This window comes from Cydia pomonella, chromosome 19, assembly GCF_033807575.1.
Source record: "Cydia pomonella isolate Wapato2018A chromosome 19, ilCydPomo1, whole genome shotgun sequence".
Classification (NCBI taxonomy): Eukaryota; Metazoa; Arthropoda; class Insecta; order Lepidoptera; family Tortricidae; genus Cydia; species Cydia pomonella.
This window is the reverse complement of record NC_084721.1, coordinates 11,625,689-11,914,046: the sequence shown is the minus strand read 5'-3', so window position 1 is coordinate 11,914,046 and position 288,358 is coordinate 11,625,689. Positions and strand designations below refer to the sequence as shown.

Below are 288,358 nucleotides of genomic sequence, written 5' to 3'. Positions count from 1 at the left end.
CTCTCCAATTATTTTTATACACTCAACTACTCAAACAGCCAAAAAAAACGATCATTCAGCCAACATTGTGGAAGGTTTGTGGGATTTCGGACTTTCTTACATACAAATGGTATGTTATTGGAGTCCAAGAATTGTAATGTATGTCTGCTCAAACTTGTCCATAATACTTGTGTTTGATATTGCCTGGTATTGTACAATTATTGCTAGTATAGTATCAACCATTTCCAGGTATCAGTTTTGCTAAAAGGAAAATAACTTTCATCATCCAAACTGAATGATTTCCCTTTGTAAATTCGAGTCATCTAGCAACACTGAGACATAATGGTCGGTTTTTACTGATACTTAAGTGTATTCTGGGGCTCTTACCTTCTAGCAGCATTCCAGACCTATCTTTTCTAATGATCAACAAATGTACGGTTGGTATCCCTTCAGAATTTTGGCGGCATATTGTTGGCTCATGGAATTAAAAGTGCTTTGGAATCAATTCAGGCTTGCCTTGGTTATTATCTTCCCTGGCCAGCCACTACCACTTTTGCGATGTATATTCAAGGATACAAGAATTCTATATACATATAGTAGAAACTGGTACATTTTCTGTCCTACTCCATTCTAACAAAAACAAATGTTTGATAAAATAAAACATTTAACATTCAAGAATCTCAAAACACCTAGCAAGAACTTTATGAACAGCATTTTTTGTTTCTGTAGATAGTTTTGTTTATAAATCTACAGAATATCCTTTTCATATTTTTTTACAATATTTAGTCTACTTTGAAGGAGTATATACGAGTACCTCATCGATCCATACACGGCTTTGTCCATTTTAAAAACGATTAGCAGATAGCAACTTAATTATGTAAATTAATTTCTCTTTGTTTTGAATTTCAATCAATACGTCGTATTCAATTGACAATGTCAAATCCAATATTATGACAGCTATTTTTTTCTTGTGGGGAAAGGCGATGGCATTTCACCTATTGTGTCGTAGAATGTAGAATTGCTAAAATTACAACATTTTTTTATTCATTTGTATTCTTTGTAATAATCAATATTAAATTCATATTAATATATTGCAAGGTTCAGGAAGCAAAATTCTTCTAAATCATATGTAATAAATCCGGTGTTATAAAAATGAAATGTTGTCAATCGGGCTAACGAAACTGCCTCGTTGCACCATGCCGTGGGGCGTAAGTATTCAAATACCTATAAGGTTGTGATGAGGATACAATAATAGTTTACATGATATAAAGCGTAATATTAATAGTTTTTCAATGAATGCCTGCAATAAATAGAAATATGATAGATTTTTTGCCACTCCTGTATATTCGCCCGATTTGATTTACCATAACAAATATAAATAATTCATGAATTAATGCGACTCACCGGCGTTATTGTGAACAATAGTATGAACACACTTAATCTTGTCTATTGTTTTCAGCTCGTTAGGAAATTTGTTTATTTCATTAGGAATAATGTTGTTGACTCGCTGCCAGTAAAGCCACAAAAATTGGTACAAAATACGCCGAAGAAAAGAATTAACCGAACTCATTGAGGAAGTAATTCAAAAAATAACTGAACCCAAGGCCCAGTAGGTTCATGTCCTTCTTTCACTCTCACTGAACGTAAGCATGAGCGAGACGGATGTACGTGCTTGGTACCACGGATATAATGTTTTTGAATTTCATTCTTTTGTGTATTTATTCAATTCAATTCAATTCAAATATACTTTATTCATGTAGGCCTAGCAACAAGCACTTATGAATAGTAAGACAGTATTACATATAATTATCTTAATCTAATTATCAGAGCAATTTATTGATGTTGTAAATATTATTCCATATGTAATACTAATGAATATAATTCATAGATCAAATTTAATACTAAAACTTTCACAAAATACAGTCATACAAAAAAAAAATGTATAAAAAATACTAGTCTAGATTGTTTCTAGAATAAATTCTAAATGTCAAACAAATATAATAAAAACAACAAAGGAAATACATGCATTGGAATATCCATTTCATCATCATTATTCAAATATAATAAATAATTAATCATTTCGAATCACAATTAATCCCACGTTGTTTTATCATTCATGTAGTCTTGTGTGGTATAATAAGCTTTAGAAATAAGTTTACGCTTTACATGATTCTTAAATTTATTAATTGGTAACTCAGTAATACGGTTTGGAAGTTTATTATAAAATCTCACACAATTACCCATGAATGATTTTTTAATTTTATGGAGCCGAGTGAAGGGCACGGCGAGCTTATGTTTATTTCTAGTATTAATATTATGAATGTCACAATTTTTCTTAAAATCGGCAATATTTTTATGCACATACAGAATATTCTCATAAATGTATTGACAGTGCACTGTCATGATGTCAATTTCCTTAAATTTACCTCTCAGTGAGTCTCTATGGTTCATTTTATATATTGCTCGAATAGCCCTCTTCTGCAGAACAAAAATGGTATTTATCTCTGAAGCACCACCCCACAGTAAAATACCATATGACATAATGCTATGGAAGTAACTAAAATATACTAATCGAGCTGTTTTGACATCAGTTAACTGACGGATTTTGCTTACTGCAAAAGCTGCAGAACTCAGTCTATTCGAAAGAGTAGCAATATGGGGACCCCACTGGAGTTTAGAATCTAAAGTTATACCAAGAAAAACTGTACTATCAACTAATTCCAATTCCTCATCCTTCACAATGACACTTGTTTGTACATGCCTTACATTACTAGTGACAAACTTAATACATTTAGTCTTATTCTCATTTAACAATAAATTATTAACATTGAACCAATTTACTACTTTTGAAATAGCATCGTTTACATCATTGTAAGCTTGTTGCTGTCGTTTGACTTTGAAAATAAGTGAAGTGTCGTCTGCAAACAATACTATATCATGGTGGGTCTTTACAAGGAATGGCAAGTCATTTATGTAGATAAGGAACAGGAAAGGTCCCAATATTGACCCCTGTGGTACACCCATAGAGACCAATGACCCCGGTGATCGCTGTCCATTCACATCGACCCTTTGTATTCTACCATTTAAGTAGGACTTGAGTAAATCCAGTGCCGCTCCTCTAACTCCATAATAGTGTAGTTTCCTGATTAATGTTTCATGACAAACGCAGTCGAAGGCCTTAGACAAATCACAGAAGATACCTATAGCATCTCGTGACTCCTCCCAGGCATCGAAGATATGCTTAATTAGCTCAACACCAGCATCGGTTGTCGAGCGACCCCGTGTAAAACCAAACTGCTTATTATGCATTAAATTATTGACGTTAAAATGTCGTACTAATTGAGAAAGAATTAATTTTTCAAAAATCTTACTGAACGTTGGTAGCACAGATATCGGTCTAAAGTTAGTGGGGTCAGAGTTGCTACCCGATTTAAATAAAGGAGTTATTTTACTATGTTTCATTAAATCAGGAAACTCGCCGCAATCAACACTGTTGTTAAATATAATTACTAAGTCAGGCGCTATAATTTCTACTAAGGATTTGACAGCATGGACAGAGACTCCCCAGAGGTCATTCGTTTTTTTGACATTAACCGAATTAAACGCCTTTACTACATCGGAGGTACAAACACGTTCAAAATGAAAATCTCCACAACACTCTGGAGCGTTATTTTTTAATAGAGTAACAGCAGATGAGGGTGATGAATTTAAATCCTTAGTTGTGAAAACTGGTACGTCAGTGAAAAAATTTTCAAATTCTGTAGCTACTTCTAAATTGGAATCTATAATTTTGTTATCAAAATTTAGTTTAAAATCATTCACTCTGTGTTTCGAGCGACCAGTCTCCACATTAATTACTTTCCAGGTTGCTTTAATAATGTTGGGACTATTTTTTATTCTTTGACTTAGATAATTTCGCTTAGCTATATGACAATCTATTTTAAACTTTTTCGAATATTGCTTGACATGTTCTTTAAATTCATCACTCGTGTTAAACCGCCGTTCCTCATACAAGGCATACAGTGCACGTCTTCGTTGATGTAAGTCCGCAGTATAGTACGGTCGCCAAATCTCAAAAGCCCTCTAGAAACACGATTTAATTGACTCGGCTCGGCCTTACCCACAACCGGTATCAATGTGTTCGGACAGTTCTCCTGATCACCGTACATGCGGTAGTAAAGCGGAAAAATGGTGGAGGGGATAGTAATGACGTCACAAAGATGGCGGCCGGACCTATTCTTTTTGGCGGTGTATCTCGAAAACCACTTAACCGATTTTAATCATCGAGGTGTCAAATAATAGCTTATATTATGGAGATTATTTCCTTTTCTACAAACATTTACGTGAAACCTATAGGAAAAAAATAATCACAAAAAACAGTTTTTTTATAAAATAATTTTTTTTTATTTTGTAAAAATCTCCGTAAATATTAGCATTTCGCAAATTTTGTTTAATATAAAACATATTGCTTCATTATCAAGGAATATAATGAGCCTTAAAACATACAGATCGAGTAATAAACAATGAAGCTACACTCATTTATTTGCGCATGGGTAACGATAACTGGCTTTTACCGGTCGAAACTGTGGTGACTGTTACGATACGTATTGAATGGAATTTATAGAGTATCGGTTTTAATTACTGAAATTATAATGACAATTATAAAAACCAGACACAATAATGTTACCTTACTTCGACGTTTAGTCTCTTTTTTCGTCTTAATCATAGGTAGGTACATATTTCTTTTTACTTAAAAATTTTATACAGGGTGAACTTTTAACCACCAGTCATACTCTGCGCAGCGACTTTATAGGTCAGACTGAACAACTTTTACTATTAGTAGTCCCCAAGCCGCTCCGAGGCCAGATTTAATTGACTCAGCTCGGCCTTACCCACAACCGGTATCAATGTGTTCGGGCGTTTCTCCTGATCACCGTACATGCGGTAGTAAAGCGGAAAAATGGTGGGAGGGGATAGTAATGACGTCACAAAGATGGCGTCCGGACCTATTCTTTTTGGCGGTGTATCTCGAAAACCACTTAACCGATTGTATTCATCGAGGTGTCAACTAATAGCTTATATTATGGAGATTATTTCCTTTTTACAAACATTTACGTGAGACCTATAGGAAAATAATAATCACAAAAAACATTTTTTTTTATACATTTGGTTGGTAGGTTTGTCTTATGTTTTAAAGCAGTAAAATCTTTCAAGTCGAAACACAGTATAAATATACATTTTGTTGTCTAATCTAAAAGTATGATGTTCATTGTTTAAGACTGATTAGTGATTACTGAATTAAATAACATGCTATTTGTTATTTTTGTTTTATTTTTTAAATCAGGTATTAATTTATTCACTATGTATCACTATACAGGCAAAATGTGTATCATAGTTGGTCTGTAAGTACTTACTACTTGTGTCGAATATAGGTATAAGATGAAATTTTAACCACCAGCCATACTCTGCGCAGTGACTTTACAGGTCATACTGAACAACTTTTATTATGGGACCAATGCCGAATCACGCAAGAAAATTTGGATCTGGAATGACACCCACTGTTTGTGCCCTACCACACAAAGCGAGATGACATTCACAATGCCCATACCTCTCTTTTGGACGTAGTTTAAGGACGTACCCGGGTCCATGACGCATGCTCGCCACACCGCTGCTTAAAATAAGCTGACGCACCGTAAATTGAACTGCGTAAAAATCGCAAAAAATATTACACGGAGATCTTATGGCAGACACCGTACCGGTGACGTAAAAGACGCAACTGTTTTGCGAACAAAAAAGATTCGCGTGAAGCACGTCACTGCGATTCCGTACCGTCACCGTTTTTTAAACAGCGGTGTGGGGAGCATGCGTCAAAAACGGTACGCATACGACGCGTCACTGCGATTCCGTATCGTGACCGTTTTTTAAGCTGCGGTCTGGTCGCACCTTGTATTGTATTGTATTGTATTCGGGCGATTTTTCCGCAACTCGACGACTTGCGCCTATTTTGCGTGATATATTGGGGGTGAGCTAGTCCTGCCAGCCCAGCTCCTCGAGGAATCCTATCAAACCTTTGATGTTGAGTAGGACCTCGGGGAGGTCTCTCGGAGATCCGAGATGTTTAGCCCTGTATGGAGTCACTCCACTGCATTCCAGCACCACGTGAGAGGCTGTTTCTTCTGTCTCCATGCAACCTCGGCACAGGGGACTGTCTGTGACACCTGTTGTGAAAAGATGTTTGTTAAATAGTCCATGACCTGTTATGACACTGGTTACCATACTCAGTCGGACCTTCCCTAGTTGCAGGAGCGCCCTTGTGAGTTTTCCGTTGATGCCAGGCATGGCTTCTTTTGCCTGTCTGCATCCAGTCTGGTTCAGCCAGTGTTCTGTGTGTAGTTTCCCTGTACGTGCCAGCAGCATTGAGCGTACCTTGCTAAATGGTATCGGAAGAATCGGTTCCGGACCAATCGCCCCCGCATTCGATCCTTGCCTGGCAAGCTCGTCCGCAGCATCGTTACCTCGGGGTCCACTGTGTCCCTTGATCCACTGTAGGGTGATCTTGTTATTATGACATACCTCCATTAGTCGTTCGTGGCATTCGTGTATAAGTTTGGATGTAACTATATGGCTATTTAGAGCCATTAAGACTGCTCTACTGTCGGAGAGTATGCGAATGGAGGATCCTACTACCTTCCTTGCAGTGATGGCAGCCGCCGCGTTTATGATGCCCATGCACTCAGCTTGGAATACCGAGTTATGGGCTCCTAGCGGAGTGGTGATCGACATGTTCAGGTCTTCTGAGAAGGTTCCAGAGCCCGATCCGCTGTCTGTTTTGGACCCATCAGTGAAGATTCTCAGCTCCCGGGGATTGAGTCCATCATGATTGTCGTCCTCATATAACTGTATTTTGTACCTTTTATCGAAGATAGCTTGTTTGTGAATCCGGTCCATGCCTGACCTAAGCACTGGAAATTCGTCATACACCTTTTCCAGGCATTTTGTGTGAAGAGCTCCTGTGATGTTAGACCATATCTTGAGGGTTCGCAACCTTACCGCTGAGAGACTGGCCTCTTGCTGTGTGCAGCGGTGGAAGGTTTAGCATGACCTCCATGGCTGCAGTCGGGGTAGACCTCGTGCAGCCAGTGGTGGCCGCGCATGCGAGCCTTTGAAGTCTTTGTAGTTTGTCTCGTACGTTGCCTAGGTTTGTTCTTGGCCACCAAACCAGAGCACCGTAACAGAATAAGGGGCGGATTATCGTCTTATAGAGCCAGAGGGTAATTTTCGGGTTGAGTCCCCACCTCTTACCAATCATCCTTCTGCACTGCCAGAAGACAACTCCCGCCTTGTCTATCCGTTTGTTGATGTGGTTGTTCCAATTGAGTTTATTGTCGAGAGTTAGTCCTAAGTACTTAACTTCATCGGACAGCTGTAGCTCAGTTTGGAAAAGTGTTGGTCTGGTAAAGTTGGTCGCACCTTTATATGGGACAGTCAAATTTTTTTTCGCGATTTCGGAATTGGTCGAATAGTAAAAGTTGTTAAGTATGACCTATAAAGTCGCTGCGCAGAGTATGACTGGTGGTTAAAAGTTCACCCTGTATAAAAATTTTAAGTAAAAAGAAATATGTACCTACCTATGATTAAGACGAAAAAAGAGACTAAACGTCGAAGTAAGGTAACATTATTGTGTCTGGTTTTTATAATTTTAATTATAATTTCAGTAATTAAAACCGATACTCTATAAATTCCATTCAATACGTATCGTAACAGTCACCACAGTTTCGACCGGTAAAAGCCAGTTATCGTTACCCATGCGCAAATAAATGAGTGTAGCTTCATTGTTTATTACTCGATCTGTATGTTTTAAGGCTCATTATATTCCTTGATAATGAAGCAATATGTTTTATATTAAACAAAATTTGCGAAATGCTAATATTTACGGAGATTTTTACAAAATAAAAAATAATAATTTTATAAAAAAACTGTTTTTTGTGATTTTTTTTTTCCTATAGGTTTCACGTAAATGTTTGTAGAAAAGGAAATAATCTCCATAATATAAGCTATTATTTGACACCTCGATGATTAAAATCGGTTAAGTGGTTTTCGAGATACACCGCCAAAAAGAATAGGTCCGGCCGCCATCTTTGTGACGTCATTACTATCCCCTCCACCATTTTTCCGCTTTACTACCGCATGTACGGTGATCAGGAGAACTGTCCGAACACATTGATACCGGTTGTGGGTAAGGCCGAGCTGAGTCAATTAAATCTGGCCTCGGAGCGGCTTGGCGACCGTACTAGTAGCCCACTCACTAAAAACTGATGCACCACTAACTATGACCGATTTTGAAGTAAATATCGCATTATAATGATCCATAAAAGTGTGAAAGAATGAATTATACATACTATTTGGACCCATATCGGAAGACAAAAAGGGTAGCAAATAGGGTAGGGTAGCAAAGGGTAGTAAAATTTAAATAATAAAATAAGCAATCGCTAGGTTACCTTATATTATTATTTAGAAATAATTCTCGTATTTTTATTTTTTGTGCAAAAACTATATATCATCATCATTTCAGCCTCGGACTATAATATTGGCATTCTGACTGCGTTCGAGAGCGCCTAGCTACCTTGGCAGAAATGAGTGCCTTTCATCCCTTGGTTAACAATCTACTATTGTTACTAGGTATTATCCATAAATTTCTTTCAGTGTATATTATATGCAACCCTAAATAATGCAACCTATGTTGCCATTTTTTTGTCTGTTGATTTACCATAACAAATATCTATTTGTTATTTTCGCGGTGTTTGTGAGTGAATTCATTAATTAGTCCGGCAGTTATCGTAAACAATAGTACAGACACGCCTAATGGCTCTACATAACTCTATTGTTTTCAGCTCGTTAGGGCATTTGTTTATTTCATTTGTAATTTTGTTGTTGACAATGTTTTTGGCATTTAGTTTTTATGTTTACATTTTAACAGTCCAGGTATTTAGAATAAAGCTTATATCGCTTGTTGATGTGTAACTTACCAATAACTTATAATTACCACAGAATAAATAATAGTACTATCGTACAGAAAGGAAACTTCCTACAAAGCCGAAGTTCGACAGCTATTCAGGGCCGAATCATGTTGTCCCTTTCTAATGTATGGAACTATCCCCTTCGGGTATTTAGGGTTGTCAAAATTCATGTAATTATCTTATCTGTGGTTGTGCACGCAAAGGGACGTTAAGTTGTGCCAACCCTAATAATTGCTCAGTGTAATGCCGAGCCGAACGGAACGGAACGAACGGAACCGAGAAAGCTCGAACGCTTTAGTTTCTTCCCCCTGTAGTTACAGTAGGTAGGTACTACACTGTACAATCAACCATGGTCACATGAGTGACACGTTTTTTTTTATATACTACGTCGGTGTCAAACAAGCATACGGCCCGCCTGACGGTAGGCAGTCTCCGTAGCCTATGGACGCCTGCAACTCCAGATGAGTCACATGCGCGTTGCGGACCCTAACACTCCGCACCCTCGTTGAACTCTGGTAACCTTACTCACCGATAGGAACACACCACTATGAGTAGGGTCTAGTGTTATTTGTCTGCAGTTTTCTGTAAGGTACTCTGGGAGGTACTTCCCTAGTAGTGCTCTGCTCTAAATCTGGATTGGCTGTGCTGTGCCCTACGACACAAAGCGATATGACATTTACAATGCCCATACCTCTCATTTGGACGTAGCTTAAGGTCATACCCGGATCCAAAGACGTTTGTGAAGGATTTAATGTGATAGGTATTTTGGAAGACAATTTGATTTATTTTATTTTACGCAGCAGGTAAAGTAGAAACTTATATAGTGGTAAACAATGTGATTTATTTACCAGAATTCAATGGGTATGTATATGTAGCTGGTGACATAAAATGGTGACACGTTCCTATAAACTTGTGAGTTTACTTTTATTTTCGTGGTATCTTGCTTTTTATACACACTAACATATAGAAGAATAATACCTATATAATTAGAAGAATTAATTAAGTATACTTATCAATAAAAGTGTTGTTATAAACGATACTTAAGAGTTTTTAATGGGGTAAAATAATCGATGAATGTCAGGCACAAAATAAAATAAAAGTGTATTAAAGTAGGTACGGTCACGTCTGAAAATATCGATACGGAGCAAGTGCCAAAAAATATGTATTTATGACCCTAATAAATGCGCCATAAAGTCGTGTTTACATATTATTGGCACTTCGATCGTGTCGTTGTTTTCAGACGTGACTGTTATTCGATTCAGAATAGGTTCACGCTTATTCAAAATAAAAAAGTAAATTTTTTTTAAATATTGGGTGTACTTTGTTATGGAGAAGCGATCGTCCATTTTCCTTTTAATACAGGTTGGCCTAAAAATACGTTAATATTTTTTTATGCGTAAAAAAGTTGTGTATCAATGTCAAAGAAGAATATTTTGATGATAATATTAGGTATTATCTTTCTCGTTTTTTAATAACATTTTGTAAAAGTCGTGTAAAAAGATAAATATTCTTAAAAATGTATGTATATTTTGCTATCCTGTAAGTGCTTCGAAAGCTACCGTCGGAACTACTATTGTCGGAACTCGGAAGTAACCAATATCCATACAATGTAACGCCAATGCACTGACCATGATTCCCAAGAATGGTCAAGGATAATGAGCCAGTTGTTGTCCTATCCGTTTTATAGCGTGATAATTGTGTACACGCCATAAACTCGGAAAAGGCCGCATTGTGGAAACACCTTAATGTCCCGGAAAACATACTTGTGACTTAAGTAATGGCACACAAATAGATGGCTGTGCTAATGATATGAATAAACTACTATTAAAATTTAAAATTATGTTGGAAACTTAAGAGGAAAGAATAGCATTTCAACTAAATCTTAACAATCACTTTGATTTTCATGTCAATCGCTTTGTCAGCATAATATATCCTAGGTTTACAGGTTTCTCTTAAAAACTTTTTATTTGTTTTGCAAATTTTGAAAAAAAAGGAAATCTATAAAGTTTTCATTGTAACACACAACATACAAAAAAATCATGGATAATGGAAAATATTTACTTAAATGGATTTTTTTTTCTCTTTTTGTATAGACCACATGGTATACTTTCCTCTTAAAGGATGAACTTACCTGTAGCCCGATTCAGAGGTTATGGTTTTAGAGCTGGTTTTGATACGAATATTGAAGTATTACAAAATCCTAAAAATATCTACAGAATACAGAACAAAAGGTTAGACATACAATTAGGTACTTCTTCTTACATCAGCTATCCATTTTATTCTTTGGTCTGATTTCCAAATCCGTGATGGAAATCTATAAAAGTTTAGAATTACTTTTTCGTCCAGTATTATTGCAGTTGCACAACAGCTTTGGTGACCCAATTATATCGTAAATAAGCACAAAACATGAACAAAATAACTTATGATATTTGACAGAAAAACCGCAGGAAACTTCACCACTTTTGGCCACATCAAGCGCTGCGATTTTTTCGTTTTTCTTACAAGAAATCTGCACCCCGCCGATAAATGTTTAATATGGGATATGGGGGAATCAACTTTTTCTTGTCACTCGTGGCTATGGTTACGTTATGATCACATGGATCATTCTTAAAACCCTGATTTATGAATATTTTAAATAACCACACATTCATTTTTATAGTAGTTAACAGACGTTTCCAAATGAGTATTTTACTTAGCATATTAGTAGAAGGTAGTATAACATTTCTTCCAAAATTATGCTACTATTGTCGCTTGGTTGACGGGACAGAATAAATAAAAAAGTTGATCCACCTAAATAAGTATTTTTGAATATTTCTAAAACCTCACTGAACACTATCGTTATTTTGTAACATCATTACTAAATTTTTCCTAACTTTAGCACATCGTATCTAACACACACCCGCACCTACCCTACACCACGCACCGCACACTCGATCTTAAATTCTCCTAATTTATATATCTTCTCCCTCATCCACTGCCACATGACGTACGCAATATAAATATAATATAAAGCCAGTTACAGGCCCCCGAAACAAGACACCAGGAGAAAGCTGCATGCTCCGCTGCGCGCCGGCGCTTACACCCTCCGACATTTGATCGTTTCATATCGTTTAGATACTTATTGAAGGAATAATGTTGTGGGGTCATAATTAACGTGCTGGTTGAGTAATAGTAAGTGGTATGACGGAGGTTTGATACCTAGTCGGGTTAATATGGTAACAGTACCTATGTAGGTACTTACTACACCTTTCTCCGAAAGCGACAGTACTCCAGCATATCATTAACTTTTCCTGACATACATGTATTGTATCTACTCGTATATAATGTACCTAATTAGCCAGTTGGCGGCTTATTCAGGTTTTAATATATACTCTACCGATACCTATTGATTTCATATAAATCAATATTCATCAACAATCTACAAGTAACAGCGAGATACACTGAGATTAATATCAAAACCATGTCATATCATATTTTTAAATCACAATGCACTAAGAGGTTTTGTTTCCAAGCGAGTATTGAGTATCTGAATATTTAAATACAATGCGACCCTTGCTGTGTGATATTGATCTGAATGTCATTAAAATAAGCAATCATATTTTTTAACGAGCATTTTTTGGGATCAATACAAATAAGTTATTTTTGGAACATGTGAAGTAACCCACAACGATGAGAAACACAAGCGTCAGAAAAATACTTCCTTGTACCATGTACAGTCAGCGTCAAATAGTTTGTAGCAGTCAAAGTGGCCAAATAGTTCGGTACACCATATTAAATATATGGTGTACCGAACTATTTGGCTAGTTTGGTTGCTACAAAGTATTTGACGTTGACTGTACAGTAGGATCACTAACATAAGTATCTACTTTTCTATACAACCAATATGACTACTTGGTTACTTAAGTTGGAGATCGACCGCACCATTAGATAAGTGCACTTTGTTTTATAGTACATTTCAGTACATGATGGATGATAATAAAGTACAGAACGCACTTATGACACAAGTTACCCGTGCCACATTTAAATAAGTATGCCTTTTTGGTAGCAAGTGGAGCCCTCCAAAAAGCTGCAATCCGACACCAGCGCGGTAATGGTGGATGCTTGTTGTAACGCGAGCCGAGCCGCGCGGCGTAACTGCATGTGTCTTACTATTGGGTAGTCGCAATTGGTGACAGAAAGGTCGTATGAGTCATTATATTTTGGTTGAGTTAGGCTGTTTTATCTTAGCGCTGGAGAAAAGCCGTTATTGTATGCTACGATACGAGTAGAACCACTATGGCGGCAATATTAAGAGTCACAATAATCAGCCGCCAAAAAGCCGCCCTCATACTTACCTCAATCGAAGTTACGCTCTCATTAACATGAAATTTGGTTTGGCATGAGCATATAACTAACATAATATATGTATCATGCTTTAAGATGATATCATTTCAACAAACAAATTCATAATCCAAGAACTGGTTTCCATGAATGTTTGAGATTTTATCTTAAGGATTAATAAAGATACCTATTCCATTTGATCTTTATACCTACTAACCAAATAAATTACGAGTAAGAAAATAAAAACTTTAAAGACACTTAAAGATTAAATGACAATAGTAAGAATAAAACTAATGCATATACATAAAATAAACATACAAATACTTACGTAAAAGGATAACACCTGTAATGGTTTTGTTTTTTCATGCATTTTCTTATTGAAAACAACATTTGGTGGACTGGAACTGAAGGTCAAGACTAGATGCCTAATAATGCAAGTTAAAGATCGTGTCATTCACGAAGTCGCGTGCCTTCACTTATATTGTAATGTTATTAAAGGTTAGATCTGACAAATCTGTGCGTCATCTTGGATGCCACGAACTATATACGTTTAGACTATTTTGAGACGACAGTTCTTTTTTTGTAAGTTAAAGTTATTAAAATGAACATTTGATATTGTGACAAACGATGCTTGCACAAGAACAATGTAAATAAATAATAATTGGGGACTATTTTACACAGATCAACCTAGGCCCAAACTAAGCAAAGCTTATACAATACACATTTATTCAGCAAATACAATACAGATTATAACAGTAGAAATTAAAAAAATAAATAAATAAGTAAATATCTGGCAAAACGTCTGTCAGTCGGAGTATGGAAGGGCGGCACCATCATCGAAACCAAATAATTTCGCTGCTGGCTTCCATTTGTGGCGGGTGCCTCGAATGCACATGCTGGTCGCTCTAATTATTGAAGTTATTATACAAGCTCTTAGCCAGCCCAAAACGCGAGACAAGGATCTGTCCCAGCGAGATGCAAGTGCTTCCCCGAGGTGATTAACAAAGGTAGCTATTGTGGTGCAAAAACTCCATCCAAGCTTATACAATGGGTACTTAGGGACGATATACATAGATACTTAATAGATAAATACATACTTAGGGCCATCAAAACATCCATAATTCAGGAACAAAAATTTTAGTATTTGTGATATAAGCACACACCGGATTACCGGAATTCGAACCCCGGACATATAAAATGTTAATGCAAATCATGGTGATCTGGGTGACTGATGGGCACTGCATTTGTTCATACCCGACGATCATGCACAAAGGGCTGGTGGTAGCGTGATAGCCGATAAAAGTTATCCTCTGATACGTCTCGTCGTCGTTTGTCTCTACAAACAGCAGCTATTTGGGCTATTTGTAGTTTCTAGTGACTGCCTGGGAAGCTAAACGTCCAGAGTTTGAATCCCGGCAAGGAAATTTATTCGTGTTTATCATGAATATTTTGTCGGAGCCAAGAGATAGTAGTCCGTTTAATCTAACTTTTCACCAATTAGAGTGAAAAGAAGTGAGCAAGTGTCATTATAAACGTGATATTTTTATAATAAATTCACATTAATGATGAAATTGCTACATTTTGTCATTGCAAATCCCATGCGAGGTAACATAGTACAGTCAGCATCAAAAGTAGCGGATCAAACAAGGTGTCAAAAGTATAGTTAAAGTATACATACCATATAATACCTATAAAATTGGGACTATACAATTGTAATGTCATGGTGATCTGATCTGAGTAACCTCAACTCTCAAATACTCTCTGTACTCAACGAGGGGGGTGGGGGTTTATGGTCGGCAACGCGCATGTAACTCCTCTGGAGTTGCAGGCGTACATAGGCTACGGAGACTGCTTAGCATCAGGCGGGCCGTATGCTTGTTTGCCACCGACGTAGTATTAAAAAAAAAGTAACCGACCACTGCATTTCTTCTTATCAATCATGCACAAAGGGTAGGTGGTAGCGTGATAGCCGATTAAAGTTATCAGAGACAAACAGGAACTTATTGGGCAAACAAACTGTAGTCTATAGTATAGACCCTGATTGCGAAGCTCTAGGTCCAGGGTTCTAATCCCGGTAAGGGCATTTATTTGTGTGTTTATCATAAATATATCTTCCAGACTTACGGATATGTTCCTCATATATGTATGTGTAAGGTATATATCTATTTAATTACGTACATCGTCCCTTAGTACTTTGCTTAGGTTGTTAGGTTTTGTGTAAGATTGTCCCCATATAAGCCTATAAAATTAGAACTATTTTTTTTTATGAAAATCGTGGTGATCTGAGTGACTGACCACTGCATTTCTTCTCGTCGATCATGCATAAAGGGCGGGTGGTAGCGTGATAGCCGATTAAAGTTATCAAAGACAAACAACAGATAATTGGGCAAACAAACGTCAGCCGTCTTCAATACTCCTGCCAACAACGCTAATTACTTGAGTTCTATAATCGTAAACAAATAATAAAGACACAAGCGGAAGGCGGGAAGCGATAGCGTTTTGGGTTTCGTTGAAATCTTCGCATAACAAAAGATTGATGACCAAATATGCCTCTGATACACCTAAGTATCATTGTAACTTAAACTGTCGATAATTAGTTATATTAAACCATCGTTTCTGTTGTGTTTATTTCCCCTTGGAATTTGAGATGTTCAGTTCAGTTCAAATCAAATATACTTTATTCATGTAGGCCTAGCAACAAGCACTTATGAATTCATAATAAGCGGCTCAATATTGCGGCTTATAAATACAGATGTCCGTCCGTCACATTTGTGACGCAAATTTTTCTGGCGTTCATATCTGTCAAAGTATGGCGGGAATCGGGCACAGACTTGTCTGCGGACAGATCTCCAAATTCCAAATTCCTGCGGAGAGATCTGTATATATATGCCTAACTAAATAGAATATTAATCCGCTAGTGTCTTTTGACTTACACCATCCTGTAGCCCGGGAACAAAGTACGCGCACTCTTTAATGATGTGCCTAATTGCCTCGGATCTGCATGCCAGTCTAGCTGCTTAGCAAATATACTGGCGTGTTATGTTTCTATTATACTGTGTATACTACAGTAACCTCTGTTTAGGAGTGATAAGATAAAAAAATACCGAGTTTCTTGCCGGTCCCATATTGGGACCCTCCTACAATTTAGGAGGGATTTAAATGTCGGATCAGAGGTATAGGGTTGGAGCCGGCGTAGCTTTATTTGACGTTCATAAGCGCATTGTAATATGCCTATTACAATATTTAGATTTTTTTACAGAAATGGGTCATAACTTGGACAATCATAGGTAGATTAAGACTACAATAGAGCAAAAGTTAATCCTACGCACATTTAAAACCGTTTCTTCCGTTACTTCATTCTTATCGAACTCATTCATGATGACTGTGTCAAAAAAATTGCAATTTTAACTTTAGTTCCGGCAACAAATCACAAATTAGCGTCCATGGGAACACGCATCACACCCAGCGAAAGATGACTTTAAAATTCTACTTTTGAAAAGTCTACTCAAAGCGTCCTGCAATAAGACTGAAAGTGGATTAAAGTGCTTTGGCAACTTAAGACCTTTCAAGTTTGTTTTGTATGGCGTTAACACCAAAAAACATGACAAAAGGATGTCCGAGAGTACAAAGAGTTTAAAGGATTGCATTAGCACGTGGAAAGATAACGCAGGTAGGTAACATCACAAACTTCCATAAACAACTCACTGCGGCGCCACGGTCTACGAAAATTTGAGAATTTAGTATGTAAATACGTTAGTACCTGATTCATCCGCTGTGTCCAAGAAAGTTGGTGATGTGGTAAGTCGACAGCACAGGATAAGGTCACGTAAGTGCATTTCAATTCGTGCCAGCGAACGTCTTTGTGGATAAGATGGAGCTGAAAGTGACGTGAGAATTTGCGAGATTTTTTTATATTTGGAATTAGGTGTGGTAGGAAACACGTGGAAGTGGGTAATTGAAGAGGTAAAGCATGTTTACGTCGCTGTAGGTACTGATATTGATGTATTTGTCGTCACGGATCGGGTAAAGCCTCGACATTTTGTAATGGCCAATGGCCATATAAATATTACGACAGCACAAAAGTTTAGGTGTATGCAAGTTCATGACACGTATATGTACCTTCAATAAGTAAATGTGTTATTAGTAGATACATACGTTATTATTTTTAAACAATATCTTTCAGTGGATATTAAGAAGAAAGAAGCAGAGTAGTAGCACTAAATAGAGGCAGTGAATTGATGTGAAAATAATAGATAACTGTATAATCCATGGTCTATACTATAATATACCACGGTTTGCTGAGTTTACTGGATGAGATGGTAAATAACATGGCAGTACTACTAAAAAAATAAGAAGAAGATAAATGAGAACTAAAATGGAATTTTGTTAGTCAATCTATTAAATCGTGATATTGAAAAATACTGCATAATTTATCACCATGGCAAAACAAACACTTGTATGGAATCCTCATATTATTTGTCTTGCTCCGAGCAAAATAAACTATGTTCGTTGAGACGAATGGTAAAGTGGGGTAAGCCCCACGAAGCCTCTACATAGTACAATCTAGGATCAAACAATAATAAACAATATTGATACATTTGTCATATAGGAAATATAAGAAAAAAACAGCATCTAAATAATCGTACCAACACAAGTAACCTTACCACGAGCTTGACAACTGACACTGACATATTCGCTAGCGTGTGCGTAACTTACTTTATCTCGCTCGTACTGGTATATTTATGCGAGCGAGATGTACAGAAAGAAGTTACGCAGATGTTAGCGAATTATGTCCGTGTCAAAGTCGTGGTAGCAAAACGCTCTGCCCGCGTAGCCAACGTGCCAATCGTTAACGCTCCGTATCGAAACGCAACTGTCACTGTCACACTAATATGGAAGAGTGGATAAGATACGCTATGGAGAGTTAACAATTGTCATGTTGGCTACGCGGCCTGAAAATAAAATGGTCATTCCTGTACTAACTCAGTTCCGTAACTGTCACCCGAGGCTTTGATGCAATTTTCCCATTCAATGTATGAAATAACAAATATGTAGTCTAATAAAACTATTCATTAAAGAGTAGAGCAATAGTAACAGCGGAGCCGGGAAAACCTGGATGCTAAGCGCCAGCTCCGTAAGACGTAGGGAGTGCTCGCGGTACTGGTTTCCTATACAAATACAGTAACCAGAACCGGGAATTCCCGGTTCCCGCCACACAAACTCAGTACCGGGAAATTTCCCTAGTAAGACGCGACCGAAGCCCTCGTATACCTATACCTACAACCCAGCTGGCCAGCTTCATTGCGCACCTTATAATCGCATTTTCAAAACCAAGTTTGGCTTCGCAAGTAATACTTATTAGAGCATTTCATGTTTCCGATTAGAAACAGTTAGAGGAGTCGTCGTCGTCGGACGCGGCGAGGAGGACTATATATATAAACTGCTGTATAAACATTATTTTACAAAAAAATACGATCTGAACAGAGCACCAATAAACATTTAAAAAATACCAACTAATTGTCTGAAATGATGTATGGGAATTTCAGTAATTTGTAAGGGAATTTCAGATGCAAGTCGGCATGGGTTACAGTTAAAGGAATGACGTGAATTTTTTTCAGGGTATTTTGGAGTACCTAGTATCTATTGATTTAGAGGGTATCCGTACTAAATAAGGAACATCCTTAAGGTAAATAGCCTCATTTCTTTAGTCTGTTTTATTTCAGATTAGGAAATGTATAACCTCAAAGTAGTGGTAAAAAAGTCCTCCAAAATCAAATCTGATTACCTATTATGCACTGAATAATAGTATCGTTTACATATTATTAAACCGTAATATTAGATATAGGTATCATAGGCATTTCGGAAGAAAAAGTTAATTACCACTTTTAGTTAATTACACTAAAAGGTAATTACAAAATTTTAATCTTAAAAAAGACAGGGTATAGTCTAGAGATGCCACGAATATTTGGCAACTATTCGGTATTCGGCCTATTCGGTCACTTTGCCGAATATTCAAGCATACAGCCGAAAACTATAAATATCTGTTGAAACTACCTAAAAAGAAAAATTACACAATAAAAATGGGTAAGTAATAGAACGTATACAAACCTATACTATATCACTCTGAATGTATAAATTCAATTTGTATAATTTTGATCGGAATAACATTCAATTGCAATAACATGCAATATGTATAACAACGAATTCTATAATTGTAAATTGTATAATAAACACTACATATATCATTGTTTACGATAACATTAGAAAGGTATAACGTTGAAATAATATAACATACAAAACAAATATCATACATTAAAAATAAGCGCCTACTATTTGTTAGGTGCAATAACTGCATGTATTTTTGCAAAATATAATGTACTTTTCACGTCAGCAGCTCGAACAAGGGTAATTTGCTGCTTAAAAAGAGTGAGCAAAATCGCATTTTGCTCACCGAGTGAGACAAAATAACATTCAAGTGACCTTTAGATTCGAATGTCATTTCAACGTGCGGGGCCTAATACAAGTTCGAAATATTTGGATTCTATTTTCTTTATCCCTTTCACGTCATTAGCAAAAAGAAAGAGACAAAAAAGTGCATACGTAATTCAACGGTATATTGACGATTTATAATAGACCCCCGAAATAAGTCAGACCGCATCGTTCCAAAACACCCTACGAGTCTTCATTCGTAATAATTAATTAATGAAATAAAAGTTTAAAATTTCATTAAAACACCATATTTTACGTATTTTATTATAAAATCAAAACAATGAACTTATACAAATTTACGCAATTGTTACGCAGTAAATAATTCTATTTAACTACTTTTAACGATCTCTACTATAATTGACAAATAGTAGTATCCGCAATTCGGACCGGATCTTACAAAGTTTTTTTTTTACAAAAAAAAAAGTTGTCGATTGAACTGTCAATTGATGTTCGTTAATTTATTATTTTCGTATTATTTTATTGAAATTTCTTTCGTTTTGTTTTATTGCGGTAATTATAGTTAATTGTTAGAATACCTTCAGAAAACGTGAGTGAAATAGTGATCCGTCCGTCTGGATTACATTTTTTCAGGTTGTATTTTTTGATGGCTGACTGACGTGAAAAATTTTGTGTACTACACGAGATCAAAGTTATTTACATCTCGTGCGCTTTTGAGTCCCTTACTTCGCTCAAGATTCTATAATAGATTCACTCGCTACGCTCGTGAATCTATTATAGAATCTTTCGCTTACACGGGACTCAAAACAAGCACTCAAAGAAATATCAAACTTTGCTCTCTTGTTGTACAAATAACTATTTCATTGCATAATCGATTGTTTTTTTTTTCCTCACTACCGAAATTACATTATTTAAATATATTTTTGTGTGTTAGTTAATGAACAGATACAGTTTTTAAATTATTATGAAATGAGCAATGTATTTGAAACATCTATACTATGTGAATTTATATTTCAACGTAGTTTGCTCCGTATTTATCTATTACAGATTGCAGCTTTTTTCTGTGGTAATTCTGGTGCTAATTTCTTTATCTAGAGGGTCACAGTTCTAACCTAACCTAACCCACTTTTCTGTTAACAGTTTCTTTTTCCGAAGCCTCAGAGTTCTAACCTAACCTGCTACCTATTCTGGAAACAATTTATTTATCTAGGGGGTCACAATTCTAACCTAACCTAACCCACTTTTAGCAGTTTTTTTTCTAGTAGTGTGTTCTATGAGGTTTGAAATTCTAGGTCATCCTACTAATTTTACTACTTAATTATATAAGATGATATTTATATTTTAATATGTATATATTATGACAGTTATATGAAATGAGCTTAACTTATATGTATATTATACCAAACAGCCATATGTATGTCGTATGTTATATTATTTTTATGTTATACTAATTGAAAGTATACGTTTACTTTATTATACATAAGATTAGTATACATTTTTAACGTTTGTAAACTGAAATTATTCCAAAAGTGCGTATATATTATAGGACGCACCCAATAAAAATACCTACCCAAAAACTAGGCTGACTGTCAAGCCATTTCCGTCAGTAGAAAAAGCGTCAAATTTAAAAAATGGAGACGCGAAGCGTATCATCGCATAGAAAATTTCATATTCGCGCTTTTTTTCTACTGACAAACTTGTTTTTACATATATAGTCGGTGTATTATGTATTTAGTAATAGAGAAAAACCACTTGATTTAAATATAAGTGTGTTTAATTTTTCGTGGATGACAAACAGGCAAATTATAAAAGCGTTGCTATAGTAAACAACCAGTAAAACGTATAAGTCTATGACGCATGTAGTTTACATATGTTCTAACAGCACCCCTTAAACTATATGTTCATAGTACACATCAAATACAAATTACTATTATCTACTAAGCACTAAGCATATAAAAATCTCTAACGAAACGCTGGAACCTTTCAATACATAAAGGCTTTGTTAAAGCATCGGCCAGCATGTCGCCAGTACACATATACTTTATTACCAGCACACCATTTTCAACTATCTCGCGAATAAAATGATGTCTAACATCAATATGCTTAGTCCTTGCATGAAACATGTGGTTCTCAGACAATTTAATTGCAGATTGATTGTCATTGTAAACCACCACTTTGACATCTAACTTCAAACATTCCGACATGAATGCCCTAATAAACAATGCCTCTTTGCACGCATCAGATAATGCCATATATTCACTTTCCGTACTGCTAAGGGCAATTGTACGTTGTTTACGACTCTCCCAAGAAACTAAAGAATTGCCTAACTTAAATACATAACCAGTGTAAGATCGACGATCGACTACACAAGCCGCCCAGTCTGCGTCCGCTGACCCTGTCACATTCAACCCACTCTTCTCATACTTGATGCTGTAGTTCATCGTACCCTTCAAGTACCGAAGCACGCGCTTCGCGGCTTTCCAATGAGCTTCCGAGTAGCAATCGTTAAACTGACTTAACATACTTACAGCATGCGCGATGTCAGGACGCGTACAGACCGCGATATACATAAGGCAACCGATCAAGTTTCTGTACTCGTAGTCTCCAGTCTTCTCAGCTTTCTCAAGTTTCAAACCAACTTCCATCGGTGTTTTGGCAGGTTTACAGTCAGTCATCTTAAACCTTTCCAATACTTTGCTCATATAACCAGACTGATCCAGAATGATTTTTCCATCTTTCCGGCTGACGTGTATTCCCAATACACATTTCGCAGGCCCAAGATCCTTCATAACAAACTGTTTCATCATCTCCTCTTTTACCGCCTTTTTCTCAGTTTGATTATTGCTGAATATCAAAATGTCATCAACATAAAGGCCGAGAATGACAATTCTATTGTTATTCGATCTAACATAGACACACGGCTCGGACGCCAGTCTCTTGAACTTCAACTTTTTCACAAGAACGTCGTTTATCTTCTCATTCCATGATCTACTAGCCTGTTTTAACCCATAGACAGCTTTCAGCAAGCGAAATACTTTCCCTTTGCCGCTCTCTACTCCAAAGCCTTCAGGAATTTCCATATAAACCTCTTCTTTCAAGTCACCGTTTAGAAAAGCTGTCTTGACGTCCATATGATCAACTTCCATATCATATTCCGCCGCCAGTGCCAAGAGTAGTCTTATTGTGGAGTATCTCACGACGGGTGAGAAAGTTTCGAAGTAATCTACTCCATACTTTTGTGTGAATCCCTTCGCAACCAACCGAGCCTTGTATTGCAGGAGCTCTCCATTCATGCCTCTCTTTTTCTTAAATATCCACTTGCACTTGACAGGTTTCTTCCCCTTCGGCAAGTCCACAAGTTCCAGACATTTGTTATCTAAGAAAGACTGATACTCATCTTGCATCGCTCCCTTCCACTGCACAGACTCAGGACCGTCGAGTGCCTCGCGCACGGTAGTGGGGGTTTCCGCGCCACAACTCGAGCTGGTGGTGAATACCGAACAAAATGCCTCCTCGAAATCGCTCCGTCCTCTCGATTCCTCCGAATCCCAAGAAGACAACCCAGGAGCGTACTCTTCATCTGAAGTACTGGTTTCATCGTTTTCGGTATCATCAGCGTCCTGGTTCTCACTCGCAGGCTCCGACTCTTCCGCGACGTCAACGCATTCCGCCGTCTGCACTCCTACATTTTCAGATTCATTAGTAATGACCATGTACGGAGTCGGCTCGTTGACCACAGGTTGCTCAACCGGGTCCTTGTAGAATTTGTCCTCTACAAACACAACGTTACGCGAGAATATACATTTCGTAGGATGAGTGGGATCTACGAGCCGATATCCTTTCGTATTCTCGCAGTAACCAACAAAAATGTACGATCTACATTTCGGATCCAGTTTCTTACGATCCTCTACGACAGAGTAAGCAACACAACCAAAAATTCGTAAATGGTTCAGATTTACCTTAGATCCCGACCACTTCTCCTCTGGAGTTGCGCCCAACACGGCCTTGGTTGGCGATCTGTTCTTCACATAAATCGCGGTATTCATTGCTTCTGCCCAGTATTTCTGATTCAAGCCAGCTCCCTGCAACATACACCTCGCAGCCTCAACAATCGTGCGATTCGCCCTTTCGACGACCGAGTTTTGTTCTGGGCAATGAGGAACTGTCAGCTGGTGTCTGATGCCATGCTGCTTCAGAAATTCATCAAACTTTTTATTTACGAACTCGCCTCCCCGGTCACTACGCAGAATCTTTATAGTTTTGTTTGTTTGATTCTCGACTAGGGTTTTGAATTCTTTAAACTTACCAAAAACTTCGTCTTTCGTTTTAATAAAATAACTAAACGTTTTACGCGAAAAATCATCTATAAAAAGTAGCATATATCTCGAACCACCGTACGATGTTTGCGGCATAGGCCCGCAAACGTCAGTATGTATGAGCCCTAAGACTTCAGTCGCTCTCGTAAACGATTTCTTTGGAAACGGTAACTTAGGCGTTTTCCCTTCTATGCAAGAAATACATTGTTTAAACTCGGAGTTATTAAAGTCAATGCCGTTGGCCATACCTGATTTCAGTAGGTTCATGCTTCTTGAATTCAGATGACATAGACGACGATGCCACACATCTTGAGAGATAACACTACGTCCAGTCCCCACGTTCGCCGCGACATGTTCAGCGGACACAGACTCAGACGATCTCGGTTTACTATTACGCGTGTTCGAGACGGTTTGTAATTTGTAAAGACCCTTCTCACATTTTGCAATAGCATATAAAACATTTCCAAAATAAATATTACAAACATCAGAAACAAATACGATTTTAAAACCTTTTGACGTCAAAGCGCTGACAGATAGCAAATTACATGACAAGTTCGGAATATTAACTACGTTACAAAGAGTTTTTATACCGTCTTTAACATGCAGTTCGGTACTGCCACGACCCGCACTACAAAGCCTTTCGCCGTTCGCCACGGTGACTTCCAAGCTCGTGTCTGGAACGAAGTCGTCAAGGATGTCCCTCCGGTTGCAGAAATGGCTCGATGCACCCGAATCGACGTACCAGAAATCCTTCTGCACATCTACCGACAGTGCGCTCAGCATTTGTGCCATTTCTTTGGCAACGGGTCCCTTCACCTTCCTGTTCTCTGGACAATTCTTGGAAATGTGGCCCAGCCTTTTGCAGCAGAAACATTTGACCGGCTTTTCGTCACGTCGCTTCGCCACCATCACGGAACCACTACTCGTGTCCGTTCCGTTAGCCCGGCGCTGATGTTCCTGTAATAACTTTTGCTTTACCAGCTCGCTCGACACTTTGACACTGCAGTTTTCTAGCGCCATTATCAGTGGGTCATAGTCAGATGTGAGTCCACTTAACATTATCACAGCTAGAAACTCGTCGTTCAGCGGAGCTTCGATGTCGGTTAATTGTTGTGCGACATCACATATCTTCGTAAGATACGATTCCATATCGGGATACTCCTGGAGCTTCATCCCAAACAACTGCCGCATTAAGCCCAGTCTTCGGCAAAGACCCCTGTCTTCATATGCAGTCTGAAGACTTACCCACGCCTCCCGTGCGGTAGTTGCGTTACGCACGTGCGTGATGGCCACAGGGTTTATGCTCAGACAAATGCGAGCCAGTGCTTTCTGTTGCTTCTTTTTATCGTCGCAAATAGGTTTCACACCATCATTGCTCTCGACGCACTCCCACAAATCTTCATGGATCAGGATCATCTTTACCATGAATTTCCATGATCCGTAGTTCCCCATGCCATTTAATTTTTCAATAGCTGGAACAATAGCCGCCCCCGAACTGGACGTCGCCATTTCGATTTTGGAATTTCGTGCGCAGAATTTTCACGACATAAAGAATAACGCACACAGCACTCCGCAGACGCTCACTTCACATTAAGCGACTGTTACCATAAGCTCTGCTACCATAATAGAGAAAAACCACTTGATTTAAATATAAGTGTGTTTAATTTTTCGTGGATGACAAACAGGCAAATTATAAAAGCGTTGCTATAGTAAACAACCAGTAAAACGTATAAGTCTATGACGCATGTAGTTTACATATGTTCTAACATTTAGAACCTATTCTTGGAAAGTTATTAAATACGAAGATCCTTTTTGAGCATTTGTTGATAACAAAATATTTTATTTTTATCATGGGTCTTATTAGATTGACTCTAACTACATTAATTAATACTGTTCAACAAAATATATATATCTTATCAAACGTTGTGCTTAGTTGGCGAACGGGTTTCATAAGCATTGTGACTCAAAATGTTCGCATGTCATGCTGAATACTCGGTCGCCGAATATTCAGCGCTTCGGCCGAGAGAGGGACCGAATATTCAGTATTCGGCCAAAAGCGCTATTCGGGGCATACTCTTTCTATATCTGCTATAGTCTCGCCATTATAATCGATGTATTTTCGATCACGCGCGCACGAGTTAGAATTTTATTAGGTACTTATTACCACGAGTGCGGTCGAGTCGAGAGAGTCGCTGCCCCACTGGCTTTATTTGCCGTCTGTGTAAACAGCTGCTGGCGTCTCGTACCTTTGATATCACTTCGGAATAATAAAATACAGTTTTATCAAATATTTTAAATGGCTTCCAAGAGTCTGATGGAGAACGAATGTATTTGATACAGCCAATAACAAGTTTAACATATTTAAAACGACAATAAATTGTTTTAACCCTTAACCTATTATAAGCCAGAAGATCATCTAGGTATTATTACTCTAAACTTTCAATATTTAGTAATTTTATTTCTGTTAACCCAGGATTAAATTGTACGGGTAACTCCGGACTTAACCGGTTTACCCCGGGCCCTAAGTAGTACCAATATCAATGTAACTTTTTTTATTGTCTTAGTTTTGCTTTCAGTTATAAAAATAAAAATCTTAGAACAGCGCTACATATAACACCTAGAACAAAGTCATTCGAATTACGGACCAGAGTTTGGAACTTTGGACTATACATTTGTCGTCAACTACCGTATTGAGCACAAAAACAGACAAGCAGCTAAGGGTTAACAATTCAAACTAATATACATAAACCCAAATTCTAACTTCGATTCGTATTTACTTAAGCGACAAGTTGCGTCAAAACTGTGGCATAGGATTGGTCAACAGTATAGTACTTTAGCCACAAGAAAGCACGCTGAATAGAAAATTCAAGATTGTCTAAAGCTTATACTCGTATTCTGCGATAGTGGTCAACAGAGCTCACATAACTGCCCGCATAAGCTCGCATATTTTTTCCTCGTAAGGCTCACCCACCACCAGCATCCTTGGTTGGTACAATTAAAAAAATGTATTAAATTAAAATTAATATTAAAATTTCTTTATTAAAGACAACATATGGTCCATAAATGTGTTAGTTATGGCTTATCAGTTATGTTAGTAGCAACCGTAACCTAATAAAAAAATAAATAATTTATTAACAATAACGACTTTGTCCGCTGACCCATTGCCCACAACAGAGGACAATCTAGCTTATTAGCTATCATGTTTAGAATGCTGTTGCTACTCCCGCGAACTCTGTCAAGCAGTGAGGCCGTTTTCTTGCGCCACACGGCATCAAAACCGTCTGTGCGCGCCTCGGCGAACATGGACGATGCGCTGCAGAAACGCGGAAGTCTCAACAGCATCCTAAAAGCATTATTGTATTGAATGCGTAAGTCATTTTAGGCATTGTAAGCTCGCTGAGTATATCTAACCCTCAGACTGGACGTGTACAATGATGTACAGTAAGCCTTAAAGAGAGTGATTTTGACTTCATCTGTACACCGAGCAAATCTGCGGGATAGCATGTTCGCTCTAACTGACAATGCCCTGCGCTCCCTCTCCATATCTAAATCGTCATTTTTACAATGCCTCATGTATGTATCTATCTAAATCTAAATTTGGATGAATTTCGTTTGTTTGAGAAAGCACTGAAAGAAAAGAAATGCAACTTTATTTGGTTTATGATAGGTTCTAATTAGGACAACCACCTAACACACACCTACCTGCCTAACTTTTTAATAACTACGAAACGCATTGTACAGAACCTTCAAAAAACTAATTTAACTTTAGTTTATTTATTTTATTTTTATTGCACATAAGAAAACACAATGTACAAAAGGCGGACTTAATGCCATAAGGCATTCTCTACCAGTCAGCCTTCAGGCAAAGCATATAAGTTGTACTCGTAGGCGGTGCAAAAACATGTGGTATAGATGATACATTTAGGTACCTGTACGAACACAATACAATCATAAGAAATACACAGACATAAACATAAATAATAATATATTTATATACATAGCATTGATACAAATACATATACTTACATATACATACACACATTTCGACGACCGGTCTGGCCTAGTGGGTAGTGACCCTGCCTACGAAGCTGATGGTCCCGGGTTCAAATCCTGGTAAGGGCATATATTCGTGTTATGAGCATGGATATTTGTTCCTGAGTCATGGGTGTTTTCTATGTATTTAAGTATTTATAAATATTTATATATTATATATATCGTTGTCTAAGTACCCTCAACACAAGCCTTATTGAGCTTACTGTGGGACTTAGTCAATTTGTGTAATAATGTCCTATAACATTAAAAAAAAAAAAAAAAAAAAACAGTTTAAATTAAAGGAATAAAAATACTTTTCAACCGGTCCAACGTACGAAAGTTGCTCAACTTTTCAGTCGGTATAGTTAAGTCATGGTTAAGTCAACAGCACTAATGGCCGACTCGTTTGTCGGGCGTTTTCGGGTACCAACGGCTTTCGTACGCCGCATGTGCGCGCCTCGCACGGCAATCATGCGGGTCTTAAAGGTTCATTTCTAACATACACCGGCCGCGTAGCCAACGTTACAATCGTTCACGCTCCGTAGCGTATCGTAGCTATCTCTCTCTATCACTCTTCCATATTAGTGCGACTGTGATAATGTATGGAAAGGATTATGTGGAAAGATTACCCGGGTATGTCCTTAAACTACGTTCAAAAGACAGCTATTGGGCATTGTGGAATGTCATCTCGCTTTGTGTGGTAGAGCACAGCACAGCGGATATCATTCCAGATCTAGAGAACAGCCTGGAGAAGTACCTTGGAGGATATTTGCTGAGTTTCTTGGCTCCCCCCCCTCCCTCCCCCCCCATATAACCTAAGGTGTCATATGCATATGTCACGTGCATATAATCAGTCTATGTAGTTCACCTCTCTCTGCATCTGACTGTACATACATTTACTTTCAAACTCCCAAACGAAGAAGTTTAGTTGCATGTGTATTCAGAGTAGGTAGTTACTTGATGAACCGTCATAACATGAAGTATGTGCTGGCTAATGTGATGAACCTTCGGTCTGGCACGGCACCTTATTTGGAAGTGCTATATGTTATACACGCTTAATTTACCTTTACAATTAACGCCACAGACAAATACTACCATAATAATTTCGAAACAGTCATGCTTATCACGATCCTTTGGATTTTTGCGACGTTACTCACTTAGCAAGACAATTAACCCTTCAAACTGATAACTGGCGCTGTTACTACTCGTGTCGTCAAAATCCCGTTGAATTTAATTTTACTTTAGGAAGTCAATTTAAATTAGGATTTAACATCCATCTCAAGCATTTTTTTATTGGCAAGCACTTATGGCGACTAAAATAGCAAAATATCGGAATCCTCCAAGTCCGGTTATAAAAATAAACGTTACTACTTAATATCATAATACGGCAGGTATTCCCGTATTTGTCGTAAAAGCCGTTTTCCAACGCGGGTGGTCTCTATCACACCACTTAGCGCATCACACAAAAAATCACCACCAAAAATATGAAAATATCACACTCATGCACAGGTAGGTTAGTATGGACATGATTTGCTCAGTAAGTAGTTAGGTACTAGTTACAGATCGTGTCATTCACGAAGACGCGAGCGTGCGTGACTCGTAATGTCATGTTATTAGCACGAAAGTGGAGGACCCGCGTGAAATCACCTTTCCATACAAACGTAGTCCTCATTTTCCTCTCTGGATTAACATTATTGAAAATATTTTGACAAAATTTGTTGTATTTCAACCACAGCTTTGATTTTTTCGAATTTTGGATTATTATAGGAGTTAGAAGCATTTAAAATTTTGTATGAAATCTGTTTGTCGCGCCTATTTCTATAATAATACTGGCAAAAAATCAAACGTTGGGGCATAGCTAACAAATTATGTAAAAATATTTTCTATATTGTTAATATCCAGAGAGGAAAATGGGGACCACGTTTGTATGGAGAATCAGCCGTCCTCTTAAAGGTTAGATTTGACAAATCTGCGCGTCATCGTGGATGACACGAACTACCTCTAGTACAACTTTTATTGAAGGATACTCTTTTGGATGCCTTTCTCCAGGAAGAAGAGATGATCCCGATGACTATCATTTTTACCGTTGTACAGTCCCACTCCTGGGGGCCTAGCCAACTTCCCTTCATAATAGTGCGGGTTACGGACTTGGTTTAAGTAGGTAAGTTACGTAATAGTTATTTTTGAGTATTTCATTTAGTACATAATTATCTCTGGAAGGGTGAGAACATTAATTGTAAAAGTATGTGTTACGAGACGAATAAGTATGTAAGTCGCGTAGTCGAAATATCGACACAATGCGAATTATAAAGAAATTATTTTGTAGGTAACGTTCCGAGGTTTCGACTAAACTAGACGATCTTCAGCACCGAGGAGTTTTGGCCGAAGGGTTCCAGCGGTTCCGCGGCCAGCTCACTGACACTGCGTCATTACATCCATAATGTATTTCTTTTTATAATAAGGTATTTTTTATGGCTTGCCTGATACCTATAAACATTTTTCATTTCAATTCAATAAGGTATACATTCAGAACATATGTGAAATGAAGTAACTAACTTAATACCTATTATCTCCCATGCAAAACTGTTCTGCGAATTTCTATTAGGTAGATATTTAACCATTGACATGCGTAAACAAATCCAATTTTGTGGTACCTATTTACATTCCATTTAACATGCAAAAACTAGATTCAAAAGTAAAGGAACTAATATATTTCAAAAATTAAATAAGTTAAATTTTACAACGAAATGCTTGTTTTCAAAGATCCTCGTTCTTATTAGGATAATCCGTACAAGGAATATCCTCGCTAATGTCATCGCGCCGCCATGTTTGTTTTCCTAGGTCAGGTACGACGCGCGCGCACAGGTACATTCCCCTCTCCCCTACCCCTCGGTCTCCTCCCAAGATCTTGTTTCCTTTGCTTTTTCAGATAATGAAAATACAACTCTACGAGAACGAGTTACGTGTCCTCGAGAATGTACTATAAAGCAAGTCAAAGTGATTTTTCTGTGATTCAGTCCAGAATCGAATTAATTAAGACAATAGTCTATCTCTATTTAGATTTGAAGGATAGAATAGGATGTTTCCATTAAATCAGTAAATTAAATTCATATTCAAGCTATACATTTGAACAAATCTGTTTGTTTTGATCCTCCGTCAAAATAGCAGCTAGCAATAGAGGATCAAAACAAACAGGTCTTATAGTGTGTTAAGCAGCTTATGTTTATATTATTAATTATTTATGCAGTAGTTATTTTTCTCGAACTGACTTTTTTGCAATAAGTATACGTCGTCATATTCTGTGCGAATCATTCTTACACAAACTAAAAGTTAATAACTGTCTCAACATTTCCAAAAATTAAAATCAATTAGTTTCATCTGTTATTGTGTAAAATTAATGTAGCATACAATTTTTTTTCACAAATGGCTTTTACTCCTCGCTAGTTTTAGCAAGGTGAATTCTGCCAATGTCGAGGTGTAGACTTTTGACTTGTCAGAAGAGAATGTTCGGTTAAATTTTGATTTTCGTGGAGGCATGGGCTGGGAGCCTAAAACAAACGAATTCATGTTTATTTTTTTCTTGTTGAAAACTTTTCACCTCAAAAAAAAGACTAACTAGAATAAAAATGTATGAATTCTATTCTCTAAGTACCTACCTATCATCTTGCGTCTCGCTCCAATAAGACTGCGGGAGTAATCCCGCTAAACCCCCCAAATGCCCGAGGGACCTTAATGCCCGTGTATTGCGATTGTGGGAACGCTTAACAGGCGTAATACGAAATTAATTTGCGGCCGCGGGCAGCGGCGGGTTAAGTCTTGTTTTTAATTAATATGAGGCTTTGAATGTAATTTGTGGATTGTAAGTAGTTTTAAATAGACATTAAAACTTGTTATATAGTTGTATTGCAGAAAACCTAACTGTGAGTTAGTTTTAATAAATGAAGACAATAATTTACTGAAACTGTAAGAACGTAAAAAATGGACTTGCAAAAAGTATTTTTTCTTGTAAGAATGTTAATTTTGTAGGTATATCTTCAAAGCGCTGGTAATTAATTGCAATATTCCTCAACACAAGCCTTATTGAGCTTACTGTGGGACTTACTCAATTTGTGTAATAATGTCCTATAATATTTATTTTTTATTTAAGTATATCTTTTCACAAGAAAATCGAATTCAAGTAAGCCTTAACCATAATACATTTCAAAGAAAAAATACTACCCTATAACGTTTTTTTTTGTATTTTTTCTTGAAGCACAATTTTTAGGACATCTTTAAGATGGTAATGAGGCTTAAATTGAAGATTTTTAATAGTCTGGTCCATTAAAGACGTATCTCGTACTCGTACGTATTTAGCACTCTAGAAATACCTACAGGGTGACAATACTGACAATGGGAATCTCAGCCATTTTTTATCTATTCCCTATTAGAATATTCCAATCTGCTCCCGCGCTGATTGTTTTTCAAGTGCGCACGCGGCGCGGACAATGGGAGCGTGGGAGCCGGGAACCGTGAGCTGAGCACCCTTGGCTTGTATTCTGTAACCTACTTGTATGTATCGGGCGAACCAGAACAGTGTGATCTTTGTACTATATTCTTATGAAAGACTTTCGATAATATAGGCAGGTACCCGTAGGTACAGGCTGTTATTATTTTCATGATATTGCCAAATAATTGGTAGTAAAGGTGCGTCATAAATAAATGAAGGGAAACATGAAATCCGGGAATAATACGGTTTTCCTTTTCTTCCATCCAAGTGCTCAACCGACTGAAAGTTAGGCAAGACGGTAAAAATCGAGGTCTACGGACGCCCAACCACTGACTTGGAGACTTCTTTTTAATTGGTTGTTCCCAACCGAAATAGTGAAATCGATGTTTCTTACTTATTCGTTAATACGAGTATCTAAGATTTCAATGAAATATTTTTTCATGATTTCGGTGATTTTTCTAGACCGTAGGGCTAATATCTCGAAAGTTATTAGTAATAATATTGGGTTCCATGATAACACTAATACACAGTAGTTTGAGAAATAAGTCCCAGAACTTAAAAAAATATGGTGTAGTCCTTAGGTACGGATCTTAGGTCAATTTTACACTGGTTAGCTAGCAATGAACAATGGCGCGCCCGGTAGGGGGAACAACGGCCCTTAACGCTAAACCTTGAGTGGGAACCTTTAAATAGCGATACTGGACGGAGCTGTTGAGATCTATTGTTGTAGTTTATAGTGTCGTTGTTTTGGAGGACGCTTTTGGACAAGCATGTGCAATTGTGCATAGTCTAGATTATGTAATTTCTAGATTGTTATCAATCTTTATTCAGGGGCCGATTTTTTAGTTTCGAGCGCTCGTGGCTCCCTCCATGTATGTGACCGCGGCCGGCAAATGTCCTATTTTGTCGCTTTCCATAAATTTGCCGTTCTCCACACATTTATGAGTGACGAAATTGAGTGCTCGTAATTCAAAAATCGGTCCCCTGGGGACGGGTCACGGCTGTCAGAGATGTATGTAAGTATAACGTGAGCTTTATTTTGCTGGTCAATCATCAAAAGCATAACTACATACTCGTAATATGTGATGGACGAATCGACGCCCATCTAAGTGCTTTTGTTTAAATGCGATATAGGTAACATTTAAGGTGCCTTAGTTCAGAGAGCGAAGTTTTTGAAAGTCGGCTTTTAGGGCACACTTTAATTAGCCATCTTGAGGATTTTTTCTAGTGACGTCATCGATACGAGTCCTGTTTTTTTGACTTTCGTTCGATAGAATAAAAAACGCACATTCAAAATTTGTAACAATTTATGCACAAAAACCAAAAATTGCTTCTAAAAATGCAAAGTTTTATTTTTCATGGAACTCATCGAATGTTTTTTAAACTTACAACAAATTAAAATTCAAAAACATGATAGCCGTTGTCCCGAGCACGCACATTCATCTCGCTCACACGTATGCTCAGTGAGAGTGACAGAACACGAGCCTACGGGGCCGTAAGTAAGTACACCTTTTCTCTAGCTTGATTAATAAATGCCACAGAATAACTAATAGTACTTAAATGCATCTTCCTTCTTTTCTGGTTATAATGTGAAGACTACTTATGTATGACACAGTTATAAACATTGCTCGTATAGTTATTTTAGGCGTTTGCATGATACTATCATTATGAAAACATGGGAAAAAGCTTTCTTATTCTCTCACGAGTTATAATTAAAATTAAATTAAATTTTCTTTATTTCGGACAAACAATGTATCCATAGAGTGTTAGTACAACAAGAAAATATCTTAACCTAGTATTCGTATTTATAAATATAATTTAAATAAGATGAGCCAATTTACAATATATATATATATATATACCTACATAATATATCTATATAATATAAATAACGAAATTTCTCTACTATTATAACTTCATCACAATTTAGTAGGTAAGAAAGTAAATAACAAAATCGGCTTGTAATATTTTAAAATACAGTGATGTTTTTGTTTTGTACAGGTGGCCCAATACGTTGACAAATAATTTTTAGGAATATTTTTAACAAAATGTCATTAATTAGTCAAAAAATACAACCATTTAACTGTAACTAAACGTATTATACGTGTACGTGTTTTAAAATAAAGTATGTATATGTCATGTTTTACATTCGCTGACGTGCCGTATTAAATATGTCAGTGTCAAACTGGTGGTAGCCGTTCTGTAGGGCTATGATGGTCGGCTCTTTATCATTTGTCACCATGCCTGTCACGTTCTAACAAGTATGTAAGCGCGAAAGTGACGGGCATAGTGACAAGTGATATAAATGGAACCATGATGCCACCGCTGGAATCAAGCGTGAGTGGCTGACGAATTGAATTGTCAATAAATTGACATGTTTCGTAGTAGCAAATAAATTCGTACACCATCGATAATGCCCTGTGTAAATCGATGAGCAAACTGAAATCGATTGCCGATATCGATTATGTTCTCAAACAAATTGTGTGTACCTAATTAGACACTCGCTAGCTTCGCCAAAAGTTACGTAATTGTTTACTTACATTGATTTGTTTGATTGACTGCTTAGATACTCGTATCATAAACAACTAGTCGCTATACTTCGTTTATTTTAGCATTAGAGATAACTTCGCAGAAGTAAGCTTGTTCTAAGACTTGGTTCCAACTGTTCCAAGTCGAGCACTTTTCGCGGTAAAAATTTGAAGTAAATTACGTATATAAGTATTGACCATGCTACATTAGATAATTCCATAATTATTAACAATTAAAGAGCCTGATAAAAACTGCCCGCTTACTTCTGTGGAGTTCTTTCTAATGCAAAAAAATCGATGTGCCTATAGACAATTGGTGCTTTTATATTGGATGGATATAAAAGGGGAGCAAAACTTGAAAAAGTGACTACTCTTGCTCTGGTCCCAATATTTTAACCTCCGGCGTCCTAATACTTACTAGTACAAATGATATCCATTCCATTTTAAATCATTATAAAATGGAACAGAGTTGCTTTTGCTTTGTTTCAATCGATATAAAATACTATCGATATAAAAACGATACAAACTCAATTTTATATTCAGACTGCCAATTTTTTAACCGACTTCAAAATTTCAAAAGAGGAGGTTATCAATTCGGTTGTACGTTTTTTTTTGCTTTTTTTTTAAATGTTTGTTACTCCATAACTCCGTCATTTCTGAACCGATTTAGAAAATTATTTTTTTGTTTGAATTTATATATATACAGATTGGTCCCGTTTTTGTCAAAACTCAGTTCAGATAATGGGATCCATAAGGAATCGAGGGAACGCTTCAAATGTGAAAAGCGTACATATAGTGATTTTTATATTTTCTTTAACAAATCAAGCATTTACATTATAAAAAGTGACATTTGTTGAAATGGAACTGCTGATGATGATCAGAATGGAACTCTTCAACGACGCATAGTACACGTTTGGCGATTTCTCCTCTTCGCTGTGCTGTGCTTAAGTAAATTAAATTCTCAAGACAAATGTAAGTTCGAGTTCTGACGATGGGATCCATGAGGAATCGAGCGAACTCCTCAAATTTTAAAGGCATATATATAGTGATCTTAGTATTTTCATTAACAAATCAAGTATTTACATTTGTAGAAGTGACATTTGATGAAGTGGAACTGCTGATGATGAACAGAACGGAACTCTTCAATGATGCATAGTTCACTTTTGGCAATTTGTTCTCTTTACCAAGCAGTTAGGTTTTCGAGGCACATTTTTATATTTCTATCCTATTTCGTTTTTTTTAATAATTATCTGGTGCTTTATTTCATGCATGGTGTGAAATAATTTATCTTAAATACAGTCGAATACCCTATTGCGGATATCTTACCAGTCAACCATCATAGGGCAAATCTGAAATGTGTCAAGGTGGGTGCAGTGACAAAAAAAAACATGTTACCTCCTTTTATACATAATTAGGCGTAGGACGCTGTCTTTAAATTGTATGAAATCTAAAATCAACAATAGGTTTTTTTTTCTTAAAAATTATGCAATGCAATATACATAACCGGAGACACTAAATAAGATAACAGCACGCTTATTCACGTTTCTTTTTAGATTGTAAGTTGTCGCGTAATTGCTATAGCCGGTGTTTGGTGTTGTACCCATATATTACTTCGTCGGGCCTTACGGACTAAACTAAGTGGGCCAGTACAAGAACATTGGTGTGAAATTGTGTTGTACCCACGCCAGTCGTGCAGTCTATCGCAACTAGGAACAAAAAAACTGTTACATGAATGTATACTCTATGTAAAATCCCTATCCCTATATAAGGTGCTAACTGCTAATGATGACACCCATGATTCAGGAACAAATATCTGTGTTCATCACACAAATAAATGCCCATACCGGGATTCGAACCTGGGACCATCGGCTTCATAGTCAGGGACCTACCTATATATACTAGGCCAGACCGTCGTCATGTGCACAAGATGTTTAACACTTCATGTCATGATAACAATTAACTGTTTTTCTTAAATGTCATAATCAACGGCGTGTCATTTGATTTATCCACGTGAAGTGGCCAGTTAAGAGTTAGGTAAAAAATGTTCTAGAATCTGTTCAATGCGGTCTCATTTAATTACCTATCTCATTAACAGTTTGTTATTACGTAGCTTGTTTTACAATTTTCTTCAAAAAAACATCATAAAACCTATAATGTTTCATACTTAAACATACTCCAGGAGCCGAGTATTGGCTGTAAAAGGATCGGAAACTAATTTGTTAGCACCTTATATACTCGTACGAGTAGGTACCTACATCTGCGATTAAATTCCAAGGTGCGTGTGAGAACACCCCAATACTTGTATGGTTTTCAATATTTTATAGAAAACATAAATCAATTATTCCTACTAGTCAATAAACCAAACAACAACACCTGCTACTGTAAAAAAATATATAAATAGGCATACATACTTGCTGCAATGAGTCAACGACACTTATCACGTAGACATTAAAGTCTATATTCGCCGATGGCTCTCAAAGACAAGATTATAAAAGCAAACTTAGCCAGAACAGTTAATAATCAGCCGTTATTAGCTACAGCAGTAGGATGTGAGCTCTCGTAGCCCTTAGACTCCTGAGACGCTTCTGGAGGACGTCCGACGCAAGCACGGGTGGTCTAGGCGCGGTACAGAGGCTGACGAAAGTGGGTTTCCATTCGTCGTTCGTTTTTTTCCTCGATTTGATTTAATTTTGTTCTTCTCATTCTCGGCGGAACAAATAGGAAATTGGGACAAAATCATGTATATACCTAATTTTCCGTCAAGATACGAAAATACCATATGTTTTCGTAGCTCAGAGGAAGATTTTGTAGGACAATCAGTAAAATTGCGCTTATATAGTACAGAATAGGGAGCTCCACTAAATTGTATCGAATTCTGAGGAAAAAATAGCTACAACAAAATAAAAATCAGCACAGTTCTACTTATATAAGTGGATTATCTTATTAATTTAACTTTTTTTCCGTAATCCAGTATAACTCCAGAGAACTTTAACTTCCCTTCTATCCAATTGACTTAATTTTGACATTCTATTATATTAGAATCAGACCAAGCTCTACAAGCATCGTCGTAGAGTACGATTTGGGAAAGACTTTTTTTGTACAGGCACTTTATAGTTGTTCCCATTGTCATAATGTCATCAGGATCTGATAGTAGATTCCTGAAGTAAAGAAAAAAAAGAGAAACCCCTTATTCATACAATAATTTACGTTGTGTTTAATGTTTCATTCCTTTCTTACAAATATATTAGTCAAAATGACAAATCAAGACGATTAATAACTAATTGAGGCCTACAAGCTTATATTATTTATGAAAAACGCCAGAAGAATATTATGATGTTAACAGATTTTTTAATTCAGTGATTTAATTAATTTTAATTTATTTATTGAGAAGTTCTACAGCGTTTACAATGAATAATGTACATAAAACATGAGTACCTACTTATAAGCATATCCAATAACAGAAATCCCTGGAATTTACACAAAATAAAATATCATCTGTGGGTGGGTAGACTTTGTGACTTGTGCTGTACAAGAATTGTAAATATAAATTAAATTGTAGATCTTTAAGATACAAAGAAAAAGAGAATAAGAAAAGAAAAATAGTAACTGAAACCTGGGAAATTTCATAAAATGTGTAGATAAAGTTATAATTGAGCGATTATTTAGTTAAATACTCATTATTTATAATACGTATGAGTGGGTTCACGTCGCGACTGTACCTCGCAGGGCGAGCTTCAAGTTTATGATGGTTTTACCGCGAGAGGCACTTAACGCCCGCTACCGGGTACCACTCCCCCTCCCCCCACATCTTACATTAATTAGATGCACCACCCCCGCAGCTCACGTGTTATTGTACGTAACAAGGAAACAGTTGTACACGGCTAGGGATTTTTGTTGTAAGGTGTGTAGGGTTTTATTATGTTGGGTACCTTTAAAGTGGATATAATAGTTGTGAGATAGACTTGCAACGGTTTATTATGATTTAAGCGTGACTTGCTTTCACTTACGTCAGCTTATATCTACTTCTAGCCGTCATTGTGAGGCGAATGGTTTTGGTTAGCTTAGGCGGTAGGCCTGCGAACGCTTATTTATTTATTTGTATTTTATTTATATGGTTCACGTTGTTTTGCAACAATTAATTATTTGTATTGCGATAGAAGTTCCACATTTGTAATATTTTGAATGCAAAACGTTGGTGATTTTTATTTTTTTACAATAAGGGAATTTCAAAACAAAAGGCAAAATAATCACATAAATAATTATGTAAGTAACTACTTTGAGAAGGTACAAGTACAGGGTCGTATTAGGGTCTTATTTATTTTATTTTATTTTTATATATCGTTGTCTGAGTACCCACAATACAAGCCTTCTTGGCTTACCGTGGGACTTAGTCAATTTGTGTAAGCTTGTCCCAATATATTTATTTATTTATACTTCACTAGGTTTCGTCTGCTGACGTTATTAACTTATAATACAGTTACTTTATCTCAATGTTACACAATATGAGAGTCATATTTAACTCTTATATTGTGGAAAATTGAGATAAAGTTTAGAGAGGGTTAAAACTAACAATTATAAAATAAAAAGAATCTATCTTTTCCTTTCCGATTCGACTCTTCTTTTAGTGCTAATACTGACAAGGATAGCAATAGGTTTAAAATTGTTACAAAAACTCGTAGAACAAATGGGAGGTACCCTTCTAGTTTGCTCCATTAGCGTTTCAGCTAGTTTTTATGCCAGGCTCAGGTGCTAACGACCTGCCCCAACAGGACTCGGCTCCTAATAAATGTTTGTCTAGGCAATTAAAGGCACCATGGGTGGTCCTGGCCGCAAACCGACCGTCCGATTTCACGTGACCACGCGTTTTTTGAATGGAGATGTGATGTTGTGATGACAGTTTTATTTTATTTGGGTTCGGGGTTAGAAATGCTGAAAAGAGGTGTGACTTTTATGTTGGGATCACGTTTGTTTTAGTAGTGCTACCAGAATATTAGTAATTTTGTAGTATACCTACTATTTATCTTGAGAAATTCCTGTCTACAGTAGGTACAAGATTTCAAAAGTAATGATAGGCCTGTTCATATAATTCCAATCCAATACAATAATAGTCACAACACAATAATAGTCAGGTTTTTACCAGCACAAAATTACAATTAGATTCGCCCATCACATTAGAAAGTGATTCATCACTAAAGCAATTAATTAAATTAAAAATAAATATTAATAAAAAGAGCGCGTGCCGCACCGTGCGCCCACTCCATGGTCACGGCCGACCGACTCCTGAACGAAACGAAACGCTAGCCCGTTTTCCCGCGTAAAAAAATAACCTACAAATTATAGCGCACTACACCCCTTGAAATTAAATCAACATCGTATTTTTCATGACATAAGGGTCATTCTTAATAACTTTTTGTTGTAATTAGACGCAAATATAATGTGGTACTCGAGTAACAATTATCCGATGCGTTTAAAAAATAACCTCAAAAGGGTCACACAGTGCAATTGAATCGCGATTTGTTTATACTAGAAGATAATGATCAATGCGTCGTTGTTGAGTGAAGTGGGATTAAGTCGTATTGTAATTATGTAGTCGTGGGAAAACCGTCTCAAGTGTTTGCGGACAAGTGCTTGTCTAGTAACATGAAAATAGACATCTTTGGAAATGGATGAATCATTGCTTCGACATGCAGTAGGTACCTGTTCCGTACCCGGTACTGTCTTAATAAAAATAGAACGAAAATAGAACATTAAAATTGTTAAAATTAAATGATAAGTAAGAAAGAAAGTGAATAATAAATTATCTCCAAAAATATTGCTACAAGCAGTTCGTAATGATCGCGATCAACGTACGCTTCTTACTATAGGTAGAATATATGGCGTCATACCAAACAAATACCCATGCAATAGAAATTAAACAGCGAAAATGATCTCCCACCTCGATTCAACCCTCTTCCAACCCCGACTCTAATATTTAAGCATTTAATTTTATCTTAACCCTATTCGGTTGCGAATCTGCCAAAGTCACCGCACACCTGGTGACGCAACCCCAACGCCTCTAGTACCAGTCATTGTGGTAACGCATGAAAAGGTTACGTTTTAGTGAGGAACTCAGGGTGGTTACATCTATCTGCCACTGGATCCTAAAATCGATTTTACTGACATTTTGACCAGCGGTTGATGACATTGTCATATTTGTGATTTTCCAAGTGAACATGCGGCGTATTTGTAATTGTTCTGTAAATAGCTACCTGATGTAGCACGTGGTATAACCTGCGTAGGTATAAATTGTGGTCGTAGTATCCATAGATGGTGACGAGGCTAAAAGTCGTACTAAGTATACATAAGGTCGGGGCCGTCGGAGGCGCAGATCGTCCGTTCATTAGGCGCTTCCGTGCCGAAGGTCAAGCTGCAGGAAAGTATACCTTGAAAGAAAAATCACCTTCTTCTAGTTCCTACCGCCGCCGCCGCCGTCAAATCTCTTATCTCTTTTATAGTAGGTTAACGACTTTAGCCGAGGAGATGCAAATTTTATCAGGGAGTTTGAAATCGCTGACCCAACAGTTAAACTTCTCACCTATGTCGCATCATGGAACGCTCATTACACCCCATTGCAAGCTCATCCCTACCTGGCCCCCGCTCCCACGCTGTAAAAACATCGTTATAATCATATGCACGCGTATGACTTCCGTTGGCTAGCGCTAATTTTAGGGTTCCGTTAAAATTAATAGGGTATTATTAATACGAAGTGTATTTGCTCGGAATATTCTGATACTAACGACTAAGTAGTTGTTCTTCAGACGTGCTCCCATAGTATAAAGTATCCCGTATTGGCAATTGTACGACGCGCTATCAAAATGAAAAAAAAAACACAAAAAAATCGTATTCTCACTAACGGCCCGATTCAGTGTCAAAAGTGGCGTTTTGGTTGAAGAAATATTACTTTTGACACTGACAGATCAGTAGGTATCGTATCGGTGTGACATCTTATAAGCATTGTTCGATGCCGTAAGACAGTAAACGCAATGCGGTAAATTAATGCTAAGATCTACCTGGAAATATACGTGGCTATGGCCATTAGAAAAGGTTTTCACCACAACACGGAGATTTGCCACAATGTCATTTTATTTTGGCTTCATAATAGGGGCCTACATTATTACGGGATTCTAGTTTTAACGAATGGAACCCTCAACCAACATAAGTTACCCTTATATTTTATTGCTAGGGCGGGGCGGGGTAACCTCGTATGCAATAAGCCCAGAACCAAAATAACTTATCTGCATCTGAACTCTTTCTATGTTCCGCTTTTTTTAATATTAATGATATTAGTATTGTTTAAATTCCAAAAAGACTTATGTCTCACCAAATTGTACAACGTTTCATGCTCTTTCGTATATAAAGGCAATATAAAAGTGTAATTTGTCCGATAGTGATTGATTTGGGAAGCGTGCGATGCAGATAAGTGCATGGTGTGGGTGCATCGGAGCGATAAGGCTGAGTGAGATAAGTAGGTGTTGCCAGAACAGGACACGTTTATGATTATATTTTTATTTTAAGGGTTATGTTATTTATTAATGTCTGATTCCTTAAAAATATCTGGTTTTTATTCTTTGTAAGTATTTCCTCATTAGTTTATGCAAGACAATTAATACCTATGTAGAGAGTATAAATGTATGCAGTAAATAAATAATAATATATAAATAATAAATATTATAGGACATTATCACACAAATCGACTAAGCCCCACAGTAAGCTCAATACTCGCGTGGCTTGTGTTGTGGGTACTTATATATAAATAAATTAAATAAATAAATATTCTTTATTGTACACTACATATTGAAAATGACAATACAAAGATAACACAAATTACAATTAGGTAACAACAGGCGGTCTTATTGCTAAAAAGCGATCTCTTCCAAACTGACAAAAAAAATTACTCTGACTTAAAAAAAAAACAATAAGCTAAGATTCATATGGATAAGCATGGAGAAGTAGTATCATAGAGTCTATTCAAAAGCTGTACCTAATATTTGACGTGTCTAAAAACCGTTGACTTCTACTATAATTTCTAAAATCCACCCGTCAATCGCAAATTACATTAACACATCCATCCCAATACGTATATTATTACAAAACTATAATAGCTATTATTGCACCCGACGTGACTGCACCCCTACGCACCCCGTGACGTCACTAGCGGGTTTTATAGTGTTGTTAATACGTGATAGCCCTCATTAATAGTAGAGCGATGCGTTAATTGGGGTTAATATTGATGACTTTGATAATGAGGAAATATCAGCCAACCATGTTGTTTGCTGTATTTTACTATTTTATTGTTTGTACACATGTAGGTACTGTTTAGGGTCCACGACTTATGTATGCGAACACTACCATAACACCCAACTACCTATAGTCCAAAAGTACAACTATGCAAAGAGAATTTTAAATACACATGATTGAAACTCTAAGAACGCCATTTGATTTTGATCCTTATTATTTGACTGATATGTGTTAAATTTGTTAAATATCTAAAAGTGGCGCCATCTAATAGATCAAAGGCCAAAGGTATGGCGGCATCGTTTCGAGCAATGGCGCCACAACCTTTAGCCTATACCCGGTAAGATGGCGCCACTTTTAGATATTTAACAATTTTAACAAATATCAGTGAAAGAATAAGGAACAAAGTCAAATGGCGTTCTAAAAGTTTTTTCCTACTCCTCTACTGTTATCTGTCATTTATGCATTCATTAACACGAATATAAGAACATACATAAAAGATTTCAAGAAAAGTCTATATTGTCTATTCCTCATAAAAGCTCTTGTGCTTTTATAAGCTATAATGTTACTGCGATTAATGGCTACCAACCTAACAAAACCAAAACGAATACAGTTTTAAACTAAGTGCATTAATGCCAACTTACAAAATATTCATTTGGTTGCATAGTAAAAATAATTACTTCATAAGTCAGAAACACGCATGTGACACCCGTAATATAGCAACACCCATAGACTACGAAGACCGCTTAGCGTTGCTTGTTAGTCTCCGTAGGCTACGGTGGCCAAAATTGAGAAAAAACTGTCCAAAAAATTAATTTAGCAAGTAGCATGTACCAGGGCCTCATGAGTTACGAGGAGGTGTCGCCGACCGGCCGGCCGCGGCCCGGGGCGGGCCGGGCGCGTAACAAGGTATGCTCGCGCGTCTTGGCTAAATACTTTTGCTGTAATTTGTTTACCTAAATTAAGATTTATTTTTGTTGACTCGTAGGAAAAATATTGTATGCAACGTTGTATAAGTAGGTCAAAAAATTCTCGTGGCGTATTCCTTTACAATGTTCGCCTACGCCTTCGGCTCCGGCTCACATTGTAACTCACGCCACTCGCCTTTTTTGACCCTTCTTATACAACTGTTGCATAATAGTATTTTATGCAACAGTTGTATAAGAAGGGTCAAAAAAGGCGAGTGGCGTGAGTTACAATGTGAGCCGGAGCCGAAGGCGTAGGCGAACATTGTAAAGGAATACGCCACGAGAATTTTTTGACCTACTTATACAACGTTGCATACAATATTTTTCCTACGAGTCAACAAAAATAAATCTTAATTTAGGTAAACAAATTACAGCAAAAGTATATAGCCAAGACGCGCGAGCATACCTTGTTACGCGCCCGGCCCGCCCCGGGCCGCGGCCGGCCGGTCGGCGACACCTCCTCGTAACTCATGAGGCCCTTGGTACTTGCTACTTGCTAAATTAATTTTTTGGACAGTTTTTTCTCAATTTTGGCCACCGTAGCCTACGGAGACTAACAAGCAACGCTAAGCGGTCTTCGTAGTCTATGGGTGTTGCTATATTACGGGTGTCACATGCGTGTTTCTGACTTATGAAGTAATTTTTTTTACTATGCAACCAAATGAATATTTTGTAAGTTGGTATCAATGCACTTAGTTTAAAACTGTATTCGTTTTGGTTTTGTTAGGTTGGTAGCCATTAATCGCAGTAACATTATAGCTTATAAAAGCACAAGAGCTTTTATGAGGAATAGACAATATAGACTTTTCTTGAAACCTTTTATGTATGTTCTTATATTCGTGTTAATGAATGCATAAATGACAGATAACAGTAGAGGAGTAGGAAAAATACTATAATCATGTGTCGAAAATTGCTAGTAAATTTACTGTAGCTACAAAATTTTCTTTTACAATCCACCTCTTTGGTACAACTACGTTACAAAAATTCAATACGTGGATAGGAAATTAAGTATTTTAGCTTTTACCTGAGTTTTCTCTTCTGTTTATGACAAGAACTGCGTCATTCAAATAATAATTCGATTTGACCTCTATTCTAATATCACTCGGGATGCCTTTTTGTTCGAAATGAAATGTCAATTGCATATAATTTTGATATACTTATCTGGCATGTTAGTTTGTATCGAATGATACGGAAATAGGCCTCCGACTTTAAATTGTCTCTAAATTAAAAAAAAAACTACTTGCGTGAAAAAAGTTTTCATTTGCCGCCATTTGACATACAGTTTATCTTTTAATTAGTTTTAAATATAAAATGAAAATGTTTTGTTGTTTTAAGGCAACTATAACAAAAATTTCGGTTAAAATAAGCGATAAAAATATTTCGGTGACGCCACCACATATCCGCGAGTTCCGCCAAGAGAGCAACGATTTGGCAACGAGTAGGCTGTAAATTGGGTTAGTGAATATATTACATAGAAAGTTTATAATACGTGTGTAGATAAAATAGTGTATGTAACTGTACATAATTAGGCATTAAAACACTCGTGTGATCTTTTTAAGAAACTCACTTCGTTCGTAAACCCACACTCGTGTATTTTAATGCCTTTTATTGTGTAGCAGTCACATAAACTACTATAAATAATATAGATATTACATAACGTAATCAATCTTAAAACGATGGAAATTAATTTAAATTTTTAGATAACAAATTTTCAACCCTTCTCCAGGAAAACTTCCTCACCGGGAATGTCTGTTGGAAATTTAACCAACTGACAAGGAAAGGTACCCAACTGTCCGGTTCCGATTTGATTTATATTTATATATGTTATAGAGTAGTCTAAAATAACGGACACGTATTTTTTTTAGCTGCCTTAACTCAACCTATTGGGAGAAATAAATTGTCCTCCAAACTACTAAAAAGTTACTAAATCTTAAAACTCCTATAGAAAGTGATGCTCAAGCAACTTGCTAGTTAATGGCTTGTTTGAGTATATGTTTGAGAACAGGAAAAAATAATGTACACTTGTTTTGTTATATCTGCTTAAACTCAAGTTTTCCTAAATACATAAATATAAATCAAATCGGAACCGGTCAGTTGGGTACCTTTCCTTGTGAGACAAAGTTAATGTTCCGAATGTATTTATAGTACATTAGGATACAAGTGCGAAACATAAGCAATTCGAAACGAGTGGTTATAAATTAAAACACGACTGTGGGTGTTTTAAATCGAGACGAGTTGCGAATTACCTATTCGCACATGTATCGTACAACGTTTTACAGTACATATGGCCCTTAAAATTTTCGACATAGTTACGTAATGTGCTAACTATCGCACTAGTGCGGTAAATTAGCACCATATGTACTGTAAATAATATTATAAACTCTATCACAGGTTCATTCGTCCAAAGGCCTCACATCAAAAAATCATAGAAACAATCAACTATTGGTTATTTATTAAAACATCAAAAATCAAAGTGAACATGCGGAAGTGAATCAATCACTTATCGCTACAGTTTCGTCCGTCATGACGAGCATGCTACCCCGCACAGGTGGTCTGATCAAATTATACAAATTGCAACATACAATATTCATAGAGATAGGGCGGTGCGTTGAGGTTAAAATGTATTTAAATTACTATAGTTTTCTTTTGAACGCTTATGTTATTTCCGTTATTTATGAATAACAGGCGTATTCTAATTCTAGTTATAGGATATTAAATCGATATGGATTAGATGTGGATCGGATCTGTTAGTGTTTTTGGTCACTTTTGAGACTGACAGATCTGGCCGTGTAGCCAACATGCAAGTCGCGTAAGCTCCGCCGATCGAAACGCAACTGTCACTGTCGCACGGATATGGAAGAGTGATAGAGAGACACAAAGCGTATCGTTGTTGAAGCGATAGCAATTGTCACCTTGGATAGGCCAGATTGAATTCATATCCTATGATTAAAATTAGAATACGCCCTGTTAACAACAATATAGGTAGACCTCGGGGCTACTACGCAAAAATGGTCTTCCCTAACTTTTTTTATGACGATTGGCAATATTGGTATTCTCATTAAAAAATACAGAAAAAGAGCTTTATTAATTGTCAATCGATTCTATTTTTATCCGGACAACTATAGCTCGTTTTTTACGCATTAGAAAGAAGATAAGCAATTTTGACGTGTCTATTTATTGAAAACATTTTCGAAAAATAATTCACGGCAAATATGTAACAATCATAAATCATATACGATCATTTACATTATTTTGCCTTTATAATTATTTGCTACTGATTTTTAAAAAGCGTTTCGCATATAAAGACATGTTAATATTGTTTTCCTCTTTTTTCTTTGGTTTTGTTTTGTTTTGTCTATTTTATGTTAACCTGTTTATGTGCAATAAAGTGACAAACATACATACATACCTATACCTAATCTTTAACGATTACGTTAACCTCTAATGCGAAAAAAAACGAAGATATTTTAATGCGGCTTGCGTGATATCGACATATTGGCGCGACTTGATATAGGAACATGCGCACCTGATGGGAAGCGGTCATCGTCGCCCATGGACATAAGCAATATCGAAGTACTCACATTTGCGTTGCCAATCCATGAGAAACCTGAATACCCGCTTCTTGCAGAACCCCATGTCGTAGTGACTCACTAGTACTTAGGAAAATAATGAAACAATAAACTGAGCCTAAATTGAAAAATCAATTCAATTTAGGCTTCAATTGAATTGAGGCTTTTGTGTCAATTTGTTTATTACCTACAGCGATTAATAGTTTATTACGGCAATGTGATAAAGTTCTGTCCACTAAAATACATAATGTACCCTATCTAAATTACATAAGGTATTTCCCATGATTGCGTTTTATAAAACGGTCCTATAACAGTTGTAATCTGCGCACCGCAAAAATCGAAGTTCGTCAATTGCGGGCATTTTTCTCTGTTCCTCTAATTACGTCTTAGTGAGAGTAAAAAAGAAAGATCCCCGCAATTTGCGAATTTCGGTTTTCGCGGTAGGCCCGCAGATAAGTTTAGTCAACTTATCCCCTGGTTAGGTCGGTAGGTACCTACACTCTTGTCGAAGGAGTAGGTATGTTACTTACGGTTTCCCTAACTTGGGCCAGTTCAGATAAAAAAAACCATTGCCGACAATTATTTTGCCGAACTCTTTTCGCAACCAACAATTCGCTAAATTTCATTTTTCCGAATGTTCAAGTGGCATTGGCATTTCAACACAATAGGTAATTCGTATGATTTCTCAACCTAACGGTTAGCAACTGTATCTTGAATATGTTTGGACAACAAATTAAAAAGACACCTTACGGGAAACGGGACATAGGTAAGGTATATAGTTTCGAAACATTCCCAGCACTACGGAACCGAGCCGACAGCTCTGATTAATTCATATCGCGTAATGAGGTAGGTTTTTAGCCCGCGATTGATTTGCGCCCAATTTGTCGCGCTGCGGTCGTGCATATTTGATCGCCGCTGTTATTAAATGTAGTCGTTGAAATATCACTACTCCAATCAACAAATTCAGATGGAAACTTTTCTGTTTTGTTATTGATACGTTCGTTTATTGCGATGGAATAGATTCTAGGTATGTTGGTTAGCTTAAATGACTTCTGTCTTACACGTACCATGATGTCCATGGGGGGTGGATCTGTCTCTCTCGCCTTAACGAGTTTGCAAAGGTAATCTTGTTCCTAGCTACCTTGGTAGGTAATTGTGCAACTGTAATTATGTGACTGTCAGTTTATGGTTAGCTATACCTAGTGGAAGTAACATTAGAACTGATTTTTGATACATGAAGTAAAGACCACCTATAGGTACAGTACAGTCAGCAATACTATTCAACTTCTATGCAGGAGGGGTCACTTTCTTCTGCAGGGACTGTATATCTACCGTTTAACTGATATCAGTGATAGCCTTAGTTTAACTGTCAAAGTAAGTAAGTGTTTTATTTGTAAATATAGGTAGAATTTCATTGGTAGTCAGTTTATATATGTACAGTTTCACTATATTTTGCCAAACGGCGTACAAAAACATTGAACTTAATACTAGAAACTAAACTATCATGCTCACCGAGTACGAGTAATTATGTAATCCTACTTAAAATTCTATTCTTACGTAACTCCGACTACAGCTAACCAAATACAAGAACGCCTATAAATGCAGTTGAATTGTGGTAGCTTAGTTTATATTTTACCTCCAATTTAGCTCTGCTCTGACCCACAACACAACGCGAAAAAGCAGTCACGGAAAATAAAATAAATAAATATTATAGGCCATTATTACACAAATTGACTCAAGTCTCACAGTAAGCTCAATAAGGCTTTACTTGTGGGTAGGTACTTAGACAACGATATATTATAACATATAAATATTTATAAATACTTAAATACATAGAAAACACCCATGACTTAGGAACAAATATTCGTATGCAAAACCCATTCAATTGTTTATATCACAATATTATTTCGGAGAACGCATTCAATTGTTTAGATCTCATCTCAGTAGGTATTATTGCATATAAGTAAATAGTAAATATTAGTACTTTCCCTAATTCTGATTTTCCAAAAGTTGCTACAGATATTATGATGTTATAAAGGCACTACTTACGGCTAAAAAAATATGTTACTATTCGAACAAGGAAATGATTTCGAGTTTACAGCTGAGTGTATTGTATTTCATTTAGTAAATAAAATCTAAGGTAAGTAACAATCAACAAGAAAACCAACTCCCCTGATAACGCACTAATTACCCAACACACATCACACCGATAAGTTTTCCCACAAACAAAAGCGGTCGGTGACGCGTTTTCCGCCGGAAGTTCCCACCCGTAGATTAAAACAAGATGGCCGCCAAAAGATGGCGCAGGCATGCGCCAGCCACGTGCGTACGCGCACCCTATGCTATTTTACGTGTTTTCATTGAAAATATTAAAGAATAATAGAGAGAATAGCGTGTTGTTTCACTCTCAAATTGGTTCCGGAAGGTTGGGGTTAAAATGCAATTGAACTGATCATTATTCTCACATAAAGAATTCAACGGTGTCCGGGTCGAATCAAGAATCGTGACAAGGGGAAAGGTTTTTCCTAATGGGTCAAGTGGTTGGATTATTTCGTACTATAGGTACTACCTTTACCTCTAGTAGGTACCTTTTAAACGCTATATAGACAAAATACTTATCTTTTTAGTAAAAGGGAAAGCGGTCTGTGTCTAAGCGCCCAGTGCGCCTAGCTACCTAGTTCCTGACGGCATGGATACCTACTCAACTATAAACTGTTTAAGATACAGTCTGCCTCTCATTATTACAGACCTGCTAACACATGAGTTGCGTTCTCGCACGCGACTTCATATATGGACTCGCGCGCGAGAACGGAACTTATGCTAGCTGGTCTGCCGGCCTAGCCAAAGTGACAATCGCTATCACTTCGACAACGAAACGCTTTGTGCCTCTCTATCACTCTTCCATATTAGTGCGACAGTGACAGTTGCGTTTCGATCGCTAAGAAGCGTAAGCGATTTGCTCGTTGGCTACACGGCCTGGTTAGTTACGATGTGTCCATATCGTCCACACAAGAGAAAACTTTTTCTGCTTGTAAATATTGTGCATTGCGCATGATAATTTAGTACATATGTTATTGACAATTAAAAACTAGGTTTATTGGTTTTCCTTATTTTTCAAAATTTGCAATACATTTTTTTTAAGCGGAACCCGGAATATACGAGTACCTATTATACTGAAGCGATTGACATCAAGATTTAGTTGGTGGGTAACGTTTTCTCCCGAAATGGAATTTCATAGAAAAAGTACCGCGTAATCGCTCGCATCGCAAAGCTTATTCTTCCCTCTTAAAGAAAAAACAAACTTAATTAGCTAGTTTAGCTAGATTTTTGTTCGACGTCCTAGTACCACTTTTTGCTTTATTGCCAACATGTTTCAAACATTACTTAAATCAGTTAAGGGCAGGATTAGAGCCTAACCGCTCATGAAATAAAATTTAAAACTAAACTACAAAAAATAGTCAAAATAAAGATTCGTAAAGCAATTGAATAGAAGTCCTTTTTATAGGCCATTCATTGGGCGGCTACAGGTGAGATTGTGAATAGTGGCTGGTGTTCACACGTGCCCTCAATGTGCGCGGGGGTTCACCTCGAAGATCGGCTACGTCAGCCATCTCCGGGCGCACGAGCGCCGAGCTAACTAGGAGTCGACGTAGTCGCCATGGTCGATATCGGCCGGAAGAAACATCATCATCAGAGGTTAGATTAAAACCGTGAATAAAACATGCTGCAGTAAAGGAAATAATTTATTTAAACCCTTTCCGTCCACCATTCCCGGTCGTATCTAACAAAGGTTCGTATACAAATAAAGTAAATAGGAGTATTACACAATTAATGTTAACATCACAAAATTGGCAGTCTAATTTACAAACAGCTTTATTACTCATTTCGATCGCCTACCGTACAACTTAGTTACGAAAGCAATAATTTTATCGTACGTATGAACGTTTTCTTCGAATTGCGTCGCGTCAAGTAGATAGTCGAAAAGGAGTTTTTTATATGTGCAATGACAAAGGAAATATTGGTCAAATAGTTTATCTATAACAGAACATTTCAAATCGTTTTACCAAAACAAAAATGTGTTTGTAGTTTAATTATAAATTAATGAAAAAAAAAACTATTTATGCAAAAATCTAAAACCCGAATATTTTTTACGTTTAGGGCTGTTATGTTTATAAAACATTGAGCGAAAATGTAACCCTTTAAACCCAACAATGTTAAGGGCGTAGTCAAATTATCGCACGATAATTATAGTGTCACGCACACGCCAACATCATTGACACAATACGAGCTAACAAACATAAGACTGTTTAAAACATGATGGCTAATTTCACAACGAAGCAATTTAAGATAGTTCGATTTCCATACAAAAAAGAATTGCATTTTATTAAGTCATAACACACTATTACTACATAAATATGTGCGCATCTATCGTTATTTTTCTATCAATGTAACACCAAAATAACGTTTTATGCGTGATTTCTGTATAAAACAAAGCTTTTCTGTCAATTTACGAAAGTAGATAGATGCGCACATATTTATGTAGTAATAGTGTGTAATAATACGCAATTCTTTTTTGTAGGAAAATCGAACCACCTTAAAGCGGTCTTGGCGCTATGGGCATCACAAATCACGACGCCGAGGTTCTTGGCATTTAAAGGGTTAACTTGTTGCAAGATAGACCTCCGGACTGTTGGTTGTCCGGACGCGAAAATCGAAAAATATAAATTTCGTGATGTATCTCTCTATCACTCTTATGTATTGGAGTGAGAGAGGCAGATATTAAAATTTTCTATTTCAGATTGTTGCGGTAGGCCCTCTGGACATAATAATGGGCGGACAGATTACGTATAAGGCACCAGCTTTCTATTCTAAAACTTTCAACGGTTATTCACATTATTTATTTTGTTAACATAATTTTTATAAAGTATATTCGCATCGATTAGCTGCAAAAAATTGAGGATTAGTTACTTGAAAAGTGACGAAGATTTTAAATTTATTTTGAATAAATTACCTAATGTTTTTAACGTGCAACTAACACGTTAAAATAGTACATTACGATACAAGTGCAGAAAGTAAAAACTCGTGTTGAGTTAAAACGGTTGTGTTTTAATTTATCGCCACTCTTTGTGAATTATCTTTTCGCACTAGTATTGTACAACGTTTTACAGTACATATGGCCCTTTAAATTTTCCACATACACACGTATAGTACTATTTATCGCACTAGGGTGGTAAATTAGCGCTATATATACTGTAAATTCATTTACACTATAGTTATGGTTAATCGTCTTAGGAATATCTGTTTCTGAATAAGGTTCAATCATCTGTTACTGACCTTAATCTGTTTTGGATGTCAAACTAAGGGGCACGTTTTTGTCTTAGATTTTACATCTCTATTACAATTAATTCTCTTTGCTCGGAGTTAACCGTTAACATAGGGTTTATTGTACCGAGTTTAACCAGTTAACCCCGAGTTAGTGGCTAACCTTGAATGACGTAAAGGTTAAAGGCGCAAGGTTAAATCGTCAAATATTGGCTAAATGACATAAAACATACAATAACCTACGTCATTTACATTCATTTCTACATAATATCGTCCTTTTAAACCTAAGGCAGCGTTCCTTTACATGAAGCGTTAATAAATTATGACGATCATATTAAAATCTAATCTCCAATTTGGTATGTTACTTATTTGTAAAAATAAATTAATATATCAGTCTATACTACGTGTGATGTCGGTGGTTAGTCGAGGATTTATTTAAAATCAAAGTGTTAAGGTGCGTTGGGGTAATTCTGAATGAAGCATAATACCGAAAGTGACCATTCAAATAAAATTATACTTATAAGAGACTACTTGTCATAGGGACCGTGCGCGTTGGGGGTCTGCCATCTTGTGGCCTAAGTCGGAAACATAAACTGTACATTGACACTTCACGCCAAAGCAAGTGCTGGCCTCTACAATTCACGTAAGATTTCTTATGCATTGTAGGTTCTGCCATCTTGTGGGCCAAAATGGAAGCTTAAGCTTGACATTTACACTTCGCTTCAGGGGCTCCTGTTTATACCCCTGTTCACGCACGTTCCCTATAGTTAAGGTTGCCATACGTCCCGTATGTACGGGACTAGGAACCGTGTTTAAGTGTTGCATCCCGTATTTTTACCCGTCCAGTATTTGTCACATGGTCACAATCATCTCTGTTTAACCACATTGTTTCTATGCCTATACGAGTTGCCACCCTACCTATAGTGGTATGTTGGCCGCAAGCATTTGCGCAAATTTGGAACTAAGTATATCTCTTATTTTCAAACTGATTTGCCAATATCACGGTTTTATAGGAATCATCCCAATGCACCTTCACTACACTAAAACAATGTGTAAATTAAGTACGGGGATTTAAAAAGTGCATCTGTTGCTTTACATGTACTATTCTATGTAAGTGGTAATTGAGTATATAAAATTAATGTGTAATAATTATTGCAAATAGGCGTCGCCAAATCTAAGCTACTCATAAACATCTGACCGTGAATCAGTGTACATGCTAACTTTTTCAGATATTTTCGAAAATACAAACAGAATGACTGAAAAATAAGGTCTCGTGTTCCTTTTTTTCTATAAGTATGTAAGTGATTTACGTATGTATCTATATTTTTCTATTTTAATTTAAGAGTCTACATTTTGCTACTTCTACGAGTTATTTCAGAGTATTCTATGGCAAATTAAAAAGTAATTCCATTATCATATAAAAATAGAATAGACCTTGCAGTTGCTATAATACACTATGGCATTTTAGTTGGTTTATATTTTTGATTGAATTAGTTTTAACCCACACACATTACTAATATTCAATTTAAGATTATAGAGAGCACGCCTTATATTAAAATAATTAGGTAAATGTTATTACAAACGAACAACCATCACAAACATGAGCTAGATTATTACAAATTAGACATTATTTTAAAATACACCCATGCATAAAAAGTAAGTACTAAAACATAATTAATAAAATCGTATAATTTGTTCAAGACGTTTTGAGACCACAGAATTAAAACTAAACATTAAATAAAATTCGTTTATGATGATAATTTTTCGACAACACATTCAATTATAGCTTAATTATTACACAAAATAGTTGAGCACAACTGACATTGCAATTCACTCCGTATGGTTTAAACCTTGAAGGATTTAACAACTGGAGACGCGTCGTCTGTAATTTTTGCGAAGAAGGTACGTCAAATGTATATGTACAAATAGCCATGTCAGATAAACGTCAGTCCATACGATACATATGACCATTGGTTGTGGTTTTCGACAGAGGGGTAAGCTCTTAAAAGCGACTGCGGTTGTTAAATCCTTCGAGGTTTTAACTTAACAAACAATTCTATCGAGCAAGACAAACGTAGTCGTATAGGGTTCTATGTTGTTTAGTATCTGCATGTATTTAGAATTTTGTAAAAGTGAACCAGCATTTTTTGGTTTTCAATCAATTGGCAGTTCGTAGATATAATACGATTAAAACATAAACAGGCAAATAAAACAAGTAACCTTTAAAAGTCTCTAAAAATTTGTGACAAAGCAAAGTATCAAAATAACGTTCGACCACTTCGACCTATCTACATTAGCTGTTTATCATTTTCCGAAGTTTTAGGTTAGGTCAAGTAGGTTTGATGTATGACAAGCATAAAAGTACAACACTTTTGTTTAAATAAAAGACAACATTAATTGAATACATATTAGGCCGATAAATCAATAAATAATTTCCCACTGTCACATAATTATAAGTCCTTATCTAAATTAAACTGTCTATGTAGGTATTCAGTAACTTCGATTATTTAAAGCACCAATAAAGAGGATCCTGTTGACTGAATAAATATAATAAAAAGCTTATAATAAAGTGTAGGTGAAAATTGTAAAAGTCAATAAGGAATTGCACACCAAGTGTCAGTAAATAATATTCTATACACACATCAAATAATGTTATTATTTAACAAACAAATTTACGAACACAACAGTTCAAAATGTTGCAAACAAGCACCACACTCAATTTATTATGAATTAGATTATTGTCCATTACAAATATGGATATGCAAGCAATGATTTTAACTTTAAATTCGATTATTGATTATTTATTAATATCAATTTTACAATGATTACTAATAGATATTATTTTTGAAAGTTACGTAATGTCCAAGTGATTATATTTTCTTGTGATTTGTCATAATTTGGGAAATTTTACATTATTACATACTTAATCGAAACATTTCGTGTCGCTATTTTATTGAACTCGAAGCATCAAACTCGGTTCAGATTTTTTTATAAGCGCGCGCTTTTCATATCCTGTGCGGTTTCGCTCGGGACGGATTCGGGCGACTTTGCAGACCGCTGATTGTAGTATAGTAGCAGACCACGTCCGTGGCCAGAGCACAGACGTCGCTAGCAAGTGTTCGGTACAAGTTGGAGACCGACCCGAACACGACGGTAGCATTGGAGTTGACGCTGGTGCTCGGGTCCTGTTCGGTTGAATTGGTTGCATATAAACAGTACAGGTTAGTATATTTTATACAATACAGAACAGACCACGTCCGTGGCCAGAACACAGACGTCGGTAGCGAGTGTTCGCTACAAATCGGTCACGGGCCCAAATACGACTGTAGTGTTCGAATTGATGCTGTTACGGCGCGCGCGGCTCTGGTCCTGTTTGGTTTAACTCGTTAAAGTACAGTTTAGTATATTTTATCTAATACGGAGCAGAGCACGTCCGTGGCCAAAACACAGACGTCGCTAGCGAGTGTTCGCTACAAATCGGTCACGGGCCCGAACACGACTGTAGTATTCGAGTTGACGCTGGTTCGGCGCGCGCGGCTCGAGTCCTGTTCGGTCTCGCTCGGGAGGGACTCGGGACCGTTTGGCGACGTTTGGAGACCGTTGAATTTGGAACGCAGCTGGGTCACTAGCCGCTCCAGTCTGCAAGGTAAAAATTTGTGTTACATATATTTTTATATACAAAAAAATACAATAGAACAAACTTATATAAATCGAACCTGTTCTACCTCTACTCTTTATTTTGGCAACGCAACACATGGATTTATAATGTGATTATATTTTTTATATGATTGAAGATGGACTATGAAAAATGACAGTCGTTAGATTTGATTGATGCAATTATCACGGAGGAGGTTTGTTCTGATGTTCTCCGATAATCTTATGCTATTAGTGGCATAAAAGCCGCCAAGCCAACAAACTACTTACCAACACTTTCCAGACTTATTGATTACCGCTTTTGTTTTCTCTAAGGAATAGAAAAAAGATATATTTTTTATTGATAAGAATTAACAAGCGATGCGTGTATATATTTTTGGTGTTTCTGCCCATAGTTACCCTGTGCCCATCAATTATAATAGAGACTAACAAACAGCGTATCAACGTTGTAAAATCCTGACACCTGGTTCTGGGCTCAAGAAATACCATTAAGGGCTAAAGTTAGAGATTGTCATGTAACATTTCGGCGTAGGAACAGCCAGTGCGAGCGCCGCTAGCTGCACTCAGCTGATCTTTACACGAACTACATTGAAGTCACATTACAAGTCAGTATAAGCGACCGCTTTACTTGGGAAATGGACCATATGTGAGCACGGCGATAATTAAAAGCGTTCGAGGCGTAGCTTTAATATATTTAGACAGAATACCACAATAGTAACATTTCAGTCTAATGTGTCATTTAGAATAATGCATTAGATTAGGCTGAAATGATACTCTTGTGGGGTCAAAATTACCGCGCTTGCAGAGTTTAAAATCATAAAACAGGCCGTCAAACTCGCATTTGCCATCTCTACCAGTCTGTTGGTGTCGGCCTGACAATAGTCTTCCATTTGAGTGTGTGGACTCACTTGAAAGCGTGTTACTCCGCGTTTTCTTGGCTTTCTTCATGCTGGCGAGCTCCTTCCGCAGCCGGAGTCGCTGCGTCTCCGAACCCTCGGTGCCAATCGTGATGGTCTCGTTCGAGTCGAGACTGAACACCGGAATGTTACCAGTCTATTAATGGACTCACTTGAAAGCGTGTTCCTCCGCGTTCTGCTTGGCCTTCTTCATGCTGGCGAGCTCCTTCCGCAGCCGGAGTCGCTCCGTCTCCGAGTCCTCGGTGCCGTTCGTGATGCCGTTCTCGCTCGAGTCGAGACTGCGTCAACAGATTCGAGTTAATGAACAACATAAAGTCAATGAATCCTGCCACGCATATGAACAAGCAAACTACTTTGTCAATTGTATCAAGGAGCCACATCAATTTAAACCTGACGGGGTAAATCCAGTAACTTTTTTGATAATATCTAACAAAAACTAAGTACTGTTAATAAATCTCCACTTTAATAAACATATTGCATTGATAAGATTCGCTGTTAATGACGAACGTGTTGTAACACGTTGGACCGGCAATCCAAAGGCGTGGCTTCGAATCCTACGCCATCCAAAGTTGATCACAATTTATTTTTTAATTATGATAGAAAGATTACCTATATATACAATTTATAAAAACTACCTCGTGGAGACTCGGAGCAGTCGCAGCTCGTCCTCTAGTTTCGCAACACGGTCCATCATGCGCCTCTTGTCCGCCTCCGAAGCGCGAAGTGAACTCTGCAATAACCGTTTTAACATTAATTTTGTACTGAGTACAGCCGTCTGCAATCGAAATAACCCGTCGTCGTGTTCTATCCATTACATACATTAGGGACGCGCATGCTTCAGTAGCTTATCTGATCCCATCGACCGGTTGAGCTTTCTTTCGAATTTTGGCGAGTTGGAATTTATCTCTAGGCGGGGATTTTTTTTCCATTTGTCCTTTTATTAAACTTTACTTACTTGAGTATTCAGTCATCATATAACTACCGTGCCCCCGCCAAGACGAGCCAAGTGAAGCGCAGGAGCACAGGAGCGCTTCGTCGTTTTATTTTAATCGATGCGAATGCGAGTGAGTCTGTGACGAAATCGGGTTTTTAGATGTCAATAAAATCTAAAGTATGAGAGCTATGGAATCGGCACTTTTTTATGTTTGATTGGTCCACATTGACATTATATCCAGATAATTTTGTTTATCTTTGATAATCCAAACCCAAATTAAATGAAATTTGGGTTTGGATTATCTAAAAAACCCGATTTCGTCACTGACTCACTCGCATTCACTGATAATCATCAAAACTCATAGGGTTGTTCCAGAAAAGCTGAAATTTGGTATGTAAGCTAGTATTAGTACGGTCACGTCTGAAAATATCGGTACGAAAAAAGTGCCAAAAATATATAAATACGACTTAATTGCCCATACATTAAGCACTACCTTAATGTATGGGCAATTAAGTCGTATTTACATATTTTTGGCACTTTTTTCGTACCGATATTTTCAGACGTGACTGTACACAAATAACAATTATGCTCTAAAACTTAGAACTTTACCCCCCACCCCATCAACTAGAGATGAAAATTTGTATAAGGGTTCCGCAAATTTTGATGCTAGAGATCTGAAAATTGATATACTCGTATATCCTTGTTATAAATAATAAGGTACATCAATCAGGATTTTGAGCGAATCACCCCTACCAGTGTTGGCCGAAATGCAATTAAAAATTATTGGCCATTATTAACCCTTATAAATTGAACCATAAACTGTAACCGTTTGTTACGGTTACGGTTCAAATTATAGTGGTTAATGGTTAATTGCAATTAATGTTTGGCCAACACTGCCCCCTACCCTTTAAAATTTGAGATAAGAAACTTACAAAAATAAGTAAAATCCCACCATAAACATATATTTTCCTGTACAATTTTGCCAAGACAAAACCATAAGGATAGCACTGTCAAAAAATTAACATCTCTCATGTAGAGCTAAGCTTCTAACTCTACAAGCCCTAACTTCACAAACTCTGCACCTTAGTTAAAATACCTATGCGGCTTGACCGTTTTCCTCTAACCCTCCGAACGCTGACGCGAATAGTTCCGTCGTAACACGGGTAAGCCAGTGTTACCCGCAAATGGGCGCGTTATGTATTCGTGGACACGGGGTGCTGACCGCGCCGCGTGCAGGAGCTCTAAGATGTCACACGATCTTTTAACGTTTCATTTTGGTTGCCACATTGATAGTAACACATGAATGGATTATTTAAATATTGTTGTTTTATTTGTCGTTCTAAGACTCTTTCTTCATAAGCTCGGGTTACGTCTACCTATCTTCAGCAATACATTTAGTCTTGCTCCAGCTGAATCCAACATGTAGCTCGCCTTTGATAGATATCAGTCGGCGGACTATAGAAAACTATTTGCTGGCATAGCAGTCTTTACTGCCATATAAATACATGCTTTGCTTATTATTTACTGAATCTTCATCTACTGTTTTTGCGACGAAATAGTCGATCGCTACTTGCTTTATCAGCGCTGGTACCCCGAACATTTTAGCGACCCAAGCCACAACACCGTTAGTAAAAGGTGAGCACGCGTACAGCTACAGCTTACATCTAAACTACCTCTAAATCGGACATTAGCCGGCTGTCAATCACGATTCTGTACGCTGCCTACGAAATATTCGTTCTTTTTATATGTTTTTTTTTGCAAATTTGTGTAAATTGGCGTCACACTATAAAAGTACCAATATCCTGAACATTTTAGCGCCCCATGCCACCGCTCGTAAAGGTGAGCGCGCTATCGGCAACTCCCACTCGCTGTAAACTGCCACTATCGGACACTAGTCGGCTTTCGATCATCCTGTACGCTGACTACGAAAAATTTGCTCATTTCGTATGCAGGTGACGTGATTAAACGTCCGAGCTTACAATGTATATCTTTAAGTTAGGTAGGTAGATAAATCGAGTTAACTTTAGTGAGTATGGTTAATACGTAAGTGGCTCATGGTAAAATTAAAAAAAAAATGTTCTTTGGGGGACCTTTAGAGGCACTGTATAATATATCGTCGCCGCTTATGCTTATTCCCATAATTTTCACGGCACGCGTTGAGTAAGATTACATGCGCATAGACAAACATACCGACAGCCAGGACCGACTAATTTTGTTTGTTCAGTTTGTTATAGTGTTTCTGCGTATCAGCTGATCGTTTGAGGTCATTTAAATCATAAGTGATGTGTGTGAGTTGCGTAACAATAGGTTTATTTTAAGAACCGTAGCCACTCGACTAAAAGTAGAATTTTCAGCGATATCTTGCGTTGCCCTCATCGCAATTCAGTAAGATCTTGATCAGATAGTCAGCCCCTCTTTTTGTCCACCACATTGCATTACCTATATTGACTGTTTCGGTCGTCTGGATTGGAGATGGTCTGAATGAGACAAGCTCAGGACCAGGGGGACTACCGCGAAAACAGAAAATCGTAAATTGCGGGGATCTTTCTCTTTTACTCTCACTAAGACATAATTTGAGTGACAGAGAAAAATGCCCGCAATTGACGAACTTCGACATTCGCGGTTATAGACCAGGCGTAAACGAAGAGGCGAATGCTCAGCAGTGCGCAATAAGCGGTTGAAATGATAAGGAATCGGTACTAAAACTACCCTAGTAATGTAGTTTTTAGTATTAAAGGGCACCATTTCGTGGGACATAAGGAAAACTACTCGAAGCTACGAAATAGACATATCCCGAAGTTTATGCCGCTTTAAAACATTCTGTAGTCAAACTCTTCTACTAGCAGAAAAAATCTAACCAACTTAGAAAATAGTAAAAAATACCGTCAGAGTTTCGTGAGAAGTCAGGCACTTACTACTCACATACCATTTACTGGAAGCCAGCGCGTGGGCGAGTCCGCTTGTACAAGTCATTAGCGGGCCTGCGCGCCGAACGATAGTAATGAGTTAATTGAAGTGCAAAAATACCCGGTCTTGGTCTTAAAAGGGTTTAAACCTTAAGAAGGCAGAGTGTGTTAAGCCTTTTCGGTTGGAAGTAGAGTGAGATAGGGCCAGTAACTCGCTTAGCGTGTGCCGTGCTAAATGGGTTAACGGTGGGAACGTGCATTGATCAGAGGGATTTGGCTTCTAGGTATCGTTTGCGTCCAAAATAGTCAGTCATGGTATCGTTAGATGACATCTATAATCTCTGGCACTTGATCACACAACTCGGGTCGAGGCGCGTTTTTAATGGAATTTGGATAGTTTAATACAAATTTCGCGCCAGCATTTATGAACTTTAACTAATAGACAAAAAACCTATGGCTGACTGGTAGAGCATGCCTTTAGGCATCCTTATCGGACGGTTGGCGGATGAGGGCTTAGGCGATTAAGAGTAAGATTTTTCCGCCACGGCCCGCTTTTGTTTAAATTCTTTCTCGAGAATAAGTAGCCTAATTTCACAGACTTATATATATAGTGGGACAGTTGGTAAACAGCCACTTAGAAACGGGTGGTAAAAGCGACGTTCCTGGTCTAATTTTTCGTCCTGCATGTAAGTCGCTTTTCTAAATTTTTGTGAAATTTTGTGAGCACGTTCGATATATATATATTTGTTTTTCTTATTCAATTATATACTACGTTACTTCGTTCCAACCGAGTGTTCCGCAACACTCACTCATTTTTGTATTGTACTGTTACTGCCAAAACCTGTTTACCCAGAATATGTGTGTATTTAGTGGTGAGGGAAATACAATCGACGCCAACGCACGTGGTGAAAATATGAACTTTCATGTGACGAAATCTTCATAAGCCATCATATCAATAGTTCCACACCCACTAGGGCGGCATCAGCACCACAATTATGCATGAAACGAATTATGGCGCACCCGGCCCGGCCATGGGCCAGCGCGGGCTCTGAGCGTCAATAAAAAACCCTAAAAATGTAAGGTCTGTACTTAACGGCGTTTTAGTAAACGCCGAACGAGTCAGGCATGCACCGAGAGTTTAAGACCACTAAAGCATTCAAATGACACAAAGATTCCAGACTAACAGTAAAATAAAACAGCGTGTTGTCACCAGGTACGGTGGCGCCCGCGCCGCGGCGGGGGCAGCCATCCACTTACATCTGCCAATATTTGCTCAGCGCCCCCTCGCGTTCATATTTCAAATGTGGGGAGACTAAAGACTACAAAATACAAAGTTACGTGCGAGCGGCCGCTTTTACACAGGCACGTATCTCGTATTATTTAAAGAAATTCATGCTTTAAGTTACAATTTTAGAAGTTACATTCGGTAATATCGGTTTAAAGATAACTCGAGTAAATTTCCTAACTGATGCTGCAATAGCCATAGTTAAGAATGTTGTATTGTTCTATTTTGGAAGCTGACTTGTGTTAACTATTAATAAAATGAATTAGCAAAACATCATGACATTCAGTCGGTTTTGTATGTATGTATGTATGCGATTCATTCTGATGTAACACTAGCTTTCAAACATAATATTACGCATCATCATTCGCTTGCCCTTATCCCATTCATTTGGGGTCGGCGCAGCATGTCTTTTTCTTCCATATCTTTCTGTCACCCGTCATCTCATCATTCACTCGCGTTCGTTTCATGTCATCTCTCACACAATCCATCCACCTTTTTCTAGGTTTTCCTCTCCCGTTCCATCCCTCCACATTCATTCGTAATACCTTTCTCGTCACATGACTTTCATCCCTCCGCATCACATGCCCATACCACGCTAGGCGATTCGCTCTTACTTTATCTATTATGGGTGCAACTTTCAGGCTTCCTCTTATATACTCATTCCTTATCCTATCCATTCTTGTCACACCACACATCCATCTTAACATTCTCATTTCCGCTACGTGCAATCTCTTTTCATCCGTCACTTTTAGGGCCCAACACTCTGATCCATACATGACGACAGGTCTTATGATGGCTTTATAAATTTTACCCTTCAGTCGGAGGGGCATCCGGGCGTCACAAATTGTTCCCGTGACCTGTCGCCATTTCATCCAACCTGTGCTAATCCGGTTTTTCACGTCACGGTCAATATCGCCATCGCACTAATAACAACGCCTAATATTGCACCATTGCGTAACATAATATTACGCAATGGTGCAATATTAGGCAAATAGGCCCAGAAATGCGAATGGCAATGCTTATCTATGTAGGTCGCTGCATTCGGGACCCATTGATTGACTTTACACTAGCTTACAAAACCAGGTCATAGCCAAGATTACAATCGTTTTCAACAAACTTCAATCGAAAAGTAGAAATATATCGGGATGTTGCATCTGTGCAACGAAATGTCACGTGATAATTTCCATACATTATTTACTACTGAGGTTATTAATTAAGACAAAAGTGGAAGACCCGCACATAATCGTCTTTCCATACAAACGTAGTCCTCATTTTCCTCTCTGGATGTTAACATGAAAATATTTTGACACAATTTGTTGTATATCATTAAATCAACCACAGCTATGTGTAGGGGACTTTTGATTTTTTTCGTATTTTAAATTATTATACAAGTTAGGAGTCTACCTATGATATATACACCAAATTATGTAAAAATATCTTCCATAATGTCAATATCCAGAGAAAAATAGAGACTACATTTGTACGGAGAAGAGGCCGTCCCCTTTCTTCTTAATTGTGACTTAGCTAGTTCCCTAATGCTACGCGACGGTGTGATAGTAGGCCTCATAGGCCCGGTGAGTGCGAATGCCCCCGCTTAGTTAAATCGATGCGTTCTGGGCCCGCTGATTTTATAATCGCGTGCAAGCGTGCAGAAGGAATACCTACGCACAAGTACAAACATTTGGTATTCTCGACTGGTACCAATATTATGCGTGGTGCGAATTTTCAGTAATTTTTTTTGTAATGTAAATCAAATTAAACTTCAACAAGAAACTCTTCGGTTGATCAAAGTTTAAATATTAAATGGTCCTAATATCTTAAATATTAGCGCGCCTATGATGGTAGAATTGATCGATTGGTGAAAACACAAACTCTTTTGTTTTACCTATAAGTAGTTTTCTGACATCATAGGGGCCTACACAGCAACGAAGTTCTAGTAAACCCTAATTCTCAGATTAAACCCTCATCGGCATAAAAAAGTATTCCTTTTCCATTAACCTATGTATTATGTGATAAATTAGTTATATGCACAAATATGTAATTGTCCTCTCCACTGGAGTAAAAACTTTTGTCATAAAATCCGTTTTATCTCATGATGATAGACATTTTACATAACTAACCATGATATAAGTAAGAACAAATGTAAAAATAACAATAATTGAAATGGCAAAACTAATTTCCCAAACTGATTTTGTATACCTACATTAGGATTTAAAAAAAAACTTGATTGGGGTTATAATAATACTAGCATGAAAAACACAGTTTTATTTTCTTTGTCTATCGTCCACTGACAAGCGACTCTTGCCAAAATATACTTTTCCACCTTTACGAAACCACCGCATCTTCCATAGAATTCAAATTGCGAACGCTATATTTTTAAACCCCACTCGACGAAGGCCTACGCTAAACAGCCAGTGCATAAACACTTTTTTCATCGTTTATTTTTACCTCAATCGGGCACTATTAAGGTCTATTTGTCGACTTGGGTGGTCGAGGGCCCTTCACACTTCGGAACGTCACTTTCATGGTGAATATGGTTTTTGTGGCGCGAAACGCCTACGGGTGATAAACCTGAGGTATTTGTGTTTCACTTGTCACGCCATTTTTTAAACGCAGTTTGATTTGAGGTTTAATATTAAGATTGGGCACGTTTAGTCTTAACCTGGATAAAGTAAAATGTTGCAACTCATTCTTCCTAATATATTTTGTTTTTAGAATATTAATAAAATATAACGTACATTAGAACATCAAAAGTTTGATAGAATACTATTCATTAAAATTGCCAATCAGATGTTTTGCCGATTAGAAAAATATTAATTAAATTATTCTTTTTTTTTATTTTTGTGATACTAATCAACTGACTTCGCCCAAATCTTCGTAGTCAAATGGATGTAATTTATCATAGCAAGCATTATATTATATTATAAATATGTACATAAACAATACAAAATGTACATAAACGCCATCTATCGGATTGTCAGTGAACTTGAATGACACTTGAGGTGACGACCAAAGCTACAACGGGGACAACCGCACGAGCGCGCCGTACTTTCGTAGCGTACATATCGTCTTGATCGTATATAAGAATGCCACGAGATGGCGCTATAGTCAAGAAATAAAACGGGACATACTAACCTTGATTTCTTCAAGAGTTTTCTCACTTAACTTCGTTTCCGGTGACGCCAATCCGTTCTGAAACAAATATGGATATAAAAAACTTCAATTAAATCAAATAACAATTCCGCTTATTAATATGATTAACTTAATACATCATTTTACACAAGCAGTCAGTTTCTCGTATAAGTCTGAAATAAGATTCAACACTTACCTATAAACTGCCGAAAAATATGGGCGTCAATTTGTTAATAGCAAAAACTACATACGTGCGTGAATATGTCTTTTATTGCTATTAACAAATATATCAATTCCTTTGCCAAATTTTTAGGGGTTGCAACAGATTGAGGGGTTTTAACGCAACGGTGACTAAGGTTGCCAAAGCTCAACCGGGGGGTGGGGTGTCAAGGTCTGCAACGCGCATGTAACTCCTCTAGAGTTGCATAGGCTACGGAGACTGCTTACCATCAGGCGGGCCGTATGCTTGTTTGCCACCGACGTAGTATTAAAAAAAACTATATTTTTTTTTTTTATTACATTAATACTGAAGAATGCAGTCTTCGGGAGCTCCTCGTTCATTGCCGGGAAGTGTAAATATAAGGGCCTGCCAAGGCTGTGGATGCCTATTACGTAAACCACGGCTGCCAGTTCCAGTTGCCAAAGTTTGTGACTCCCTCTCCCCTTGACACTACATGTCACATTTTTCGATGTAAGTTTTCAATTTAGACCAGTAGCAGACCCTACGTGTAAGGGAGCGTGCGTGAGCTATAGCGGGCAGCGCCACTGGCGTGAAGCGTCAATGTCAACTTGTCAAGTTTAAGTTTACAATTTAGGTCACAAGATGGTAGGCCCTAGACACGTAAATTCCCTTAGAGTAATTTTCATCTTACTTCAGTATGAGATTCTTCAAAAAAGGAGTGTACAGATTTTTAAAGGGTCGGCAACGAGCATGTAAGATCTCTGGAGTTGCAGGCCTCCATAGGCTACGGTGACTGCTTACCATCAGGCGGGCCGTGTGCTTGTTTGCCACCGTCGTTGTATAAACAAAAACTTATCATTAAGTTTTTTAACGAGTTACTGTTGTCATAGTTAATAGCGTCAGTCAGTAATGTGTATTATAGCTTTATTCTCTGACTGTACCCAATACACCAAACCAATTGATTATTACAGATCGCATGCTGGCCGTTCAGGCTCGGCTGCGCGTGCGATGCGATAAGTGCGTATTTACATACTCGGCCGTGCACTCTATCCACAGACTACCGCCAACAGACTCCCCCAAGGCCCTCCGTCTTGTACAACTCAATGGAAATCCCTATCTTTAGTATATAGCGAAAGCTTGTCATTGGTCCAAAATGAGTCGGTCTGTCAACACGTTAACAGATATGCTCCTTTTGGACCAATCGAATCGCACTTATATAAAATCACTGACTGCGATTAGCTGGTTGCCTGCGATGCTTCATGAGCACTCAAGGGCGTAGGCAGGTATAGGCAGGGGGGGGCAAAATTTTACATACAATGTATCCCCCTCTGCGGCGTCTGCGTGCCCCCCCCCCCCTAGGCCTCCGTCGATATCAATATAATCCCCTCCCCCCTAGTTCACTGGCTGGCTACGCTCTTGTGAGCGCTTCTGCTTCAAAACTCAAATGACTAATTTATGACATTCCATCGAACCCTGCATTCCATCTTCTAAACCAAATCATAGAGAAATAAGAAGTAATAGAGTGCTCACTGATGTATGGACATCAGTTTTGGTACCAAAATGATTATTATATTCGCAGTCGACATCTAGCATCAAGTAGCGGAACTCTCAGTACTGCTACTCGACAATAGATATCACGGCAAACAAAAAGTCTAATGCTCAACGAACTCTATGCTGATGTCGACTGCGTATATAATAAGCATTTTGGTACCAAAACTGATGTATAGAGTGGGCGCTCTATTACTTCTTATTTATCTATGTCCAAATATATAGTTCATAGCCGTGGCGGCGCCCTGGCGGGCACGGGACATATAAGTTATCTGACAGTTGTCAGCGGCCGAATAGTATGAAGATGTCAGCCCATAAAGGTTTCTTATTTTTTCACAACTTGCTTTGTGGTCGCGTGCATTTCCCCCACAATGCACTTTTCACATAGCCAAAACTGTATTTTGTGTATTCCATTTTGCGAATAGATCGAGGAGCAGATGGTTAGTGGGTTGGAGCAATTATGTATCGTATTTGAGAATTCTTTTCCTGGTTACAGTTGGAGAAGCAAATAAAGTTGGTTTAGATGGTGTTAAGAGTGAACAAGTGTGTCTGCAGCCAGTTAGCGATTTTTATGCGCTAGTCTTTACATCCCGTACTGCCACTGCATCTACCCAGGCTTGGTAACACTCTTGCTTTCGGCGAGAGGCCTTTTTGCAGGAATGACCAAACCAGGGTTGGGATTTGCCACCGACAGGAACCACAGAGGACGGAATGAAAAGCTCCATTCCCTGCAGCACCACGTCAGCAACAGAATCAGCAACGACGTTGGGATCATCCGGCGTGAAGCAAACCTGCCTCCAAGGGTAGGTCCAATCTGCTGACCTATAGTGCCACACACGGCGGCTACAAGCAACTCGCCGACGCGGCGGGCACGCGAGTGGCACCGTACTCCGGATCAGGCAGTGATCCGAAGAACCGAGTGGGGCTTCAACGGATACACGATAGTCAGCTGGATGAGAGGTCAGCAGAAGGTCCAACAGGGAAGGTTCGTGGCTTTCCACATCTGGGATTCGCGTAGGCGCACTAACCAATTGTGTCAGGCCATATGCCAGAGCAAAGTTATATACAGATCTACCCGCATGATAAGTCTTGCTTGAACCAAGCCATTCAGCGTTGTGGGCGTTAAAATCGCCAAGTATAAGGAAACACAGATCCATTCACAGCCGCCACAGCCGAAAGGCGAAAACGGCCACTCATAACCCCCCTTCCAGGGAGGTATCGAATGAATGATGCATCGTTTCAGTCCCTCACGGTTCACGTTTAATTAATACATATTTGTAATCTGCACTATTAAGTATAACAGAGTATCAGAATACATCTACTTACCAAGTTTCAACAGTATAGTTCTTATAGTTACGGATTAAAGTAGCTGTGACATACGGACGGACGGACAGACAGACAGACAGACAGACATGACGAATTCATAAGGGTTCCGTTTTTTGCCATTCGGCTACGGAACCCTAAAAATAGAAGAGCCGTTGCGGGGTGATCACAAGTCTATACCTATGCTTCGTCTAAGTAATAGTTAAGTAAGTGGTCTGTGACTATTCCTTACCGATGTATGTAATGGACTACTTAGTTAGTGGTTTTACCGTACGAGGAATCTTGTTACTGACAGATAGTTTATGTGCGTTTGTTTTTTCTATAATTAAGATGTCATTAAAAAGTAAGATTGACAGGAGGTAAGTTCAAACTAGTTTTAAAACACTTAAAGTGAGCGGTAGGAGTCTCTGATTGGCTAAGGTATATGAACTTAAAAAGATGTCATATATGTACTAAAGAAAAAGTAACCAAACCCTCCAGTGGTGGAGAGCGGATTCGAACATCTTAAGCTTATGGGGCTGACGCCCTGGACCTCTGGGCTACCCCGTCACGGCGGTACCCGTCCCAATTCACAAAAGTTGTATTTCACAAAAGCTGGCTTAGACGTTCAAAATTACCTCCACGCGCTCTTTTTCTCTTAACAATAGTATTCAGTTCACTTTGAACAGCTCGCCCGTTTAGCAATTTCTTCTGCTGACTGTGCATACAGCTGTTCAGTATACATATAGCGAAGTGTCGAATTTTCAAGTCAAGAGACAGTGGCCGTGGATACTTATTGAATTTCTTTTTCATGTTCTTAGAAAAACCAGTCTGCAGTATCATGGTCGCATTTTTATCACCTGTCACTATGCCCGTCACTTTCGCAGTTACATACTTGTTAAATCGTGACAGGCATGGTGACAAATGGTAAAGAGCCGACCATACTAGCAATACTGGCCCTGTTCTCTGTTTAAAGAAAACAAAGAAAGTCCATCATATACGAGTATATACTATAAAATAATCACCTTGTTCGTCAACGGTATAAAAGATATACAAAATATTCCCTAATTTAAATAAGTCAATTGCCTATAAATATATCATAGATTAGCTAATATACTTAGTTAGGTCATAAATTCTGTCACAAAGGATTTGAATGATAAAATATAGCCATTTCAAAGCTTGTTTTGTACATATCAAAATGTAATATAATTTGGTTTTAAATTTAGGTCGCGATTTCATTTACCATTTATTTACTTTAGGATTGTCGTTAGACGCGAATACGCGGCTGGATTGTGAAAAATTATACTTCAGAAACGGGACTAAAAATCAGTGTCACATTAATAAATAGTTACAATTGTTTATTTGTATGAAACTAATTTATTTGTCCGACAAGTCTGTAGCAGCATTTAGTTCTCGGACAAGTCTTTACTTTAGATAATACACTTCAAACTGGGGGTACTTTTAGTAGCACGCTTAGATTTTAATCCTATACAAGTTTTTGTACAACATGTGCAGTAGCAATAATGTCAGGCCAATTCACATGAAATATAATATGTACATCAAAATAAAGATAAAATTCTGCGCTTTTGCGTTATGCAAGATTCAAGCACATTAAACAGAAAAATAAACATAGATTTTTGACGTATGTTTTAATTACTTTTTCCGAATATTACCTAGAATTATGCAAATATGCGGCAGCAAATTACGTAAAATTATTTTGTAAATTATTCACCATTAAATAAGTTATTTAACGATATGCATAAATACTAAGGTACCCGTTACTTCTATCAATAAAAACCTTTGTGACAGAACTTATGGCCTGACTACGTAGATTAAGTTATCACGGTGTATTACGGAAGGCCAGGTCTGTTATCAGGCAAACATAATACTTATCAGCATTACTGATAACTGATAGATGACAAGATATAGAGCCTAAAGTTATCTTGGTGCAACCGCCAAAGATATTGAAATACTTACTTAAGTATGTGAAAAAGTTATCATTTATGGGACAGGATATGATTATGGTTGACCGTAACAGCAGAAGAAATTCATCCATGGTACGAGGGGCTCTAGCTCTAGACTTACAACTTGTTGTGCCCGCTCGGTCTTTAAAAAGAGCGCGCCGATCTCGGTCAATCGGTCAAAGGAACTAGTTGGCTCTTTTAGTTCCTTTAGTTACTTTAGTTCAGGAGCAAATCTCAATCAAATAATGCATTTATAGTTCGTTTTTTTTGGAATTAGAATAAAGGTAAACAATCTTGACTGTCTTTTTAATGAAAATGATTGAAAACCGCTTCAAACAATAGTAGTTTATATGACTGCTACATAATAAAAGGCATTAAAATACACGAGTGTTTTAATGCCTAATTATGTACAGTTACATACACTATTTTATCTACACACATATTATAAACTTTCTATGATATATTCACTAACCCAAATTACAGCCAACGTTGGGGCATCGTTGCTCTCTTGGCGGAGCTCGCGGATATGTGGTGGCATCACCGGAATATTTTTATCGCTCATTTTACACGAAACTTTTCCTATAGTTACTTTAAAAACAACAACATATATTAATTTTATACTTAAAAGATAAACTGTACGTCAAATGGCGGTAAATGAAAACTTTTTCACGCATGTCACACATTCGTAGTTTTTTTTTCAATTCAGAGACAAACATAGTCCGACAGACCATGTCCGGGGCCTATATCCGTATCATTCGAACAAACTAACAGGCGAGATATGTATGTCAAAATTGTATGAAATTGACATTTCATTTCGAACAAAATGGCATCTCGACTGATATTACATACTGATATTATTCTCGAGGGTATACAGTATGGGGTTCTTCAAAAAAGGAGTGTACAGGTTTTTAAAGGGTCGGCATCGCGCATGTAACACCTCTGGAGTTGCAGGCCTCCATAGGCTACGGTGACTGCTTACCATCAGGCAGGCCGTATGCTTGTTTGCCACCGACGTGGTATTATAAAAAATATTAGAATAGAGGTCAAATCGAATTGCTTTTTTTTCAGAGATGTTCCAAATTTGAAGTCATAAACAAATCGATTTTGATGTAGTTATGAAGCAAATACATCATCACAGATAAGAAATTTGTTGTAACAAAACAGTTTATCGTAATGTTGGCCATTATTTAAGGCATCATAGAGGGCTTATGATATGTGTGTAGATAAATTAGTTTATGTTACAATTGAAGGCAAAATAATGTAAATAATTGTATATATGTAATTTATAATTGATACATATTTGCTGTAACTTATTTTTCAAAAGTGATTTTTAATATAAAAGACAGGTCAAAATCGGTTACCTTCTTCCTAATGCTATGAAAACTATAGGGCGAGAGGCTGTTTGCGTGATTGTACACACTTTGAATTTGTTTGTTTGTTTGAATACTTCCATAATATTGAGTATCCGTGATTAACCAGCAAATCCAGCAAATGTTGTTATAATGTTTTAATTCACTTGACGATGATACTGTTGTAATTTTTCCGGGATTATTTAGTTTAATATCTCAAGCAATAACAATATAATTTCTTTTCCTTGCAATAGTCTTAGTAAAAACAAACTCTCTAAACAAAAAGTGGCGATTAGTCTAGAAATACCACATAACCCGCTTTCCCCATAGAGACTGGGCAAGTGCTACCTGGTTTGCCGGTTTTCTCTGCGAAATGTATGAGAGCATTACAATGTTTTTTTTATTACAGCATTTCCTGATTCATATATTTTGTAGACTTTAGCTGCTCTATATATTGGTAATAGCAGTTAATCTTGGTATTATTTAGTAACCTATACTGGTTCCCAAACTTTTTTGTGAGGGACCCCTGTAGGCATTAATTTTTCTTTTACGAAACTCCTGGAACACTTGGACGTAATTTAGGGAAAAGCATCAAACCCACAAAGTTCTGTCAATAAAATTTTAACTTCATGTCAAACGAAAAAGGCATTAATTTCAACGACAAGTTTTTGAAGGTGGGTCCTTTTCATTTAACTACGTCCACTTATTGAAGTGTTTGTAGTCTCTTATTTTTGATACTAAATGTTCGTTTACCTTTGATATTAATTTGATCAAAGTAAATGATGACATGACGGGTGACAAATAGAAAAACATACTTATAGGTACACTCGTAAGAACAATTAATTTCCGTTATTTACTTGGTTAGTTTTCTGGCATACATTTGTGGTTTAAAAATAACCCTAATATTTGTGCATATCTGTCTGTGTATTATCCAGACGTCTCTTAAGGTCAAGAGCAGACGATTCAACGGATGTCGTCCTGTCGTTTAAATAATGTTTACTTTTAAGTTTATGAAATGTAGACCTATGTATGTCTATAAGGTATTTGTAATATGAACCGATTTAAAAAAAAAGTAAATATAAAGAAATAAATTTCTTACAATATTTTTTACCTTAACAAATCAAACCTGGCTGCGAAAGTAAACAAATGATATCTGAGTTGTCTGAGGCTAAGTCCCGTTTACAAATAATTGGATCGGTTCACCTTCACTGGACAGGTCGTCGACCGTTACATGATACGACCGTTTTGGCCTGGCGCCAGAATTCGCCAGATTATCCAGACGGTCGACCACCGGACAATTCGGGAAGCTGTGCTAATTAAAAGGTAATGGACATTGCCGCAATGTAAAATGCAAAGCAATAGTATAGGAATTGTGTATACTAAGGAATACATTAAACAAAATTCCCTCTGGCTTGCTTATTTTAGAAAATATCTAGAGTTGTTTTACGTTTTCATTTGGAATTGGAATTCCAAACGAAATACATAATAAATGATCTACTAGTTGTATAATGATACTATTGATATTAGTAAACTCTTATAATCTTAATAGGTCTTTATAGACTTTATATTTGGAGGTGAACTTACCAAAATAAACTCGCAAAACAATAACAATACTTCGTTACCTTAACGTCGGCGAAATTTAATAGATACCTATGTATGGAAGTATGCAAGCCAGCAGGTAACTGAAAGCACTGACGATCGAACAGCGAGACTTGGCATGGAAGGAGTCTATCTCTAGCGTAGACTGTCATGACCTAATGATGATGCTCTACGTGTTAATTCTTACTTAGTCCCGAGGAGTCTTGGCTCAGCTGGTCACGTGAACGTCTACTAAACTTTACATTCATTACCATTATAGACTTCTGTTCATACCCGTACATATATCCCTCTACATAATCGTGGCACGCACTAGCACGTATAGTGCTTCCTTTTGTTAAGTTATATATCCAATGGTGAATTTCAGATCAGCAGCTCATATGACCGGGATGAGCGCCTAATATAGCTTTTACAAAGTTCATACATACATCTCTCTCCAGCAACATGGCACGGACTCGCGCATATAGGGCCTCTTCCCGTATCCGCGCGGAGTCGCGGATCTCGCGGACTAGGTCGGTCACGAAGCCAGGCGAGTATTGACCGCCTACTAGACCTGGAAAAGAATGAATGAATTCATGTTACAATGTTTTGAAGTTGAACAGACAAACATGTTTTTCAAGTCTCAACAATAATGCTATAGACAGCATATGTAGGTAATTCTTGAAAATTTACAGAAGTGTTAATACAACATCGTTTATTTTGTAGCAGTATCAGTATACCCAGGTACTGATTAATTAAATAGTAATATGAACCTTAATGATCATCCCTCTAAAATGTGTCTTTAATTATGTATTACCAATTCCTTTAATTCAAGTACGGTGCACAGAAGCTGCTCCAATATTTTCGACGTCTGTATATTTTGTTAGCAAAATGATCATATTTTTTGCATTCACTCTTATTAATAGATTCTAGTCGAATCCCAGCCAACTATCTTTACATTTTTACTTTTCTTACGCAATTGCAGTTTAAAACAGAAGCTATCAGCCTAGGTCACGAACGAAGCGCACGCGATACGAAGCTGATGGATAAGTAATTTAGAAGAAGACAAGCCCATGTTTAGTGTTTATCTGCCAGTGTTAACCAAAACGTTAATGCAATTTACCATTAACCATTACAAATTGAACCGTAAACTCTAACCGTCCGTTACGGTTTACGATTCGATTTGTAATGTGTAATGGTCAATTTCAATTAACGTTTGGCCAACTCTGTCATCTGCAACTGCAGAAACAGCAGCCATCTGCCTAGGCAAGGAGATTACTGGTGCGCGTGAGATTCCTAATGATACGACTCAAGGTCGTATCAAAAAAGATCAAAACTTCGTAAGCTATTTTGTTATTAAAAAAAACCTTTTCATTTTATTATAAATTAATATACTTGGCTATTCAGCGTGGCAATGCAGCTAGCATTTATGGGCCAGGCAGGGAGCAGAAAAAAAAAAAAAAAAAAAAAAAAAAAAAAAAAAAAAAAAAAAAAAAAAAAAAAAAAAAAAAAAAAAAAAGGGAGCAGTTCCGGGCTTAATTGTTAGATTTGCATTTTTTTGACAAAGCATGTTGTAGATACTATTTTTGCGTGTAGCAACAATGACGAAGCCTGCGCTGTGGATTGATGTTGTGATTTAAATTATAAATTATGGAGATGCCATGGCAGGTACATTAAAAAAACACTCGGTGATTTCCTTGGTTTGAAATTCAGAAAACTAATGCACGAGCCAATGCAAAAATAATCTTGACTTCCTAATTGGAAAAAATTGCGGTAGAAACAGCATGTCAGACAGTAACTTTCTCACGGATGTATGATCAACAGGAGATATAATTTTCACATAATAGAGAAAGATAAAAGATCATGCATTACCCCAGATAAACATAATTTAAGTTGCGAGAATGGAATAAATATAATTGAATAGTAATTTTTAAAGTGTTTCTTACTTTCATTACAGAAAGGTAATAAACATTAATTAAATTTCAACTACTTACCACTTACTAACTGTTTTTGATATGGTTATGTAAGCTGAAGCCATAAGAATGGACATAGTCGACTTTATTCCGGAAATAAACCTCCAAGGAAATGATACTCGTACATAAATGAAAAATCCGAAAAATTTACAGTTCCTATTTTTGAGGATCTATGATCTAACCGTCAGCTCTGCTGTGCCAGTTTTAACCAAAACGGTAATTAAGGGAGATCAATTTTCTTTTAAAACGAAACAGTGAATATAAGACTCGGCTAGAACATTTATGTTTTTAATCACACCAACTAAAAACGCTCCTTTTTTTCAAAGTCGATTTAAAATAACAGCTAAGTAGATGCGTAATCCTTTAACATTCTACGTTCATCAATTGGATAATTTAAACACCAACACGCCATTATATGCGTGACATGCATCTTAATTTTTTTGTAAATACCAGTTTCTTTGATTGAATACTCTTTTGCAATATAAATTGTTATTTTATTACCTATGTTTTCTTCATAGTAGCATATAGATTTATTACAAATGGCGCCCAATGTCTATAAAAATATTGAAAATAGAGATAGATTGTTAGTCGTTCAATCTTACTAATAAAAAAAGTAATCCAATTATCCCCAGTTACTGTAATAAAATCTACACCGAGAAATAAAACGAATTGTCTGCCAGTGAAACGAAAACCCATCAAATATATTCTACGTCAAGCAATGCGTAGAAAATTGTTCGGTTTTTATGACGTCTACAAATTTGCTTGCTCAGATAACAATTTTAAGCTTTAAAAATGTAGATTGCCAAAATGGCTCTTTAGAGATCGCTCTAGAGATTAAAGGCCATCTTTTGTTTACCTCTGTCTTTTTTTAACGACCGAGTTTTCGTAAGTATTAAGCCATTTATCACAATTAAAATATTCACATGTCTGTGGAAGCCACGCAACTAAGCCAAATTCATTGAGCATGAACGAACATACAAATACAAACATAGAAATTTAAGTTAAACACGCATACGAACCATATCGCGTGCCATCGATTATGCTATGCAAAATATATCCGAATTTGTGGTAAAATCCAATTTTAGTTTTTTCCGCATGCGACGTCTATTATACACATATTTATATAGGTATGTCGAAGACCCGTTATTCACTAATCCTCACGAACCTTTTACGGACAAGCACGACAATGTTAACGGTTAGACAAAAACGGGGTTATAAATATAAAAAAGGGTTTGAGAACCACTGGTGCTGGTCTAATTGTATGGATGCGATGGTCGGGTTTAGGTCCAATATGGCAAAAGTCGTTAGAATGCGAAATTTTCATATTATTTAACAACTGTTAACTGTCAAATGTTACACAATACATAATTTGCTATTGGGGTAACCATCTGATATGATTCTTAGTTTCTATATAAATGCGTATTGAATTGAATACCTAATGATCGTTGAACAAAGCTCTGCGTAGACGAAAGGACGTAGCATTAGATAAAATGCCTAATCCAAGTGGTTTATGGCTATGATTTATGAGCCCTAAGGGAAATTCAGTCCTAAGAAGGAAATTAATGGGCAACGACGTACCTAATAAAAGCTTTATTATTTTTAATTCGCATCTATGGAACTTATATTTTATTTTTATTAAAATTATATCAACAATAAGAATGTATCTTGTAAAATCAACTGAACCACAAAATAAGTTTTTAACAAAACTTTCATTTTTGGTACAAACTTTTATCACCGACTGTACTATTCTTTCCACAGGCAACTAATACTCATCATGGCAATTCTAAAAACCAAAACTCAATTAGGTTGCGTTGTTTTATCACAGAGTTCCTATGGCCACTTTCTGTCTCATCCGATCAGCTCGATGGTACCATAATATTGCATTGTCACCAGACTTACATATGTATGCATCAGCTTCATTGAAAGTCGGGAAGTGGGTCATGTTTAACTTGCAAGATTGAAAAAAAGTTAGTTACATTACAAAGGAGCATGTCAAGTTAAATAAAAAAATGAAAAAAAAAAGCTAAATAAAAAGCTTATATAAAAGCTTGTAAAAAAAAGAGAAGCAAACAAGTGTAAAATTTATGTTGTTTATTTGAGACCGTGATAGATAGTCACAACAATTTTCTGATTATTTACAAATATTTAAATTTATCTTGTTGCCTAGAACTGGTCTGGTCTAGAATTTAGCTCGTTATCAAACCTGAGACGTTTTTGTACCGCCCACATGCAAAGTAGATATTAAATTAATAATTAATTTAGCATCAGCTTTCTACTTTAATATACCAAGAATAAACTGTGTGTACCTAGTCGAAATGTTATAAATTGTCTGGCAACTTATGATGATAGAGGATGATTATTGATTACCTATATATGTGTGAATGTGAATAATAAATAGTGAGACTAGTGAGAGGTAAATTTATAGGTAATTTAAAGGATTAAGTTGTTGAATTGAATTTTATATTTAAAAAAATCTTCATACAAAAACACAGCCTTTGGTGTACGTTATTGCACCACAAAAGATTTGATCCCCCATTATTAAATTATAATTACAAATGTATATAAATGTTGATTCCCTTGAGTGTCGAAATATACGTTTTACAGTACATATGGTGCTACTTTACCGCACTAGTGCGAAAATTAGCATATTACGTTACTGTGTCGAACATTTAAAGGGCCATATGTACTGTAAAACGTTGTACGATACATGTGCGAATAGGTAATTCGCAACTCGTGTCGATTTAAAACACTCCCTTCGGTCGTGTTTTAATTTATCGCCACTCGTTTCGAATTTCCTATTTTTCGCACTTGTATCGTAATGTACTATTTTTTGGTATTTTTTTTTTTTACAGTTTCAAGGGACTGTACTGTAAACCCGAGATAAAGCCCCCTTATCTGGGGCCCATTTCTCGAACGGTATTAGTCTAATATTATTAGTGTGTTGCCGTGGTAACCCATACGATTTGACAGGGGCCCATTTCTCGAACGGTATTAGATTAATAATATTAGTCCACGAACTGTCAAGTCGTATGGGTTACCATGGCAACACACTAATAATATTAGGCTAATACCGTTCGAGAAATGGGCCCCTGGGGAATGCGTGGAGGTATCGAGTTGAAATTTATTAAAGGGGCTTCACAGACAGATGGACAACAAAGTGATCCTATAAGGATTCCGTTTTTCCTTAAATCTTAGCAATAAGGTTTACGAATTTTCAGTTAACAGTGTGGAAAATAGGTATAGGTAGTTAAAGTTATTTGAGATGAGTATTTGTAACCATATCTGTTCAAATACCGACTTTATTGACTGAAAAAGAAGATTCAAATTGTGATTGGTAACCATACATAACCGATTAGCAACGCTTATTTTGTTTGGTTTCATTGAAATTGCTACGATTTTACTTGCTTTCAATTTCATAAGTTCACGCGTTCTCAAACTTTGTTTAATCGTAAAGCTTTGGAAAGTTCGAACAATAGGTAAATCTAAATAGCAGTGCTTTCTATTCAAAAGAGCTAAGCTAGGTCGGGTCGGCCATAGATTGCTTTTAGTAATTCTGATCACGCTTCGAGATTAGTGCTGTTAATTGCTTTAACAAAAAGAGTATCATAATGTTCATTTGTCTTTTTGTTGCGAGTATCGAGTTTCTATCAATCGATTACTTAGAAATGATTGGGTGTGGATTTTACTGCTTGAGAGATAGCAACGCGGATATTTGACTGAAATATTAAGCTTGCTTTTACTTTAAGGTGATATATGAGTGTCTGTGGTCAGCGGATTTCAAATGAGTCATCTAATATTTGAGAGAGAATTAGATATCTTTAAATATAACTTAAATGGAGCTATTTAATAAAAAATATATTAAACTCTTAAAAATATTTATAGTCAAACGTGTCACATATTGTTTTAAAACCGTATAAGTAAGAAGCCGAGTAAAACCCAAACAAACGTTAATGAATAAAGCTGCGTACGATAATGAAACTTTAGCATGAGAAAATCGCCGTTAATCACCATGAGATTTTTAAAACCACAAACAGTATACATCCATCCACGAACCACTTCGTTGAAAACAAAATATTTGTCGCCGCGTTCAACGATTTAACAGTTGTGCCAAGGTGTGCCAGCCAGACTAGTTGTAAGTGTTGTAACTCAAAAGTGGTTCTACAAATATTTAAACCCAATCTTTGGGATTCAATCCTCCGTAACTAACCCTGAGTAATAAAAGTTCAGTAAGTTGGGACAACGTGTATCAATATTAAAATCACATATTATTCCTGATAAAAGTAAATATATTCGTACTGAACTTAAATAAGAAGTTATAAAGAATTAATAATATAATATTAAACTATTAAGAAACTAATGCGAATCGTAACAAATTTCTGAGATAAAAAATACTCTCGAAATTGGGACATGATCATTAATATATAAAGTTACACATGCATGCATTACAGAAAAAAAATGGAATTGTTATAAGAATAATTCGTTTAATCAAATTAACATAACTTTGCACTCTGTTGAGTTTTATTCCCAAAATAAATTTTTGAAACATCCGTGTTTTCACGTACACTAAATACACTGAATGGTACATATTTTTTGCAATTCATTAAAAGTTTGGATGCAAAGATGCCCCTCTGACCTAGCTATAGCGGTCAAACATGAATCTTGTCAGGCTGTGATTTCTGTACATACGTCGTATTATCCATCCGTCTATATAAATCGATTCTCACCGGCTTGCCTTTTACTACGCTTCAGAAAAAAGGGAAGCCATATTAGCTTCAATTTCCCTGAGAATTTTTGACGCGCCGCCACTGGCATGGCATGCAATGAAGTTATGAACCGACTAATGAAAAGGCTAGGCACAGTAACCTCTTCTTCGATTAATGCCTCTGTTTTTGTGCTAAGATTTATTCACAGTTCACAGCTACCGTCAGTCGTTATGAGCACGCAACGCACACTTTCCATTCATTTTTAGGGTTCCGTAGCCAAATGGCAAAAAACGGAACCCTTATAGATTCGTCATGTCCGTCTGTCTGTCCGATTCTGTCACAGCCACTTTTTTCCGAAACTATAAGAGCTGTACTGTTCAAACTTATTAAGTGGATGTATTCTATGAACCGCATTAAGATTTTCACACAAAAATTGAGAAAAAAAACAATAAATTTTGGGGGTTCCCCATACTTAGAACTGAAACTCAAAAAATCTTTTTTCATCAAACCCATACGTGTGGGGTATCTATGGATAGGTCTTCAAAAATGATATTGAGGTTTCTAATATCATTTTTTTCTAAAATGAATAGTTTGCGCGAGAGACACTTCCAAAGTGGTAAAATGCGTGTCCCCCCCCCCCCGTAACTTCTAAAATAACAGAATGAAAAATCTAAAAAAAATATATGATATACATTGCCATGTAAACTTCCACCGAAAATTGGTTTGAACTAGATCTAGTAAGTAGTTTTTTTTTAATACGTCATAAAATTAAAAAAAAAAATTTTTTTTTCATCATTGTTTGCTTCTCTTCTTTTGCAAGCTTTTATTTAACTTGACATGTTTCTTTGTAATGTAACTAACTTTTTTTTAATCTTGCAAGTTAAACATGACCCCGACTTGTGGAAGTCTGGTGACAATGTAATATTATGGTACCATCGGGCTGATCGGATGAGACAGGAGGTGGCCATAGGAACTCTGTGATAAAACAATGCAGCCTAATTGTGTTTTAGGGCTTCGTAGCCAAATGGCAAATAACTGAACCCTTATGGATCCATCATGTCCGTCTGTCCGTTTATGTCACAGCCACTTTTTTCCGAAACTATACTATTCAAACTTGGTAAGTAGATGTATTCTATGAACCACATTAAGATTTTCACACAAAAAAAGAAAAAAAAAACAATAAATTTTGGGGGTTCCCCATACTTAGAACTGAAACTGAATTTTTTTGTCATCAAACCCATACATGTGGGGTCTTCAAAAATGATATTAAGGTTTCTAATATCATTTTTTTCTAAACTGAATAGTTTGCGCGAGAGAACCTTCCAAAGTGAAAAAAAGTGTGTCCCCCCCCCCCCCCCCTGTAACTTCTAAAATAACAGAATGAAAAATCTTAAAAAAATAAATGATATACATTACGATGCAAACTTCCACCGAAAATTGGTTTGAACGAGATCTAGTGAGTAGTTTTTTTAATACGTCATAAAATTTAAAAAAACAATTTTTTCGTCAAACCCATACGTGTGGGGTATCTATGGATAGGTCTTTAAAATAGTACATTACGATACAAGTGCGAAAAATAGGAAATTCGAAACGAGTGGCGATAAATTAAAACACGACCGAAGGGAGTGTTTTAAATCGACACGAGTTGCGAATTACCTATTCGCACATGTATCGTACAACGTTTTACAGTACATATGGCCCTTTAAATGTTCGACACAGTAACGTAATATGCTACTTCTCGCACTAGTGCTATAAAGTAGCCCCATATGTACTGTAAATGATATTTAGGTTTCTAATATCATTTTTTTCTAAACTGAATAGTTTGCGCGAGAGACACTACCAAAGTGGTAAAATGTGTGTCCAAAGTGGTAAAATGTTGAACGAGATCTAGTAAGTAGTTTTTTGTAATACGTCATAAAGGAACCCTTCATGGGCGAGTCCGACTCGCACTTGGCCGCTTTTTTATCTTTATGTTAAGTCTACATACACACATGTATATTGATAGATAAATTAGTGCATGCAAATAAAGTAGAAATAATATAGAGTTAGTAAAGGGTGGCAAGATAGCTCTTGTTTTATTTTAAATTGATGTCATTAAAATTACACCACCATTACAAATTACACAGAATGAAATTTGACGTTACGAGCCCGTTATACAAGGTGGTACCCCTAGGTAGCATTTGCACACTAGGTTTCATTTGCACCTATGCAAATCTTTGACATTTCGGCATGTCTTAATTTTTCTTTACATTTTTTCATAGCCAGAATTTGACAGCTTCCAAAATCCTGTATTTTTTTCTTTGGCTGTACATATTTAAAACCTTTTGTCCTGTTTGTCAAAATAGCCACTATTTTAGACTTTATACATTAACATCAAGGTCACTTAACATTAGACAATGGCGGTTAAAAAGTTAACGGTATGTTCATACGCGCTTCCTGCCGTAATGTAGGAACTTAATGACACCCTTTTTTGTAGAAGTCAGTTCAAGCGTTACACGCACACTTTATCCACACTTAGCTAAAAATCGTAGTACATTTCGATGCTAGTGCGGAAAGTATGTCATTACTTGACATTTTCGCATGTGTATCGAACGACGTTTTTTAATACAATTGCGAAAAAATAAAAACAACAAATATTTTTTAAGCATGTTCTATCAGACAGAAACAATGGTAAATATAAAACATTGTGCTATTATTACCTAAATATCGTTATTTACGATTATTTGTGTATCGTATATTTAAATTGTATAAAAACAATATCGAATGTTGCCTTTGGAAACTTAAAACATACTTGCAGTAAGAAAAAACGCCTCTTCTTTGGCAGGGGCGTTTCGGCAGCTATGCCGTTCCATTCAGACAATAATAATAATCGGTTTTTCACTATTCAATATTAAAAAATAAACGTGTTATAATGATGAAGGATTTTTATTAGTCTTACATTGACAGTAGGTTTTTATGTTCATTACGACTTTTAAAGGAAACTAACATTCACTCATCAATAAGTAGTCATGAATTGGAAAAGTGAAAAACACTAGTTCGCGAAAACCAACTTTCCGCACGCTAAACAGCTACGTAAAGTAGCACTTTTTGAGCAACTGTATTAAAAACTTTATTGCAATGACATAAACTATGGAGTTAAAAATGTTCATGTTTAGGCCTTCGTGAGTACAGTAGAACCTCGATTATCCTAACTACTTGGGACCGAAACTAGTTTGTATAATACTTTGCCCCACATGTGGATAAAATGCACCTTTGTCATTCGTTTTTGAACAATCTCGCTGGCCTTTACCAGTTGGTGTGGTGAAAAATATGTCGTCATGTCATGCGCGTTTACATTCTACGGGCGTTGTCATGTGTCAAATGTGTAAACTTAGATATCACCAACTATAGCTACACATCTTGTACGATCATAATCAAAAAATAATTAGGTAAAGAAACCGGCTACACAGGATACTTAGGTACTTCAACATCTACCGACCAATTGTGCGTGCATGTTTCGTTTAACGTACCAACTTAAAATAGCAGTTACATCAAGCATTCTAACAGTTACAAAATTCAGTTGGATCAAGTTTATACGTTACGCAAAATGTTAAAATGCGGTAAAAGTTTAATAAGACATACATTCTCTACAGATCTTGCAATAAATCTCATGTTATTTTAGATAATTGCCGATGCCCGCTAGGTAGGTGCGTTGAGTTCAGTCGATCAATCAAATGCCGCAATGTAACGCAAATCGCAAGCAATTATCGGTTAGGTAAGAAGAGGCAGTAGAGGCCTAAAAGGTTATATCCGATGTAGTAATTGTTCTTCTATAAGTATACAAATTTAAATTTCAGGACGATGTTACAAGAGTATTTAAACCAATCTGCTATCTATGATTGATTAGTGACAAACAAAGGTGTAATTTAGTTTGGTGACGCCAATTGGCATTGAACGAAAATACGGGCTCGTCACCGTGTCATTGGCGGTACTTTGGTAGTTGGATGATTGACAACTATTATGGAGGCGGTTTCGTATTTTGGTACCTTTGTGGTAAATAAGTAATCAAAATAATAAATCACCCGTTAGGGCCCTTGCACACCGCGACTTTTTAACGCGCCGTCGTCGACGCGAGTTTGTATTGATACACACGCGATTCGCACGCAAGTCAAACGCACCTTGTAGATCTTTGCACACCCAGAGCGATGCAAACGCGCCGTCGACGACTGTACTGAGATTAAATTAAAATAAAATCAATGTCATTTTTTATTATCGGAATGACCCTCGAGGGTGTGGCAATCTGGCCCGATGAGGCGGTTCTAGTTAGTAGTAAACAGACATACAAATAAAGATCGCAAACAGTCGAAATAAACTGACGGATTAGAACGGCTAGCATGAGTTGCGTTCTCGCGCGCGAATCCATACTTAAAAGTCGTGCTAGATGTATGGAGTTGCGCGCGAGAACGCGACTCATGCTAGCAGGTCAGATTAGAAACCTAGCCAAATCATATGATTATAGCCAAGACGAATTTTAACCTAGGCAAACTGTTGAACTAGCAAAAGTAGCAATTCAGGACCGCGAACGAAAAAGGAAAAGGACCAATAGTAAGCTGTTCAGTCCAGTCTGTTCTTCTTGTGACAAATCTTCACCATTTTAACAATTAAACTAAAACTATGCAACAATGACGACATCAGAAATTGTATGTTTGTCAAGCGCCTCTTGTATTTATGTATGGAATTGAAATAGTTAACGCGCCTACGGTTATAGATACTTAACGGCGATTTCACTGACAGATGACATCAGCTTTGACTTAGGTTTGTCCCATTTGCGATGTTAAATCTTAATAATGTAAAGTTTATTACTCTGTTATAGTGTGATATTTAGATAGTTATTTGTTGATATGGTGTTAAATTAATTTGTAACATTTGCGCTTACTTGTAAAGCATGCTGTGTACACTTGTTTTGGATCTCATGCTAGTTTCTAAGCCATGATATGCAATTGTATGTTTCAGGATATTGGACCATTTCTTTTAAGTGTACCCAATAAGGGTTGAGCTGGAGCGAGGCCAGAAGACGAGCTGAAGATAGGAAGGCGTGGCGCGAGCTTGTGAAGGCCCTTTAGACCTCTGGGGTGCTTTAGGACAACAACAACAACAAGATGTACCCAATAAAGTAAAATAAAAATAAAATAAGATTTAAGCACTGCAACACAACCCTTCGCAATTTCTAACTAAAAAATCAATTTCATCGGATTACTGTTACTCATAATTCGGCACACACGAACATGACATTTAGCGAGTGTAATCTCCAATTCCCCATAACAAGTTGACAACTTGACAGCACGTAGCTAGAACATACACCTACCTATTATAAGTACTGATGTAGTTAATCCATGAAAATTATTGACTTTTGACACAAAACAATAGACAGGCATGGCTGTTGTGTAACTTAAGGCAGATGTCTGACTGGTGGTGATCAAGGACATACGAGTTCTTTCTTCGCAGGCAAGTGGTTTCTCATCGGAAAGTTACTCGCCGGCAGAGAGAGATGAACCGCTAAAGATCAAAAATAGCATTGACTGAGGAATATCAAGTCAAAACTTATCAAGAATCGATGATTTTCGTATGGATTGCTTTAATATAAGCATAATCAGACGAGTAAATAGTAAATTGCTACTCGCTTTTTCACCGTTGGTGAGACAGCTGCTTAACTGCAATAGCAAGACTAGTATGATACAAATCTGACCCCAACGTACGGAGTAGGAGCAATAAAGGTCCCCTGGGTTATCGTATCACTGACATTTGAATAGGTACTTACTTTGAATGTGTGACAAGTTTCAGTTCATAATACGACTATATATACTCTTATTGAGTTCCTATGGTAAATGTAAATAAATAATATCAATGTAACTATTACTCAAAAATAAATATTGAGCTCAGCGTTATCTCAGTCTTATCTATTATTAGTGTTTTGCCCAAATAAAGTTAGGTATAAGACTATAACTTATCTTAAGGCAGTTAGGAAAAAGTTATGCAATTACTGTATATACATCGTAATACAAATTATCTTAGAGCCTCTACTCACCTCACTCTCCAAGTCCTCACCTCACTCCGTGCTCGGCTAAGGGTGCTATATGTGGAATGAATTCAATCGATCGATGAAATGCCACAATGTAACGCAACGCAACGCACGCAACGCAGGTTGACTGGTAGAGAATGCCTCATGGCATTAAGTCCACCTTTTGTACTATAAGGTTTTCTTTTGTGCAATAAAGATTAAATAAATAAATAAATCGCATGCAATTATCGGTAAGGTGAGTACAGGCCCTAATAGCAACCTATTCAGATTCTTACCATTATTGCCACCAATACTGGAACTCGATCCTTTCTGCCAGATACTGTGTTGTGTTCGTAGGCTATTTAGTTCCGCTGAAACAATCAGAATCAGTTATAATAAATTCTAATAGCGTTTTCCCGTTGTGTCAAACTAGCCAAGATCTCGTATTTTAGTCACTCGCGCGACATGTTTCGGAGCGCATAGATCTTTATTTTCAAGCACTAACAGTGCATCACTGTGCATCAGTAGTGGTTATGACAGCTTAAAGTTACTATGACTCACGACAGTTTAAATTCGATTAGCCAGAGGGTCTATTCGAACATTACTAATTGGTCTTCTTATCTCATTTCAATAATACTCGCAAATATTTCGAATAGGTAGTGGTTGCCGCATAAGCGATTTTATCTTGCCTTGTTGAAATTAGTTCGGTTTTGATACAATGTTTTCCTTCACATAAAGTTCACATGACATTTTCTACATAAAGCTCCGGCTCATTGGTAACATTAGGGATTCAAACCACGATCTCAAGAATGAAAATGGTAAGGTGAGACTGATCCACATGGCTACCGCTGCTTCTGCAACTATAACTTGTGGCAGTAGTGGCTCTGTGAGCTGTAGAGGTCGCGAGCATAACAAAAAAAAAAATATCGAAACTCCTCCAAATATTTCACGAGTATCGGCTGAGAATTGCGATCTGTATCTGTATAGACGAATATCCGGACAAATGCAGAAAATAGGAAATTCGCAATAAGTGGTGATAAATTAAACACGAACGAAGGGAGTGTTTTAAATCGACACGAGTTGCGAATTACCTATTCGACGTGTATCGTACAACGTTTTACAGTACATAATGGCTCTTTAAAGTTTCAACATAAGCATGGAAAGTACTCATTCCCGCACGCGTGCGGGAAAGTAGCACCATATGTACTGTAAAAGCATTTTTATAACTCGGTCAACAAATATGGCAGTTTAATTTTATATAATATAAACTGTAAAATTTACTCAATTATGCTTGTTGTTTAGTCGTCTTATCTTTACAATTAAATATGTTGTTGTATAATTTTATGGTGGGTTTGTTTATTGTAAGTAGGTAGGTATTCAAAGATTTTTAGTATACGAGTATTCAGATAATTCTGCAAAGTAATTTAACATACTATTGCTTCATCATAATTAGTTTTTGTTTTTATTTTTTCAAGCACATACGTCTGCAAGCGATACTCCAGATTTTTCATATAAAAGGAAAAATAATTGTAGTATTGCTTGCAGATGTAGCAGATGGAGCAAAGAAATTTTGTATTAGCTATAAGTGGAAACTGTTTTGGCTTATGTTCTAACTTTATCTTGTACCTTATTGTATTATTATGTGCAGTATGTTTCCCAAATAAATAAATAAAATTAAAAAATTTGATGTATTGGCATGATAAAAAAAACGAATTGAATAATGCTATATGAAATTTCAAGTTTAGAAAATTACCATTGATAAATAAAAAAACCTAGAGGCAAGAGGATACCAGAGCTCAGACAGATCATCGCAAAACCAACACAAAACAGTTGTAACTCGATAATAGGTACGAGATGTTTTAAAGTTGTGTTATTTAAAGATATTTTTAATTAATTTCAAAATTAAGTATATTCACTATCACAAGTCGCAACCCACGAGTGTCCAAAAGTTTAGGCCTTTTCCTGTAACCGTATTTGTTTTTGCGAAATGAGGATAAGCTTAAATTTATGCGAAGTGGTTTTATGTTAGTACACAAATTTGCAACAAGCTCTAGAGCAAATTTGTGTACTAGTTAAATACCTCATTGTCAAAATAATGAAAAGTATGTCAAAATTTAACATAGGTAACAACAATCAGTGCTATTAAGTTAACAATATGCTGTCCAGTTTAACCCAAGGTTCTACTTAACTGCCTTTTAAGGAGGTTCCAGTTAAGTAGATTATTGTCCTTGCTTGTGGCAGAGACAGATAATTATAGACTGCCAATCTTAGTAGTATAGTGTCACTTCACTTGCGGCATCTCATAACTGTTGACAATAACAGGTGCCGGTGATAGAATGGACAACTTGGCAAAATCTCTGACACATATTTTGAATAATTTAAATAGCATTTTGACTTGAACTGGACACTTAGCTTGGTGGAAAAACAGACTGACATTAATAAATATCTATCAAATCTAACAAACCATTGATAATCGCTTGTCCCTATCCATTATATTGTCAGTTCTGTTTATTATAAAAGGGCAAAAGTTAATAAAGGTTTGAGATGTTGCTAAATTGTATAATTAAGGGATAGCCATTATGGTGTTAAGCAGAGGTCCAAGCGGCATACAAAACATATTTAACACAGACCTCACTTATAAAACTTAAAATGTAAATGTTAAGAATTTGCTAAAAACATTATCTTATGTGTGCAGCTTGCTCATATATTACTTTATTGACTCAAAACTAATCTGACATGTGCACAAAAAGTGATTTTTTGTTTAAATTTACAAATTTTTGACATATTTTTAGGCTTTCAGCTTATTTTTTTGGATAAAAACAGTTTAGTTTCATCTACTGAAAAGTCATGAGAAAGCACATACATGTTTTGGAAAGTGCAACGACGATATCTACATGTTCTACAACAATAATGAGGAAGATATTGTATGGAGACTAACAGTTCTTATTAACACCTTGTCTCTATATGTGGGTGTACAAAACATTTGACCATTCTCCTTGACTTGCTTACTATGGTGTGGGATGTATGCATTTGAAAGTGTTTTGTGTAGGTGGCTACTGTGTTGTCTAATTGAAGACAAATGTTCAAAGCCATTTTCAATTGGGACTTTACTTTTTCATGTTGTTCTTATTCAGCTTACTTAACCCCTCAGGTAGTGAGTTGGAATGATAACTTTTTTTTTAATTCATTAAATTTCAAATAATGGAATTTATCAACAGTTTCCTGGTATCTTGCCACACTAAAACTCTGGTTTCCTAGGATAGTGGTGCCGTCATATAGCAACCGTCTCCTTACAAAATACTACTCCATCCATATTTAGCCATATTATTTTGTATGGATATGGCTGCTGCTATTCTAGTTCTAGGAATAACACTGCCCAAATTATTACACTGTCTAGAACCAAAATGAAAAGAAAATATCTAGTAAGGGTATACCATATAGCATGGTGTAAAGCAAACACACAAGCAAAATACTAAATTTAAATAATATCTGCTCTAACTATCAAATAGTTTTGTCACATATGTAATTTCATCCAACAATGTAAAGCAATAGAATGGTCAATGGAATGGAACAATGAATGAGGTTGCCAAAGCTCAACTAGGCTGCATAGTGTTAGGGTTGGCACCATGCATGTAATTCCTCTGGACTTGCAGGCGTACATAGGCTACGGAGACTGCTTACCGTCAAGTAAAAAAAGCAATGGAAACTCACGGACCACTTCATTATGAGTATTTTATAGCAGCTGACCAACTGTATTCACTCATGCTCTAATTGCAGAAACAATGGAACATTTATTGTTACAGTTACTACAATGCAGTTAATATTGTCAGTGAATTGTGCTGATTTCCATAGTCCATGTTACATCCTGGTTTGTTATTCGATATTTATAATTATTGATATTTTGAAGATATTTTTAATAGTTATGGAATTGGTATTCCACCCATAAGTCACCATAGAATTTGTTGAAGGTTGGAGTTTTCAAAAAAATCAATATATGTTTTAGATAGGTGTTTGGGTCCTTAAAACTAAATGACATTTAGCACTCAAGTTTTCCATAAAACAAAAATAATATAGTTACCTCTAGTATCTTGTAAGTCTTTATTCAGTCTTTCATTGGTCATCTTCAAACTCGTTATCTGGTCCAAGAGGTATGTCAGCAGTCTACTGCCAACCTGACTCCCAGACAACCCTGAGCTGTCTTCCGAAACAGAGTCCACCTCTCCATTAGCCGGCCGGGCTATATCAGGCAGTCCTTGCACGCAAGGATCGCTGTATCTCCGCGCACACTCGTCTTTCTCATTGGTATTCATATCACTATTGGAATTTGTGTCGCCAACTGATGTAACTATAGGCGGTAAGCTCGCAAAGTCTTGGCTGTCTGAGCAATTCTTTGGTTGAAAGTAATTAGTGTTTAAAGGGGTGCTGTTCGGCGTGCTGCAGTCCTCGGGCTTCTCGCTTCGACGGCGCGGCCGCGGCCGCTGCACCTGCACACTTTTGTTCACACTCTGCACGTAACGGTACTCGGGAGGATACAGCGGCATCGCAGGACTGCAGTAGGTAGGCGGCGTAGGCAGCGACATTGGCTCCGCGTAACCGAACATGTTAAACCTGCACGGGTCGTAACCCGGCGCGAACTGCGAACCCCAATTCATATTCGGTGTCATAAAAGAATCATACGTATCCATACTGGGAGTAGACTCCTGTATATGGCACATAGTTTTGTCCAACCACTTGGATAAATATGAGCCTTTGCTTCCTCGAGATTTTTTCCGCTTTCCCAGGGGACTGTTTTTATTCGCATTACCGTTCACTTGCACTGGCGTTGAAGCCATTTGATCGTACACAAATAAGCACAAAAAGTTTCTAAACAAAGAAGCACTTGTAACTGTATAATTATTATCTCATCGTTGCCCACACATCGAACCTTGTTTAGTATTCACGACCGAGAAAAAACAAATAATAAATATTCATCGACCAAGCGGACGAACGACTATTCCTCGATTCAATTTCGATATTTTCGATTGACCAATGACATGACGTTATCGGCCTGCTGTCACATTCTGTCATTTTTGCCTCAAAGACGTACTTCAATGAGCACTAAACTCAAAGCGTGTTCGCAAAAATTTAGTACGTTTTACTAAATTCTTGACAACTTATATGTCATTAAAACTCTGAATTTAGAATAGTTATCTTGCTTACTCTGATACGTTCATTTTTAATCAATTAAATTTTAAAGCCAAACTAACACGGGTCCAAAATAATAAACAGTTAATCACAAACACGCTAAGAGTAATCGGTTTTGAAAGAACACCACAAGGAATGTTGCCTGAACAAAAAATATTTTAGTATAAAATTATTTGCTTACAGTTCAAATCCTATTATTTTAATGAAACGTAGGAACGGCATGTGAAATGTAACAACGGAAGTTAAAACTTGCAATAACTACTTAATTTTTTTGTTATTCGGTGATAACACTGCCATCTACTATCTATTTTTACACTACGCATCTAAGGTTTTGAACACTTTCGTTAGATGGCGCTATTGGTTCTTATAAATATACTCTGCCAAACAGCTTTGTCTGCAAAGGCGGCAAGTTTTAAAAGAATGTAGGAGCGAAGGATCGATCCCCCATCACACAATTTTGATTTCGCGCTTTCTTCTACTGACAAGGTGACTTGCTAGAATATAGGTCCGTCTAAACCTAAACTGCACAGATTTGAATAGAACAAAGTCTCAAGTCAAAGGAGCTGTCTTTGTTTTTTGCTATTCCCCCTTCTAGCCACATTTTGGACCCCTTTGACTTATATTCCCATAGTAGGTAGATACCTACCTATTCACCTTGTTTTATTATGATAATAATCTACAATTAATAATAATAATAAAAATACTTTATTGTGCACTACAAAGAAACATACATGTTACAAACAAAAAAAAAGGACATAAGTAAGTAGGTAACAACAGGCGGACTTATCGCTAAAAAGCGATCTCTTCCAGACAACCTTCAGATAGCGATTCAGTGGCTAGAAATAAAGTTATTGGGCAGTGCAAAACCACATAAGTGTAAAGTTTATAAAATAAGTAAATAGAAACTGCAAACAATGAGAAATAAACTACATATATTATATAGGCAACAATAATACACTACATACATAAATACATAATGAGTAATCAAGCAAGAGAAAAATAACGACCAGCAGCGGTATCGTGGTTTCATTTTTATCACTTGTCACTATGCCCGTCACTTTCGCGCTTACATACTTGTTAGAACGTGACAGGTATGGTGGCAAATGATAAAGAGCCGACCATCTTAGCCCTACAGGTAAGAAAAAGATATGAGTGTAAGGAGCATGACTAAGAGAGAGATAAATAGTGTTCTTTTAAACGTGTTTTAAAAATGGGTAGGGATTGAGCACGTCTTATGTCAATGGGCAAAGCATTCCACATCCTTACAGACTGGAAAGTGAAGGATTTGAGGTAGAATTTAGTACCTAGACGAACGAGGAGGAGCAAGAAGGAGATTCTGAGAACACCTGACAGACGTAAGAAAACTAAACCGCTTTTTAAGGTATTCAGGAGTATTGGGAATAAATAGAGTGCTATAGAGTAGAGACAGAATATGAGTATTACGTCGGAAACGGATCGGTAACCACCTGAGCTGTGACCGGAATCTGGAGACATGATCAAATTTCCGTAGCCCAAAAATGAAGCGAATGCACACATTTTGAAGCCGTTCAACCTTATTCAATTGCTCTTCGGACAGATCGAGATAAGAGATGTCGGCATAGTCTAAAATAGGAAGATGAAGCGATTGAGCCAACGCAGTTTTAGTTGAAAGTGGTAGAAAGTTGCGGAGACGCCTAAGAGATCCCACAGCGGCAAATTTTTTTTTATTTAATTAGTGAAATTGCTGACTTTTACTTCCTAACATCTGCTCAGTTTTTCAGTTTATCGCGAACATACAGACGCGGTGGGGGGGATTTCGGTTTTGATATGTAGTGCTCTCACTAAACTGGTACGAAACAGTTGCTTATAATTTTCTGAATGCGCGATCTGCCTGATCCTTCGATCGGCCGTCGACATATTAACTAATTTACAAGATCTGGCCCATTTTGTTTACTATTCTCAAAATATTTTAGCATAATTTTTTTGCCTTCTATTGCAAATTAACCTGTAAAATTATAATTAAAACAACAATTAAAGACAATAAATTTAATATCTAAATACTCGTGTATTTTATAAAACAATATTTATTTTATTTACAATTTCGTTCAATATAATTCCAAAGTTTGTAATATATAATTCGCCATTTCATCACAAGTCAGGATAAGAAGGTAACAAAATGCTTTATGGCACAAGGCTGACGTAAATTGAAATACTTCGCAAAGAATTAGCTTTATAATGTGCAATATATAATTCTTAACGTAAACCGTATACTAAAAACTTATTTTAATTATTTGTTTAACATGAAAATTGGCAGTATGTTTTATTTTTCAATGGAGATTGCAAAACCGGTAGAAGTAAAAAAAAAAACACGTTTAAACTTACTTGAATCGATTTTGCTTTCTCTATCACTTACTCATAATATACCTATTGTGGGTTAATTTCGTACACGGCGGGAAGTTGATAACTCGAGATATAAAATTGAAGAAATTGGAACCTTATGCAACACTATTTTAAGTTCAAATTTCTTCCCGCCGTGTACCGAATTTTAATTATGAAAACTGTATTCATATAAAAATATAAATAAACTATTTCCATAGTCCAAAATCGATTTCTATGACAATCAGGCGGGCATTCATAACACCAACGACAGAAAATGCTTAGCTATGTCCACTTATAAAACATTATAAACAATCCAATCTTAAAACTACCTTAAATTATAACTTAATTAATATAACCAACGAGATTAGATGTAAATGAAAACTAATTGCATTTATTTGCGATAAATATTTCTCTGTAGGTTCATACATTGTACTTGTATTGAAGTGTACGTTCTGTGGACAGGTATATACTTACATTATGTAATTCTACATAAGTAAAAGAAGATAAATAACCACACTTGTTATTCGAGCCTAGACAGAAGTATCGATACAAAATTGTATAGAAAATAATTAGTTTTAGATATTTTTAGAATATGAAGAAACAAGTACAATTTCACATCGATATACTTCTTTTTAAGACTACACATAATTGGTAATTATAGTTGGGACTACTTGGGACATCCAATAATGTCACAATAACTTAGTTTAAAGATTCCAGTGAATTCTTACTATTATCATAGAGAAATAAGGAAGCATAGAGTGCTCACTCCATACATCAGTTTTGCTACAAAAAAACGCTTATTATCTTCGTAGTCTACATCTAGCGTCAAGTAGCGGACTTATCAGTACTACTATTTGACAAGTCAAGATATATATGACGCGACGAACGAAAAGTCTAATGCTCAGCAATTTTCAGCTAATTCTTTCTGTTTGTAATATTAGTTGCAAATTGAGCAATACACTTTTCGTCAGTCACGAAACTTGTGACATCTATTGTCAAGTAGCGGTACTGACAAGTTCGCTACTTGACGCTAGATGTCGACTACGAAAATAAGCGTTTTGGTACCAAAACTGATGATGTATGGAGTGAGTACTCTATGCTTACTTATTTCTATATTATTATCGCTCTAAGGAAAGGATTGAATAAATATTTCACATGTTTTATTGACACGCATGTTTGGCCAGACTATAGATGTTTACATGTTACTTTTAATTTTTGTAACATTTTTGTTATAAATATAATATCGCATAAAATACCCTAGACATCAAACTATCATGCCGCATTAATTATTGTTGCTTATTTAACAAATATTACAGGTAGACTCGGTACGACACCGTAACAAAATATGTAATCCTTAAATCCTAAGTGAGTAAGCTTTTTGATCAAACAAATTATTTTATGTGCATTTAACAGATGTTTTCATATGTATCACTTATAATTTTTAACAACTTAATGGCTATACATTTGGAAATAATACATTTTCCAGTACATTAAAACGATGGTCACGTCATTTATAACCGTGTATTCTCTTAAATTACGAATGTATCTATTTACTTCGATACGATATAAAAATATGAAAATATTATACCTCGCCACTAAATGAGAATTTATGACACTAAGTTTAAGTAAAATCATACGCCAATTTTCTTCCAATTTAATCATATTATTGGAGGATAAAAGCGATATTTCGATGGGAGAACTAGTTTCAATTGATTAACTGCTGCAGATTCTTTTGATTGCTTTTCAAGGTGTCAATGGCTAGGCAGCCGTTAGATGCACCATATGGCCGTTACTTGCACTATAAAGGATATAAAGATCTTCTCTTAACACATTCACCGCTGAGCTACGGTCGTAGCGCTACGTCGTAGCCGATAACATAGGTTTCTCATTATGTAGAGGATGTGCTTCGTAGAGGCAAAACGACAACGTGTCTTGATTAGCGCTGAATGGGTAGAGGGGGCGTAAAGCCAGGAGAAAGGAATATTAGCTATTTTATACTAAAATTATACTGCTATAAGTGCTATGGTATACTTATACAGGGTAAGAACTGAAAACAAATGAAAATACATGTTTTCGTTTTTTTGTATCGATCCAAGATTAACCTTTTAAGGTTTATCTTAGAGTTAGCCCTCGCAAATAGTCTCGTTCCCGAGTGTTTTTTATTTTACATGGCATTTGCCCTTGATTGAAACGTGTAAAAATCCAATATAAAAACTTAAATTTTGCGTTAGCCCCATAGAGAAAAAAGTAAACATAAAATGAGCACACTCCATACATTAGTTTTCTAACTATAACGCTTATTATTTTCTTAGTCGAAATCTAGCGTCAAGTAGCGGATTTATCAGTAGTGCTACTTGACAATAGTTTACTTTTGGCCAGTCGCGACACTCGTGACATCTATTGTCCGGTAGCGGTACTGATAAATTTGCTACTTGACTCTAGATGTCGACTACGAAAATAATAAGCTTTTGGTAAGACAACTGATGTATGGAGTGAGCACTACCTATGCTTACTTATTTCTCTATGGTGAGGGGGCGCTTTAAAATATAAAATAACGATAATTTTTCATGATTATGCTAACATTAAAACTACTATTTGACAACGGTATTACATGTATACTTTTTTTATAATAATGTCCTTAAGAGTACGAAATTTTCCTGCCAAGTCACATGTATATTATTGTTACATCATTTTGGATTCCAGTATACAATGCTTTTCCGCAAAATATACAATATGCATTTTTAAAACTTTCAATAACCAACTTAAATTGGTGTCATTATTTCATCAGCTTTTCATTTCAAATATGTATATATGTAAAAAAATATGTAATGGGTTAATAAATTACGGGGTTTTCAGTAACAAAAAAATATTCAATTGAAAACCTTTGTCCAATTGTCGGTTGGAACAGCTTGCGCTCAGTGAAAATATAATGTTGCCGGTTGGTTTGCAATTACTCGGAATCCGTTTGGTATTTTATTGTTTCTACCCTTTCAGACCCTGCATCAGCCAGAGTGATTTCTACAAAAATGAGTCCTCAAATAAAATGTCAAACATTTCGCGCACGGAACGTGGATCTGGGTTGGAGGTATTTTCGTGATTTGATAGCACCATATTTTAGGTGTTAGGGATGACAATAAATTATGCTATTGATTGAGAAATCACTCTAAAGTGCCAAGTTCTAGACGAGTTTAACGTCGTCTAAAGCTTCAAGAAGATTGGTCTCAGTCAGCATTTCTGTATCGGTCCAGAAGTCTGTCGAAGCAAGACTTACATTGTTGTCTATGAGCATGTCGACTTGTTGCGGGTAGTTAGGGCTCGGTGTCATTTTATTGGTCAGATACGGGTCGCTGCCGTGTATGACGCCTATGGGTGACAGAAGTCTACCGGGGCTGTACATCTGCTTGAATTTGCCAACAGGCGATACAGATTGAGGACGATACGGGCTGAGTACGCGCTCCCTTTGGGCGGGACTCATGGCTGGACTATAATTGGGAGTATTAGGGCTCGACGGAAGCGAATACATGGGGCTCCCTATATTAAGTGTAAGTGGAGACATAGGATTAGTGACGTTACGTATCAGATTTGGGGTCGGTATCATGTTTGACTTCGGTATCAAGTTTGATGTTGGTATCAGGTTTGATTGTATCATGTTAGATTTGGGTATAAGATTAGAACTCGGTATGAGGTTTGAGTTGTGTATGGGTTTCGGGGGATGTTTCTGCATGAGGTTCATGACCGGCACGGGGACGATGTTGTTGATCGGCATCTCTTGGTTGACCACCAACCTGTACTGTCCCGGCTTCACCTGCATTGGCTGCGATACATCCTGGAATACACACAATAACATACATTAGTATTGGATAATTGAGTGAGACATGAGTTAGAGTCTGTGCCCGCGAGATGCTAAAACGTTATTTAAAGTTGGGTGAGATGGTACCGTCGTCTTTCTAACATGGAGAAAGCCGGTAATCGAAATACATATTTCGAAGACCCTAATCATTTTTGACAGCTCTTGGACGACTCAGACAGACGTAAATATTTGGGATGGAGTAGCTTTTTACAATGATACCATTTATCGACGTAAAACATTCATCGCATTCATGTTATTGCAGCAATAATTGTTTTTTTTAATTACCAAGGTGCTCATATGTTAAATTGGGACGATTCTAACGTATCTTTGACCCTGCCATCATCTCATTAAGAAAGGGTCAATAAATGGATATTTTTCAAAAAACAAGTGACAAATGCTTTACATTGACAAAAAATATAATATGCAATTGAATTAGTATTAGTATTATAGTGGTAATGGTATTGTAACAGCAAGCGCAGTAGCAGTACTACTGAACAAATACACAGTGCGTAGATCATTTGGATCATTTCCTACGTGTAGCTGCTTCTGCTGCTAACTTTAGCAGGCATTTAAATGCAAACCATACCTAATGTACTCGTATGACTAATCTTGCGTACTGTAAATATGTGCATGTTGCTAGGTAACATATAGGTATCGGGTATTGAGGCGTATCAGCTTAACCTTGGCATTGAAAATATTCACTGTTCTACTCGTATTTACATATTGTGAAAAGTACGTACCGCGATATACATGAAAATATATGTGCTTACAGTTAATACCGGGTGCGAATGATTATGCGATTAGCACTATCTTTGATCCTGAATTTGTTTTTTATAATAATACAAGAAAACATTCGTAGCGTAGTTTCGACGCTGTATCCTGAATATACACACTAATTGATATGTATTAGAAAAAAACATATCTTTTTTTCATATTAAAGAATATAACAGATCCTTGCATTAAAAGTAGTATGGTCAGAACACTATATAAGTATAACATAGGAGGTATGTGCTGGTATTTGTCCAGTGACACAGATTCCATTGGTTACATATGTGTTTGTTTCTATTAAACTGACGCGGTCTAATAGAGTGTACTTAGAGAATATTGGCGCGACTGCTTACTGATTGTTCAATAATAGAATGTGATGAGCCGTATGCTTCCTTGCTTGAATGTTCGATGTAGTTTATGGATTTTCGCTGTTATTTTATTTCTTAAAAACAGAAGCCAAAAATATCCTCTATAAAGCTTTATTTACATAGGTATAAAACTAACTTTATAACGAGAATCTTTCCAATCATGTATGTCCATTTTTTTTTTTCAAAACATTACATGTTTAACCTTGAAATAGTTAAAAATACTTGAACTAAGTAATCTAATTCATAAAAGTAAGGGAACTATAAAAACTGTTAGTGCCTATAATTACCGAACAACTTCGTGTTTAAGCCAGTATTTTGTAACTAATACAAAATAGTGTAGCTTCTCGTCGACGTAATAAAGTTACGTCTAGGCCGGTAGGTAGGCCATCACGATTCTGGACTGGTATTTGCTGGACAGGTGTTAGCGCCAGTAAAACCCGGAATTTACGACACTTGAAATGGAATTATTAATGACAGGCATGAGCCAGAAAAGAAAAACGTAGTGGCACCAGTGACCAACAGGGAACCAGTAACCCGACACTTTAATTTTATTCAAGAAAATAAGGGTACGGAACCGATGTCCTAATACGGCAACACTGCAGCTACTGGACAATTGAAGTGTCGAATTACTGGTTCCTGTCGGACACTGGTGCCAATACGATACGTGCTTTACGATATAAGCACGGTTTAAAAATACTATGTATAATTAGCCTGATTTTCATAAAGCTCCATATCTGTATCCCAGTTTATATTACTCCTAATCGATCACTAAATATATACATAAAATTATATAGCATACTACTGCCCTGAATGCAGGAAAACGGAAGTTTTTAATTGTTTGTCGTGAAAACCTCCGTTTAACTACTTTTTTATTGAGAAGTGTCGGATTAAGGAAGTCATTTCGAATTCCCGTTTTTTACATCCGATTCGAGGCAATTTGTTTAAAAATAGTTCTTATTAAAATCTAACCTAACTCTATGATTAGTTTAGGTTAGATTTTCATTAGAACTATTTACAAGTCTATCATTTTAACAACCAATGACGTAAAAACACTCGAATTAAATATATGATGGGTTAGGTACTAAGGCTTAGTACCTAAGCGAACAAGCCTCGTAAAACCTATAAGTCTTTAATTAATCAGATCTACCAAATACCCACACGCAGTGTCGTGCCAACGTAATGAACCGAATCAGCACATATTTAAGGCTCCATTTTGGTAGCTCGCCTTACTGCGATCGATGTTTTTGTTTGTAGGTATAACATTAAACTAGTGCGTATTGTTGTGCGGTATTTGGAATAATTACGGGTGAGTATCTGAATAGTATACGGAATGTTTTTCAACGCTCAGCCCGCTAACTCCGCTGCTCCGCGTGTCTTAAAGAGTTTTGCCTCATGAAGTAACCAACCCCCAAATCAAGAAAAAAAGAATTCTTAAAACCTAATAGGGACCGTGCGCGTTGGAGGGTCTGCCATCTTGTGGTCTGAATCGGAACCATAAACAGGCACATTTACACGTCAAGTGTTTTCTTGTGCATAGTAGGTTCTGCCATCTTGTGGGCTACATCGGAACAAAAAACATCACATTTACGCCTCGCGCCAAAAATCTGACGGCTCCTGTGCTGCCTCCTATAGTTCATGCACGCTCCCTATACTGTAAACTGTAGTAAAAGCCACATAAGTCGTTTACTGCTACTATGACTAAAGTCCGAATAGTAACGAGTAGGTACTTATAAAATCCTTCAAACAAAAGAATACCCTCCTGTTGACGCCATTAACGAAAAAAACATGTTTTTCAAATGCTATCAAGTATCAAAGGAACACAGAGCCTTAAGGCTTATATATACCTAAAGCAGTAATAGATTTAAGTACGCCGGCGTAGTTAAGAGGGCTTTTGTTGCTGTAGGCTTTGCGATCACTCCCCAGGGATCTTACTTAGATTGCGGTCCTTATCGGGGAATACTTTTTCCTAATTTAAAAGATTCCGATGAAAGATAATATTAACCGCAGGATTTAAGTTTTCGCTAGAAAAATATTTCAGAAAAAATCGGGCCAAAAAATTTGGGTAGCCTTACATTGACAGCGGTCAGTTTTCTTTCGGATACACATTTCTTTTTTATTTATTTTGGGGATTTAGATGTCAGTTGCGAAGTCGGCTTAACTTTGACAGTGGTATTAGCCTGTCACTATATACATACTAATCTATAAAAAAGAACAGTAATACTACCAATATATCAGTAACTTGTGAGATAAGTTTTATGTTAGCGCTGCTATCTCCACAAAACATACTCAATGGTAACATTTCGTCGTATATAAAGGGCCGTTATGAGAAGGACAGAAGGGCAGCCAGAATTTCAAGCGTCAATGCCCTTTTTACTACAATTGCTATCTACCAAGCCCATAACGCTCCGAGGGTCGGATGAAAGGATTGTTTCTTTTAAGAGTTTCCCACAAATTACAAACCAACAAATCAAAAAGTTTATTACACAATAAACCTTCGCAGATTTTCGGGGTTAATTTATTTCAGTCTAGAATTATGTAACACTTATTATGTGCAAAAGATGAGAAAATAAACTTATTAGCTGCGGATTTTAGTATACTTGGTCTAACAGCTGGTGTTCTAGTGATGAAAAAACTTTTCGTACAGATTACCCTGGAGAGAATGGACGTGCCAGCGTTGACTGGGTAAAAACAACTTGTGTTATTTTACTGTAACTTCTCGTAACTTGATATGAAAACTATTCTGGTTTCTGGTATACAACGCAATAGCTATATCACATTTGCCTAAGACTATTAATGTAGAATAATTTACTTTTTGTTGTCGAGCAGGGATGACTAGCGATTTACCTACTCGGTTTTTTATTTTTTATTTAAATTGGAGGTATCCTCACATTTAATTCTCTAAGTATGTAATGCAATGCAAGTCAGCCAAATAAGTTTATAGTTTCAGACCAAGATAAGTTGGCAGCGATTTTGATAACCCAGACGGTGCAAGTGTTATTTTAAACGTCAAATTCTATGAAATTATGCTTGTTACGAAACACTTTCACCGTCTGGGCTATCAAAACCGCTGCCAACTTTGCTTGGTCTGACTCTAGTTTTATAGATATTTCACCCAAAAACAAATATACTGGAATTTCATACGAAAAATAGGTTCACGCGTGGGTTGTTAAATTTCTCCGATGACACTGTTTTGCAACTAAAACATGGCTATATTTCCATAATTGCTATAAATAGAATTGTGTACCCATCACGAAAACAGATCCTTTGAAAGCCTACGCTCGTTGTTGGTGATTTCCTGATTCATAATTTAACAGTTCTGTGAAAACGTCTATTGTGCAATGTTAAGAAAATTTACCTTCATGAATTCGTTATATCTGGGCTAGAAGAATATAGCGTGAGAATCTACAGGATGAAACCTTCTTAGAATTCTTAGTAATGTTCACATAATTACTGATACGCTATAATAATGAGCAATTACCTATTGCATTTCTTTATACTAACGTACTACGTAAAACATGCACAGATACCTAAAATTGACTGAGATAAAATTGATTTAGTTAATAGCACGGAATTCAAGCCACAGCCATAGTTGGTGAAAAAACTTTTTTATTTTATATAAATAAATGCACCAATTAAAGATATTCCTGGATTTGTTCTAAAATGTAAATATTGTCATAGACATTTGCAGCTTGCGCGTGAACTGACGTATAATTGTGTACATACCCGTAATTTTGTAACGTGTGTAAAGCGAGGCCTAGACTAGCAAGAACTTGCATGCAATTCACATTACATTGCCGACTACTACTAAGGTAAACTGCATTCAAAAGTTTGATCAGATACCGCAATGTAATGAGAACTGCATGCAAGTTCTTGCTAGTCTAATGGCTCCTTAACACATTTACGGCATGGTTGTATTTTCCATCAAATATTAACCAGTAATATTAGAAACATTGTATTGACTAGTTAATATGTTATAATTTTTATTATGGATTCTATATAAGTTTTCTATATTCATATTATATTAAGCTACTTTTCGGTGAATATTCTCAATACCTTGGCATAAAATAACAGCCAATACTCAGGGAAGTCAGGACAGGATAGTGGAGGTAATAAAAATCGACATGCACCTTTTACAAGTATTTCTCTTGATTTATTTTTAATATATATATGGCAATTCTTTTAGTTGCTCTGGCCAAATATTTTATTAATCGAGAAAAATATATTATTCTTCTAAAACATCGTCCAGTTAGACCATACAGTTATTTTATAACAACGATGATTTGTTCTATGTCTACACAAATACGTCTTTTAAAAATTTGATAAGTTAATGACAATGCGAAGCGCTACATTTCGAGTATTTGCTATCCTCTAGCTATGTGCTAGTCTCATACAAATCGCCCCATATAAAATACCAATGTATGACCCCATATATTCTAGTAGTGAACAAAAAAGAACTAACAGCGCTTTAAATAGATCCATACAAACTAAAATACATATTCTGGACAATACTATATGTCCAAAATCTATACTACTTCTGTAACCTTTGTATATATAACCAAAACTCCATACTAATATTGAAAATTATACTGTGTTCTAAATTGTACTTTGTATCATTTGGCAGTGGAAATAGTCTTCATACAACCAACTAGTGTTCTAAACTGCCTAAAACTACTCAATCTAACGACTATAAATATAAAAACGCGAAAGGAAATAATCGAAAAAAGTCTGCGATTCGACTCGGTCGAAATACCTCGATGTAAAAAAATATCTACAATAACGTAACGATAACCTAGTTTTAACTTACAATAAAAAATAAATAGCGTTACTTCTGATAGTAAATCTAGAATTAGTATTGACTCGGTCCGTACTAAAAACATAAGACTGAGTGCGCGGCAGATAGCCGGGTGGCGCGCGCGCCACCCCGGTAACTACTCTAGGAACCAACCAATTAATCACATAACCACCAAGATATGCGCACGTTAACTTAAGCACTAAACGACTAAAACGAAATTGCTTTCAAACTTACACCATTATATACATATCATCTAAAACTGAGTCTGTTTAACGCCCGCGGGCGAAAGCACATTATTGCAAGTCTGTGGAAGATTACTACACTACCCAGCCGTACACTAAATACACCGCCGTTTGCTCGGTGCTTAAAACATCTCAATTCCCACCAGACTTTAATCTGGTCGAGGGCGCTCATTTTATATGTAGCATCATACGGATAATTAGATATGGAAAATTTACGTGACCTTCAATTAATCGGGTGCAGGGTTATCAAATTATACTACGTCTACGAAATTCGTTTAAAATTCGGCCAGACAAGTCTCATGGCAATAAACCAGGGTAAACGTTTGGAGGCAACTATCGAGTGAACACTGGACGCGCATTATCACAGTTTATAGTTTATTGGGAACGGGGCCTCAGGCCTTAAGTTTTTGGCGGGGCCGGCACTGCACCATGCAGATGTAACCGGCATCCACATCGCAGCCGCTCACCAGAAGGTTCATGAGGACGCTCGAGGACGGCGGGCTTCGTACTTCTAAAGCCGGGGACGGGCTGCGCTTGGCACGTTTCGCCCGGGGCTCCTCTTCCTGGTTCAACACGCGTTTGACGCCTGTCTCCCAAGACGATATGCTTCCGCTTGGTATTAAACCTTTGAAAATAAAAATTGCATTCAAAAGATGTTCTTTCAATTATTGTAATCCACATATATTTAACTGCAAAATAAAGTACCTTGATCTGAGTATATGCTTGTAATGAGATCTTGTGGCGGAGGGCCTGTGGGCGGCGCTGCTAATAGGCGCTGTAGCGCCGGGGCCGGCGAATCGCTCTGTTGCGTCTGTGTGGTTGTTGGCTGTGGTCTAGCCATGCTGACGTTATCTGGAAACGCCGCCCACATGACCGCCGGCTCCAGTACTGGCAGCTCATCGGTAAGAGGGATGAACGGTGAGTGTCCATCATCGATGTCGTTGTCTGACCTTACGCTATCTAACGCATCCAGGGAAAGTTCTGTCAGTATTGACGACTGCTCACATGATGAGTCACTCTCCTGAAACAAGTAGCACATTAGAAACAATTCCATAGAAATTTCCACTATCTTTCTGAGAAAACACTATTGATATATTACCTGAGGTTCAGGTGAGGATAGTAATAAAGAATCGGCAGTTAAGGAGTCCACAGGTGAACCATTAGCAAGGTCGTCGCCTAAGAGGCTGCAGTAATTGTCGCCAAGAATGAAGTCATCGAACATGTCAAACGGACTGTTCTCAAGTGGGATGCAAGTGTCACCGGCCGTGGGCGCCAGATAAGTAAGATCTTCTTCATCAGGCTCGTCTTTAAGCACTGAAAACAAAATAAATGGTCAAAAATCACCAACCAGCCACTTGAAAAACAAGTACTTATAAATAATGAATATAGAGCAAAACTTTTAAGCTTTACGAACAGCAACTCACTTGTATGTCCCTTGGATTGTGCTAGCGAGAGATAACCCTTGTTCATGTCTTTCTCTCTAGGTGCAAAGATTTCTCCTGTAGCAGGCACCACAGCTACTATAGCTCCGTTCGCTGGAGGCTCAAATGCGGCAGGCGGTACGGGCAGAGGCTTCAAGTCCGCATGTTGGAGTTGGTGTGCGGAGAACACCTCATCTTTGCACTCGATAGCGCTGTGGACAATACAAAATGCTAATTACCGCCCTAGAGGCAGATCCTACCTAAAACATACGTGGCTTCGTGTTCAAGTGCAGCACTGACGATAATTTAAAATGCGCGGCCTTTAGACAAACCCAATAATTTTCTGTGATGATTGGTTTTCTATACACACGGTGCAGTGGCTTGGAGGTGTGAAGACAATATATTTATGAATAGGAACTAAGTCCACACACACACTAATGATAACGCGTTATATAGCATGGAAATATTAACAATAGTCAAGGGCATGAGTGAGATGAGCTAACTTCAACAAAATTTCCCAGTCCAAAGTTAGATGAGTCTAGCAATAGATATAATATCAATTAAATTAGCTATCACTTGGCTTTAATGAATGCAATAAATATGTGCTGCGGCGCATTTTTACTGAATAATAAGTGCACTAAGTGATAATCAAGGAAGGTGTAGTAAAAATATATTAATAGTATTACAGGCAACACTGTTATCTTCATCACGAGTGGAGACAGGTGATAATGAAGCTAATAAGAGTATAATAAACAGCTTGCTCTATATACAGGACGATACATATGAATTATATCTTTAGTATTTTAGAAACGTATTTAGGTGTTTGTAAAGTATATCAAATTCAAGTTATACTTACAACATACAAAATTTTGGTTTTCGATAAATGAATTTAGTTTACAGAATTTAGAATTTATAAACTTAAAAAGAATTCCGAGAGAGTCGCGGGGATTAAATTTATTAAGACGTGAATTTACTCAAGTATTCAAAACAATTTAACTTTATGAATTGTTTGAACGCGTGCGCTCTGTGCGAGAGCTGGCGCTAATTTGAACTGAAACCAACCAGCCCGATAATGTGATAACAGATAATACTGCAGTCAGGATTAATTAATTACTTTTCGACCAGTAACACTGATGACCCGCGAATGGCCTTTTGATATTTGCGTCAATAGATACTCGACTAGCACTGTAATCTATAATACGCAAAGCGTTAATAATCGGGACCATTAATATGATAACTTGTATGTTGTTGACGAGAATCTGCTGTTTTCATTGACCTTAGATACAGTGTGATCTTCCGTGGAAAGCTACTAAAATACCTAATAATTTTTTGTATTTATTTTTAACTGAAAACAAGAGAGCTTCATTTAAAACTACAATAGAATAACAATATGAATTATCTGGTTACACTGATATGATCCGTTTCTAGCTACAACAAAAACATCTCATCATTACGAATGTTTACATCGGCTGAATCGCAAACTCAACCAAATTAATTTGTAATAGCATAATACCGTTCCAAACCGTCGACTCATCGTAGGCTAGACGTAAAGCCATTCGGGGGAGTGTTTTATTTATTTTGGTTAGTGCATTTACGCGCTACTTTTGGCGAGATTTGAGAAGGATAACAGTATGGGTGTGAATCAGGGCGGAGAGAGACGAGGGTATGGTTGTAAGTTCGGCCTTGGTAGCGACCTTGCAGCAGCCACCCTCGGGCAGGCTCTCTCCTCCACTCAGGCCATTCACCAAGAGTGTAGTGAAAGTGTATGCGCGCGCAACGCTACGCGTGTAGGCCCGTATCGATTGCCAGTTTAAGAAATTCCAATCCAACCATCTCGACAGGCCTACCCGAAATTCATAGTAAAAATAGAACGCAGAATGTAAGTTGGCAGATGCGGAGTTAAACAAAAGTAGAGAAGAACGTAAGAATAATATTATCTGGGGACAAATATAATAGTTGTAAAGCGTTAGCGCAAAACAACTGGTGTGTAAGCACTAGGGTTGCCGTTCGGCTGACCTTGGCCGTGATCCGTTGCGTTCAATTCGGGGGGCAACGCAATTCAACAATTACATCTGCCAAAACTAGGACATGACATCAGACGATTTAAACTAACTAAGTCTGGCGAGATTCGTAGACAGTTTATTAAGTAGATTAAGATTACATGCATTTTTTAAATTGTCGTAGATATATACCGAAACCACTTGTAGCTCCTTTATTCGTGTACTGTCAAAATATCGCTAGATTACAATTAAAACTTATACATATATTTGATAACATAAACTTAGGTATATTGAGCTAAAGAAATAAATTAATCTTTTCAGTTTATTTAGGAACATTATTAAGAGATAGTGAACAAAAAATAGGTCGAAGCGGAAAATTATTGAATTGACCCAAGTTGGGTTGCGATTAAGTTAGGACCTTTTATAGCGGCACTGGTATTCGTCATACTAAGCCGGCCTAGACATATTGTTGTCTAATATGATAAAACGATTTTGGAAAGTATTTGAAGGTCGATGCAGATTAGATAATGTAGAGATAAAAAAAACGTGATAAAAATAACGCAATCTGCAAGGTGTATTCCCATCTGTCCCCGCCGGGGATAGCCGGCCAGAGGGGAATCTATGTGGCCGGCGGGGACACATAGGACTGGATTGCATCCTTCCCATTTGTGCCCGATGGGGACAGATAGGAATATACCGTCAGGTGACAAGCAAAACTCACTAATTACCACCTTAAGTTCAAAGCCATAATTAACCATATTACTACCGGCATAAGGTTGATTTTTGTTTAATTATTTTTCAGTAATTAGTTACTTTTGCTTGTCAACTGACGATACCATCTGCAACAATGAAAATAGAATGATATATGTAACGGATAGAGGGATGAATTTCATTGAAGATTGAAATGATACCGGAGGCGGATAAATATTTGAGCTAAACTGAAAACGCACGTCACCGGTTGTGGTATTAGCATTATGCACATTCGTTATGAGAACGAATAACAAACAGCTCATTGTATAAACAACAAACCTATCGATAATAGATTGATACCTGATAAGGTTTCTGAAAAAGTTTCCAGCGGAACGAATTGAAAGTGGTTCTGTGGTGTGCTGATAAAAAGATCAATGGGAGGATTTATTGATGAGTTTGATCACGATTTATAGAACGAAGCGCATCAGTCTGCCAATAGCGAGCTGGTTGCGCGGGAGTCAAGGCCGCGATGCGGTTATGTAACCGGCGGGCTGGGGGGCGAGGGGCGCTAATTTTAGCGGCTTCTTGCAAACAACACGCGTCAGCGGCGCATACGCTAATGTTCTTAAATGCATCGAAGACGCACTGACCGTCCCAAAGGACTCCCCAATATATTGTTAAATTGAATTAAAATTTAGTCTTAACACTGACTCGGATGCACGCGGAGCAATGTAATGTCGAAGAATTTTTGCGACGAGATATTTATGTCGCATAAAATTGTTTAGCATGATTTTAGTTTAAACATTGGCAACAACACACTAAAAAGTTACATAATCCGTGTTTTCAACGATCTATTAACTCCGGTGTTTAATAAGTTAACAAAGTAACAACTTCTAACTTTTATCACGTTTTCGTATGGGTTGGTATTGCAATTATTCTGCACTTGAAACGAAACACTCACTGTATCCACTTCACTGTCACTGCTTACCATGTTGGTTAGATGCTGAACGTGTTGTTAAACAATATTATCAATAGCGATTTTCACGTGTTAAGTATCGGAACAGCTGATCGCGAGAGTTTGATCGGCAGTAAACTAACGTGTACGGTTCAGGCGAGGTCTGTGGCGCGAATGGGCCGGCGACGGCGCACTGCCGCTCTTGTTTGCCGTGTTCGTTATCCATTGAAACCGTACGCGTACCTATTGCGATGATATAAGGCTGATAATTAACTGTTTGGAGTGCTGTATTGTGGTGGCCGCTCGTGTGATCCTACTATCATTACGTCGCGATTACTAACTGACGATAAATTTTGAAGACTGCCGTTCATTCGACGGCCACGCAAAGAGATAACCGGTCCGCGCACTGGTGGTGTGATCGTGGTCGGGACGAAGCGGCATCATTTGCTATCGAGTGATACTCGCATCAGGGGTTTACTGCTATCTCTTTACTACGATCTGTCAATTGCTAATTGACTCATATTAAATTGTCGCTAACAGATTGAAACTTTTGAAACGCCGCCACATACCTAGCTCACACACAAACCCGTCTAATCTGCTCTAATAAACATAATAGGTACAAGTGGCGCTTAGTTCTAATAACTGTTAATATTCCGTAATATAAAAGACAGATAAACCTATGTATACCTATATATCAATTGTTACAAGGAAATGCCCCGGTGTTATTCTTAGAGCGGTCTGTGCACCAGCAAAATCAGAATTGTTTCAACTGTCATATAGGATATGGATACCTAAATTTAAATAAGGATCGCGACGAAAGGAGTTATTTTAGTGACAGCATCTCCTCGAGGAGTCGTTGAACTGAGCTCAGAAATGGAACAAATATGCAGCTAAGTTTAGTCGAAATGGTATCGCGGATCTGTAATCTAACTCTCATATCTATCATTCGCGGAGTAAACAGCTGAAGTAAACAAACACATATTGTCATAATTACGACGCGTATTTACGTATAATTACGGTCTTAAGGCCGTAGGACTGAATGTTGATAATGCATAGTATAACCATGCCTTAATTAATTGATTAAATAGAAATATTTCACAAAGACAAAATGACCGCCCATTTGACAAGGGCCAACGATTTCCGACAAGTCACTGCCTGCTAAAATTAGGGATTTTAGATAAAAATAATTCTAGCCGACTTAAAAAATAACACAATACCACTAAATTATTTTGATTCAGCAGCATCTGCGCAGTAGAACTTTTCTAGCTAGGAATCATGAACCGTGGGAATTATTAACAGGTCGACCATAACATAAAGATCAATGTCGTTCGTAAAATATAGAATCAATATCCTTTAATAGTTCCACTGTAAGGTTTTGTTTACCTTCGTTTATTAGAGCATTTATGGATAACATTAAAAGCTGGACTCATATTAATGACGCTGCCAACCTGAGCAGAATGGCAAAGGATAGAAATAAGTTCCGAGAGATGGCCGCCGACGTCAGATGATGACATGGCACAACAAGAAGAAGAATCGGTAAATGGTAGCTACCGCAGACGAGGTCGCGGGTTCAAACCCCGGCTCGTACCAATGAGTTTTTCGGAAGTTACGTACGAAATACAATTTGATATTTAGGTACCAGTCGTTTTTCGGTAAAGGAAAACATCCTGAGCAAAGCGGACTAATCCCAATAAGGCCTAGTTTACCCTCTGGGTTGGAAGGTCAGATGGCAGTCGCTTTCGTAAGAACTAGTGCCTACGCCAATTCTAGGGATTAGTTGCCAAGCGGACCCCAGGCTCCTATGAGCCGTGGTAAAATGCCGGGAAAACGCGAGGAAGATGATGGTAGCTACCGCAGATATCGAATTCTAAACTAGATTTTCGTGAAATACAATACTCATTAGTATTGCTTTATTTGCTAACAAGATTGTTTATGCCTTCTGCTATACTATAATACATAAGTACGATACCCAAATAATCCTTCTAAATGGAATTACACAGAGTTTAACCAATTATTGCTAAGATTACGTCCTTTGGGATTACTTAAACGCTAATGACGAACGAAATACGCAGAACTGGTATCTGGTGTAATGAATTTATTTTAGTAAAAAAAGATTAAAGATTGAATCCATTAGTCAACTCCGCAATAAGACGTATCTAAATTCAAATTCAATTTAATATTGTCCTGCCATTTTTTGTCCTTTTCTGTTGGCGTAACTGAGGTGCTCAAAGTATTAGGTACTGCAGCTAGACCATTAATATGAATATAGAAATTCATATAATTTATGAAATTTAGCACCCTGATCTAAAACTTTTCTACAATTCCTTACATCAACAAGAGCTTCTGCGATACGATCTAACTTCTTCAACGTTATTAGCGCTAGGTAAGTATGCCCGTGCGAGCAGGACCAGTTAATAATAATATGTATTTTACTTTCGTAATTGCCGTTACAGAACTTTTCGTTATAAATATTATTTCTATCAGGTGTCGAAGTCGACACCTTTGTAGACCCATTAACGAGCAAAATATGGCCGTACCTATGTATATTCAAAATTATTCTGTATATTTGACCTAACTTTCAGAGACGACATAGATATTATAATATTTGCTGTTCTTATATGAATGTTAGCGGTTCAGTTTAGCAATCCATCGCCAACGGTAGCCGGTGGTGACACTCGATACGCGTGATGGAGCCGCGTTGTTCCACAATTTAGCCGCGTAACTAAAACCCCGCTCTAATGGATCGCTAGACAATCCACAGCTAACGTGACTTGGTTTTATAATGAACTCGATAAAAGTGTATCAGGAAATGTTGGGATCTTTATTTGAAATTGAAACCCACTTAAAAATCAATTGACCAACTTTTAAATGTGGTGAAATGTGTAATTGGCCACTTCAAGATTAGCGATAGGTATATGGAATTATCACTGCTGAATCATGTTACGAACGTAATAGATAAAACAGAAAAGAGTAATTACAGCATAATCGCACTAGATAATGGAACAGAGTACCTTGAATGGATAATCTTTGTGTTTGTTGAAAAAACCCCGAAAGGTGTGAGCTATCCTCCCGATGAGAAGGAAGGTAAGTAACTGAGGAAAAGCATTGGGACCACACAGGGTCTGTCGGACCCGGTCAGAGCATGCGCGAGTTATTGCACAACTTTGCAATGATTCCGGACATACCACAATGATGAAATCGTAGATTTAAAATAAAATTATTACACGATGTCAAAACAAAAAGTAAACAGGTAAATTGAAGTCCATATGAGAAACTCAACTAAGTAAGATCAAACACAATGTGCTAATCAAAGTATCAAGTTACCAGTTTATACGGGTATTGTATAATTATAAAGACAACAGGATACTGCTTGAGTGTGGAGTTATCCTCGCGCTACATATTGACAGAGTATGTTACAAATCGAATCATACCCGTTTCTATTAGCATAATTGGGTACTTGACACATGTAGAATATTATAACAAAATTTAGCTAAATCGATAGCAAATGAGCCATCCATTATAAAAAAAAGTGAAAGAATTTAGACAGACATATTGAGATTATAAAAAAATACAAGGTTCTAACGTCTTAAAAAGAGAAATATCAACTTTCAAAAAGAAAAAAGAAAATGGTACGGTAATGGTAATGGAAGGAATCGAATGCAATTTTCGTGATCTTCCATATATTTAGGAATGACTAATGTAATGTGACGTTACCATACAATATCATTTGTTAGAGGCGTTTCAATCGTCGAGTGCGCGCATCAGACTTTACTCTCATTTCTGACCTTTGTGTTGCTTAAATGCCACGAGTCCTATATAGACATTAGATCCTCAGGAACATTAAGATCGATTGACATTATTTACAAAAATCTGTCAAGTAGCCGATTTTCGGTCCCAATGCAATGATTGATATACATCAGTGCGTCGGTTGGGTTTAACTGGGGAACATATGGCTGGTCTGGCAAATGGAAGGATAAACAAACTGAACCAGAATTTTAGATGTACTGTAAAAAACTACTTCCATGATTTAAAAACGTGCCCATTTAAAATTTGACTTTTCAAGTTTTCAATAATGTTTCAAAGATTATATTGGACTGTAAATCCAGCAAATTTAACATAGAACTCAAATCAAAAGGCAGTTTCACGAGATGACAGAATTGATTTATCACTTTTTCAAAATAATTTGCACACCATATTCACGTGAAACGTATCATACCCAAATCATAAACGAAAGAATTTCAAAAGTATTGCCTAACACTACTAAGCTTTTGGTCAGACACGTAGCTAGTATACGTGAGTGCATGATTGTTGGTGGGGCTGCCCGCTTGTAAGTAGTGTTGGTAGCAACTCGAGTCTTTCGAGTCTAAATTGAAGAACTCGACTTGTTTTTCCGAGACTCAGAGCTTAAAAAACATCTGAGTCTTCCTGTCGAGTCCTTTATTGTAAAAGTCCCGAGTCGAGTCCTTTATTGAGTCTTTTTTGAGCGCTGCTCAAAAGGATGCGGGTCTCCGGATAAAGACTCAGTCAACAATTTTATAGGTTTTACCTAAACAACAGTAAAGCAAATAGGCGTTATTGTATGATTTATGTTATGTACATCCATGAATTTCACATAAAGACAACGCATTTCGAAGTTATCTGTAAAAAAAATACAAGTTCTCCGAAAAGGACTCAAGTCTCTACAAAAGCTGCGAGTCTCTAATAAGTTGAAAAGAACTAGAGTTCCATCTTAATTATGAGAGTCTGAAAAACTGAGTCGAGTCTTAAAGCAGAGGATTCAAAGGACTTGAGTCTTAACCAACACTACTTGTAAGTTTCGGGCATACGTGACATGTGAAACGTCTTGCCCGATATTGAATTAGTAAGCCTTGCCAATAGTGTTACTATTTTGGATGTAATATATTCGAAGATGTGATATTGCGTTTGGTCACAAGCAATGCCACTAGGGAATGGAATCGGGTGAAGTAGGGTAAAAGTCTCATTTCGATACAATGGCGGAAGTCCTTTGACATGATATTATATAGTATAGTGTCACAGATTGGAATCCTAAGTAAACCTTTCAACTGGTATTTATCCTTGCTTTGGCTTCGTTTAATGTGTCTAATAATAAATAACTAATAACACTGAGATATATAGATAGCACGATGTAAATCTTGAATTTAAATATATAAGTTTGTGAATTAATACATATACATATTGAGTGAGCAGAACTTGATCGAAAATGGCACAATATTGCATCTAAAATATATCTAAGTTAACTTCGACTACTATTATAGGTACTTACCTACCGTATCGTATTGAATTAAATAATACAATATGATTATTCAAGAGGAAGACAATAAAACGAATCATGCACTATGCACGTATATTTTTTTTGCAGAATAAAAACCGCTGCTAAATTTATAAAACCAAATAAAAATGCTAAGACTTACAAGAAATGAGGTTGTTTACCGAACTAATTATACCTACAAATTGAATATATGCCAATCTTCCTATTGTAGTATTCAGTCACGAGTTGTAATTGGCGGGCTCGCGGTGCCGGTGCAAGATGCAGTTCTCGCTGCAAATGGTTATGCCATTATGGCCGGATGCAGACGGTTCGCGGTCGTTGAACTGGTAGCCCCACCCCCAATTTCAACGTTTGTGGCTACGTGACTCCACGGGCGTTTTACAACAGGTATTCTTTCTGCGTCATGCTTACAGGGGCTTACTTTACGTCGAAGATATATTGTATAGAGAATGATGTCAGAGTGACACAATATTTACAAGTCATCTCCATGAGGAAGTGTGTAAAAAACTCAAGTGCCTAAGTGCAGCATAAATTCAATAGACGTTTAGGTAGACGTATTTTTGTTTTATCGCTTCAAGGAAAAAACAAACTACAATATTGCATGAGGAAATAAGGTAACAGAGACTATGCCAACAGAGTTTATAATTTATATTTTAATAATTTGTCGGTATACTTGTTTTTTTAATGCTCCCGGGTTTCTGGAAGACAATTATACAGATTTTTTTGCCAGAAAGAGTACCCACGCTATTCATAATGTTGTCAGGATTTTTTGATGAGATACTGGAGAAAGCACGGAAATCCTTCAAATATTATAAACACACTAGCTACAATTTGGGATATTTATTATAGTATTAGTAACACATGCTACTTTTGCTCTTCGAAAGCAAAATTTTGCGAAGTGAACCTGATGATGGAAACCATAAAATAATGGCTGTTTTGTGAAGACGGTTACTTGATAAAGCGCATTATCTTTTCGAAATTTATTTTTAGATGACCTCACAACCTGTGATTGGGAGATTTTGAGGTTGTGAGACGAACCACGAAATTGAGAAAAAAAGATCTAATGGACACCTTGAGAGCCCGAGCCCGAAGTAGACGAAACGTATGGGATACCGGGTGATTTTGAGGTTGTGAGGTGATATTAAACCAATTCCCCATAAGACGGACCACGAAATTGAAAAAAAAAAACATCTAATGGACACCTTGAGGGCCCGAAGTAGACTAAACGTATGGGATACCGGGTGATTTTGAGGTTGTGAGGTGATATTAAACAAATTTCCCCATGAGACGAACCACGAAATTGAGAAAAAACATCTAACGGACACCTTGAGGGCCCGAAGTAGACTAAACATATGGGATACCGGGTGATTTTGAGGTTGTGAGGTGATATTAAACAAATTTCCCCATGAGACGAACTACGAAATTGAAAAAAAAAAATCTAATGGACACCTTGAAGGGCCAAAGTACACTAAACGTATGGGATACCGGGTGATTTTGAGGTTGTGAGGTGATATTAAACAAATTTCCCCATGAGATGAACCACGAAATTGAGAAAAAAACATCTAATGGACACCTTGAGGGCCCGAAGTAGACTAAACGTATGGGCACATTGGTTACTTTCCATATTGGTCCCATGGCAAATCATGTTCAGTACGACTATGATAATACATTTTTGACGTTGGAATCACGACCCCAAAATCACCCAGTATATTAAATTCAATGTAAAATCGAACCTGACATTGTCGTCAAACCAGTTGTAAGACAAGAACAAGAAACAGGTACAGGCTGGACAATGAAAGCACTTTCCAAACATATTTTAGAGATATGCGTTGAATTCAGTAGTTCAAGAAAAGAAAAAATCTTATCCATGCGTTATTTATTGTTCAAAAGAAAATGAACATAAATAAGTTAGCTTTTTCTTAAAGATGGCTAACAAAGACTCCTGGGTCAGTCTATATTTGTAAAATATGGGTATTTTTATATTTGTAAAATATGTTTTTATTAGGGTTCCGTACTTCCGTAGCCAAATGGCAAAAAACGGAACCCTTATAGATTCGTCATGTCCGTCTGTCTGTCCGATTATGTCACCGCCACTTTTTTCCGAAACTATAAGAGCTATACTGTTCAAACTTGGTAAGTAGATGTATTCTATGAACCGCATTAGGATGTTTACACAAAAATAGAAAAAAAACAATAAATTTTGGGATTCCCCATACTTAGAACTGAAACTCAAAAAATCTTTTTTCATCAAACCCATACGTGTGGGGTATCTATGGATAGGTCCTCAAAAATGATATTTAGGTTTCTAATATAATTTTTTTCTAAACTGAATAGTTTGCGCGAGAGACACTTCCAAAGTGAAAAAATGTGTCCCCCCCACCCCCCTGTAACTTCTAAAATAACAGAATGAAAAATCTAAAAAAAATATATGATATACATTACTATGCAACCTTCCACCCAAAATTGGTTTGAACGAGATCTAGTAAGTAGTTTTTTTAATAAGTCATAAAATATAAATATTTTTTTTTTCATCAAACCTATACGTGTGGGGTATCTACGGATAGGTCTTCAAAAATGATATTGAGGTTTCTAATATCATTTTTTTCTAAACTGAATAGTTTGCGCGAGAGACACTTCCAAAGTGGTAAAATGTGTGTCCAAAGTGTGTGTGTGGAATGTTGAACAAGATCTAGTAAGTAGATTTTTTTTTAATACGTCATAAATGGTACTGAACCCTTCATGCGCGAGTCCGACTCGCACTTGGCCGCTTTTTTAACTGTATATAAATATAAATTACATTTGAATGCCGCACTAACAATACCTTGTAAGCAAGGTAAAAGAATAGGTATTTTATCTATATATATATATATTTTATAAGTAACAAAGTTGTCACTATAAGTAAAAGGACAGGGACGGTAACATTGTTGTATGTTTGTGTACTCCAGGCTATACTCGGAAATTAAAAATAAAGTCAAGGGTCAAATATTGAGGCCTATTCTTTGCTTATCATGTTTTAGTACCTGGTGTAAGTTAAAACGCATTACGAATATTAAAATTTTAAGGTTCTTTGAAATCGCAAAAACCTGCAGTAAAAAGTAAAATGACCCACTATAAGTATGCTTTTGCATCAGGATACTGAATTTTCAAGTTTAACATTGTGTGTAACAACGTGTACAGAAGTTGGTTAATCAATAAAATGCAAATGCAAATGGTAAAGATCTCATTGACAAAAGAATTGCCGACGACAACTAACGTGCCGACCGAACGTAAAATAATGTGATAGAGTCAAAGTGAGACTATAAGAGGCTCTACTGAATTTTAAATTATTCGAAAAAAACAAAAAAACATGTTACAAAACGCTGTCACGAAAAGAGTATCAATTAAACTTGCCCTGAAATGTATTTTGGCAGTTTAAAACGTGGCTTGAATTGTTGATCTAGGATGCCTACTTAAAGGTGTCGTACAATCGATAGGATAGACGTCGACGACCCCATATTGTACTGTAGTGTTAGCAGATATTAATGAGGTGATCGGAAATCGACACGAAATCAAGTGGAAATACTAGTCGTACCAGGAATTTAATAACGGCTTTTTCTTATCTTCACTCGAGTCGGCCCTGTCTTTAAAAGACGGTAAAAAACTACTTAAAACTGAAACTGCGAAACGAAGGAGAAGGTCACAAAGTAAATAGAGATTCTTCACGGTGTTAATTTAAATTCATCTTGTAGTTATTACTTGTGCGCTTTGTCATGTGATATTAACTTTTTTTATTAATTATCCTAAATCATATTGGCAGTCTTTCATCGAATTTCCTAATTTTAGAATAATTTAAGTACCTTGTTTAACTAACTACTTTTACACGAACTGTAACAGTACAGTTCAAAAGTGGGATAGCCCAATATCTACTTCTTGAGAAACTAATATCTTAAATCTGACGGCGATATCGCAAGCTTTTTTACGCTAAGGCTCGTCTAGAAAGGGTACAAGTATTGTGCAAGTTGATAGTTTAACAACAGGCAATCTACCGATAACGGCAGTCGTCTGACGGAAATCGGCGCCGTCTTGCCGAATACACAGACTGAAAAACATTTATATGAAAATGAAGGCATACTGTGTTGTATGTAGATCATTCTTGACTTAAGTATATTCGCCCACATATATGTTTCACATTACTTTTACCTGTTTTAGAATCAAAATCAGTTTAAAATTTTGATTTTCCCGTAGGGGAATTCCCCAACGGTGATTTTTATTATATGAGCAACTGGATGATTTGCTAATTCGATGTTGTAATATTTGTGTCCGCAAAATTACCTAATCCACACCAAATGCTAACTGAACTCGAATTATGTCAAAATGAAACAAACTACAAATGAGAGTATTAAATTGTAAGGACGATTGCGTTGGCGCCGCATCATACCACTCACTCCAACCGGCTACTAGATGAAAAAGAATAAGCACCTGAGTCGTATGGACTCAAATAAAAAGTAGGATAAATAAATTCCGACTAACCCAACAGATATTTTAGACTTTCCACCACTAGGACAATTTTGATACGTTTGGAACTATTAATTTGCAAATCATAGTTGCTAAAGACACATGACGTTGTTTGTCAATCTAGGTATCAAATATAAAATTACTAACAACCGTCGTAGTTTCATGCGTGTACGAACACATACACACTTCTTAATAAACAACAAGCCGAAATATCCTTAATAAGCCACCAAGGTCTCTGGCGACGAGCACATCTACAATGGCCACAATTGAGAGGTCCCCAACAGTATTGACGTCACAGCCATTGACCCTCTTCCCGGTCCATTTGTGTGCCAATCACCGCGTCTCCTAATACAAGATATGAACAAACAGACAGCGCGTTTAGTGTTTTATACGAGTAAGTTAGATGAACTATTTCAATGATTTTGATTTAAACGTCCTAATTAAATGTTTGTTTTTCGTAATATTTCCAAAATAAAGTTGAGTAGCTGGTTTTTTATTCGGAAATAGACGAGGAATTTTTCGCTATTAATCAAGAGGGCGCCCAGCTTATATTATTACCTATGTGGACTCTCCAAGAACACTCAGAAAAGTTTCAACAGTGAGGGTGATAACTGTTACCCATACTACGCTATTGTTAACAAATAGTTTTACTACCTCGTGAGACTCATAACGCTATCTACAGTCTGCTTATTACGTGGTTTTAAGCTACAAGCTCATGTAACGTGATTAAAAAGCAGTTTTGTAAAGACTTTTAAATACAAATACGTGCCCTGTGGCGGAACGAGCTTGGAGAATATGCAAAACAAACAACAGAAGCGCTGAAGCTTCACAAAAGATAATGTTACGTAAAATTGTAAAACAAAGGAATGAAGTACACGTCAGTTACCTGCCTGCATAGTTTTCAGTGAACATTATCTAGAGAGCGGGGACCTACGAAGCAGGGCTTGTAGGTATTCCTACTGCCTCATGTCACTCAAAAAAATGGATTCGAAACAACGTATTTTTTTGTATTCTTATGTGCCCCTCTTTTAACTATTTTGGTACAGGACTACGAAAGACAAGCAAGGAGTTTTCCTTCTACCGCTTCTTTTCTCGACTGTCAATAGATTATGAAAGAGAAAAATGAATTCCTGAATAATAGAGAGCACCACTGGTCAACTTGCAGTCGTAAAGCAATGAGAATTACAACCCAGCGTGGGTGTTGCTCCCATTCATGCTGAAACGAAACTGCATCCTGGTACCGCTAGGGGAGGGGGTCGTCGACCGAGGGGGAGGTTAAGGTGCATTCGCCTGCACTTGCATAACCCGACCGACGACCGAGCTCTATTTTATTCAGGTGCACGTGCTTTTAAAAAGGTTGCATGAGACAAGTAATAAAGAGATATAAAATTTACTTTCTGCAATTCAATTTGAGTGGCGATAAAAGATGTGCCACTGAAGGATCGTTGACATGCGGTTTAGATGAATTGCAGATTGATTGGATTGCCGATATGGTTCACCGAGCAATGCAATATTCAAAGCTTCCATTCAATAACAAATTTAAATTAAACTTTGTTAACAGCCCGTCAAAGTGGGTGGAGCATATTGCTCGTAGAACCGATGGCTGTAGGAACTATTAAGTTTACATTCTCAAACCATCATGCGGAAAACTTGGCGTGGGAAAGCTCGCAATAAGATAGATCTGCCCAAGATCAAAATCCGTTAGAGGAGAACAAAATACGATTGGTCGTAATAGAAATCCATAAGGGGATATATTATTTTCAGCAGTAGATGTATTTCGGATGATCACGTACGTCGACAATGTGCTACAGCTAGTGATGTTCTACCTTATATAAACACGTCGAAAACACATCCGAGAATAAACCCGCTGAATCAATTATGAAACGGATTTGAATAGATAGCCCAGACGAATGACGACTGTATTACCCTAACCGACGGAGGTTATTATTCTAGACATTGTAATATACTGAAAGGAATATTCCATTATCTCAATTTATTTATACAAATGAAAATTATTTTGAGAGCAACACTTTTTATCCGTAGTAATTTGTCTATAGCTTAAATATTTAGTTTAAAAAGCTTGCGTGAAAGGAAACTAAAAAATCAACTGTAATTAATAATTAAGAAACATCTAGACATAATAAAGGTGTTTTACTTAGGTCTATGATTATAGATCTAGTATGATTAGAAAGTCAATGAAAATAATTATACAAATTATTTATGAACAGTACCTCGTGAAATATCAATTGGAAGAATTTTGACTAAAGGTCTCTCTCGCATAGGGCTAGCACATAGGGCTTAAAATCGATCCAGCTTTAGCATCTCGGTCTAATATTAGACCGCGCAGAAGGTGTGGCCCCAACATAACGTTAATTACGTGTTGTCGTTACATTGACCCAGATGGTAATGTGTGAAAATAAACGGCAGTGCACGTGAGACGTCGCCAGGTGTTGGTCCTGATCTCATGCATTGTATGAGGTCAGGTTTTACTAGACAGGGGTGTCGTTGGTTTGTTGATAAGAATGCTTCAAAATATGTACAAATTTTAATGAAAGAATTAAATGAATAACTAGAATTACTTTTCTTTGACTACAAACTAGAACTAAACGGTTTTTTATCGCGTTCCCAAATATAAAAAGAAATACTATAAGAAGAAAGATATTTACGTAATTCACTTTTACGTCTTAGGCCACGTTCACACGGCGACTATTCGATTCGATATTTTCTCGCATACGGTTTCATCGTATACGGGACGGCCATTCACACGGTGCGAGGTCCACTCGGTTTTTTCACGTATGCGGTCTCCCCGTATACGTGACAGCCGTTCACACGGCGTCTATTATCTGCCACCACATCATCAGTCGTTGAGTGCACGCCGACATGGATCCCCGTATTCCTCCATTATGACCTTAGCAAACGACGTTCCAAACACAACTGCCGGCTGCCTACCCCGCGCGCGTCTCGTATACGAGAAATCAGTTTGTCCGTGTGAACGAACTAACGTAAACACAAGCGCCACTGAGCATCGCGTTCGATAAAATCGTTCCGACAATCTCGCGTTCCCGGTGCCAAGACCCTACGGTATACGGTAAAAAAAATTACTCGAATACGAGATTTTCTCGTATAGACGCCATGTGATCGATTTTCAGAGTTGCCATACAAATTTTGCTGCCACTACGATATTCGATAAAATCTCGTAGACGATAAACGGGAAAAATGACGCCGTGTGAACGTAGCCTTAGAGATTATTTTGCTCGCATACACAGTTACAACTTCGGGACCCAGGGTCGGAGAAAAACACAAACAAATAGTGTGGAATTACACCTCGAAATCCTATTGGATCAATATACTAAAAACGATATTATTTTTATTGTAGATTTTACATTAAGGCAGTTTATAGCTAATGATTATGTTTATCAAGAAGTTAATAAGCTTCACGCTTATCAAAATGTGAGGCGGTGCAAGGCAAAGGGAACCTTATCAAGTTGACGCTTATAGCTGGTTAGTTAAGAAATTGATAAGCTATTGTCAAAGAAAGAATCGAATCAGGAAAATAACTCATTATTGCCGAGAACTAAAACTTTGTAGTTATGTCTTGTAAGATACAAAATATTTAATTGAACTTCTACAGAAAATGAGTTTACAAGAACGTTTTCACACTTTCATGACTTCTGTAAATTTAATTAGTAGATGTCATAAAGGCAAAATAGGCGGTAAAATCATTGACGTGTGAAGATTTTTTCATGACAAATATTTTGATCAGTTTAAATTACTTAAGAGTCCTTATTCCTACAGACGAGCGTATTTTGTAAAATGCTTCCTTTTTCATTCAAGATTACGACGTAACTATTAGTATTTATTCAAAAACTGGTAACGTACTTAAATAATCGTTTCCTAAACTAGCGGCTCCAACAGTTCAAATTTTCATTTTCTCTTTTAAACCTCTTTTTTAATGAGTTTTTTTGGAAGTCTTTTCCAAATTTTGCAGTGAGATGTGGCGTTTCGGTTCTCAATTTTGCTGTAAACAAGAATCATTTGGTACATGAATGACTACAATTTGATTCAACATATCTCGTACGAGGGGCTGGAATGATTAACAATCGAAGATTCATTTGAAAAAACTGATAAAATACCTTCCGAGTTTTCTTCATTTTTTTGGCGAAAACAGGGTTTTATTATATTTTTTTTCCGCAATATGTACGCATATTTTGCTTTAAAAATAATATTATAGCAAACTGTAACTTTATGTTAACCTATAAAAAAAAAATCATAACTATGGGACCTACATTGCCGTAAATTTATATTTTTTTTAAACACGTATAAATCACGCAGCAGCGACGCCCCGCTCTCAGTCCGCGCGGAGCGCGCTTAGAGGACGGACCTGTGCTCGATTGTCAGGCATTCGTTGCGATCGTAATCAGCTACGGAGTTCCGAGAAGTGCTATATACTGCGATTAGAAAATCTTAATAAAAGTTCATTTTTTACACTATGCTTAACAGACTCTCGCTTATTGATGGATTTTCAGTGGTCCTTTTTTTTATACTACGTCGGTGGCAAACAAGCTTACGGCCCGCCTGATGGTAAGCAGTATCCGTAGCCTATGTACGCCTGCAACTCCAGATGAGTTACATGCGCGTTGCCGACTCTAACCCCCTCCCGCCCCTCGTTGAGCTCTGGCAACCTTACTCACCGGCAGGAACACAACACTATGAGTAGGGTCTAGTGTTATTTGGCTGCGATTTTCTGAAAAACGCATTTTTACTTGAAATTACGTTAGGGTTTGCATTTGCATTATTATTTTTGACCCGGATGAAGTCCAAGTTCTCATGATGGAGTCAGGAGTTGGTCACCAGAACTCCTAATCTACTCATTATAATCCCATCGTGTTTGGGCTCAAAAGATTTGCCCTGACGAACACCATCGATCTAGATGAGGTCCAGGGTCTCATGATGGAGTCAGGAGTTGGTCACCAGGACTCTTAATCTACTTATCATAACGCCATCGTGTTTGGGCTCAATAGATTTGCCCTGACGAGCACCATCAATCTAGATGAGGTCCAGGGTCTCATGATGGAGTCAGGAGTTGGTCACCAGAACTCCTAAACTACTCATCATAACCTCATCGTGTTTGGGCTCAATAGATTTGCCCTGACGAGCATCATCAATCTAGATAAAGTCCAGGGTCTCATGATGGAGTCAGGAGTTGGTCACTAGAACTCCTAATCTACTCATTATAATTCCAACGTGTTTGGGCTCATGAGATTTGCCCTGACGAGCACCATAGATCTAGATGAGGCCCAGGGCCTCATGATGGAGTCAGGAGTAGGTCACTAGAACTCCTAATCTACTCATTATAATTCCATCGTGTTTGGGCTCAAAAGATTTGCCCTGACGAGTACCATCGATCTAGATGAAGTCCAGGGTCTCATGATGGAGTCAGGAGTTGGTCACTAGAACTCCTAATCTACTCATTATAATTCCATCGTGTTTTGGCTCAAAAGATTTGCCCTGACGAGCCCTATAGATCTAGATGAGGCCCAGGGTCTCATGATGGAGTCAGGAGTTGGTCACCAGAACTCCTAATCTACTCATCATAACTCCATCGTGTTTGGGCTCAATAGATTTGCCCTGACGAACACCATCGACCTAGATGAGGTCCAGGGTCTCATGATGGAGTCAGGAGTTGGTCACCAGAACTCCTAATCTACTGATCATAACTCCATCGTGTTTGGGCTCAATAGATTTGCCCTGATGAACACCATCGATCTAGATGAGGTCCAGGGTCTCATGATGGAGTCAGGAGTTGGTCACCAGAACTCCTAAACTACTCATCATAACCTCATCGTGTTTGGGCTCAATAGATTTGCCCTGACGAGCATCATCAATCTAGATAAAGTCCAGGGTCTCATGATGGAGTCAGGAGTTGGTCACTAGAACTCCTAATCTACTCATTATAATTCCAACGTGTTTGGGCTCATGAGATTTGCCATGACGAGCACCATCGACCTAGATGAGGTCCAGGGTCTCATGATGGAGTCAGGAGTTGGTCACCAGAACTCCTAATCTACTCATCATAACTCCATCGTGTTTGGGCTCAATAGAGTTGCCCTGACGAGCACCATCAATCTAGATCAGGTCCAGGGTCTCATGATGGACTCAGGAGTTGGTCACCAGAACTCCTAGTCTATTCATCATAACTCCATCGTGTTTGGGCTCAAAAGATTTGCCCTGACGAGTACCATCGATCTAGATTAAGTCGAGGGTCTCATGATGGACTCAGGAGTTGGTCACCAGAACTCCTAATCTATTCATCATAATGGTAATTTGATGGTGCTTGTCGGGGTAAATCTATTGAGCCCAAACACGATGGAGTTATGATAAATAGATTACGAGTTCTGGTGACCAACTCCTGACTCCATCATGAGACCCTGGACTTCATCTAGATCGATGGTACTCGTCAGGGCAAATCTTTTGAGCCCAAACACGATGGAATTATAATGAGTAGATTAGGAGTTCTAGTGACCAACTCCTGACTCCATCATGAGACCCTGAACATCATCTAGATTGATGGTGCTCGTGAGGGCAAATCTATTGAGCCCAAACACGATGGAGTTATGATGAGTAGATTAGGAATTATGGTGACCAACTCCTGACTCCATCATGAGACCCTGGACTTCATCTAGATCGATGGTACTCGTCAGGGCAAATCTTTTGAGCCCAAACACGATGGAATTATAATCAGTAGATTAGGAGTTCTAGTGACCTACTCCTGACTCCATCATGAGACCCTGGACTTCATCTAGATTGATGGTGCTCATCAGGGTAAATCTATTGAGCCCAAACTCGATGGAGTTATGATGAGTAGATTAGGAGTTCTGGGGAGTTCTGGTGACCAACTCCTGACTCCATCATGAGACCCTGGACCTCATCTAGATCGATGGTGTTCGTCAGGGCAAATCTTTTGAGCCCAAGCACGATGGAATTATAATGAGTAGATTAGGAGTTCTGGTGACCAACTCCTGACTCCATCATAAGAACCTGGATGGACTTCATTCGGGTCATAAATAATAATACAAACCCTAACGTGATTTCAAATAACACTGAAACTCTATAGCACTAATGTGCGCAAACGATTGGCATCTTGACTAGGCAGCATGGGTGCGTAGCCACCATGCCAATCGATACGACAACGAAACACTATCTGTCTCTCTCTCGTACTAATATGCACAAACGATTGGCATCTTGGCTGGGCAGCATGGGTGCGTAGCCAACATGCCAAACGTTTACGATACGACAAGGAAACACTATCTGTCTCTCTATCGCACTAATATGCGCAATCGATTGGCTTCTTGGCTAGGTATCATGGGTGCGTAGCCAACATGCCAATCGTTTACGATACGACAACGAAACACTACTGTCTCTCTATCGCACTAATATACGCAAACGATTGGTATTTTGGCTAGGCACCAAGCAAGTGTGTGGCCAACATGCCAATCGTTTACGATACGACAACGAAACACTATCTGTCTCTCTATCGCACTAATATACTTTATTTATACCTGCAGTCATTTACTAACTTCTTCATTTTCCATTGGTGTGAAAGAGACAGAATAAAGAGCAAGGGTTATAATACACTCTGTAGTCTGTACACTTAGTAGTAGTGTACATAAAAAAAACTACTGTGCATATAAAATAAAATAAAGAGTGCCCATATGATATCATATAACACTAAAATTAATGTTGCTTGAAATTATATTGAAAACTATCAAGATTATTCTAGTCTGCATTGAAACGCGCGTCGCGTTGCCGGCGCTCGCGTACCGAGCGCCAACGCCATCTATCGAGCGTTATTTCGTGAAATCGGAGAACGCTCCAAGGATTAAGGACTCTTAAGTAGTTGACTATGCTGCAGATGTAAAACGAACGTAAATGGAATGTGTGTTAAGACAATAGGGAAAGGAGGGAGTGACGCCAGGGGGAGGAAACTAGAGCGTTCGGGCGTTGTCGGCTCCGGTCGGCTCAGCATTTCTCCGAGCAATTATTAAGGTTGGCAAAACTTGACGTTCTTTTGCGTGCACAACCACGGATAAGACAATTACATGAATTTGGACAACCCTAAATAGCAAAAAGTGATAGTTCTATTTATTAGAGAGGAACAACATTATTCGGCCATGAATCGCTGTCAAACTTCGGTTTTGTAGGAAGTTTCCTTTCTGTACGGTAGTAAGTACTATTATTTATTCTGTGGTGACGCTAAGCAATGCTAATTGTGGTTGCATCACCCGTGGACACCTGCAACACCAGAGGCGTTGCCGGCCTTGAAGATGGGAATACGCTCTTTATCTCGTGTCGGTCCGGAAATAGTTCATTTCACCGTTCTCTTATTAGCCTTTCTGTTGCCTTTATTAGTGCCAATACTAGATGCTGATATGAGTGAATTGACAGCCCTAATGAATACAATCAGGCGTTACTTTGCGGTAATCCATACTAATTAACATTAATTGCATGTAAAAATACGCAAGTGTATAACGGGTTAGCACTGATTGACTAGCACGTTATTTTTTCACGGATGAGCAAAGTAATGTTTTTTGTTTTAATTGACAGCCCTGTTATAAAATTGAGAAACACACTTATGTTTATCTATGTATGACCTCAGTCTACTATTGCACATGCATGGAAATGTCACACTAACATATTAGTTCATGACTTGATCAAGTAGAACCCTTCACTAGGTACGTTCAATATTATATGTACGTTATAAAACTTGAGTCAGAGGGTTAAGATTCAAAATTGTGTAGATATTGAATTCGCCCTTAGGTGCGTGTGTTACAACGCAAGGGCTCGGCGTCGTGATATAATCTGAATACTGATAACAGAATTTATACGAGTAACGTGCGTTGTAAGTCATTTACATATGGGGTAATATTAATCCAAGTGAACGCATAGATAATTGAAATCCTTTATAGGTAGGTAAATATGAAATGAGGTCTAGGGTTTTTTCATTATAGTAAGAGTCCAACGTTCTCCAACGTTTAAACGAATTATAAAAGGAAGAAATATCTAAGTAAAAAAAAAAGTATTTACTAGTACATTAAATGCAAAGCCTTGAATACACCGAAATTAGTGTCCAATCGAAACATGTTATTTGCCGAAACCGAAGGTTCTGCTTTTGCTCTAGTTTCTGCCGAAACCGAAACTTTTGTAAACTTGTTAAAATCTTTGAAAAAATTACATAAAACCACTTTCATACACCTATTAAGACTGCGTCGACCGTCCAGTGGCGCCCTCTTCAGAAGAATTGTGTTTTCTAATAAACCAATCAATTTCAGTAACACATAAATCAGTAAATTAATATCTACTACTTACCCTACACTCCTACCCCACTACTTATCCCACTTGTTCCCCAACTTTTGGTCTTTGACACATAGTCTAGTTTCATAGTACAAAGTACCATTTCGTAATTTTCGGTCCAGTCGAAAGGTTCGGCCGTTTTTGGCCGAAACCGAACCGAAACTACGGCCAATACATGATTTTTTGGCAACTGGCCGAAACCGAAACCGAGTCTTCCGTCAGACACAAACCTAAATTAAAGGAAGCTATTGAGACATTTTTTTAATTTTTACATTTCAGTCGCTGGTTATATATACTGAACAATGCGATACAAAGCAGTTTTGTTCATTTAGTTAGGAACAACCCAACAATCCTCGTAATTGCGCGACCTCATTTAAATGCCGATGGAAAGTTACATAAATTACATTTAAAAACTTTTTTAGCATTCAACCAAAACAAAAGCTCCTAAGGTCCATAAGTCAGTTAATGTTGTTACTGGCAAAGGGCTATAAATTATTTTAATACAGTTTACGAACTCAGCTAACTTACATTAATCTTTCGGAAATAACGTAGTATCCACGAAAGACATTAAGAGTTGCAATAGTGTTAATCAAGTGAATTGTTTGAAGAGGACAATTCTTTTAGTTAGTTAATAAAAGATATGGGTAATAAAAACTAAAAATATTGATATGCTCTAAGAAAGAAGCATTACATAGCAACCATTTCCTTCTGATAACCTATGCCTCTGTTGGTGACATTCTCGTTCAGACTGCGCTTGGTCTCATTATCTGTACACATTGATAAGATAAACTTTGCGATGAACCGTACACACTCATCGTTTACAGCTGATATTAAGTTAGGTCTAACTACTTGCTTTACGCCATTAAAGACTTTATGATTAGTTTTACAATTATATATACTTGAAGATAATGTTGACCAAGATAAACAAACTAATGGCGAAGGCAAGATAAACATGAAAACGTGATTGAGAGAATCGTTCGATGTTTGTCGGGACCCGTGTGAAGCAGGAATTACGAGTGGAGTGAACACAGAAAAAGTCAACAAGCTTATTACGCATGTGCCAAACTTTGACAATACGGATACGCAAGGAGATAAAGTACGGGATTAATCAATCTGACTCCACGATATATTGCCAGAATACAAAAAAAGTATGTAAAGACAATAAAATTGGATAATGTATGTAAATTCAAAGGAGGTAAAAAAACTATGAATAATTTGACAACAAAGAAAGCGATAAAAAAGAACATTCATTTAGATTATTCTTGCAAAACTATGATTAGAAAATTTATGTATAAATTTACGTGTAAATATTTCACATAAAAGAGAAAGACAACAAACATATTTCACTACCTAGTACCTAATAGGTCCTTTTTCATTTCAATCTAAATACCTAACTAAGGTGATAATACTGTTCTCTAGATAACGTAGGATCCAGATCTGAGATTCAATCGTGAATATATGATTATTTCATAAATATGAAATGCAGGCAGTCCAGCCGTTGAGGCGAGGCGGCTAGGTACTTGAAATTAATATATACACTGAAAATACCGACCAATGTAGAGGCGCAGACGTTGTGTTGAAGATATAACAAAACACGCCAGAACGAGCAAACATACAAAGCTGGGCAAAGTTATATATTATTTTAGGCAAAATAACCTGTTACATTTGAATTGTATAACAACAAAAAAACTTTACAACAACTAGCACACGAAATATGCTAAACACGGAACAATGTGAAAACTTTATGATTCATACATAGCTGATTAAAGTTTAAACATATGCTACATTTACGACTAACGAGCGAAACGCGATTTAAAAATGCTATTGTGTTGCTATGTATAAAAACCTGTCTATAACACTTTACCTTGCTACCAGTATACGCATTTATTACGGTGTGTATCGTAATTTTACGCGATAGACGTCGATGGGTATAGGTAACTTTTATAGGACGGAGCCGACATAACAGATATTTGACGTCACGGCAAAAACACCTCTTCGCCACACACTTATCACGCGACTCGTTCGTGAACATGAAATAGTTTTAGATGTCTAAAACTACAATTCCAAAGCTTGGGAAACACGCCAAAAAGAAAGAATTCTGTGAGTTTATAAACCTGTAGTTATTAAGGATTCGTGATGCGAAGTAAGCGTTACCTACGCGCGCTAAGAGCAGTAACAATAGGTTAGAATAAAGATATAATAATAATAGGTAGTTCATACCAGCTCTTAAATGGGATTCTTGACCTTGAAGTGCGGGCCATAAACGCGACAGAATTTACGAGGGGAAACGGCGGCTCGGATAAGAAAATTCGTGACTACACCTTAACTTGGGGAAAACTCTCCGACTTAAGCCGGAAGGCCCGGAAGCCAAAATCATTCACTGCCTAATTCTCGACGTGAAATATTAAGGATGTTTAAATTTAAGAATTACTCATGTTTTATAGAATAACGGTGATGAAAGAAGGAAAACAGCCATAAAAATAAACAATACATACATGGACATTGAAACAAAGAAAACCCATTAAAAGCGGCAACAACCACTCCGCGACAATATTTCTTGTTAGCGATGAGAGCGGATCGGGAGAGAAAGTTATAGCCCAGTGAAATAGGATCGTAAAAATCTAATGAAATGCCGACGTTTCGTCGACACTGTTCCAAAATATACACGCATAAAAAAATAATAGAATTTTAAAATAATAATAGAATGTTTTCTAGAAAAAAACATGGGAGGGGATTAAAGTATAAATTTAAGAAGTCAATGATCTCATTTTAGATTGCAAAAATGCCCAGAGATCAATCTCGGCAGAAAATTAATCCTGCAACCCAAATAGTCATCAAAAGCAAGAGTGGGGTATTGGAAAATTCTTAATCACGGATGATCGAATTTCAATACTTCAGTTCACAAGCCGACTTGTACAAACGAAGTATTAAAGGCAGAAACAATGACGAAAGTTAAAATTGAATCGAGGGTTTTGTGCAAATACACATGCCAAAAATATGAGTTCGTTAGAATTAATGTTATTTTGCCTTTCGCGTACATGTTTGTTTTTCATTGGAATACACATACGGTCTCTGTTGTTGTTTGGAAAACGTTCATAAGTCCGATATTCACTTTCAACATAGCCATTTGAGTGTTAGTGACCTTTGACATTTTAACCACCTAAAATATTTGCGATTCGCCTTATAACTATAAACATTAATGTTAATAAAAATATTACAATTTCTATACTACCTAAAGGTTGTTATAAAGAGATCACTCTTTAACAATATACCTCTACTTTTTAGGCCCATTTAAGTTTTAGTTATTCGATCTGTCATATTGTCAGTGACATTTCTTCAACCAAAAACGTTACTTTTGACACAGACAGATCGAATATCTAAAGCTTCAGACAGATCAGTATCATATAGGGAACAGATCGAATAACTAACACTCGAATTGGCCTGTTTGTGTATTATATGTATGTTTCCTTGTAAATTTATCTTGAGGTTAGGCAAAAATTAAAGAAATTTGTATTGTATTGTAACGGTAAAAAGACACAAGCAAAACACACACAACAAACAAAAGTTGTAAGAAAAGGTTTGACTTATGACGAAGAGAAGAAGTTATCGTTCTACGCGTTCGGCATAATTTCAAATTCAATCCTACTTTGTAAATTTCCAGCGGGTCAGTTCTGGAGCCCACAAATAGGAAGTTGTAATTTAATTTGTAAACTCATTACGATATTCATGTAACTAGAGTAAGGTTAGGTTGGGCGTATATAAATTATAAACTTTAAGAGCTCGTGTTGTTTTACCGGAGCATAGTTTTATCTTATAGATAAGGAGGGCGAGTAACCCAGTCAATTTTATTTTTAATTAGGTACTACATAATATGTTTTGGCGATTTTGTAACGACAACAATATTGTATGTACAATCTTGAATGTCGATAACGATTTAAGAGGGACTTCGGGTAGCAGAACATACAATGTCTGGTTCATAAGTGTTGTTACTAGTGCCAAGCATTTATGTAGTTGGATACGCCAAAGTGGCGCCCCTGACATACAGTCCAAATCAGTCAATGCTCAGCTGTAGGCAGATCAAAACAACCTCGGCCTTGCCTACCATTCCTACCGTCATAATAAATAGACTGGGTTTATGACGCAAAGTACTCCTTGTAACTGAGCGGATACATCAGAATATATAAATAAATATCTTCCCAGCAAGATATAAATAAAATCAGTTATAAATGTGAATGAACTTGCAGCGAATTGAGAAGGCCTTGCGAGCAATGTTGAATTAAATGGTCTCGAATGAGTAATTTACGGCTTATTATAATTGCAGAATAAACCATATCAATTGTAGTAGCTCGGCAGAGTCCGACTCTCATTCGTTGGCATAGTAAGCTACCGACCTATGTGACAGTCAAGAAAATTGGTTACACAAGATGCTTGTACCCGATCAAAGGACTTCCTATCTGTTCGTTATCGGAGCTCTTCCCTTTATCGCCTTCGACTTTGCATTCTCGGAAATCGAGGAACGGCTGACAAGGATAATAATTTTCTCAAAAAATTGTGCTACAGAACATGAAGGGATTTTAGATTTTCCTTTATAGCAGAGAAATAATTGAATTTGAGTAAGCGCGGACAGGTCGTCAAATGTAATCGGACCCATACCTTACTACCTCTTTGAAGCTGTAACAATTTTTGCAGTAATTGAACTTTTTTGACTTCGATAGCGCCTCTGTTATTGAAGGCTTGGTTATATTCTAAATCAGGAAATACCTAGTTAAAATGATAAAAAAGTTAATGCTCTAAAGTAATATCATAAAAAAGCGAGGCGCTTGATAGCCGTAGGATTAATGTACATATTAACAGATTCAAAGATTCAAAGAATTTATTTGCGCAGAATACACGTATATACATGCAGATCATATTGGTACAAAAAAAAAACAAAGTTCCAGTGTATTCAGTCTGCGTGCAGACATGCAAAGATTATAGATTATAGAGGAGCACATTCTAACATCAAATCATAAATCAATACAAACATGAATAAAGAATAATATAATAATTAGTAAAAAATATGAAAATGTCAATGAAAAATAATTGCAAAGTCAGTTATTCAAATAATCCTTAATACTATAAAAGCATCTGTCCAAAAGCCAGCTAGTCAACTTACGCTTGAATATGTTGCCTCTGAGTATCTTTAAGTCATCAGGTAGTCTATTATAAATTAATATACACATGTTATATACATTTTTTTCATAAATCATTTTACGTCCACGTGGTTTAAAAAGTAGATTTACAAATTTCTGCCTTTTCTGCCTATGCATAACATCACTACGTTTAGAAAAAAGTGCACGGTGGTTATTAACAAATAAAGATATTTCTCTTATGTATAAGCAGGGTAAGGGAAGAATATGCAGCTTTTCAAATAAGGGAACACAAGGATCATCAGGACTAGCATGACAAATAGCCCTTACACATTTTTTCTGTATTTTAAAAACTCTCTCTACATTGACAGACCTACCCCACAGAATTAGCCCGTAGTGAAGAACAGAGGACACGTATCCATGATAAGCCGTCAGAGCAGCCCCTAATGAGACCGTGTCCCTGAGTCTTCGGAGAGCAAACACAAATCTGTTTAGCCGGTTGCAAATTTGTTCGACATGATCTTTCCAGTGCAGATGCTTATCTATGGTAAATCCTAGAAACTTGACAGTGGATACTTCATCTACTTTATCATTGTTGTACTGAGCTGTAACAGGTAAACTATTTGAATTATAAGAAGTAATTTGCATAAATTTAGTTTTGCTTATATTAATTTTTAAATCGTTCATATCCATCCAATTTATAATGTCAGTTAAAGAATTATTTACATCTTGATTAAATGTCGACCTATTATCACATTTCACCAATATTGTCGTATCATCTGCAAACATTATTACCTTGTTAGGAGTTGCATTTGGTAAGTCATTAATATAGACAATAAAGAGAAGTGGGCCCAAAATGCTTCCCTGAGGGACACCGCGGAGGTTGAGTTTGTACTGAGATTTAAATACTTTCCTGATCATTACATTATTTGATTCAGTAAATCTACTGATCTCTGTACATTGAATCCTATCTGTCAAATAACTCTTGATCCAGTCGAGCGCTCTGCCTCTGATACCGTAATGTTCAAGCTTATTGAGAAGTGTCGAATGATTAACAAAATCGAATGCTTTTGTCATATCTAGGAAAAGCGACGCTACTGGAACATCATTATTTAAGTTTTCTGTGATGTATCTTACTAATTCGAAACAAGCATCTGTTGTAGACTTGTTTTCCCGAAAGCCAAACTGTTCCGGGCAGAGTATGTCAAACGTTGCTAAAAAATTTTTTAATCGAATGTAGAAAGCCTTTTCAAATATTTTTGATAGAATCGGGATTAATGCTATTGGTCTATAATTGCCTGGATCAAGCCTGTCACCTTTTTTAAATAAAGGCTTAACTATAGAGACTTTCAGTTGTTTTGGAAAAACACCCTCAACAAATGACAGGTTTATTACATGAGCAAGGGGAATACAGATGTCAAAAGCACATAGTTTCAATAGTTTTGTAGTAATGCCATCGTAACCGCTTGCGTTGCTATTTTTCAAGGACATTATTATATTAAACAGTTCCTGCTCATTGACGGGGCTTAAAAATATTGTGGCATGGTTTAAAGATGACTTCTCACTGGGTAGTACAGACTTAATTCTATGAGGTAAGTTTTGTGACAACTTGTCAGACTTTGTAGACTCTATAAAGTGAGTATTAAAAATATCACAGATATCACAGGGATTATAAAATATATTTTTATTCGATTCTAAAGCTTGTATATCTTTTTCATGCGATATATCCGACAAAGATGTTGATATTACTTTCCAAGTGGCAAGACATTTATTTTTGCTGTTTTGAATGTAATTAGTATTTACAATTTTCCTAGCTTTTAACATACATTTTTTTAATATTGCGTTGTATTTGTTATATTGATTTTTCATGGCTTGCCTATTAACTTTTAATTTTTTAAGATTGAAATAAAGGTTTCTTTTTGTTCTACAAGATTTTTTTAAGCCTTTAGTGAGCCAATTTGTTGTGAGCGGTCTATTTTTAACTTTTACTTTTATAGTGGGAAAACACAGATCATAAAATAAACATAGTAAATCATAAAATAAATTGAAAGCATCTGTCGCATTCTTGCAGTCAGTAACGTCTGAAAATGAAAGCGAAGACAAGCAATTACAAAACTTACGGATGTTGTCATTGCTGTAGTCTCGTCTATACTCGAACCAAGTAGAAAAGCCTGCTTTTTGTTTCGTAGATGAATAGGTATAAGTTATAGATTGTGCTGTTTCATGGTCAGATAAACCCAGATGATGTATATTTACAGTTACATTCTTCATTATATTGCTTGCAATTTGATCTATGCAAGACCCTTGCCTTGTTGATTGTAAGATATGCGGATTCAAGTTGTAATTATGTAAAACATTTGTTAGGTCTCTTGAGGCTACACTTTGCTTTAACAAGTCAATATTCCAGTCACCACATAAAACAATTTTTTTCCTTTTAAAATGAGAAGTTAAATAATTTAATAAAATGTCTAGTTTGTGAAAAAATAATTCAAGGTAACATTTTTTATGATCTGGAATTCTGTATATGTTAACAACTATAAGCCCCAAACCTACTACCTCAATACCACAGCACTCAAAGTAAAATTTATTAGCTAATTTTGAGAGATATGGCAATATTTTGAAGTCTAGATGTTTTTGTATTAATATGCAAGTACCACCCCTATTCTTATCACGGCAGTAAGAGGTTGCGAGTTTCAAATTGTCAATCCTTATATTTCCCTGAGATCCTTCACTGATAAAAGTTTCGCATAGGCAGACTATATCGAACTCGCTCCCTTCATCACGTAGCTGCTTTAGAGTACTATCCAGTAAATCGAGCTTCGAGTACAGTCCCCCTATGTTTTGATGGAATATTGATATTGTGTTAGTGTTCAATGTATGTGTTACTAAAGGATCAGGTGATCCAATTGGCTGGGAACCTGCAGAATGGGTAGGTTTAGGGTCGAAAAAAAGATTTAGACCCAAACAACTGATTAGTTTTACTCACATTACATTTACCCGTAACATTTAAGGGGCTGCACTTTAAGAAAATCGCGTCAAGGGCCTCATTTAATTTAAAATGAATCCAATTTACAAATGCAGTCTTACTTTGATTATAAATAAAGTTATTTTTAAAAATGTCAATAATCTGACAATTTTCATATATGTTTGTAAATAATTTCAATTCATAATACAATACATTACATTTAAAATTTAAAGTGTTACATACATTTAATATTATAATTCGGTTTTCCTTATATTTGGCGATTGTGCTATTTAATCTTGTTAATAGCTTATACGGGTCCGTTTCATTGTGTTGGATCGAAAATATGATGATGTCATCTTTTGTAATGCTGGACGTGGCGTGGAGGTATTTCAGTATCCTAGAAGTCGGGGCATATGATTCAATCATTGCAGTTACCCTGCAGTCATTACCTCTTGAATGGTTAAGTCGTGCTGATAACCCTCGCAAGTTTTCATCTCCACATATATAAATACTACGCTTCTTTTGTTTCCGGTTACAGAGTGTAGGTGTACTCGAGTGGGTCGGTTTATTTGCCGGCGAGATAGCGGGACTAGGCTGGTCGTTATGTATTGAAATATTCTGTAAGTTATGGTGACTATTTTGCTGTTGAATATTTAAGTCTATATAGCTTTGATCATGACTCTGTCGACAATTATTTTTCCTTCTTGACTCAGATTTTTTGCCTGTTGATTTATTGGTGACAGTTTTACTTATTGTCTTTAAGTGGTTTACTTTACTCTCATATGATTTTATTTTATTTTTTAAGGAGCAGTTTTCAGCTAGCAAGTTCTCAATTTCATTTTCGGCAATTGCGAGCTTCTCCGTAAGTTCTATTGAACGTTTTTCTAACTCCTCTAATCTAGTATAAACACATGATTTTTCTGGGCAGCTTCTATTTAAAGCTGAGCCAGATGCAGGTGGTTCATACTCAGATTCTTCCTCTGATTCAGAGTAACTAGATAGCGATTGAAAAGAGTTTCTGGTTGGTATATTCGCGCGATATTTACCACGTATAGTAACATTGTCACTAGTGTAGTTTGGTTTTGTCAAGCACGATTTGCACTTCCAAAGTATTTTACGTTCTGGTTCCATAAGATTAAACCTTTTTTCAGAAACATTGCAACAATCAAGGTGATACTTGCGTTGACATGTGTGGCATACTAGGAACAAACTCTTCTTAATAGGTACATCACATTTGTCACATTCTCCCTCCATATTAATTTAAAGAGCGGCCGTTAAATTGTTATTTACAAACGATGACAGCCGTGAGCTGTGCCGACGACGTATAGGCAGGCATTTGAGTCTCCCGACAGCTCCCGAAGCGGCACTCTTCTTTAAATTCAATAAATTCTCATCAAAACGGATTAAAAAAGTAATTCACAAAGCGGAGTATAAACGACAAAACTCGTAAAACGATGTGTATAAAACGAAATAAAACTGGAATTCCAATAGTAAACTACGGTGCTACTACTTTAATTATAACCACGTATGTCGTAAAAATAAAATGACATAAAAGTAATAAAGATCACTAATGTAATAATGAATAATATATAAAATAAAACTAATCGGTAACTTACCTCAAAAATTTATATAACATGTTTACTGATTCATATATCAAAACATTTAAACCTGAAATTAATGCTGAATACAAAGATGTACAAGAAATTAGTCATCTGTAAGGGTTACTATTCTAGACTTACCTTATGATGTAATTGACGCAGACGACGCTGACAGGTTTCTGCTGCTTGTCTGTGATGACGGTGGCCTGGGTTTGTACCCAGGCGTATCCACCAGTCTTGGCGAGGAAGCGGTACTGGCCGGTCTCGCATTGTCCTTTGGAGAACACTGCAAAGAAAGTGAACATCAAAATTGTGGCAATGATTTTACGGCATCGGTACAATGTGTCCAAAAGGGATAGCAGTAAATTTAGAAACATAGTAGGTTAGTAAGACAAATCGACAGTTTTCGTTCGCACACCTGTCTCTTATATCACCGACCCATTCTTTTAGAGTTTATGGATGACATAAAAGTGGACGATATTGCAGGTGCCTTCGTAAATTATTAGTTTTTTAATCGTTTGATTGAATTTTTCCCCCTTTTAAGACAGCCTGCCATAAAGCGAGCAAGATGTTATGTAAACTTGTTTAATTTATAAATACAGAAAAGTAGATGAAACTACACAGCAAAAGTTATACATCAAATATAGCATCGTAATTTCGGAGTTAATAAGTTACGAGCAGAGAGAATGAGTAAAAAGGTACGACCCTAAAACATTAAGTAAAAGATTTGAGCGGTCACATGTAACTCGAGATTACAGAACACTCTATAAATCTATTGTTTGGTACGTGTCTGAAAAGTTGTTTTGTTTCGGATTGAATAAAGGTATGTAATAAAATGAAGCTAAAGCTTTTAACAACACGATCCTTTGATTTGGTACAGACTCCTGTATAACGAAGTAGTTTCATTATGTAATTATAATAGAGCAGCAACAAAGGGTGTCGCAAAGCTCAGTGTTAAGACCGAGTTACATTAGTTACACGCACTAGTAAAGACAGGTTTCAATTCAACGTACTAAGTAAAACCAATGTACGTAAAATAATCTGCATAATGTCATTTGTTGAGTTGAGAGTGATTTCTATCACCATGCGCGGCTAGTACAGAAAATTGAGTTATAAATACATGCATATGTGCTTAGGTTGAAATTCTTGCACATTTCTCACAATCCACTGACGCCATATTTCTTAATCCCGGTAAACATTTACCGGGTAAGTAGTTTGATGAAGATAAACTGACATAGAGCCATGTAACGGCGATGGTGTAAGGGTCAGTAGTCCTGTGGGATCAGTTAATACAGCCCTGATACTGGTTGAAATATTTCTTTCTTCGAGAAATTGCCTAAGGAAATTAACGGAGTAGGGCATTTTTTTCATTTACTTGCCGAATTCGAAGGGTCCATCTTTAAATTAATAAGAGTAAAAAGGCTTTATTGCTTTTCCTTTAAGCTATACATATAGTATCCGTTCACAATATGTTTTTACATGTATATCTGTAATTTTAAACTTAATTATAAATATCATAACAGGATTAAGTTTGAATCTGGTTAAAAAACCTGCCCGTCCGGCTGTGGAAAGGGATGGATTTCACGAGGGACAGTGTGGGATCTTTAAAGGGTCGGTAACGCGCATGTACCACCAACGTGGTATAAAAATATCCAAGTATAAAATATCTTGAATAACTGTACCTAATAATAATTTACGACATTTAGAAAATTTGGCAAAAAAGGCGTTAAGTAGATTGTGGTTAAGTAGTTTGTGCTATTACTTAATCTGACAATTATTTGTGCGCATTTTCTTAATCCGACGGTTATGACCCCTTAAAGGGAAGAGATCCCTTCAAGGGATAAGTTCGCCTTTATACTTAGCTTTTCCTAATTGTAAGTCAGTTTTATTTGTTTTATTATGTATTTTGTACAATAAAGAGAAATTATAACCGTCAGAATACGTACAAATAATTGTCAGATTAAGTGGCAACAAAATGATTGCATTAACTTAGACCATAATTACCAAATCCACGATCTACTTAATTATTTTTTACTCTCTCTTCTTCTCTTAACACTCTCAGCGCCACGTGGTCCGCCGGCGGCCTACAAGTATACGAGTGCAGCAGGCCACTATATTTTTTTAAAGATTTTACGGGCAGGCCACATGGTACGCCGGCGGTCCACAAAAGTTCCAGTGCCGCAGGCCTCTATGATGTTTCATTAGTTTTAATTGGCTGTATCAGCAGGCCATGTGGTCGGTCGGCGGGCTAAAGTGTTAACTTTACCGGCAGGCCAGTGTTAACTTTACCGACAGGCCAAAGTGTTAACTTTACCGACAGGCCATGTGGTACGCAATGATCCCACAATAATCAAATTACCATATTTTCATCTTGCGACTCCTCTTCTTGTATAACGCAGAAACAGAATAGGCTTACGCGTGGTTCGGCGTCAAATATAAGTAGGTAACTTTCCTTCTGTTTTGAAGGTGATTTTGCTATGAAATTTTATTTATGTAGTTTAAAACTTAACCAGTATTTTTTTGTTTTCATTAATGTATCCGAATCAATCTGTTTTGAATAAACAGGTCATTGAAGACCTGTCGGAACTAGATAAAAAAATCGATTCGATTCGATTTTGTTAAGCAATTCGGCCTAAAACATACTTAGAGCGTATAAAATTGAAATAAGCCTCAAATGAGTTGTCATCATTTCTAATTACTTATGATGTCTAATGTGTAAAAAAAAAACGAAATATAGGGGAAAACTTCTGCATTGAACATTTAAACTCAACAAGAAAAACTTTATATAAATATTATATTCATGTAAAATAATAGCCGCTTATTAAAAGAAAATAGACAAAATCTGACCTAAAAAAATGTACATATTTTGATCTTGTTTTTATGAACTTTTTTGTATTTTTCCTGGTTTTGTATGGTTCCGTGCCGAAAGTGTAAATCAGGACCCTATTACTAAGGCTCCGCTGTCCGTCCGTCTGTCTGTCTTTCCGTCTGTCACCAGGCTGTATATCATGAGCAGTGATAGTTAGACAGGTCAAATTTTCACAGATGATGTATTTCTGTTGCCGCTATAACAATAAGTACTAAAAAGTACGGAACCCTCGATGGGCAAGTCCGACTTATACCTGGCCGATTTTTAATAAGGGTGAACACGATTATAGTTTACCATTTGTAACACATGCTTCAAGAAATTAAGGTTTGTTTACTATTTTTTTTTTGTGAAAACTCTTTGCATGTAAGTTTTTGACAGAAAACAAATGATGGATGCGTTTTGTTGCTTAGCAGGAACCAAAATGTACATTAAGCATTTATATTAACTGTATATTTAGAATTCTTAGGTATACTGACATGGACGTTTTTTGATTAAGTCATAGTATAAATAGGATTGAATAATAAGAATAATATTTTATGTATTTTCGAAATACAACAATCTGTCTGATACAGTTTTTTGATGTCAGGTTCAAAGGTTCATAACAAACATTTTCATAATTCCCGTTATACCTATTTCGTGATTCTGTTTTAACCATCATAATCTAATTATCACGATTACAGGGTTTAACCTAGTCTTAAATCGGAATTGTTTTCTTATTTTTAAGCAGTATTTACACGATCATACACGAAGGTCTTGTAAGAACGGGACATGTAAGCTTGAAATGACTCCTGGCGGGTGTAGACGCGGCTATAATAATTGACTGTTTGCATTGATTTTTCATTCATTGCATTTATTAGGTTACGTAATGTGCTAGTTATCGCACTAGTGCGGTAAAGTAGCACCATACGTTTTTTGCCTTTATTTGCCATAAATAGTATGTTTACATAAGATGGTACATTTTTATAACATGTTGTTTGGTATCAATACAATTTTACCCGATCGGTGTAGCATAATTTAAAATAAAATATTTGAAAATGACCTAGCTTGCAATTAATTTTACCTTAGCGAGTACATATATTTAAAAGGTAAAAAATAATACAGTAATGTACTACCCGTCCGCTAAAACAGGACAAAAACTTTAAGAATTCTTTAAATTTGCGTTTGATCATAAAAATAACTTTAAGTACTATTTTTGCGATGCGGGTGTGGGGAATTATAATTACAAAAACAGTTTTTACGCGTACGGGAACGTTTAAAGAAATTTCGTGAAAAACAAGCCGGAGACGTAAATACGTACAATGCACTTTACTGAGCTCTGATATTATTCGTAGCCGAAAGAAAATAACAACTCCGAAACTTTCAATTAAATCTAAAACATTTGGATTCTGGCCAATTTAGCGGTCAGCAACAAACACTGGGGAAAGAATTCTGCATAATTATTAGTGAGTCATATGAAACTGTCAACCTCGTTACATTGCAGAGTATTACGCTAACAATTACATTTAACAACTTGGTTTTCATAACGTTCAATTAACTTTCATGTCTTTATTCGCCTGAAGCGGTAACAACTCGACAAAAGCATTAGTTGTTGTAATAAAGATGCCATTCGCTCCCGAGTCGAAGGAAAGCGCTTCCACTTAGCCTAATTTGATTGGCGCAATATTGAACCCACTGATGGTATCACAACAAGGTGGTCACGCGAGTCTACAGTACTATCGGGTCTTTGGGACACGGAAGGAAACTGGCGTTTTCGCTGAAAATAACTGTTGACGAAAAAACGGCTAGCGGGTTCTTTGCCAGCATCTAATTTGAAACGCAGGTGGGGTTTACTCTAGATACTGCCCAATTTTCTGTCGCTGTTGAAGTTTTAATAAGCGTCGACATTTTTACAAGTCATGTAGCCATTTAAAAAATGTATAGCTGCATGTATTATGATTTTGAGACTTTGAGTCAACGCCCGCTCATTCTACTTATGTTTTAAGTACATTATCAGTATTATCCTCGACGAATCGTACATTCACAGCGACTAAACTAAATACCCAGTATGCATGTGCATACGTAACAGGTAACGGGGAGCCGCAGAGTTCCAGTTCGGTGGCATTGCCCTCACCGCTCTGTGATGTCTAAAACCGAGACTGAATGCAGCTTTGCTAACTTTAGAGCTCGAGTCTGAATTACTTCGCCTTGTTCTTTCAAGCTTTATTAATTTAGAAGCGTTTCCAGCGTGTTGTAAGGTTTTAGTTTTACTGTCGTTTCCCGTGCGGTTTTCTTTGACGTCTTTGAAAAAATCTGTGTTTCTAGATTTTAGGTATGTAATCAGTAAAAGCAAGGAAGCGAAGAAATGTCTCAGCAAATATTTAAAAATAAAGTTGCCGCATTTTCATTTAATGACTGTAAAAAGGAAGTAAGAATTAAAATAGAGGTTATCGAAATATCTTATACACTATGCAACAGTCCAGGGCTTGTGGAACAAGATAAGTAACTGATAACGAAAAGCATTGCAGTAGAGAAGAAACACAGAATTTAAAATATTATCTCGAAATTGATTGCAAATATAATAAAGAACAGTACATAATATTTAAAAAATAAATTCGAATACGAAGCTTATAAGCTTTGCATATAAATGTATATGCACTATACAGCTTAGTACAGTAAGTACGGATACGAGAGATCTAAACGAAATAGGAAAACGTTGCAATTTTGTAGAGACAATAAAGAAACCAAATAAATTAACATAAAACAAAATCGAATGCTGACAACACATTGAATACATTTTCGTACCTAAAGATACTCCCCAAAAAAATGCCAATAGATTCCAATGTAACGCCGCACAAAAAATGTGGAACGCAGATTTAGCATAAGACAGCAATTTTCAAGTGATTTACCCTGCATCCGGCTTGTGATAACCATCAATTCTTATCTACAGTCGGGAAGTGGCAGTTAATACTGTGCCTAAGCGCCAAAAAATAACTAGGCTCATTAAAGGAGATGTGGTGTGTGAAATGTTCGGTTTACGATCATAAGCACTTTCCAGTTATGACTTTCATACACTTTTTATTTTACTATGAGGCCTGTTTCAAGCCAGGCTTAGAAAGCTCGTTTTTTTTTGAAAAACTGAAATATAATATAATGAAATATGACGAGTATCTGCCGTAGCACCCCAATTCTTAATAAATTTAATATATCTGGTGAATAATCCAATCAAAAAAAAAAATTCTAGTATCACCTTGAGGAAAGATCTCTTCACGGTTCAGTGACTGAAATTTCACCGAGGCCCTTGGTCTTCCGCAAGTTTTCGGACTCTTTTAAATGTTACTATAAGTATTTGTTAAAGCCGCATATGTAATATACAATTCATAATATTAATTATGGTTTTGGAGAAAAACTCAAAAACTCAAACTCATTAAAAGCCTTGTCGGTGATTGCATAAACTTTAATTAAGTCTTCCTGTTCGCTAATTAGGATAATCAGATTGGCATTTTGGCCTCAATAAATTGTTTTAACCTCTTGTTGCCATTTTTATCGATACGCGCTTTGCGCATATGAGGTTTCATGAACCAACCATGTTAACTCCATGAGCGTGTTGCACGCATGTTATACCTAAGACTCCTTATCATCTCAAAACAAAGATATAGGCAACGTAGCAACTATTCATGAAATATATGATAAATAACATTATTTTGTAATATATACGTGGCATCAAAATGTTTGGGATGTGATAGACTGATTTGTTTTTTTACGACGAGATGATAAGGTTGTTATTCTTGACTGACAGGAAATCAGTATAAATATACCCAATCAAATTAAGATTAAAACAGAATATTTTTTTACTACAAATGTATGTATATTTTTAACCTTCATCATCTTCAGTTTTCTTCACCAAAGTAAATGCGTTGATTAGTCAAATTGTGGCAGATCGAATTATTCCACTCAATTTTCGATAAAAAAGGGAATTATGGAATCACGTAACGAACCGCAACTTTTCTTATTCGTTATGCAAGTTAATAAATTCATTCGATAGCAGGCCGTTTGTTGAAGAAAATACGTAAATAATTAGAATATGGTTGTTTACAGACTGCATGTTTGCTACAATCACAACAAGAGTAAGGACCGTCTTACAAGTTCCAAGCCGCAAAAAGGCGGTTCAATAACGAATCACCGAATAAACAAATAAAATTTATGGGCATAGCGCTCTAGAAACAGCTTATTGGGGCAAGCGACTTAGAGGCGGCGTTCAACATGTCATAGTGCAAAACATAGTAGGAAAGGGTTAAGTTATCTGTCGTATTTAAGATAGGTTTCCCTGCAGACCTAAAGAAAAAGATCAGAGATTTAAAACCCCGTTAAAATATAGCTGTACCTACGAGAAGTTTGATGTTTGGCTGACAGCTGAGACCGGCATTGTTAAAGTTATTCGGGTCGTTAATTGTGTTGTTTCCACATTTTAAGGCTTCCCTAAATTCAAGATACCATCAAATGACCCATTTAACTTTCTTGTTTGTTTCATATTTTAGATTTGGAGAAAAATAAAAAAGGCGGCTGAACAAGAGTCCTCTCAAGAGTTCTTGGACTATTTGCAGAGAGCTAGTGTAGGCCACAAATAATCCATAGGCGTTAACAAATCCAACAATTTTTGATGTTCTAAAAAGAATCAGATCATCCGAACATAAAACTCCGGCGAAGAAAGGCGGTCGTAAAATCCAGTAGTTATCTGGCTACTGCGGGGAACGCTAAAATAGCGAATGGACAGATTGTTATTAGGTGATATATGGGAAATCTGTGAGAAAAATGTAGAGGAAAAGAAAGTGTTAATATTTTAAGAGTGACTGAAAGGCTGCAATGGGTTGTTATTAGGTATACATACCTACATTGCGTACAATTTATTGCAAAGATCTAATCTAGGTCTACCAATAGTCAGTAAAGTGTCGCTGTTAGTACGTACATATCTACTTCAGGTTTGGGTTCTATTTCAGCTTTTAAATAAGGCTTTTCATTTTGCAAGTTGAACTAATCGGAGTTTCTTATTTCACTAGGGACAAACACACCGGCAGTACCCTCGGAGCTCATTATAAATGCCACTTTGACCTTATTATATCGAATGCTCGAGAATATTGAAATCTAAAATTTCACAAAACTACAATCGTTACCTAGCATAATATAATAACATTAATAACTTTTGTAGGGTGCTACATAATATTCTGCCTCGACTTTTTTAGGTCTTACGTGTGAAATATTGGCCCAAAACTTAAAACAAAACCCACGTTTATGGGCAGTAGCTTAGCTAGTCTTGATGTATAGGTATACATATTACACGTTGTATATGTATCAAGCGCCTCGCAAGAATGAGATAAACGAATAGGGTCACGTGCGCTTTATTTAAAGGACGTGGGACGCTTCAGCGAAACGTCGGAAATTCATTACACAAGCTACTTAAGTCACAATAACAATGATATACATTTGTTACGAGTCAAGCACATCACAAGATGTCGCTTAAGAACATAGAAAATTTTATGTAAGTACTGTTAAAATTTAGAGCTTATTGAAGATGCTTGAAAGCTTCAAGATTTGAAATCCTAGAATAGAGACTCAATTGGGTACTTGACACATGTTGAATATTATAACAAAATTTAGTTAAATGGATAGAAAATGAGCCATCATTATAAAGAAGTGGACTTTAAAAAAATATATTGAGATTATAAAAAAATACAAGGCTCCGAAGTTTAAAAAAAAAAAAATATTTTTGTCTTTCATAAACAGAAAAGAAAATGGTACCATTCGATTCCTTACATTTTATTGAAAAATAAATTGTATGACAACTATACGCATAAACGCAATATTTCAAGGTCCAAAATGGCAATTTCCTTGATCTTCCATACATTTAGGACAGACTTATATGATGTGACGTCACATCACCTTATCATTTTGTTAGAGGCGTTTTAAATCGTCGAGTGCGAGCGTCAGACTTTAACTCTCATTTCTCATCTTTGTGTTGCTTAAATGCCAGGAGTCCCATATAGACATTTGATCCTCAGGAAAATCAAGATCGTTTGACATTATTTACAAAAAACAGTCAAGTAGCTAATTAGAGATGCACCAATAAATAGATTGACGAACATCATATACATGGCATCTCACAATATGCAAAAAAATTACATGAAAAAAGAATTTCAATAAATCCAAGTTACATCGGATTCTACTGCAAATAAACACAAGTTACAAAGTAATGCAAGAGGGAAATCCGAGAATTTCAAAGAAAGTTAGCGTATAGTTTTAGTTCTAGATCCAACTAATTAATACGGCATTAAGTCCGCCTTTTGTACTATAAGATTGTTTTCTTTTGTGCAATAAAGATTAAATAAATAAATAATTAGCACCTTATCATGAAAACTGAAGAGAATAATAAAAGTCAAACAAAACATTCTAAACTCCTTAGTTACAAAGACTGTAAATAAATTAAAAAGTGACAGCAAGGGAGTCGTTGGATTAATTAAGGCTTGTTTGTTTCGCTTGTTAATTAAAATTGTTAACTAGTTGAATCTTTGATTAATTATTACGTAACTATTGTTAACAAGATAAGAGATGTTCCCGTGAAATTCCTAAAACAGGAAACAATTTCGGCATAATTACGGGATGGGTATTATCTTATTCCGGTTGTAATAAGAGAAAAGACGAATGTATTCTGTTTAAACACGTTAAAAAATTGTACCTTTATTGTAGTTTTAGGATAAATAAAAAATGAGGACGAGAAAATGTACCTACTTTTTTAAAATTATATATATACAAGTGCGAGTAAGAAAAGAACACAAATCGCTGTGATTTAAACTGAACAATTTAAGTGTCCAAGAGAACAGGCATAAGTATGTATCAATATATCAAAGTCGTCTGAGGAATTCGCTATATGTAACAAATCTCAAGGTATTTGTACAAATAGATTTTTGCTCACAATGCTTGCTATAATATTTATAAATACAGTCCATTAACTGCTTTTGGGTCAGGCAATCAGTGCATAAGGAATGAAGTTGGATAAAGAGCTTTCGTTTATAGTTAGTCCCAAGTGTAACCGGAAACTGTAGAAACCTCGTATGAATTAAGCTGAAAGATACTGAAGCGACTTTGCTCTGTATGAAACAAGGTTCATGTTTCATAAAGATACAAAAGTTAAATGATATTCGGAAAGCCAGCAGTATACAAAATGAATTTTACAGAGTGCGCTGAATAATCGTGGACTTTATCACGAGCCGAGACCAAATTTGCGAAAGACAAATTGAAATGCGAGGCGCATCAGCGTAATGAAAGGCTCGAAAATTGTTCGATAATTTAGCAGTCTGGAGTCTCTTGCGGCATTTCAAACAAGTCGACTGAAATGTTATTTATCGTTTAGAATATAATAATGCTAACGTTATCTGTAAATGTATTAAAATACCTACGGCCAAATTAGAGTTGAGGCGCGCTTAATTAGGATTAAGGACTTTTCTACCGGGCTTAATAATGTATGTATAGGGTAGAAAATGGACCAATTAGAGAGTAATTAGCCTTGGGATGTTTACCTATTTTCTGGCTACAATATGGGGCACTTCCTTTTGTGAGTATAACGGTATCGTGGGGAATTTATGCGTGAGAGTAAGGCCGGCAGAATCCGAAGGATTCACTTTATTTGCATAATCCCGGTTTGCCAAGAATGTGGATAATGCGATATTCTTAAGGTTAGACACGTAGACTATTAGACCTTAAATGGATAGTAGAAAACACATTTAGAGTACCTAATGTTTAACAGGCAACTGGACAAGTGAACATCGATGTTATATATGGTTACCCTGCATAGCATTAAAAATGACAAAGTTTGACAACGTCCACATGAATGTCAAATTTCTATGAAAATATGACATTTATAACAACACTCCCTTCCTTTTTTCTATTCAAGTCGATGCAAATTTAGCTTAGATGGACTCTAGTAGAAGATATGTTTTGTTAATGGCAAATCAAATGGATATTTTTTTAATCGATACAATTCAAGCACTTGCTTTATATTTAGTACAACTCGAGTTTGATGACAGAAGAAACATATCGATTCTATAAATTGTTTCATTGAAAAGAGGCTTTGCACTTTCTTTATGCAAATTTAAAGCGCATTGATCGGAATATTATATGATAATAAGAAAGATATAGAGATTATATAACATAATTCAGTTAAATTCATAAAAATTGTCTGACAAATGAACGTAGAAAAAAGTAAACTTGACTAAAACATATAACATTGCAAAATTCTAGATCAGCAAGAGATGGAAAAGTTCAACGTAAACAAAACTTCAAAACCCAGGGGAGGTAAGAAACAATGTTAACAAGTTCAGATATAACTGTAGAACTTGGTGTCTTTCATGATTGTAATATCTATTTCACATTCAAATATTTGACTAAAGACGATTCTACATTCAACATCAACCAATTTTAATTCAAGTACAAATTTACATTGCTTGCGTCGCCATTTTTTCTAATTCCAATAAGTCGACGTATTGTGTAAATGACACCGAGATTAATGTATTATTGGGAGCGTGCACGACTGTCACGCAACCTAGTGTCCGCAATTCTAGGGCAAAACGTCAATTCACTACATCTTATAAAACTACTCCAAAACTAAAAACTAATGAACGGATTTTCATACGACTTTCATCTATCAATAGAGTGATTCTTGAGGAAGGCTTAAGTATATAACTTGTTACGGTTTTGTATAAATTGTTTGAAATATAACGATGTTGTCGGAAAAAATCACGCTGGCTAGGAGCTTTAATCGAAAACGCTGCCTAATCCGTTTGAGCTATAACAACACAATGTATGGTGGGGTGGTTTCTCATTCATAGGTCTACAAAAAAGTCCGCGATGTTAAATGTCTATCTTTTAAGGATAACTTACTATATCCATTCTTAACTTCTAGAAAAAGATCACGTAATATGTGGCATTTGCAAAGCTATTTACATGGATACATTATTAACAATTATCAAAATAAATACGTTAGTTATATTAAGCATTTCATACAGATTACAATGGTCCCTTACACCATACAATTTAAATGAATATTTCAGGAGTAATCGTAAATCAAAGTTTCATTTCGAGCCATATAATTGTACGAAATGTTAAAGACGCTATCCGCAGTTAGTTAAAATTTTTACCACCTTATGCGCTGGGATCGCTTTACATACCCCCACCATGCACTTCGCACGGTGGGGGTATGTAAAGCCCAATAGTACCTACAACCGTTTCAGCTGGATGGCGGAATTAAATTATTAAATAAGAATAATTTTCAAATATGATAATCACTATACTGAAGAACTTACAGCTCATTCATAGACTTGAATAACTCTATCGATTTGGCTATGAGAAAGTGATATTTAATCATTAATCACGCTTATGAATGAGCTGTATCAATTTGGCACAATCAGGTACTATTTACGTATTAAGAATGAGATTAAGCTAGCGAATAGTTTTTTTTAATAGTGATATGACGTTATTGTGCCTTTATGACTAGTGTCTTATAGAGTTAGTAGTAGTAGATATAGTGATATATTTTGCTTGAGAACGAAGAAGAGAGCTTCACTTTTAGTCTTGTTTGTGACAGCGTCACGTGTAGTGATATTTTGGTCTGCGTTGACCTTACACTGCGCGTGAGCACGAAGGTCTGACATGACGGTAGACGCTCGCGAATCTGCTGAATGTTTGACGTTAGTAACATACGTAGTTAATTCGTCATTAATTTGCGTATTGGTTCCGGGACTATTTGAGTTCATTGACGATATAATAGCAAAATAATATAATTTGAACTGAATACTAAGAGTATCTACAGTTCAACCTAAGTGCTTGAACAGCTGGCGAAACTGTATATTTCAATTATAAAAACATCCAGTATAAAAGATTACGAATAACCGTTTAAGATGGTTCAAAGAATATTACAAAATGAAAGCGGGTAAAAAAGGATATTTAATCAGCCCGCAGTCCGAAAAGCCAGATTCTAAATTAAGCCAACAATTAAAGGATGTATTCATCATGCCATATAAAAACGAAATAAAAAAATTAAACGTGTTTACGCGAAAAACTGTAATTTATTTGATAGAGTTTAATTGCTTAAGCGTCAATGCAAATGACCTAAAGTGTAAATTGTGTGATAATTTCAATTCAGGCCTAGATAGTAACAGCGAGTTCAAGGTGTGATCCAAACAATCACTGATATTACAAGTGACGTAATACCAATTTATATTACGGTTCCATCGCCACGATATGATTGTTGATAGAAATACATTCTTGTTTTCAAATATTAGCTATTCGATTAGTTCTACGTATTTGGAACAAATCGTAAAGCTTGATCAATCGAAAATGATTAACATTAATAGTACCTAAATTCTATCTAGTAATTGGCGACCCGCTCCGGCTTCGCACGGGTTACACAAAACCTTAATAAATCATACACCTAAACCTTCTTCAAGAATCACTCTATTATTAGCTGAAAACCGCATGAAAATCCGTTCAGTAGTTTTTGTTTTTATCGCGAACATGCATACAAACAGACAGACGCGGTGGGGGACTTTTGTTTTATAAGGTGTTAGAGACAACCTAGGGGCAATATCCTGTTCTTCAATAAGTCGTCTGGCAATAAACACTTTGATTTCTAAGTTTTGTCGGGTACACTGCACCTGGTTAAAAATCTTGTAAATATTACACCGAGCAGGCGTCATAATTTTCAGGCATCTGAAGCTAAAGGCTACTGTTTTGAAGTGATATTTCAAGACAGTTGATGATATTGAGAATACAATATTACGAATAATAACGAACAAGGAAATTATTTTTCTTTACGAAGATAAAATTTAAGTAAAACATTTTAATAAAGTTAGAAAGTACGTAACGAGCTTACCCGAACTCCCTTCGCGTGTTCACTCCTTCATCAATTCTTAATTAATCTCCTAGAAGAATAAAGTCGGATATGCCTATATTATGTCGAGGAAGTTACGATGTTATTCTTTGTGAATTGTTTAGGTATTATTAAACTGTTATCATTTCGCACGCACGTGATACGGTGCCGAATTTTATTACGACGCCATCAACAAATTACTGAAATTGGTAAGTCATAAAAAGTCCCTGTAAATTGAGATGAATTGCCATTGTCAAGCCTATGGAGTAATTAATATGATGGGCAATTTAGACCTATCTTCAAAAATTGTTTAGCCTGCGGCATAAACGAAAATTGGTAATATAAAATTCTCATTTTCACCTGTCAATTTACATAGGGCTACATTTTCTCTAGGAACTGATACAGGTGCTTCTTTTTCGAGAAATATTCCTAATATGTATAACCGAAAATTAAACAATTTTACATTTTTAATTGTTATTTATTAACATCTTACTGACATTTATTTATGTTTAGTATGTTATGATTGTAAAGCCCGACCAGAAATATATGATCATTATCAAGAGGGCGCTGTTATTCTCATGTATAGGGTGACAGTTCAGTTTAGTATGAAAAATTTAGTTCCAATGAAATTAGCAATAGGGCGCGTGATCATATATTACTTGTCAGGATTTACCTATAATACGTGTTTTATGTGCTTAACTGTAAACTAAAAACAAAATGAAATTTTTGATATATTCAGAATAATATCAAAGTAATACTTTTTCATAAAACTTAAAGAAAACTGCTACAGAAACGTCACGCCGCGATCACGCTGTAGCGCCATCATGTTAAGAGTAAACAAATTACTTCACGCGTACAACAGCACTCGGCCTCGGCCGTGACCGTGTCATCCTTGATCGTGAATTCGTGACCAGTTCGGAATAATTCCGACGTAGTCACATGGAATTATCTACTACGTAACTGAGAGCAGGCGAAAGTGATTTTTCAAAAAGTGATCGGTCTAAGAACTGCAGAATAAATATGCATTCAATGTTTAGTCTCTATAGTAACATGACTACTGTTGAGCGTATCTTATCTTACTCATGTAAGATAAGTGACGCTCAACAGAACTACGCGAGTACTCTTTATTTTATTATAATGTGACAGAACGCTATTATAACTCAAGTTACCAGACTGAGCCACCCAGCAAACCGTTAAATCACAAATGTCTAAATGACAGGTAAAGACGTATACGTGGGTAATACTGAAAGTTTCTGGAATGAGCCATTTCGAGGTCACGCAATGAAAATATTTATTTGTTGAAAATATTACTTATTGTCTATTTTTAGATACAATTTGTTCGGTGATGAATTTTTTTTAGGATTTTTTTTATTTTTTTAATATTCCAGGAACTTTCAGTATGACCTAACTATTAGGTAGATCAACGGCTTGCTAGATTTGACAGCCGTTTATGAACAACGCAATTAATGTTAATTGTGGTGCTATTGTGAGGCTATTCCCGATCGCGACAATTCTTAAATAATTCACAAATCCAGGCATAAAAATAGTCACGTGAACGTCATGCTTATATTAATAGGAAATTGAGAGCACACGTGAGTGTTTTTTCCCCGTTGGCACTTGATCTAAGAAGTTTGCTTATGAATGTACAGATTTAAAAAAAAAAAAACATGATACCAACATGGCATAAATAGGTATAGTGGGGGCGATACCTTATTGGGGTAATTATATATTTTTATTTACTATAGTTTCAATTAATAATTCATTGTTTCAGTCAACGACTTTTTGGCGGAATAAGATCTAATGTTAGGGAGTATGTGAGTGTAGTGCTCAAACCGCTTTGAGCATTATCCCTCTCTAAGGCAGTGGGACGGACGAACTAGGCATATAGGCACTTCGCTAAGAAAGTACCGAAAAATTATACGAAAAAATGTCACAGCCATATCATGTTGAATCCTTCAGTCGCCACTTGTTATACATATCAATCAGCCACTACAGCCACACAAGAGTTAAAGAACGTGGAAAATAAGATGACGACCGACACCTAAAAAAGAGGGTATCTATCTTATATCGGCCACCCATAGGTAATCCTTGAAAATTACGAGAAAAACTGTTTTTTTTTCGAATAGATTTTACTTCTACTACGTGTATTGTAATGTGTATATTTATAACAAATAAAACAAAAATGGAGTAAAAATAAAAGGGCAACAGAGACTACTTTATATAAAGGGCTCGACTATAACCCGCGTTTCAGCCGCAACCCTCTTATCTCCATCTGCGATAAAGGTAGGGTAGTTACTTTAGTTGTAAGTAGTTACCGCACTTATCGTTTTAAGCCGATTTTGACGTCTGGACATGTTTGGCAGCGTCAACGCTTTAGGTACATTTGAATGTGCCATCCATTTGAGTGCGTTCAGCCATCTTCAGCAAACTATAAGAACCTAAAAATGCAGAGGAACATTTTTACTGTTTCTGTGCTAAGGGCTGATATGAAGTCGAGTTGCCCGAGCTTAAAACAAATGACGATTGTTTTCGCTATTAACTTTAAGCTCTTTCTGATAGGTTGATTTGAGATATCGGGTGGATAAGAGTGGGCACTAAGTCGACGATGGACTTTAATATCATTGGAGTTCAGAACTGTAGGCGATCAAAACAGCACAAGATACTAAGCCAGTAATCCCAGGTCGCAGACGGCGCCATGAGGGCGTAAAGTGATTTAGCCACTCGTAATTTGTACGTGTTCGAATACTCGTTGTTACTCATTTAATTAAATCTATAGTTGTACCGTCCTCGAGAACGTTCTCCGTTTTATACGGGGAATGTTTTCGTGCGGAAACATTATTTAAGTCAGGCTTGCTTTTCTTTTTTCATTTTTTACAAAATTATCAATTTCAACATACCAATCTTACAGGCTTACTCGTATACAACGAATCCGAGATTTTTGGGAACTTAGAACTGTTTACGGTTCATTATCAAGCCACAACAGACCTTCGCCAACGCATTTAAGTAAATAATAAATTACAGTTAGTGTTTTACTTCGAGAAAATAAAATGTTTTCTCAACTAAGGGTCGACGTATCATCATATCTTAAATGCTTCTAATACCGATCTGAGTAAATAAAGACTACCGATGCCAAAATATTTTAGCGGGTTATTAATATCCATCAGAAACAGAATAATAAATATAGACTCAATAGATCCAGTTACCAAAAACATTAGGCAAATAAATGAAATGAAAACGAAACTCTTGGGTATATCTAATTTGTATTGTATGGTTGCGGTTCTAATTAAAACCCCTTTGTTTCACATTCCGTGGACAAATTCGTCTAGTCAACGTTAAATGTGCGTTGGTCCTGACATCCAATTTAATTTTGCCTAGCAAGCCAGACCCTATGTCAGAGTATACAGGATGGATATCCCAAATGAGTAAGTAGAAGGAATTTTAAAATGCTATAATTATATTTGCGCAAATGAATGACCAACATATGATTAGGAAAATTTTGGACATAAAAAATAAACATTTAGGCGAGATTGGAAAATAGCCGGATCAAATCGCATATAAACCGCTAATTATAATCAATACTACGAGTAAAAGGACTTACGTTTCATTTATTACGAAAATAAACAGTATTGAACTGACTTTTAGAAATAGATGTTATTATGGACCACTGTAATCTATTACAAAAGGAAATGCCGTACTATCATTTTAGATTACTAAAAGGACGACCAAGAACGGTGGACGGATCCATTTTACCCATCATTTACCGTTTCTGATTTCCTCTATCTGACCCATTTGAATTGCTCACCCTGTGTACTTTCGTAGACCGCCTTATTAAAATGAATGAGGATCTTGATAGTCATGTTATGTAGACGTATGCAAGAATTTGCATTTATTATCTTTTGACAAAATAAGTTAGTCTGTTAGCAGAGCTGCGAGAATCTTCAGTAAGTATGCGAAATTTTTTAGTACCATTATCAATTGAATTTACTTATTTTTCAATTCGTAGAACCAGTTAATTGGAACGGTGAATTGGGAGAAGTCGAAGATCAAAATCAAAGCTAGCTCATGCAGAGACTCATCAAGACAACTTAAGTCTATACAATATTTAGTACCGACTGCTGAATTGAATTTAGCATCAGAAACTCCTCACATGACGTTGGAATTTGTCATAGCTAAAGTTATGGAAATATCCAGTAGTTCGATAACTTTTTACAGACTCATGAAATAATTCCTCCTACGAGTATAACTATTAGGTACACCTCACGGAAAGAAGCGGGAGAACTAGGCCTTACAATCCGGCCTGCAAGAAAGGCCTCCGTCGTGGCCCACGAGTCAAAAAGCCAACAAAACAATTTTTGTCAACACAACACAAAACAAATCGACTAAATTTTTTTTATTACATTGCACGTTTGAAAAAAGCACTATACAAATCTCGGCGAGAAACAGGGTTGCCAGCCGCGTATCCCTATCCTGTCTATATCTACTTGGCCTGCGACCCTTCCTTTCTCGGCCTCTATATTAATGTATTATTTAGTCATAACATAAACGTAACGCGGGAAAGCAGAAGGTAGTTAATATACTGGGTAAGTACTACATACTCTTAAATGAAAGTGTCTATTGGTGACTATCAAAAGAAATAAGGAGAAAATACAGTGAAATTGATACGTATTCCCAATTGCATATCGCCGGATCAATCTTGTAAGAAAAAGCTACATTCCCTATCTTCAGCAGCCCGTTCGCAATAACAAAGCCAACTGAGAGGAAACAGCGAGCGATTTACATTTGATGTTCGCCGAGATGACGCGGGAGGAGAATTCTTGCACAGTCTCATTTTTTACACCGACCCACGTCAGATTGCTTTATGGTGAAATAAAAATTTGGATGTATTTCACACTGGCATGTATATCATATACCTAATTGTGTTTGTAGTGTGTAGCCAGGGCCGGATTTAGGGGAGGGCAACCGGGGCTACTGCCCCGGGCCTCCACAAAAGAGGGGCCCCCCACAAAAATTCGGTAAATTTACCATTTTATTTGGAAAAAATTTGGGGCCAGGGGGCCTCCACTCCTTTATTGCCCGAGGCCTCCAGACCTCTAAATCCGGCATTGTGTGTAGCACGCAAGGCGAGGCGAGGGATGTTACGTGAGAGACATTTTATTGGTTTTGACTGACGAAGACGCAAAAGTTTGTCGTAACGTATAGTGCGTTCACCAAAGCTGGCCAGAATGAAGTAAGCTAAACGAATAACATCTACGACTCTTAGTGAGATTATATGTTATAATTAACTCACATTAATATTGCCTTTCATTCGCTTCATACCTACTGTTACACCCATATAGTGTTGTACTGATAACATAGAAGTAGGTGCGTTTTCATTGATGAAAAATTAGGTAACACTCGACACAATAGTAAGAAAAAAAAAATACAATATTTAGCAACGATAACTACCTATGTCTGGTAGGTATATGTTATTTGATTATTTATGCCAAATTATAATCAGAATAACTTTTGAATAAATTCGTAAATTGATTTGATATGGCACCTAGATTCGTTTGACTTTATATCAGGGATCGGAAACCGGCAGCAAGGTAAGGAATCATTATGAGCATTCGAGGACAGAAATGCTATATAAAATATGTACATAAAGAGTTGTTAATGCCGAATGTAGTTTGCGATGTTCCCTTTTACACAGTTGACTTTGTGAACCTTTTTAAAGGCTAGAATTTAATACAGGCCTGAGCGTACCTAAAACGGCGTGGGCTAACGAAATTTTAGGTTGTTTTATATTTAGTAGCGAGCTACTGCGTAGTTCATGACCTCTTTTTTGTGTTTTATTAAGAGCAGAATGATTTGTTACAAAAATGGTTCATGTAAAAATGAACTCGTTTTGTTTAAACTGAAAATCTAGATTCAATTAGTAAAATGAATTTACACTTATTTGAATACAGGATTATATTAATTTAAACTTTCTTTGCAAATCGCAACTGTGTGATATGTTATTATCTAACTATAATAAAGTAAAGCAAACGAACGCGATAAATCTGTTTCATTCCGTCATTGCATTTTACGAGATAGATAAGATATATTATAATAACGCATATTAATATTATAAGAACAAATAGAGATTATTTCTTCGCTATCAATATAAGAAAAACGATATTTCCACAAGTGCTTTACTTTTGTAGTATTATCAACATCGCCACACAATACAATGTTAATCCAGTGCCCACATCCTATTCAATATTGCAATATTGGAAACCTCTACTAGTCTACCGTAATACTAGACAGTTTGCTCACTTATTAAAATGCCGTAGAATTCAATAAAGTTGATATGCAGGATTGTAGTAAATGAAAAAAAAAATCTCCAACAAAGACGTCATATTCGTGTCATCGCAAGGCAGACCTTATAAATATGCAAACCACGTGAACTTCGTCTCCCGTTTGATTGCGTTGCCACGGGTTGCATAAGAATATGCCCTTCAAACTTTTTTTCCGATCTGAGAGTAGGCGCTTGTGGAAAGTGTTTACTTTGTCGCTAGCAGAGCAAATATTTGAGGAGGAAGAGTACCTTGACTAAAAAACACAATACTAACAAGAACGCAAATAAACTAAATTTAGCTCAGCCTGTAAGTTCAGACAAAAATATTTAGAGGACCAAAAACCGTAATGGCAAAGTTTTACCGAATTGACGAGACCAAAGAGTCGCCTATAATTGAAGTGTATACTTTCACGCTAGTTGGATAAATATTTGGAGACAGCGTATATCTATCTTGAAACAACAACAGATAAGGGTGACTGCTTTAATAAAAACTTCAGCCTACATTTAGCTTATAGCAGTTACCTGTTCACTAAAGCTGGACAACTTGCAAAAACAAAAAACATTCCCTTGAAAGTTTTCCGGTTAAACTCGCTTGTACTTAGAAATTGTTTACATTGTAGCTAGCTGGACTAACATTTGAACAGGTCGAGTATCTTGAAACAACAACAGACAAGACCAACAGAATCATGAATATTATGAGTCTAAATTTAACTTACCAGTTCACCTGAGCCAGATGAACAATGTAAGTCTACGAAAATAAGTCTAGCGGTCACGGGAGACATAACGACGAAGGCACCTACGCGATGGATACATGCCATACACAAAGCCAAGGGATTTTTAATATCCGGGAAACAATTTAATATAATTTGAAAAAAGATGGACTCGGTTTATTACGATCCTTCTTTTTGTTAAAGACGAAAAGAGGCATAACAATGCACACAGCTAAACAATAGCAAAATTAGTTGCGCTGTTAGTAAATGCGACAGGTTGCGAGTTTGTGTTGTGCGACGTGCCTGACTTTTCTTACTTTCTATTAGCCTAACAGGAATAATTTGCCTGAGACCAAAGACTCGGTCGGAAAATTCTCCTGGCTTTATTCACTTTCCGTAAAACTTCAAAGTGCCAACGTGTCTTAAACTTTATAAGTAATCAGACTTGGCTGACACGAGAACCCAGCAAATAAGATTTTTGCCCCGGAAAGACACTTTCCTGCTAAGTTATCCAAGGGTCTTATGTGGATTTACTGAGTAACATTTTTATGTATTTCGCTCGTTGTATCAAGCCATAAACTATGTTTATGAGCCATCTCTGTTAGCAAGAAATGCCTATCCCCGGAAATAACTGTCCAAAATGACGAATTGCCCTTGTAATGCTTGGAAAGGCAACCTCAATTAGTATATAATTTCTATAAAATCAATTTGAGTTGTAGTCAGAAACTGCATGTTCCTATTTTAGAAATAGGCGCGAGCAGAGCATTCTTACCAGACTAAAAAGGTGGAATAATAATATTTCTTGAATATAGGCAACACTAAAAATTCACATTCGCATTAGATCCACGAATTCGATAATATAAATTGGAGGTGACGCATAACAGTTAGATGGCATCAGAACGGTTGAATCGTCAGCTATAATCTTTACGATCATCGGAAGGGTTATGGCAGAGCAACACGGGACCCGGTCGTAACAATAACATATATTCGAACGTTAAATATTTTCTTGGTTATATTGTCAGTCTCTGTAAAGGAAAGGTATTCCTGTTTAACGACTTATCTCAACTTCCTAGAGTTTCCGAGAATAAATTATAAGTACGATTCCCTTCACGCGGTGAATCGGCGACTTGGTGATGATTTAAAGGGTAGATTTATTTTATTTGTAGAAAGTTTGACTGATTTTTTTGGGATTAAACCAGTAATGGTGGCTACAGCAAGCCGATAGAACACTTTAGTATATAATTCTAGGTAGTTTGCATGAGATTAGTTATGGTCCGAGTAGAGGCACTTTTGGTAATGGTGTTGTATACTACTTTTTCTTATTTTTGTGATTATGAACGTAAAGATACAGCTGGAAAATTTAATATTCTTGTATTCCACATACATGACCGACGTATTCTTCATATATCTTCCAATGCCACTTCACTCGACCCTTGCACGCTTAATTTGATGAACAAAGAAAAGGGTACTTTATCAAATAGCTTACTTGCCTTAACTTTGTTTAGAACTTGCCCACTTGTTTAAGTATTTAGCGAGTCCAGTTACTTATTCACTAAAATCGTATATTTCCGGCTTGGCAACGAATCTCGCAGGAAAAGCTTCTGTTGAACATTTATAAAAACGTTTCACGAGATTCTCAATTTGGCTGGACGAATTTTCATTGGTTAGATATTATATTAATATACAGGTTAAAAATATACAAAATGATTATTAAATGTACCTACTTATTACAAATACTGGGGGTTACGTAACGTTAAAAAAGATGAAATAAAATAGAGACAGGCGATAAAAAAGGAAGAAGTACTTTAAAAAGTATAGACATTATAGACAAGTTGCTTCACTGACATTATTGTGTCGCTCAAATGACAAAATAATCTTATTGATCTCGTACAATTAGTGCTTGGATCATTGAGTTATTATTAGAGAAGGCATACCAAACAACGAAATTGTCGCAGTCGCAACCTGTACCACGCAACCAAAACGTCGCAAGCGCCGTGAAATTCATGGCGCTTACGCGTTTAGGTAGCGAGATTCTATCGTTTGCTGTCAAAACAACAACTCTTGGCCCAAAATACTGGTTCTCTGTGCCGGTCCTATACGAAGTAATAATTCAATAGCTTGGATGGAATCTATGGAAGTTGGTACGCTTGCCATTACTTATTTGGTGTTCGTAGGTACACATGTTATTTTATTAGATTAAGATGACATGTCCTTGTAGTCCTACCAAAATCGGTAATTTCGTTTTTATCTAATAGTAGTTGGCGGGAACTGTCAGATCCTCTATTTTATGTATTTTATGATTATCTTCGGAGTTTCGTCAATATTAAGCTTAAGGAAGTAAAATAAATAAACATGAACACATAATGTCGAAGTGATTTCAGTTTAAAGTCATGCCTAAAACAGTCATTGTATTATCAAAGAACAATTTAAACCGCTGTAATTAATTTATATTGCAATGGTTAGCATGTACGACAAATGTAACATAATTTACACTTGTTTCGAAGATATATATTATATTAACAAGTTTTTTTTATACTACGTCGGTGGCAAACCAGCATACGGCCCGCCTGATGGTAAGCAGTCTCCGTAGCCTATGTACGCCTGCAACTCCAGAGGAGTTACATGCACGTTGCCGACCCTAAACCCGCCCCCCCCCCCCTCGTTAAGCTCTGGCAACCTTACTCACCGGCAGGAACACAACACTATGAGTAGGGTCTAGTGTTATTTGGCTGCTGTTTTCTGTAAGGTGGAGGTACTTCCCCAGTTGGGCTCTGCTCTAAAACTGGAATGACATCCACTGGCTGTGCCCTACCACACAAAGTGAGATGACATTCACAATGCCCATACCTCTCCTTTGGACGTAGTTTAAGGACGTACCCGGGTCCGGGTCCGTCGGGAAGTAAAGTTCAAGCATATTGTTGAACCTTGATACCAAAAGATTTGATACTTAGAAAACGAATTATACAGAATCAGCTGTAATATTGTATGACTAAAAACTTTATTTGAAGACATATCATTATAAAATACATCTCCAGACTTCTGATTCTGAACGACATTAAATTCATGCGGTTTTGCAAAGAGCGGGCCAAAAAGCTAGTTTATAATAAAGTTACTTAAGAAGGGGCGTAATGAGGCGTAGCTGGGCTCAGAGGTTATAAATGTTTTAAATAAGTAAAGCATTTTACCAGCTTTATTGTACGCGATCCTCGTACCATGAAAAGGGCACTCAAGGGGGTTGTGCGTAATAAAAGCTTTCGAGTTAAAAAGGACATCAAATTTTGCCCAAACCATATGTCCACAATATCCATTTTGTAACAATACAGAGTTGGTTTTTCTTTTACTTTAATGTCGACTATTAAAAACTGTTTTTTTTTGTACAAAAAATTAGACTTACACTTATTAGGAAAAAACAAATGTGATCGATGCACTAGATTATGCAAAAAAGTTGAAGTGGAAGTGGGCAGGCCACGTCGCAAGAATGGCACACAAAAGATGGACTAACGAGATAACTATGTGGCCCGGACATATAACAGGCTAAGAGGACCGTAAGTACATGCGATGGTCGGATGACATTGGACTCTAACAGCACAAGACAGATGTGACTCTCTCTGGAGGAGGCCTTTACCCGAGAAGGGGTTCTTGCTTCGTAGGAATATGCTTAGTGTTATTTAAAATTTCAATTATATAATTAATTTATGTGTTTTTTTTATACTACGTCGGTGGCAAACAAGCATACGGCCCGCCTGATGGTAAGCAGTCTCCATAGCCTATGTACGCCTGCAACTCCAGAGAAGTTACATGCGCGTTGCCGACCCTAAGCCCCCCCCCCCCCCCTCTTTGAGCTCTGGCAACCTTACTCACCGGCAGGAACACAACACTATGAGTAATAATGACATTTTTTACTACTTACGATAATTATGTATATTCCTTCCAAATTAAAAATTATGTTGGCATTGTAAGTACTTGCAAGAAATGCAAATTTTATTTATTTATGATAAACAGTACTTAGTCCATACTAGCGGCTCGGTTAGGTACTTAGTTTGTGTATCAGGGTTTCCCAAGCTTTCAAGGAATCGTGTTCCACTTTATATTTTGTGATCATAAACACCAAGAAAATAATCTAGTACCCTTTAATGCTAAAGCTTATGGACCCTCTATTTGTATCACTAATATCGGTTGCAAGTTGGATTTGTAATAACATTCATGAATCTAAATGGTACATTTTCTTACAACAACCTTACTACCGATATCTCCGTCAAATGTAACCTTTTTAAAGCCGCCATGACACTTTTCTTGAGAGAAATGTCCATTAAAATATAGCCGGAGTGGGTTCGCATAACTGATACAAATACAGGCAGCGCGTGTCGCGCGTGGCTCGAATATCAAAACAAATGGCGAAGAATGGCGGAGAGTTGCGTAACATTTTGGTAACATTCAAGAAGGGGCCCAGGAAATTAGAAGGGCGCAAAAGATATGGCGCGCCGCGCGAAATTTGCGACGGAATAAATGGCCTTCAGGTTTTTACCATTTTTGTATCAATTACTCTGATAATATACTTCTGTACCCCTAGTGTAAATTTATTCGATGGCGTAACGTGGCGTACGCGTTTGCGTTAAGTCTCATTTTTAATGGGATTTTGAATTTTCCAAAACGTTCAGCTGTTTCTAAATCCCATACTAAATGAGACTTAACGATATATCCGATATATCACTAGCTATTCTATACTAAAATTATAGGAACCAGCTAAGTATACAGTAAGTATGCAGTATGCAGAGTAACGATATAAATTGGAACTTATCAGTATTGCGATACAAAGTGGAAATTTAAGCTAGTTATAGTAATCCTCTGTATATATCAATTATGTATATTGTTATGTTAAATAAATTATTATATAAAATACAAATAAACGATAATATAATAATTATCAAAAGTTTAAAATACATAAATATTTGACATATTTTCTTGGGTTTTTTTATCGAGCCAATTTTAACCTTATAGTTTTGGTTGGCGTCTGCCCTTGTATGTAAATATAGTCTAGTTTCCGTTAGCCCCCTCTTAAGCAAAGACCCCACTTTACGTAGCATTTATGAAGACTGGTGGTCACCATGTCACCATAGGCCTTTTACTAGTAAAACAGTACGGCGGTTATCACATTGGACGTGATTCGCACGTCGTTCCGATGTGCGAGCGGGATGTCACTATAATATGCACATAGCGTTGTTTCGCTCAAACACCTAAGTCAGAAGCCGCACTACATGGTTTTGTAAAGCTCTTACAGAAAGCTACAATATTGTTAGTAAAGAAGTTCTTTCACAGACGAGACGATAGTTTAGGTAGTAGTATGTCGTCAGTGCCTTATTAATTTATTTAAATATTAAATTACTTGCTTCCGTCCGCGACTTTCATCTGCATGGAATAATGATGATTATGATTGAAAAAAAAAACTTTCCTATGTCCTTTCCCAAGCCTAAAAGTATATCCATACCAAATTCCATCTAAATTGTCTCAGTAGATTAATTATGAAGAGGTTATAACAGAGTGTATTACTTTGGCAGTTATACTCGTAATATTAGCAGGGATTGATAGATGGGTAATTTGTTTCATGAAAATTATCGCTAACAATTCTTTATCAGTATCTTATCACTCATCAGACATATGTACACAGATTTGGCCATGACCCGCAAAAAAAAAAATTAGTCCATCGTATTTTTATTTCGTTGTTCGTGCATGGTCATATACTTATTATTGGCGGATGCATTCATAACGATTTGTAGACGTTGGTGTTGGCTTTTATGTTAGAAATCAAGTAGGTATTTGGAGGCAAATAACAGGCTTATTGATCGGGCAGAGCCCTTAAGCTGACTTTGCCGTATTGGCCGTGAATGGGCGGGACCCACGAAAATAGCTAAACGGAAGCGGATATAAAGGAGTTCTTAGTTTTGGTGGTTATTATTCGTCTTGATAAAACCTCTTTGTATCGGATTGATTGAAAATATTGTATAAGTACATTCACTAAAGCTAGCGCGGATTTAAAATGAATTCAGTAAAAATGTCGCGCCAGCTTTTATGAACAGCTCTTATATATATAGTATTTTATACAGTCGTGATAATTATAATGCCTCATGGCATTAAGTCCGCCTTTTGTACTATAAGGTTTTCTTTTGTGCAATAAAGATTAAATAAATAAATAATAGAGAGCGTTCAATCAAGGTACCGTGTTTACGCAACGAAGCTTGCTGAGTTGCCTAAGTAAGGTACGAGATTGAAAAGCTTGATCATATCACTATTGTATGCAATACTTTTTCTACGAGTCATCTCAAATCAAATAATACTTTTTTTACTATAAAACCTAAATAATTAGTGAAAATTGGTCAGTAGCTTAGTAGACAATAATGTAGTACAAAAGATATAAATGCGCGACTATTTAGACCCGCCCCGCGCCCGTTTAGCCTTTTCTGTGAGAGCGCGGTGGCACGTGATTGGTATTTTTTTTCTGTGGTGGCTCAGCGTATCGAAATGAATATTATAGTTGAGTTCGGAGCCCATACATGAAAAGTACGTAATTATAGTTTGATACACGAAATCTTAATTCAACCATTACAGTCAAAGAGTAGGAAAAGCTAATTGTGTAAGTAAGTATGTATTAGCCTTATTTCAGGCTGTTCACACGCGACGCAACGTAGTTTTCACCTGTATCAATATTGTGATGATTCACCGTCCGGAAAAATAATATGTACACGGTAACTAGGGTATAGTTCGTGTCATGGGATGACGCGTAGATTTGCCAAATGTAACCTTTAATAATATAACAATACGTGGCATGCGTCTTCGTTAATGACATGATCTATATAAAGTTTCATCCCAGTATTTTTGCAACTCGACAAATCATTATCGTCGAGTATTCAATTTCTTTCTCTGTTTGATATATAAAACAATGATAGTTTAGATACCGGAATTCGGAATGCAAATTTAATAGTACGTTGTGCAACGTAACTTACCCCCTGTAAGTGAAATTTTGGATACGACTGCGGCTGTCGGGAATTAAAGACTCGAGTTTGCAATATTCTTACCCCCGGAGTTACACACAATGTTTTTCATTACACTCGCGAAGAAAAAAACTAAATTTTAAGCAAAATCATTCTTAAATACGGTGACATATAAAACATTCGTCCGCCATTTTATAATTTCTTGGCAGGTGAGGCATCGAAGGCACAGACCTATTCGGCATTCAGCCACGATTGAACATTATGTTTAACTATTTTAAACGGCTGTTAAATTAATCAAATTTAATGATTTCAAACATAAACAAAAATATTAAAGTCTAAACGTCAGTATTTTAAAATTTAAACTCATTTATGCTACTTGGTTTGTATGAATAAGTGACATAATTAAAGAAAAAAGCTCCCTAGGCAGTTTCTTACAATCCATAACTACAGCGGGAACAAAATAGGCCTTTGTCCTTCAGCACACCTGCATGAAATAAGATCTTTTTCGAGCAAGTGTTATGAAAAATGTATTATTACTGTACCTACCCCCCATATTGTACCTATGCGCTATGTAAAAATAATGTCGGATATTCACAACCTGGCACTTATCTTGCTTGCTTACCATACAATAATAGCATACAGTTTTTTTTTTTAAATTGGAATCTACTTCAAAATATCTAAACTTTTAAAATCTGCGAGCGCCTTGTGCGCTCAAAAATATTTGTCGTGGCCGGATCTTAGAATTGATAATTTCGGTAATCATTTCATGAAATTAGTTGGGCACATCATAAAGTGAACAATTCTAAAATTACATTTCTGGTACTGCAACTGCGTATACGTTTACCTCCAAACTAGTCGGGCGGGTACTTCCTGACTCAACGCTTCCGTGGCATTTATCATTGCTATCAGACAGTTCCTTTCAGGTCAATTTAGTCTTTATAGACGCCTATTGAACTACAGAAATGTAGATATAAAAGAAAGATACGAATAAAAATCTCATGTTAAAATCATATATATACTCGTACCTACAGTTTATAGAGCTTAAATTTTTCTTTTATTTCTTTGTGGTTACAATGTAACTAATAAAATCAGAAAAAGAATAGCGTCGTCAATGAAAGGTGTGGCCGTCGGCCAAGTGTGCTAAAATAACTTCGGATAAAAAAACAATAACGCGTATCGTCCTCATGTTACGTAACTGAGATAAATTCGTTAGGAAAATTGATAAAAACTTTCGCCACGGAGTTTATTCTTTTATTTTCTATAATAGAATTGCAAGAAGGACGATATAAAATTGTGTTAGTTTTAGGCGGTGTCACATTGGCAAATTTGTAATCTCATATACTTGGTTGTATAACTTAAAATTAAAAAAAAAATAGTGACAATTCGTCTCATTAGAGTTAGTAATTTTACTGAGTGCGATACAAAAGAAAAAAATAATAATATAAGCGGATCAAACCAACAGAGAACCGCTATGTCCTCTGGTACTATTTAAGATTGGAGGAAGTTATAAGAAAAATTACGCACGTGTAAACATAATCAATTGATAAACAACACGCTTCTTTTATCATAGATAATGTATATTAAAAGATTACAACGCTCCGCGCTATGTAGGTACGCATTAACTAGATTTTTCATCACAACTGCTAATAAAGGCTTCCACGCGTTAAGCTGTCGTAACAAGGCCTGCCGGCAACAAATTACTCTACTCTGTACGTCTTACTAATTCTGTCTATGATGTTACTGTACAGTCGGCATCAATAGTAGCGGATCAAACAATACCAAAAGCATTTGCTATCGTTTACTAATTTTATATAAAAAGATGTCGCCGTTCGCGTTCAAAAGTGTATTCCACTCTCTAATTGTTTGACATAAAGAGACTTATCTCTCGTCTCACCTGCTGCTATGAATGCTGATTGTACAGCTATAGGTACAGTATTTTCACTTAAATATTATAAGTATCTTCCGTAATTATGTGTGTGAAAGCTGTCATTCCCGTACAAGTTCAAAATTTAGTATTTTTTTTTTATCATGGCAGATATTTATACAATCCTTCAGTGAAAATACTGCAACTATTTTCATGTTTTCATACACGTGCTGCCATCTATTGAAAACTGCGGCAGTGGACTAACTTTTAAAGAGAACGAGAGATAACAACGGTGAAAACAATTCGCTCAGCGTCGCGTGACAGTTTCAACGCTGAAGTACAGAGGGTGTTGTAAGCGTTGACCTATTTAGAAGAAATTTCCGCTGACGAAATCGTTTTAAAAAAGAAGTATAATCGATAACACACGTAGAGCAGAAAAAAAATCTAAGTACTTTTAGTAACTGTGTAATATAGGTATAGTAGACGAATGAAAATTCTTCTGATTTAGCTAATCGTGTTGTACGTAGTTCAAGTGCTAAGTTTAGTTTACCCAGTTTCAATGATTGAAAACATTAAAAAAATATCAGTATACCTTTAAAACAGTTCATTATTTTGTAGAACACATTTTACAAATTATATCTAATCGAATTTTTAAGATTTACTCAAATGTTTAAAAAAGTAGGTCGACCGACTTACAAAGGCATCCCAATGACTCCAAAAGTAGGTCAGAATGATACTTTACTGGAACGTTTGAATCGAAAGAATATCGATTAGTAAACGACTTAGTGCAAGGTCAAAGTCTTGATATTTATTAATAGTAAAACAGATTAAAACTATGAATATAAAATATAGGTAAGATGTGGAATAAAACAGATAAACTGTGATTAAGGATAATAAAACACTTACATGATTTGAATTGATGAACCAACGATGCACAATCAGCCGAGTGGTGGTAGTCGTAAAGGGAATGACCCACCAAATCGTCCTTGCCGAAACCCAGCGTCTTTGATAGACTGTAAAAGAAAAAAAATATTTAAAAAAGAACAATAGCCCAGCATTGGGAATTTATTTAATAAAACCATAATTAAACTCCGAAGTACATACAAAAAACATAATTCATGCCTCTTTGTCACAAAGTCCTAAAAGTGCATCAATAATAAAAATATTATGTGTCCGTCACGCAGGTCATTTCTGATTTACAATACAGATTGTGCTAAAAAGGGTTAAAGTACAACAAAACAGAGAAATACACCCCAGAACTGTCAAAGATAAAAAAATAAAGCAAAAGTTCTAAAATAAAATTATTATTTCGTCTGGAACAAAGAAAGTCCTACATCCTTCGTGAAGGTCACTCGCAAATGAAGCCAGTCTTCCTATGTTTAGGTTATGATTGTTTATGATAGGTTTACCGGTAGGTGACCTTGCATGACCTAGCTAATGCCACTCCCTTTGCATCAGGTATCTTAGTTATCCAAACGATATTTTGATTAAAAAATGACAAGTCAGATAATAAGTCAAGTATCTCGACTCGCTGTTGTACTAAACTTACAAAGTTGTTCGAATATCCCGCCATTTCTGCCAAATCCAGGAACAAAAACACTATCCTTTAAGGATTCATTTACACAAACACTTTAATGACAACACAGAAACTATACACACCACAACACTCTTTAAAACATAAAACAATACCGACACCCGTAAGTTTATCTCGGACTATGTACAAAACCGCGGAATCACTCGTGTTTAACCTACAAAATACATTTGAAGGTGATATTTTTGTTGATATTGCGCGGCCGTGTATGGAAGCGCGGTGTTAATGCAGCGCGCATGCGAGTTCAGTGGCCTCTTTAACTCTGTCAGGTAAAGCGGCTTTCGGATATTTTTTACAGCGCCACCTTTTGTAGTGATAAGGAAATGGTAGGTATTGTAGCCATCTAAGGAACTGCATGCCGACGTAGTTTCAACATTTATACAAAGATGGCGGAACATTTAGAACACAGAATTATTAGAAATGGTTGAATGCATAAGTACCTGTGTTTTTAGGTAGTATTTTTTCGTGTACTTTTGCAAAATTAATGTATGGAACGGTTTGGTGGCTTTCTAGTCGATTAGTAAGTAGAAAAACTAGCTTAAGAACATGTATCAACTTACGTTTCATCAGTGTATGTGAACTTCATATCCAGGCTGTGCTTGGTCAGGAAAGTCTTGCTGTCCAGCGGTATCTCTATGTTAGACGGGTGTGGTATAGGACGGCCCACTGCGACCAGCGAAGGCAGCTTGGCAGATTTCTCGTCTTTTTTGTCTTCTTCAGATTTCTCGGCTTTTTTGGTCTCTGGTGGGACCAGCATGTGACCCGTCACGTGGATAACCTGGAATGAGATTGAACTTGTAGTGGTATGGACGTTGATCAATAAGATAGGTTGAGAATAAGGAGCCACAGCCCGTGTTGCACATCACAGAGTGCGCTGCTGTTGTTATCTATAACAATGGAAAAAGCTTTATTGCTGATTTGGATGTCTTATTGTATAAAGATGCGTTATCTCCAATAAAGTTGTTAAATGTACATTATACATTCTGTTCTAATGAACATTCATTTTTATTGGCACGTTACTATTTACTATAGTTAAAATAACTAGATGTTTTAGAATTAAAATTTGAGTGTATCCGTTTTACGCGGCATTAAGTACTCCTTACTTAAATAGTTCGGATTTGTAATTCAAAGTAGGCAACAACTATTTCAATGCAACGATCCAAGGCAGCAGCTTAACTGCGAAGTAGGAATTATCATTCAGTATTTAAATTTTATGAAAGGCCTTAATATATTTATACATTTTGTAACATTAATTGGATATTTCTTCGGTAAAGTCGCTGTTATCAGACATATTGGTAAATCAGGAATAACAACTAAGGTCCTGAGAAATATCTGAACCCGCCTAAACGTCATAGTAGGTACGTCATGTGCATGTCTAGATATTTTCGAGCGACTTGGCCGCAGCAAGCTGTAAGGAACACATGCTTACGTTATTTCATATGTTACAGAAATTCGTTGGATTTGTAAAGCATCAACACTGTAATTTACTTGTAAATATGCAAAGTCTGTCACAACATGTATGGAGTTTCCACTCTTTCTTTACATAAATTTCTCTATGGTCACAACTATTACACAATATTATACAGTGTGTAAATTAACTAAGATCATTCAAACCCGTTAATATTTAGGTCATGCTGAGCAACTTTTATTATGGGGCCAACCGCGAAATAACGAAATAAAATTTAGCTATGTCGTAAATATTGGCTGCATAATTACATACTTTTTATACACATACATAATTTTCTATGGGAGTCAATTATTTTTTCCGAAATTTCGGTGTTGGCCCCGTAATAATAGTTGCTCAGTATGACCTAAATATTAACGGGTTTGAGTAATGGTTTTAGTTAATTTACATACTGTATTCTTTATCTTATATTCGTGGAATACTCTTATGTTTGCTTTGGTTGATGTAAGTTTTTTTTGTAGTCACGAGATGTATTATTCAAAAAAAATTAATACCAGGATGGTGGCAAGCAAGCATACGGCCCGCCTGATGGTAAGCAGTCACCGTAGCCTATGGACGCTTGCAACTCCAGAGGTGTTACATACGCGTTGCCGACCCTTTAAAAATCTGTACACTCCTTTTTTAAAGAACATCATACTGTAGACCCTAATTACACTAATAAAGAGCTGCTTTCTACGATAAATACTTATTTTGTTTAAATGCATTTAGAACACCTGTGAATGTTTATTGCATCCAATTTATTAATTACCTGCCTAACTTACTGCATACAATGTTTCAAAACGAGTTTTAATACTATATGCTGTTAAATATTTTGGTGCAATTAGCGAAAATTTCACAGATTTTTCTAGAAGCAAACGCAACACGGAAACATTTAAATTACTAACGAGTTATCAATTTAGGGCACAAAACAAAGGGCTCGCATCTTGAGGTAACGACTTATTGTGACTTCGTGGTGATTAATTTGGAACAATGTATGTTTCAAGTTCGTTTAAGGGCTCGACACTTACACGGTGTATCACAAGGAAACCGAAAGACTTTAACCACGCATTTCTGAGGCCAAAATGAAGAAAAAATGTTATGAGTTTATGTAAATTTCGCCAAACAATATTTTATTTATATGATTTTTTCGTTTTTTTTTAGAGTCAGTATTTGACTACATAACATAAAAATTACATGTTATTTATAAACCTGTCACTTAAAATGAATTTTTACTTTTTTTTCGTAAAACCAAGTGTTCTTGGTCACTTTTTTTCATATATCAATGAGAATATTTAGACTACTTCCCAAATAAGAAACATCGCCATCAAAAAGGCGTTTAGCAATAAGTAACAATAAAAATATGTTTTTTTTGTCAATAGGGACCGTGCGCGTTGGAGGGTCTGCCATCTTGTGGTCTGAAATTCAGACCCTGAATCGGAACCATAAACATGCACATTTACACGTCAAGTGTTTTCTTGTGCATAGTAGGTTCTGCCATCTTGTGGGCTACATCGGAACAATAAACATCACATTTACGCTTCGCGCCAAAAATCTGACAGCGCCTGTGCTGCCTCCTACAGTTCATGCACGCTCTCTATTGGCATTAACTCGCAATCTACGCGAATTTTAGACTTTAAAATATGATCAGGAATACAATCGCGTGGTGGTACTGGTACTGGTGGCCTAGCGGTAAGAGCGTGCGACTTACAATCCGGAGGTCGCAGGTTCAAACCCCGGCTCCTACCAATGAGTTTTTCGGAACTTATGTACGAAATATCATTTGATATTTACTAGTCGCTTTTCGGTGAAGGAAAACATCGTGAGGAAACCGGACTAATCCTAATAAGGCCTAATTTACCCTCTTGAGTTGATCAGATGGGAAGGTCAAATGGCAGTCGCTTTCGTAAAAACGAGTGCCTACAAAAATGCCGGAATAACGCGAGGAAGAAGAGATAACATAGGTGAAAACGAACCTTGAACGGAGCACTAAATCTCGCCGACCGTCTTGCTGACCGTTTGAGCGCAGAGCCTCGCGAATCTCGTCATGGTCGCAACTTCGCAAGAATAGCTGAACTCTCGATTTTCATCCTATTAAATATTTTTTATCTTGAGTTAACATAGGTGAAAACGAACCTTGAAAGAGGCGGACTTGAGATGCACATTGCGTCCCTTGCTTGTGAGCGTACACTTCAGACGGAGTAGTAAATCTCGCCGACCGTCTTGCTGACCGTTTGAGCGCAGAGCCTCGCGAATCTCGTCATGGTCGCAGGGATGGCTGAACTCGAACACGCTTTGACCCATGATTTCCATCTGAAAACGAGTTATTGTTTAGTTTACATAAGTATATGCGAATTGTCTGAGAACCGGTAAGAAAATGAAGTACTCATATAGATTTAGGCTTGGTTGCACCAGTCTGTCACCGTTAAAACGTTCGCTAAGTTTTAATGTATGGGAAGTTTCATATAGTTCCCTCCTCAGTGACGTAGATCAGTCCGTTTTATCACTGATTATGTTACGTTATAGATATAGGGAACTTAGTTGTGGGATTAAAATACATATTGTATTTTTACTTTGAACTATGGGCTGATGGAGTTTTGAGAGAATTCTTTTAGTTAATTGGTATTGTTTTGTACCTTTTTATGGTTATAATATAGATGTAGTCAACCAGAAACTCTAAGGACCACGTGCACCATCCCACTAATCCGGGTTTAACTGGTTAAACCTGGAGTTACAGGTTTAACTGGTTAAACCTGGAGTTACAGGTTTAACTGGTTAAACCTGGAGTTACTATGGTTTCCAGTCCAATTTGACACTAGGTTAATGGTTTAACCGGTTAACCCCGGGTTGGGGAATGTAGGAGAATGTAAAAGCTAAACGCTTTCGTAGACATTTTTTTAAGTATGTTGCACCAATTATATTGAATTGATTTTTCGCGTGGCAGTAGCTAATACTATTTGCAGTTTATGTGATTTTTTCCATAGGTGCACCTTTACAAATACTTGTTGAAAACAGCTGTCAAAAAAATCTCCGACATTTTAGTCATAATTTTTTCAGGGAATTAAATTTAAAAAAATCTGAGTCATACTCCTACTCATTCTTTGTAGCTATGATTTGATTTTATTGCTTTACCTTATATAGTTCAGGAGAAACACGAATTTGAAAAATGTGTCCATTAAATGACGTTTTTGACATTATTTTGGTGACGGTTCAAGATAGGAGGCTGAAAGTTAAGGGGTTTCTATATTATAAGATAGCCAACAAATGACATGATATAAATGCTATATAATAACGTCACAGGGGCCAATTCTCCTTCCTTAGCCTACTAGACCCTTTCGTGAATATTCTCGAATGGTATGTTCCGATTGCATGACTTCGATGCCGCTTTCTCTCAGCGTGTGTTTTGCACAACTAAGTTATAGGCGATAGGCTTGTCTCCTACGTATACCATTCCAAACAAATAGTCATTAGTGTTTTCCCAAATCTAAAAATTAGTGTGTACGTACAGTCAAATCAAAAGTAACAGCTGAACAAAAAGTGATGGTTCTATATGTGGAACAATGAAACTGTAAAAGATATACTTTTGAACGTGAATATTAAAGATTTATCTGTATTTGGAAAAGTTATCAGGAATATCAGATACTACTGGCGCGTTGTTTCGTCCGTTACTATTGATGCTGACTATACATTTTGTACGTTGTTGAAATACCGTACGGATACAAGGGAATCCATAATACCAAATAATACTTCGTTTATTCGACGAAATATAATTGATTGGTTTAGTGCTTTATAGGAAAATCGTTATAATTATCCTGTTTGTTCATAACTTAGGTATTAATTTAAATACCTAAGCCTAAAATAAGTGGTCATTTCATATTCTGCAAATACGAAATTCCAAAAAACAGCACATAATAACATATAAGTATATTGTTTTATAACAATATAATCAATTGCTTTGCTTGGTCCATGTTTATTTTAATACGCTATTTTACGAAACTATGCCAGTTTTTACTATTTCTACACCATAACATGATTTTAACCACCATGACTCTATAATTTGATGGAATTATGGGTGATTCTCGGAATTAGACAACATTTTGAAGCAGACGGGAACTATCCGAATACACCATACAACTATTAACTCTAAGGTATGTATTATTATTATTGTATATAGTATCCATGGACCTTACTTGACTAAAAATTATTGACGTAGATTTGATTTTGATTTGATTTAAAATAGTTACGTAGAGTCCATCTAAGACACCTCCACACGTACTTTGACGTGACAAAGTGTGGAAGTGAGATAATAAGTCAGTTGGCTTGGTCCAGCCCTACGTACATAACATGTCACAGAAGCGTGACAGAGACGCTTGCATTTACCGTCCCACTAACAACTCTAACAAGCCTACGAGATATAACTATTAGGAATTATTCCATTCGTTAATCGGCCTGTGCACGGTGACGTCACGAGGTCGACCCACTTGCGCCGGCGCTGCGTGCGTGGCCACGTGGTGTGATCGAGGTATTTTTGTTCCATGCTATTTGGATGTTTATTTATTTTGTTTTGGCGATCATACATACACGGATTATGTTTATGGTGGTTATCTTTCTGATTCTCAATTAAGGATTTTGATTAGGTGGATGCACTGAACTAAGTTGCCAAAAATTGAACTGTCAACACTATTTTGGCTTGTCCAGAGCTACATGGATATTATAAGGCTGAACTTCTGCAGTTACCTTGATAGGAGTACATCGTTTTTTCTTGGTACTAAATGTAAATTAATTTTGTGGATATTCTTTACCTCTAACTGTCCCTGGCAAAAGCCCTAGAGGCTGTCATTACTATATAGGTAGTGCCAATAACATGAGCTAGTGATTCCAAGTGAAGATATGAAAAGATGGCCAGTTTTCATCCTATTTTAAGATAAACTAACTTTTAACTTACTTACAACTTTCTTTTGTAAATATCAAGTAATTTACCTATGTTCTCGTTTAATTTGAACTTTAGACTGAAATAGACCTTATCGAGTCCCACCGATTTTATCGCATAAATCTGACGCATCTAGACTAGTGACACAATTTTTTATAAAAAAAAATCTTATATCAATAAGTTTTATAAATTTTATAAGTAGGCAATGCATACTAAAAATATTTTGTTTCTCATTCTCTAGATTAATTTCCTCTGTCTAAATCTAAATATTCGTTAACGGCGACGGCATCGGCTCTATCTAACGCATCAAATGCCGATAACCTTGCAAGATAATATATCATTACCATATAATATTGGGATTACGAACGATTTTTGAAAACATTGTAGGCACTTCAAGCTATTGATAGCCGTTATCAGTGAACGTGCACTATTCAAATCAAAGTTGATCAGATCATACATTAGAACCATTTGTCTCTAAGTGACTATGATTGAATTGTATGCGATGCGACAATGGTACCAATATTATTGGTGTTGGTTATGTCATCTATCAAATCTGATATGATCTAGTAGATCTTGTGGTGGATATTGGTAGTAAGGTACTATGCCATTGCAGTAAGATTTACGAACTGCCATTTAACATAAAACAGTATGGTACATGTACAACATCTTACCTGTGAGACTCCAAGGTGATCGGCGATATTTTCACTACAGTAAACGATGTCGCCTTGCTGGGAAAGCACGAGGACGAATCCGTCCAAAGCCTTCATGTAGGACAGCTCTGATGACAGTTCTTCCACGCCTTTGGGATTTTCTACCTTCGGCTGGTCCTTTGTAGCGTTGGGGACTGGAAGGAAATTGATCATAAGGTTAGCTTATCTTAGTTTCAACAACATAATTCACCATTGGTGGAGCTTATGATCTTACAATAAGATATCCGAATTATAAGTTAACAGTGTTGGGCTATATTAATAAAAACGCATGTTAAGCCTAACAAGCCCCTGAAGGGTTTGCTAAGTTATATGGTTATTTAAGGAGGACTTACCCCACGGATACACATATTTGTGACCGCGGCCGGCAAAACGTCCCACCTTGTCGCTTGCCATAAGGACGCCTTGACAGGCCTTTATTCGTATACAGATACAAGCAAATCTCGTCCTTATGACAAGCGAACTATTAAACATGCATGCAGTTCGAGCACGAGATTCGCATTGCTTAAAAATAAATAGAAAAATTAAAAAATTCACTATCTCGGGATCACGTCGACTTCGACTTCACTCGATGACAGCAAAAATCGTTTCCAGACGTGTCTGCTAAACAAAATTTATTGAAATCCGCATTTTCCGAAGGTTATGCGCCGCGCTGTATCTGACCGAACTCAGGGGAGTGGGCGGGAAGCGGGGCTCAGGTATAATTCCTCGGATCGGAACTCGTGTGCAATGTTGACAGCTAATACGTACTTTGGAGTTCTCATGCCGGTAAGGGGAAATAAAAGTCCTTCTACATACTTTTTGTATGTATTTCTAAGGAGTCATACACTTCAACCGCGAAATAAAAAAGATGTCTGACTAATATTACTTTAACTTAGGTAGTTACGTGAATATGTAAGCAGGTATTTCAAAATAAATCCGAAAGCTCTAATATTTGTGGTTCTACAAGAAAACCCATGTCTGAACTGAACTATTAGCATTGCTTTTGTAATCTTTGCATTCTCTCATACGCGGAAATGCGTTTCTTAGAAGAGCGTGTTAAGGAGGCGCAAGGTATAATCCTTAATTGGTATAGTACCGCGTGACTCGTTGTCATTGTCTATTAACTATTGAATAATTGCAATTCATGGAAAAATATTCATAACATAATACTGGTAAAATATTAATAATAGACAATCCAGTAAATAAGATCAATGATGACTTATTAGGAGTAGCATCATGAGAGCATCATCGAACATAACTCTTTGGTTATCTGGTGCTAAATTGCCTAAAAATATGGCATCTCAAATCAAAATAAGGGATTAGTAGTAGGAAGTAGGGTCCATCTACATAAACAGAGGTCATGTTTTTATAGACATTTGTTATGACGTGCTTTCACTTTGTTTTTAAAGCCCGTACAGAGGTACGAGTCGCAAGGTCCGACTCAATTCGCGTGACATGGATGTCTCGCCCTGCCTGAGCCCTACCAATATGTCAACCGAGCTTTAAGCTCTTTAAAACCATAACGTCGTAAATGCGTATAGCCACCTGTTCACATGTGACGTTGTTGTTAGGAGCTGCGAGTTTAGACACCGACGTCATTGTGGTTAGACGCGCGAAGAGGCGCGTGCCATCGTTACAAATTAGACGGAAATTTGCGGTTTCGTGCGAATCCAGTACCAACATTTAAAGGGTCTCCGTTGGAAGGCTGTAGAGTTGAAACATACATGTATTTTATGTGTTATTTTTATAAAATTTCACACCTTTTTTTTTTAATACCACGACAGTGGCAAACAAGCATACGGCCCGCCTGATGGTAAGCAGTCACCGCAGCCTATGGACGCTTGCAACTCCAGAGGTGTTACATGCACGTTGCCGACCCTTTAAAAACCTGTATACTCCTTTTTTGAAGAACCAATACCATATATATTGCCTCGATAGTAAAAATATAATTATAAATAAATAATTCAACTTATATACGTCCCACTGCTGGGCACATGCCTCCTCTCATGCGCGAGATAGCTTGGGCTATAGTCCCCACACTGCCCCAATGCGGGTTTCTTTGACAAAGTTCGAAGTGGCACAGAAATCAAATTTCTTGATCGTAATGCCCGCATTTCGCTCCATTTTTTCCGACGTAGGTACAGTCAGCATCAATAGTAGCGGATAAAACAACGCGCCAAAAGTATCTGACATCCCAGATAACTTTTCCAAATATAGATAAATCTCTAAAATTTACATTCAAAAGTATATCTTTTACATTATTAATTGTTCTAGATATAAAACCATCACTATTTGTTGTCACAGAAATCACAGAATGGTAGATACTTTTGAGACCTTGCTTGATCCGCTACTTTTGATGCTGACTGTACAATATTGAAACAAAAAGTAAGCAAATGCATAAAAGTTTAATAAATTAATTAATTCCAGGCAGTTTCTGTAAGGAATTTATAATCGATGTTCCTCGAAACAATTGCTTTGTACTCTTTGTAGTGCCGTAAACTTCTTAAACGTTATTTTTTTTTAATCTGATTTTCTACCAAAGAGATGTTTTACGGAACACCTTAACCAGTCCAATTGGACTTCGGTCCTCAGACACACGCACCGTGGAAAAAATTCTGAGAAAGACTCTCTTGCAGAAAATTCAATATTTGTATAAAATTTACGCACTGGCATGCCATCAGGTCAAAATTATATTTGGAACAATATTCAACATTTATTTACACGTTGATGATAAACACTCGGAATGTAAATTCGTTTTTAATGATTTATTCACTCTGTGGCGAATGCGTCAAAACAAAGTCGTGTTGAATTTCCTTATGCGATGCAATGGAAATACGTAAAACCATATTTTCAAATGTATGTATTTATTAATATAGTTTATTATAATGGATTAGTAACGGCATTTGATGCGAGTGCAAACTGACTTTACAAATTAGTGACATATGAGCAAATTGACGCACTGGTATTAAATTAATAGTAAAATAATCATAATAAGACTTATGACAAACGTCATCTTTAATTAGTAACTAGGCTATAATGTTAATATTTTTACTCGTATTCCTACATTGTGCTTGGTTATAATGAACAGTCGTCTGATCCTTGTGCCTCCGGTAGGTACCGAACTGTGGGACTGAATCGATTTATGTATCTAAGTCACATTCTTACGTATCATAATCATAACTAATTTAGAGCCTTATTTGACAGATATGGTGCCTATGTCATATTAAACACAATAGCATATCTCATGAACACATCAGTAGTCTATCATTTACCTCACCGTTGACCTGAATGCCATCGAATCATAGCTTGTAAAAATAACAAGTCTCGCAACTCAGTTCAGAAGAAACCGTAAAAAGTTGTGAGATCCATGTAATGCCAAGTCGGTTTATTTATTCAATCCTTAAGGGACCTTCTGTCCTAAGTTATTACGCAATTAACTAGCTAACCTAACAACATCTTATAGTGACCATATCAATATTATAAATCTTTTGTTCTAAATAAATAGATTGACTTGGGAATTGCACTAAACAATCTAATTTAATATAATATGTATTACTTGTGAGATACATTGTGTTTTCATGCGCTTTTTTACTGAACCGCTCTTTACCCATAACTTTTTGTGCATACATACCTATGTATGTATACGTACGTACATATGTAGTATGTACTCGGCACCTTGCCTCCTAGATAAGATATACCTAGCTAGACGCATCACGGAAGGCTTATCAAGCTCTTCCATCTTCGCCTCCTGTGCTAACAGCAGTTCCATTAGCTCCATGAGCCTATTGACAACTTAGAGTATAATGGAACTCACGCAGTGAAACCACGTCGCGGGCCCCGAGGCAGGCGCGGGCCATGAGCATACGAGTATATCGTCAGTCATCGCCTCCCGGCTGATTCATACTTTGTCAGATGATAGTTTAGATGCTGTTTTAAATAAAAAAAACCTGTCAGCCGGTTGTATCGTGGTGGAAAGACCGCCAGCTATTTACATGAACATGTAAAGCGTTGACGTTCTTACCACTGCGATTCAACCTGTTGACGATTTTTTTTAATGAACAATAGCATCTAACCTATCATCTGACAAAGTGTCAAACGAGAGGCGATGACAATTTTTTTTTACTTGATCCGGTGGCTATCATTCTTCAACCCACCAAAGGAGCGGCAGCTGACGTCCACGAGGATTCATAATGCATATTAGCCGTTAACCACTACACGAGTTTTCGCCCGGGGGGCGATTGGTAATGGAAATCTGTTCCTGGCTCGCAGTCTAATAGGAGCGAGACGCATTACTCGTACAGATGCTTTTTCAAGTTGCTCCTCCTCCTCCTTCTTTTCCGTTAGCTCCCGAGAACTTTTTAATGAATAATACTTACGCAGTGAAACCACGTCCCGGGCCCTGAGGTAGGATATAGCGAGACGCATCACGGAAGCCTTGTCGAGCTGTTCCACCTCTTCCTTCTTGGCGGGCAACTGTTCCATCAGCTCCGAGAAGATCTGCATCTCCTTCGTACGGCGACATCTCGCTGCGACGCGGGATTTCTCCTTGCGTTTCTCATTGTTCCTGAAAATAATGGATAAACTTTAATATAATTCTGCGTGGTTAATTTTCATAAATAGGTCTCTGCATAGCTAGTCGTTCTATAATATAAAATTAAATACTCAATATTTTGAGCTCTATGAAATGAAGTTCAAACAATATTTTTTTTTAAATGTGACCGCAAGCAACAAAAATAAACCCCAAGTCTTTAAGACAAAAATGAGCTAAGACGAAAGGTTAAAGTTTTTAATGACAATTGTAGATTAGTTAAATATTAATGTTGTCGTTATAAAAGTTTTAGAACCAGTTAAGGAACATCGAAATATAGAGTCGATATAATAAATTATTATTACATAGTTTTATAAATACTAAACCGTCCTACTTTAATATGAGATAACTTACAAATCTTGACTATTCTAAAAATACATTTAGATATTAACATGAAAATGAGATTCACGCACAAGATGCTGTTAATGTTTACCCTTTTCGATATAAAAGCATGATCATTATATTAAATGATAACCAGGCTGTTTTAATTAAATCCTGCAATTGCCGTAATTTTACAACGAATCCGCCATACTTAATGATAGTGCCTCATTTTAGTTTAAACTGTGGTTTTAACGAGCAGCCAAGAACTTATTTCTATACAAAAGTTGACTAAATTGGATGAGATTCAGATTGTCACAGGACTTCAAAATCGAGGTCAACGATCATTAATTTCTTTGTTCTGAACGTGAAAATTTCTCTAATAATACACAAATGTCCTTAGCCGAGTTCGTTTCTCTTCAAGCTTTACTCTCGTCAAACATTTAAGGAATTAAGTATCGTATCATACCCACCCAATTTAGATTTCGATTTTTTTATGATAAAAATTACAGTATGAATTTGCATCATGTCAAAATTATGTTTCTCGTATCATCACGGTCGTCAAAACATTACATAATAAAATTAAAAAATGTCTCTCTATAACGAAAATGTACCATTCAGTTAAATATAAATCAAGTTAAATTCTAAATAGATGCCAATGCAAACAATGTAAGTTCATCAATACAATGTCAAATAAAGACAAAAGTACCACTAAAAAAATACTACATGACATTTTTAAGATACAATTAAATATTAGATAACATTACCACATTACAAAATCGATTCCATGTACTCGTTTACAGAGTACAGAGATAATTAATTTTCTTGGGAAAGGGTTCTAGCTTGTATCCTTTAAGCAATTATGCCCGCATAGTTGGCCAATAAAGCATGACATGAGGTTGATAGAAAGGTATCAAATTTCGAATCATATGTTAACCAAATATACTCGTAATTTTCAGGAGAAAGTCTTACGGAGATCGACCAATTACAAACTAAGATTAGTAGCTTGTTTTTATAATACAACTTAGTGCTATAGGAATAAGTTTAAGTGTTTACAACCAACCTTTTCGATATAGACTGAAGTTTAGTTTCTTTCTCCAAAAACGCAGGAGCTCCGGGTATACACATTTTTACAATTTTAACATTTGTTCTTCAATATCTTCAAGTGTAATTAAATTGACACGGGACACTTCTACTCCGGATCAGTAATAAGAATGATGGAATAAGTAATTACAAACTATATACCATTAATATGTCATTAAGTGCAAGCGCACAGCTATTTATCGCTAGTGCCAAACAGTATTAAGGGTCGATTCATTTAGTAAATAAATTCCTATAGTCAACTGTCAGGTTTGGACAACGATGTCTACTGGCGCCCATTTTTGTTTTACAAGATAAAGTATTGACACAGCATAAATGTTGTTGACAGATTTCAAACGTCCCTGATAATAAATCAAGTGGAGTTTATTTAAAGTATAATATACATAGTAGTATTTGCCGACAGATAGAAAAGCTAAGCAGTAAAATCGCGTAAAGTCGTAAGCCTATCACAAAAAGGGTTAAGACTAGAGTAAACACAAGAAGTCAAGATGCTGTTAAAATTTTGTGGTCTACCGCAACAATGATAACAAAAGTACTGATGAAACATTATTCAAATGGGCCATAGCATTAAATGTATTGACGCACGACGAGCCTGACGTGACCGTCATATCAAATTAATTTGATGTCAAGACATGGAAGGACAGTGTGATCGAAGTAGCATTATGTACGACGATGATAGATTACTCTAATTTAAAAGAAAACTGGAAATAAAATCTCAACATATTATTAAAAAACACTCAAATAAACATAATAACCTAAATTTTTGTCGAACGATGGATCAATAGAGAATGCAATAAGTAAATATTCTTTATTTTGCACCAAACAGTGAAAAATAGACAGGAAATGAAAAACACTTAAAAGCAAGGTAACAACAGGCGGTCTTATCGCGATCTTATAAGAAGCGATCTCTTCCAGACAACCTTTGAACTTACATATAATTCAACAAACTGAAGACGCAAATAATTATATAATTTAATATAATACATACCTACATACTAATATAATAAATATATATATACATATGTATGGATATGTATGGATTGTATATTATACAATCATAAATGAAGGTAAGTTAAGGCAGCGAAATAATGAGTTTACAAAAGATTTTTGAAAATGAGAAGGGATTTAGCAAGTCTAATGTTTGGCAAAGCATTCCAAAATCGAACAGCACGAAAAGCAAAAGCGTGGTTATAAAATTTTGATGAAGAAAATGGTGGAGCCTCTTTGCTCCTTGCTCCACCAGATGTTTCTCCGCACACCGGACAGAAGAAAGTTTAAACGCTTTTTAAGATATAGAGGGGTTGAAAAGAATACGGCGATGGCGACTAGGGACCCACTTGAGCTGGATAGGAAATTCAGAGACGTGGTCATATTTGCGTAATCGAAATATGAACCTTATACAGACGTTTTGAAGGCGCTCAAGTTTATTTAGCTGGTCCTCTGCAAGATCAAGATTCTAAATATCGGCATAATATAGGATTATGCCAATATTTGGCAGTAATAAGTACGCCGTTTGAACACTTCTATATTTAGGTCAGTAAGCTTGAAATAGATGACATAATTACACGTTTAACGTTGCAACTTTAGGAGCTAACGGTCCTTCAAATGTTAATATCAACTAATTAGTAGTAATACAGGTTGGTTTGATTTAAAGTCGTGCCTCGTATTTCGCTGACCCAAGCTGAGACAAGTTTACGCAATGAGTTAATAGAATTTTAAATTAGTCATTAGAGAAAAAACAAGTCAACTGAAATAGAAGTAGTGCTAGAGTTGCCGGTAGAAATCCACCGCTAAACGAATAAACAAACGAATGTTTTGAACTAAGTAAATAGAAATTTGACAAACTTAGCGCATTTACAAAGAATACCAATTAACGAGGCTTTCATTTTTAATATTATTAGCACTATTTTGAGTAGACGTCTTATCTGGTTGAGTGGAAGTCAAAAAAAAGAAGTAGGGTATCGTTGTTCTTATATCATAAGTGTAGTTATAAGAAGTTTTTTTTTAAGTTCATTACACCACAACGACCGTACACTTGGTAAAATCACGATCAATACATCTAGTCTAGCCGCAGTGCATTTCATAGGGATGTTAGACAAAAGTAAATAACTTATAAGAATCTTCATAATTGCACATGCGAAAAGCGAAACTGACTGTAGGTTGTTTTAAAGGCTTCCAACAAAATATAATGTTTTCTCATAAAGTAGGCCAGAAAAAAAATGCCTTAAAAATGTCAATTTGGCATACGCAAATCATATCAAATTTATTCAATTCATTAAAAACACATTTTTTTTGCGGAAAACGTAAACTGATTTTGTTTGGCTAGCAAAAGTAGTTAAGTATGAGTAACATTAAATTAAAATGTAGTTAAGATTAGGCATGACAATTCCCAATGAATGGTCCTGATTGGTTGTTGAGATACTTGAGATAGATTGACGTCAATACAATGTTTATAGACTTTTTAGTAATATTTTTTTTATGTTTAAAAGGCCTTGTAGAAGAGGTTATAAAACATATAAATAGAAACGCAAATATTAAATCCATTCAGATTGAGATCGCGTTGAAAAAAAAACAAAAAATATACAAAAAAACACAAAAACTGCAAATCCTCCAGTTCGCTATTTCATTGGACAGCTAACATTAGTACTATCTAGTATTTAGAGCACTACAATAATAATAGACCAACATGTCAAAAGTAGGACACATACTCATAAACACAGATCGTGTCTTAAAGAAAAACGGTTGCCGGGTTGTAGCGATAAGGACGGACATAGCGCAACAAACGAAACGCATTGAGGAAAAATCGATCGCCGTTTAAAATCCGAATGGGGGAGGAATAGCAATAACTGCAATTTAGTTCCGATGCTTCCAGTGTTATTAAGTGTTGCCATTAATACAGATTTTTCTGCATTTATAAAATTTATAATTAATTACTGATATTTTTTATAGGTTGACATGTAATCATTTTAGTAAAGGTTAAGGCGCCAAACTATAAATAATAATAATAATAAATATTATAGGACATTATTACACAAATTGACTAAGTCCCACAGTAAGCTCAATAAGGCTTGTGTTGAGGGTACTTAGAGAACGATATATATAATATATAAATATTTATAAATACTTAAATACATAGAAAACACACATGACTCAGGAACAAATATCCATGCTCATCACACGAATATATGCCCTTACCAGGATTTGAACCCGGGACCATCAGCTTCGTAGGCAGGCTCACTACCCACTAGGCCAAACCGGTCGTCTAACTGTCATTATACTTTCGTTATTAGAAACAAATATCTGTCAGCGTGCCAGTTGGTCAACTTGTACATAAAAAGAATATCGTCATAACTACACACAAATTGCTCGTATAAGTTTTGAGGACCGGTTTGGCCTAGTGGGTAGTGACCCTGCCTACGAAGCTGATGGTCCCGGGTTCAAATCCTGGTAAGGGCATTTGTTCGTGAGATGAGCATGGATATTTGTTCCTGAGTCATGGGTGTTTTCTATGTATTTAAGTATTTATAAATATTCATATATTATATATATCGTTGTCTAAGTACCCTCAACACAAGCCTTATTGAGCTTACTGTGGGACTTAGTCAATTTGTGTAATAATGTCCTATAAAAAATATAAAAAAAAAAGTATGAGTGTTGGATATAATCATAATTAGTAATTACAGATAATCAATACCGAGAAAAAAAATCATTTTGCGTGATTGAGAACACAATCTGCGCAGTTTTTTAGTTAAGCATACGGCAACACGATTTCCAGTTTTACGAAACCAGTCCATAACCAGTCCAGTAAAACAATAAAATTTCTGAATTTGTATACGGACCGGATATACTTTGCCTGTTATTTTTTTGTAAAGAGGAAAAAATAAGGAAAACGTAAATGAGAATGAATACGTGTTTCTCGTATCGTAAATTAATTAGGAACAGTACGGCTATCACCAGTTTAACACTGACGTATTCACTAGCGTGTGCGTAACTTACTTTTCTATACATCCCGCTCGTACTCGCATATTAGTGCGAGCGAGGTGTATAGAAAGTTAGTTACGAGTCGAGTCGTGGGAAGACTACAGTTGGTTTTTGGACAGTCTCATCTTTTTTTCAAAATTATTAACATGATAGGTTATTTGGATATGATCATCGAGTATCAAGATCATAGTCATAGCACGGTCCTGGTCATAAATAACTTAAATACGTATGTTATTAAACGTATGCCTAGATGAGGTACTTAAAAGCAGTAAAAAAGTCAAAAGGCATTAAGTCCGCCATTTGTATTTATTTTTATTGTGCAATAAAGTTTAAATAAATAAATAAATAAAAATAACCAAAGCAGCAATCAGCAAATATCGTTTTGCCATGGTATTTATTGAGCCTAATATATCTACTAATAATATATGGAACATTTAACATCTAAATAATTAGAATAATTTCATTAAATCAGGTTTAGCCTAACTTAATGAATCGATATGGTTAGATGATGGAGATAAGAACTCGAGGTGCTGCATTCGAACCTAACAAATTTATCTTCTGCAGTATATGTTGATAAATGAATGGTTTATGAAGTCACATGTGTATGTTAATTTATAATATTGATACATTGCTGTCAAGTCAACGAACGCAATCAAATGCTGGTTGCTACGGGAAATGCAACGACGCTTATCTTTGTTGCTATTTCAACTGCTTATCGAGCGCTGGCGAGTTATACGCTTTGGCGATCCGAGACAATGGCCATCGGCATGCGTGATGTCCGTGACATAACGCAAGCCACATATTTGCAATCCGGATCCGAAATGTATGAAATGTCCGCGGATTTTCCCATACATTTCAGATCCGTCATGCAAACCCTACACATATTATCATATATGTTAAAGTCAGCTTCCACACGCGTGGACAGCACAGTTGCACCCCATACGCAATTGCTGTAGTGGTAGCCGCCTCATTTAATTAGGCAGGATTAGCGTTGAAAAAACCTGGAAAAATACGGAAAAATTTCCAAACGGCTCTTTTTTTTTCAAGTTTCTTTCGAGAAGAACGATGCAAATTTCAGTTACAATACTTCTAAAAAAACGATTAAAGCCGAAAAAAGCAAGTTTTTTTTACTTTTGTATTTTCAATATGTACTTAATTAGGAATTTAAACAGGAACGTTAAGGTTGCACGTCTATGTGTTAGTTTCTGGTATTTTATTAACTTTGACACTGTCATCCATCACTCATCAGCGGCATTGTGTATGACGTATTTATTTTTTCTGAATAAAAAAGGAAAAAAACCGAAATTTTGTAATATTCCCGAAAAAAACTTTTGATTTTTTATGGAATTTTCATCCCTACGCAGGATGTCCAACTCACATATATTGCTGGTCGTGAGGGTATAACTCGGTATGTAATTAGAACTCAGTGCCTGATAGTTATGAGACAGTTGTAGAACACGCAAATTGAGCAACATAGCACAAAACCAAGAAATACCAAATATTTAGCGCAATCGCACTGATATGAAAACGATTCAACGTGGAAATCGCACGTTCAGCCGTCAAAACCACTGGCTGCATAGATTAATTTTATTAAAATTATGCATGGGTCGGATGATTTGTATTGTAATCAAGTTAATAGATGCAACGTGATGGTAACTATTCGGATTTGTGAAAGTTAATGAGACAATATGTATGTATAAGTAAAACCTTGTGAGTACAATTCACGTAAATCTATCAATAAATAAGGAAATATCCTAATAAGGAATTTATCGTTTAGCGGATATCCGCCAAAATTCAATAATTTGGCGGAAATCCGCTTAACTGTAGGCTTTTTAATTCGCATTTATAATAACTTTTATATTTATTAGCTATGTTAAAAAAATATACAAAGGGTGTATCCGTATCAGGCACAAAAGGAGACGTCATCAGTTATAGAAGTCGCATCAGCAATTTATTTTCCATTTATGTATGTTTCCACTCTTCCTCAGCGTGTAATGGCGAGTCGGGGTCATCAAGTTCCAATGCACGGTCGTGTTTTCGCAAAAACATTGACGATCAAGGATTAAATCTCTATATGGCATACTAGAATCAACTCTTAGTATTACTTACTAGAATTACAAACCCAAACCCTCCCATAGAAAAGTTAGACCACGAAGAAATGTTTTCAAGGTGAAACCATCAAATTTAGACCATCCTTTTTACTCAGAAAAGTGGTGTAATGTAAGACAAATTGTCGAAGTAATTACTTGATCTGATGGCTACTACAACCACTTTGCTAAGAGTGTAAGGATTTGAAAACCTTTTACTCGAATATTTTGTATTCGTAACCTCTAGGAACAAAACTTTTCTATCTATATTTAGTATTCCCTGGCAATAAAATCTAGTTCTTGATTGAAAACAATCAATGACAGTTATAACTTTCCGTCAGGTCAGTCTTATTAGGTTTTAGTTATTGACTTAGAAGATTCATTTATCGTCAGGTTAGGGTTAGATTTCCGTGTCATTTTCCTATCAAACCGGCAACTACAAGTAGCGGGTAAGTGGCAAGCAATTGGCGATGATTGCAAAAATAATAGCGTGCCCCGACATCCAAGCCAATTGAGATCACGTGACGTGGGCAAATTTATATGTTCCGTTCGTCTGGGGTGTTATATCCCTCACTTATAAGGACAAACGCTCAAGAAAACCAGTACAGTTTCGTTCTTCGATTACGTGGAGTTATTATGAACCTGGAGGTCTTTATTATTAGTTATGAGCTTTTGAATAGTCTTCGCTGAATGAGCAATGGGAATACACGAAGCACGAAGTAAAGCATCGTGCGTTTGCAGTGAATTGATATGAGAATGAAATCATTAAAAAAATCGGTGACGTGAATTGAGCTCCTCGATTTGAAGACTTATAGACTTATAGGCTGAAGTAGTAATAGTAAAGAGATCGCTGAGGAAAATGAGGACGCAATACAGGGACTCTACTTCTAAACACCCAATGTAATAAAAACATGTCGCCTGCAAAGAAATCGAGAAAGTCAAGAATATGAATCAAACGTCAAGACAGTAAATAAATATACAATATCCTAATGCACGTCTGGCTGCACGGCCAGTGGCTGGTGAGATAAGATAATTAATTTACATAAACACAGACGTATTGATAATATAAGTAATTAACGTCGGCTTCGCTGCACTTGCAAACACATACTGGCTGTCACATAAAATGCTATCCAGACAGCTGTACAAAATGAAAACTGGCACCATTAGTATATAGATCTCCCTCTTATGGGAACATAGTTCAGAGTTGAGTTCACAGAGAGCTATCAACTTTTAGTATGTGGTTAGGCATGGTATTGGGACCTCAAAATAGCAAAGAGACAGCGTAATGACGTAATAAAAAAGGCGTTTTTTTTTTTTGCGAAAGCCTCGTTGCGAATACTGCACATTGCAACCAAACATTGCATTGCACATAGCATCACATGCCTGCGATCAAATACAGGTACTTGATTGTTATTTATCAATAAGACACTTTTCGCATTTAACGAGCAACATGAAACCGTTCTTTGACCACCGGCGTTTTATCTCAAAACCTTACAATTAGATGTAATGTTTAAGGTTGGCAAAACAAGATTTTACTTAATGTATGTGTGTGGTGCATAATCAATTATTTATATTAATACGGCAATGGAAAAAAGACATGAAAATTCAAAGTAAAACAACTAAGATTTTCCTTGTCCATCAATAGGACCAATTAAAACATGATTATGTTTATTCCGACGCGTGTTAACATTTACTACCATTAGATGAGACAGATAAATCGTACACGTTTAAGCCCGTCACAGAAAACGAAGCTATATTATACGAAAAGATATCTTATTCTTATAGCAAGGCATCTTACGATATATTTTACGTACCATTTGATAGAGTCCACATACGAAGGTCTTTATTGTTAGTTGTGAGCTTTTGAATAGTCTACGCTGAATGAGCAATGGGAATACACGAAGTAAAGCATCGTGCGCTTGCAGTGAATTGATATTAGCAAACATATCATTGAAAAATTTCGGTGACGTGAATTGAGCTCCTTGAGGCACGAAATTGACAAGCGGAGACAGTGTCTGTTAAATGATCTATGACCTCTGAGGATACAATGAAAGATTATAAAGTAAATACGTACCTGCGCACGAGCGCAGGCTGAAGTAGTAATAGAGTATAGAGATAGCTGAGGAAAATGAGGACGCAACGCAGGGACTCTTACTTCTAGACACTAAATGTAATAAAAATGTTGGTTGGACATGTCGCCTACAAAGAGTACAAAGAAATCGAGAAAGTCAACTATTGGTACTATTTAGATATTTAGTAGAGACAGGCGAACCATTTTTAAACTTACCCAGGACGCCTACGCTCTCATTTGATCTAATCTTATGCGTAGACGCAACGCAATCGGATCTGACAAAAGTAGTCTTTTGTGTGTGGTGCGTCTTGAGATGTGAGCAGAGGCGACTTGGAGGGGCGTGTCGTTTTAATATGGTTTAATGTTTAGAGTCATTGAATGTCATAGGAACGAAATCAACAAATGCTATACTTTTTCAGCGCCAAACCTGTATAATGATTAACAAACATTTGTCAAACAACGGTCAGTGAAACTAAATAATAAGTATAATAACAATAACTTGTACTGAATGATTATTCCTAACCTACGGATGCGAAGCATCGACACTAACGCACAAGGAAGAAAATATGCTGCTAGTTGCCGAGAGGAAGATCCTCCGTAAGATAATGGGCCCCAAACGAACAGTCCTTAAGAACCGTGAAGTTCAATACCTAGTGGCTGAACCTAACATCATGGGAGAAAGTAAAGTTTACAGACTCCATAGGTTGGGCCACCTTGAGAGAATAGATGAAAATCGGAACGTGAAACGCCTAACAACAGAACATCCTATCGAGCGCCCCAGGTATCGCTGGAGCGACATTATGGAGGCGGATCTGCGCGAACTTCGAGCTAACAATTGGCGAGAATTCGCACTGGAGCGAGAAAAGTGGCGCTGTCTTGTGTCAGAGGCCAAGTCTCATTTTGGGTCGCTAAGCCAACGGAGTAAGCAAGTAAGTAAGTCAGTGAATGATTATTTAAATATGTGATTTACTTATCATAGTTTTTTACTCCCCTAAGATATCAACGACATCGACAGTTTATGTTGCATCATCTCGATAGAGATAGTTGCTGTTACTAACAGAGGTAACCAGGAATTACCTAATTTGCGTCTACATTAGTTAATGTGATAATGTGTCATCAAAATCACATTACAATGATGGGATTCAAGGCACATGTCGAGACGTAATGACTATAACATGTATTGTATTCTGTTTCTGTGATGTCAAGTATGTAAACAATGTTAATTTATATATAATCCTACTCATATTATAAATGTGACAGTTTAGAAGTTTGATTGTTCGTTCCGCAAATACTAAAACGGTTGTCACATCTGGCCTGTACAGTTGAGATCACAAACCTTACAAGCAACGTTCCAAAAATATTTTACACGCCTCTTTTTAAAGATGTTTGTAAACTCGACCGTACTTTGTACCCTTTGACTTCAAGTACTTCAACGACTGACGGCCGTGTGAAAGTGGGGGCGTAGGGGCCTATTGCATAATAAAATACATAGTAATACTAATAGTAATTTTGTATGTAAAATTACTAATAGTAGCTTATATTTCATTATACAATAGGCCCTAGGTGCTTGTTCCTCAGTAAATGTAAAACCTTAACTGTATTTTTTTGTTGTTAAGTATAATCCGTTTTTTAGCATTATAAAGAGGGTAAGCGATTATGAAGTGTCGACGACCGGTTTGGCCTAGTGGGTAGTGACCCTGCCTACGAAGCTGATGGTCCCGGGTTCAAATCCTGGTAAGGGCATGTATTTGTGTGATGAGCATGGATATTTGTTCCTGAGTCATGGGTGTTTTCTATGTATTTAAGTATTTATAAATATTTATATATTATATATATCGTTGTCTAAGTACCCTCAACACAAGCCTTATTGAGCTTACTGTAGGACTTGGTCAATTTGTGTAATAATGTCCTATAATATTTATTTATTTATTTATTTATTATTTATTTATATAAAAAAAAACACTTGAAAAATAAGTCACGGCACATATATGTATATATCATATACGATCATTTACATTATTTTGCTTTCATAAGTAATAGTTACTCATTTTTAAAAAGAGCTTTCTTGCCGCATCATCATGCTGAGCCAGCACCATTCTCTGCCACGAAGACCCATGATTTTGTATTTAAAAAAAAAATTAAGTCGTTTTTAATTTTAGTTCTAAGCTGCATGCCTCCATTGTTACTCGTATGGAAATTAATGAAGTTTTTATTTATTTAAATTATTTTCAAAAAACAATTTGATTTGTGTTATTTCAAGAGAACGAACCAGGGTCCTCTGCATTCGCGGCAGACGCCTCCAACTCTCGGTCACGTGACTCACGCCGGTATGAGTCGAATTTTCTCGAGTAACATACACAATCTCTCAAAAGCTTACGGTGCCTTTGGCCTACTCTAGCCCCGGGCACTGAAAGCCTTGGTCATTTTTTGTTTCGTATATGACATCTATAATAAATTATTTTTTCAAGAAGGCATATTACAATGCGCTTATGATCTCGCCGGCTCTAACCCTACTCCTGAGATTTAAATTCCTCCTAAATTGTAGGAGTGTATCCCAATATGGGACCAGCAAGAAACTCGGCGGGACACATATTTTAAAAACATTACATTTTATAAACTAACATGCAAATTAAATTAATATGGAATAAAAAAACCCTGTAAGCTCGGTGACATTTTTTGGTATCTTGTTATAGAAATGTATACAATGTCCCAAGAACGACTTTCTTGTTTTAGCCAGTCTTTTAGGTTTCCTGTATTTCTTGTAGCCTTTGGCAATCAACAATGTATTGGTTTCCATACATTTTACGACTCTTCTCTTTCCACACACACTCTAGACGTAGTGAAATTATCCTTTACCATCGTATTTTCACGGAAACGCACGAACGTGTTATGCTATTCAGTCAGTCTCAGTACAAAAAGTATTCAGGTTGACTGATGTAGCGAGACAAATACGAGCGTATCCGAGATTCGATGGCAAAGTATTGTTCACTACATCTGTACAATCTTTCTGAATCTTGGCCTCAAAAATATCTGCGTCTACCTGCTATGTTACGTTTAATTATCACCTCCTTTGCACACATTTCACACAAGTCTAAAAATGGCCGACCTGCGTTAGTTCTTATTTACAATTACATATTACCTAAGTATACAATTTTGGTCGCTACAACAATGGAACTTTATTATTCCTACATGATAACATTTAATTAGCTACCAGTATTGTGTAAGAATAACATATTTGATTTAAATATTATGCTGGTTTGTTAGCAAATAAAGCTAAACTTAGAGATATTACTTTTAAATTTTCGTCAAGACGCGATAATCATGTATAGCTTAAGAGGTTGTATTCATTGCACTATGACCTCTTGTACTACCTGTTACCACTTCTTGAAGCCAAAACTCTCAAAATGTCCGCATTTTAGAGCACACACATAAACGACAGTAACTAATCTGTCATCACGGATATTAACAACGCGTTAGCGTTGCAATTAATAATTCATTATGATAAATGGAACGCATTCTTCTCAAGTTATACGAGAGTGATGCGCTTAGTTTGTCTACGTACTACATACTAACGCCCTGGAACTCTAAGCAGACGAATCGACTGATGGTAAGCGATGACCGTCACCCATAGAAACCAGAAGGGTTGGAAATGCGCGGCTGGCCTTTATGATTGGAGTACGCTCTCTTGAAGGATTGAAGGTCGTAGCGGTCCAGAAATACCGCAAATTCAAAGCAGCAAAAAAAGCAGTCATTACAAGGAGGTGGATTATATTTTATATGACGTTGTGACATTTCTGTGCGAGTATCTTTTATCAAGGTGTTGCTACTAAATCGTTTTTATTTACTTATATGTAGCTGATGTGACTCGTTAGGAGCCTTGGGGCCTTGTTGACAAAGTCACTAGTATGATAACTAGGTGGTCTACAACCAAGAAAGCTATGTAGTTCCATGCAGTGCCCTGACAGATGACCACTTCATAAGGAGAAGCATTCTGATTATTATGAAGTCAACGACGATCTTGTCATCAAAGAGCCTACCACAATAATCGAAATTTCGTTATCTGCCTCTCTATCGCTCTTGCATATTCGAGCGATAGCGAGGCAGATAACGAAATTTGTTTCTCTATTATCGTGGTAGGCTCTTAGGATACGACAAAGGAGTTAATAACAGGTTTATGAGTTATGCGTCTAGTAACTTTATTACTATGCAAAGTCAAAGATAAATAAATAAATAAATGAAGGGTCACTATTTTCGGAAAATGTGAATTTCATCTCAAAATTCAAAGCTCTTAATGAACTATTACTTATAATTATAATATATATTTTGCTACTACTCTGTAAATATATTTAAATTATTTAACACAACTATTTTTTTACTCCTCTAGCAGCCCACCATACAAGGAAAATTTGCAATTTAATTTGAATCAATGGTACTAGAAAACACACTTAAATTTGTTTTTTTTTTTTTAATCGAACGAAGCGAAACAAAAGCAACTCTGTTCCATTTGACTAAGATTCAAATTGTATTGCAGGTAATTTGTACTAGTATTAGGACATTAACCTCCAAGAGGTTAAAAAACCTGGCCATGGATTTAACATGCATTTTGCAAACATTAAAAATGCGATTACTCAAAATGTTACTAAAGGGAAGACATGTTCTTTCCGTGTACCCTTCAAATATTAAAGGACAGTTTTACACAGATCGACTTAGTCCCACATTAAGCTCAATAAGGCCTGTGTTCTATGTTGTGGGTACTTACATAACTCAGGTACAAATATTTGTGATAAACACCAAATAAATGTATACTAACCAGGATTCGACCCCGGGACCTCCTGCATCGCAGGCAGGGTCACTACCGACTAGGCTTAGGAAGCCGGCAAAGATCCAATTATAATGGTCAGCTTTAAATATGACCACTCATGGTGGATTCAAAAAACCCAAAGGCTTTACCCCCTTATCCATAAAACACAGCAACCTCTTACAAACCTCTTTCAAATCATGTTTCTTTCTTTCTGACAAACGGAAATTTCAAAATGACGGATAGGGACAAACTATTTAGATCATTAAATTATTACACATTATTAAATTAGTACCTGGGCGACCGAGCTTTGCTCGGTTATAATTATTTATTGTAATATGGTGGTCTATAGGTGAAAATCTTAACTACATTTTTTTACTAAATTAAACTTGTCTAAAACAATAAAAATTAAAAAATTATATATAAACTTGAACATATAAAAAAAAAACAAAAGTTAATCACCGGGCGAGATTCGAACCCGTAACACTCGTTTAGCAGTCCGCGTCTTAACCCGCTAGACCAGACGGACAGTGGCCGGTAATAAGAAATTAGCGACCATATTCTGCGTCGAAAGAAAAACGCATGAAAACTCGAAAACACGCGTTTTCCCAAACATAAGACTAATCTAGATAGATTGTATACCCCCAAAAAACTCCATATACCAAATTTCAGCGAAATCGTTAGAGCCGTTTCCGAGATTACAGAAATATATATAGATATATATATATACAAGAATTGCTCGTTTAAAGGTATAAGATAATATAAAACTCGTGAAGTTAGGAGATGTTGACGTCAACTTTAGTCAGTGATCTCCGAGACTTCGGGATCACACCGTCCTCGAAACACCAGATATCAATTTTAAAACATAAATAAAAAAAATGTTTTTGGACCATAATCCATAGAAATTGGTTAGTAGTTTAGGTTCTTAAAAATCTATGTTATTCTTATGAACTCTCTTTCTACAGGAAACTTAACCTAGTAGGTATTGGGAGCGACAAATAGTCTTACTAGGGAATGCAAACCGGTTTTAACCGAAACCGAAAAAACCGGTTAAAACCGGTTTTTTGACGAAAACCCAAAACCGGGTTTTTAGAATTTGAAAAAACCGGTTTCGGTTTTATTCGGTTTTTTTTTTATTTAACTAAGTTGCATGTTTTATTCATTATAAGGGTGTAAATCGGTCCTAAACCGGTTGAATCGACATCAAATCAAATAATGTGGTGTTGTGTTAGTTTGATCAACAAACCAAAAAAATAATTTTATATAATTGGTTTGTTCCTATTCCTAGTTACAAATAACATAAGTCATTTGACAATTCCCATACAATACAATAAAATAGTCAGATATTCTGTCTTTAATTTCGTGATAAAATCGTGTATATACGAGGGCTGCTATTTATATATCCGGAAACCGGGATTACAATCTTCTTAAATAGTATATTTGACCTCCATGTAACACTACATGTAAAATTTGAACTTGTTTAAGTACTGGCCGTTATATTTTTTCTTTCTTATTAACGCTAGTGTTTTGTTTTTGACGGGTTTTAAATGTCATCTCGCTGCAAGAATGGAACTCACTCATGAAAATATTCGTGCTTTGATTTATTATGATTTTCGGCGTGGTTTAACGCAACAACAGTGCATAGATCAACTAACTTCAACTTTTGGGGATGAAGCTCCATCTAAAACTACTGTGTATCACTGGTTTAGCGAGTTCAATCGTAGACGTAGTATGCTTACGGACGAAGTTAAGGCAGGTCGCCCGAAATCGGTCGTTGTACCACAAAATATTGAGGCTGTGCGAAAACTTATAATGGACGACCGACATGTTACGTACCGCGAGATAGAGTCGACTCTGGGTATTTCTATGACTAGCATTAATAGCATATTACATGATCATTTAGGTGTAAAAAAAATTTGTTCGCGTTGGATACCGCACAACTTAACTAAGGAGCAAAAAGATGCTCGCGTTGAATGGTGCAATAAAATGTTAAAAAAATATAACCGTGGTGACTCAAAGGCCGTTTATAACATCTATACAGGTGACGAATCCTGGATCTGCATGCGATCCCGAAACGAAGCAACAATCAACGGTATGGGTGTTTCAAAATGAGCCGAGCCCTACGAATGTTACTCGTGCAAAAAGTACATTGAAACAAATGGTGGCCTGCTTCTTCGGTATTAATGGCCATGTAGCTACAGTGCCACTAGAAAACCGTGAAACGGTTAATTCAGATTGGTACACGACCATTTGCTTACCGGAAGTATTTGAACAAATTCGTAAAACTAACCAGCGACGAAGAATCATTCTTCATCATGACAATGCCAGCTGTCATACGTCACGCGAAACAACTCTATTTTTGGAAGGTCAAAATGTGGAATTAACGGGTCATCCGCCGTACAGCCCTGACTTGGCACCCAATGATTTTTATTTATTTCCCAATATAAAAAATAAATTACGCGGTCAACGATTTTCGACCGCTGAAGATGCTGTCGACGCATTCAAACAACACGTTATGGAGGTACCTCAGGCGGAGTGGTAGAAGTGCTTAAAAAATTGGTTCACACGAATGCAAAAGTGCATAGATCATCAAGGGGAATACTTTGAAAAACAATAAAACCATTTTCAGCCGTGTACGTTTGTTTTTTTGTTTCCGGATATATAAGTAGCAACCCTCGTACTATACTAGCATTCGTTTTTACACGTGAAGCAATCTTTTCTTTATTCCATGGCGATGAATTTAATAATTGTTGATTCTAAAAACCGAAACCGGTTTTAACCGGTTTCGGTTTTTTTCGTGGTAAAACCGAAGAAAAAACCGGTTTTGAAAAACCTCCGGTTGTTGCATTCCCTAAGTCTTACCCTATTTGTCCCTCCCAATAACCACATCAACCCAGTATTTTGTGAGCGGGCAGTCGAGGCCATCGGCCAACGTCCTTAGCATGCTGTTGCTGCTTCCGCGCACTCTCCCATGCAGTGAGGCAATTCTTTTTCGCCTTATGGCAAAGAAGTCGTCGGTTCTAGCCTCGGCGAACATGCCCGATGCGCTGCAGTGTTTACATAATTTGACCGCGGCCGGAAAAACGTCTCTTTGTCGCTTGTCATAAGAACGAGATTTGCTTGTATCTTTATGCAAATAACCTGACAAGGCGTCCTTATTGCCAGAGACAAAGTGGGACGTTTTGCCAGCCGCGGTCATTATTATACGCGATTAATTCCCGTTCTGTAATTTAATAAGGGACAAATGATTATCAAACCATTATGAATAACGCCATTAGGTCTCAGGGTTTCACCACAACAGATCAATGGCATGCTAAATTATTTGATACATTAGTGAGATACATATATTATATCCTAAATCCCTTGGATCATTAACCTCTCATATGCCGTGGAACGCGGAACCGCGTTAATACAATATTAATATGAATTTAATACCTATAGCTCGGCACGTTCCGGCACACAAGGGGTTAATTCCGTCTGAGTTTTTGGTAGATATTCTAGTATTTGTAGTTGGATGGGGGGAAATCCGGCTCGAAAAACCAATAGAAAAAATAAGTTAGATTAGATTTATTAACAAGCAAAAAAACGCAAATTTATACGGTAGGTCAATACTCCTACCCAAGTTCCAAACATTTTATGTACATACTCGATAGCATATCACGAACGTATGTTGTTAATGAGCAGGTCATTTTGGAATTAAGGTTATCGTTGGATACCGTCGTGTGTACAGAATACAGTTGAACTTTGTATTCGGACTGAGGGTACGGTACACAAACCGGTATTAGGTACGTTAGAAATACGATTAACGACGCACGATACAATTAAGTAAATATTTTATTGAATGTTTCGAACAAGGTCGAAGGAAAATTTAAAAAATTATATGCACGAACACAACTTTCGTCCGTTTTTCTACCAGAGAGAACATGATTTGCACTCGACTTAGATTTTTATTTTGACTGTCGTCATTGAGACCCATACCTAAATAAAATAAATATGTTGTTAACTACATATATGACATATATGGCATATATTGCGCCATCGACCCTGAGCGTTGGGAGGAGCTTGCTGGAAGGAGGTCTTCTTGGCGTTCTACCATCCATAACGGTGTCAAAACATTTGAAGATAACCGCCTCACTAGCCTAGACATAAAACGCCAGTTACGGAAAAAGAGACCTAAGCCCTCCTACGTGTACACGTTCAACGCAGCTGGCCAACTTTATTGTCATGCGTGCAATAGAGTATTTAAGAGCAAGTTCGGCCTGGCCAGCCACATTAGGGCTCATGCTAGACAACGTCCATAATGTTTATTTAGGGTCGCTGTCATCGAAAAGGATGAGGAGGACTATATATATATATCGCAAGGAAAGATACTAGTAGGCATTATAATGAGAAGTTTAATAAAATGAAGATTACGTTTACGTAGTGTGGATGACTTTAGAATGCTACGATTGTGTAAATATAAAGTACGACGATTTCTTAGTAATAACAATGTATAACAGGGTGTTTTTAACGAGACCATTGAGCATAGAATATGACCGGTAAAACGAAATGGTAACTTACCCGAAAAAGAATAAATAAATAATAGATAGAGGAGGGTCAAGCGAAGAGAGGATATGAGATAGCGCGTGTGAGATAAATGGGACTGATACGTAACAGTAAACAAAACGTTGCTTACAATCTTGAGAAAACTATTTGCCAGTAAAAAGCGTGTTAAACCAACAATGTTACTATTTTTGTCTGATCTTTGCTCAGGTCATTGGTAACTATGTTATTTCATAAATGAAGATTTGATAGTTCAATACATATAAGGATCATTAATGGATTACTTAAAATAGATTTTGGATAAGTTCCAAATATCGCAAGTTCTCTTGAGAGGAATGAACTTTTCTAAACTTATCTTAGCCAATGATATATCCCCTTTGAAGGAATATACAAAGCTGATTAAAAATAGGAGCACCTCATATTTGGTAACAATTATAAGCATATCAAGTAAAAGAAATACAAGCCGGATTTGACATGATCTTTCACGTGGTTTTGGTCAGCTGACAAAAACACGAGACAAGTTGGCGGCCGTCCAAAGCGGCCTATTTGTAATCACATAATCACGATGAAAACGAAACCATTTCATTACTGCTATGCATGGTTGTTTGCTATGTACAGCTGTTCTTCCCATCACTCTCCAAGCATTGTTTCATAGAAAACTGTTTAAATGTGATCTCTTATTACGTTTTTGTTACGGATCTTGGGGACCAACACAGTTGAAACTCAACTACAATACAAACTCGCCTAAACACCCCTCACTACCAAATAGGTATCTTAATTAATCTTAGTAAAGTGTATTGAATAATAACAGGACCCAAAAAATCATTAATTTAGATATAACAGAAAGCTTTATAATGCAGAGCGTGCATGGCAGCGGGCAGAGAGACACTTTCTAAAATATTTATGTACATGCACTTACATAGATCTGGTATCTGGTACTTAAGAAGTATACTGGGCGAAGCAACTAGGCTCGAGGAGCACCCTACACGCAGCTCTAAGCATTTCTAAAGTTCGTGGAGGAGCTCAGCCGAAAAGAGTTTAGCCTATTTTGAGGTAATATAGCCAAGATGAATATTCATTTGCTGACAATGCTCAGAAAGACTAGCTAATTAAGAATTTCTGTATAAAGCTCATACCGGATCGCCTGATGAAATACGCTTGGTAGTGCGACGCGAATAACATGTAATTTCTACATATGCTTTGAGTGTTTAAATCGGGCTTCCCACTAGTGTCTTCATACCAAGAAAACCTATTAAAAGAATCAACAGATTCCTTTTCAATTGCACATAATTAAGGTTTTTTTATTCAGTTAAAGAAAAGACGCTTACCACATTGATTATTGTATATTAACACGGCTCCCCCTATCTCTATTACACGCGCATAATTTATATTGCTGCGCCGCTCGCACAGTGACGTTGACAATGTTGACATCCGGTATCATGGGTGCGATACATACGAAAATCTTTGTGGTAAGCGTCTTTTCTTTACCTACATTTTGAAATATAAAACAAGTCTTGACTTCAAGAAACAGCGTCACAAGATATTAGTCCAGTAATAGGTAGGTGAGATGGTATTTCAGCATTTTCAAATTAAGGGAAAAATTATAGTGATTAAAATTTTATATCCTTATTATTTGGGAGTTTGGGACATATCGGCGTTATCATAACATTGAATAACATGTCGAAGACGCGTGGTGCATTAAGCTGAAACAAACGACATTGGCCTTTGGTGAATACATCAAAATATCAGTATTCACTGATCAAGATAACAAAATCACAACTTACATTTATAAATACTGGCCAAGAAACCACTGAAAATGGAGAAGACAAAGACAATGTAATGCATGGTGAAGAACTCACATAAAATCTTCCAAGTCGACAACGTTGGTGTACTGGCAAGGCTGGCCATTCACATTGTAGCACATACTCCCGTAATCCCACTCTTGCGTCTGGTTACACGGCAAGTTAGGCAAAACAGGCGCCTGGAATTGAGGAACCGGCCGAGGATATACCACTTGAGGAGGAAAATACTGCGCTTTGGGGGCATAATAAATTCCGGGATAGCACTCCACTGGAGGGATTTCACGATAAACACTCGGAGCACTAAGAGCCACATTGTTCACTGGCTGTCTAGACCTCTGGTCTGTCATTGGACACTGAAGATTCCATCCAATGTCCTCCATGCGGCCCACGACTGGACATTGGACAGGGACGTTGTTCCCGTAACCGTGTATTACCATTGTGAAGCCTGTATAGCTTCAGGACACCATCAAGAAGTCCATCTACGGACGTAATCCGCGAGCTACTGATAGTGGCAGATGCGCTTATCTCAAACTAACTTAACTAGCATGGTAGCAAAAAGTCGATATAAAACTTAATAGATAACGAAACATTATCAATTTCGACCCTGGCAAGACTTGCGGGCGCTGATATGAGGCAACATTTATCAAGATATGTTATTTCAAAAGGGATTTACTGTTTGAGACATTTAATTAAACGCCAGTGTTGACGCAAATACCATGATAACGCTTCAGTATTATTCGGACTTGATGGAATCCATCAGGCGCAAAACGAACCTCTACTCTTAACGCAGCGAAACAAAATCTGAATTCGATAAAAACTTCCAAATAACGAGAATTTTCCTTAACATTTGATATTTATATCAATTTCAGTTTAAGGATTGATGAACATAAAAACGATTAATAAATATGAGATACAGACAAAGTAAAGGCTCTGTCACACGTTTTCCCTTCAAAGACGTTGCTGATTAGAATATATGTATTTTTTGTGATGTGTGTTCTGTGTTATGATAATTATAACATGTTTATATGCCGTTGTCGTTGCAGTCTAATGACTCCTCTACACTATCAGCAATGATCATTGATCGTGTCATCTTCTATATCGGTACGATCATCGTGCAAGCATCCACACGATCGCGTGTAGTAGTTTGTCAAACGCCAAGCGTCATGAACTCAAGATGGACGTGGAGTGTGTTGCTGCTGCAACCATTTATTTAATAACAGTATACAACCATAATATCAATGTACTTAGATACATATTTTAGAATCATTTTTATATTTTAAAATCGACTGAATGCGAAACAGAGCCTATTATCCGAACTCCATTCGAAAAACGATTTGTCTTTCTATCGCATTTACGAACATTTTTTTTTCTAATGGAGAATATGCTTATTATTAGTTTCATAGACGATACGACGAGCCATAACGAAAATTGGTGAAGCCAATTTTGCGATAAAGATAAAATATCTTAGGTATATAATATTTTTGGCTCCCTATTTGTATTGAGAAAATAACAGAATATACTGTTTACTCCATTCCTGCTACCAATAGATAAACTTTATTGACCGATTGACCTTGACACCTTTCAGCTGACAAAACAACGGCGGCTCACTAATTACGAAGTCAAAGCTTAAAAGCCGAAAGTATAATCGAGAAACCAAAAGTTATTTAATTTTAGACTCAATTCCAATATCGAGACCACATCTTTTTTCAATTATGAAAGTACAAAAGGACAACTGTCCAATTGTAAGTATTTTGATTTTGACGAATATATACAGAACCCCTAGTGTAAATTTGTTCGATAGCGTAACGTAACGTACGCGTTTGCGTACTCTTTTTGTATGGGATTTAGAAACAGCGCGCCAAGCGGGTCGTTTTGGAAACTCAAAATCCCATACAAAATGAGACTTAACGCAAACGCGTACGTCGCGTCTCGCAATCGAATAAATTTACACTAGGGGTACTGATGTTGCTACAAGGAGTAGTATTAGGCGCACATAATTTCATGGCTTTTCATACTAATGTAACTAGCACAACTAATTTCGGACAAAGAGTAAATCATATTAATTTCATTACTAACAGCCTTCGAAGAGGATATACTGTACATATACCTGGCTATTGCGAACTGATATCAGTATATCCCTGAGATTCGATAAACAAAACAAGAAAAACAACGATCTTTCAGCCGTCGGTCAGTCTGCAATATTATCTACCATGTGATCACAACTCCGGGTATCGGCCGCCATATCCGTCCAATAAGATTATATGTATTATCTGTATGATGCCATTGTCATTGCTATTCATAATCGAAACAGGTGATAGCAAGCTATTTCTGTCACCCTTCAGCTGTTTTTCGAACTTGCGGAAAAATACGAATATATTAACACTCGTTATTTTCCGTCAGTTTGACGTAGTGACAGGTTTGATAATTAACAAACAAGAAATTCCCCTTCAACATTCTCTCTGTCCAAGAATTTGACGAGTTTCATAAACGGCATACCTTCTCATGATGGAATGAAATGTCTTGTCTTGCCTAGAATAAGGTCTCTTTCACACGATGCGCATGCGAGTTTCATTACATTGCGGTATTTGATCGGTTGGCCGAATTGGTTGTAATTTAAATAGTCCGCAATGTAACTAAAAACGCATGCAAGTTCGCGTGCAGTCTAAATCAGCCCCAAGACAGACAGTGCAAGAACTCGCACGCGAATTTCTTCAAATAACCGACCACTGAGACACAATCAATTGAATAAATCTATCAAATACCGCAATGTACCAAATCTCGCATGCCCACGAGTTCTCGCACCGTCGTAATGAGCTTCGAGTATGCTGTGCTACGATTGTCATCACAGATAACCTAAAGAGTGGGAGAGAATTCCAAAGATTACCCGCTTGACTTACTCTACATACTTGTTTAATTTCACATCTTATCTTACGAAACAAATGCTCGTTGCTTGCGTCAGGGATCGGAACCGGTTTTTTGCAAAAACATCGAAATAACCATATATTTCGGTTTATTTTATACTCAAAATATAGGACTCAGTTGTGTTTTTAGATAACGACTTCGTATTATTAGATTGCCCGATTAGGAATGAAATAATTAACAAAGAACGAAAAAATACCGTTTTCGTTCCCATACAAAAAATACCGGTTTCCGATCCCTGGCTTGCGTACACAGCGTGAAATACATGCGTGCGCGATTCTGAGGGCCTACTGCGAACACGGAAGTTCACAAATTGCGGGGATCTTTCTCTGTTACTCGAATTAAAGCGTAATTAGAGTGACAGAGAAAGATGCCCGCAATGTGTTCGGTGTTAGCGGTAGGCCCCTTGTGATGTGCATCATTGCTTACTGTTAACTGAGAATAGGTAAACCTTATTGCAAAGACATAAGGTCTACCGATGATATGTCCATACAAGTTTCATCTTAAAGCAAGACCTTTAAACAGTTTAAACGACGTTTAGTTCAGCATTCTGTAAGTAGTTTTTTTTTTTTTTTTTTAATTTATGCGTTGATTTGTTTTGCGACTTTTGCGCTGTTATAAGTTTTAATTTAAATACAGAATTTAGTAATAAGGTAGATAAAAACTATCTGGCAAATGAATATGTATCTTATTCATACATTGAGAAAAGATTAGACCTAAAATTAACCATACAATATTTGAAAAGTACGTCGTTTTTTTTAATACCTTGCGTAATTAAAAAAAAAACTTTTATATATTTTAATATTGTGTAAAAATGTGTAAATTTGGAAGGAAACACATAAAAACACGCTACGCAGCTATCTTGTTTTGTATCGTAACTACGAGTAAAACACGCATTTTTTAAATAATATGTTTTGCAGGCCGATTCCCACATCACCTTATTTTTACTTGCCTTTGTTATGACAGAATGTAGAGGTAGGTAAGTATTTCTTATCAAAAAAAAATGCATTCAGATTTTTTGTTCAATACAGGTGTGATAGATACCATCAATCCTGTTATCGGCTAGATACGTCAGTATACTTGTTTGGTTGAATTTATTTTAAGTATGTATTACGTAATCCTCGGAGAAGCTGCTGCCAATAATTTAATAATTATTATAACTCAAGATAGGTTATAGGCGTTCAAAAACTGAAGCGCTTACCTTGTGACAAATTGTACAAGTCGCCTTTATTCGCATCTGGGCAAGCAAGAGATGTGCACGTGCTTATGAACTCCCGCTCACCGAAAGACAAAGAGACAAGCTCATGTTTATGTTTATGGAATACGAAAATTATTTAAAACTAACAAATTTTATCGTAGGTATAGAAATAAATATGGAAGTATTTTTGTGCTCCTTATGTCTCATATATAACCTATCTGATCTATAGTTATATCATTGCTGTCAGCTGTCAATAATCTGATTGGCTCCGTGAGACCGTGATAATATTCTACAAAAGATTCCGCTTCCAAGAACATAATCCTCATTCCTCATGCATCCTTTATTCCTTCCTCCTCATAATAACCCTTTTTTAAATTAGCCCTGAACTGAACCTGAACAAACTTATCAAGCTCTCAAAGGGATATTTTAGGGTATACAGCCAAAATCGAAACTTCGTTATATGCTTCACTATCACTCACACATATTTGAGTGATAGAGAGGCAAATAGACGAATGAAAGAAGTGGTTAACCGTAGACCCTCATACCTTTAATTAAAAATATAAATGGCAATTTTATTTCTTAAGCCAGAATATTCAAATTCGAGTAACAGGTGCGTCAGCCAAAAAATGTTCAGATAACATAACAATGACACGAATGAAGATATGCTAATTAGGAGACTTTAATGCTGAGCATTGTTTTTTTTTAAAGTTATGTTGTATTTTATTTACTGCCACCTCTAAACTTTTTTGTTCTAGCTTTCAGTGAACAATAGAAGAAGGATCGGCCATGTGGTGTTCTAAATGATCCAGGCACACTCTTATTATCTCAGCAATAAAGTTGTTTTCAGATCATTTCGGACTACAGTGCTCGCCCGCATAGCTACTTCTGCTATTAAATGTTCCTACTTCCTATCAATACATACTTATTGGTCTTTAAAATTGTTTCTGAAATCCTATGCAAGTATTGATTAAGATTACCTTAGAAGGAGGAAGAATAAGATAGCCATAACAAAGAATAGAATAATTTGTTGTTCTAGTATAACTAAAGTATGTCAAATTTAAATAAGGGCAACCTTAACCTCGATACTGATTGATAGTAGGAAGCATAAGTAGTTAATGGAGATCCATTAACAGAGATGGAAGATGCTTGAGATGTGTAAATTATAAATATTTTATTTTGATGTTGTTTACGGAAAAGGATACATCCTCAAAAATATGTTATTTAAATGTATGCCCTTTGTTTTACACAGAAAGTTTAACTTTTATTGACCGATTTCTAGAGTCAGACCAAGCTAAGTTGGCAGTGATTTTGACAGTCCAGACATTGCAAGTGTTATTTTAAATCTCAAACTTCTATGAAATTATGACATTTACTTAACACTTTGACAGGTTGGGCTAGCAAAATCGCGGCCAACTTAGCTTGATCTGACTCTATGGATTGTGTCATATTACGTCCATTTCAAAACCATGAAATTGAAGCATCTTGATAACTCTAGGGAAACGCTTTCATAAACAGATGTCAGTATTCTGCAATTTATCTTTTTTCTCTGCCCTGAGGTCACACCGTTCTAACTCTATAGATCGTGTCATTCACGAAGACTCATACTTTGACTTGTATTGTCATGTTATTAAAGGTTTGATTTGACAAATCAGTGTGTCAACATGGATGACATGAACTATCGCACTACATTTTTGGCGACCGGTCTGGCCTAGTGGTGGTCCTGGATTCGAATCCTGGTAAGGGCATTTATTTGTGTAATGAGCACAGGTATTTGTCCCTAAGTCATGGATGTTTTCTATGTATGTATTTAAGTATTTGTATATTATATCGTTGTCTCAGTACCCACAACACTAGCCTTCTTGAACTTACCATGGGACTAAGTCAATTTGTGTAAGAATGTGCCTATAATATTTATTTATTTTAAATTACTTGTAATGAATTAAAAAAAAAAACATTATTAAATTAATCATTGCTTCGAATTGCTTTTGTTTCTTTCAATTTTAAAACAAAACAAACTTAATATTAAAAATTTGCAGTTTTTTGTTGTATGGCAAGCTGGTAGAGGCTATACCAGGTAAAGCTCCCAGTATGTATAGAGCTATAAGTTATACACAAACTTTGTATGACATTTAGTCATTGGAAGTATTGAATTCAGAAGTAATATGTGATTGCATAATCTACTTGCTTTTGTAACAGCATTTTCCAAGATAAAATCACCCACCATATCTCCTAAATATTTATTTATTATTATTTATTAAATATTCATGTTTGCAGTCCTTAGCGGACCCTCATGAAATGTCCATCCTTCCTTCCTTATGCATACATGATGGCTTCCCATTTGCATACTTCAATTACATTTAAGTGTAAGCGTAGATCTGTGGTTTTGTGTCTAAGGATTAAAAGAATGTAAACAAAAAAAATTGGTCATTAAGCTAATGAGGTACAGAATTTTATATCTATGAAATGATAGCACTGATCAAACAGCCTAGTCACATTGTATATAGTAAACATCTATCTATCTTTAACCCCTTTTATCCTGAGTAAGAGAATAAAGTATATCTCTTAACTCGGTAATGCAACTAGTAAATATTTCATATGAGAAATATTGGTAATTTACTGATTTAATGGTAATTTTTATACAAATTTTTACCGGTTTACATTTCCTACTCCTGACTTAGTTTTCTGCTTGACAAAACCCTTTCTCCTCCATTTTGGGCCCGGCATTCGTTTAAGTTCAACCTCCCGGTACCAGATACCAGTTTGTTAGACCTTGAAGTGGTAGGCTATTGGCTCCCGACCGAATATGTCATTTAAATTGAAAAATAAAATAAAAATTACAACAACTGAAGAACAACACATGCCACTTGAAGAGTTAGGATTTGGCTCCACTTTTCCTATTTTTCTCTCATACATATATTATTTTAAGATAGAAGTGAAATGAACTAGTGTTATTTGAAAACTTTTTAACATATTGTAAAGGTGTGTACGCAACAGTCAGCTTATCTTATAGCTGTTATCTTTAATCCAAACTGAACATAGTACTGCTTGATTAGAAAATAGGATAAAAAACAATATGGAATTGCAGTAACTGTCAACATGATTCATACCTGAAGAACACTCATTAATATCATGAACAATTTGGTGAGATTTAAGCTCAAGGTACAAAGTACGAAAAAATTAGGCTACGGTAATAAAATTGATGGCAGTAACCTTCTGGCAAAGTGTACATTATTTTAACAACATGGTATTTAATTTACAAAGACAAGGAAATAACTACTTATTTAAGATTATTTTATCAATTTGCCCAATAGACAATGAGTAAACACAGCTTTTAAAGGTCTCTTTGAGAGAGAAAGTTTTTATTACTAACCACGGTACTAAACACTGATAGTTGATATGCTCAAGGAATTATGAGGTTAGAGTACCTCCACAACGTTGGCCCGAATACAAAATGATCATACTATGAACTGGTTCTATCCTTACCTTCGTTTTTGATTACTCGGCTTTGAAGACATCTCGAATACTATCTGAGTGACACTATTATGAAACTTCGCGATATGACCACAATCTTGAACACTGCCAAGGATAGTATCACATCGCTTTGCACGATTATTTTGTCCAATTTGTTCACTTTATTACCACAGTTTTATAAAAATTATCACAAATTATGTCATTTTACAATGCACTTCACGAAAAACACACTTTGTTGTTGTGAACTTGCACAGTAGACACGCACCACGATCCCTTCAGATGAGTTTGACAAAGCAGGTTGTCAATTAGCAGTCCAAAGGAGTAGAAACTTCTGATTGGGTAATACAGAAAAGGGTTATGACATTACGCTTGTTAGGACCAATACGAATTTTACAAAACAAAACAGACAACGAGAACGAACTGATTTGGATGCGACTCTTTTTTGTTTTAATAGATGTCGCTGTAACATTGTTCAAAAGCCATTAAAGCCATTTGACAAGTGACGAAAGTGTTGTGAAATGTTTTATTTATTCGTTTCACGTAGCATTTTACTAATTAATTGAAAGCAGGCAGAGTTCTCGTATAATTTTATTATAATTATTGTTTTATAACATTGTTATCGTAGGTGATATTTTTATTACCTAAAAATATAGTTAGCCCATTGTGACATCTAGTGCCAAGTTTTAACATTATTTAGCTTACACTTCATCGAATCCATACGTTCTAAAACTAAGATTATGTGACTTGTTACTAGTTTAGGCGTTTGCCACTAGATGTCGTGATTTAATGAAAGTGGAATATACCATCTACATCTCTATCGCTTTTGTCCATTCGCATTCTGATCGTTTTCGTTCTTTCGGGGCAGGCTCTCAGATACAGCCTACAGGGGGCCTACCGCGAAAACTGAAATTGGGGATCTTTCTCTTTTACTCACACTAAGACGTTAATAGAGGGACAGAGAAAAATGCCTACAATTGACCAACTTCGATTTTCGCGATTATAACCCTGAATTCATTTCAAATAATATGATAAAATGTGGTATAAAAATTTACATCATATATCGCCAACGTCCATACCACGTTGAATACACCGGTTCTCGTCCGATCACCGAAGTTAAGCAATGTCGGGCGAGGTCAGTACTTGGATGGGTGACCGCCTGGGAACACCTCGTGTCGTTGGCTTTTTGCTTTACAGCACTGATTATGTGTTTTTAACTTATATAGCGTACTTATACGACCGCATCTAAGAATTCTAAGTGTTTAAGCCCTAATAAACACACTTGAATATGTTTTGTAAAAAAATGAACGATGTATGATGTTTCCTTATAAAAGAATTCAACAAGTACCTAATGTATCACCATTTTGTTTTAACCCAAAACGTCGCACGTATAGTTTAAGTTTGCGGTTATATCAAAAATACACTCTGTATAATAGTTATTTACGATACAAGTGCGAAAAATAGGAAATTCGTCACGAGTTGCGAATAACCTATTCGCACATGTATCGTACAACGTTTTACAGTACATATGACCATTTAAATTTTCGACATAGTTACATAATGTGCTAATTTACGCACTAGTGCAGAAAAGTAGCACCATATGTACTGTAAGTACATTACGATACAAGTGCGAAAAATAGGAAATTCGAAACGAGTGGCGATAAATTAAAACACGACCGAAGGGAGTGTTTTAAATCGACACGAGTTGCGAATTACCTATTCGCACATGTATCGTACAACGTTTTACAGTACATATGGCCCTTTAAATGTTCGACACAGTAACGTAATATGCTAATTTTCGCACTAGTGCGGTAAAGTAGCACCATATGTACTGTAAATAAATTATATACTTACACCGTGTTTTTTACGGTAATTTCAAGGGTACATTCCTGAGCTTATATTTAGTTACTTTCTCTAACCGGTATTCTAATTACCTCCATTTCGGAGATAATCAACCCCTTGTATATTTTTTTAAATACAGTAGTAGGTACATAGTTTTATTATGATGTACCGTTGGTCATTTCATTACATATGCCGTTTTCATTTTTGATATAAGCTTTTATCGCTGACTATGCTTATCTTTCAACAGGCAACGAATGCTAGTAGAGACAATTCGAATAATTAAAACCCAAACACAATTAAGTTTTGCTTTGTTTTATCACCAGTTCCTATGGCAACCTCTTGTGCTTGTGACCATCATCACTATCATCAGATGTCCGATGGTACCATAATATTGCATTTTCACCCAACTTACGTATGTACTTAAGTAAAGTTTCAGCTCAAGGGAATAACGGGAAGTGGGTCCTAATTTAGCTTGCAAGATTTGACCCGAACAAACATATATTATTAAGTATAAGGGGAGCAGAAGATGCTGACTTCGTCATTACTCGAGCGTCGTCGAGACATATTGGATTCGTAAGATTAGATGACAGTAACAATAAAAGGTTATATAATGTTTTCTTTTCCAGTAGTCAGGGAATCGTCTACAGAATTTTAATCATTATCATGTGTCTCAGGACGGGCCTTACGTACAATAAGAATGGGGCAGTACAACGGTGTCATGAACACGAATTCGAGTCAATCGTGCAGTCTAAACTCTAACGCCACAACGCGATTGATTGATGAGTTCGCATCATGCGCGCGATTGGTCGCAGCTCGAAACTAGTTGCGTTAGAATGCACGATTGGCTCGAATTCGTGAGTGACACCGCTGAATTATCACCATTCTTAGTGCTTGTAAGACCCGTCCTTAGATATATGTCAATGTTTTTAATAATGTAAAAATAAACATGTAGTTACTCGAGCGCGTCAGATATTGGTAGTATCAGTCGCGCAACATGTCTCTCATAACAAGGGTATATGTTAATCTGGTCGGGTCGCGCATACGAAACAGCAATGAGGGAAAAAAAAACGTGCGCATCAGTTATTCAAAGAGGATGCTAAGTGAGGTTCAGATTGATGTCTCAGTTTTCACCTAAGTGTGTCAGTGTTAAACCTAAATCTGAAGACAATGTTGCGGTACCTTTATTCAGATGGTTAGATTTTTTTTTTCGAAAATTTACAAAATTCTTGACGAATGTATTTTTTTATTTATTTCACAAAATCGAATGAAGCGTTCAGAATTTCGAGCGCTTAATTTCGTGTGGCTCGCTTCAATACTATCTCCACTACTAGGCATTTAAATTCTACAAATATAAATGAAAACGAGTGATTAACACCACTCGATTTCGAAATTTTATCGCTCTTATTTAAAAAGTGGCATTTAGTAGGCTTCCATGGATTTTCGAGTGACAAAATCGACCGCTCGAATGCGGACGCGCGGCTCAGAGGGCCTACCGCGAACTACGTTCGATGTGTTGCCTCCCTGTCACACTTACGTACGAATTTACAAGTGCGACAGAGAGGCAAAACGTCGAACGTGGTTGGCCCTCTGTTATATGGACTCATAACATGGTGGCGGTACCTACTTCAACAGGATGCAAAGTATCCCTCTTATGTTAATCTGACGCAGTCGAGTAACTCCAAATATCAACTTATAACTACCTATTATAGTAGGTATACTTAGTAGGTATGCCTATTAAGATTTGAGGACGAGGGATAGACGAGGGTTAAAGTTGGTTAAAAAATGCAATCAATGTTTAATGATCTTTCATGTTACCTTTTATGTACTTATTAAGTATTGAAATAATGTGTACACAACGCATGATAATTTGATAATGCTTATACATTCACAGTGCACCCGGTTTTAGCAACGTCTCTTTTAATATATAAATAAGTATAATCTTTTGTTTTTTTAAGCAACGCTTGACTCCATTTTTTGTGCTATATTTTTTTAATTGTAAAAAAAGGCTTCACACATCTTAATATTTTATTATATATGTTTAATTGATTTTCATTGGATTTATATGATTTATCTGCAGTCTAGGCACACTGGTGGAAAAGCAACTTTGTTCTGAACGACGTCCAAAACAATAGGCTGGATGACGTCGCGACCCCAATTGCTAACGCTGTTCCAAATGTTGCCTGGAATATACTGAAAAAAAAAATGAAATAAGTTACTTACTGTTTTTTTTTTGTGACACACTTTTTTTGCAGGCTGTACTTCTTCACAATATCAAGTAGGTATCTAAACCTTTCTTATGGGCCTAAACTCGATGTGTTTGAGTTTTTCCATCCAGGATTTCCTTTGGTTTCTTCCGGCTTCATCATCAGATCAGCTTCATGTTAACATGTTATTGTATTATTATCTGAATAATCGATATAAGTACCTGCTCCAAATTTTGACTGAATCAGACATCTAATATTATAATTTTATATTGGGAATGTAACTCTGTTTGTGTCTCTGTTTGCCTGTCTATGGGTATGGAGATAGTTTGAGACCAAAGGCGTAGCCAGCCAGTGAACTAGGGGGGGGCAGATGCCGCAAAGGGTTCATTCACCATCATCATCATTTAACGCGAACAAAGTCGCAGGCAGAATCTATTACCTATATATAAATATATACTAATACGCAGTGATGCGCATAAGCCACGAGAAATAGCGTAGTCTAAAAGCGGTTAAATTCCGCCTATACTCTATCTACTTTGTGTAAGGCCTAAATGAACGCTCGAAGCGAAGCGTTCGGCGGGGCGTGTAGCGTGGCGTCGGGCTCACAAGTGATTGGAGAAGCGTGCACTAAGGCCGCTTCTATATTCCGTTTGCATTTGTTTAACATACACGCCGCACGCCCCGCCTCGCTGCACGCCCAATACGAGTGTCCACTCAGGACTTACACTAAGACTTAGGCTTCCACTAGGGAATGGTCCCGGTACCGAGTTTGTATGGCGAGTACTCGGAATTCCCGGTTCCGCTACTGTATTTGTATAGAAAACCAGTAACGGGGGTACTCTTGCAGATGCTTTGACCCAGAGATCCTTATGGGTCGAAGTGTATCTGCAAGGGCCCCCGAAAACTATAAGATATACTATACGAGTATAAGGCACCTATATAGTATTGTGCATCGAGGGGGGTAAGTGAAATTTTGCAAACAAGGTCTTTAGGTGCACGACAGCCGCATTATATAAGGACCCATGTATGCAATATTATTACCCCCGGAGTTACACACAATATTTCCATGCGAAGAACACAATGTTATAAGCAAAACAAATAATTCATAAATACAGTGACTTTTGTCCGCCATATTGTAATTTTATGGCAGGTAGATAGCTTTTTTTCACACTCCATAACTCCCTTGGGAACAAAACATTACTTTGTCCTTCAGTATGCCTGCATGAAATAAGATCTTTTTTGAGCAAGTGTGATGAAAAAGTTTATTCTGTACTTACAGTTCTAGAAATCACTTCAGTTATGTTGTTATTGGGCATGTATTGCATTCTTTGTAATCCTGCGCTCAAACTGTCTAGTGACACAGTGGCAGATATTTCTTGTGTCTGTAAGTTCTTGGATATCTGAAAAGTTTTGAATCGTTATGATCATTTCTGTCATGATGTAATTTTCGCGCAGGGAGGGTGTTAACATTAGTTAGCACTTATTGACTTCGATTAGCAAAGCAGTAAGTACTTTTTCATTTCCCATGTTTTGAAAGTGGGCCATTGTTCATCTATGAGGTGTGCAGAAAGTGACACGTTTCTGCCTCAGGGCGTTTTACTTTTCAAGTTCGTTTTTTAGGGTTCCGTACCCAAAGGGTCAAACAGGACCCAATTACTTAGACTCCGCTGTCCGTCCGTCCGTCCGTCTGTCACCAGGCTGTATCTCATGAACCGTGATAGTTAGCCAGTTAAAATTTCTACAGATTATGTATTTCTGTTGCCGCTATAACAACAAATACTAAAAACAGAATAAAATAAATATTTCTTTCCAATCTCGACTCTCGAGGTTCTCATCCAATCACCGAAGTTAAGCAACGTCGGGCGGGGTCAGTACTTGGTTGGGTGACCGTTTTTATAGATAATGGTACGGAACCCTTCCTGTGCGAGTCCGACCCGGCCGGTTATTAAACTCTTTTACAGTACATATGGGGCTACTTTATAGCACTAGTGCGAGAAGTAGCATATTATGTTACTGTGTCGAACATTTAAAGGGCCATATGTACTGTAAAACCTTGTACGATACATGTGCGAATAGGTAATTCGCAACTCGTGTCGATTTAAAACACTCCCTTCGGTCGTGTTTTAATTTATCGCCACTCGTTTCGAATTTCCTATTTTTCGCACTTGTATCGTAATGTACTATTTGCGATATGCAATTTAAATTTGGTTCTAAATGCATTTGTTGGCTAGGGCATTATCGTATCAAAGATACGGCCGCGTAGCCAACGTTACAATCGTTAACGCTCCGTAGCGTATCGTAGTCATCTCTCCCTATCACTCTTCTATATTAGTGCGACTGTGACAGTTGCGTTTCGTTCGCCACGGAGCGTAAACGATAGGCACGTTGGCTACGCGGGCTGTTCCTTTATATGCCGTACACTGATATTTAAAAACTGGTTGTTTGGCCAAAAATAATAAGTTTACTATGTACCCACCTTGACGTTAGCGAAATCAATGACAATCTCAATGATGCCATATCACTCAAATATTGATTGAGTAATAAAGTAGTAGAACAGCGGTGGCAGCATGGTTCCATTTTTATCACTTGTCACTATACCCGTAATAGGCTGCAAACGAGCAGACGAGCCGCCTGATGGGAAGCAGTCATCGCCGCCCATGGACATAAGCAACATCGGAGGAGCCACTTATGCGTTGCCAACCTTTGAGAACCCTAAAAACCTGCTTCTTGAAGAACCCCATGTCATAGCGCAAGGGAAACACCTCAGAAGGTAGCTCATTCCACAACTTGCACGTTCTGGGAAAAAACGAGCGAGATGCCCGCTTGTTCTTGGCTTGGAGCTTAGGTACATACTTGTGACGTGACAGGCATGGTGACAAATGATAAAAAGCCGACCATCTTAGCCCTACTGGATCGTTTTTTCCACGGTAAACTTAGCGTTGCATTAAGTGTTGCTACAGTAAGTATTAGTCGAAGGTGCACCTCATAAAATGCGGCGTTGCGTGAACAAAAGGTATCCTATGGATAGAAGGATGGATTTAAGAAGTGGAGCCACCAAGATTTTTAGTGTAAATTTCAGTTTTATAGAAATTCATCTTGATATCTATATCATTTAAGCTACTAACTAGCTAGGTCAAATTTGGTATCGTTTTCGTATAAAACCCAATTCATTTATGGTGATATTGTCATATTGACACCATGCAGAAATAAAAACATATAACATATCAAAAAAAAAAACTTTTTGGTAAAATCGCTGAACCAATTTAGTTAAAATTTAGTATTCAGATAGTTTGAGTCCCGGGGAAGAACATGGGATAGTTTTTATCCCAAAATCACCCTTAAGGGTCGCAAAAGGGAGGTGGAAATTGGTATGGAAAATCAATAACCGCTGAACCGACTTTGATGTACATCTTTAATGTAGTTGATTGACACCGAATTTGACTTAGAACTAAAACGTAAACAATTATTAACCTCAGAAGTTGCTGACGCTGAAAATACCCCTAACCTGCGTCAAAAATCTGGGTGGCTCCACTTTTAAAATACATCTCAGGAACACAAAGATTTACTCTGCCAAAGAAAATCTTCTGTTCAGACAACGCCGTATTTGACCTTTTTATGCTTTCTGCAACCATCACTAAGTATATGAAATATGAATGCATCAGTTGTTTTTTTATTTTATTTGCCTCTTTACCCTGTTTTCGAAGTTATCCCGTTACCTCTTTTATGAATATTAAAACTTACACGAAAGGTATACCAGAGCAGAGTGTGAACGAAAGTCCCGGTGAATCTATGATTTCCATCTTCTCCTAGTTCAGCAATCACATCATAACCGATCTGAAACATGTTAACATTCATTAAACAGGATGCTGAAAGACTAATCAAGTAAGTATCCCTGCGGTGGCAGCATGGTTCCATTTTTATCACATGTCACTATGCCCGCGCGTCACTTTCGCGCTTACATACTTGTTAGAACGTGACAGGCATGGTGACAAATGATAAACAGCCGACCATCTTAGCCCTACTGGGGCCTTTTCTACGGTTCAAGCTAATTTGGTTGTGAATCATTTGTGAATACTATTGCTATGACATCTCCAAAATAAAGTAAACCCTAAAAGGCTCATCAATGAAAGTCCGGGACTGTACAAAAGTAGCAATAGATTTTGTTGTCATAACCTGTTGTATTATAAAAGTAGATGAAGTCAAAATAAATCAACTTTTAAGCTGTCATGCAAGTGAGGCGATTTAAACGCTGGATTCTAACGCCTGAATTTTTCATCCAGGTTTTGTAATCGTCTCGACATTGGCTTGGTTTATTCCCAGGTGTATCTTCAATTTTCCCCTGCAATATTGACCAGATAATAAGTTAGGATCCTTCTATCTGGCTGCGTCTTCCGCTCGTCTCGCCACTGAAGAACCTCTTTGTTAATACGGCTACAATGGTTCTACAGGCAAAGCACTATCGATGTGCAAGCGAGACAGTGCTATACATGTATACAACGTTGTCTCGGTCGCACACCGTCACCGCACCTGTAGGCCTATAGCTCAGAAGGGGCGCGACAGTATCTCGCCCACTACTCCCACGAGATAGATTCGTATCTCCCTAATTAATACATTCAGAAAAACAAGAGTAGTCCATCTCGCGGGCGAGATACTGGCGCGCCGCTCCTATGTTAGGACTACTGGTTGCGGCGTTAAGGTGAAGACCACCTTAAGAAGATTTATGTCAACATTTTTTCAAATACCTTCATGTCCCTAATGTTCAACCGCCCGCTGATCGTTGCTAAGGTTGTAGCGACGTCGGCCACCGTGGTGTCTGCCGTGTGCTGTACGAAGTTGGTCACATCCATCTTTTGTATGGATACTAGGAAACCATTTGTGTACGTGACGTTACCTGTGACGTGCCATTTGTACATCTGTTGACTGTAATAGGACACATATTTTTAGATTATATTTATACTATGAAGCAAAGTTTTTGCACAGCAATGTAGAATCAGTTCGTAAAGAGAAGAGTCGTGGAATGTATTGGGCCCGCCCCTTCCACTACTCTTCTCTTTTCGCACAGACTCTAGACAATTATGTCTGTGACTTATGTGTGTGTGTGTGTGTGCGTGCGTGCGTGCGTGTGTGCGTGCGTGCGTGCGTGCGTGCGTGCGTGCGTGCGTGTGTGTGTGTGTGTGTGTGTGTGTGTGTGTCACGACTGATAAATGTGATCATAATGATGATTATTATATTTAATTAGGCGCTGCACTAGGTACAACAGTTATATAGCCGTGATTAGATATATCGGAGATGCCAGGGTGCGTAAACTAATTAAGACAACATCACAATACAAATAAGTTGTTGGCAAAAATGTCATTTTTGGTACAAGTTTTTATCGCTGACTGTACTTTTCTTTCCACAGGCAACTAAGACTCATCAAGCCAATTCTAAAAACCCCAAACAAAATTAGGTTGCGTTGATTTATTTTTGTTTATTGAGTTCTTATAGCCACATCCTGTCTCCATCATCAGATCAGCTCGATGGTACCATATTAATATTGCATTGTCACCCGATTTACATGTATATGCAAATATTCAACTTCATCGGAAACAAGGAAGTGGGTCAAAGTCTTGTAAGATTTGACCCGTACAAACATACATACATAGTTACATTGCAAGTTAAATAAAAGCTTGTAAAAAAAAAACACCACCAAAATACAAATTAAAACAACATAAATAAATTAAAGGACGATAGACCACCGGATAGGTACCTTTATCGCTAAAAAGAAATGTCTTTCAGATACGCTTTGGGTAGGGAAATTCGGATAAAGGTAGTGGAAAGAAGAAAGGAATTCAAAACTATGTATGAGTACTATATTACATATTCATATTTATGAGCATTCGTTACAGAGGTCTGCGAGCGAATAATATTGATATTATGGTATCTTTTTCTAAATAATTATTGCTTTTCAACTTGTGGTTGCCGACCAAGACCTGAGGGTCGCGGGGAGTCATGAAACCACGATTATTAAGGGAAAACCTCTAAAATTGCGAAATGTAATCTAGCACCATAGCCTGGGGGCTGTGGTGGTAGGGTTGCTGAGCTGGTGGTGTGAACGAAAAAAAAAACACTGATCTCTCTCAATGTCACCTAAACCAATGTGTAAAATCTACGAAAATTTCGTGCTTCAAACTTGACAGGTATCTAAACGAGATGGTGATATACAGCTCCATACATATTGCAGTAACTTTGACTGTCAAAAGTTGCCGTTTGACAATTCAGTGACCGCAAAACATATGGCGCAGTACACAGCCATCTATCTATTACGGCCAGGTTTTTTTCTTAGACTTTACCTCTCTCATCATCTCATCATCATCTTCTTCGCGTTATCTCGGCATTTTTGCCACGGCTCATTACTTGGCAACTAAGCCCAAGAATTGGCGTCAACACGATTAGGCCGGTTTCCTCGCGATGTTTTCCTTCACCGAAAAGCGACTGGTAAATATCAAATAATATTTCGTTTATAGGTTTGTTCGGGGTTTGAAACCGCAACCTCCAGATCGCAAGTCGCACGCTCTTATCGATAGGCAACCAGTCTTACAATTAATCTCTATTACAATCAATTCTCTTTTCCTAAACTAAACTATTTGAACTACCTTATAGTTTGCGTTATATCTTGGAGTCGAAGAGAGCTAAAACCCCGCTGCTCCAATCGCAGTACCGTTTCCTGTACCATATCCTGGAAGTTATCTTGAGCTTTCTCCAAATAAACACGGCTGGCTAAAAACAAGCGAAATAAAAAATATGTAAAAAATAATGAAGGTAGTTGCGGATATCATTATTGATTTGTTTAGTTTGGGATGAAGTATTTTTATAGTGATTTTTTGTTGGACCTTCAAAAAATTCATAGTTTTGATTTAAAAACCGGACAAGTGCGAGTAGGACTCGCCTAAGAAGGGTTCCGTACTTTTTCAGAAATACACATCATCTGTGAAAATTTAAATTCTCTAACTATCACGATTCATGAGATACAGGCTGGTGACAGACGGACGGACGGACGACGCCGACGGAGTCTTAGTAATAGGGTCCCGTTTTATCCTATAGGTACGGAATCCTAAAAAGGAGGAGGGCCCGGGGCTCCGAGTCGTTCCTTGGGCAAACGCTGTCCGTGGTAATCCAGGGTGGAAATGCTGCGAGCATCATGGCCACCATTGCACCGGGAACGGCAGGAAGCGGTTTATTTTTTATAAATTTTATTTGTAAGCTTTAATTGTAATTTAATATGTATCCTTTATTGTATATTTAAAAATATATAACTATTGATTCCGTTGTCTATCGGCAAAATAAATGTCTTAGATACTTAAAACTATAACAAAGAATATTCATGATAAAAGCACAAACTGCCCTTACTGGTAACCGTAGGTACACATAAAAAAATCTTGAACCAAGGAATATTATTTGATTGAAGATCTTTTCGAATTAAGGAAACTCGAAAATGTATCCGTCCAATATATAAAATATCTTTTATATAGATCTTGGGCCAAGAACTCTTTTCTTGTTTCAAATAAAAAAGGACAGTTTTGTAGGGCAGGACAAGTAATAAAATACTGGCCACAAGACTTTCAATCTTGAATTTTGAGAATTTAACATTCTTGAACCATTACATAGTGGGATTGTATCTTGGATCAAGATATCATTAAAATTTTCATTCTTAATATAAAAACACAATATAAATTAAAACTAAATAAATAAATAAATAAATAAATAAATTTTTCTAATATCCATCCATGCCATCTGTGCTCAAAAACCTTTGAAACTAGTCGTGGCTTAAATATTCACAAATCCAAAATTCACCGTCTAATTCTCAGCCAGAATGCCTCTGTGCTAAACCTAGGTAACACACCACCCATTCATCATCATCCCTTCCATATCCGTCTCAGTAATCTTAAGCAAAAAATCCCAGTAATTAAACGGATCCCCCGGGGTGCCAGAATCTCTGTAGCAACCCATCTTAGCCACCTCATTAAAAAATGCTGCGACACCAACGCTATTGAAGACTGGCACAATCTTCTTCTTTTCCCATATACCATTTTACATGCAAAAGACAATAACGACAATATATCTTTAACACAGAAAATTAAAAATAATTGCACTGACTTTTCGATCCCTTCAACTTCAACCACACCTAGACATCCCCCTAAGACTTTCAATCAAATTAAAGTTATTGAAAACAAAATCAGCGAGGGAGACTTGAAAGGCGCCGCTCGACTTCTTTTTTCTAGCGATGTGCTATCGCCAGATAATCCAGACACTCTTTCGGCTCTACTAACTAAACACCCCCCAGCTCCCGCGACCCCCTATTTTTTTGACCCCCCAACAGCAACGCAGTCCTGCTTGCAGATTAAAAACAACGACGTGTTTAATGCTATTATTTCCTTTAAAACCGGCTCCGCGGCAGGACTAGATGGCCTCAGCCCTCAACATTTAAAGGACTTGATATCCCCGTCCTTAGGAGAAGCAGGTGAGCACCTTATTAGTAACATTACGAAATTAATAAATGTCATGTTCTCAGGTAATGTTCACCCAGACATTTTGCCCATTCTATACGGGGCAAATTTAATTGCCTTGACTAAAAAGGATGGAGGGGTGAGGCCAATTGCTGTTGGTGCAACACTTCGCCGATTGGCTTCCAAAATTGCAGTTCGACACATCCTGCCAAAACTTCAAAAATCTTTTGAACCAACTCAATTAGGCTTTGGAATCAAAGGAGGCTGTGAAGCCGCCGTGCATGCCCTCCGGACCTTCCTTAGCAACGGCCAGTGCGAAGTGTTGCTCAAAATTGATGTCAAAAATGCATTTAATTCTTTGGACAGAGATACCTTGTTGGCAGAAGTAAAATCTAACATTCCAGAATTGTATAACTATCTCCTCCACTGTTACGCGGATCCAACTAAATTAATGTACCGGTCAAACGAATTGTCTTCAGAAGTCGGCTGCCAACAAGGAGATCCTCTGGGGCCTGCAATTTTCAGTTTGGCAATACACCCTATAATCAAAAATTTGACATCTAAATTTAACGTTTGGTACCTGGATGACGGGACCCTAGGAGGTGACTCAAATACTGTATTAGCCGACCTTTCCGTAATAATTGATAAATTTAAATCCATCGGCCTAGAATTAAATTTCGACAAATGTGAACTATTTATTCAAAATTCTCATATTAACCTTGATAACTTGAAACAAAAATTCAACCAACTTGCACCTAACATTAAGTTACTCGACAAAAGTAACCTTTGCCTCCTGGGATCCCCTATATTCGAAGAAAATTTTGCAAATTTTGTTCAAAATTCTGTTTCCAAATTCGAAAATCATTCTTACCGGTTGCTAGAAATTAGCCCTCATTATGCGTTAAGTATTATAAAATTCTGCCTATTTGTCCCTAAATTAACTTATGTGCTTCGCTGCTGTCCCCTTTGGAAAAATCAAAATCTTCTGTTACAGATAGACTGTTTAATTAAAAGTAATCTAGAATCCGTTCTCAATATCCAGCTAAACGAGCAGTCTTGGACCCAAGGATCCCTTCCCATCCGGCATGGTGGGTTAGGAATCCGCAAAACGTCCAGTGTGGCTTTACCAGCATTTTTGTCGTCAGTCCATAGCTCATCCAGTCTCATAGGAAAAATCCTACGTACAAACTGTGAGGCTACGGGCTTGGCTGATGCCAAAAATGCTTGGCCAGTTGCTTGCCCCGGTCAAAATTTTCCCGAACACCCGAAATCTCAAAGGAGCTGGGACGACATTGCATGTAAATTTACCGTATCTTCTTTACTAAATGAATCCGACACCGAGGGACGAGCCAGACTCCTAGCTGCAGGAACACGGGAAGCTGGATACTGGCTCCATGCGCACCCCTCCCCAAATTTAGGCACGTTTCTAAATCCCGACACACTTCGTATTGCAGTTTGCCTTCGTCTCGGGGTCCCGGTCTGCGCCCCCCATCGCTGCCCCTGCGGAAGTGAAGTTGACCAACTAGGGCACCACGGACTTTCCTGCCAACGAAGCGCTGGCCGCTTTTCAAGACATGCTGCCCTCAATGACATCATCCGCCGGTCTCTAGCCTCAGTTAATGTGCCGGCCCTTTTAGAGCCGACCGGCATATCCAGAACTGACGGCAAGAGACCGGACGGGATGTCCTTGATTCCGTGGAGTATGGGACGGGTGCTGGTGTGGGATGCAACGTGTGTAGACACACTAGCCCCGTCACATCTCCACCGAACTTCCATGAGGGCAGCGACAGCGGCAGAGGCGGCGGAGAACGCCAAGGTAGGAAAATACAGGGGTATCGGCACCGAGTACAATTTTATTCCATTCGGTGTCGAGACCCTTGGTCCGTGGGGCCCTGGCGCTCTGAGTCTCTTCAAAGATCTGTCTAAGAGACTCAGAGACGCCACAGGAGATCAAAGAGCTGGCAGCTTCCTCGCTCAACGCATCAGTCTAACGATCCAGCGAGGAAATGCTGCCAGCGTCTTCGGTACTATGCCGCAGGGGCCATTTTTAGATTTATTTTAGTTTTATTTTAGATTTAATTTAGTAATATTTTAGATATCATTTGAGTTGTGTTATATCTGATATTTTTTTCAAAAACTTGTTTTGTTTTTCTGTGTAGCTTCGTAAGCAGGGTCCCTAGTAACTAAGAGGATTTGGCTTCTAATAATGATTCATTGCTTAATTGTACACTACATTTTAAGTAAATTAATCAGTAATACTCACTCCATTGTCCATAAACCAGATTAGTTACAAAAATAAAACAAAAAAATACACAAAGCTTCATTCTTACAAACTAATGTTCACTCTTCAATTAATTGCATTAAACAAAAAACAATCAATTACTTAATAACAATACTTGTTGATAAGTCGAATATCAATGTGACTCTTTGTACAAAGGATATAAGTAGATTGTTCACTTCATTAATACATGCTCATTATCTTGATATTCTTTTGTTACTTTGTATAGATTTTAAGTAGGTATAATGATAATCATTGTTAATAATGTTTGATGAGGGAGGATTTGCAGTCTAATCTATTAAATGATAATGTCCTACCAAAAAATCATAAGGGTCATTGGACATTTTGAATTTGGAATTTATTGCGTAAGAATACGGTTAAAAATTGAATGAGATTCCCTATGGCTGTTACGGCGGTCATGCGTTTTAAATCAGATTATATAATTGGATGCAAATCTAATTGACATTGACGCGGTTTTACATAAGTAGTCACTTATGTAAGTCATGTATTCGGACAATACATAATGGTTGGTATATATTCAAGTGATAAGTACACGGTAGTGTAACGGCCAAGCCAGTCAGTATATTAGTGGTATTTCGGAAAGAATGGGTCTATTTTTTATAATTTCCTTTAAAAATATATTATCATAATGTTAATCAGTAAATTAGGGTACATAATGTTTTACAAATAGTTTTCACTTCATACTGATTTCATGGAGCTATATGGCTCCATATTTATGTCTTTTGACAAGACATAAATAAGTTTTAGTTGAGAAAAGCACTAGCTTTTCTCAACTAAAAATGGGTAACCTAAAATTTCAATATATTACATTTGCTCTATATACGCGCTTACAAGCGCTTTCAAAAACGAGCTCATAGGCGCGTATAAAACGCTAATAACAGCCCTTATATTCTGTCTTAGGTAATATTGTGTTATAATGTCTTGCTTACGTTCTGTATTTGGTCAATTTGATTATATCTATTTCCTAACTGTTATATTTACCTTATAAAGCGATGTGGTTGTATTTACTGTAAGCTTATATGTATAATAACGATATCGAAATGCATTTACGGCCGGCAATGTTGTAAGAAAATCTATTGCCGGCGCACATTGTTCAAGAGCGCACATAAACATAAACATATCATATTATATCAGTTATTTCCACCAAAGGGCCTACCGCGAGCACCGAAGTTAGCAAATTGCGGGCGTGTTTCTTTTTTAATCCAATTAAGGCGTAATTACAATTAGTGACAGAGACAGTTGCTCGAAATTTACGATCTTCGGTTTTCGCTGTTACAGCCTAGGCACGGCCGTGTTTGGCTAGCTTTCATTTCGGCCGAAGAAAGGGGTGCAGAGCCATCGTGCATGTGAAGATGTTCACAAGGATCAATTACAGCCGACTCTAAGGGAGTCACGATGTTGGTTTTAAGAAGGTGGAGAAAAGAAGGAAACCAGCTCGTCAGAATCAGTGCGGTACCGCACCGATTGGACCAAATCATTTGCTGCATCCTGCAACACCGTCGACGCTGTATGTCCTGTTTACATTACATTACGAAAGTCAATGACATCGTAAAATATAAAGTAAAGTCAGGATTTGTCCTGAAGATCGCGAAGTTGGAATCTCGATACAATGAGAGTTTAAATTATTTTGTGGCGAGCGCTCCGACTGAACATCCAGCGACCTTCACCGAGGAATTTTGGCCGAAGGGAGTCAAGTTCCGGAGGTTCCGTGGCCTGCTCCCTGACACTGCGGATCCCGTAGCGTCCCGGGCAGTGCGGGGTTGCGTAATACATCGCAACCGTGATGTGTTTTGTTGTTTTTAGTTTAATAAAACATATTTTTTGTAATATTTATGCTAGTTTTAAGGTATTTATCTGTGGGCCACTAAGTTGCCCGAAATAAAGTTTTTCATTTATTCATATCTTAATGTTTTAAATTTGTATCAACTTAAACTTCAAACTTATATAAAAACTTACATTTCATAGCTTTTAGTTTATTTGACATAATAATCGAAATAGCGCTAAGAACAGAAGGTTTCTTAACATGCTCGCCAGCCAACAAATTGGCAACATTACTGCCAAGTCACGTACTAGCGAGCGTTGCCAGCCCAACTAGCTATTTGCATCACTATAGTTTAGTACACCGAATTGGTGATTAATTCTGACTAACATTATGTACCTATGGCGCTAGATGATGGCAGAATTTCAAAAAGTATGCCATAATGGATTTAGGGCAACATTCGAAAAATATTCTGATCTTGATTTGACAGATAGGTAGGTATTCTACTCTCAGAGCCACCCCACTAGTGTCTCCCGAGCGTCGGCGTCTATCCAACTATACTGCTCGACGCAACGTTGCCACTACTACGCAGCGACGTCATTTTCCATAGCGCCGACTAGACGCCGACGCACAAAAGACGCTAGTGTGGGAGCCCTCAGTGGGTTATATCAAATCAATTTCAAATCAATATACGATTTTTAATCTTCGATATCTGCTCTATGTCTATTACTAAAACAAAATGAAGTAGAAGGTAGGTATGTTAAAATAAAGGAGTGTAACTTTATTGAAATAAAACTCAAAATATTATATTATAAATTTATTAATAAAACAAGACAAACATAAAATTATAAAATTTTACAGCTTTATAGGTAGGTACATTAACAACCCCTCCCGTTTTATTGCGTTTTTATGGGTACTTCGTTTAAATCGGGATTTCAGACAATTTTATATTTCTTTCTTGTGTTTATATTTAATAGTATCATTAACATTGTAAACATATTTCCTTTTATATCAGAAGCCAAGCTGTGGACAGGCTACGAATATAAAAGAGCACTAAATGTTGAATTACAGTAATTCCCTCGAAAACTATTTTTGCTGACCCGATGTCTCCTACGTTACCCATACTGCCCAATTGCCTATACAGCATCGTATGGTAGAATAAATATAACTAGTTAAAATTCGGGCCACACATATTTCGAAAACTATAAGTGCTGGTAACATACTTTTAGGTAGTTATTATGGAAAACTTAATGCAGAATATTTTGTTTGAAAGTAACTATTTTTGTAACTTTATCCTCTTTAACTGGAAAATGGGACACAAAATCAGGAACTGTCGTATTTTAAACCCTTTCACGAACTTGATTGAACAAAAACTACATACCTACCCTTTCTATTTCATAGTACTAAAAATTCTACGTAAAAAAAAATACAAAAAAATGATGTTATAGGGAGGTCATATTTGCCTTACAATACAGATTACGCCCTATAAAAATAAATAAATAAAAATAATTTATTCACTAACTTCATAGCTTAACAATATGCAGGTCGGCGTCTCTTTTTAAGAATACAAGATTCCAGTATCAAGAGAAATATGGTTAATTTTCGTTTCTCAATAAACTATTAATATCTTGGCTACGGCCCCAGATCAAGAAACCTTACTTTTTCTGCTCATTTGCTGGAATAACACTAAAAGCACCAATCTCCCATCAAAACTTCATGTATGTTACGAGAACTGAATTTTTAAATGGGACAGTTGTAACAGATTTCAGGGAATTCGACCTTGTTCATAGCCACGTTGAAGAGGATGGGTTGAAAAATTTGTGTAGCCCAGGATGCCATGCCATCGGCGGCGCTTGTCACGTCATACTGTAAAAAAATTGAACTGAAAAATAATACATTCTATGCTTCGCGGGCCTTGCAAAGAGACGCAAAATAACTTTGCTGGCTGGTGAAAGACAGAGGAAATTTATCTTTTATCTTATTACAAGGGGATAAATTTAAAACGTTTTAAATGAACTATTCATGATATATTAAAAAACATCATTATTCGACAGGGGAAGGAAGACAGTGCAAATTATCTATGTTTGTCATTTTGATTTGAAATGAAAAAAAAAATCTAAAGTTAAACTTCATACCGAGTGTGACAACACTTGCGTAAGAGCCGTAGCAGGAGCGAAAATCATCTTGTTGGTGTTTCTTGGCAGAGTATTCATTGTCACCGTCGCGGAAAATTCTTCAGTAAACATATTGTATATTACCTGAAAAACAATACTATAGTTAGTTAGTACTTCTGGGTATTTTCCGCAAATCGACCACCGTTATGCCTATTTTGCGTGAAACGAAGTAGTGGTACCTACTCTAATCACCCCAGTTCCTCCTTCCTCCACGAATCCTAGGAAAGTTTTCAGATTGCTGACTGCCTCTCTTAATATGCACGGAGTCCCTAGGTATGTATTCCTGTACACTTCTACCTGTTTGCAGTCTAGGAGAATGTGATTTGTTGTTTCCTCACATCAGTATAATAAGGCTATCGTATAAAATATTAGGGTATTGCTTATTTAGTTTTGGAGTGTAAGATTAAATATACTACCGCAAAGGGAAACTCGACGGTGTTGTGTCTAAAGATCCCTGTGAAATGGTGCACGCTGTCATCCTCCAACGTCACTTCGACGTCGTACCCCAACCTCAAATCCGACATCCTCAGCGTTGCCTGAAAAAACTAATTTTTTAAGTACTTATCGACTGAGAAACTCTTGATCTCTTAGTGTTTCCCGATGATAAAGCCTAAGATGACAGGTCTAAACCGGCAAAAGGGCGCTCATTATTGGTTAAGCAAGTCTCAATCGCAACAATGTTGCAAATATTAAACTAATTTTACGGTTTTAACTCATGTGTTTTAGTCACTCTCGCGACAGCGTGCGACGCGGCGCGCAACAGCACGGCCGTCGTGAACGCTGCTCGCACTGTTAGTGCTTGAGAAAGGAGACCTAGGCTCTCCGAAACATGTCGCGCGAGTGACTAAAACACGTGAGTTTAAACCGTAAAATTAGTTTAATGTTAGTGTCTCAACTCTCACGACAGTTTAAATTCGAATGTTGCCAATTTTTTTGTGTTAGTTTGTATGGATTTTAGCTTTAATTTTTGTAAATGTCGTCTATTTCTAAATAACTATTGCAGAAATAAATATGCGAGTTTTTATATGAGATGTAAAATTCTTTAAATTTTCTAAAATGGAGTCCTGGCCCCTTATTGACTACACTGACAAAATAGCTAATCACTTGAGATTGACATGGTGAATTGTAAGGTTTGTTTAGCTGGTTCAACATTTAAACATTGACGGTATGTACGGTATGCATTATAATTACCGACCCAGAAACCTACAGAAAATTATCATTGTCAGGACTGTCAGGTAATTATTGTCACCGTGGTGAAACTGGGACCTGGACGTCCAATAAACATTTTGGACTGGAGTTTACCTGGACAAACACGCTGGTCGTATTGTCTGTGTTGTCAAACCGCCACACCTGTTGGAGGGTGTGCTCAATGAGGTCAAGTTTCTGGATCGACGTGACGAAGCCGTTTTTGAAGACAACGTGGCCTTTGACTTTCCAATCGAACACATTTTCACTGTTAAGAGATGAAATATAATATTAACTTATGATTCTTATGAAAAATATAATGCTGAAGAGGCCCCCTGATTAACAGTCCGCCTATGGAAGGTGGAGAGTGGTATGGGAGGTGAAGGAATGGAATCTCCATGTACCAAAAAGTGTCATCAAAAAACCTTAAATAGGTAGCTACAATACCTAGAATACTTGAAAAAAATCTAATCCTAGACAGCGACTTCACTCCCTCAATAACGCCTAGGTTCTTAGCTACTCTAGCGCTACTCGAAGAGATTTGGAACTATTTATTTATAGCTGACAGCTGGACACTTTTGCAACAGTTCTGCTTGGAGATTCTATTCCTTGCCTCTACCTTCCATACATTAAAAGTTGACAGTTCCGAACAACTGACAGTCCGCTACCGTCCGTCCGTCGGACTGTTAATCAGTGGGCCCCTTAAAGGCGGGATTCCACCAGCACTGTGTGCAGCACTGAATATACTTGTGCTGCACACTGCTGGTATCCCGCCTTAACTTATACTCGCAGTGGTACGCGCGCGCATTGCTTCCTTCTGGGGGGGCGGATGCGCCGCTCGGAAAACACCATCCTCATGTCGGTGTATCGCAACATTACCCGTACCGTAAAATGCTGCAACTTTGCCATTTAAGCTCAATTTTGCCTATTTCATTTAAATTACGACCTCTCTCTCTCGCTTAGTTTTTTCTTGTTTTTTACCATTTGGTAGTAATTTTCATTATTCTGGCAACACATATTTCATTTTTTTACAATGGTAACTCCATTGTTGCTCCGCCAGTTACGTATCATAAGTCGGCGTGAGTGGCAGCATTTTTTTAGTGTCTCGCAACTTTTGAATTTTTATCTACGAAAAAGGTGTTTTATGAGAAGTGGTAACGTCCCAGGGTAAGTAAAGACTGTCTATTTCCCGTAAGTTTAATATTTTCAAGAAAAGTACACGCTTTCAGCATAATAACGTACTAGGCAATATTGGGCAGTGTTTTGGAAACTTGAATGACACAATTTTGCCTGGGTCTAGGGCTGTCACTAGCTGAATTTTATAAATGTACAGAAAAGAGTAAAAATGAGCTTACCTAAACTGCTTAAATGAGTTTATTTATTACAAGCTTTTTATTAACTTGCAATGTTTGTTTGTTTAAGTCAAATCTTGCAAGTCGATTTTCACCGACTTTCAGTGTGGGTACCTATGTAGATCTGCTGACAATGCAATAATAAACTAACGTTAACAAAAAAGACGTATGGGTATTAAAATGAAAATTATAAAAAAAACCTGATTGCAATCTGTTATTCTATTTTTATTGTAGTTACTTGCAATTGTATATTTATTGTATTATAATTATGTTGTATGTTTACTTGTAATTGTCTTTTTGTTCAAAATTTGCAATCTAATTTTCAACCACTTATTAGCGACCAATTGAGATGTTTGACATACTTATGTAACTTGGGTGACAATGCAATGTTTATGGTACCATCGAGATGGTCTGATGATGGAGACCGAAGATAGCAACTTCTAAACTACACATAATTAACCCACTGTGTTTAGGCTCATTTGATTTGTCTTGCAGTTATCATTCTTATCGAAATCTGGGTTGTCAGGTGTCAGGTCGATTACAATTGGAGTTCAAAGGTGATGGGTGATTAGAACTTTACAATGAAATAGAACTTTACACTGTAATAATGCATTGAAAATTAGCAAAATAGTGTATCTGCAATGTACTTGTAATAAAAAAATTAAAATAAGTTCAAATGATTAAATACTAAAAGAAAAAGAAATCAAACAACATTATATTACATTTGTTTGTTGATTATTTTGTAACTAACAATATAAATAGATTTTTTTAATAATAATATTTTTTTGGCACAACCCTACAGTTAACGATATTTTTGTATAGAAAGTTTGTGGAACCTGCTACAACTTTACCTATTGCATGTGAAAAAAAAGTATTAAGCTTATGGCAATAATTTGACTGTCAGGGACAAGCATAATGTCTCATGCACAAGAGTAAATATTATTGCAAATAGCAACACATTATTTATGGAGATATCCGTCTAGGCAAAGTTACGTCTTAGGCCTACAACTTTGCCTGCCACTTTGATTGCTTGTAAATCGGAAATACAGTATGATTAGGTAATGAGATTTAAGTCTTATCTGGTAAGGCATAGGGTATGTTTTCCGACTAATACTCATGAAACTCATAATGAAAATTAGTTTCACAGATATAAGAAAAAAACGTCAAAATCCAGGCAAAGTTGCAGCGTTTTACGGTAATATGTTTAAGCACTGGCTTTCCGTGCACCAAAACGAGAACAAAAAATAGTGTGACACTATTTTAATTGTTCAACTTTTATTTTATTTTATTATTAAGTATTCTTTTGGCATTGTAATTTGTAAATGTATTCTGATATGGGTGTACAACTGTACGTGTTGCCTGAAATAAAACTTTATTTATTTATTATACTGATATTTAGAGATAAATAGGTTAGGTCAAATAGGATGAGATGAACATAACTAGTTTATTTTGCTCGGGGTAAAAAAAACACTATGACGAGTATGACGATTCCATAAAATATTCTTCTTGTCCCTGTGTTCATCTTAATAATATGGTGAGAAGGGGTTCTCACCTCACTTGAAAGAATCATATTAATTATGTTTTTTTTTTTGTGAATAAAAAAATGGACCTAATAGGAGAAGCTGATTTATCCTATCCTCGTACGTTTCCGATTGTTTTAGTGTATTAAGTGATTGCAGAAAAATAAAAAGATTCCGGTTCCTACAGACTTGGCTTATTTTTTATTATTCTATTTCAGATTTTGCTGATTCTGTCTCATTGACCGTTTCTTTGTCTAGGGATAATGAAATTACGAAATGTTGATAAGATAAAAAGAACGTTATTAACTTTGAGATAAAATCGGAGATAAAGTCTATCTTCGTCTGGCATCTCGCATGATGTGCAGCTAAAACTTATGTACTTAAGTAGTTGTTTTTTTATGAACAGGTGCTGTTGTCATAGTTTTTTTTATTCACATTACAAATTACTTAATAAACATTTATATTCTCGCCAAACTGCTACGTTTGATGGCGTTAGATGATGGGAAGTTTTAAATAATATTAAAAATAACCCTTTTGGACTCACTGTATACTTTTGGCATATATATTAAGCGAAAAAGAAGGGTAAACTGTTAGTAATCTTGATCACCAAATTTTAAACAGTTTTGAACCTATAGACCGCGGGCCAGGAACATATTTCGTCACTCATCTCATCACCTCCCGGCTCATACTTTGTCAGATGATAGTTTAGACGCTATTTTAAATAATTAAAAAACCGTAGCCGGGAGGCGATGACATTTTTTACGTGTTTCGGTGGCTGCCATTCCTCAACCCAACAAGGGAGCAGCAGTTGACGTCCCCGAGTTGTATTTATAAATGTTGTTATGTATATTTCATGTCACTATATGATGTTACTATAAATGTTGTATTGACTCGTAAAAGAGCCCTTGAGGCCTACTTGCAGAATAAATTTTTGAATTTTGAATTTTGAGGGTTCATCATACATAGCCGTTAACCACTATACGAGTTTTCGCCCGGGAGGTGATTGGTCATGGAAATCTAATCCTGGCTCGCGGTCTACTACTTATAAATTGTTTGAGATTGATCGCAGATATATTCATTCATTCGGATTCAAAATTAGTAATCAATGTTACAGGCACTGCTCTTGCTACTTCCTCCTGCCGTGCCAGTCCAATGACTGCCACGCGACCGTATCTGACGACAACATAGGGCATGAACAGGAACGTGGCGTTTACAGTAGATAAGTATGCCCCTGCTCATTCCTCCGCCTACTACCCTGCCGTCAATAAACGAAGCATATTAACTAGGACAATAAGGTCAGAGAGTGCACGGCCAGTGGCGGGGCAATACCAAAACTAAGTGGGCAAGGTATATAAGGTTAGCGAGGCCCTCTGGTGGCGCAAGAAATAACAAACATTGTCGCGTTATGTCCGAGTTATTTGAGGCGGCGAGGCGCGAGGCCCGTAAGACCGAGAGGCCGTATATAGGCGGTGGCCCACGTCGCCCACGCCTAACGCCGCCGCCTCTACCTACGTCAATCACGTATAAGTTGTTGTAAGCATTTATAAATATTTTTAATATAAATACTTACATAATATAAAATAAAATAAAAACGACTTACTCAAGTTCAACAGCATGGTCCGGTATTTTCAAGTTCCACCAGCCGTAAGCCTCCACATCCTTCATAGCAGTTTCCATGAACTCCAGAATATATGGAATGTGATTGACTAACCGGACATTATTAACTGAAAATAAAGAGTGTATCTACTATAAGTATACCATATTGTTTATAGTAGGTAATAAAATATTTGCAAGAATATGTAAAAAAATATAAGTAATAGTTGGATATCTCCGGCAAATAAAGTAAAAAAAAAACGACTAAGTCAATTTGAGGAGAAACGCACGTATAATATTGTTTTTTACGCTACACGCAGTGCATAAAGTGAAAACTTGTTCTAAGACAGTGTAACTAAGGCATCATCATCGCCAAAATATTGTACTTATTAACATAGCTTTGTTTTTTTTTCAATTGGCATTTGTCTTAACATAGGTACTTTACATGAAACTACTTAATAAGGATAGGGAAAAAGTTGTTACCGAGTTAACTAGAACATCAACCTTTTTTCTTTTTACCTATGTAATAAATATAATCTCTATGCACTTACCTGTACTCAACAATTGTGAGTAAACTAGCCCCCCGCTCAATAATAAAATATAACACATTAGCACTTTCTCCATTCTGCCCTCACTCAGGCTCAAGTCTCGATGTTATTGGATATTGGACGTTAGTATATGATTGCGATTGTCGGAGGTAAGAGGTTTAGTGAATTATTAATTGACGTTATCGAGAAGTGCGATTATGATAAGAATTGCAATTATTAGTTATTTATCTACTACTTTGAAGGAGACTATAGTATGACCTCTCTTACTTTTCATAAATTTTCACATATGTAATGTATATATAAAAATCATCTTTAATCTCACATTCTTATTTGAAAAATAAGGTTGCCGAAAACTCCGAACATAATATAATTTTATCATTAACGTTTAGGTATACATACATAAATGAATTATTACCGCTAGTTAAATCTGCCTTCAGTGTGTCAATTTGTCACATGCTTCAGGGACTTCGTATAGAGGTGATTCAAAATCTTAAATCTCATTCATCATTAAATATGGATTTTACTGAATCGTTATTAAATTTGGATGTTATCATGAAACCGCATTAGGTCCATTTCATCCAAGCAGATTATCATGTCAAGTTTGCTTAAATCGAAGTGACAGGAGGCCTGTCAAAGCTGTGTCAATTTGCGGACCTCTGTCAAGTTGGGATCCATGTCACGAAAATTTAAAGAAAGGGTTTAAGGTGCAAGCGCAGAGCGGTTTATGGTGCCCTCCCCACAGATAATAAAACTGTGACACTGGAAAATCACTAACACTTTATAAAACATGATCCCCCGCCACGTCTGTCTGTGTGTATCTGTTCGCGATAAACTGAAAAAATATTGAACGGATTTTCATGCGGTTTTCACCTATCAATAGAGTGAATTTTGAGGAAGGTTTAGTTTAGGTTACAGCGTGTATTTTTGGTACGATATCATAATCAAAGCGTAGTTAGTTTAGGCCTTAATGAACACAGTTTATAAAATATGGATTATGCATAATTTAGCAAGCAATGTACTCGTATCACTACTTTGTTTCTATCACAACTGACCATGATGTACGATATTCATAGCCGTCCGAAAAAAAAAATCTTATTGATTAAGTTCGTGCGGGTCGTTTTAAAATATTCTGACTACTTATATGTACCTAATATGTTTTGGCCTTGACACAATTAAAGATAAATTAGAAAAGTTCTTGAAATGAACCCGGATATTAATGAAATACAAATGATGGCAAGCTCACAGCCATTTGAGGAAGTTCTAAAACATGTTACTTTCACTTCTACATTGGAGAACAATATTTTTCGAGTCAAAAGTTCAATTTTAACTAACATAGAACATGTTTCACTCCAGAGAACATGGAAAAAGTGTCAATTATTTACACATTATACAACTGGACTGATGAAATGTACAACGTACACGTCATACCACGTGAAGATTATGAAGAACATTCCTATAGCTACAAGTTCTATGGATTTATTGTATTGTAGTACATGCATATTATTTATTATACGTCAATGAAGATGGTGGTGTATTTTTTTATAGTTATTATTTATTTTATTAATTAAATTAATGAAGATGAGTATGATTTTAATTTTAAAGTTAACAACGACTCCATAGCTCACCGTGCTAAAAATACCGTGCTTCGGAAGCCTGATAATTTGTTAAGGTTTTGTGTAACCTGTGAGAAGCCGGGACGGGTCGCTAGTCTTTGAAAATATAGCTTCCATCTTTATGATGATTTCGCCAATGTCAATAGTGTGTTCATAGAGCATAACGCTGTTCGGCAGTTTCTTTTAGGAAAGTGATATCTGGACTTTCCACATAGGTATGATGGATAACCGGGTGTTTTTTTTATACTACGTCAGTGGCAAACAAGCATACGGCCCGCCTGATGGTAAGTAGTCTCCGTAGCCTATGTACGCCGGCAACTCCAGAGGAGTGACTAAATAATGGTTAAACGCGTTTCAATACTAATCAAGTTTCAATATTTCTGTAAGCAGTAACCTAATTTCGAGTTACAGACATTCAAACATTATTTTCAGTGTATATATGAGGATACATTATTTGCAGGGTATCCTCTCATGCCTTAGGCTTAAAAGCATGAACACCTGAGCCACGGAATACTAATGAACTTTTTGTATTAACCCCCCGAATTTGAGGGTTAACTTGTCAGATTAGACATTTGAAATATACAAATCCTTTCGTGGATTTAAATGTGAAATTATGCAGATAATTGGAAAATTATTAGACCTTAGATTAGAAAAGCTTGTCATTGCGCACACACACACACAAACGCACGCACGCACGCACGCACGCACGCACGCACGCACGCACGCACGCACGCACGCTCGGTAGGCCCAGACGGAGATGGCGGGATGACCTGGATGCATATCTCAACGACTGGCCGGAGATTGCTCAAAACCGAAACGAGTGGAAATCGAGGGGGGAGGCCTTTGCCCAGCAGTGGGATACCGTATAGCCTTATAATAATAATAATAACTCTATCCGAAGGAAACGGTAAAAATTACTTCCCCGTGATTACCAGGACTCACTCACACTTTATTATCTTTTTTTATCTTTATGACTAAGATTTTTGTAGATGATAGTATTAAAGAAAACAAGAGAAGCTCTATGTTCTCGAATCACAGACAGTCAAACTACCTTTAACAATCCAAACTTTTGACGCCTAGAGAGAAATTAATGGTAAATAGTAAAAAACCTCCCCCACAAAATAACCTACGGAATCGTCTAGACGGCAGCGACATCTGCTGCGGGTTTTTGTACTCGCCTTATTGTCACGACATTCATCCGAAGTCCCGTATTCGTATTTATTTAGGTAATGTTTAACTTAAACTTAATATATTTTGTTTTTTTTAGGGTTAAATAAAGTTCTAAATTAAGGTACACATGAAAATTGCTTATAAAATGTATAATAACTAATTATAGGTTATTCAGAAACAATGATATCTACCAACCCTGGCACGCACAGTTGTCCGCTCAGTGCTCAGCGAGCTGTGTTCGGAGTACTTCGGAAAAGAACCTGGGCGACTACGGGGAAAATCAAAATATGTCAATTGCGGGCATTTTTCTCTGTCACTCTAATTATGTCTTAGTGAGAGTAAAAGAGAAAGATCTCCGCAATTTGCGAATTTCGGTTTTCGCGGTAGGCCCCCTGAATTCATGGCGTCGTAACTGTTAAGATTCCTTAAGAGTACATAATAATAATGCTTTATTTGTAAAACATTTTGCCGGTTGGCATACAAATGTCAAAGGGAACTAAAATCAAATTAAATAATGCAAATGTTATAACTTATAAAATAAATAAATTAGAAATAAATTACATTTAATATTAAAATACAATTCAAATTACGATAGAAATATATCATTAGTCATCAGTCATAATTATAGTTATTGTCATCAATATACGATTTTATGGAATAATATGCCTTATTTACTAAAAAATCAAAACGTACCAATGACAGTTCCTTCAAATATGTTTTGATTGGGCTTAATTTAAAAATAAAACTTTCAAAAAATGTCTTCCATTATTTTATGTGAAACTCGTGACAGCTCCTTCACATAAAATGAATTGTCGTACGGACCATTATTCGACGCGAGGGGTATAGCAATCGTGTATATAATTATGTAGACGACGGTTAAAAACTGATCTTTCAACTACTTATCTTTCCGCTCATACTTGTAGGTACCTGCTTCATATAAATTCCCACGTAGGCGAATCCGCGCTGTGAGAATTTGGCACATTAGTTATTTGACAGTTGACAACTTTCAAATATCGAATATGAAGACATCGTATCATGAAAGTTCAGATTTTTCTCTCCAGTGCACTGTCATAATTTGTATTTCTCTCACCACGCACGTCACATCCCTCGTCCAGGTTGTGTACGTTTACCTTAACCGAACTATCAAATTTTCATAGCCGTGGTATCACTGATAAATATTCACAGCGAGCGACATCCAATCGCACGAGTTTTAATTGCGCCACCGATTATCCCACCAACTGTCGCATACATTTGAATACGGAACGTTGGTTTTATTTGTTCTTGAGATTTGACGGTGATTGAATTTGCTTGTGGTAATTTCCGTTGGTTAACGGATAGATTAAGGTAATTCTTACGGTTTAATTCACGTGTCTGCTGCGCGGCGTACAGATGGGCTACCGCGAACCACGTTCGACGTGTTGCTTCTCTGTCGCACTTGTACATTTGTACGTAAGTGTGACAGGGAGGCAACACGTCGAATATGGTTCGCGGTAGGCTCTCTGCTCATACATCAGTACCACTGACATCAGTCAGCGTACGTGCGAATTGGCATGTTTATTGCGTTTTAAATATCTTCTTTTATCTAAGTATCGTATCATATCTACTCAGTTAATTACTTACAAATATATTACCTTGTATATTTAACCTTACTCAGTTACAATAAAAACATGCCTAGTTTACCATAAATTTCTCTAAAGCATGTACTACTGACCTAAAATCAAAGGCAACCCCACTTAAAGTTAAAGTGCCAACAGTGGCACATCACGAGGGCAAAAAGGGGAAAAACGTCAAACGCACGTCCTTTTTAAGAGCTACAGGATGCAAAACTGGCACTTTACGTGTCGTTTTAAGGTGCTTAGCATAATGCATGTAGCCCTCTGTGTCAGCGTTGTGTTACAGACTACATAGTATGAAATGAGATACGCCGTTTGGAGTAAATTAATAGCCGGATCAATAGTTAGCTTAGAAAGTCAAATGCAGAAGGCGAATCTCGTAATAATTAGACACGGCAGGTTAGCAGAACCAAGAACTCTTTCTACACCCCATACCTACAAGCATCAGCAGCTTGAGTCCCAGGGCCTACCGCGGAAAACGAAAAGCGAAATATCGTTATCAGTCTCTCTATCGTTCTAAATATTTGAGCGATAGAGAGGTCCGCGGTAGGACGACTTAGACCGCGGGCCTTGAGCGTATAGCGTCAGTCATTGCCTCCCGGCTGATACTTTGTTAGATGATTTTTTACATGTTCCTGGGACCAGATGACGTTCTTTCCACCGCGATGCAACCGGCTGACGATTTTTTAAATTATCAACAGCATCTAAACTATCATCTAACAAAGTATCAAACGGGAGGCGATGTCAATTTTTTTACGTGTTTCGGTGGCTGCCATTCCTCAACTCATCAACGAAGCGGGAGCTGACGTCCACGAGGGTTCATCATACATAGGCGTTAACCACTATACGAGCTATCGCCCGGGAGGCGATTGGTTATGGAAATCTGTTCCTGGCTCGCGGTCTATCTGTTTTCTGCCGGTGAGAAAGCACTCAGTTTTTTTTTTTGGAAAGCCTAGGAATAGTGCCCTGAGCCATAAACTAGGTAAACCTGTCTTAAAGGGATCAGGGAACCACCGCTATTTTTAGAAATGCAGCAAAGGTTAGTTGGTACACAAATCTAAAAATTGGATAATCATTTTGCTTAAGTATATACCTATACAATATCAGCTAATGTTTGTGACAACATTTTCAACTACCCGTATTATATATGTTTATATATATTTACTATTGGACTATTACTATTGTATACTACTGTTTTGAATGGGTATATCCTAATTTTATATAATAAATAGAAACTTTATTTTAGAATAAACGTGAAAAAAAAGTTATATTTCCATACTTCTCTCCAAGAGACATGTCAAACGCTTCGCTTATATCACCTGTAATCTGGACGTCGCGTTAAAAAATGCCGAGGACGCTAGTATGTGTGCTATGCGGAAGTGTTAGTGTTACATAATTTACTTGTATGCATTTTGTACTTCGTTACGAATTTTAATAACAAAAGATCCGTGAGACAAAAACACATCAAATATAATTTTTAAATAAAACATATTAAATATAACTATTATAAGAAGGAATTTCAGATAGAAAAGGACATTTCGTTAAACGAAAGAAATGTTATTCTGGACATTGTAAGTTGTAAGTAGGTACGTTCTAATATTTCGTCCACTGACTTACAAAAAACATCTATAATATTGTATTTATGTAAAAATCCGTGGAAAATAATTTAAGCATTTTTTAAATAGTTTAAACAGTTCCAGAACAGGCGCATGCGGCAATGTTCCATTACCTAATGTTCCATTACTATCGCCTATGAATATGTATGGAACGGATGCCACGTTTTTTACCATATATCGCTCTAATTTCTAGACCACTTTATTCCCACTAAAGCGAAAATCCTTCCAAAACAGAATGCAGCATTAAAGAGCAGGCGCACGGAAATGTTCCATTACCATCGCGTATGAATATGTATGGACGGCTGCCCGCCGGTAATCAGGTTTGCGGCCGTTCTCGTGACGATGATTTTGAGGTGTTGAGTACACCTTGTGTTCGATTTGGTGACTCAGGAATCGTTGGTATACATTAATGACATCAGTGGGCATGTTGGCTACAACATGACAACCGTTTCGTTTTCTACACACGATTGTCATCTTGGCTAGGCGCCGTGTTCGGAAATGGCTTACTTTATAGTTTTCCTTCTTGCTTAAATAGAGCAATGCCTTTATTTACATTATAGATAATTACATACAAAGGTATTAAAGTAACTGTACACATACTAAACTAAATTAATAACTAGTTTAAATTTTAAATAGGCCCTTGAAGCATTATACCGAGGATGCTGGCGGCATTTGTTATTTTTCAAAATGGCGGAGGCATAGAGTACATAGGATTTGCCACACAGACACTGGATGCGTTCTGCGGGCTGCGGTCAGGTCAAATTGAACGCAGCCCGCATTATGTATGAACAACATTGTCGGTCTCTTATATTTTGAATAGATATGCGATCTGATCTGACCGTGCGAGCACACGGAAAGAACGGAAGGACGCGTACGGGCAGGTAGGCGGGCAGCGGGCGACGGGCAGGCGAGCAAGCGGGCGGCGGGCGGCGGTCACTGTCAGTTTGACGTTCCCATATAACTTACATCTTCTTCTAACTGAAAACAGCATGGATTAACACAACACAGCAATATCCAAAAATAAAGTTTAAAGTACCGAACCGTTTGTTATAATGAGTAAGGCTTATTCCACCTAATTTGCATAATGTCTACTTCACTAAATTTCAAAATGCCATGGGCTCGTAGCATTGATACATATAACAAGATAAGCTGACCTAGAACAAATTTTGTCCGCCGTTTTCGGCGTTTTAAGTTTCTCCCTGAGCTAAAGAATAAGCGTAGCTAGCCAAAGGCGAAACTGTTATAACAACCGCTCATATTCTGCCTACACACACGATTGTTTTTTTAATGACCTGCAATATTTTATGACTTGAATATATAGGTCATACTGTCTGCCTTGTCCGTATCGCCCGGTTCGCTGACCGGTTTCCCAGTCTGGACCGCTGACCGACTGTCCTGACCGACAATGTTGTTCATACATAATGCAGACTGCGTTCAATTTGACCTGACCGCAGCCCGCAGAACGCATCCAGTGTGGCAAATCCTTCATTTAGTTTTAAGCTATACGCGCGAGGTCTACAGCTCACAGAACCACGTTAATTTACGGTTGAACCGATTTTTATAAAATTTGATTTATAGAAAGCTTAACTCTGGGGAATTATACATATACTTACTTACTTGGCTGGCCCGATGACCCAAAATGAGCCAGCCTCCAACACAAGAGCACGCCACTTTGTTCGGTCCAGAGCGGATCCACGCCAGCCTTCGCCACGCCAGCACTCTATTAAGGCCATACTTTATTATCCATTATTTGGAGGAAAAGGGGGTAATTTAACCATTAAAATAACCTGCAGTAAGACAGAACAGCAATTTTCTTTAACTCGTAAATTCACTTAACAAGTGGGGGAAATAAAATTTTCTCAACTTTATCGGTTTTCGATCGACTTAACGGAGTTTAAAGGTCGTTAAATAAAGCAGTAAACATGGCTTACAATGTTAGAGCCGTATAAACGTTTTTGAGGATAGACTATTGATCCTGGCTTTTAACGGCCTAATGTTTTATTTATACTTAACTAACCTGTAATTTATTTGTTGCACAGAATATGTTTTATTGTGGCCTCCTAAACTGGTCGGTAGTGACCCTGCCTACGAAGCAGAAGGTCCCGGGTTCAAATCATATCATAAACACAGGCTATTTAGGTATTTAGTCACCTGCAATAATTTACGGGGTAGATATATGTATAGGTTATACTGAGCAACTTTTACTATAGGACCAACCCCTAAATCGCAAAAAAATTGTCTGCTTCATGCATTTTGGTTGTGTAACCTTGACATTTTAAAAGTTGCTCAATATGACCAATATATTTAGTCCGTAAATTATTGCAGATGACTAAATAAACACCCTGTATTTGTAGTTAGTCTAGTTATGGATGATTCCTATGTATGTAATTATTTACAAGTAATGTACGGCCAAGATGAGTTTGGCTGTACTGTAACGCAGCGGTTTACGTAAGCAAATAACTCGCGAACGCGAAGCGGCGCGGCGCTGCCGCTGTCCGTCCGTCCGTCTGTCACCAAGCTGTATCTCCTAAACCGTGATAGTTAGCCAGTTGAAATTTCTACAGATTATGTACTTCTGTTGCCGCTATAACAAAAAATACTAAAAACAGAATAAAATAAATATTTCTTTCCAATCTTGAGGTTCTCATCCAATCACCGAAGTTGAGCAACGTCGGGCGGGGTCAGTACTTGGATGGGTAACCGTTTTTATAGATACGGAACCCTTCCTGTGCGAGTCCGACTCGCACTTGGCCGGTTTTTATGTATTCTATTCTATGTTATTTAATTTTAAAACGTCCTGTAGGTATAATTTTACTCATTAGTCTAAGCGACAACACCAACGGAAAGGCGCAACTTGAATATAATGAATTAAAATACCATTTAAATACTAAAAGCGGCAAAGGAAAGTAACGAACCGTAGAAAATGCCCACTGAGACCCCTTTTCATTACCGTTTTATCCATTTAAACATTTTGCATGGAAAGCTGAGTGACATGCGTGCACTTAACTCACAACCACCACTATTAAATTGAAGTAACTTATTAATCAAAAACATTAAAAAACAACCTTATCACAAACGGAAAAAGTACAAAATATGACAAACATAATAGCGACTTAATTCTTTTGTTTTCCAGGTGGTATAATATACAAACTTATTTATTCGGTCAGAAGAGGTGCTGCCATCTATGAGTGGTCGTAGTTTTAGTACGCAACGCGGATAGTTAAACTTTTGCCCGCCCGCATAACTAAGTTGGCAAATCGCACTCTCCTTTGAGGGCTAACGAGGCATGGCTGGAAAAGCTTGTGAGGTGTTTCTCATATTTACTCTAGGAAGATGTTTTTTTAAATAAAAAAATGTAAAGATGTTTTGTCAAAGGATATCCCTCTTAACAAAAAGTTAAAGGGTGAGGATAAAATAAAGTTAGCCAGCTAGTCTTAGCTAAAACTCTCTCAGTTTAGTGTTTTTGTAATTTAATGAGTTCTTTTCTTTTTTTTTACTTTTTCCATATGTAATTCTTAAATGATTTTTTTTTGACAGAGGGAAATCAATGGCATTCAACATGTTCATTTATGATTGGACTTGGAATATTATAAGTTAAGTTTATGTCATCATCAGTATCATCACAGATAACAGCTACGTCATATAGTAAATTGATAATCAATTAATTATACAATTGAATGGACATTGAATGGACATTCATGAAGTGGCCATGCACTTTTGCAGCTGGGTGTTCAATATGTAAACCACGATGAGGCATTTTGGCGAACGAAGTTTTTTTTAAAGAAAGTATCTAATTATTTAGTTTGAAAAAAAAATCAAAGTCAAAGGTAAATAAATAAAAAAATCAATCTGCAAATTCGTAATCATTTGTAAATAACAGACCCTTTTAATTTCTAGACCCTTAATTTTCCTAATCTTACTAGCCATAGACTTACCCAGATGGACTCCGCATATCGTTAGCTAACAGTGTAAAGCTGCTAATTAAGCTAAGCCTTTTTTTGAATAAAAAGCATTTTACATCTATTTTTATTAACATGAAAGTTAAAAAAAAGCTTGCAGTCACTGCTAGCCGCCTCTTTCTCATCGCCTATTATATAGACTGTGCCGCCTTGCTGCCCTAGAGCGGCAGCAAGGCGGCACAGTCTATATACTTAGTATATACGGCTAGTAGTTACTTAGCACTCTGCAACAGAACTAGAAAAGCCATGATCTATCTACTAATCTTTTGTTGATATTTGTAATTGACGCGATTCTACGCCTAAATTATTAATGGGGGTGCCAATTAATGCGACGTGTATTAATGTGATATAATTTAGGGTAAACTATTAAGTTTACCCTAAACTATTAAGTTTAACCTAAATATAAAAAATAAAATGAAATAAAAAGCATTTATTTCGGACAAGATCCATATGTTACCTGTACAAAAACACAAAACAACAAACAATCAAAATATTTCCATATAAATTACATAAAATAAAATTAAAATATCAATATATTAATAAATTAATATATCAATATATTACAAGCTCTCAGTGTCGGATTTGCCCTAAGGCCAGAGTAGGCCCGGGCCTAGGGCGGCAGCAAAGCGGCACAGTCTATATAATGAGCGATGTGAAAGATGTTACGTTACGATCTAATGATCCAGCAGCTGTGACTTTCGTTCTAAAATGTAGGTTTATATGGTTCCACACGCTATCACACATATTTTTGCGTCTTTCCTGTAGACATCGCAAAATTAAGTAAATCAAAAGGTAATTTTTACACTGCGGCATTACAGTTGAGATACCTCTTTTCAGTACTTGAGACTCAAATAAGAATAACGTGATATATCCTTATTATGTACCCGAGTTTTTAGGAGTTTTCCAGAGAGGAGACCTTTTTTCTGATATGTGTTTGACCTACCATGTTACGCAAGAATATGGTATGAAAATCTGATATCTGGAAAATATTTTCGTTGTCTTGTTTTTTGTCCCCAAAAAATGTAGACCCTTAATGGATGTGTGTGTGTCGATGTGTGTGGTGTGGATGTGGATGTGTGTATTTATGTAACGGAGTGAAGCTTTTTCTACGAGATGTAATTTAATTTTTAATTTTACTCCTGTTAAATGTAATCTACAGCTCAAAAAACATCAATAGCACTCGTCCAAAACAAGACAACGAAAAGAATTTCGATGTGGACCCATGTGTGTAATCTAGTTAGTAAGCGATCTGTTCTTATTACTAGTGCCACGATTGTCTGAGTTTCTTTGAAGATTTTCAGGAACACTTAACGAGCCCTAAGGCCCTTAGTTCTCAATTAATTAACCTGTTTAAACCAGGTCGAGTGTGGCATTGGCAGCTGATTTCCCTCGAGTTGACATACACGTGCTAAACCCGTATTAGGAAGACAATGGACTTATGTTAATATAATTTGTGAATAGCAAATTCACTGTTCCGCGTTGTACCACTTCTTATTTCAATTGCGTCTACGTTTACGAGCTTTTCTTGGGAGGGAAGAATAGCTTTGCGATCCTAACGAAATAATAGTTTCCACAAGAATAGCTTTGAAAAAAAAAATTGTTTTGGAAATTTTGAAAAAAGGAAAACCAATAAACCTAGTTTTTAATTGTGTCAACAACATACAAAAAGTTTTTTATATACCAAATATAAAAAAATAACGTCATTATGATGTCAGTGTACATTCAAATCGGACTGTATAACAAATAAAATAATGTCCTTTAATATTTATTTATTTACCTCAGGCACTGGGAAAGATGTCGCACCTCCGATCTCTGACGGCGCACGGACCTCTTCTTCTTCTTAATAAACTGTCGCTGTAACAGTCATCTTTCTGTCAAGATGCTCTGGCCAATGATGATTTATTTACACCTAGCCGCCCAGGGCCTATAAAAAGATGTCACATTCCATACAATGGATGGACAAATATTTATCTTCGCTAGTTTTGATTTTAGGTCGGCTAGAGGTTAATATGGAATAGCATCAAATAAACCGCAGATACCTTTTCCCTAAAATTGGCCGAACACAATATCGAATCCTATCAAAACATTCGCTCGTTTTTCATCAAAAAAGCATGTGCCAACTTCTGATGACGGCGAAATTGATGAACAAACCACATTTGCACAACGGGACGGTGTAAGTTGAATTTTCCAATCAAATCATTTATTCTTTGTTGGGCGCTAGCCACTGAGGCATAGGCTCAAGCAATCATTTTATGGGCATTGTGTGTGACAGGGTCGTAATTGAACGGTTTTTGAGAGCCATTAGGGTTCTGTGTAAATTACTAAGGGATTTTTTAAAAATATTTATATAAAAAAGTAAGAGCGAATCGCCTAGCGTGGTATGGGCATGTGATGCGGAGGGAAGAAAGTCACGTGACGAGAAAGGTATTACGAATGAATGTGGAGGGATGGAACGGGAGAGAAAAACCTAGGAAAAGGTGGATGGATTGTGTGAGAGATGACATGAAACGAACGCGAGTGAACGATGAGATGACGGGTGACAGAAAGATGTGGAAGAAAAATACATGATGCGCCGACCCCAAATGAATGGGATAAGGGCAAGCGAATGATGATTTTTAAAATATTTATAAGATAAATTGCTTTGTGCTTGACTACTTCCCTATCGTTTTAATTAGCGCCATTTTAAAGATAACTTTTACTGGTGTGGCTAGTGAAGCATGCAGCGTTTTCCATCTACGTATGTCTTAATTATGTTAAACAAGCCCAAAGTTGGCAGTTCAAACAAGAATTGACTATTATCTGTCTGACTTGTTGGTTAATATTTATATAGCATATGTATATTATTAATTTTTATTTAAGTAGACTAGTGATATACTATATATGAGTAGGTATACATTTTATAAGGTTTTTATGATGTTTTCTTTTGGTTTCCAAATGTACCGCCTATACTATCTTCTTTGCTTTGCCGAAAGGTTTACTGGTAGGGAATGCCTCGTGGTATTAAGTTCGCCTTTTGTACATTAAGTTTTTCTTTTATGCAATAAAGTTTAAATAAATCAATAAAAAATATAGTTTGAAATATGAACATATTCATATATATGCATACTATACAATACATACATGATATATATCAAATGATAAAACATAACCATAATCAGTATTCAAAGTTTTTTATGAAAGCGACTGCCATCTGACCTTCAATAGAGGAGAAACTAAGGTTCTGGGATTGAAACGGTTCCCTCACCATGTTTTCTTTCACCGATAATCTAATGGGAATTGTCCAGTTATATTCCAACCACCCAAAAAAATATACGGTTAAAATTTTTAACAGTGTACAGTAAAAATAATATGAAAAGAAAAAATATGAGGGAAGAACAGCTTTTTGAATCTAACAAAATAACGGTAATTTTTCTATGAAATTCCATTTCGGGAGAAAATGGTTCCACTAACTAAATCTTAACAAATCACTTTTATTCTTGATTTCGATCGCTTCAGCATAATATATTATATAGGTTTCACTTTTTTTTTTTTAGATTTTGCAAATTTTGAAAAAAAGGAAAACCTATACTCCTAGTTTTTCATTTTGTCAATAATATACTAAGAAATCACGGCGAATGGAAAATGTTGGAGTGGAAATATTTTTTCTCTTTTTGTATGGATGATCACGTCCCTCGTTTATTATTCGTTTATTCGTATTCGCGGGCTGGGTTTCCGCAACTCGACGTCGCAATTCGCGCCTATTTTGCGTGATGGTGGGTTGACGGCACTACTCCTGCCAACCCAGCTCTACCAGGAAGCCTAGCAGACCCTTGATGTTGCCGACGACTTCTGGGAGAGACCCCGGAGAACCGAGGTATTGTGCCCGGTATTCTGCCACCCCTGGGCATTCAAGAATGACGTGGGCGGCTGTTTCCTCCTCCTCCATGCACGCTCTGCAGAGGGGGCTATCTGTAACACGTAGGGTTAGTAGGTGTTTGTTTAGTGGGGCGTGGCCGGTTATGGCCCCAGTCAATAGCCGGAGCTGTGGCCTCTTCAGCTGTCTCAGCCTCCTCGACAAACCGGGGTCGATTGTCGGGAGGGCCTCCTTTGCCTGCCTGCACGTGCCTAGGTTAGACCAGTACTGTTGGTGTTTTACCTTGGTGTTGCATCTCAGCATGTTCCGGAGCCAGGCATAAGGCAGAGGTATGATTGGCTCCGGTCCTGCCACCCTCAGTTCCGAGCCACCTCTCGCCAATATGTCGGCTGCATCGTTCCCTCGCGAGTTGCTGTGTCCCTTAATCCACTGCAGAGTTACGCTGGTGGTGGTGCTTACCTCTGACAGAGCCTTGTGGCATTCGTAGACTAGCCCTGAGGTCAAAGTGTAACCTTGCAGAGCTTGCAGTACTGACCGACTGTCAGAGAGTATGCGGATGGGGTAGTCCTCTACTTTCCTTGAGACGATTGCGTGTGCTGCCATTATGATGCCCATACATTCTGCCTGGAAGACTGTGTTGTGGGCGCCTAGTGGTGTTGAGATATGTATGTTTAGGTCCTCTGAGAATACTCCCGCGCCAGTGCCTGACCTTGTCTTTGATCCATCCGTGAAGATTCTCAGCTCTCTCGGGTTAAGTCCTTCACGAGGTTCTTCGTGTAACTGTATCTTGTATTTCTTGTCGAAGATGTATTGCCTGGGTATCCTGTCAGTCACCGCTTCTATTAGCGGTTCCTTACCTATCGCCTCGTAGAGGATCTCGGTGTGTGGTACCCTAGGTGGTCTCCAGAGATTCGATTTTTTGAGACGTACCGCCGAAGCTAGCGCTTCCTGTTGTATAAAGAGGTGCAGCGGCGGCAGGCCCAGTAAAGCTTCCAGGGCCGCGGTTGGTGTTGTCCTCATGCAGCCCGTAGTCGCCAAACAGGCCAACCTCTGGAGTCGTTGTAGTTTTGCTTCAACTGTGGATAGTTTGGTGCGTGGCCACCAAACTATTGCACCGTAGCTTATTATTGGTCGTATGACTGCCTGGTAAAGCCATAGAGTTATCTTTGGGGTTAGCCCCCAGGTTCTACCCACCATTCTACGACATTGCCAGAATACGACTGTGGCTTTGTCAATTTTGCCGTTTAAGTGATTACTTCAATTCAATTTGCTGTCAAGTATTACCCCTAAATACTTTACCTCCGCAGATAGTTGGAGTTCAGTGTCGAACAGTTTGGGAAGGCAGAAGTTTCCCAAATTGCGTTTGTTGGTGAACATAACCAGCTCAGTTTTATTGGGATTGACTGAGAGTTCGTTGTTAATACACCAGCGCTCCACGATGGCTAGTGCAGAGCGGGTAACATCGCATACCGTACCTGAATGATTGCCGCTCGTCAGTATCACTATGTCGTCAGCATAGCCGATTGTGTAATAGTGATTATTGTTTAGTGTGGTGATCAGGTCATTCACCACCAGGTTCCATAGTAGTGGTGATAGGACTCCTCCTTGGGGGCATCCTTTTGCCACTAATGCTTGTTGTGTTTCGCCCGTCCCGAGTTTGATGGTTCGTTGGCTCAACATGTTGTTTATCCATTCTATCATAACTGCATTCGCGCCATGTCTTACCAGTGCTGCTGTAATGCTGCTGAACCTGGTCCTGTCGAAAGCCCCTTCTATGTCTATGAAGGTTCCTAAGCACATGGATCTGTTTTTGATCGCCACCTCAATCTTACTTACCACTGCATGAAGTGCCGATTCTGTAGATTTGCCAGGGCTATAGGCATGTTGGTTTGGATGCAAGGGCGCATTAATTAGCACCCTCTCCCTAAGGTACCTGTCACACAACGTCCCTCTTACTCGTAATTAAATCTAAATAAACTATCAGTTAAGTATTATGAAGACCTTAATTTTAAAACGGCACATCTTAAACATTGGAAACAGCTTAAAAACGATATTCAAACACGGTAAATCTGCAAAAGTAATCTACTGCCAAATATTTTTTGTTTATTATCAGGCACAAAATTTATCGTCCAAACATTGAGTCCCCTTGCGGTCGACAATGCAGCGTTTATCCGCCAACAGTTCGGGCGAAGATTACGGGCACAGATTAAAAAGAGCACTACACGCCCCTAGCTGCAGGGATGACGGGGGCGCGTTCCGGATAAGGATGGTGAATTGGAGGCGTATGTGAAGAAATGTCATCTTTGACACTGATAGATCATATCCAGATCAAATTCCATAACCTTTAATTACAATTACAATCAAAATACGCCTGTTGAATGAATGATTGAATGAATGAATTAATGAAATAATTTATTGCGATAAACATGGTATACATAAGATGGTAAGTACATTATTGTTGAGTATCAATACATGTTTAGCCACAAAATGGCGTGCAAAATTAATTTTTACACCTAAAATAAATATTAATGTGAAATAACATGCTATAAGAATAGTACATGTCTAGCGACAAATGGCATGCAAATACTTTAACAGTCAGTTAATTATATTTACAAAAACAATTACATTTAATGGGATATGTCCGTCATCAAATCTATGACACGCCATTTTCAATTCACGCTCGCCTTATGAGTGGGCTCGAAAAAGCAAGAGAATAAAATAAAATACCTATATAATAAAGGTACTTAGATTCTATCCAATAGTGGTGAAAGTGTAATTGAAACTTAATAGAATAGATGTTACCGTAAAACGTGTTTTCCTTAGTTAAATAAGAAAAAACCGGCCAAGAGAATGTCGGGCCACGCTCAGTGTAGGGTTCCGTAGTTACTCTTCCGTCACAATAAGCTAAACTGGAGCATAAAGTATAGTAAATTGTTAACCAAGGGATAAAACGGTACCTTTCACGCGAGTTAAACAAATAGGCAAATTTGCATAATCAGTACCTAATTAAAGTATTTTTACTATGAAGGGGAAACTTTTTGCGATAACTCAAAAACAGCTAAACTGATCATGTCCGCTAAAGTTTTCATTTAATGTCTTTTTTAAGCTCTACTTCCACGATTTTTTTCATATTTTTTGGTCCTATGGTTCAAAAGTTAGAGGGGGGGGGACACATTTTCTTTTTCTTTCGGAGCTATTATCTCCGAATATATACACTTTATCAAAAAATGTTTTTTGAAGACCCCTATTAGTTTTGAAAGACCTATCCAACGATACCCCACACAGTAGAGATGAAGCAAAAAAAAAAATCACCCCCACTTTACGTGTAGAGGAGGTACCCTCAAAAAAATTAAATTTTTAGATTTTATTGTACGACTTTGTGGGCTTTATTGATTTATATATCCATGCCGAATTTCAGCTTTCTAGCACTAACGACCACGGAGCAAAGCCTCGGACAGACAGACAGACAGACAGACAGACGGACATGGCGAAACTATAAGGGTTACTAGTTGACTACGGAACCCTAAAAAACGACTTTTTGATGTTATGTGCATCTTTTAGTCAAAAGTAGCAAACTAGTTTGGCCTGAAAAATCCCAGGTAAAAATTAGTTTTCACCAAAGTTTCGGAAAACTAGATTTAACTAACTAGAAAAGCATATATAACGAGATTAGTGTTGACTCCATCATAACTGTGTATGTGTGTATGAAAGATATTTTTATGAGAACCTCTTTTAAGGAAATCTCTATAGTGAGTTTGCTGTATGAGTAAGAATGAAATGTAATCTGTAGGAAGCTTAGTAGCGGCCAGATCCTTTCAAATAATTAAAATCACTGAAATCGTATCATGACGTGTGCAACTATTACTCTAGGTTCGTAAATACTCAGGTGCGATAGGAGGCCATTATGTTATATTTGGAGTCCTTACCGATAACAACCCCAATGACTTAGGGGTCGTGGTGCCGCAGGGGTGTTTTAATAAACGGAAAACTGATTTATAGCTCTCAAATAGGAATTTTCCGGCGCGGTGAAGGCGATGGTAAGGGTGCTGGTTGGTTTGTGCGACTAACGCTGCGTTAATCGCATTGCAGATGGTCTGTGCGATTTATTTTGCATGGTTAATCTGAAACTAAAACGGCGCGGTATTCTAAGGTATGTATAGAAGCAATTAATATACCGTGCCTATTCATTTGGATTTTGATGTCTTGCTTAAAAAAGTGGCTGTGACATAATCGGACAGACAGACGGACATGACGAATCTATAAGGGTTCCGTTTTTTGCCATTTGGCTACGGAACCCTAAAAAGCACATGATTTAATTATCAAACTACAAGGTGTTGTTACTACGCACACTGTTTTAAACAAAAATTAGTGCTTCAAATTGTCGTGTCGATTGTTAAACATAACACCTACTTCATAAGAAACATTTTTATAGCATCAACTTAACGACTAACTTAACTTAAAGACTAACCCGAGGGCCACGGAACGCTGACGTCAGCTGCCATACATTTTTTAACCCCATGTAATATGTGTGTGTGGCGATCGGCATAAGCGGTCGAGTGTGCACGCTCGGTGCGTGCGTGTGCATTTCCTGGTCTATACCATCAAATCTATATTACCTAGTCTGTGCGTATACACAAGACTCAAAAAATGCGCGGTAAGGAAACGACCGCTTAAAGCGATATTTGTAATTGCGCAGTCATCCGCGAAGGAATTTAGGGGATCGATTTCTTTGAGATTTTTGCGGTTTTTTAAGAAATTTTAACGCTTGAAGAATCTTGGGAAGTTGTGTCAACTTCATCAACTGGCTTTATCTATTGGCTGTTGTATTTAAAATAACACAGGAGGCAAAGTACAGGTCGATTCACAAGAGCTGGCATGAATGAGTGAATGAAAATATCTAAATATGTGTGTTAACTAATAAAATGGTGGCTCTGACTGTACACCTATACAGGTGCAACTCAACTCACTCAAAATATCAATAAAATCAAAACATTGGAACGTAACACGAGTTACTGAAAACTGAAAACTAAGTGGAATGACTGGTCAGTAGCAAATTGATATAAAAATATAAAATATATAAACTAAAATTATTATCTCCTTGGATTTCACGGGCCTATAAATCCCGGTCTTTTGATAGGCTTGCGTGGGGATATAGATCCAACACGTAGAGTCCCCTTGGAGAGCTTTAATGTCATGTAGAACGCCTGCTGGAACCCGTTTACAGGCGCAACAATAGACACCCATGAACCGGTCGCAGCAGGCATTGGGACTATTGTAGTAAAAATGAACAGTATAACGGTCTATGGATTGAAGTTTGGGAGGATAATGAAACTGGGTTATTGCAAAGACGTCCGGACACCTGCCATAACAATGTTTTCACTAGTTATCGAGGCAGGCGGTGACTCGCCGCCCACTAGATGGGCCCCTGAAAATGCCGTCGTGAAGACGACCAGGAGCAACACCGGTGTGAGCGGCTCAGGGGTGTCGAGAGGTGTACGCCGGTTTCTACCCAGTGGCTGATAACAACCACTGTGCCAACTCGCGTCTTATACAAGTTTTCACTTCCACCCCTGGTATATATACGAGTATCTCCTTTATTATTATTATTTATTTGGTTTGTACCCCTACCAACATAGCTTAAGTGTTATGTAATTATTATTAATACTGTATGGATTCCGTCTAAATAAACAATATTTTTTTATAAAAATATCTTGGCGAAACATGTCTATATATGTCTTTGTACTTTTCATAGAGGTAGAAATTACGTGAGCTGACTTTGAGTGCACGTCAACGTATACTAACTTATTTCCTTATAGGTACGTTTCGTGTGCACAGAAAATCAAAAATATTTTCTTGTATCAAAACTATACTTCCTACTACACAAATTGTGACCAGCCCAAGATTTTTTGAATTTCCCGCCAAAATATTGTGTAATATTTCAGTACTCTAGATGCAGATAACGAAATTTCGATTTTTGTGTTTCGCGATAGGTCCTCAGATGTCGTTATCTTATGCACCATGCTAACCCTCAGGTCATTCTGACAAGTTTCATACAAATACCAAAACTTTAATTTTGTCGGAAACCATCCTAAATTCCAACTATCATTGGATCAACCCCCTTTACGACCAAATATGTCCTAATACGAGGACCTTCATAAACACATGTTTAATAACCATACATCATCATAACATACCTTAGTCTCCCCTAAATTCTTCATGAAAATTATAGGATATCGAAAATGTGAACTATGGGAACTATTCGAGTCATTCTGTATAGTATCGGATGCCGTCGATCGAGTGACAACGTGGATGGAGTGCCGAACATTCCTGTTCGGGGTTGTTCGAGGTAGTGATAATTACTTAATTTACTGAGGATGGTTAGCTTTAGTCTGCTTGTTGTAACTACTCTGTACGAGTATTTGGTCCAATATTTATATATTTTTGTCTATTTTTTTATAGTGACAATCAATATGACAAGTCAAAATAATTTTAATTTTCAAAAGACTTCACCGTATGACAAGATTTCATTGAAATAAGGCTAAGAAACGGGTGTAAATGATACGTTAATAAGTTTATAAGTCGCATTTTTAAACTACTTTTGTCTAATCCCTTTATAATTTTTAAGAATTTTGTCATTCATATCAATTGTATTAGTCATAAAGACAATATTAAAACTTAATTATCTGTAATGTTGGTCTTGTATCGAAATACAGACATTATTTTATATCCTTGACTATCGCGAGCAAAGAATTAACTTTGCGTGACCCGCTACGTATATGCTAAATTGATTTCTAACGCATTTACAATTCGATTTCTTTATGATCATGATAATGACTTGTTTTTGAAAAATTGTACCGGTTTTTCAGATAAAAATACGATTGCCATAAATTTTATAAGCAATCTTGAGGACTTTTTCACTTTCGCTCGATAGAAAAATAAGAGCTGACGGCTTACTCACACAACAACGTATCAGTATTGCGATACAACGAGAAAATGCCGTCAGCATCCTTGGTACAATGCCTCAAGGGTCTATTTTAGATTTAAGCTAGTTATAGTTATCCTCTGTATAAATCCATTATATATATTGTCATTGTAAATAAAAATATTAGATAAAATGAAAAAGCATGATATCTGCGGTCCCGAGCACATCCATCTCGCTCACGCCTACGCTCAGTGAGAGTGCTGAACACGAACACGAACACGAACCTACTGGGCTTTAATATACTTCCTCAAATAAACTTGACTGCATAGATAAAACTCCTTAGAAAGCCCAAAATACATAGCCCCATAATGACTGTCACAACATTTCATTTTTCTCCCCGCGAGTTGTGACTTTGACACTTATAAATAGGCTTCGTTTATCTACGTTGTCACCTGTGCCTCTCGGATACATTACACAAAATCTCTCGTCATCTGGAATGCTTTAATTCACTCCATTCTGAACCTTCTATACCATGTAACGTCCAGCGTAATCTGGCTCTTGAGCGTTAGAATTTGTATATGGAAAGCTGCAATCAAGAGGTCTTGTTTAGCTGGTGATTTCCCATTTCATTGTAGATTGTAACAAATGTTAATAAAGACTAGATTTGCTGTGAACCCTTCAATAGGGACAATATTTTGCAACGATCATCCGTCAAGCGTTCGTCTAGAGGTTCACTTCCACCATTTAAATTTGACGTTTTGTATACATTGGGGTTGAATGGAAAGTGTATTATTACGGGGTGCAAATATTTGATTTGGTTCAGGTGGAACTTTGGGAAGTTTAGATTTAGATTGACGTAGATAATGGCATAATGTTTACCGATCAGGAATTTGTGCTAAATGAACTTAACTGATAAAATTTACTTTGCTCAGTTGTTAAACATGTCTCCAATTTTAAACAATAGGTAATTGTACAGTGCAATCCTTTGCACCCTAGTCTCCTGACTAGGACAGGCATTCGACTTCTTTTATAACAACTCACGATATAGTGACTGTGTTAGTTTTTTTTAAGTGGTAATGTTACTGGTTAACATCTTCTAATCACCATGCTCTCAAATAAAGATGAAGTGGACATCTTGCTTTTTGCGATATCACAAAAACAAAACAAAATTGAATACTACGCTTCAAAAACAAGACTAATGAAAAATGTTGAATATTGAAGCAGTTAAGTCAACTCTGAATATCGTTACTTTTTATGATATGATCAATGATGTATGTAAAGTGATTTTATGAGTCTGTTCAATGTTGTATGTAAAAAAAACCGTCACAAACATGTACGAACATGTACAGACAATAATAACAAGGAACCAGAACATGAAGTGCGTATTACAAAATATGTCCTAAAATGTGTCCTAAAAGCCTCTCTCTATGCACTGTTATCTAAGCCATGTAGATACTCCGATATTCCTATTTCAATAGTTGTTTATCCAAACAGCTGCGGAGAAATTAAATGAATACTACGAAACAATGTGCGATTCAATGGTTTTCTAAACTGTGGTCGTGTTAAACTTTAGTGGACCTTGTACCTTTGCAATAAAGCTTAAACGCGGTCATCTTAGATTTTCTATCGTTACAAACACAAGTCACTACCACGCGTTGGAGCGCAAAATATCGCACTTTTATTTTTTCCGACCCCTGTCGATTTTGAGTCGCCCCTCGAGATCGATATTCCTTATTGAAAAATTCAAAACGCCGCTTTCTGTACTATATTAACCCTTGTGTTGCTTTAGGTTGTGTTGTGGTCTAAAGTAAAACGCTTTATCGGTGGACAGGATTATTGGTCTTGGTAAGGGCATATATTTATGCGATGAGAACAAATATTTTTTGCTGAGCCATTGGTGTTTTTCTATGTATTTAAGTATGTTATATATATTATTGTCTGATTACCCACAACACAAGCATTCTTGAGCTTACTGTGGGGCTTAGTCAATTTGTGTTAGAATGTCCAATATTTATTTATTGATTTATTAATTGTTAGTCCTTTTCAGGAATCTAAACAGTGATCATTTCAAATTTCTTGTAATTAGTAAATGTTGTTATTGTTACCTAATGTTAAAATCTTTACCTTTGTTATATATGTCGCAGGGAAATGATGAAATTAGAGATTTGAACAAATCTCTAAGGGATATGCAAGTATCGTTTAATATTATTCGAATGAAACTACTTTAAATTTTTATTTTAAAACGCTACAGGTTGTTAACTTGAGCGGCATAGCAGTGTGACTGACACCTCCAAACAAGGGGCTCCCTCCAAATATCTACGAAGGATAACAACTTATATGCACTTATTCTTGTTAAGTATGTAATATTCTTTCTAAAAAATAATACGCCGGGACGGATTTTAATAAAAATGTTAAATATATACTTAGGTACCTATCCGTTTTGTTACTTTGCTACGAGTATTTACATATGCGCAAGGTTATGTAGTTATAAACGCTTCTTCTTAATTTTGTAATTTTATATTACAAATTCCATTATTTAAAGGTAAAGCGTTTAGTTGAGAAGGAGGCTTCCATTCAAGGTTTAATGGGTTTTTGAGACATTGATAAAATTTCATAGGTGATACAGATTCTTTGCAATTTTTGCAATAAAATGTAAGTATATTATATTCAATAAATAATTATGCATTTATTTAAAGTTCTGTTTTAGAGTTCTTGGTTTCTAACACAGGTTCTTCAGTGTTTGGTACAGAATCGTCGTTTGGTGTACTTGATTCTTGTTCATTATCTGAAACTTTCGGATCATATTTGACAGGTTTCCGTAAAAGAGTTTTGTCTATCGTTTTCTCAGAACTTTTGTAGGCATTCGGTATAGCGGTATCATCATTTATTTCATCTTCAGTCCTCTTTAAAGGCTTGGGTTCTTCGATAATGATTTCTGGTGCTTTTGGATTCCAATAATGTTTGTCATAAACCTTTTCCCAGAAATTGAATCCATCTTCAAAAAGGTTTTTATCTATAACCAGTTCAGTATCAATTTTTAAATAGTTACGATCATCATTTGTGTATGTTTTCCATTTGATTTCAATCAATTGACTTTCATATGCTGTTGGGTTTCTAAAAAAAATAAAAATGGTAAGTAAGTAGTTCAATAAAGTCTAGTAAGTAGGTACGAGAATGTACATAAATAAAAGTTAACTAAGGAATGCACATTGGTAACAGAAAGGCATGCGATATACCTTAGTAAACAGCTGGTATTTTTCATACTAACTCCCTAGTGATATCACAACTTGTACTTTAAATTTTCGGATATTGTTTTAGTAGGTTCTATGACATCTGTACTATTAACTCTAAAGTTTGAAACAAGATAAGCAAATATAAACCTCACTTGAAAACCTGAAGCATCATGGCCGAGATCGCCATACGCGTATTTGGCATTTATTCTAAGGGTTTTGGCCAGTTTCGGCGTTTACAAGGTTATAATATTTTTGGTTGTATTTTTCTTATAGATTTATGTAAACAAATAAATTTTATCTCTTAACTCGATAATTCTGTACCTATATAGGACAATTTGTTTATGCAGCTTGGTACAAACAGAGGTTTCCAATTGAATGGGCTCTTTCTGGAAGCATCCATGTGAGTGAACAACAGTATTCCTGGTTTGTGCAGTGTTCCAGAAAATTTTGAATTTCAACTCGACTTTTCGAAATGTGAGTGACATAGAATATTATGTGGATTTAAATTTTAATTCGATTTCAAATAACAGCAAGGAAACAAACTTAGACGCAACGCAATGCACACGGTGGGAGACTTTAACCATCTTATGAAAAATGTGTCAAAAATAAAACATTAATTTTTGCATGCATGTTCATACCTGAATTGTTAGGTGTTCTTGGAGTCCGGTTAAAAATGATTTTGTCTTTTTTTAAATAATATGGTTCAAGTTTCCAATCTGTGTATGTCTGGTCTGTTAAATTCCTCCAGATTTAGATGCAATACTTTTATTCGCAGTTATAATTCGTAATAAAACATCGTCACACGCAGTCATTTTTAGTCACTGTCAACTTGTTTACCCACATGAAAAACTCCCGAAGTACCTATCCTAAACGTATCTACTCTGTCCGGTCCGTGTGATTGATAAATCCTGTTTTATAATAAATGATATTTGAACGGGATATTACAATACTTACTCATATTTAACGAAATCAGCCCACATCATAGTCATTCGATCTCTCGTGGTAAGGTCACTATTTTTATTCGTAAAACCGTAGAAATCCAAAATGTATGCCGTCTGATCTCTGTGACTAGCTCCTGTTATTTTATCCCAGAAAAAATGCTTGGCATTCAAATCGCCAACGTATGAAAATTCATACAAAAACAACGGCCTCTCTGTCCTTTCTGCGTGTAATTTAGCTGATTTTAAGATTGAATACTTAAACATCGAATCAGAAAAGTAATCAACATATCCTTGTAATGTATCATGGGATACTTCTTCTCCTTTAAAATATTTATCTTTTATTTCCTTGATGAAACTCTCTTTTAGCTTATTATCGTTAAATACTGTAGAAAACCCACCCCTTCAACTTACCCCTTTTAGCTTATTTCTGATAGTAATCCTAATATAAGAGTATAAAACACCAATAAAGTTAATTAAATAAAGATAACCTAAAAACTTACCATCTTTTACCTACTCCCAATGAGTCGTTAGTTCCTTGCTTTGCAGTCTTACTTATAACTATGGCCAGGAGTAGATCGTAGTGGTATCGTTAGGATCCCTAAGTTGTGTCCATTAATAACACCAAGTTCTTTAGGAAAGTAGGGATAGTCGCTAAAGCAAACAACAGTATAAGGTTTTAAAGCATTTATTTATCGGAAGATGAGTTTATACTTATTTTAGTTATATTTAAGAGTTGAAGAGTTTTATTTTATTAAGTTTAATTGGTTTTAGTCCCTAACATTACCTGCCTGTCAACTAACTAAGTGAAGGAGTCTACTGTGGCTTCGAAACTTACATACTGATAGGAAGAAAACCACAAGAAACCTATCAGATGCCTAACAACGCGACACAACGAGAGAGATTTCTAATACTATGACTCTAGTTGAAGCTAGTTATCTAACACTCATGCTTACTTTCTAAAAATAATTTATATAATTCTACAGTTTCTTAGTAGTGCTTCTGTAGATGATAGGAGAAAAGCTTTGAATCTACGCCCTGAAAACACATTGGATCCGGTAGTTTCCTCAAACAATTCTATGTTATAACCTTATGAAACTTATTAATAAATAACCGTATAAATTTACTTGCCATTTCAAAACTACTATCCTCATTACATAGACCTCTCTAAACAAACAAATTAGGAAAAAGCCAAAATATAAATACATAATAGATAAACCCTGATTCAATTCAAACTCCAGATTCACTTGATATAGCATAGTACTCAAGAGTATAGATGAGGTTTTATTACATCCATAAACTTTCAGGAATGCTTTGCTTACCTGATGTACACTATAAGTTTGAATTCTGAATTGAATCTTAGAATAGTTTTTCATTCCAGTTACCTTATTCAATTTGGCAAGGCCCTTTTCCAACCATGTTCATTCTCTTAGATATATTTTATCCAAAGTGAGATCATATATTAGATCTAGATATATTTTTCAATTATATTCAATATAACATATAATTTTGCTATGGCAAAGCTTAGAGATACTTCATTATTTGTAAATTCATCAACAAATATTCAATTTAGCAGAATATAAGCACACACATTAATTTAAGTAAATGTCCCCTAAGAATAGAGCTACAAAATAATTCGCATAGCCAACATATTATCCTTCTCTATATAATTTTCTACATTATTCAAGACCACAAAACATTGAATGAAACTTAAATAACTGTAAATTATTTAGATTTGCCTCTAAAATTCTAAGTTCCTCTCGAAGGTTGAAATATTAATATACTCAGTCTAAGTGAAAACATAATCACTCACCGGACTCTCGAGGACTACAACCTGTGAAGTTCAGCCGGGAGCTCTGCTGGCTGCTTCAGACCTCCGTAGGGCTTCTGTCTTCGGAGACTGCCTTTCGGGCTCCGCTCCTCCGTAGGGCTCCGCTGGCTGCTCCAGTCCTCCGTAGGGCTCCGTTGGCTGCTCCGGTCCTCCGTAGGGCTCCGCTGGCTGCTCCAGTCCTGTGTAGATCTTCCGTCTTCGGCTCCGCTGGTTTTCCTTCTTCTATTGGAGGTCTTCTCTTTCCCGCTGCTGGAGACTGAATGAATTCCACTAGCTTGGCTCTTCCTATTTATACCCTCTAAATTTTAGTATTACAACGTTCATTTCGTCCTGATCGTCTCGATCGCTCTCTTCGTTGCGTTTGTCGCCCAAAGTATCTTCTGTACTCTTCTAACTTTTCATCGACGACATTTTGGCTCCAGAGTGCAAGCGAATTTGAACTTACTGTGTATGATCTTAAGGTACATTTTTAAGTAATTCATATATTCGTAAATTTTCCTATGGAATTTGTTTTTTCTATTTTTTTAAGTAAAATACTTGATTTTTAATGAAATTCTATACTAAATCAGATATATTTATTATTTACTAACAATTTTTAATAAACTTCCTTCTTTGAAAATGCGTATTTTTGAAATTATGAAGAAAATAACCTAGAATAATTTTTATCATGTTTTTTCGAATTTCCTGTTATTTCCACTATTAATTATGACTGAAATTATCTTTTAACCATATATCCTAATTTTCTACAGCTTCATTTAACTTCAAAAACCCCAATTTTCCATAATTTTTAACATTTGAATTTTACATGAACAAATAATAACCTAATTTATTATTTACATGTTTTCCTGTATGTCCTACTATTTCCTTTATTAATTATAGCTAGAATTATCTCTTAAAACATGTGTCCTAATTTTATACAGTATCACTTAACTTAGAATCTCTCAATTTCCTATAATTTTTATCATTTGAAACTTTTCTTGTTTATCTCTTATTAGTAAGAGTAGGAGATGGCTTTCTTAAATAATTGTATGACTTTACATATAATATTCTATATAAATCAACTGGAATATTCTTCTTTTATCTCTTTAAAACACCTTGATTTCTCAGTGAAATTCAGAGTTAGATAATTTTAGGGTTTAAATGCCTACATTCTATCAAATATTTTCCTATGTACAAATTAGCTTATAATATTATTTATTTGGAGTTTCAGTTTCATACTTAACACAATTTTCAGGGTAAATACATAATATGATTCTCTAGTTTTATAGTAATTAACATAATTAAATTTCCAATTGTTCAGAAATCATCTATGCAAAAGTTACATACATAACTTCGTTTTACATGATTATGTTTCAACCTTATGTGAAGAGACTAGTCTTCCTATGAAATTCTCTGCAATCCCAGTTTATTTAATACTATCCCGCATACATACAAACATTAAATTCTTTAATTAATAATGTCAATGAACCCTTTGTGATATTTGATTTCCTATCCAGCTCAGTATTAACAAAAGTATTCCTATATACAATTATATGTCCCTATGTCTCTAATTAACGATGGCTGAGGACATCTGTCTCGTTACAGTCTGCCCTTCGTGATGTTTGACGCGCGAAGGATATTATTTCTTCAAACAGAAAACATCTCGCACCCCAAAATGATAAAGTTATCGATATTTCACCCACCAAGTGTGATTTCACCCTATCTGAATAACCATCAATCAAAAAGTTGACAGCAGCATCAAAAAGAGTAAAATTATAAGTGTGATATGTAAAATGACCATTACTCAGTAATAACCAGCTAATTATGAAGAGGAATCCCAGTCTTTAAGGTTTAATTAGTTTCATGAGGCAAGATTATAAGGAAGCCAGAATGTCCACTCTCAGATGAAGTACGAAAGTGTGAATTCTCGTAATCTCTAATAGAAACTTACTCTGCCCACTCGTTTGATATCCTTAAGCCAATTTTTTTTGACATACAAATATCGCATCCACATTGTCCGGACTAACGATGAGACAAGGTAGTCTTCTCCAAAAATGACCATTCCTTTTATGATATATAACCTCCCACAATAATATTCCCATGAACCAACAACCAGTCCGCAATTCTCATCAAATCAACTAGTATCACCTTTTATGGCGTAATGTCCCCATTCAAATGTAGGCAAATCAATTACTAAATACTTGAAAGATCAAAATATTCTTCATTGATTCTCCCACATCCGAATACAGGATGTGTGGATTTTTAATCATCACCGCGTGTTGAGTGTCTCATTGTCAAAGAAATACTCCTAAAACTGGTATCTTCTATCCTAGCACCAACTTTTCCTTGACAATGATCGTTGATGTCCCTTTACGACCCCTTCCTTCCCGTCCCTAAGCTCAATCATTCGAAATATCCATAACTTTGATGACCATATTCCAGATTTTGTATCATTAAACAAAAAAAACTCTCCTACACAGAAATCATTCAGTCATTACTATAATAGTATATTACGATACAAGCGCAAAAAATAGGAAACTCGAAACGAACGGCGATAAATCAAAACACGACCGAAGAAAGTGCTCTAATCAACACGAGTCACGGATCACCCACTCGCACGTGTATCGTACTACGTTTTACAATACATATGGCCCCTTAAATATTTGACACAGTAATGTAATATGCTAATTTTCGCACTAGTGCGGTAAAGTAGCACCATATGTATCGTAAAGAAGCATAAGTCATCAGTCTGCCTACCTACACTGTCAAATTAGTATATTTCCCTAACATTTGCCTACACTGTCATTGCGTATCTCACTATTTCGTTTAAAAACACAAAATCGTTATAAACATGGTCAAAATAAATTAAATTTCCTAAACGCATGAATATTTAATTAACTTTTAACTTTCGGAAATAATTAAAAAAACTGTGAACAACTTAAATTTTTTCTGTTTATACCCAAGTACCCCATAAATATAAATGTTGCGCAAATTCCAGCTATACATTAATTATAATATAACAAAACCATATATCAAAATACTATCTTGCCTATCATGAATGCAGCTACCACGTCCGAAAACTCGCTCAAATAAGGAATTTTAAAAGTAAATGATTACACAAGTTCCCTGGCCTGTTCACCGCACCTACTGTCATTGTGGCAGAAATCTAAAGGAATTTTACTTCTCCGAAAAACACATATCACAAGTATAATAAATCTTGCATACGATTGCTTAAAATACTAAAATCAATTTTTTTTTTTGCAAACTTTTTACAAGTTACGACGTCTATTACCAACTAGACAAATTAAAATTTGTTTCAATTAAGTTTCCTAACTTACAGTAAACTAGTGACATCTATTGTCGAATAATCATAAAACTATTAAAAATTCTCTTAACAATATATAAAACTTCTATCTACATTCCATTATCTAGTTTAAAGCTCATACAGTATCATCCAGTGTCAACTAGACGAAGTAACACAATAATAATCTTAATACTATACAAAATTCATAATAACTTAAAATTGTTTCGTGTCTCAGTCTGCAGCACCATCTATTGTTGAATATAAAAAATACTGGAACTAAAAAATTTTTTTTTTTTTTTTACCTTAAGGATAATTCTACTCATCATATCGCTAATTAGTTTGTGATAAATACAGTGACATCTAGCGTTAAATTGTTACTTAAAAATTTGTAAGTTATTAAGACATTATATTCATTATAAATACTCTAACTGGTCTTCTAAATAGATATGTATTTAAAATTATTATGAATGAAAATGGCTCACGTTCCTTGTTCTGGTGACAGGAATATCCGTTGCGCTCGTTCAGCAGCCCCCCGCCAACTTGTGTTGATCCACGAAGTTTATTCTGCTTGCTAATGATGTGGCTATCTTCAGCTAGGAGATCCTCGGTTCTCGTAATCAGACGATTTTAAACATTCCCTGGTAACTCATAATAAATACAACATTAATCCCCTAAATCTGAACAATACATCTGTGGCTTACTTTTTCGTTCGACGGCCTTTATTAATCACATTTGATTTAATATTTTCTTTCACAATTTAAACTATTCTCAAGAAACTTTACCAAATTATCATTAGTGTATATATCAGTCTAGTGCACTAAGGGTTCCGTAGAATATTAGCATGAAAAATCCGATTCTTGATACTTATTCTATTAAATTTTATGAATGTTTTAGGAGAAACAAACTTAATTTTGCAGTTGAAATTTTATTGCCGGCATACAATACCATATGTAGAAATTTGTTTATCAACTGCAGAAAGTTAAACTTTATTAATTCTTTTACTAAAAATACAAATTCATGAACTACGGACTTATTATCTTATTTGTGACGTTATTTAGAGGGTTTATCTCGTAGAACAATTATTGAATGAAACAATTGGTATAAATTAACCTCTTATCTATTTGTATTTTTAAATTGAACTATATACTATATTCCATACATAGAAGTGTTGTACTTAGGATATGATAAATATAGGCTCAAGGTATGTACAAAGAAGCGAGCTAAAGTAGGCTTAAATTCCTAAAATAAAAATTATTTATTTACAATAGCCTTTACAAAAAACATAATAAATAAAATATAGAGAAAAACAAAAACTAAATAAGTAACGGGAGAACTAAGTAACATCTCAAATGACACAGGTAGGTTTCGAACCCACTTTCTTCTGCTTCAAAATCAATTCTTTGATCCACTTAACCAAATATGATATATCAGTAGCTGCGAAATAAGTGATCCGTTTTAATATTAGCGCTGCCCTTATTTTCAAAGGCATCCCGTCAAGACTTAACGTCGATTAATTTCTTTAAATATTAAATGAATAAATATTATGGGCTTAATTTTTCTCAACCTGGCCTAGTCCCGTACCAAACTATACTCGTACCATGGATACTGAGCTAATATATACTTACATAGATAAATACATATGCACTTTGTTGCTTAGAAAACACCCATGATTCTAAGACAGATATCATGTTCTTTACACAATTAAATACACTTACCAGGATTCGAACCCAGATTCAATGACTTCAAAATAGGTAGGGTCACTACCCACCAGACCAGACAGACTCTAGACAGAAATGCATGATGGAATATAAAAGTGACCTATACCAAAGGCAACCATATTTATTTATTTTTTTTTGTGGAGGAAAACTAATGATAAGTCAGAATAAAATCTTCATTAATAAATTATTTTGAATTTATTTACTCTAACACAATGACCTTACTATCAAAACACTATCAACACTATTTATCAATTTAAGAAGGAAAATAATTTAAAATCTATTCTTACAAACTAACTTATAAATGTATTAAAAAAATTTAAATAAACATAATATTTACACTTCTGCACTTAAACTTAAAACATAACTGTTCCCTTTATTAACTTGCTGAAATAGTATTACTCTCTTCAGATTTGTCAATTCAGAAGCTTCTTCTCTTCTTTCCAAGTTAACTCTGCTTCCTTTCGAGCCGTTGGTCCAGTGAATGCTAGTTCAAACACTGTGGCATTTCTTAGAAGAGGTGATTCAGAAGTAGTACTGATCAATGTTTGTCATTCTACTATCATACTCATCAATATGTAATTATCCTTCCAATAAATGGTTTTCTTAATTTCAAGTAACACTCCCCCTTTTTTTTTTTCTTATTTCTCCATTCTCTACCTGCTGAAATTGCTAGATTCCTCCTTTCATATCATTTTATATTCATTACAGATAGAACGGAAATGTTATGTTATGTATGATATTGATGAAGTTCCTCCAAAAGATGATGTACTCTTTACTGCAGACTTTCCTTCCCTTCCTCTAGTTTAAACTGCTCCTTGATTCTAGGCTAATTTCCACTAATAAGACACTTATAGTGTCACCATGAACCGGTAAAGCACTAAGATAAATTTCTCCACAAACTGGTTCGACGATCCGGCCATAGTCGTAAGAATTGATTTGAGAAACAACGCTCGAGTACACAGTGTAACAATCCCTGATGTAGGCTTTCGCATGGCAGTAGATGTAGAAATCATTTATATTATATCATATGACAACATGATGATTCTTTTCTTCAAAATTCTCAATCACATGCTGGGTCACTTGTATCATATTATTATCTTATCTCCTGTTTCTAAGCTGGTGAAATGCTTTGAGGCATCTTGTCGTGTATGATGATTCCATATATCTACTTTTGAATTGAAGTGATGAATTGATTACACAATCAATTTTATTTCAATAACGTTGTTTTGTCATGGATCATGGGAATTTAGATTCTTTACAGAACTCAGAGAGATATTTATTCAGTCTTTCCTCTTCTCTTGATGATGGAACGTTTCTTAATTTTGCTTTCTTTAACTTTGCGTATAATAAATAAAAACAAATTATCGTCACATTTCTTATCCAACAATTTTGTAGGTTATAATTTATTTTTTCTTTACATTTTGTCAATTTTGACCTTCAAGATAAACATAGAGTATAAAACAGCCAAGGTGACAATTGCTAAATCGCTTCGAAAACCAAACGCTTTGTGTCTCTCTTTCACTCTTCAATATTCGTGCGACAGTGACAGTTGCGCTATGATCGCTACTAAGCGTAAGCGACTTACATGTTGGCTACTCGGTCCGTTCTGTTCATTGGTAGGCTTAAGGCTACCCAACTTAACAATAATTCTTCTCTGTGGTTGAAATCAGGCCTCCACAGACTGTACGATATCCAGACACGGCAAACAACTAAATATTTTACACAACGCGTGAACAGCACACGCGAACGATTCATTATCACTACACTTTTGTGATATACCTTTTTAAAACAATGTATTTGACTGCGTCCGCTTCCAGGGCTTTTCTCGTTTACTTTGCTTTTCACACTTACTTCACTCCATGAAATCTTGAACACTAGCTAATCATCATTATAAGGTTTTCTTCGTTCCATGTTTATTCTTCTACAATCTTTGTGTCAAATTAAATTATGGTTTCCAATGAATTTCCTAAATACATTCCTCTTTTTCCCCCTCTATATCTCTCTCTTTCCAAACATAAACATGACTCAATAACTCGGTCTATTACGAATTTCATTTAGCTTCCGCAATAAATTATATCATAATTATCTTTACTAGAAAAGAAAATACTTTTGTGTTCATTACAGGATCTTTCTTCTTTTTATTCTTCATATATCACAACACACGTAAAAACTTGAAGCACAACTAACTAAAAACGCACACAATGTATCGCAAGATTTGTAGAGCCCTTAATGACAAGTGTAAATGCGTCTCCGTCATTTTCTCGTATCTAAGAAATATTCATACAAAAAGACACTACCAACATAAGGAAATAAAACGTGAAAACTTCAACGCCATCTTGTTGTTATCTATGATCCGCTCCTTACATTGTATGTCTATGCTCCTTACACTATTGCGTAGATATTAAAACATTAATTTGACATTGTATTGAATTCAGTGTATCCCTTTCATTTTAAGAACTAATAAAAGAGACGTGTTTATTGAATCCCGTTTTGATTATGCACATGGTGATTTTACCGCTAGAGAATTACGTCCACCAGCACACATGCAAAACAAAGTTCGAAATGGCTATAATAGTTTGATGTGTTAACTTAGTTTGTAAGTTTAATATTAATTTCAGACTTTAAATAACGTTTTGCTTTTATAAAGCCGTGTGATTAATTGTAAATATGAATCTATGTACAGTGTCCTGAGTGTTTGATCTTGGTTCTGGATTTATAATAAAGTTCGCAAGAATCTAAAAAAAGAACCTTGACGTGAACTTAAAACAAAATACTTACATGAAAATTATGGTAAAAGTGGACTAAAAGTTTAAGATGATTACGGAACAGAAAATGGTATGTATTTTCTACAGTTTTAAACCATTGTTTAAACCATATTAATGTATCTTTGCAATTCAATTTCATAAAAGAATTCCCCTTAATGAACAAGCTATGTGTATTATTTTATTTCTATCCAGTCTTTCTGACAATTTCGTTCTGAATAACATTACTCATTTTTTCATAACCAATATTTAATAAATTTGTTTTGATTTTCAGGTTATAAAAGCAATACATCCAAAGTTAAACAATAAGTGCGAGAACTTGATTGATTTATGCCTAGGCCGCGCCTTTTTAATTGACATAGTCAAATCAATGAAATCTATCATGTGAGTACAAAGTTTATAATAACCCTATGAAAATAGTGATCCCTCAATGAATTTTTAAAGAAAGACGCACTGACTGCCCTTTACATTTTAACCTGTTGTCACATTTGGTTTTTTTATTAACCTAAGCCATTATCAAAGAATCTAGTAAACATACAACTCACTTATAAGCTAAATAAACCTAAGTACAAGTAAAACTAAATCAACTTAAGCAGGTTTAAATTTGCATTTATTTACCAAAATGCCATACTACAACCTGTAATACACTCTTCCATAAGTGAATCCCAACTATACTATTTTGTCATTGAAACCCATTCCTTAACAAAAATGTCTTACAATTTTCAGCCCATCGGAGTGTACTTAGCCTGACTCAAAGAAACTACACCTGGTCTAACTACTTTCCATGACTTCTTCACTACTTCAGGTAAATGTTTACTATTTGACTTGTTTTTACCAAATAAATTCCAAAATGTTAAATATTATATAATAACGGGTCAGTTGTGAAACTCTGACATTTCTATTTTAAATTAAATAACATGTAACAATAATAAACAACAATTTCATGTCAGATTTTAGTTCTAAAATGTATGAAACCAAACACACAAGTCCAATTGCATTTATAGTATGACAAAAATTAACTCTAATGCCTATCTACTATGTAATCTCTGTTCCTGGGTAGCTAGCTTAACTATATTAGACAATTCTTACACTAAGCTTAATCTATACATACTCTTTGATTATGAACTAACTATTATATGTTAATAATTTGTTTCACTGTATAATTTCAGAACAGCAAAAGTTACCAGCTTCAAATACCTTGTTGCAGCTCAACTCTGCATCCTGAAATATTTAATCTGGGCAAAAACATTGAGATTCTGATTTGTGTTAACAACAATGAGCTGACAACATCCTCTCCCAACACATTAACAACTTTGAGACAGCAATGCCTCTCTCCCATACAAAAGTCAAAATGTGGAGATCTATATGGAAAAACAAATAAAATGAGCCTGCCAATCCTTAGTTTATGAATCATCATTAGTATCCAATCGAGTTTCAAATGAGGTAAAATACTACAAAATCGCTGATGCAGAGTAACAAGATTACGGGCTGGAAAAAATGTACCAATCCATTGTGAATAAAAACACCTACAGAAGACTAAGAAGGTATAGGCTGCCCTTGTTCCATCAAACATGTTTGGAAGTTGTAGTCACGTGACTTGTTATGCTTTAAGTACCTCTTCGAATCCATTGTAAAACCTGCACTATCTTGTGACTAAAAAAACATAGAGAATGAAGATCCTAGTACTTCAAGTCTTCGCTTACATGTTGCTATGGGATTCTAGACTCTGTTTTTAAGCTTTAAATACATAGAGTATGTATTAACCTGCAATTATGAAGCAAATTGTGACACAGTAAGCAGTAAGTCGCAGAAGATGATGGCCACGTTTGCCCCTTCAAAACCTGTTAGAAAAACAAATGTACTTACATGATTCATCAGGCTTTCCTTCTACTAGCTGCTTGTAAAGTCTGCACTTCATTTGACTGAAAAACTTAGTAAATGACTACAGATTCTTGACAACAAGCCCCTGCGATTGGTTCTACACGTTTCCTGAACAAAATCCTTTTGAAATGAAATCCTATTAAGACAGACAAACACCTTTTGACCTAGAATCTGTGAAGAGACGGAGTAGTCGCCGCGACGGAAATGAAGATAATTAGAATTCATTATTTCTAGAAGAGAAATTAGCAACACAAATACTATTTATGATCCCAATATGTCAAATGAAAGCTGTAACTCTGAGCGTCCTACACACTTGTCAAGATGACTTGAGTAAACTAGGAAAGGTAAAACTGAAATGAAATGAGCCTATAAAGAACACAGAAGATAGCATGGCATGGCGCGAGTTCATGCAGACACCCTGAATCCTAGAAGTGTCCTGGGACCAACATCATGTACTATGTTGTTAAGCAAAAAGGTATCTTTCATATTTTTCTTAAACAAAAATGAATTTAAATTTAACAGATAGATAATTAAATATGTATGTATGTTTGAATCCTCTATCAGTGTTATTGTTATTACGATTCTAATATTAAATCTAGCTGTTTATACATGCATACAGGCATCCTTACATTTGATGTAGTGTCTAATCTAATTTGGTCTACATGGTACCTACATAGTTACTCTTAAATTATGTGTTATCAGCCATGTATCATCTGAAAATCGCTAACTGCATCTCCCTATAAATGTATTCTAGTGATATTTCTACAAATTTACATTCTTTAATCCTTACTTTAACTTTAAACTAAATTTTAAACTTACAAATGTTAAAACATACAAGAAAAACAACAAAATTGATATGTTGAAACCATTTAACCCAAGCAATAGATATTGATTTTATTTATTTTCCTGATTTCAGAAAGTCTGCAATCTCTCCTGTTCTCTAGTCTAATCAACCTGAGGTCTGCTGTTCCGATACCACAACAAATCATCAAACTACAAGCTGTTTAAGAAGATTTCACTAATTATGCTATGCATTTGACTCCATGTGTAATATACATGTAATATGTGACAAAAATGTGTTACTTGGTCAATAATAAAGGAAATATTCCGCTTTATTTGAACCCCATCTGTGTGCTAGCCTTGACCTTGTACCTTTACAAATAGATTAACCGCAATCAAACTAAATACTATTTTTTCAATATTTAGACTAGATAACTAGCTTTCTAAATAACTGATCTATAAATAGCAACATAGCAAATTAGATATCTACAACTTATTACTAACAATTTATTACTACTGCCCTTAAAATATAAGACTCAAGCCTAGCTTACAGATTTACCATTAAGTACCCATTATGAAACAAAGTCTCCAAAGACTTCCCCATCTGCCCAAGTGTAAGTTAATGATAAACCCAAAAATTACTAAACAGGTTTCCACGCGATGGCCCTATCAATAGAATGATTCTAATACAAAGTTTAGGTATAATATAATTTAGAGCAAATTCACATTTTCTACCATGCTATAGTATCCTTCAAACAGGAAGAGCACGCTGACTGATGTCATATCCTTACAATTCATAACTTAATAATGTCAAATCTCGCAAAATAATCCCGAAAAATACTAGAGTTAAAATTACAAAACGAATTGCGAAATTAAAGGCTTATTTTCAAAATCCCCGCTTCTAAAGAAAATGCAATCATTAGTCGAACTGGTAATCAATGGGTCCCTTAAATAAGTCTTATACAATGTTTGTACTTAAATAAATGAATAACGCTTTAAAGACAGAGTAATAATTTCCTTTTTGTTATCTAAGATTAACAGAAAGTTAATATTTCCAAATGTTGCAAGAAATATTTGAAACTTTACAGTCAATGATTTCAAAGTAAAGATAAGCCCATGCATACAATTCCGACCTATCTAATCACTGTTGTAAACTACGTGTCAGATGGTCAAAGAAACACGCTAAAGTAGACCGCACTCCCGCCCCAGTAAATAAATCTAGGTTAATAGCTTGAGGGAGACCTTAGACCCTCTCTTTCTTTAAAGCGACGTCGAAGTGACAAATAAAAGTTACCATTATTGCCGCAGCTAAACAAGCCATGCTACTATTTCTATTGATATAAATGTCGTTATAATAGATTTTGCCGTGCTAGTTCATTAATTTCACTTAAGAATATTAAGTAGGAATAAGTGGGAGTCAAAAACATATTAAGATGTGCTAGATAAATTCATATTAAGATATGTGTGTGTGTGTGTGATATTAATTATATTAAGATGTGCTAGATAAATACATCTCTGTTTTAAATTACAAACAAAACTCTTCGTAACCAAAGAAGCATAATTTTAACTAAATATCAGCATTTAGAAGAGGACTATTATAAAGTGAGACAATAAACTAGCCTAAAGAGCACCGAGCGAAGTCAATCAACCGTCATAATGAAACAAAATGATCGCTTAAAACCGATCTAAAACAAGAAATTAATGAAATCTGAAATGATTTACCGATGATTCCGATGATATGAAAACTCGCGAGTGTATTCGATTTTCCCGTAATAATTGTTATATAATTTCAAGACAATTAAGCATTTAAAAGAAATTGAAAAAGGCATCACGTGATATCTTTCCACTGTGCAATTCGCCATACAACGGAACACAGGGGTGTTACTAAATGCAATCTTGACACCCAATGTATTGGCCCAATTGGTAATGATCGTAAGGCCCGTCTTTACAAAATAATATACATGTCCATGTCAACCGAATATTCAAACAAGAGAGTAACCTTGAGGTGGTTGTCAAAATGCCCGGCTTGCGATAACTAAGTTTACATGAACTTTTCGTAATAAATAAACTATTCAACCATGTTATTAAGTTCAAATCGCGCGTATAAAATAACAAAACAAAGGAATGCAGTGATTTGAAATGTGGATATGATGTTGTGTAGTGTAAAGTGAAAAACCAAGATTGTGTAACTTATGTTTCGAAATATCGTAAGGAAATATGTAGTAGATATCAATTATCCCCCCTTTCCCATTCGCTTCAGCAACCGTTCCCACTTTCCCCCAACTTTCACAAAACAACAAACTGACCACAAAGCTTGGAACTTCTGACTCGATATAAAATCTAACTTTAACTTGAATAAAAGTTAAATCCTGGTCACGGCACCAAACTGTAGAAAACCCACCCCTTCAACTTACCCCTTTTAGCTTATTTCTGATAGTAATCCTAATATAAGAGTATAAAACACCAATAAAGTTAATTAAATAAAGATAACCTAAAAACTTACCATCTTTTACCTACTCCCAATGAGTCGTTAGTTCCTTGCTTTGCAGTCTTACTTATAACTATGGCCAGGAGTAGATCGTAGTGGTATCGTTAGGATCCCTAAGTTGTGTCCATTAATAACACCAAGTTCTTTAGGAAAGTAGGGATAGTCGCTAAAGCAAACAACAGTATAAGGTTTTAAAGCATTTATTTATCGGAAGATGAGTTTATACTTATTTTAGTTATATTTAAGAGTTGAAGAGTTTTATTTTATTAAGTTTAATTGGTTTTAGTCCCTAACATTACCTGCCTGTCAACTAACTAAGTGAAGGAGTCTACTGTGGCTTCGAAACTTACATACTGATAGGAAGAAAACCACAAGAAACCTATCAGATGCCTAACAACGCGACACAACGAGAGAGATTTCTAATACTATGACTCTAGTTGAAGCTAGTTATCTAACACTCATGCTTACTTTCTAAAAATAATTTATATAATTCTACAGTTTCTTAGTAGTGCTTCTGTAGATGATAGGAGAAAAGCTTTGAATCTACGCCCTGAAAACACATTGGATCCGGTAGTTTCCTCAAACAATTCTATGTTATAACCTTATGAAACTTATTAATAAATAACCGTATAAATTTACTTGCCATTTCAAAACTACTATCCTCATTACATAGACCTCTCTAAACAAACAAATTAGGAAAAAGCCAAAATATAAATACATAATAGATAAACCCTGATTCAATTCAAACTCCAGATTCACTTGATATAGCATAGTACTCAAGAGTATAGATGAGGTTTTATTACATCCATAAACTTTCAGGAATGCTTTGCTTACCTGATGTACACTATAAGTTTGAATTCTGAATTGAATCTTAGAATAGTTTTTCATTCCAGTTACCTTATTCAATTTGGCAAGGCCCTTTTCCAACCATGTTCATTCTCTTAGATATATTTTATCCAAAGTGAGATCATATATTAGATCTAGATATATTTTTCAATTATATTCAATATAACATATAATTTTGCTATGGCAAAGCTTAGAGATACTTCATTATTTGTAAATTCATCAACAAATATTCAATTTAGCAGAATATAAGCACACACATTAATTTAAGTAAATGTCCCCTAAGAATAGAGCTACAAAATAATTCGCATAGCCAACATATTATCCTTCTCTATATAATTTTCTACATTATTCAAGACCACAAAACATTGAATGAAACTTAAATAACTGTAAATTATTTAGATTTGCCTCTAAAATTCTAAGTTCCTCTCGAAGGTTGAAATATTAATATACTCAGTCTAAGTGAAAACATAATCACTCACCGGACTCTCGAGGACTACAACCTGTGAAGTTCAGCCGGGAGCTCTGCTGGCTGCTTCAGACCTCCGTAGGGCTTCTGTCTTCGGAGACTGCCTTTCGGGCTCCGCTCCTCCGTAGGGCTCCGCTGGCTGCTCCAGTCCTCCGTAGGGCTCCGTTGGCTGCTCCGGTCCTCCGTAGGGCTCCGCTGGCTGCTCCAGTCCTGTGTAGATCTTCCGTCTTCGGCTCCGCTGGTTTTCCTTCTTCTATTGGAGGTCTTCTCTTTCCCGCTGCTGGAGACTGAATGAATTCCACTAGCTTGGCTCTTCCTATTTATACCCTCTAAATTTTAGTATTACAACGTTCATTTCGTCCTGATCGTCTCGATCGCTCTCTTCGTTGCGTTTGTCGCCCAAAGTATCTTCTGTACTCTTCTAACTTTTCATCGACGACATTTTGGCTCCAGAGTGCAAGCGAATTTGAACTTACTGTGTATGATCTTAAGGTACATTTTTAAGTAATTCATATATTCGTAAATTTTCCTATGGAATTTGTTTTTTCTATTTTTTTAAGTAAAATACTTGATTTTTAATGAAATTCTATACTAAATCAGATATATTTATTATTTACTAACAATTTTTAATAAACTTCCTTCTTTGAAAATGCGTATTTTTGAAATTATGAAGAAAATAACCTAGAATAATTTTTATCATGTTTTTTCGAATTTCCTGTTATTTCCACTATTAATTATGACTGAAATTATCTTTTAACCATATATCCTAATTTTCTACAGCTTCATTTAACTTCAAAAACCCCAATTTTCCATAATTTTTAACATTTGAATTTTACATGAACAAATAATAACCTAATTTATTATTTACATGTTTTCCTGTATGTCCTACTATTTCCTTTATTAATTATAGCTAGAATTATCTCTTAAAACATGTGTCCTAATTTTATACAGTATCACTTAACTTAGAATCTCTCAATTTCCTATAATTTTTATCATTTGAAACTTTTCTTGTTTATCTCTTATTAGTAAGAGTAGGAGATGGCTTTCTTAAATAATTGTATGACTTTACATATAATATTCTATATAAATCAACTGGAATATTCTTCTTTTATCTCTTTAAAACACCTTGATTTCTCAGTGAAATTCAGAGTTAGATAATTTTAGGGTTTAAATGCCTACATTCTATCAAATATTTTCCTATGTACAAATTAGCTTATAATATTATTTATTTGGAGTTTCAGTTTCATACTTAACACAATTTTCAGGGTAAATACATAATATGATTCTCTAGTTTTATAGTAATTAACATAATTAAATTTCCAATTGTTCAGAAATCATCTATGCAAAAGTTACATACATAACTTCGTTTTACATGATTATGTTTCAACCTTATGTGAAGAGACTAGTCTTCCTATGAAATTCTCTGCAATCCCAGTTTATTTAATACTATCCCGCATACATACAAACATTAAATTCTTTAATTAATAATGTCAATGAACCCTTTGTGATATTTGATTTCCTATCCAGCTCAGTATTAACAAAAGTATTCCTATATACAATTATATGTCCCTATGTCTCTAATTAACGATGGCTGAGGACATCTGTCTCGTTACAATACTAAGTCAGCGGGTAAAAAGTCATCGAATTTGTCGTTCATTTTCTCGCTCCACTCGTCAAATTTAATAGATCTGCTTAGTCCTTCCATATTAGAAAATCCAGTCAAAACGGCCAGTTGTTTACTTTTACCTTCTTTCATAATATCTAATGGAGGTTCAGTTAAGAATGATTCAATACCATCGTGAACATTTTCAATACAAGGTGAAAACCCAAATGTGCTATTGGGTAAGAAAAAATTATGACCAGTCGCAGTTAAATTCTTGATCGGTGTTTCTAAATAAAACTCAGTTAAATCTCTAAGACTGCCTGTATCTTTATAACCAACTGCAATTGCCATGTTTCTCGCTGTGTTAACTGGATCTCTGTTGATAGCAAATGGAGATAGCGCTGATCCACTTTCAAGAATAAGTTTATCGATTAAACCATCAGTAGTATCCGACAGAGCAACGAGTTCTGCCATTGCCGCTCCAACGCTAAATCCTGCAATAGTCACTTTTTTGGGATCTCCACCAAACTTGGCAATGTTTTTATTGATCCACCGCAATGCAGCTACTGTATCTTTTAAGCCAGCATTACCAGGTATTTGTTTGTTGCCAAGGCAAGCGAATCCTAATACACCTAATCTAAAGTTGAAACTGATGACGAGAACGTCCTGCCTTGCTAGGTAATGAAATTGCGCCATGTTTCCATTTCCTCCCGAAAATGCTCCGCTGTGTATGTAAACTACTACTGGCACCAGGTTATCGTCCGTGGCAATTGTAGGCACTAAAAGATTCACAACTAGACATTGCTCTTCACCGTCGAAGATAGGTTCTTCATCTCCGCCAGTAAGGTATGTTTGGAAGCATCTTGTGCTCCTGACTTTTGCGGGCATTACTCCACCCCATGGTTCAGGTGGTAAAGGAGCCTGGAAGAATAAGGTAGATTTATGTTGAGTAATGTGGGTATATGGAGGCAGTCAATTGTGCAAAACAAATACGTTCTCGGGATTGGTAGAATTTAATAGTATTAGTAATAATAACTTTCATAACTTTAAAGAGCGTGTTTTGGTACAAATCTTCATCTAACGTCTAATATGTTCTTATTTTTTTTATCACACGAGAATTATTGCGCTTTGTTTACGCACCATGATGCATGTTTCAAATAAATTAAATAAATAAATAAAAACTATCAATTAGGGGACATCTTAGACAGCCTAGTCCCAAACTTAGCAAAGCTTGTACTATGGGTACTAGGCGACGATAAATACATATACATAGAAAACACCCATGACTCAGGAACAAATATCTGTGTTCATCACACAAATAAATACCCTTACCGGGATTCGAACCCAGAACGGTTTTTTACTTAAATAACTCTTAGAACAGTGAGGTTAAGAACGGTTTTTCAAACAAATTCAGGGATTCAGCAGTAGGTAATATACAGGGATTCAGCAGTAGGTAATATAGACGCGTATAACTTTCTTAAGTACTAGTTATCACAGAGTAAAAAGACTTACTTGGAATCGATCTCTCCCTTTCGGTACACTTGCATACGGTACTCCATAGAACTCAAAAAACTCGCCGTTCCAATATTTTTCTCCCTCCACACCGCCTTCGTCTAAAATCACTACTTTCTTTTCGTTCTTCCCTAATACAGTAGTAATTAAAAAACAAATTATTATAAAACGCAACATGTTTGTATAAATCTGATTCTAGAGTGTTATTATCACTAATTACAGTTGCTAACTGATAATATGAGATTATATTATGTATTAGGTTTTTATTATCAATCGAAACTCCCTTACAGATAAAGTTAATCTAAATAATTGAATATCCATTACTTTAGTTACCTTTAGTTAGAAATTTTGATACAAAAGCATATAAATACCTGAAAGGAACAACGATGGAATACAGGGTCGAAAAAAATAAAAGGCTCTGGAAGGAAAGTACCTTAAAACCTTAAGTTAGTTATTTTATTTAAAGGAAATAATCATTTATTAAAAAAAAATCTGCATATTTTTAATATGTTTTACAATTTATTAGTTATATATTTTTGGGTACAAAATTTTAGATTTTATGGATATTTTGTACTACTACAGATAAGTGTAAGACCTAATGTTTCTTGGAGATATTTGGAATAGTAAACTTTAATTTTTTGGACTTTTTAGTCGGTTAGATTCCCGGGTGATAAATGCGAATTTAGATTTTTTTCAATGCAGTTTTGATTCTTTAAAAAAATAAAAGAATGTTTCCTTTGAGTAAAATGAGCTAACTTCATGTTTTAAGGCACTTTCATTTACATATTCCACACTGTACCTATAGACGAAGTTCGTAGTACTTTTTTTGACATCAAAAAAGGAGGAAAGGATAACTAAAAGTTATCCCTTCTCCATAAATATATCCCACCCGCAGCTTTGAATATCACCCAATACAAAATTTCTCGCTATTAAAAAAAGTTGTGATTGGTCAATAAAAGTTTTTGATTGGCTAAAATGAAAATCAGTATGTCAAATCTCTTGCGCGCAGTACAGTCGAGTCGCTCGCGGTCGCGGTACAATTCCCGTGGGTCATTTTTGAGTTCAAGTTAGACTTCAGTTTCTATAGTTCGTTGGAAAGGAAACAATAGCGGTACTTTTTAGAAGAAATTGGTTACGCAATTTTAATCATAATTATAAAGTTGGACTATAAAATAATACACAACCCTGTAATAAGTTTTTTCAGGCCCTTTATTTGTATGTCTTTCCCATCACGGAACAATAGTCTTCCGGACCTTTGGGCAGCGTGCGCGGAGCCGACGCCAAGACGTAGAGGCCCTTTTGACATTTTAATTAAATGTAAGGGGTACACCGAGCGGATGCTGACCTTCGCCTTGTCATGAGACGCACGCAGAGGCAGCACCCGCCAGGGTGTAAGGACTATTTGAGAGTTGATGGAATCTTAAATGATCTGGGCTAATCGGATGAAAGCGATGCACTAAATACTGGGCTATGGAATAAAAAACAGAACGCCTGCCTAATAAAACAGTTTCAAATTTTATTTCCATCAGGCCCTTTATTAGTATTATGATTTAGCTAGAATAATTCAGATAATAATCAGATATCATATTCCCGATTACATAAATTTAAAATTAAATCAGTTGTTGTCAGTACGAGTATGATGAAATTGATGAAAAAGCCTCAATGATTATTCTCTTGTAATTACGTGTTACTATAATGGTCTACTTTTAAAATTATCTACCTACTTAATAAATAATAAAGATATAGGTATCTATTATGTTGGAAAATCCGTTCATATTTTCGCGTATCATCCCAAAATGTTCGTCACGTTTTAAAAAGCCTCTCAGCGTGGCTTCAAAGGCAAATCATCCGAAATTCATTAATAATGGAGGTAAAAGCGGAGCCCAAAACCATGGATATGAAACGTATTTTATTATACAGGAGACGGAGAGGAAATAACACAGATAGGGAGTGCAAAATATATATTACCATAAGAAATCCGTTGCGGACACATTTCTGGTGTCCGGCGACCGAGTGGGTGTTTTTAGAAGTTCCGACCGCATATTCTTAGTCTTACCCAATCCCGTATCAAAGAGATAATTTGATTTAGAATAGCATATAAGAGTTTAACTAATACATGATACAGATGGTAATATATGTTACTTTAAGTCCATTCAAAGTTTCATGTTATCCCATCATGTCTCTTTAAAATAAGAGCATAACTTCGATTGTATGGCGGTAACAAAACGATGACTCACGCTAGAACGACCCGGAGCTGGGCCGAGGCGACCGACACTTTCAAACACGTTCACAAGGCGTTAATTTTTCCCGTATATCGCATACGGGGTTTCATCGAATACGGTAGTGACAGCCAAATTTGAAACGTGATCACCGATCAGCCGAATTACCCGACATAGAAAATTAAGTGTCAGAAACCATGGTCCGGACTCGAATCGTTCTAGCGTGCGTCATCCTTAATTTTTCTGATTATACCAATGACGGATATATCTGCACCGTAGGTCCAACGCCTAAGACGGATTAGTCCGTCACAGACCACAGAGCAACGTAGAATTACGTGCATGCATAAAGTTCAATTTCAGTTATGACACTTCGGTGACGTGATGTCCGAGTGACAGCTTTTGTGTTTGACAATGATACGGCGTCGAAGTTAAGTCAGGTCAAAGAGAATTTGAAATAGAGGTGGATTGTCAAAATACATTTTGTAGCCACAGTAAATTTACTGCCATCTTTCGACACATGATTAAAACTTTTATAACGCTATTTGACTTTGATCCTTATTCTATTACTGATATGTGTTAATTTGTTAAATATCAAAAAGTGGCGTCATCTTATCGGGCATCGGCAAAAAGTTGTGGCGCCATCGCTCGAAACGATGCCGCAATACCTTTGATCTTTAATCTATTAGATGGCGTCACACGTTGATATTTAACAAATAACACATATCAGTGAAAGTATAAGGATCAAAGTCAAATAGCGTTCTAAAAGTTGTAATCGTGTGTCGAAAGATGGCAGTAAATTTACTGTGGCTACAAAGTTTTTTTGACAATCCACTTTGATTTCAAATTCTCTTTGGTCAGGTTAACTATGTTCTTGCGACTCTTGAACCATGTGGCAGCCTGGCAGGTCTACGTATCGTACTGTGTAAAAGCAGCTGCTTGCCTCTTTATGCGGAATATATTCAGTTTAGTAGGTTTCCATGTAGACCTGTGCGTGAAATATGGTGTCGCTACTTTTCACCGTCGACTTGTTACAAATATTATTTATATTTCGCGTGCTAACGTATTGTGGCAGTTGGAATTCAATTCCGCGCGGTGTTAGGGTGTCACATTATTTTTCTAGAAACTTCTTCTAGAACCGGATTTTAAATCTGGCTCTAGAAACTTCTAGATGCTTGCTATATATCTCGCTATTATGTATTATGTAGTTGAAAATTATATATATGTATATATTAACATCTTTGTAGCGGAGCATTTAGAGATCCCATTTCAACTCTGTTTCACGCAATGATTAAATTATCCCAATCTTCACAAAGAAACAGAAGTCCCAATTACGTAAGAAACGGTTAATCGTAATCAGAAGTAACCCCATTAGAGAGACTCATTAGCAAATAATTCAAGCGGTTTAAGAATTATACTATCGGGTGACGGGGGATGGGTTAAGTGAGAAGTTTTTTTTCTAATCGCTGGAGAAAGATGCTCTTTAATTAGTTAGGGCAGAAGTACCGTTTTGTCCAGTTTAAATTTGAAATATTATGTAGTAAACTATTATACCTATAATATATAATAAATAAATTTCTTTTATCGTAAGTATATTAAGACAATGGGTACAGTGGTCACCCTTCCTTTGTAAAAATTCGATATATTTTCTAAAAGAGCTACATATTTGTATGATTTAATATGACATACTTATATATTTTTTTATCTAATTTCTATAAAGAAAAGTTGCTACTGTATGTAATTACATGATTTCTATAGTAACCTAAATTGTATTTTTTTTTCTTATTTAATGCATGTTAATTATAAGATGTAATGTTTTGAAAAGATGTGTCCCGCCGAGTTTCTTGCCGGTCAATATTGGGATAGCCTCCTCCAATTGAGGGGGGATATAAATCTTCTCGAGTCAGAGGTGTAGGGTTAGAGCCGGTGTAGCTTTATTCGATGTTCATAAGCGCATTGAATAATAAACTATCTTTATCTTTATTCCACATACTGTACTATACGTACGTAAGTTATACGTACGTTATAGGATGGTCTGAAATAAACATATTTTTTTTTTTATATAAAATAGAGTCAGATCAAGCTGAATTGGCAGCGATTTTGACAGCCCCCGACTGTGCAAGTGTTATTTTAAACGTCAAACGTTTATGAAATTATGACGTATACTTTATTACACTTTCGCTATAAGCTATCTCGCAAAATCGTTGGCAACTTAGCTTGGTCTGCATCTACCTTGTTTTTTTAGCATTAGAAAAGACTACACGTTCTTGACATGTATTTTTTGAAAAGAGCTGTAAAAGAAATAGTAACTATTAGGTACTTATGAAACCAAAATAATGTAAATGAACATATATTATGTGCTATATATTCGTGGCATATTTGCTGTGACTTGTTTTAAAAAAAAAAGACACGTCAAGATCGCTTACCTTCTTTCTAATACTACAAAAAAAACAAAGTTTAGGCTAACACAGAGGTCGCAGCTGTACTTTAAAACATTGTGAAATAGTCCTGACATTTAAAAAACACTCCTCAAAAATTTATTCCACCTGCATCTTCCAACTTGCGCCCGCGGTCCTACGGGAAATTACCGCTTCGACCAATTAGAGGCACCTCGAATAAATTGTGAGCTAACACTCGGATATTTTTTAATTATATGCCGTAACTCTGGACCTATTCGGTGATTTGTTTCGCCGATTCGTTTTGTTGGATTAAATTTTGAGGTTTCATTTGGTTTCTGCTTGGGGTAGCGATAGATACATATTGTTGTGCATTATTTCACGTACTTACTGTATAAGACGTTTTATTGCTTTTTTATTTTGTTGTCATAAATATTGCAATCTAAATGTTTCTCGTTGGGGATTATTTATCTTCAGACACGTGAAGTCTCCGATTGCAAGTAAGGAAAAAATAAAACATGGCCGCAGGTCTATAATTTTAATTACTGATTTTACAAATTTGCCTTGTCTTGTTTCGATTCGATGTGTAAAGTAGAATGTAACTTGGGTGAAAGGCACCATTTCCGTCTCGGACTATTGTTCGGCGACAGAAATGGATGCCTTTCATCCCTTGGTTAACAATGTACGATTTTATGTTTTATTTATGTTAAGCACTTTCTTCTCTATTGATAGAAGAATGTTAACCACGTCACATTATCATTTTTATAAGTAAAAAATACAAAATATGCTAATATCATGATATTTATTTCATTTCTTGAATCATTTCAATAAATATTTAAAATGCTATCATTACAAATCACTAGTTGTAGGCTTAGCCAACACTAAAATACTTGCGAGAAAAAGTAAACAATTATAATCAAAGTTTGATATAGGTATTGAAAATTTCCAATTAAGTAAGAAGATAATATTTTCACGAACATAGATATATACATAATCGCTTCATAGTATTATTATGATTGTTTGTCAAAAAAACCTATTTAATTCATTTACAATATGCTCATTGACAATAAAGGGTTTGCAATAAATGGTCACTTACATCGGGCGTCATAATTAAACATTGCCGTTTGAAGTTAGACCTTTCGTTTCTTAATTAAATATAAATGTAGATAGATAGATAGATAGATAAATCATTTATTTGGCAGCTGCAAAAACACACAATATAAAGTTTAAATCATCATAAAGAACACAAATTATTACAGGAACAAAATAAAAATAGCACAAAAGAAAATTGAGACAACAAAATAGGCATAATTAATAAACAATAAAATAAAATAAAAGTACCTACCTACATACTGTGTGCGTTGCAGCAGGACAAAAGGGTCACGGCTCAGTGATACTCTTCACTCTTTCGAGTAAAGCACTGGTTTTCTGCCGGAACCCAGGTCACAGCAGATGTATAAAATGAGGGTATGTTTGTGTTACATGTTTATAATATATAAGTCGTATGTGATAATAAATAAGTCGGCTAGGGTGTGAACATTTGTGGCTAGGAAGTGAATGTGCAAATTTTTAATTAATTGTAATGTTGCACATTGATAAAGGGGTTTGAATATAAGTTATAAAAAATAATGTAAATGCGAAAGTACATTGTCACCAAAAAAACTAGCAGTTAAATATATAAACTAAGGCAGTGAACACACGCGAAGTTACAACAAAGCCTGTTTGCCGACTTAAGCCAATTGTCCAACCATAAACTTCGTACACACGAATGCTCTCCGCTGCGGCATTAACCATTTCTGTGTTTACACCTGCCTAGGTATTACTGGGTTTTAGCGCGGCTAAAACCGAATATAATAAAAGTAAATTTGTGTGGCTTTAAACACAACTGTTACGGTTATATTTTGATTTTTTTTTGGTTAGTTTGCAGCAATTTGGCTGGTAAACTGTTCAGGATTTCAGGACTATAGAAAAATTAAACTATTTAACTGTTAGTCATCAGATCAAAACGAAAAAATATTAAACAATCAAGGTAATGCAAAGTACTACAGTAGTAGTATTTATTGTACACAGCACATATTCACATAAAAATTACAGAAATAGAGGTACAAAGGCAAACTTATCCATATCAGGGATCTCTTCTAGCTAACTTTCGAGTAAATGAAAAGAAAATTCAAGTTAGAAAAACTTACGGAATATACAATAATCTTTAAAAGTAGGTAAACTAACATACTGTCAACAAATCAATAAAATATATAAATAATATTATAAAATAAAATACATACTAGCGTACATAAATAAAATAGTAAATATATAATATAGGTATTACAAAATAAAACAAATATAATATATTACAAAGTTTTCAGTCCGATCCGCTGTGTAGAGATTATCGATATTTGACATGATTAAAATCGACAAGTCCACATCTCTAAAAACATGCTAAAAACTTACACATACACATTTATACGCACACATACACAGCTGGCCCATATTATATTTTGTAGTGAGAACAGACAGCGTTCGGGCCTCAGTTATTTTACTTCCGTAAAACCAAGCCATAGAGAAATAAGTAAGCTTAATCAAACTGACCTCCCGGGATATTTAAAGTTTTCCTTGCGGACATTAATTCCAAGCGTGCGAAAGTGTGGTAACTTCAGAATATTCTCCAACTCGCTGCGGCAGTGACCACATGCCGGCCGAACACTAATTAAATTCGGCTACTTCCCGAGCTCCACCTGGAAATGTTGTTACCCTTATACTCGTATTACGGTTGACAGGCATTTAAACTTGTACTTTAAAGCGAGTCTTAAGTTTTGTTCTTTTGTTTAAGTCACTTTCCTGAAGTGCCGATTGATAACGAATTTGGTTTATTTAGTTTTTACTTGTCATCGTCTCTTGTGCGTGGTAGTCAAAGTCAAACTCAAATCTTTATTGCGTATCAAAAATCACATTAGATGGAACAGAAGGTGTAGCAGTACATGTGACGCTCTGTAAGGGCACAGCAATTTAAGAGGACTAAATCTAATTTAAACAATGAGAAACCAATAATCTAAATATCCCAATTCAAAACATGAGTTCTAGCATAAACCATTAGTATTAGCATCAATCATTAGTATTCTCTTCAAAGTATTCACTTAAAGAATAGTAGCATTTATTTATTAGAAATATTTTTAATAGTTTAGTGAATGTAGTAGTCTTTTCCTGGTTTTTTTTATAGAGGTAACTTATTATATATCTTGATCATCATGTAGTGAGGGCTAGACGTTACTATTAGGTAGGCATAAGTTTAGAATATTCTGGCATTGTATATTTTCCTACCTGACCTTGTGGGTCAACCGTTGATTGTGAAGTCACGGTTAAGTTGTTCAAGTTCATTGTCATACTCTGCAGTGAAATTATGAATCATGTTTTAAAAAATCAATAGTATTTTCCATGTTTCTGCCATTACCTACGAATTGTATACAACGTCTCCTACGTGTCGCGTGGAAAAATTCAACACATTGAGTACCGGGAACCCGCTCGGCTCCTCTACAAAGCGGGAAAACGCTGGGATTGGCTACGAGCGCTACGAAAACGTTGGTAGTATGGAAGGTGGAGGTAAGGAATAGAATCTCCATGTAACAAAAAGTGTGCGTCAAAAAACCCTTAAATAGGTGGCGCTACAATACCTAGAATACTTCATATCAAATCATAGACAGCGCACTTCACTCCGTTAATAACGCCTAGGTTTTTAGCTACTCTAGCGCTACTCTGGAGAGATTTGGAACTATTATTTATAGCTGACAGCTGGACACTTTTGCAAGCTCTGCCTATGGAGATTGTATTCCTTACCTTTACCTTCCATAGTTGGTAGCGAATGTGTATTCGCGAAAATCACTTCAGGCAACACGTTAACAAAAAAAGGAAGGATCGTAAATATTTGCACGCTTCTGGTAGGCTTCGGTAGGCAACTCAGTTGGTCAAGAGCGATTTCATTTCATTTCATTTCATTTCATTTCATTTATTTCTTGCAACCATGGTATTTACAGGATGTTCATTTAATTTACCAGTACATACATGGACCCTACTAGGGTGTAGCAATGTTACACTTACATCTACGAATATACAAATATTATATACAACTTAAATCATAGCATGCAATTTTTGAGACATTTCTAATCAAATTAAATAGACATTGTACTTAGCTATCACAGGCATTATTAACAGATATTATTATTACATGTATTTAGGGTTCAGTTTCTAAGAATTCCTGCAGTGTATATGGGCACAAGTTTATAAGGAACAGCTTAAGTTTATTAACAAAGGTAGTATATTTTATTTGACCTGAGATACTTAAAGGGAGTTTATTATAAATTTTTATCGCATCGCAATATCGCATGGGGACCTTTATTTGACATTTGAAGCCTAGAAGTAGCAGCTGCAAGCGTTCTATTTCGCGGACGTAAGTTATGCATTTCATAATTGGGGGCTTTATATTTAGCAAATAGATTATCATGCTTCCGGACGAACTTACATGTTTCTAATATATATAAAGCTGTAAGGGTTAGAATTTTGAATCTCAAGAAGTAGGGCTTGCAACTTATATCACTATTTACGTTTGCTAGTACCCTTATACATCTCTTCTGAAGTAAAAAGAGTTCATTGACATTAACACTATTGCCCCCATAATATTATGCCGTATTGTAGCCAAGCCTGGGCAAAAGCATGATACGCGCAGATGGCTGTCTTCATATTTGTACTAATTTTTATTTGTCTAAGAGCATAGGCAAAACAAGATAATTTTGCGGCTATTTTCCCCACGTGAGTTTTCCAGTTTATATGCTCATCTATATCTATACCAAGTAATGAGCAACTGCTTTTTAATTCTAGTTTGCAATCACGGTAGCAGTAGTCGAGGTCTAGGGTTGAAATGGTGTTCCAAAATGTCACAATTTCGAGTCTTGCTCGTAGCGGTGTATTTCTCCAATTTGTAAATTTATAGTATCGCTTGCAGGTGTATCTGTTTGATAAAAGAATGGTGTTCATTTCTCATGCTTTGATGGTGGGTCGTTGCTGTTCTAAAAAGTGTGCAGAAAATCATTCGTTTCTGCACTAGAGCATTTTACTTTCCCAGTATGTTTTTTTTCATTTACTTACTTAATAATAAACTCTCCATTCCATAAATCATGATACTTTTACCTACATCGTTAATTATAAGAACCCTCAAGAAATACTATACAAGTTTATACCTAGTCATGTTTTTTAAATATAGGTACACATGTATTTTACTTTCATCATATTTGAAATGAAAAGTTGAGTGTTTAATTCGGGTGAAACACCATTTCAGTCTCAGACTATTGGCGCTTTTCCTGCGTCACTGTTACT

At 36.5% G+C, this 288,358-nt stretch overlaps 5 protein-coding genes, 1 long non-coding RNA gene and 1 other non-coding gene across 10 annotated transcripts; 2 read left to right on the top strand and 5 right to left on the bottom strand.

Moving 5' to 3' along the window:
- Positions 1-51,665: 51,665 nt before the first annotated feature.
- Positions 51,666-92,088, bottom strand: LOC133528185 (uncharacterized). 2 transcript variants are annotated; one of them, XM_061865450.1, is made up of 8 exons: positions 90,797-92,088; positions 87,015-87,089; positions 74,455-74,579; positions 66,090-66,146; positions 58,465-58,559; positions 57,982-58,107; positions 57,183-57,222; positions 56,773-56,897 (listed from the first exon to the last, which is right to left on the bottom strand). In XM_061865450.1, exons 1-7 carry the CDS (start codon positions 91,548-91,550, stop codon positions 57,198-57,200), a joined length of 1,257 nt encoding a protein of 418 aa, XP_061721434.1. In that variant the 5' UTR covers positions 91,551-92,088; the 3' UTR covers positions 56,773-56,897; positions 57,183-57,197. The 2 variants fall into 2 exon arrangements, with proteins under 2 accessions (XP_061721433.1, XP_061721434.1); XM_061865449.1 differs by lacking the exon at positions 57,183-57,222 and having other exon boundaries at positions 51,666-56,897.
- Positions 92,089-93,912: 1,824 nt separating this feature from the next.
- LOC133528183 (hypoxia-inducible factor 1-alpha-like) lies at positions 93,913-209,613 on the bottom strand. Of its 3 annotated transcripts, XM_061865447.1 has the most exons (13): positions 185,055-185,176; positions 182,433-182,561; positions 180,840-181,027; positions 176,446-176,618; positions 172,981-173,157; positions 169,964-170,181; positions 168,719-168,825; positions 138,315-138,459; positions 105,705-105,913; positions 105,380-105,594; positions 104,986-105,301; positions 104,748-104,905; positions 93,913-98,086 (listed from the first exon to the last, which is right to left on the bottom strand). In XM_061865447.1, exons 2-13 carry the CDS (start codon positions 182,495-182,497, stop codon positions 97,439-97,441), a joined length of 2,619 nt encoding a protein of 872 aa, XP_061721431.1. In that variant the 5' UTR covers positions 182,498-182,561; positions 185,055-185,176; the 3' UTR covers positions 93,913-97,438. The 3 variants fall into 3 exon arrangements, with proteins under 3 accessions (XP_061721431.1, XP_061721432.1, XP_061721430.1); XM_061865448.1 differs by lacking the exons at positions 182,433-182,561; positions 185,055-185,176 and adding an exon at positions 209,352-209,613; XM_061865446.1 differs by lacking the exons at positions 182,433-182,561; positions 185,055-185,176 and adding an exon at positions 201,809-202,230.
- Positions 209,614-210,401: 788 nt separating this feature from the next.
- Positions 210,402-210,520, top strand: LOC133528713 (5S ribosomal RNA). Its single transcript, XR_009801043.1, has one exon. It is a non-coding gene; the product is annotated as a 5S ribosomal RNA (ribosomal RNA).
- A 2,725-nt stretch (positions 210,521-213,245) lies between these two features.
- Positions 213,246-224,682, bottom strand: LOC133528465 (uncharacterized). Its single transcript, XM_061865859.1, has 6 exons — positions 224,132-224,682; positions 220,018-220,141; positions 218,125-218,302; positions 217,124-217,216; positions 214,660-214,782; positions 213,246-213,368 (listed from the first exon to the last, which is right to left on the bottom strand). Exons 1-6 carry the CDS (start codon positions 224,190-224,192, stop codon positions 213,246-213,248), a joined length of 702 nt encoding a protein of 233 aa, XP_061721843.1. The 5' UTR covers positions 224,193-224,682.
- Positions 224,683-226,730: 2,048 nt separating this feature from the next.
- On the bottom strand, positions 226,731-234,555 carry LOC133528182 (uncharacterized). Its single transcript, XM_061865445.1, has 6 exons — positions 234,302-234,555; positions 233,758-233,881; positions 229,403-229,553; positions 228,517-228,636; positions 228,062-228,184; positions 226,731-227,792 (listed from the first exon to the last, which is right to left on the bottom strand). Exons 1-6 carry the CDS (start codon positions 234,372-234,374, stop codon positions 227,667-227,669), a joined length of 717 nt encoding a protein of 238 aa, XP_061721429.1. The 5' UTR covers positions 234,375-234,555; the 3' UTR covers positions 226,731-227,666.
- Positions 234,556-257,670: 23,115 nt separating this feature from the next.
- Positions 257,671-278,633, bottom strand: LOC133528464 (acylcarnitine hydrolase-like). Its single transcript, XM_061865858.1, has 6 exons — positions 278,386-278,633; positions 276,884-277,794; positions 275,305-275,586; positions 261,090-261,331; positions 259,232-259,601; positions 257,671-258,158 (listed from the first exon to the last, which is right to left on the bottom strand). Exons 1-6 carry the CDS (start codon positions 278,560-278,562, stop codon positions 257,735-257,737), a joined length of 2,406 nt encoding a protein of 801 aa, XP_061721842.1. The 5' UTR covers positions 278,563-278,633; the 3' UTR covers positions 257,671-257,734.
- Positions 267,841-271,811, top strand: LOC133528505 (uncharacterized). The gene is made up of 5 exons (XR_009801004.1): positions 267,841-268,882; positions 269,084-269,193; positions 269,536-269,614; positions 269,979-271,165; positions 271,607-271,811. It is a non-coding gene; the product is annotated as an uncharacterized LOC133528505 (long non-coding RNA).
- Positions 278,634-288,358: the final 9,725 nt, after the last annotated feature.

Bases quoted from the DNA above. Each gene is read 5' to 3' on its own strand.
- LOC133528465 (XM_061865859.1), bottom strand. From the start codon at position 224,192: ATGAAGCTTTGTGTATTTTTTTGTTTTATTTTTGTAACTAATCTGGTT. The intron at 218,303-220,017 runs GTAGTTCAAATA...GTCCTATTACAG, and splicing joins GATATAACGCAAACTATAAG to TCAACAGATGTACAAATGGC. The intron at 217,217-218,124 runs GTATTTGAAAAA...AACATGTTTCAG, and splicing joins TGAACATTAGGGACATGAAG to ATCGGTTATGATGTGATTGC.
- LOC133528182 (XM_061865445.1), bottom strand. From the start codon at position 234,374: ATGGAGAAAGTGCTAATGTGTTATATTTTATTATTGAGCGGGGGGCTA. The intron at 233,882-234,301 runs GTAAGTGCATAG...CTTTATTTTCAG, and splicing joins CTCACAATTGTTGAGTACAG to TTAATAATGTCCGGTTAGTC. The intron at 228,637-229,402 runs GTAAACTCCAGT...TAGTTTTTTCAG, and splicing joins CGACCAGCGTGTTTGTCCAG to GCAACGCTGAGGATGTCGGA.
- LOC133528464 (XM_061865858.1), bottom strand. From the start codon at position 278,562: ATGTTGCGTTTTATAATAATTTGTTTTTTAATTACTACTGTATTAGGG. The intron at 261,332-275,304 runs GTTGTAGTCCTC...GGGTATAAATAG, and splicing joins CTCCCGGCTGAACTTCACAG to GAAGAGCCAAGCTAGTGGAA. The intron at 259,602-261,089 runs GTCTGAAGCAGC...GGTTTTCTACAG, and splicing joins AAGACAGAAGCCCTACGGAG to TATTTAACGATAATAAGCTA.
- LOC133528183 (XM_061865446.1), bottom strand. From the start codon at position 202,188: ATGGTAATACACGGTTACGGGAACAACGTCCCTGTCCAATGTCCAGTC. The intron at 170,182-172,980 runs GTTCGTTTTCAC...ATCTCATTCCAG, and splicing joins TCAAGTCCGCCTCTTTCAAG to GTTATCCACGTGACGGGTCA. The intron at 105,914-138,314 runs GTAAGTCTAGAA...TATTGTCCACAG, and splicing joins TGCGTCAATTACATCATAAG to CGCTATCGAGTGCAAAGATG.
- LOC133528185 (XM_061865449.1), bottom strand. From the start codon at position 91,550: ATGGCTTCAACGCCAGTGCAAGTGAACGGTAATGCGAATAAAAACAGT. The intron at 74,580-87,014 runs GTAAGAATCTGA...ATTCTTTTCCAG, and splicing joins CAGTATTGGTGGCAATAATG to GTCTAGTAGGCGGTCAATAC. The intron at 58,108-58,464 runs GTAGTTTTTATA...CTGTTGACGCAG, and splicing joins CTGCTCCGAGTCTCCACGAG to TCTCGACTCGAGCGAGAACG.